General features: G+C 41.2%; 3 protein-coding genes and 1 pseudogene across 13 annotated transcripts; 2 read left to right on the top strand and 2 right to left on the bottom strand.

Annotated features, from left to right (window-relative positions):
• The first annotated feature begins 10878 nt into the window (after positions 1–10878).
• Positions 10879–58636, top strand: SCAF4 (SR-related CTD associated factor 4). The gene is made up of 20 exons (XM_033146912.1): positions 10879–11118; positions 27391–27474; positions 28051–28095; positions 30831–30992; positions 31912–32047; positions 34945–35084; positions 35925–36101; positions 36387–36484; positions 36892–37000; positions 37113–37283; positions 39648–39727; positions 40184–40368; positions 40877–40977; positions 42176–42289; positions 42927–43083; positions 44222–44379; positions 45555–45708; positions 45954–46049; positions 46136–46324; positions 57468–58636. Exons 1-20 carry the CDS (start codon positions 11089–11091, stop codon positions 58286–58288), a joined length of 3207 nt encoding a protein of 1068 aa, XP_033002803.1. The 5' UTR covers positions 10879–11088; the 3' UTR covers positions 58289–58636.
• Positions 58637–60907: 2271 nt separating this feature from the next.
• SOD1 (superoxide dismutase 1) lies at positions 60908–67215 on the bottom strand. Its single transcript, XM_033146913.1, has 5 exons — positions 67073–67215; positions 64224–64317; positions 63741–63810; positions 61983–62100; positions 60908–61209 (listed from the first exon to the last, which is right to left on the bottom strand). The coding sequence occupies exons 1-5, from the start codon at positions 67145–67147 to the stop codon at positions 61099–61101; spliced, it is 468 nt and encodes a 155-aa protein (XP_033002804.1). The 5' UTR covers positions 67148–67215; the 3' UTR covers positions 60908–61098.
• A 26175-nt stretch (positions 67216–93390) lies between these two features.
• Positions 93391–270100, top strand: TIAM1 (TIAM Rac1 associated GEF 1). Of its 11 annotated transcripts, XM_033146902.1 has the most exons (30): positions 93392–93414; positions 128121–128174; positions 131614–131783; positions 180835–181013; positions 186181–186332; positions 190550–191529; positions 214301–214745; positions 218847–219019; positions 221631–221864; positions 224308–224493; positions 227286–227432; positions 228020–228094; positions 230317–230487; positions 235599–235703; positions 237152–237233; positions 239388–239474; positions 241059–241283; positions 245459–245562; positions 253305–253484; positions 254817–254885; positions 255195–255320; positions 256177–256285; positions 257761–257940; positions 258898–259016; positions 260953–261061; positions 262904–262962; positions 264277–264379; positions 266341–266428; positions 266883–267055; positions 269276–270100. In XM_033146902.1, the coding sequence occupies exons 6-30, from the start codon at positions 190561–190563 to the stop codon at positions 269758–269760; spliced, it is 4803 nt and encodes a 1600-aa protein (XP_033002793.1). In that variant the 5' UTR covers positions 93392–93414; positions 128121–128174; positions 131614–131783; positions 180835–181013; positions 186181–186332; positions 190550–190560; the 3' UTR covers positions 269761–270100. The 11 variants fall into 11 exon arrangements, with proteins under 11 accessions (XP_033002797.1, XP_033002796.1, XP_033002798.1 ...); XM_033146906.1 differs by lacking the exon at positions 186181–186332 and having other exon boundaries at positions 93391–93414; positions 253380–253484; XM_033146905.1 differs by lacking the exon at positions 186181–186332 and having other exon boundaries at positions 93391–93414; positions 266883–267028.
• Positions 104556–105151, bottom strand: LOC117045652 (annotated as a pseudogene).
• Positions 270101–279451: the final 9351 nt, after the last annotated feature.

The raw sequence follows: 279451 nt of genomic DNA, 5'->3' as shown, positions 1-279451 counted from the left end.
TTAAATTCAATCGTAAAATTAAGTGATAAAGGAGAGTGCCTGCCACATTCACCCTAGAATCTTTAGATTCCCTAAAAACATGGGTGGGGAGATCAAAAATTAGGTGGTCAGGTGTGATCCACCATTTAGAGTTACTAAGTGAGTCCCAGTTTGCTGCAATACGCGCATTAAAATCTCCTCCCATTACGGAGAGGGCGTTAGGGTATTTAGTATAACAGAAGGTAAGGTGGTCATCCAAAATTCCCCATCTAGAGTATAAATCTGCTGTTTGACCGCCTGGCGGAAAATATGCGTTTGTAACTATTAACTCTACCTTATTACTTAAAATCAGACCTGAGATCGCGTAAGGGGGGGAGGATTTTATAAGAGTAAGTTTAGCGTGCAGTTTAAGTGAAATTGCTATGGCCAAGCCACCTCTGGCACGACCCCCTTTGAGTGATGGGCATGCAGGAAGTAAAAGAAGTTCATACCCATTCATTTCCATTAGTTCATCTTCCCATGTTTCTTGTAACAATATAATCTGGAATAGATTTAAAAACTTTAAGAATTCTGGGTCTGATTTTTTTCCCCTCCACCCAGCAATGTTCCAGCACAGAAATGAAAGTGTAGATTGATCTGTCTGGAAGTATGATGGTCAAGAAGGGAGGGGGAGGGGGTCAAGATTCATGGGATTTCCAGTTCTAACAAACTCAGTAATTTTCCTTTGACGCTTCCTTGGGCAGGTAATTTTATTTATAAGGCCCAAGGGGTCTTCTGTTGAGCCCATCTTCAGGCCTACTGATGTCTCAGAATCATCCCTCATTTGATGATTTGCCCTGAGGTCTGTTGGCTGTACTGGTTGCCTAGAAGGAGCTCTCTGCATAGGCACTGGTGTATTATTCAGCACTTTTCCTGATGCGGACGAAGATTCTTTCAGTGGTTGGGCTGGTTCAGCTGGTTCTGTTGCCGATTCGATGATGTCTATGGATGTATGGAGCCTGCTCACATTTGAAGAGAGTGGATGAATATGATTGCAAGGAGACACATCCATACGGGGCACTTTATATGGAGAGCCCAATTCGAGATCATTAAGCTCTCTCATTTTGTCCCAAGCAGATGTTGTGGCCCTATTGGCCTCAGAGGGATGTTTGGAGCTTGGGTCTGGTGGAGAGATTATCGCCTCCTGGTTATGAGAAAGTGGGTTCACCTCAGCAACCACCTGATGGCAGGGTGGAGTAGACACCTTCCCAACCCACAGATCCAGCTCATGATGGTATGGAGCACAGTCAGGGATGTTTTGTTTGGGTAGTTCCAGCTGTTCCTTCGTCAGTTTTGCCAGACAGAAACGAAGGGTATCAATTTTGTAGAGTATTTCGTTTTGAGCTTCTTGTGTAAGAGCACTATAAGAATGAAGTAAATTATTATCAAAGCTGTCAAGGATGATTCCCTGATTCACCGCATACATAGGTTCAGAAGAATCCAGCTTTTGAGGGACCTTAGCGGCCAAGTCAGTGGGATGGTTAACGGTTTCATCAGCCGAGATTATGTCAATTAGAGCGTGTTGGTCAGCCTTGTGTCGGAGAGAGTTTGGCAAAATTGCAGTTTGAAGAAAAAGTGGAGTTGGAGGTGCTTCATTTTTAAAATATCTTGATATTCTTACACCACTTGTGATCAGATGTTCTCTGCATTTATACACCAATTTTGCCAGTCCCCCGTCGCAAAATGTGACCACCGCTCTAGCAAGGAGTCCATTGAAATATAGATATTCCACTTGGGCCAAATCAGTAGGGTTATTGAGGATACCAGGTATGTAGATCTTTAGAAAGTTCAGTAGGTGAGCTTTACGCTCTTCTTGTGACAGAAGACCTGGGGGCTTAGGATAGTTTGATAGAACAAGCTTGTTTTGGTACAACACCAATTTCCAGTTGTTATCTGTCAAAGTCCTCCTCTCAGGGGGCTTGGTTTTTTCTACAGATAGAACATGGGACCATGGGTCTTGGATCATAAGGTCTTGCTTAGAGTTAAGTGTTGGTCCAGGTGCTAAAGGTTCCAGGCATTTCAACGCAGCATCAGTGCGGGAATTTGTAGGAGGTTCTTGTTTGGATAGCTTGCTAGAAAGGTGTTTCTCAGTCTCCCCTCTGGACCTGGGGGTTGTGGTACTCTTGAGGAGATTAAAAAGTTTTTTAAAATCCATTTTTTTGTAGCGCCCTGCCTTAAAATTTTTAACATTTTTGCTCTTTTTAACATTAGGAGGTCTCCTTTTCAAGGCAGTAGTCCTGCAGGAACTCTTGGACTTCCTCAATGATTTGTTTTTGCAGGTGGTAGGGACAAAATTGTTGTTACTCAGTCCAAGAATCACTCTGCCTGGTTCCTCACAGGAGGTTTTACAGATATCTGTCACTATAGTAAGGATTTTTGTGCAGGTAGTTAGATAGGATTTAATATGCTCAATGTCCTCAGTTAGGAGCATAAGCCATTTAATTACAGGTAAATCCTCATCATTTGTCTCTGTAGATTGGAACCATAAATCTTTTGGTGTTTTAGAGTTTCCCGAAGACAGTTCTGAAATTTGTTTTAACATTAATTCCTCCAATTTTTGGACTCGGGATAGTTCAGGAGGAGGTTGAGGATTAAGTCTCTGTTCCGGGAGCAATTCAGAGTCTGCACCAGGTGTACTAGAGGTTACTTTCAACTTTATCGACCCAGGGTTTTGACATTCCTCAACATTATCCTCTCTCTGCACTGCCACTGCCAGCCCTTCATTGTGGCTGAAGGGAAACTCCATACGAGAGGGGGGAGTTTCGGTTTTCTGCTGGTTCTCAAACAACTCCACCTTATCCCTCTTCTTGTGGAGCCGAGAGGATTTTAATTGCACTTCCCTTGAGGCAACTCTTTTGGAGAGAGGTCTTTGGTTACTCCTAGGGAAGCCTGAGGTTTTACAGCCACTCCGGGTTGTCACCATTATTTGATTGTTTACAATCAGGTTGGTAAGAATCTCACTTCAGTTCGTTAGCTGAGATAATAAAACAGTAAAGCAGGGAGTACATGCAGGGAAGATAAAGATGAAAAGCGGTTGCAGCTTTGGAAGTTTTCTTCTTAATTACCGTTCGGCCCCGACGCTCTCCCAAGTGGAGGACAAGAAAAACTCAAGACTAAAACTTAAAACAACCCCCTTAAAAACCTATGACTGAAATTTAAAACTCAATCTACACTTACTTAAACAAATAAAAATAAAAGTAAAACAAAGATAAAACCTAAGCAGCAGATAAAAACAGTATAAATCATAAAAACAGACCAGTAAAATACGGAGGTCAGAAGGGAGGATGTTGATAGTCCGCCATCTTAACTCCCCCTACTGTATATGCATGTTGAATTTTGTTGTTCTTAATGCTCTTAGGGAGGCAGTGGCAGGGGGATGATCAGACAAACCACAGTGATCCTGTACGTGATTAGAGCTTTAGCATATGCACATTAAAACAACAACACAGACTTAGGTCACTTCCAGACTCTTGCATGGATCTCTCACCCACTTGGGGAGATGCTGGAATATGTCCTTTGCACAAGAAAGGACGCCTTCATAATCCACCCCAAGAAAGCAGGTATGTTGTGATAAATTAGGGATTAAGGAGAACTTCAGTGTGGTTCACATTTTAACGTGACCCATCCTAATTTGCACTTCTAGAAACCAACTGCAAACTGAACTGCAGCTCTCCTTTGAGTTTCACAGTTGTCTGAATTTTACGATGTAGTTCCCCAACTGATAAATGTGGATTAAAATGTGCATATTAGGGGAAGGTGTTCCTAAAAATGCATATTAGGGAATACTTGCATTACGTTAAGTTGCTTGTAAAAATCTATATAGGGGAAATTGGCACTAAAAATGTTGCCAATTTTTCATGAGAAGTTAAAAAAACATTCACATACTGATGTGGGAATCAAAGAGGAACCAAAATTGAGAGGTTCAGCCACCACTATGATAAAGAGGAATGGCACTGCAAGGCTCTGGTGTAACAAATTCACTTCCTCCCCAAATCACACTTTTTTTTGCACAAAGCAAAGTGAAGAGAAAAGGGAAGTGTGGGATAACTACTGCATGAAGGCAATGTTCTATAACCACTGCACCATTTTTTATTTTTTAGTGCAAGGATGAATGTACAATAGGTAGGTTGTCTGGAAATGTCCTTCTATACAAATACTCAGAAGGAAGGCACATGATGGCTGGAGGTAGGAATAGAATCTTGTGGCCACCCAGAGGACAGGATCACACTTCAAAATGACCTTAACAGACTAGAGAACTGGGCCAAAGCAAACAAGATGAATTTTAACAGGGAGAAATGTAAAGTACTACACTTGGGCAAAAAAAATGAAAGGCACAAATACAGGATGGGTGACACCTGGCTTGAGAGCAGTACATGTGAAAAGGATCTAGGAGTCTTGGTAGACCATAAACTTTACATGAGTCAACAGTGTGATGCAGCAGCTAAAAAAGCCAATGCAATTGTGGGCTGCATCAATAGGAGTATAGCATCTAGATCAAGGGAAGTAATAGTACCACTGTTATGTCGTGGGTTCTGGTAGCAATAAGTCCAGCAACACTTCTTAGTGAACAGCTCTTTATTGTAAGGATAGGACAAGACTGGGGAATAGGGGGTAGGGAAAGCTCTATTTATAGACACATTGGGACAGAGGGAAAAGATACATTTTAGCGGGAACCAATAATATTCAAGCTTTCCGGCGGGACCCAATCAGGCTGTGGATTGTGATTGTACTCTTTAAATTGACCAATAACATTACTTTACCCGGCTGACAGAATATCTTATTTAATACACAACAACCACTATATTCTGCTCTGGTCAGACCTCACCTGGAATACTGTGTCCAGTTCTGGGCACCACAGTTCAAGAAGGATACTGACAAGCTGGAACGTGTCCAGAGGAGGGCAACCAAAATGGTCAAAGGCCTGTAAACGATGCTTTATGAGGAACGGCTTAGGGAGCTGGGTATGTTTAGCCTGGAGAAGAGAAGGTTAAGGGGTGATATGATAGCCATGTTCAAATATATCAAAGGATGTCATATAGAGGAGGGTGAAAGGTTGTTTTCTGCTGCTCCAGAAAAGCGGACACGGGGCAATGGATTCAAACTACAAGAAAGACGATTCCACCTAAACATTAGGAAGAACTTCCTGACAGTAAGAGCTGTTCGACAGTGGAATTTGCTGCCAAGGAGTGTGGTGAAGTCTCCTTCTTTGGAGGTCTTTAAGCGGAGGCTTGACAGCCATCTGTCAGGAATGCTTTGATGGTGTTTCCTGCTTGGCAGGGGGTTGGACTGGATGGCCCTTGTGGTCTCTTCCAACTCTATGATTCTAGGTTTTTGGATTACATTGGCAATGCTGGCTGGTGCTGATGGGAGTTGGAGTCCAGCAACATCTGGAGGTCCTCGGGCACCCCACTCCTGCTCTATACCATCAGCTTTGAGTCACCATTGCATCACTTGTCTTTTCTTGCAGCAGCCAATGCAGTTGACTGCACCCTGATTCTCTTTTCCCCTTGACCTCCAGGACAGATTCTGGCAGCTGTCTTGTCAAGCCAATTACTTTGGACAGGAATCTGGCAGGAAGCCTTGCTTGTTTCTGCCCCTCTGCACTTTATACAAGCCTCCAAGAAACAGTAGGCCTAAACGTAGCTCTTCAGTGATGGAAAAGAGACAAAGCCTGCAGAACTGGATGCAAGGTCACAGCTTGACAAGGCTCATTTAAGAAATGAAGGCACAGTACAATACCTGGTTACAGTCAGAATTATATTTGTCGGCTTGATGCATTTGCTTCAGCTTTCAGAAGAAGGAAGAGCACAATGTGCTGGCACCACTCGTCACCTAAGTGTTGCTGTAACTATGGGGATGAAATATACCGAAGTATATTTATGGAAGAGAGAGATTTTTGTGCAGTTTCCCAAAAGCACAGGCTGACTTTAAGTATGAAGAGACCTCTTACTCGCTTGCACAGGACTGCTGAAATTAAGATGCGAAGACTGAATTTCCCCCCCCCCCAAGCAAGTTGCTGATATTCCTCCACTTGACTTAACATATTTTGTGTGCAAAGCTGCAAATATCACCCTGACATAGATCACTTTTGTTGGCTGTTTTACAAGATCACTTCCTAGAAAATACATATAGAAGTTTCTAGACTCTAGATTATATTCTCTAGGGGAGGTGTGGTGAACCTTTGGTTCTCCAGATGTTGCTAAACTACAGCTCCCAAAGTCGTTGGGCACTGGCCTTGCTTGCTGGTTTCTGATGGGAATGGTAGTTCAGCAACACCGGGAGGGCCTAACATTCCTTGCACCTTTCCAAGGGCATAAGGAATCTGATTTCGACTGAAGACTGATTTTGGTTTGCTAGACAAGCAACAGCTCCTTCAGTTTAATGAATCTTGGGTTGCCCCTGGAAGAGGAGACTGGGCATTTGATGGCCACGAACAGTTCTCATGAATAGAGGACAAAAGAACTTGAGAAATATCCTTGGATTACTAACCCATCCCCCACCAAAAGGGGGAATAGTATTTCTTTTGTTCAAAGCAACCATACTGAATTCCACATTATGATTTGCTTGTACTGAGTATATGAGTAGGGATAAGCACATTTTTTTGTTTTTATTTTATTTTATGATTGTAATGTACATAGTACTATTTTTATAACCCATGTGGTAACCATTTGGTGAAAGGCAGGTTATAAGTATGAATAAATAATTATTTTACAAACATTAAACCTGTGATGTTTTAAACTGCAATTCTTATGCAACTTTTGAAAGTGTGTGTGTGTGGGGGGGTTGGAATTGCAAAGATCACAAACTAGATCACACTTGCACAAAAACAGCAAGAGCCAACCAAGTATTTCAGATCTAGATTGCACCTCCAAGCATGCATGGTAGATACATGTTTTATGGTGTGGGTGTCCACTAGGAGGATCATTGTACTGTACAAAGAAGTTATTATCTTTGGTGAGGATTTAGTCAGTGTGTACATAAGCGCCATCTGGTGGTGTTTATTAATATTGCTTCAGTATGTACTGTATTTTCTGTACATTAATTTGATTTAGCAAGCTGGCCATTGCTATTCTTTTGTTCAAACAACAATAAAAAGCACATCAGTATAGCATAAGATGTATGCAAAATTTTCCAAAATATTATCCGCAATGTGATTAATAAAATGAAATAAAAAAACAAAAGTGGTTAAGGAAACAAAAGATATTATAAGGGATGAAGATTGCAATATTTTCTGCATTTGCATGGAAATATGTCTCAACTGAATTCAGTGAAACTTCCTTCTGAGTAGACACATATAGGAGTGCACTGTTAAATCACTTTGATCCAACTCAATATTAACCTTTCAGATTACTTATAAGTATTTAACAGAATGATCTATCTATCTATCATCTATCTATATATATATGTTGTCTTCAAATATGTTCAGATGTCTTATCCTCTTTGCTTATCTTCTTTCTCTTGTATACACTTCCTTAAATCTATGAGTTAATAAGTAGCAGTATTATTCCTGTGTGTGTATCACAGTCTTCATACCAAAATGCTTCACAGCAGTCGAGTCTGAGCCTGTTTATCAAATGTAAACTTCCTGTTTTCAAATACAGATTTTCTTTCTATATTTGCTGGTAAAGGGTATAAAGGATTATACCTGCCAACAACAATTCTGAGCTGATTCCTAAACCAACATTTCGCCTCATATACTTACTTACTGAGGTCCAGTGCCAAGGGCCTTTTGGCAGATCCCTCGCTACGAGAAGCCAAGTTACAGGGAACCAGGCAGAGGGCCTTCTCGGTAGTGGCACCCGCCCTGTGGAACACCCTCCCACCAGATGTCAAAGAGAACTACCAGACTTTTAGAAGACACCTGAAGGCACCCCTGTTTAGGGAAGCTTTTAATGTTTAATAGATTATTGCATTTTAATATTTTGTTGGAAGCTGCCCAGAGTGGCTGGGGAAAACCAGCCAGATGGGTGGGGTATAAATAATAAATTGTTGTTGTTGTTGTTGTTGTTACTGTTACATGTTAGTGTATTGTTACGAGTTGGGGGGGGGGGAGTTCGGCTGTATGCTTAAACCTCCTTCTAATTCCTTGATCCAGCAAGTGTTAATATCTAAGCAGATGACAAATGCCTCCCCCTTCAACTCGCTGGTAGTTAGAGAGACAAAGGCCAGGGTTGAGGTGTATGTGTGGCAGAAAAGCTAGAAGCCAACAAGCTGAAGGCTGGGCAGCTAAGAGACAAGGTTATACCTAATTTCTGTTGGAATCCAAGACTGTAGATTCTATCAGAGAAGCAAGACCCACTTGGGGTGTTAATGCTGTGAACCCCTCTGTCCAGGGCCGTCTTAAGCCCAGCTGGCGCCCTGGTGCGAAATTCCCTCCGGCGCCCCTCACGCTCTGCTAGGCAGGGCTAGGTGCGGTGGGCAGCCGGAGGGCACGGCACAGCAGGCGGGGACGGCGGGCAGGGCCAGGCTGCGGACGTGGGGAGGCCGTCGGCGAGCCTCCTGCTGGCGCGGCGGCGCTGCTCCAGAGTGCTGCACTGCGCGCGGGCAGGGCCGTCTTAAGTAAATCCGGCGCCCCTTGCACCCCACCGGGCAGGGCCAGGCGCAGCAGGCAGCCGGAGGGCGCGGCATGCAGGGACGCCGAACTCACGCTCTGCCGGGCAGGGCTAGGCGCGGCGGACAGCCGGAGGGTGCGGAGGGGTGGGTGGGGACACTGCCAGCTGTGCTCTGCCTCCACCTGCTTGGCTGAAGTGGCGGCGCAGCGCTGCCGTCCAGGGAGCCTGGCTGCAGCGCCAATGGGAGGCTTGCCGACAGCCTCCCCACGTCCGCAGCCCGAGAAGAGGCGGGCGAGAGCGGCGCTGCTGCTGCTGCTTCAAGTCCCTCGTCTAGGGGTTGGGGGGAGGAACGGGGCAAGGGGGAGCAGCCAAAACGAGAGTACCCCTAAATCACCACCGCTGAAAGCCTCCTCCTGCCTTCCCATGCCCTCCTCCAGTCCTGTGCAGTGGCAGGCTGGAGAAGCGCTCCAGTGGCCAATTGCGGTGCCGAGAGGACACACTAGCCAGGGAGGGAAGGAGGGAGGCAGGGCTGATTGCTGCACGCCCAGCTCGCTGCCGCCGATCGCCTCCTCCTGACTTTCCCCTGGCAGGGGGCAGGCTGCCACCCCTGAGCCGCCGACGTGGCCCCAGACCTCTTCCCTGGCGCCCTCCAGAACGTGGCGCCCTGGTGCACCGCGCCACTAGCCTTTATGGCTAAGATGGCCCTGCCTCTGTCGTAGGCTCAGGTTATGTGTGTGTAAGCAGACCATATATCCTAAAGACACCACAGTCTCCACTGTCTCACATTCTGAAGGAAACATGAACTGGGACCTCTGGAATCTCACAGTGCTTGGGAGATTGGGGATGCGTGCAACAGTATGAATTCATGGGAATAACTCAGTTTAATAGGTTATCCACATCATTTCATCCCGAGACGAACAGTGAACCACAGCTAGTTGTCCCTCAGTTTTTTGTCTGATTAACCTCACTCAAAAGATCACTTCAAAAAGTAGCAAATATCTATTGAATTATTCCAGTCTCTATTTTGATAGTTTGCAAATTTCAGAATTAGAAGATTAGCAGAGGAATTACCGGTACTTCTTCCAGGCTTGAATCTCCAGCCTGAATAAAGTGTATTCAATAATATAAATCTTACTTTTCTTTTCTAGGTGCTTGCAGAACTGTAGACAAGCCTGCTTTTTTCGCTTTATAAACTGCCTTTTGGAGGTAACAGGATTACAGTACAGACATGGACCCAGGCACTAAAGGAAAGTGAACTAAAGTTACCTGAGGAAAACTAAAAGATAATGGGAATAAATTACACACATCAGTTGCCAAAGCACTAAGCATTTAAGAAACCATCCCTACATTCTGAGAACCTAAGCAACTACTGGCCAGTTGCTAATGTCCCCTTCTTGAGCAAGATTCTTGAGCAGGTGCTTGCTGATCAGATCGTGACTCAGCTATACAGCAGCAAATACTGTATAACATTTTTTGTGTTTTAAGTGCATTATACAAATGTGACACTAGATGGCGATGGTGAGCTTATGGGAAATTCAATATATTTTTCAAAATGCTTTTTTAAAAAGCATTTTCACAGCATTTTTCATATGTACTACAGTACTACCACCACCACCACTACTACTAATACCACCGGTATTTTATTATGACCTCTGTCAGAAGAAGTACAGGGGTACTGTATCTCTGTTAATCTTTCTCATACTATCAGTGGCTTTTGAGACCATCTACCATGGTTTCCTCCTGGAAAGCCTATCCCAGTTGTGGGTGGGAGGAACTGTGGTTGCTGTGGTTCCAACTTCCAATCCTGCTTGGTTGATTGTCTTCAACGGGTGATGCTTGGGGACTGCTATTTGGCACCACGGGATCCCTTGATGTGGAGTCCCTCACGTTGCCTCGCTCTGCTTGCAAGGATACCTGGGAAACCACGCTTGCTGCTTACTTCTAAAACCCACCCTAACCAATATTGACTTTTATGGCGCAGGCGGTATGAAATGGGCAACACTTGAGGCTGCATTCACGTTCCCTTGGCACAATGTCCAGGGTCCAGACCCTTTTCAGTTAAAGTGCGGAGGATTCACTCGCTGCCTGACTTAAAGCGAGGTCGACGTCTTGGGGGGGGGGTCCGGAAACAGGCGATGAAAGCGTTGGGCGCGAGGCAAAAGGGGGAGCGATGTCACGTGGCCATCCTGAAGCGCACGCGCGCGCTTGTTCGTTGATATGCCCGTCTCTGGGGGCGGGGCGGGGGTTTGGTGCTCTGCTCTCCCTTCTTCCGATGGGTGGCGCGCAGCCCGGAGGCCTGCGCTATCCCAGGGTGCTATTCGCGGCGTGGGCGCCGCCGTCCCGCTGAGGGGGAGACAGTCTGCGCGGCTACCTCGCCAACGAGACGCGCTGCGGGCTGCCGCCAAACGGACATGTTAGCGCCGAGGCCCTAAAGGCGGGAGGCCGACGAGAACGACGTCCCGCCGCTTCCTTCGGGGCTCCTCCGCGCGCGGTAGCAAGAGGCCGCCGAGCCACAGCCATGGAGGCTGTGAACGCTTTCAACCAAGAGGTGGGGACGGGGCCCGGCAAGGGAGCGCGGGACGGGTAGGCCTCGACTGTTGGTGGGGGGGGGGGGAGCGGCTGGCGACCGCTGATACCGCTGTGGAGCTTGGGACTGTAGAGGCCGGAGTTCGTAGGCCTGAGGTCTGAGGCGGAGCAGCCGACGGAAAAGAGTTGCCAGCGCTCTTCGGTGTGCGGCGGCCTCTCCTGGGCCCGGCGTGTGGGCGGCGGCGCTGCGTCGGGTGACGCGGGGCTTCAGGGGCCGCTTTTCCCTCAGCCCCCCTTCCCCTCCGTGGCACACGCGACTTCCCTCAACCTCGAATGTGGGCCTAAGAACTTTCGCCACACTTCCGAGGTCCTCTATCCCGGGTCCGGCTGCTGGGGAGACCCGGCCGGGCTGTTTAAGGTCAGCCCTGTAGGCCAAGGGAGAGGCCGGGAATGGAAGTAACGCGCGCGTGCCGGTAGGTGGGGAGGAGGGCCTATATATATATTGTGTGTGTGTGTGTGGGCGAGTGCGCACTTCGAGGAGATCGCGGTGCGGGGTGGCGGCGGAGTGAAGAGGAAGTTTTTGGCCTTTTTCTTGCAGCCATGTGATGATGAAGATCCAGGACGTGCGAAGAGATTAGGCGTCTTGAGCGCATGTTATTTCCAGCCCATTATGCGACCCATCAAAAAGTTTTGTATTTAAAGTTACCATCCCAACTGTTTCTGTGATACTGTGCGAACCCCTTGTGTTGCAGAATCTAGCGATGAATAAAAGCTATCCCACTGATTATATCTTAGATAATGTACACAGTTTTCAAATTACCGTGCATATCGCGCGAGTGTGAATAGAAAATCCGGAAGATTTCCCCCTCCTTTTCAGGACTAGTTGTGGTGGGCAGGAAAAGTGAGGGAATTGATCTCAAGGAGCAGAGAGTTCCTAGACAACATCAGAAACTTGCTTTTTAAAGGTAACATTGGGCATATTCTCACAACAGAATGCCAGAAGAATTCCAAGCTGAAGTGTCTGGTGAATCGCATTGAAACTGAATGGCTGCTGCTAGTGTTTTAGTGTATTAACAGTTGACATTCATAAAAGTCTGTTTCAACGGATTGACATTGCTACCTCTCTAAAAGGTTTCTGTGTACTGCTATGGTATTCTGGAAAATGGATGCAAGTGTTATTAAACTACATAAAGATTGCAGCAGATGTACAACTTAATGTGATTTCTGCTGCAGATAACCAGATAAATCAAAGTGTGCATAGATGCAGGTTTACATGGACATAAAGTAGACTTTGATGTTTAAATCACGATATATGCTTTTTGAACAGAAAACTCTGTAAAGTTTGCTCACTGTAAATGCTTTTGTATTTGGGCATATCAATGGCCTTCCAGCTAAACATCCAGTTACGAAACTTAACGTTCAGAACTGAAAGAGTACATTAAGCTTCAGAATATTGCCCTTCATTTAAGCACAACATTATGATAGCCATACACACCTTTGGTTGTCTTTCTTTGGGTCTTACACAACCCTACATGAAATATCAAAACAGTTATGCATAAGTGGCAGGTTCAGTTTGCCACTTGGGGCTTGCCCAGTACTACTAATTTGTCTTAACATGGATCTATACCGGTAAATGCTCAGTTGCATGAAAAATATTTTGGGTAATTTTAGTAGAACTTGAAGTGCATGCACTGGGTATGTATGGGATGTGTTAATTTAACACATGGATTCTTTTAAATATTTGTATGTAAAACTTTATAAATGCTATCCTCATCAACTTGAGAAAAAGCATCATAGTTTGCGTAAGATTTCCATAAAGAGAATGAACGGTTGCCTAATTGCTTGGGGTTAGTAAATATTAATTCAGAGTGTTTTCTAAGATTACTGTGTGTGAGCTCCAAAATGTTCAGATAAGTGTTAGAATGGCTACTGCATCTTCATGCATTGTGTTATGGCAGAAAGCCAGGAAGTGGCTATGCTGACTTCTTTGCTTCACCTTGGTGGAGATCATAGTACAGGTGTGTGGCTGCTGTCTTCAGAGTTCTCTGTACTGCTCTGATATTCTGTGTTTATATATAAATGGAAGAATGAGACCTGTGCAGCATCATTGTAGTACAAATGCACTGAAGAAAAGGAGAGACAAGAAAAATACATGCCATCGTGGCATTTTACATGCCCATGTTTGAATGTATATTGTGTAGGCTTTATCATTCAGAGAAATAGTAAAATGATTGTTTCCTAAGTCCAGAATAAATAGTGATGCTTGTGAACTTATTCTTAGACCTAAATCCTACTGGTTTGAGTGGAGTATAATTCTAATTGTGCCTTGGATTGCAACCGTAGAAACTTTATGGAAAACTTTCTGTCAAGGGTTGCCGTATCCAGAATATTGGAGCCACAAGCAGTGTCTGGGTGGAAATCGGCTAAATTTCCAGGAAAATCTGGACATATGGTAGCCAATGTCGGCAGTGTCGTTTTTGCCGAGTTTCCTCAGGAAAGCTAAAAAATGTCTAATTTTGGGGGGGCAAAACTAGAAAAAGAAAAAGCTCAACTTTACTGTGCAGATTTTCACCTTTTGAACATTTTTATGGATTGTTTACATTTTAGGTCTGACTGTGGCCCAGATGCCATAATCACATATTTTGTGTTGTGCTCATAAAGGGCTCTACCCTGAAAAATAAGGTATAAATTAAAAATAAAATGGAGCAGTAATGGGCTTAAAATTTCAAATAATTCAGAGTACCGGTACATACATATTCTAGCATCTGTTGTGGATTTGTGTTCTCTTTTCCATAAAGTGAAATTTATTTACATATTGTGGGATTCTAAAGTTGGAGGACACCCAGTGATTCAAGTGCTTGAACCCCTACCCATTTCTAGATATTGCTGTCCTACAACTCCCATCATTCTTGAACATAGTTAGGGTCTGATGGCTGGGCCTGATTAGAGCTGTAGTCTAAAACATTTGGAGGACACCAGAAATCTTCATTGATAGTATCCCCTCCAATACAGTGTATTCAGCTTTTGACATCTAGACCCTGTATTCCTCTTGGGGTAACAGAAATAGAATTAGGTGATAGTTTACTTGAAATCTGGATGTTTCTGGGGATGCTCGTATCTAACACACAACAGTAACAGAACAGTGGGCATTTCAGTGGTGATATCCAAAGGTAACTGGTTTTGGATACTTCCTGCTGACAGCAGTCAATATAAGGTGCTGTAATATCTGGCAAATAGAAGGGGAAGAAATGGAGGCAGTGAGAGATTTTACTTTCTTGGGCTCCATGATCTGTGATGGCCTGGGAGTCAGACTCTGATGCTGAACCTGAGGGATCCCAGCCTGCACAGGATTCCCCGCCTCCAGAACCAGCTGAGCCGGGGCCAGGGCTTGAGCCTGAAGGATCCCCACCTGTGCTGGATCCCCAGGTGCAGGCATCAGCAGAGTCTGCTCTGGCTCCTGATGGGAGGGAGGACCCATTGCCTGCAGGTGCTCCACTCCCAGCCTCTTCAGAGGAAGCTGAGGCATCCCCTGGGTCCAGTAACCCACCAGCCTCTCCTGAGCTACAGAGGCTCAGGGCAGAGAGGCGAAGGGAGTTAAGTGTCTGCAGGAGGAGTGCTCGCCTCCAGGCCCGGAGGAGAGGCGAGTCTCCAGAGGATCGGGGCGGCCCTAAGCATAGGGCCAGATAAAAGCCAGCCAGACCCAGCCCAAGTTGCGTGAGCAACATAGTTGCAAGCGTGTGCTCAACCTGCAACCTTGTGCCTGAACCTGCCTTGGACCTTGACCTGCTCCCTGCCTCGCTCCCCGCCGGACTGACCTCCTTTGGACCCCTAGACCCAGGACTGGACTTGGACCTCGCTTCATGGACAAACCCTTGGGGCCAGCACATGATCACTGCAGATGGTGACAGCAGTCACGAAATTAAAAGCCGCCTGCTTCTTGGGAGGAAAGCAATGACAAACCCAGACAGCATCTTAAAAAGCAGAGACATCACCTTGCCGACAAAGGTCCGTATAGTTAAAGCTATGGTTTTCCCAGTAGTAATGTATGGAAGTGAGAGCTGGACCATAAAGAAGACTGATCGCCGAAGAATTGATGCTTTTGAATTATGGTGCTGGAGGAGACTCTTGAGAGTCCCATGGACTGCAAAAAGATCGAACTTATCCATCCTTAAAGAAATCAGCCCTGAGTGCTCACTAGAAGGACAGATCCTGAAGTTGAGGCTCCAGTATTTTGGCCACCTCATGAGAAGAGAAGACTCCCTGGAGAAGACCCTGATGTTGGGAAAGATGGAGGGCACAAGGAGAAGGGGACGACAGGATGAGATGGTTGGACAGTGTTCTCGAAGTGACTAGCATGAGTTTGGCCAGACTGCGGGAGGCAGTGGAGGATAGGGGTGCCTGGCGTGCTCTGGTCCATGGGGTCACGAAGAGACGGACACGACTGAACAACTGAACAACAACAACAATATCTGTGGTATTATATATAGTGTTTTTCGTTAATACCATAGATAACATTTTTGTGCTGGGGATAAATATACTGGTAGTTAGGATATGGTTGGCAATTAGTTGTTAGATAAATTAACACAAATGGTGTAGCACTTGTGGTATTGCAAAGTGGGGAAGGCAAAACCTATTTCCTAATTTTAACTTCTTCCTATATTTGCTATATTGTGTTTGTGGGGGTACTGGTTTGCTTTGTTCTTGTTTTTATTATGTACTTTGTGGTTTTATTCTGTGAACTGTCCTGAGCTCTTCAGATGAAGGGCGGTATACACATTTAATAAATAAAATACAAATAAATATTTAAAACATTTTTTGTTTCTTATGCAATTAAAAAAAAACAATAGTTATATACTTTTTAATATTTGGAAGCTGATAGCAGCCTATTTACACTTGCCTTCCATCTTCTTTTCCCTAGAATAAAGACCCGTCATTCTGTTTGTTAGGATTTGTTCTTTTAGCTCTATCTAACGCTAGCTCTCTGTTCCATCTGAATCAGGAGAGGTGGCTGAGGTGTTGGAACAGTGCTTGGAGGCAGTAATGGGTTGGACATGGGCTATTAAACTGAGACTGAATCCTGAAAACAGTAAGGTGTTCTGTGCCCCAGGTTATTTTGTCTAAGAGGTGGGGAAGTGGCTTCCCCTGGAAGGAACAGATTAACAGTTCTGGAGTGCTCCTGGATTCAACATTGGAGACTCAGGGAACATTGGAGACTAGGAATGCCTGTTTTCAACTCCAGCTGGTTTGCCAGGTACAATCCTTTTTGGACAGAGATGACTTGGCCACTGTACTTCATGCTCTAGTTGAGCTCTGCATGGGACTACTCTTGAAGCTGACCACAGATCTTCAGTTGGTCCAAAATGCAACAGCCAGATTACTGGTTGGGGTCCATTTAGATCTCATATAACCACCTGTTTTAAGCCAGCTGCACTTGTTGCCAGTTCATTTCTGTCCCTAGTTCAAGGCACGCCACTCACATTAATGTTTAAATACTAAATGACAGGCCCCAAATACCTGAAAGATTGCCTCCTTCCTTACAAGACCCTCTTAGGTGCTGAGATCAGCAGGGTGATGGTGGCAGCCTGGAAGCTGTGGAACTCTCCCCACAGAGGTGTGTCTGTCACATTCATTATACAGCTTCTGGAGAATGCTAAAGAGCCACCTCTATCCTGGCTTTTGACATGAGTTGTATATTTTAGGACACACTATATTATTGTTATTGTAAGTTGTTTTAAGCTGTTTTTAATACTGTGTTTTAATGTGATCTGACCAGGGACCTTAGGGTGAAGAACAGGAAATCAATAACAAAAACTTCAGCCATTTTCATACCTAAATGTCCTCCAGCTTGTCAACATGCCTTGAATGGTCTTCTGTTTTCAGAACTGTACCCTGTGTTCTGTAGGAAGTGAAAACCTTTGTTGAATAGTGATGATTTCCCATCTCTTAGGACTTACTAAATATGTCAGGTAGTTTGTTTTCTGAAACATCAGTAATGCTTTGGTGAAAACAGATAGAAACTTTACCCCCTCATAATAATAGAACTATAGTTTGAGCTGTAAAAGTGATTTGACAGTAGATTTTGAACAGACAAAAGGAAGTGCATTTTCACACAACATTTTATTAATGTATTAAATTTACTGCTATCAAAAGTTGAAATGGCCAGCAACTTGAATGGTTTAAAATGGCATTGGAGAAATGTATGGAGGACTGGTCTGTCAACAATATTGGCTATAATAAATAAATAAATGACATGTCCACATTTATGGGCTGTGTGGTTTTGAATACCAGTTGCTGGGGAGGTGAGCAGTGGGTTAAGGCTGTAGCTTTTAAGCCCTGCTTGATAGTTTAGAAGTACTGTATCTGGTTGTTTCTGCTTGAATACAGGATGCTGAACCAATACTAATACTTATGTGTTCGGGCAGATCTGCACAATACATTAAAAACATATCCAATGCACATTTAAAGCACATGACTCCCCGCGGGATGCTGGAGCTGTAGTTTCTTAAGGGTGATAGAAATTCTAGATAGTTTTGTAGGGCAAAACTACAATTCCCAAAATTCTTTGGCAGAAGTCGTATGTTGCATGGACTTTAAAATATAGTGTGGATCTTCTCTTAGTATACTAATTTTGACTTCAAAATACTACATATGTTTTGCTTTATGTAATCCTTTAAAACTAAAGGGGGGAAGGCACTCAGGGTGAATGGGAATATTATGGCACAGGGCAGGTGACATTTTAACCAGGGACTTCTGAACATAGTTTAGCTCTGATTATGCCAATATTCCTAGATTATTATTTTTATAGAAATATATAAAACCTATATTTAACCCCTTACCCTAATGTTACAGAATATGTACCCTGTGCAAAAAATTCAGTAGATAACACAATAGTAAATGAATAAAAAAACCTTTAAGCATAAATAATAAAAAAAACAAACCTACAGTATTTCTCTTATCTGAAAACAAAAATAAAAGCTCACTGCTGTTGTTCAAAGGTTTAGAAGAACAGAAATGGAGCCTGCCTAAATTCAGGCAAGAGAGCATTCCAGAACCAGGGTGCCACTGCAGAAAAAGCCCTGTTCTGGTTTCCAGCCAACCAAACTTCCACTGATGATACTGCAACATAAAACGGTGTGTCTGCTGATCTCAGATCCAGAACAGAATATAATTGGGCAGGAGAGGTGTTCTTTCAGGTAGTTGAGCCCCAAGCTGATTTGAAATCATAAAATTTATACACAATATATGCTTCCCTCAATAATATACTGAAGAGGAGGTGGTCTCCTTTTTGAGTACAATTTTTGCTGCTTTAATTTAAATACTGTAAAGCAGGGATATCCAACAGGTTGATCGTGATCTACTGGTCGATCCCTGCAAGGTTTTGGTCCATCACGGTCCATCACTGACCCCCTTTCGGCCTCGCCCCGCCCTCCATTGTTGGAGAATGGAAGACGGAGTTTACAAAGCGAGGCTGTCTTTCCCCCAGGGATCCTTTTGTGAGTTGGAAGTTGGCCACTCCTGCTGTAAACTATCTTGTGTGTTCCTTAAATGGAATGGAACAAATAAAAGACTTGTAGTTCTGTGTATGAGCACGTTAAAAATGTCCTAATGAAGTAATCATAAGTGTGCAAAAAGATACAAAACAGAGTAAGACATGGATTAAGGCAGAAGCAGCTAGCAAAGATGGAAAATTGGTGCTAAAATGTGTGTTGTTTAATTTCCTTCACAGTCAACTTAACACACGTGTTTTCTCTGATGTCCATGATGCCAGTCTGGTTGTTGCTACAGGTTGTTCCACACTGTAAAATAAACAACACATACCGTATTTTTCGCTCCATAGGACGCATTGGACCATAGGGCGCACCTCATTTTTAGAGGAGGAAACAAGGAAAAAAATATTTTTCTGGTTTTCCTCCTCTAAAAGCTTTGTTTTTTTGAGAATCAGCTAAAAGTTTTGCAGCTTTTTTGCAAAGGGAAAAGCCCTGGTTTTTTTGAGGATCAGCTAAAGGTTTTGTAGCTTTTTTGCAAAGGGAAAAGCCCTGGTTTTTTGAGGATCACCTAAAGGTTTTGCAGCTTTTTTGCAAAGGGTAAAGCCCTGTTGTTTTTTTAGGATCAGCTAAAAGTTTTGCAGCTTTTTTGCAAAGGGTAAAGCCCTGGGTTTTTTTTTTGAGGATCAGCTAAAAGTTTTGCAGCTTTTTTTGCAAAGGGGGAAAAGCAAAGCTCCTTTTGCAAAGGGGGAAAAGCAAAGAGGAAAAGCCCCATTTTTATGGGGTTCAACTCACATTTCTGAAAAATCTTAAGGAAAGGGAGCAGTTTCTACTGTTTCCAGACAGATAATCTAATCAGCCAGTCACATGTCCTGGGGAAACAAACAACCTCCCTCTGCAGCACATTCAACAAAGGAGGCTGAAAGGGAGCTGGGACTCTTATCTTTCTCCTGATCTCTTGCTGATCAGCTGCTGAGTGGGGTCCTTTCAACACCCCCTTTTCTCTTTATAAAATAAAAAGCACAATCTACTTTTGGCCCCTGGGCAATTTAGCTCCAGGGACCACCATTCGCTCCATAAGACGCACAGGTATTCCCCCTTACTTTTTAGGAGGAAAAAAGTGTGTCTTATGGAGCAAAAAATACGGTACCTAGAAGCTCTAAAAACAAGCAGTTTTATTCTACTTTGGCTATGAGGCTGGAGTAGTATGCACCAGTGGAATTTACTTGGCTGGATATAAACTTCCAAGTTTCTTCAAAAAGAAAGTATTGCCACCAGAACTGGGAATCCCCCCCCCCCGCAAATCCCTGTTGGACAATGCAAGCCCTGCCCATACTACCAGTATGCTGTTGATGATCATATAGCTGAAAACTCAAGGTTGCCAGATACTCTTACTAAATCTATTCTATGCATGCCCCAAACTGAACTACTGCAGCTGTCATTTCATATTTAGTATTAAAAGAGCAGGGATTCCTTGCAAATACATATTGCCTTAAAAATCATATCATTACCGTAGAAACATTACTCCATATTGTATCTCTTTTGGATTTGTGAAGATAGGACACCCAGGGCTGAACAAGGAAGTGGAAGGAGCTTCAATCTTCACGTCATATCCTTTTTCCTACAGTTGAGAGGCAAGCTTCCCCAGCTGTGATCACATTTCCTCAGCTCACAGACCAGAGGGCTTCCTTCTACAACAAGGAAGTCTGAATAGATCCTAAATTTACTCCCTAGACAATTCTTTTTCTGCAGCTGCTTCTTCCACTCAGATGAAACAATCCCTGACTCAGATGCTTGCCCTCAAAAGAACTTAAGAGCCCTGTTGTATCAGTCTAAACCAGCATTCTATTTCTACAATGGACAATCAGAATCCTATGGAAAGCCAACAATTAGGGCACAAGTGCAATAACATTCTTCCACTCATGTTCCCCAGCAACTGATATTAATATAAATGCTACCGCCAATACTGGAGGTAATAGTTATCACTACAAGGAGCCATTTGTAGCCTTATCCTCCATGAATTTATCTAATTTCATTTTAAAGCTATCCAAGTTGGTGGCTATCACTACACCTGGTAGTGAATTCTACAAATTATATATCTGCCATACAAAGAAATACTTCCTTTTGTGTGTTCTGAATCTCTCAGCTTCACTGGATGACCCCAGATTCTGCATCTCATACTTTGCTCCTCAGTGACTCACTCTCCTTATTCCTAGTGGTATAGGGAGGGAGGAGAAAGATACTTCCTTCATGCCCCCTTAGCATTGCGTAGGAGAGAGGAGACTTCTTCCATTTCCCTCATCTTCCACTCATCTGAATATAGCAATTTTCTTACTCTTGAAAGCTTTCTATTACAATGCAAGACTTCACTGTCAGTAGAGCAGCAGCAGGAGAAAATGGAAGTCTATCTTAAAAGTATTAGTCTCACTAGCAGTACCTGGAGGGACATACCTTTGATACCATAACAGACACTTGGGGAATGTTGTTAGTCTGTTTAGCTTTGACTAAGAGTATTATCTAAAAATGTGTGGAAGTCAGAGCAGTGAAAACTAACACAGTATTCCTGTTGCACTTGAATATGTACTGACAGTATGGTTTTTATCTTGATTAATTTTAGTGGAGAACTCAGATTATTAACCCTCAGTTGATAGAAATACTGACTTTCAATATGGGTTTGAGATTAAATGTACATCTAGGAAGTGATGCAAATAATCCTGGTGGAAGTTATTAAGCATGGCACCATTTTCAAGTAAAAAAACTTTCCACATAAGTCATCAAGGTGAAGGATACCCTATAACTTAAGATACAAAACCTGACAGTATGTTGGAACTAAGTAACCCCACAGTTTTAAGAACTTCAGGATTGTACCACTGTATGCATACATACATCACTATAGCAGTGCAATAAGTAGTTATTACAAATTCCATGTAATTACAAAAACATTTTATAGACCTGGCAGTCATAGCACATACTACTTGAGCAATATATGCACCATCACGTTTTGCAATGGCACGTGTAGGACAGAAAAAAGTTACATAAAACAGTGTGGCTCTGATTTTCTGTCATTGCATTGACTCTAGAGATGACACATTTCTCTGCAGATGGAAAGCAGGCCTTCCATTTCTGAGGCTGCCTGTCTTGATGTCCCAGGTAAGCTGAGCATATTTCTAGACACACCCCAAAGATGGTATTGACCTTCTCAGGCCTACTGAGAAGAAACATCTTTTGGTATGTTCACACCAGTGTGGTTGGTTCAGCTTTCCTAAAATGTGCATTTAAACATACATTTGGAAAAACAAACCCACCTTTGGCTACAGTTGGATCATGGAAGTGTATGAAAAGGATGGAGGATGGATGGCGGCTAACTGATTGAGGTTGAATCCTGACAAGACAGAAGTACAGTGGTACCTTGACTTACGACGATAATGCGTTCCGAACGCTCCCTCGTAGGTCAAAATTTTCGTAAGTCGAAAGGCGCTATCTCCAAAGGGAAAAAAATTTTGTGAGTCGAGAAAACTGCATTTAAAAACTTGTAAGTTGAGGTATTGCGCCACCGCATTCCCTTCATAAGTTGAAAAATTCGGAAGCGGCAGCCATTTTTTTCCTTCCGGAACTCATTCGGAAGTCGAAAACGTCTTAAGTCAAGGAGCTCGTAAGTCGAGGTACCACTGTATTGTTTTGGGGGGACGGGGCGGGTGGGTGTGGGGGACACCCTGGTCCTGAATAGGGTAACTGTGCCCCTGAAGGACCAGGTGCACAGCCTGGGAGTCATTTTGGACTCACAGCTGTCCATGGAGGCGCAGGTTAATTCTGTGTCCAGGGCGGTTGTCTACCAGCCCCATCTGGTACGCAGGCTGAGACCCTACCTGCCCGCAGACTGTCTCGCCAGAGTGGTACATGCTCTGGTTATCTCCTGCTTGGACTACTGCAATGCACTCTATGTGGGGCTACCTTTGAAGGTGACCCAGATACTGCAATTAATCCAGAATGTAGCAGGTATACTGGTGACTGGGAGTGGCCACCGGGACCACATAACACCGATCCTGAGAGATCTACATTGGCTCCCAGTATGTTTCCGAGCACAATTCAAAGTGTTGGTGGTGACCTTTAAAGCCCTAAACTGCCTCGGTCTAGTATACCTGAAGGAGCGTCTCCCCCCCCCCCATTGTTCTGCCCGGACACAGAGATCCAGCGCCAAGGGCCTTCTGGCAGTTCCCTCGCTGTGAGAAGTAAAGCTACAGGGAACCAGGCAGAGGGCCTTCTTGGTAGTGGTGCCCGCCCTGTGGAACGCCCTCCCATCAGAGGTCAAGGAGATAAACAACTACCTGACATTCAGAAAATACCTGAAGGCAGCCCTGTTTAGGGAAGTTTTAAATCTGTGATATTTCAATGTATTTTATTATTTGTTGGAAGCCACCCAGAGTGGCTGGGGAGACCCAGCCAGATGGGCGGGGTACAAATAAATTATTATTATTATTATTATTATTATTATTATTATTATTATTATTATTATTATCATCATCATCATCTTATGTCACCTTTAGTTTTATTATAATAAAGAACAATCTCAGGTTTGGCATTCTGGTTTTAGATTGCTCAATATGCATTGAAGAAAGGAGAATCACGGTCCTTTAACAGACATTAAAACTGCTGATGCTGACAATTCTCAGTGAGAAAGAACTGGGGGGTGGGGGAGAGAGTTCTGGTTTTCAGTGTACCAGTCAGACCTAAACTTTTCATTGCTAATTCCTTTGCTAATGGCATGCTGGTGAAAAAAGTCTCACTTTTATTCCATGCAGAACCCTGTAAATAAGTTGTTCGTTTCTGGTGGAATTATAACCAGAATTTTATGCCATGCTTGGGTTTGGATGGTACATACTGCCTCATTGGATGTCTTGCTCTGAATAGGACTAATTGTTCATTATTGCAACATTCTCATATGGCATGAAACATTATGGGAAGGATTTTGGTAAACATTTGCTACAGGACACACACAGGTTCCACATTCTCTAACACTGGTAATTGGGGGCTGTCTGAGGGCTTTATTGATTCTTTTGAAGGAAGATATTTGATAGTTACCCTTAAATCTGGACTCTTGTTCAGAGTGAGGTTGCTGATGGTTTGCATATATTTTGTAGATGAAATTAGGCCACAAAGAGCCCCCAAGCCAAATTTGTAAATTTTGTGCAAAATCTTACCAATGATTAAAACAACTTAAGTTTTGCTGGGTAATGGAATGTTATAACTGAAAAAAAAAGTTTTTTTAAAAAAAGTTGTGTATATACTGGAGTTTTATAAGCTTATATAGTGATTTTGATTCCTGTAGGTTATACTGTGATGTTAATAAAAATGAGTAATTTTAAACTGAGACTGAATCCTGAGATGGAGAGAGAGAGAGAGAGAGAGAGAGAGAGAGAGAGAGAGAGAGTTTGTAGACAGCTCAACTGTCTGGGAAGTAGATAGACAACCTGTTACAGATTTGATTGCAATCACCTTGAAGAAGTAGGTTCATAGTTTGAGGTACTCCTGGTTCCAGCATTGGCACTTGATGCCGGGTGGCATTGGCGGCACGCGGTGCCTTTTTCCAGCTGTAGCTGCTTTGTCAGGTCCTGCTGTTTATGGACTGAGGTAGCCTGGCCACAGTAACTTACACTGTTGAAGGCAGTATGACCTTGAATGCCAGTTGCTGGGAATCGCAAGTGAAGAGATCACTGCTGCATTTGGGTTCTGCTTTTTGACTTCCCGTAGGCATCTGGGTGGTCGCTGTGAGAACAGGACGCTGGACTACATGGGTATTGGCCTGATTCTCCAGGTCTTGGGTTCTTATGCTAACCTAGGCATTAGTAATCTTTTGTTTTTATTATGTTCTGTATCTGCTGCTATTTTTGAAGAAGCTGCAACTTTGGAAGTAGCAACTATTGCAGAATTCAGCCTTCAGAGTGCTGAGCAGTGTAACCATTGTAACCGTATAACACTGGTTTTACAAGAATTGTACTGGTTGCCTGTTCTAGAAAGCCAAGGATATAACCTTTCTTTTTGTTTGATTTTGAGCATAGCAAGTGATACTTACAAATGTTTTGTTTGTCTTAAGCCCTTAACAAAAGTGTCCCTATTCAGGGGCTGGCCAACCATGTTATCCGTCGGGATACCATAAATGTAGGCTAATTTACTCCTGCTGCCCAGTTCTCTGGTTCCCCCGCCCCCATACGGCACACAATATGAGATTGTTGCTGGGCTGTTGTGTCGTTCCCCTTCCCCCATTATGCAAAATGTATTTCTGTGATCGTTGGGTTTTACCTCAGTTTGCTGATAATCTCCCTCTAGTTTCTCAGTGGTCCTGTTTTGGCTCCTGTTTTGTTGGTACTAAGCAACCTGAGTTTGCTGTTAGGAATGTTGATTTTTAAACTTGGTTTAGGAGTCAAGTACTTGCACTGACAGCCATTATGTGATGGTGGACTGGTTTTGCACACAAACATAGGTAGCACAGGCAACATCTGTTTTGCACAGGAGTTCAGTTCCAAGTCATTGTGCATGTTGGCAGAATACACATAAACCTGCCCCATTCTGGCCACCCTGCCCCATTATGCCCCCCTTTTCTGCTACTTCTGGGTTTGCAGTGATGCACACAAAACGGGAGTTGCCTGTACTAATCGCTTACTTAGCTGAAGGCGGGTGTCTTTTAACGACATGGCTTTTTTTACTCTGGCATTTGTATATTAATGTAAAACCATTGAATACTGTTCTTCTATTCTCTAAATACGAGCAGGATATTACAAAGGGGGGGGAGCTGCAAACTTTAACAAGTAAATGTATAAATGACAGCTTTGGTTGATTTAATCCTTAGGTAGTTTTAGAGGACAAACTTAAGGACACAATTTATTGAGGGTATTTTGATTCTAGTGTGCTGCTGTGAATGAATACAGTAAAAAGTTATTAAAGTAAACTTTTTGTCTAACAATGTGTGGTAGCTTTTTAATTATTTACAGTGTATGAGGATCTTGTATCAATATTTATTATGGATTTAGACTGGCAAGTTATACCGGTAACATGGGATTTGTCTAAATCCTAGTCCTGCTTCTAACTGTTCTGCTGAAATTTGGTGCCTCTTTTTCTGTTGAATCTCTTCGTTTTCTGAGATTGTTTTCTTGTTAGCTGGCCTCTTTCCCCCAAGAGGATATACAGCAGCATGTCTAGGAACTAGCATCATTACTGTCTTCATTTTTTTCTAACTGCCAGCTTCCATTATATATTGTGGCATTCTGTATTACAAAAGTTACAAAACATCCCTACATAGTGGAGGGAAGGGAGGATTTTTTTAACCTCATGGCATACAAGCTCTGCAACCCTAGTCTTCCCCACTCCCAGAAGACAAAGCTCTTAGGAACTTGAGCCAGCCAATTGACGCTTCTTCTGATCTATCACCCCCTTCCTTTCTCTCTTCCTCACCTGCCACATTGGCATTCTGGACATCTTGGAAGCTCAGAAGCCATTGGCAGCCTGTTTTGTGGGTTTTGAATTCATTTTATTGTTATTTTAGTTTACAAACTTAAATATTTCTGTGTACCTAGGGAGTCCCCGGAATATGTAAAAACCTATACCTTGTTTTTGGTTGGTCCCATTTCACCTCCAAACTGATAGCACTTGATTATTTGAGGGAACCTGTTGGACAAAACATTGCAGTGCTGAGTGCTTTTGTTCATATTTCCAGCTACTCTCCCTCAGCATTCTGTGGCAACTGAGCATGTTCAGTCCTCATTGAGCTGTGTTTCCTTTTTTGGGTGGGGTAAGGATGGAGATTGCCTCCTTAATTCCCCCCCCCAAATATATTTTATTTTGGACGTGGGTGGCGCTGTGAGTTAAACGTCGGTGGTTCGAATCCCCGCGATGTGGTGAGCTCCCATTGCTCGGTCCCAGCTCCTGCCAACCTAGCAGTTCAAAAGCACGACCAAGTGCAAGTAGATAAATAGGTACCGCTCCAGTGGGAAGGTAAACGGCATTTCCATGTGCTGTTCCGGTTTGCCAGAAGCAGCTTTGTCATGCTGGCCACATGACCTGGAAGCTGTACGCCGGCTCCCTCTGACATTAATGCGAGATGAGCGCCACAACCCCAGAGTCGGACACGACTGGACCTAATGGTCAGGGGTCCCTTTACCTTTAAATATATTTTGGGACTCCTGCACCCCGAGTTCCTGTTGTTTTATTAATTCATTATTTATAAGATTTCTATCCTGCCTTTCAATTGAATGATCCTCAAAGCAGCTTATAGTTTATTATAATAAAACATGCACACATATACATAAAAACCCTTCACAACCCATCAGCCCTTTGTCTCCTGCCTGCTGGTAAATGCCAGAATGTGCGTCTTTTCAGTTCTGCAGTCCCAGGTAAACAGGGAGGTGGAACGGAGTGGATGGGGAAACATGCTCCCTGTCACTGCTTCTCCTCAGGCAGATGGATGAGGAACATGATGGACAACGGGTGTTTACCTGCAGTCCCCTGAGTAGTGGCAGAGACTAGAGTGCATTTTGACTACAATAGTCTGGAGAATTGCCTCAGATACAGATTTCAGCTTCATATGAAGAGCACAGAATAGTCTGATCAGCCATTTTTATAACATTTTATGGGTCTTTACAACTTGCACTGTTATTTGAACTACCGTAATTAGTTTTTAGTTCTGGAGCTAGTTAGCATTTAACTGGGATGGAAAGAGTTCAACGAACGGTTGTGTGGAGTGACAAAGTTGCATTTCAGTTATGTACTTGGGTTTTACTATTTTTGGTTTCTCTCTTCTCTCCACCCCACCATGTTAGCTCTTCTCATTGATGGAGATGAAACCTCCTATTTCTCGTGCAAAGATGATTCTTATTACTAAAGCTGCCATCAAAGCTATTAAGGTGAGATGGTAAAGAGTATTTCTTTTATTTTGTACAAAATTTTAAAAGGTTTGAACATTTGTAGCATGTTTTGTGTTTTTTTCAAACATCACATGGACTGAGAGTCATTCTCACAGATGCTGAATAATTTTAATTACAGTGGTGCCTCGCAAGACGAAATTAATTCGTTCAGCGAGTGCTGTCGTCTAGCGAAAATTTTTCGTCTTGCGAGGCAAGCCCATTGAAAAATTCGTCTTGCGAGACAGCCTTCCGCTAGCGAATGCCTTTCGTCTAGCGAGTTTTTCGTCTAGCGAGATATTCGTCTAGTGGGGTACCACTGTATAATGCTTTTAATGTATACTTCTATCACAGTCAAAGTAATTTTAAAGAATAACTCCATTTCAAACACCCCTTTGAGATGATTTTGAGATAGTTATAAATGCAGGTTGGGACTAGTTTAATAAAATGACCTATGATATATTTCCTTCTGCTTAGTTTGATATGAGTTTATATGCTAATGTTTAAGGTAAACAAATTCACCTTTCTTAAACATATTATGGAGTTAAACATTTCAAATGTTTTTTGATTCTCTTTCAGCTTTACAAACACGTAGTCCAGATTGTAGAGAAGTTTATAAAAAAGGTAAATGAAATATTTATTAAGTTGTATATACTGATGATACAGCAATTTACATTCTCCCCCCAAAATGCGGTTTTTTTAGAGCACACACAATCAAAATATGCGTATCTAGCAGTTCTATGGGAAATCACTCAGCAACTGCATATATTAATTATGGCAATGGTAATAGCTCCATAACTGTGCAGAAAGATAGCATATTACATGGGGATTTGTTCTGGGGGATTGTATGTAAAGCCGAAATTGTATAGTTAGAAACCACTCCCTGTGTGACAATTCATACTTTTTGGAAGCATGGGCCTTGCCCCCCCCCCCCCACAAGGCGAGATCTTGCAGGAGCCTCCCAGAGCGAGAGCTTCCCAGAGCCTGGTAAGCAAGACTCTCTGCCGTGTGTGCTTTAACTAGTGTGATACCAGCTGGCTGGTCGCCAAGCGTGTAAAGTTTTGATCATGCAAGTTAAATGTGCACAGGTTACAACATTGCTGTTTGGGTTTGTTTGTTTGTTTGGGAGAATTAGCTAATTCTAACCACCACTAAACTAATACACAACACAACTGCAAGAAGAAGCAAGCACACAAGGCATAAGAGATGAGGAAGTTTAACCTGCCTACATTGGGAGCTGGAAAGCGAATTACAGAGCTTGTGTATGGATCTCCCCTTCTTGCATCTCTGGATGCCAGAAAACTTTAATGTTACTGAGTTTTTGGGACATAGGGCATACATTCTTGACCTTAGCTGTGTCAATTCTGCCTGTGATCTAGATAACATGCAACTAATACGGAGGCATGGCCTGTTGGGGCAGGCTTAGTCTGCTTGTCCTATTGTACATTGATTATTTATTTTTGTGAGTCTTTTTCAACTTCCAAGTCATTCAAAAACATTTGATAATGTACATTTCCTGAAGCCTTTTTTGTTTTTTCTGAAAAAATAAAAAATAGATTATGGAATGTTTTATTTTAACATGATGCATAAAATATTTTAAGATAAGGGGTTCAAATATTTTATAAATCATTTCTTAAAAATATGTATAGTATCAGATTATTCTAATTTCTGTGAGGACAAGCAAGTCCTAGGTTACCAACTGAACTCTCCAATGCAAGAACAAGATACATTTCTTCCTTTAGGAGGTGCTGTTGTCACCAGAAAAGAAAAAGGTTTCAGTTTTGTTTTTGCATATGTGTGGTATGCATTCAGGGGCGTAGCAGGAGGGCCGGGGGGGGGGCGCCCTGGGTTCCATAATGGAGGGGATGACAAATTATCAAGGAACATTTTTTTGGGGGGGGAAAATTGTTTTGAATTTTTTTTTTGAAAATGCCTGCTCCGAAGGTCTTATCTTACTATACTAGGGATTATATAGCTATACATGAAATTTCATGCATATCGGCTAATATCTTGACCCTCCTCCACCAAAATAGCTGTTCACTTGGCTGTTTTCCTATGTCATGAAGGCTGAAATTTCAGTTCAGAGAACACTTACTGTTGTTCCCAACCCTAACCCTGTGGAAAGCCATCTAATTAGACTTTAATTTGATTTTGAGATGTATGTTATGTATCTGATATTAGCCACCCTGAGCCTGACTTTGGCTGGGGAGGGTGGGATATAAATAAAAGGTTTTTTTTATTATTACTTCTTATTATTCCTTTGTAAGAAAATATGAAATAATGTAAAACCATTTTTGCAGGGGGGGAATCAATGGGGGGGTTGACAAGAAATTTTCTGCACCGGGTACCACCTGACCTTCCCATGCCTTGGGGGGGGGGGGAGGATGACAAAAAAATTTTACCCCTGGGTACCAATATACCTTGCTACGCCCGTGTATGCATTGGTTCTGTTTCTCTTCACTAGGCCTTAAAGCACTGGAAGAAAATATAGAGCAACAAAAAAGGCCTGAAACTATATATACATCATTACAGCTCGGAAAATGATTCTGATTAAATTTCATGCCCATTCATCGAAACTTAGTCCCACTTCCTTCTTCAGTTCTTTTTATGAGAATGTTTTTTAAATACTGTGGAGAGGAAATATGAATTAATTGTTACTTCTGGATTTTTAAAAATTATTTTATGGAGTTTTCCCCCCCTTCTACATAAACTAGTAAACAGTCCAGGAGATTGTTGCTCCATTTGTTACAAATACAAATAAATATTTTAAAAGTAAATCATGTTTGTAATAATAAAATACACTATATTTTTAATATGCTAGTTGTGATAATTTTATGCCCATTAAAATTGTCTATAGTTATATTTTATGTTTCTAAAGTAACAGAATGACTTTCAATCTGGAAAGGAAAAAAGAAGTGCTAATGTAGCATTTTTTTCAATTTTTCCAAAAATTTCCATTTTTTTCAACAACAAAAAACAAAAAACAGGGTTTTTTCCGAGCTTCAAAATTTTACATCTCTAATGTACATTAAAACAGCAAATTTTCATTAATTTTTTAAAACATCGTAGTTATGACATCATTATGAGAAATAACCATCACTGAGTCAAATTAATGTATATTCATAGGCATATTTTTAAAGTGCATATCTTGCCTGATATGTGACTGAATTTCCGAGATCAGTGTTTAAAAAGAGAATAGCACTTATATTCAAATTCCATGAAAATATATTGGAATGTCTATAGTGTTGTATGGCACCTTCATGCTAATATGATAGGCCTGTTTTATGATCATACAGAGCTTACTGTTAGGATTTATAAATTTACTTACGGTATATGACTTTCTGTCTCTCTCTCTTTAGTGTAAACCAGAATACAAAGTTCCTGGATTGTATGTTATTGACTCTATTGTTCGTCAGTCTCGTCATCAATTTGGAACAGACAAGGATGTTTTTGGGCCAAGATTCTGTAAAAATATAACTGCCACATTCCAGTATTTATATCTCTGTCCAACAGAAGACAAGGTATAACTCAATTTCTTGTAGCATTTTGAAAAGTGTGAGTGTGTGTGTGTGTGTGAGAGAGAGAGAGAGAGAGAGAGAGAAATAATATCTTCTGATCCTACTATATTTGGTCTACCCTGTACAAACACACATTGTTGATTGTTGGATACTATTTCTGAATGAGGCCTTGATGTTGAATGTTTTTTTTCTAGTTGGCTTTTAAATTTTTGAGGCCCTTCTTCCTCACCACTTCATGACTAAAAGCTCTTATGGAGGAACTTTTCTCTTCTGTGTAGAAAGCCATGTGAGCTGGATTTTATTCTATTTGATAGTAAAGCTGCAACACAAACTAGATGTGGCTGGTGACTTAGAACAGGCTTGGGTTCCTGCTGCTTGTATGTATTATGCTGACAAAACTGATTCCCACGTCTAGAATAGAATAAAGTAGCCATCATTTACTAAGTTCGGAGATCCATAAAGTGTGTCATGAAAAGTATTGTATGGGATTTGATCTCTCCATTCCTGTTCACTGTTGCTCATGTCCACAGTCATTTCCTCCAGAAGTCACAAAATGCTACAAAGCATAGTAAACAAAGTATAAAAGTTTTGTACTGTACTAATCTCTCTTTTTTGTGTGTGCATGCAAGGACTAGGGCCTTGTTCAGATGGCATTTTTGTGCTCTCATCTTTGTGCATTGTGAGACTGATTGGTTTCATGCACTTGCACCTTGTTTTGTCTCCCCTCTGAATAGAAGATAACTGAACTCTGATGTTTCACATCTGTTTAGGTGATAGGAAACAAAGTGCATGCGTCCATTACCTGCTTTCATGATGTATAAAACTGAAGCGGGGGGACAATATTGTCTGAACACTGCCTAGGCTTTGTTTAAGCAAATGAAGATTTTTTAAAAGTGTACTTACATATCTCTTCTTTGAACAGAGTAAGATAGTTCGTGTCCTCAACTTATGGCAGAAAAATGGAGTGTTTAAAATAGAAATAATTCAGCCTCTCCTCGACATGGCAGCAGGAGCTAGCAGTACTGCTCCAATGACTGAAGATACTACTAATAATGAAGGTAGGAAATCTTAGTTAAAGCATTATTTTCTGTTATGGGCCTATATTGTCAAACTCAGACTTTATTTGCTTTAATCTGCAGAGAATGGGGTGAATTAATTGCAAGCAAAAGTTGGAGATAGATTTTTTTGTGGTAACTCTTGGTGTTAAAAATATGATAAAGTTCATGTTTTGGCTAAGTGGGTGTATTATAGAACAAGAGCGCTGTGAAGAGCCTTTTGGTTGACTGTCTTATACATGTGTATGTCTAGGATTGTACTGTGGAAACATTTTTTGTTCTTCCCATGTTTTGAATAGAATTATTTCTACCCATTGCTGTGTTCTTGATGAGTCTGGCTGAAAATATTAAGATGGCCTAACGAATAAAATACACAATGATTTGGATAATATACAGCATATTCTGTTACCAGAAATGGTTTGTCATTTTGCCTTGACATTTAGGCATCCATGTATAAGTGGGGCACCCCTTAGATCGCTCAGTAGTTAAGCAATATCACTTGCTCCTGCAGTATCATTATATCACATTTAGGATCACAGGGAAATTTTCACTCATGGCACAACACACTACAGAATATCACAGGGAAAATATTGGTTTTTTATTTTAAAATAAACTTTATTGGGTTTTAAGAATTGTACAATTTATACAAAATATCATTTGACAAAAAAAGAAAGAAAAGAAGAGAAAAAGGAAGAAAAAACTTGAACGATCTTTAACGTACAAAATTTAAATATAGACAAAAGATATAAATATATATGGACAAAAAAATGAATACTACATTTTTTTTCACCCCCCCTCCCCCAGTGTTGACTTCCAACCTAATCCTTTATTGCGGTTTCTGTAACCACACTTTTTTTTTTTGTATACCTGAAATTATTATTTCTCCTTTTTTCTATTCGTCTTGAGCCCACTCATATGTTAGATAGGAGATTGGCCCTTTCTACAGAGTTCTCTATATAATCTTTAAATGCTTTCCAATCATCTTCTATTTTTTGTTCTGTTATTCCCCTAGCTTCTCCTACCTTCCTTACCATATTTTGATATGATAACATTTTGACTTGCCAATCTTCCATATTTGGTACCAATGTGCTCTTCCAATTTTTTGCAATTAGGAGCCTTGCCGCCGTAGTCGCATACATTAGCACACATCTGTCTTTTTCCTTGATTTCATCGCCTAGCATTCCTAGCAGAAACATCTCAGGATCTTTTTAAAAGGAGTACTTAATTATCTTTTTCAATTCATTATATAATTTCCCCCAAAATTTCTTGATTTCATTGCAGTTCCACCATATATGCATAAATGTGCCCAATTCTTTATTACATCTCCGACAGATATTATTGGTTCCTTTATACGTTTTTGCCAACATTGTTGGGGTCAAATACCATCTGTATTGCATTTTATATATGTTTTCAATTAAATCATAATTCGGGGTAAACCTCATATCTTTTATCCACAATTTCTCCCATTTTTCGAGCATAATCGTTTCCCCCAGATCTGGGGAAATTCTTGGTTCTCAAGTAGTATTTTCTACCACTGTGAAATGTCCTTCCCTCTGCTATATGTGAAGCATAATCTGTTACATGTTTCTGATATGTATATATGTTGACATATTTTTTTGTCCAAGCTTTCCCTGGTCCATAAGATTGAATCCTGTTATTTCTGAAATTCTTTTTTATTTTTTCCTGTTGTTTGTGTTTGTTTTAATACTGCTTTGCTACTGTTTTATTTTCATGATATTTTTGTATACCACTTAGAGATGTTTAAATAGTAAGCACTTTAAAACTGCTAATGGACAAAAAACACCTCTAGGAATGCATATAACTTTAGTATTTTGTATGTTGTGGTATTCAAATTGCTGCAAATACATTAATAATACTGGTGTGTGTGTGTAATAGTATATTAACCTTAAACAGTCTAGCAGATCTCCATATATCCATTCAATCATCAATATTCTTTATAAAGGTTTTGGTTTTCCCCGAAAAAATTGTAGTCTGTAGGCTCGTTAAGCTACAAAAAGGCTTTCCTGAACTTTGTCATCAATCGACTGTCATCATGGTTTTCTATACAGAAGTATGACCAAGACCAGGCATAGGAAACTCTGGCCCTCCAGATGTTTGGGAATATAGTTCCCACCATCCCTGACCACTGGTCCTATTACCTAGGGATAATGGGAATTGTAGTCCCAAACATCTGAAGGGCCAGAGTTTGCCTGTGCCTGACCAAGACATATATTACTGAAATACAGAGAAAGAGATAGGAGTTTATATGGGACTGTGGATGAAACTAGACATGATAATAATCATGCAAAAAGAAGTTGTGTGATTTAAGAAACAGCACCACAAAATATAACCATGAGTGGGCTCAAAATTAGACCGAGGCTTTGGTGGGGAAGTTTAACCCTTTGCCTCTGCTGTAGTCCTAATTATTGCCCCCACTCACCTGTGGCTGCTGTTTACTGTACAGAACACAATTATGTAACTATCACTTGCATGATTATTGTCAAGTTTAGTTTGTCCCTAGAATATTTAACATATACTTACAGGCATATATTCACCTAGCCCTAATAATAATAATAATAATAATAATAATAATAATAATAATAATAATTCATTATTTATACCCCACTCATCTGGTTGGGTTTCCCCAGCCACTCTGGGTGGCTTCCACCAAAATAGGAAAATACAATAAAATACATACTTTGTATTGTGGCATGCAGGGCATGAGGGTGTTTGGCAATGAAACATTGAAACTGGCCACATGGTGTCTAATTTTGAGAATCCTGCCTGCAAATTGACCATCCAGGTTTTGATTTTTAAAAACTTACATTGTAGTGTAAAAATGCAATGCTATAAGTAGGAATTATTAAAATATTAATGTTGCATTTAAATTTATTTTATAGGTTCACCACCTCCTGCCACAGCAATTCCATCTGAGCCTCTTCAAGTTGCTTCTAATTCAGTACCTGCTGTGCCGCAATTGCCCAGTTCTGATGCCTTTGCAGCTGTAGCCCAGTTATTTCAGACAACACAAGGACAACAGGCAAGCAGAGACTTTTTGTTCAAAAATACAGAATTCAAATTAAGCTAATAAGATGGTTATCTAATGCAGAATATATAACTATTCTATTTTAAAACCATTAGTGGAAATTTGTTAGTGAATTGCATTAGTGAATAGTGAGATCAATATTTCTGCTGTTTATCTGGTCTGAAAATAAATCATGCATATGTATAACATGTCTGACCTTTGTCTGCTCGAGTAAGAAATGTCCTTTCTATTCTCTTGCCAGCTGTCTACTCATCTGCATAGCACTAGCACTTCTCTTGAGCACTAGTAGACTTTTAAGTGCAGAAGAGAGAGTGTGAATATGCAGATGTGATAATCAGTGCTTTACTAGGTTTCCATGCAAAGCTCTCTTTTGTGGATGTCTATTGTGGCTACCTCTGTGCTCCCTTATAGCTTTAAGAACACATAGCAGAGGAGGAGCCACAAGAGCAGCTGTCTTGTGCCATAATGCCCACCAGGCATAGCAGTAACTGCTGCCTGATTGGAGGGTGGGGAGAGCAGACATCCTCCCATTGGAAGGCATCAATTGTACATTTATTATGCCTCTGATGTTTTCATGGTCATTCCTAAGAGGATATTAATAGTTACAGGTAGGTAGCCATGTTGGTCTGCCATAGTCAAAACAAAATAAAAAATAAAAAAATTCCTTCCAGTAGCACCTTAGAGACCAACTAAGTTTGTTCTTGGTATGATCTTTTGTGTGCATGCACACTTCTTCAGATACCATACCAAGAACAGCTCATACCAAGAACAAACTTAGTTGGTCTCTAAGGTGCTACTGAAAGGATATTAATAGTTGCAGTTTCTTTATTTTAGCTCCAACAGATTCTTCAGACTTTTCAGCAGCCTCCGAAACCTCAATCTCCTGTGATAGATAACAGTGTAATGGCTCAGGTCCATGCTATTACTGCCCAGCTGCAGACTACAGCAACACAACCACCAGAACAAAAACATGATTTCTCAGCATCTGAGCAAAAGACATCTTTTGATAAGGTAATATTTTTCTTGTACTGAAAGGGAATTTACTCAGTGATTTGTTTTTTTGTGGAATGCTATGCCAAATTATTGTTTCATGCTATGAGAACAAGTATTCAAGGAGCCTTGATTCCACCTCCACTGCATGTGACATTTCCTTCCCCCTTTTCTGGTTTCTGGTGAACCGTACTTTGGTATGCAAAACTTAAAATGATCTTACATTGTCAGTGGTATTAATATTGTTTACTTGTCTTTCATTACTTACTGAAGAAAATAGAGTTGGCTCAATGTAATATGTTTCAGAAGCTGTTGGATCGATTTGACTATGATGATGAACCAGAAGCAGTAGAAGACACCAAGAAAGAGGAACCAACACCTCCTGCAATCTCTCAACCAACATTGTAAGATTTATGAGTCAGACCAGTAGATGTTAAAATTTAAGGTGACATTGTAGAAGCCTAATGTTGCATACATAGGTTCTCTTCATTAGACTTCATTGTTTTGAACTCCTTTATTATGCAATATTTGATATGCATCAGTTCGATAAGCAAAACAAAAAGCCCCTATCCTGCAGTTACAGTTGAGAATATTACCACCACAGCTTAAAAAATACTTAAATAGTGCCATCATTATAACTGCTAGAATACTGTTTCCATCCCTAATGTGCCTGCAGAGTCTTGACAAAGTAAAGCAACAGAAGGAGTGGGGGGAAATGCATGGGGAGGGGAGCACTGAAGGCAGCCTGGGTTACTGTACAAAATTTTATGTCCTTAAAACGCTGCTTTAAAATCTCATATTTATTGCTCAGTGGTTTTCCGGGTGAAAGTATGCAGCAGCCAGTTTATGCCCAGCTCCCAAATATAGACCAATATCAGCAACGAGTGCTTGGAATGCAGCAGGAACCTATGCTTCACCAGGTATTGAAAACATTTCCCTTATGTGCAGTACTTAATAATTAGACATGCAGTACTTTGAAAGCTTGTTCTTGATTTTAAATTAATGGAAAATACCTATACTTTTTTCTACAAGGTCCCACTTCCTCCAAATGGACAAATGCCAAGTTATGGACTTCTACCTGCATCACAGTTTCCTCCCATGGCTCAGCCTGGCATGCAACCCTCACCCCAGGTGCAACAACCTTTCCAGCCTTCTTTTCCAGCACAAAGTGAACCACATACACAGAAACATACACATCAGCAGGTAAATAACTTGCTATCTTTTCCCCCAGCCCTAATGCCATATGTCGCACCCAGGAAGAAATCTCAGGACTGTTCACAAGAGTTCCATAGCGCATGCTTCGGTCACTGTTTCTTACCCAATTTTTATTTATCTGGGTGTGTTTGTCACATTAGATTTCCAGTAGAGGTTAGACTCCTTTAGAGTACTGAGTTTTAGTATGTTTAGTCACCCAAAGTGGTGGCGACAGAACATTATGATGGTATGGTAGATTAATTCCTTAATCTTTTCAAAAAAATTCTAATGTGCACTAGAATATGTGTACTTTAATATGTGCTTTGTGAAGGAATCTACTGTTATTGTATCTCCAATTTTAGTCCTTGATCAAAAAGGCAATATAGGCAATATGCAGACAATCATACTTTGGCTTAATAAGATGATACATGAACAAACATTTGGCAGTGCACACAGACTCTTTATGTCTTTCCTTCATATGAACCAGCAAACAAACTAGAAAGTATTCTGTTGACTATAATCTCCTGTTTCGTTCAACCCAGGGAACAATGGTTTAATGGTTTTGCAAAAAAAAACTTGCACACCTTTAACTTGCACAATCACAGCTTTACGTATTTGGTGGCCAGTTCGCTGCAAGCACGGAAATGAAACATACACAGGCTAGAGAACTTTTTAAAAGTTATTTCGGTACCAGGTTTTCCCACTCTGGAAAGAGCTTTTAAGCTCTCCGCCTTGCTTTTAAGCTCCCATGAGACCCTCCCAGAACCCCATAAGCAAGACGGAGAGCTTCTATATGTGTGGAGCAATGTCTGCTCATCGTGCCAGCATGGGACAGGTAGGGGTGCTTGCCCAATCTCCCTGAACATAACCCTCACACAAGTTGTGAAGCTACTGTAAATAGATTACATCTATGCTAGGATTTCACTGTTCAGTAACTAACAGAGCAGAAATCTCTTAATTGAACTGAGGTATCCATTATACTGCACTGAGTAGAAGTTTTCAGTTTGCATAATTCTTTATTGGGCAGAATAGGCAGGTAATAAATTCTCACTTAAAGAATGTTACAGGTCGGTAGCCTTGTTGGTCTGCCATAGTCAAAACAAAATAAAATAAAAAATTCCTTCCAGTAGCACCTTAGAGACCAACTAAGTTTGTTCTTGGAATTTTTTATTTTATTTTGTTTTCACTTAAAGAAGTTAAACTTGCTCATTAGAAATATAAATACCTTAGTTACTTCAGATAATATAATACACCTATTTTCAGCTCAAATTATATATGGATTAGCAAGGGTGTTGGATATTCCTGTCAATCTTACAGAGCCAGTGTGGTGTAGTGGTTAAGAGTGGTAGACTCATAATCTGGGGAACTGGGTTTGTGTCTACGCTCCTCCACATGCAGCTGCTGGGTGACCTTGGGCTAGTCACACTTCTCTGAAGTCTCTCAGCTCCACTCACCTCACAGAGTGTTTGTTGTGGGGGAGGAAGGGAAAGGAGAATGTTAGCCGCTTTGAGACTCCTTCGGGTAGTGAAAAGCGGGATATCAAATCCAAACTCTTCTTCTTATTTTACAACTAATACTTTAGATAGAATGTGATTAGTTTAGCATTTTGCTGAAGCAAAATGATTGATTTATTGCCACCACTTACTATTTTTCATTTGTAACAAGAGTTTGTATCCAACTAAATTTATACTCAGAGTAAAGATAAAGGTAAAGGGACCCCTGACCATTAGGTCCAGTCGTGTCTGACTCTGGGGTTGCGGCGCTCATCTCGCGTTACTGGCTGAGGGAGCCGGCGTACAGCTTCTGTTTCATGTGGCCAGCATGACAAAGCCGCTTCTGGCGAACCAAAGCAGCGCACGGAAATGCCGTTTACCTTCCCGCCAGAGCAGTACCTATTTATCTACTTGCACTTTGACGTGCTTTCGAACTGGTAGGTTGGCAGGAGCTGGGACCAAGCAACGGGAGCTCACCCCTTCACGGGGGCTGACCTTCTGATCAGCAAGCCCTAGGCTCTGTGGTTTAACCCACAGCGCCACCCGCGTCCCGTGCATACTCAGAGTAGACCTAGTCAAATCAGTGAAATTAAGTTAATCATGACACCCGTTGTCCATTGATTCCAGTAGGTTTGCTCCAAATATTATTTAGTAAGATACACCCCTATCTATGTTAATTAAACCACTTAAACAGCATTTTCTTAAGGAATCATGTTTTTAAAATCTGTACATTTATGTATGTATAAGTGAATATGAATTGTAATTTGAACCAAATGAAAATCTTTACATTTTAAATGCTGTCTAGTTTTAAATTTGAAACTGATCAAAAAGTGAAATTGAATAACAGCTGTGGTAATAAATCCTTGCCCTTTCCCCCCAGGAAATGGAAGTGGATCAGCCTCCTGTTCACGAAGGAAAGAGGCATGAGAGCAGAAAGTCAAGATCTAGATCTGCATCAAGGTAAAAAATAGCAATTACATGTACATTTATATATCTATATACACTAATAGATACTAAAGGGTATCCAGATACAGGAATAATGTGAAAATCTCAAAGCTGCAAGCTTTTAATGGCTTATCCTACAGTGTTGTTATTTATGGTTTTATGCTTTGCCATTCAGTAACTGCTACATTCAAGAATAGATCATTTGCATTCTGTGATTTCATACAAGGCATACATAGGGACAAATGGGGTGTGGTTTTTCTAAGGCATGTTCAGCTTCTTAGAGGTGTTTTGTTTGCATTTTGAGGCAGTGATAGCCAGAAATACAGATCTTAAAAGGGTAAGTTTTCACTTATAGATCTTATACAATAACCATTCTCAGATTTGGGGATAGGCAGAATTCAGTAGCAGCCAGCAAGTTACCTACAAATTCAAAACTTACTCTGTATTTTTAATATCTTCCTTAAATACTAGATCACCCAAAAGGAGAAGATCACGGTCTGGTTCTCGGACTAGAAGATCACGCCATCGCCGTTCCCGTTCCCGGGACAGGCGCCGCCATTCCCCTCGATCCCGATCCCAAGAAAGGCGTGAAAGGGAGAGAGAGAAAGAGCGCAGAGCAAAAGGCCTTCCTCCAATCAAAACAGAAACTGTTAGTGGTGAGTATTATTTCTGTATTACTTAGCAAGATGGCACAGTATTAATACATGCTGTCAAATGTGTTTTTGTATTTGCTTTCTTTTTCCGGTAAGATAGCACTTTGGAACAGTAGGCAAAGTCAGAATGGCAAACTTATACTCTGCATCACTGTGTTAAATCCAATTTTTAGTGCAATTTTATTACTGATCTGCAGTCCTCTGAAAGTTTGAGAGCCACCTGTGTAGTAAAACTAAGTACAGTATATAGTTTTAAAAGATGGGCCAGAAATGCACAAATGTTCTTGTTAATTTCACCATGATTAGTAGTGTCCTGTTTTTGGTGATGATGACAAGCTCTAGCCTGTCATCCAGAGTTTGGAAATGAGAAATGTCTCCTACTGGAAGAGCTTTCCATTTGCTCAAAGGACTCTAGATCCCACCCATTCAGATTGATGTAATGTATACTTTTCAAATTATTGGTAGCTCCTGATTCAAGTTGCCAGTCACCTTTGACTTGTCACATTTTTAGTTTGCAGTACAACACTATGGGTAGGCCAGTTGGATAAACGAACATCGCAGCAGGATGTTGGAGGTCTCCTAGAAGAGTTTGGACCAATTGAATCTATAAATGTGAGTATGAAATAAAATACAAGTTACGAGAAAATAAAATCACCCAGCTGAAACCATTTTGAGTGATTCATGTAGTATTTTTTTGCAACACATGCTAGCAAATTTGTATAATTGTTTAAAAACAAATTGAAAACTTGTATCTAAAATTTTTGAGGCCTATGATTTTTTAAAAGCCAACATTTTCAATGTTCTGATGTGAGAAATTGATGTAAACAGTACCGAATACTAGTAATAGATACAGAATATTAATTATGGACTTTATTTGTTTGCTGCATTTCCTCGGAAACTTATAAGAACTTACAAATATTAAAAACATGCAAGTCCCAGTTCTTCTATTGCTGTACAGACATTGTATCTTGGTTTATGTCAGGAGTAGAGAACTGGATCTGGTCAGTGGGCAGGATCCTTAACTTCCCTACTTCCATGTCCAACTTTGACAGATGTGCAGGAAATCAGGTGATGGACAGTTATTAAAGTTGAAGTTGAAGTCTATATAATCGCTGATTACAGCAACCTACTTCATAGGTGTGCTAATTGGTGCTGGGAGCATGCTTTCAAAGGAGTTTGCTGTAATCGCCAATCAGCTCCCTTGAAGTATATTTGGAGGAAGTGGTTTGGATTCAAACCGTAAATGGAGAATTTTTCCTCTGCAGATGTCTGGTATTGGCTGCACTGGTGAGTTCCCTGTTGGAAACTGCCTAGAGCAGCTGAGAGTAGAGTATTTGGGGGGGGGGTTGCTTTCTCCATTTTCAGAAAGTGCTTTGGATTCACAGACTGACTTCAAAGGTGCTTGTTGCAAAGGAAAATTGCTCTGTTTGGAGGTAGTGAGTTGAAGTCAAACCTTTTCCTGCAAGTGAAGAGGGAGCTGCACCATGAGGAAGTTTCTAGTGGAGAAACTGCTGAACATCCTGGGATCATTGGGGCTCCCAGTCAGTTCTGATCAGTATTAACAGGGAGCTCACATATGATATCATGTGTTTGTCAAGTGGACATGGTTTGTGGCAAATGGCCTTGCAGACCAAACTGAGACCTTTGACAGTTAGGGTTGAGGGCTAAAGGTTTATCTCCACTGATTTATGCCTTAAAAGGAAATAAGGCGTACATTCAAACAAATTTCTTGTGACTTTGCACTTTCCCCCTGCAAAATTTATGGGAATTCCTGTTTAATAGTAGTGCAATGTTTTTATGCTTACAACAGATGATACCACCAAGGGGATGTGCCTATATTGTTATGGTGGAAAGACAAGATGCATACCGTGCTCTTCAGAAACTGAGTCGTGGGAACTTTAAAGTGAATCAGAAATTTATAAAGGTATTGGATATATTTTCAGTAAAGATTTAACTTATAGGATGAAATGCACATTGTCCCTCAACCCCCTCCCTAAAGAAGATTTCTGTGGAATAATATTTTCAGGAGAGAAGAGAGGAAGCAGCACTTTCATTGTGCAAACAGAAATTGGTTTTGCTGCAGACACTATTGTCTGTCATCCATAGCAATCAATTAATCCAGAAGGGTTTTTGAAAAAATATTTGGTAGCGGTAAGAAAATGCAGCTCGGGGTGGGGAAAATGTTTGTTTATGATAACGCTATGTGATGGATGAGCCACATGGTGAGCTCCCACAAACAGAATGGAGCACCATGTTATTTGGGGGCTTGCATAGGATTGCTTAATTAAGTGACACTGTCTTTGGTCATCTCGTTGCAAGAATTTTTCACAGGGCTAGATATGTTATTCTTTGCAGATTTCCCATTGTATGTGGACTGTGTCGAATGTGAGTCACACTCAGAGTAGACCCGCCGAAATAAATGGACATGACAAACTTAGGTCTATTCATTTCAGTGGGTCTACTCTTGGGTAAAGCGTTTTGCTTTCTGACTTTAGTTGTGCTGAACAAGTACAGGTTCACTGTAGGAAGGAAATCACTGGTATGTTGCTGTTTTCCTTCAGATTGCATGGGCTTTAAATAAAGGAATTAAACCAGACTATAAGCAGTATTGGGATGTAGAATTAGGCGTTACCTACATCCCATGGGGTAAAGTTAAGCCTGAAGATCTGGAAAGCTTCTGTGAAGGAGGAATGCTGGACAATGAAACACTTAGTCCTGGTAAGAGATAAATATATGGAAAACAAATATTTATTTAAGGAAAAGTCTTACAAGTGAAATAATTTGAATCTGTTAAAAAAAAAGTCAGTTGTTTCACTCTGCTTGCTTTGGGGTGGAACTTTAGGAGATGCTTGTAAGTAGAACTTCACTTGAACGTGAATCCCCTTGGAGCGTGAAATCTAATTCAAACATAAATTACTATATTCTAATGCTTACTTGGTACAGTGGCACCTCGCTAGACGAATGCCTCGCTAGACAAAAAAACTCACTGGACGAAAGGCATTCGCTAACGAAAGGATGACTCGCAAGACGAAAACGTTTTGCAGTTTTTTTGGTTTTTTTTCCATAAAGCCGTGCTTCCTCTGACCGTGCTTCGCAAGACGAAATTTCCGCTATACGACAGCACTCGCGGAACAAATTAATTTCGTCTTGCGAGGCACCACTGTAGTGTGATAGAGGGCTGATAATTAGGGATAGCGGAGGTATTTGTTCAGTCAATTTTTACCTGATTTGTTGCTTCTGTACCTGCTTGTGGTATGGAATGCAGCTCCCTGTCCAATTACACACATATGCAGATAATGCAATACAATTTCAATGTGCACAAAAATAGTTATATTTAATAGAATTTGATAAAATGCATACTTTATGAGGAAATTCGTATTTTACATAAAAATATGTTATGTACAAGGTGCATAAAATTTAAATGCAGATTTTTTTGTGCACTCTTAAAAAAAATCAGATAAATGGAGCTGAATGGGACCTATGAGCTGCAGGAGGAAGAGGAAGGTGAAATTTGGTTGTGTGAATGGAAGTCTGCTTGTGCAGTATTGGATTCTACCCTATGTGCCTGTTATAAAGATAGATAATGGGGCTGCAAGATAAACATTTCAAACAAATAGTGCTTTTGCTGAACAAACTATGTGCACATTCCAAAAAATTGTATTTTGTCACCCTTAAACAGATTCAGATAGTATTTGTGATTGCCATTGGGACAGATAAGTGGGTTGGCCATGATGTATACATATCATCAGTTAATGCATTAATTAAATTAATGCAGACTTCACACTTGCATTATAAGGTAGAAAATGAGATTAAATATTTTGCATTCTTGTAATTGATGTTTATATCTTTCCTGTAGAATGGAAAGGAATTCCCAAAAAGTCAGAAAACCAAGTAGCCCAGAATGGAGGCGCGGGAGACGCTGCACATAATGAACAAACTTCTCCGGTTGCTAAAAATATGTCTGTTCAAATGCCTGTTCCTATGCCCACACCAATAACAGTGCCTCCACCACAGGTAAGTTGTTTTTCTCTTTTTGATTTCTCATTTCTGCACATGGAAATTTTAAAGCTTGGTTCATCTTGTTATTGAGAAGTAAGATGCAATTTCATGCACTGTTTTGACATGCTGACACACATACCATATGATGGTATTACAGTACAGCTTTTGCATGATGAAAATTCACACTTGAAACATACAGCAAAGTTTAGTACTAACTAAAAGTATACCTGATACAGAAGAAATATCAGGATTTGTTGCTTTGATGGCGCATTCAAATGAAGAAATCATGTGGTACAAACTGTTAAGTATCTTTGTTGTGTAAATGTGAGAATTTAGCCTTAGATTGATTACATAAGGACTATAGGTTTAACTTAACCTGATAACTTGTTGACAAATTGGTTAAATAATGGCAAAACATGCAGGGCCATCAGCATTGAAACTATTGATTTATGTGTTAATTGCATTAGTTGAAAAGCAAGCTTCATTGAAATCACTTTAAAAACACTTTCAAACAGTTCTTATAGTTGTGCATAATATCTGATAAATTAACTGCTCTAAGATTTTATGCAAGTGAAATTGTCTTTTTCTTACCTATGATCAGTCCAATTATAGATCTTTTATTGAAGATCCTATGCCAAGAGGTGAAGTTTTAACTGTACAATCTAAAGATACCACTTAAAAGCAAGGGAATCTTTAAATCAGCTTTCACCAACCTGTTACCCTCTAGATGTTTTAGATTGTTTGTCCCATCCGCTGTAGCCAGCTTGGTGGTGCTGGCTGAAGCTGATGGAGTTGTGGCCTAAATTGTTTTGAGGGCATCAGGGTGAGAAAGGCTGATTTAAATGCTGCTGGAGCTTTCTGTATTGCTTTTTATTCAGCACACAACAATGCAAACATGTTCTTCATTTTTAAAAGCAACTTTTCTCATTAGCTAATGGCAGATTCCAAAATGACAACTACAAAGAAAGCTCCTTGTGAACGTTTGTGGTTGCTTATCTCACATGTAAATGATTCCACTCAAAAAGAGTTTTAGTAAGATACAGCGTCTACACATTATTTGGAGAGAGAGAGAATTCTAATAGTTGGCTTTGTTAAAATGTTACACAAAGTCTTTGTGCTCTGTAAGTCAATATCTATGGGTAGAAAGCTGTAGAATTAATTGGTGAGTAAATCTTTTCATTCCACTGTAGGTTCCACCACATCAGCCAGGACCTCCAATGGTTGGTACACTTCAGCCACCTACATTTACCCCTCCCATGGGAATGCCACCTCCAGGATTTGGTCCTGGAGTTCCACCTCCACCTTTTTTGAGGCCTGGCTTCAACCCAATGCATTTGCCTCCAGGTAATTAAACATTCTCATAATTTTCATACATATGAATTGTGAATCTACTACAACCTAGTGACATCCAGATGTTTTGGACTCCAACTCCCATTATCTCTGACCGTTGCCATGCTGCTTGGGGTGGATGGGAGGTGTAGTTCAAAACATATGTAGGGCATCAAGTTGTGGAAAGATGCTCCTTTCCTTTTAAGGATAAATATAAAGAATTTCGGTTGTAGTGATGCTTTGTTATTCTGTCTTCATAGGTTTCCTTCCTCCTGGACCACCGCCACCTATTAACCCCCCAGTTTCAGTTCCTCCAGTCTCTGTTCCTCCTTCTCCAGGAGTAAACATCCCAAACTGTAAGTCTAATTTGTTATGTTATTAAAGTTGATGGTAATGCAAGTGTATGCCATTTAAAATATCTTTGTTAACATCACTGTTCTAGCTACTGTGGCCAATATAAATGAAGACACTACAAAAGACTCTTCTGTGGGAAACCCCATTCCAACAGTAGTTTCTGCAGCTAGAGGAAATGCTGAAAATGCAGATGGCTCCAAAGGATATCCAAATGCTCTGCCACCTGTAACTTCTACAAGTATCTCAGCTTCTGTCACCCAACCAGTTCCACTCCTTGGTAAGTTCCCATTTCAGTTGCTGGATATATATGTGCTTTTTCTTTCTTTCAGAAGTACTCATTCTTTAGGAAGTCAACATTTTAGAAATCAAAGTGTTTTCCTTTCTAAGTTGGTGGGGAGTAAAGCATTTAACGGTGTGCCACTATAAATAATGAAAGATTGAAGCAGTGATTCAGTATTGTGAAATGATTATGTTAGGTACGTTTTAGTAAAACAAATCCAGGGGACTCAGGAAGTATATAAGCAGGTTCTGGGTTCTGGGTTTACTTTTGCCAGAGATTTGCCCCCCCCCCGGGTCACCTATGGCTGTGTATAGAAATACCTGAAACCATGAGTGGGTGTAGGTGTGTAGATGATCCTGAAGATGAGCTGTTTTCCCCCTGCCTTTATTCCTTAGAACATTCATTCCCATCATCTGGATTTTCTGCTGTCCCCTTTGCTTCTGGGGTAATCTCAGAACTGGGGGCTAAATGCATGTCTCAGGCCTCTCTCTCTAACCCTCAGGCCTCTCCATAGGCCACACCCCCATTCAGGCTACCCTCTCTCTCCTCGGGCCACACCCCTTTCGGGCCATGCTTTATGCCCTCCAGTGTTTTTGGCTTGCTGGAATCTGTCCTTAAACTATGGTAATGACTCTTTGGATAGAGAAGTATATGTGCATGCACACAGAAACCTCTCACTTCTGTATAGCTGGAATGAGGTTTACTATATCAAGGTAAGAGTCACATCTATTATTTCACCCACTTTTGCCTCTGACCCCAATCACTCACATGCAGCCTCTAGAGTGTTGCCCATGAAGCAATTCAGCCCTCAGATTGGAAGCAGGGCCCCTCCCTCTCACTTAGGTCCTTCCTTCTCCATGTTTCAGGATAGATTGGTATGTGTAAGTTTGTATGCATAAGTTTGATTTTTGTTTTCAGACACTTAGTATGTTTATCTGCTCAGCTACATGGCATTTTGAGGTTTTTTTCTTTAAAAAATAGCACTTTTTAAACTCAGAAGAATGGGCAAGTAGCTTTATGATTGACACAAAGAGTCAGGCAATCAGTGGTGTGCAAATACATCTTATCCTGAAACCCAGAACAGGTTTCTCCTGAGCTCAATTCAAAGCAGTAGCTTGTACATTTGCCCAAATGCAGTGAATGTGCTCACAGCTACAATTAGGTACATCTGTACATATCCTAATATAGAGGTCTGAACCTGAGCATACAAGAAAGATGTAACCATCTAATGCCATTGCTACCATTTCTTTCCTCCTACTCCTCGTCCGTTTCCTTATGTAAGAATTGTCTACCATTTTGTCACCTGAATTTCTCACCTGTGTAGACTTGCATTCCATACTCTTCCACATTTCCAGGAAAGGGGATAATGCATTGAGAGTGGAGTTATTTTGGGCCCAAACTGTCTGTCTAGAAGACCTCATTTATCACACAACTCTCAAATGTATCACGATCAGTTGCCAAATCACCTGAATTATTGCTTCCACAACTTTTTTGGGAAAGCTTTGCTAGAATTGCACTTCTCTTGGTTTGAAACCTCCTTATTTCCACTTTGGAATATGCCAGCTGTTGGCAACACATTGTGAATATTTTCCACAGCTTTGGTTGTATATATAGCATTCCAAGCACAATATTGTCTTAATATGCCATATACATATGATTAATCAATCAATAATTTTATTTGTATGCTGCCTTTTCAAAGTCAAAAGCATGCTCAAGGTGACTTGCAACATACAGTATACAAAATTACATAACTACAAACAAAACAAAAGGAGTCATAAGCAATAAACAAAACATCAAAAGGTACACAAGCAAATTGAATAATTTCCATGTAAATCAAGATCCAAAATAGAGATACAAAGAATAAAGAGCAACAACAGTATCAACCCTGCCTCCAATAAAACGCCTTAAACACGACCACTGCCTGAGATTCTGTTCAGCAGCCTCAGCTTTTGTAGCTGGAGTCAGTCAAGGCTCTGCCCTCCCAGGCCAGGTGGGAAAAGGCCTACAAGACAGGGAGCAGGTTTTCCAGGACTCATAGCCAAGATGGTTGGAAATCACATATAATTGTACAAGCATAATTGTTGTCATCAGTGATTCTGTGGGGGGAGGTTTTTTTTTTTTGTAAATGTAAAAAAATGATTACCCAAATGTCACAATGCCTGGTCTTAGGAAATATTCTAGGAAGACAAATTCTATGATCCCTGGTACTGTTGTGCTACATGAAAATCTGGAGGGAATTTAAATGTTTCCTTTTAAGCTGAACTGGAGCAAAGCAGTTAAGGGACTGATGTAAAAAACATCTGTGCAGTTATGCCTGGAAAGCTATATAGCTATCCGGCTGAGATATGGGAGTGTTTTAACAAACTTTCATTTCTCTAGTTAAGGTGACTACATTCTACACATGCTTGATCAACATATCTAAGTTTACTTAAAGTAGTGTTCAGTTTTATGGGGAATGGTATGAGGACCTGCTTGACAGATCACAGTTCTGAGGCATTGCAGGTGGAAATTGGTAAGATAAATATCCCTAACTTCTGCATGGAATCAGACATGTAACAATGAATTCAGAATACCCGAACATCTTGAGGCTAAAGAACTGCAGGAAGCAATAGATGTCATCAAGACATAAGGACTACCAACTCTGCGCAATTCATTTTTCTCCAGGCTGTTTCTATCAGCTTACTTGCTTACTTCCTATAAATTCATATAAATTCTGAAATTGCATGGCAGGCTTTGAAGGAAAGAAGGGAGAAAACGGTGTCATCAATATACTGGAGGTACCACTCTTCAAAATTAACACCTATCTAATGCTTTGGCATCTTACACACATTGAACATAATGGAGGTCATATGACATACTGCAGTAGTGATGCCAATGAGAAGTACATTATTTGGGCCTCTCAGAAGTCTTTTGCAAAAAGCAGTGATTAATACTTCAGAACAGGCTCATGCTCATGGCACCTTGTATTCACTTGATCGTTATATCAGTGGTCTTTGAAGTAGAAATTTTAAAAAACAACAACAATCTGTTGATTCCTTAACATGAATGGTGGCTCAGGGCACAATCTCAGTGTCATATCAAGTTCTGCTCAGGAGTTGGATGAAGCGCAAGAGTATATGAATTGCCAAGGCACCACCAGCTGGCAGTCTCCTGAAAGGGAGATGGAATTTGCTCAAGTGAAAAATAAAAATGCAGAGAATCCACTTCTTAATTACTGGTTTTCATCTGTCAATATGAATCTTGATTCCTGTGCACAAATGCTTGCATGAGTTCTTCCAGGTATCCTATCTGGTAGTCATACTAAATGAAACAGATGTATTTAAACAGGATTGACCTGAGCCTTCCACATACAGTTTGGGTAAAGCAGATCATGAGAGGATATTGTACATTTCCAAATGTGTCGGTCTTAATTTCTGCTCTCAGTCTGACGAGGTGTAGAATGTCTTGACCGGCCCTCCGGATGTTCTTTGGCCTACAACTCCCATGATCCCTAGCTAGCAGGACCAATTGTCAGAGATTATGGGAATTGTAGTCTCAAAACATCTGGAGGGCCGAGTTTGAGGAAGCCTGGTTTTGACGTTTCAGAAAGCAAATCCCATTCCTTCAGGGTCTTTTGCAATATTCACTGTTGACAATCAGCTGCCATTTAATGAAGTTGTATATACATACTGAATAAGTTAACTCAGACTTGATCCAGATTTTACAAAGTGAGGCATGGCTGAACAGCTGCTGCTATATGGTTGGAGCCACATGCTGCGCCAATGTTGAAAAGTACTGATGTGGTTGAGGCATATTACGTGGTCCCTGTGCTAGCAAAGTACGCCTGGAAGCCTGCCACTTTTACTGGCATTGGAACTTGTATACAGTCTGCTGGATCTACATATCTGCTCTTGAAAATGAGCCTGTGGTTTGGAGACAGCCCAGTTCAAAAGTGGTTTTCTAGCAGCAGTATCCTCACATTTATAATACTTGAATCCTCTTTAAGAGCAACTGGATTCTATAACCCTATGCATATTGTGTAGTTATTTCTGGATGCCGCTAACCACAGAGGTTCATAATACCTAAAGGTGTGTGGAAGCAGCTTCTGCTAGGTATTTCATTCAAGGCCTGTGAAAGCTAAACTAGTTCTATGCAGTAATTTTAATGAAAAGCTTTCTCAGATTTTTAAAGTTCCTGTGATTTTAAATAGCATATAAATTCATGTTTTAAAGGCTATGAAATCATAGCTTAAGGAAATTTTGAGGCACATAACTTAATCTGAAAACTGCCTAAACTGTACTGGGGGGAGAGGATCTTCTGTACAGAGAACAACATGGAAGAATGCATCACACGTGAATGGAAATCAGGAAGATTCTTCTGAGGAGACTACCCAGAGTTGCTTTTGCTTTGGAGTATCTTATGTAGACACATTTCTGACAACATTCTAAGCATTTTCAAGTGACATGCCAGCTCTGCCATGTAGAAATGTGACATACGGACTATAAATGCTTTCCAGATGTGTCAGGAAAAAGGGTCCTAGATTGCTGCCATTTTTACAGATACAGTTCCAGAAAAGTTGGGGGTGGCTGATCCCCCAAGTAATGTTTCCACATGGGAATGCGGATTTGATAGCTTTTAAAAGTTGAATTGCAAATAGTCCACAGTTTTATGAGTTTAAATGATTAAACAAGTGTGTGATGTAACTTTGAATTGAAATATACATAAACATAGGTTCACAATACTACATTGTTTCTGTAAATGTTGACAGGAAGTAACTGAAATTCTGCACTAAGAAAATATGAACTCTGCAACCTGCATGAATTATGCAGCTAAACCAATTTTGTATAATTTATTTTGTTCATGATCCGAAAAGGGAAGCATAAGGCCTAGGTTCCCCCGCCCCTTGGTTTTAAATGAAAACTGATAATCTTGGGAAGCTTAAATTCTGTGCCTACAGTCACAATATGGTTTTCCCCCTGCACTCGAATGGAGTCACAGCATGCACACAATCCTCTATAGATTTATATCTTATAAGATTCCTGTTGCTTTTCAGATACTCAAAAGTTCTGTGATTGTTCAAAGTGATAGGAATTCAGTTACAGTACAATTTCCAACTCAATGTGACTGATAACATTACATTATTACACTATTAGATTTTTGCAAATTGTTTCTGGGTTAATATCTGAGTTTTTATTAATGTTTTCTCCTTTGAGCAGCCTACGTTAATTAATTTGTTGGTCAGGTGTTTCTTTTTAAAAACATTCAGAGACTTAAGATAAATGATGAGTTACTCTGGGAGGGGGGAATTATTTCAGTTACTCGGTGATATTCAATAATTATTTTGTTCAGCTTGTCAAAGACATCCCATAATTGTGAAGCTATCAGTCTGCTAGCTGAAGATTCCATATCAAATGATATAACACACAGTTATAGACGTCTCTGAAATCTCTGGCCAAAGAGCGCACACAGAGGAGAAACCACTGGCCTGTGGTAATGGCTTCAGTTGTAGAGCAAACCTCATCTCTCATCAGATAATCCACACGGGAGAGAGAAAAGTTAAGGCTCTGGAGTTTGGAAATGACTAGTCAAAGCAAACACCAAGCTTCACACCAGGCAATTCATGGGAGAGAGAAACACATAGTTCTGGTTGCATTCTAATCTATGAATTTCCACAAATTTTCTTTTTAGCTTGTCATCTTTTCTGTTACTTGTGACATGTGTTTCATTTATGTTCTGCTTATTACTTAATGACTTAAAATGACATGAAAAAGTTTTTGTTCTAAGCCAGCACTAAAAGTAATTAAATTTTGTTGACTTTTTAAAACTAAAAGTTCATTAAATGAGTAACAGGGAGGAAGATTTCAGAAGACTATGTTGATCCTATTATTATCTGAGTATCTTAGTCCAGGATTGGGAAGAAATAGGTTGGGATCCACAGGTAGATGTGAACTGCAGTAGATTGGCTAAGATTTCTGTCTCATAACAGTCACTGCAAAATGGCTCTCCTCACCCCATAGTATATTGCTGAAATGAGGATAGCTTGAGGTAATGAGTGGGTGTTTGTGTGGAAGGACTACAAGCTCCGTTCAGTTCTGATACTCTAAACAAATTCCTGGGCTCCAAATTATTTAATTCTAAGTGTGTTTTTTGCACCATGTACCAGTTGGTGGAACTTGAGGTCCTAGTACAAAACAAAGTCAGTCCTGCGAACCTGATGTCTGCTCACCTCTGCCTTGCTGTATTTAAATACTACATCTCCACTTTTCATACCCCAATTGTTGTTTAGAGAACTGGTTCTTTGCCTTATTCTTCCATGACTTAATTGTCAAGGGTTCCCCAACCACATATTAAGTGTTCTGCAATTATCACATCCCTGTGTTCCACGTTCAGTACAATGTTCAGTTAGCATATTATCCTCTGTGTGGCACATGAGTACTGCCACTTTGGCAAGGGGGATAATCTTGCTGCTGTTTTACACTCCCATCTCATGAGACAGGTGAACACTGAAATGAGTTCATGTGTCTAGGTTTCTGTGTATTGCTAAAGAAATATGGACTTGAGCTTGGGGAATTGAAAATGCGCATCTACACTTTAGGAATATAAGATTGCTGATCCCTGAAGAGTTGGAAATTTTATATAAACACATTCATAAGTTTAGCGGTAGGAGACCCTGACTTGAAAATGCACAAAAACTCCTTGCCACCTCCAAAAAACTTGTAGCAATGTGACAGGGGATTCAGTCTGCTACAGAAAAATGTTCAAAGCACTTGACCAACCAAATCACAGCAGGATTACAAAGTTCTTGGAAAGTGTAGCTGGGAAATACTATTATATTGGATACTGCAAGAAAACCTGCTTGTGTAAAATGCATATGGGTTGTGCACTTACCCCAATGTGAAACAAATGCACCATGACTTCTCAAAACAATGATTATGAGAACTGGCCACAAGTCTTATAATTAACAGGAAACTCTGGAATAGAGAACAGGTATGAATGTAGTATTTCTCCCAGTCAAAGCAAATTGTCATCACCACTATATCTTTAATGTGTCTAAAGCATATTTAATAGTCATCCATCAGTTAACAATTTAAAAAACCATACACAAATCTAACCACATTTAGTAAAAACAATAACTTGGTCCAAATGAGTGTATCAGCACTGTATAAAGCATGGTTTCTGCTGTAATGGCCAGTGCACAGGAATGTTAAAATAGGTAAGAATGGTGTGCAAGCTTTCAAGTTGTAGCTTCCTTGCCAAGTTGAAACCAAGCTAAAATTCAGCTGGAGAAAAAGCTAAGCTAGCTTGTGCCAGATATAATCAGTTCAAGCAAATAATTACAAAATATCTGCTGTGTGAAACATTAACTAGCAGTGGGTTGGGATCGCTTACCTTTTCTAGTTAGCAAGTATATGAACTTTAATTTCTTGGCATGGCTTTCGAATCAGTGAACTTTTAATCCAAGGACAGAGAAATCAGAACTATGTTTGTGCTAGGATAAATGATGGCCTAGTTCGTAATCTTTTCTGCATTGCTCTTTCAAGAACTGTTTGGATTCACTACATTGTTGCATTTCAACAGTTGGTGCATATTCCATCTCTTAGTTTCATTAAGCCTACAGGTATTTTCAATATCTAGGATACAGCATGAAAACTTGCTGAACTCTTTATGTTGTAAATGCCATTTAGCTGTCACTTTTCCTATCATAACCTGAAAATGACTCTTAAGGGAAGTTTACTAATAAACTCTGAGTAAATGGCATATATTGCTACATGGGAAAATAAGCTTCCGCTTCATGGAACAAATCTTAATATGACAAGTGCAAGAGGAAGTTATAAGATAATTCTGCAGCATATTGTCATCCCTTCAAAGGAGTGTTCTTTGCTTCAGCCAGCCTGGAATAGGCACCTTGCAGTCCTGTTCCTGGTCTGTGTGGGTCTGTGTGTGGGGGGTGGTTGTAAGGTAAGGAGGAGATGAGGAAATTGTGCATACCCTAGCCTTTCCCAGCAGTTCTGTATGGTCCTAGAGGGTTTCCATTTGAGACTGGCTCAAATGTGGGAGGAGTTAGATGGTTTTTGACAGCAGAAAATGGAAAAGGATGTGTCCCCCCCCTTTCTTCCTCGTAGTGCAGGGAGAAATGTAACACACCCACACAGCAAAAGTAAGTAGCATGAATCCCCAACCCTATTCCGTCCCTTTAGAATACTATTTACAAGCTCTTGGGGACTTAAACAGCCCACTTAATCTTCTCTCTGGTTTCCTCTGTCTTAGTTACCCTGAACCACAGAATTAATAGATGACTTGCATAGTTTCCCTGACTGGCTCATCTTTTGTAGGATTCCAGTTCTCATCAGCTTCAGCTTAGCATGGCCATTAGGGATAGTGGAAGCTGGAATCTAGCAATATCTGGAACTCCACACACTAGCCTCACCTGATTTAAACCCTCTCCCCTTCTCCAGGTGGAAAATTTAAGGTTTTTACCGTAGCTGATTGAGCAGTAGCTTGGCTTCCTGCCCCTGCCTCCCAAAAGTAGTCGTAGCAAGCAAGAAAAGTTACTGTTGTGTGTGTTCCATGTGGAATTGGAAATACCATCCCTTAAACTGGGTAGCCTAGTTTTTAGTAGTATTTCTGCAGGCTTAATGGTCATTAACATTCCATAAAACTTGGAAACTCACAAGTTCTTGCAGGCATGTTTTTCAAAAATGTTTAGAATCTTAAATACTATTTAAACCTAGGTAGAATATATATACAAGCTACTCCCTTGTTTTTAGTGGCTCCCTTTGCTTCCATACCAATAGGCATTTGACCAAAGGGATGCAGGTGGCATTGTGGTCTCAACCTCTGAGCCTCTTGGGCTTGCCGATTGGAAGGTTGGCAGTTTGAATCCGCAAGACAGGGTGAACTCCCATTGCTCCCAGCTTCTGCCATGCTAGCAGTTTGGAAGCACACCAGTGCAAGTAGATAAATAGATACCGCTGTGACAGGAAGGTAAACAGCGTTTCCATGTGCTCTGGTTTCTGTCACTGTGTCCCATTGTGCCAGAATCAGTTTAGTCATGCTGGCCTCATGACTCGGAAAGATGTGGGACAAACACTGGCTCCCTCAGCCTGAAGCGAGATGAGTGCCACACCCCATAGTCGCCTTTGACTGGACTTAACCATCCAGGGGTCATTTACCATTTCCCTAGGCATTTGACCACTTGACTTTGCAGTTAAAAGAGAATAATGACACTTGAGAAGTTATGAAATCTCCATGGTTCTTCTGAAAAATACTTATCAAGCTTGTTGCTGCTTAAAGGTGACAGGAAGCTGACAGTTGCCAATTCTTTAGAAGCTTTAATTCTTTAGAAGCTTACTATCAACCCATGTGGAAGACTCTTGGTACAGTCATACCTCAGGTTGCGCTCGCTGTGGGTTGCACGTTTTCAGGATACGAACACACTGAACCCAGAAGTACTGGAACGGGTTACTTCCAGGTTTTGGTGCTTGCACAGAAACACTACACGTGCGCAGACGCAGCAGTACGGGTTGTGAACGTGCCTCCTGCACGGATCGCATTCGCAACCCAAGCGTCCACTGTAATATGAATAGATTGTCAAAAAGTTGCTATTTCTATGTAGTCTTGATCCTGGAAAAAGGTTTAAAATTTGCAGGACCAAAAGACTACTGTACTATGCTTTTGAGCATACATGTCAGATGAAACGTAAGGCCATTTTGGAGAGAGACCATTTTGGGTCTAATCAAAGTTTGTTTCCTTTAGTACAACTCTGATTTTGTTATGTTAAAAGAGGATAAAATACAGCTAGTTGCTATTCTGGGGAGGGAGTGGAGACTCATATTTTCATGTGTTACCTCTCTCTTGGAATCGCTAGAAAAAATACAAATTTATTTGCCTGTTCTCTGCCCATTGCATTGGCTGCCCGTCTACTACCGAGCCAGGTTCAAGGTCCTTGCATTATGTCTAGGACATCTTGTGGGTTTCCCAATGCCTTATAACCCAGTGCAGTCACTCAGATCCTCTGCCTTTGCTTGTCTCCCAGGTTGGCCAGGCTCATTTCACATCAACACAGCCTTTACTGTCATTGGCCCAGTCCTGTGGAATTGATTCAGCAGGCACCTCCTGTTTCATGCTTTGGAAATACAGATTTTTTTTCTATTCCACCTGGCTTATGGCAGCAATTAAGAATACATAAAAAGTGCTATATCCAGAATAGCTGAAAATAGGACCACAAAATGGTGTAGGCATGCCCCCCTCCGCCCATCAATGAGGAAACAAGAACCGATGTCGGCCACTGTTGTGCTCTCTTGCACCTCTGTTCAGAACTAATAGGAGGGTACATACCCAATCCAATGAAATATGGACATTTTGAGGGGGCTAAGCCAGTGCAAACGGGAGCTAAGCAGGAAAAGCAAAACAACCTGCCATGCATTGTGGATTATTATTTTGTATATTTACTGAGCCCTTTTGCAGGTGCCATAGGCAGTAATGGTGAGCACACTGGTGCTTATACCCACCATATTGGCAACCTTTGAGCTGAATACACTAATTCTCATCTTTGTACATGCGTTTGGTATTTGTACGCGTGTCTAATTTTTTTTATCTGACTTTGAGCTTCATATGAACCCAAGATGTGTGTGCTGTGCCATATGGATGACATGAAGAACTAACTTCGTAGGACTACAGTATAAAAAGTTTTTTTTGGGGGGGGGGCTGCAGAAAGCTACTTTGGACTGTTTACACAAACAGGGGAGTTAATTTTATTTGTGATGAAGTGTTTCATTTATAACAAAAACCTTCCTATTGCATATCTTTTAGCTATATTTGGGTATGATTCATCTAAACTGGAGCACTCTTTAATCCTACCAAATGCAATGGGAGAGTTAAATTTTACCTGCTTAAATATATTGTGTTAAAAAAAATGGGACTTAAGTGAGCTTAATGTTGAATGAAAATGCTGGTACTAAATGGGGGAAGGCAGTTGTGTTGGAGCAAAGGTTGGTTGAGGAAGTCAGGAATAAGTCCTGCAGTGTATGAATTGGTTGGGGGATTGTAGGTTGCAGCTTGCTGGAGCAGCAGAAAAATAGGGGTTCTGGCACATTGACTTGTATATATTTTTGAATGTATCTTGCATCCATTTACAACTTTATTTCTTTTGGTTTGTCAGGTACTCAAGGAGTTACACCCAGCCCTGTGATTGGGCTACAGACACCTTCCACAGGCCTTTTGGGTGCACGGCCTGGTTTGATACCACTCCAGCGACCCCCAGGAATGCCACCGCCTCATCTGCAACGGTTTCCAATGATGCCACCTCGGCATATGCCTCCCCATATGATGCACAGAGGTCCACCTCCAGGCCCAGGAGGTTTTGGGATGCCTCCACCTCATGGGATGAAGGGCCCTTTCCCCCCACCTGGCCACTTTGCAAGGCCTGGTGGAATGCCTGGAGGGGGGCCTGGTGGACCCGATGATCGAGATGGAAGACAGTTCAGGAATGATAGGCAGCCGTTTACTCCAAATAGAGACCAGGAAAGGTTTGGAAGGAGGTCTTTTGGAAATCGGATAGAAAATGAACGAGACCGCTATGGTAACCGCAATGATGACAGAGATCATGAACGCCTTGGTAATCGTGAAAGGAGAGAATGGGGAAGAAGAAGCCCTGAACGTGATAGACACAGAGACTTGGAGGAAAGAAATAGGCGTTTCAGTGGACAGAGAGAGAGAGATTCTAGAGATAGGGAATCTCGCAGAGAAAAGGACGAAAATCGAGGAAAGGAGAAACCAGATTTGACAGACAGGGTAGATGGTGTTAAAAACCATGAACCCCAGAGCAGCAAAGTGGAAAATACAGACTCTGTTCCAGAACTTAAAAAGGGGGAGGCTGAACCCACAGGTGCAAAACCTGCTGAAGAGTTAACATCTGAGACTACCTCATCTCTTGAACAACCTGAAGAGTCTACTGGCTCAGTCACAGAGGCTCCTCGCTAGACTGGAATACTTGTCAAAGAAAAAAAAAGTGACATTGGAGTGTAGAGCTTTAGAGTTGTACAGTATGCTGTATATTTGCTTTTGCTATTTCACAACTCCTCCATAGTTTATGGGATATGTAAGCAATTTGATTGCTTCCCTTCTATTTAAATAGCTACAAAAATAACACAAAAGAAATGAATAAACCATTACCCTTTTTTTGCTGTAACTTTTTAAAAGTTTTGACTTTAAAAAGTTTACAAGTCAGAATTAGAAGTGCTATTTTTTTTAATTTAAGTGAAGGTAACGGTAAAAGCTCCTAAAAACAAATAGGGATGTGTTTTTAATAAACTCTATTTTCATAACAAACTTTAATGTGTGCTATTCTTCCTACACTGCACTGAAGTGGTAAAGGATTGTTCAACATCTTAAAGTTTGAACTGATAATGCTGTACTGGAGTCTAAATTAGACTTTGTTTAAAGCTGTTAAAACATGTTTGTGTAACAGTTCACAAAAATGAAGTATATGTGGTAGTTATGTTCTTAGATTTCTGAATTTTAATTAACATGACTATTCTAGATGGAAAAAATAGCTCTTTAAATGTTTCAAGAGGAAACCTAGTGTTTGCAGTGAAATCACTTTTGTTTTTGTTTTTCCTCACAATCCAATAGATTTTGTGGTAAATGTTGCCCTAAAAAAAGTTCCCTGTTAAAAAAAGCTTAACATTGGGTCCTGTGGAAAGCACACCTTTTTGTAATTTAATTCATTGTGTTTTTGAGGGAGGTATGGCACCAAATTACGATATTCCAATCTGTTTTTGAATGTTCTCTCTCCTGTTTTGTCTACTACATAACTACTGTCAAATTGCTTGTAACAAGCTAGAGGAGCAAGTATTGACTTATTAGCCCCTCTGCTGCATTCTGAAATGCAGGCAGTACTTGGCAAATTGAAAAATTACACACACACACCCCCCCCCTGGTTGTTTGACATGCTCAGTTCAGTTACTGTTCCCATTCAGATGATGAGAACGTTTCCCCCCTTAATTTTTTGGGAGGTGGAACGTGAGGTAGGTCAGTTATCTTGCAATAGTAGAATAAAGAGAAACTTCATATACGTGTGTCATCGATTTCCATGTGTTGACCATTGTTTCTATGCTAGTAGCAGCTTAGGAGATGCACCCAAACTCAATTTTAAAAACTAGTTAAGTACTGTATTTCATGAAGTAGGAAACTGAACAGGCATGAAACTGCAACTGCTTTTTGAAATTTGACATCAGTAACTTAACTCTTTAACACCTACGGCTATGGTTGAACACGATCTTTTTACAATTAAATTATGCAGGTTAGGTAGAGAATATCTTCCCCCAAATTCTATGGAGAGCTAATTTAGACTGTGTTAGAATGTAAAGCCCAAGTAAGATTATATAATTTAATCCTCATTTTTACTGACAGTAGTTGTCACTGTTACTTTGAGAGCCAGTATCTCATCTGCCTTGTTTTTAACACAAGTTGACAAAGCTATTGTCAAGGTTTTATTTGAAAATAAGTACAATATAGCCAAGCTTATTTCAAGGCAACACTGCAACCTAGAGGGCTTCAGGTAAGATTGTCAGTCTTGGTGAGCAAGGGTCTAACCTGCTCAAGCATGTAAACAATTGCCAAGAGAGCTATATCGAAAAAAATGTGCTTTCTGTGTGCCTCTTGCATTAAAGGGATTTAGCCAATACCCTTCTCCAAAGCAGGCAATCATATTCATATTGACATGTTAGGCACATAGCATTTACCAAGCATGTTCAGCTGCAATATCTACCGCTCTCACTGTGTAGTGATGTTGGTATGAATTTTTACTAAAGTTAAGAACTTTTGTTAAAATGTCAAATAGAATATGGCAAGTATGTATAGCAATAGCTAGACATGGTGGAAACAAGTTTTCTATATGCGCAGTAGCCCTCTACAGCTATGCAGCTGAGTAGCTCACTATACAAAGCTCAGTTTAGCCATTTCAGATAGTTCAAGGTGGTTGTTGCTGAGACAAGACTGCTCCTGTAAGACCATACACTATCAGTCTCCCTATATGTTTTCTATGAAACCCAAGCTATTCTATATTGCCTAAATAAGTGAGAATATAAAGATTTAGAACCTGGCTTCTACAGGAAGTAGGAATGTCTACTCTGTGTAGCTATAACTCACAGCCCCAAGATGCAGATGATCTTTTAAATAAGCCACAGCATTCTCTTATGTCCTCTCCAACAGCTCACAAGAAAGGCAGACTCAGATATCTCACTTGCAGCAATGAGTTTGTCATAGTTTAGGTTTGATTGGAGTCAGTAACAGTAGAATTAAACCATTTTTCATTTAATGACGGGGCTTATCTACACTTATCTGATGTACTGGAATCGATGAGAAGTCACCCCTCCCCATTAGAAATGCTGATCTGAGAACTTGCTAAATTGATACTGTATTTAGTGCAAAGCATTCAGGACTAGGGTTGTCTCATCTCAAGCTAGCTTGTTTACCCCACCATCAGGTAATTTCAGTTGTCCAGATGCAATTAGATGATGAAATCAGCAGAGGACTTTACCACCTCTGTCAAAGTGAACTGGTGGTGCCTGGTCTCCATCACAGCAAAAAATCTTGAACTAATGTTTGACTGCCACTTTAATTACAAGGTATACAAAATAAGACAACTTATTGGTTTACACCCCAATTAACAGAGTCGTAAGATTAAACAGTTGCTTCTTATCCTAAACAAAGCCAAATAATTGCTAGTTCTATAGGTACATTTACATTCTGCACGTAGGTTTTGGTATAGAGTGCCACTGTCAAAGATCTTAAGCCTTGGCCAGTCCAATCACACCACAAGCTAGACGAGCACCAGCATTTCCAGTTTTCTTGCTCTCTTCATTTCCTCCTTTACCCAGATCATCAACTTTTTCATGAACCTAAAAAGGGATAGATAAATATAACAAGGTGGAGGTTATTACATTAGTAAATAATTTGAAGGAAAGTCAATTTCAACCACATGGTGCAAATGGTCCAAGGCAGCATAAATATACATCAAATAATAATCTACAAACATCATAGATATAACTAAATTAGGAAATAAGTTGTTTAGGGTAGTGGCTGTGTATTCCCACAAGACTTGCTGCCACTCTGTTATGGGTACTCTACACACTACATATAGTCAACCAGATCTGGCTAGCTTCCCCATTAGGTTGATAGAACGCTTCCAAATTTGCACTTGCAGTTGAAAAGAACCAACACCTCACCAAAAGTCTGTACTGAGTAGTGTATAGCAAAATATTTTAAGCGATAATTTTACAGCAGAAACATCTGCATCTCTGCCCAAGTACATGTAATATTATAACAAACTGCTTCTCAAGTTAGGCTGAGAATGAAGCTTTGGAGCAAAGTGAGGAGCTCCTTAAAATACCTGGGATATTTCTTCACCTCAGAATTTATAGCAAGACTCTGATCATATGCAGTACTGCTCAGAAGAAATCCAGGCTTCCAATATGCTTTAGCCCATTTTTGGTGCTAGTGATGCCCAACGCACCTATATTATGTAAGCAAGCATGTCTAAGGAGAATCAGAACCAGCAACTCTGTGCCAAGACCTCTAGGTCTAAGTACTGAAGCAAACCATCCACAGGTAAAAAATTATATTGGTGTATTTTTCCAGAATTTGTAGGGAAGTTGCTCAAAGAAATACTTACCACCATAGTACGTCCGATAATGCAATGTGGCCCCGAGAGAGAAATAATTTGGTCCTGTATTGATACTGTTGCTACACCTGAACCATCTGCAGTCACATTTCCAAGATCACCAACATGCCTGTAATAGTTGATTGGATTTTATAAGCAGAATATGACCTGTAATAATTGCTAAATGCAGTTGACTGAGGTGCTACTGTGACACACCACTGCTCAAACATATGAAGCTGGTGCTTTTCAGCTTCAATAACAGGTACTTGAAATATATAGACACGTGTTAAGAGGATATTATAGCCAGCTCAAGCTGTCTACCCTAATTGTAAAAACTTCCACCAGTGTAACATGCAGTTACGCCTAAAACCACATTATTCCTACCTGTCAATAAGCCATCACAAGTAAAAATATATATAGAGAGTGTGATTGTTAATACTGGACAGTTTAATTTTTCCTGTTAAAGCCATTGTTTTGCTGAGTTTTTATCATGGTCTAAATACTGGAATTTTCGACCCATGTGCTTCCAATAACTTCAGATGTAATGGCAACACAAGGAGAGGGATTTAGAAGTGTACAAAATTCCAGGAAATTCTGAAGAGTTCAGCTGGGGTCCTATATGTAATTTAGTGGCCATTTTAAAAAATGAAATTTAATTGTAATTCAAATGTACACAACTATTGATGCCTCTAATTGTATGGCTGTATTTTGCTTGTTCTAGTAGTGCCTGTATTAACATTTTTATTTTATGCAATGCTGAATAAAATATATGCAGGACAAATCTTTATGTCTTCGAACTAGTGTGACACAGACTGTAGCACCCTAAATTTAGAAATTTAACACAGGGGACAGGGTTCTTCTTAAATGTTTTCTGTGCTTTATTTTAAATTCTTTAATTTGAGAACACATCAGTAACCCTTTTGAATAAGGAGCAGTACTTGACTATTCATTACCTTTTTACCAATTCAGGAGACTAAAAATTAGCTGTTGCCTTCAAGCCCTCCACCCCTATCAGACCACTCTGACTGACTGTGTGGCAGCAAAAAAATCACTGAATGTTCACTAAATGACTGACCAACACAGCAGTTGCCAAACAAGGCAAGTTTGACTTATATTCTTAAGGTCTATGGACAGAAGTACCCTTCAGGAATGAAGTGAGGAACCAAGTGAGTTGGGTGCCCACAAATTATGAAAGCCAAACAGGCATCAGGATGGATGAGCTATGAAGTAGGATCTGAGGAATGAACAGCAGGTGACAGAAAAAGGACACCACAGGGAGACGGGAAGCCTTGCACAGTGTCTACAAACCAAAAGAGGTGGGGACCAGCAGTAGAACAGTCATACCCAGACACAATTGGCAGACTGTGCCATTGAAGAGAGCAGCAAATAAGAAAAGGTTAAGAAAAATGAGCATTAGTCCTTAATTTCTCCAGTGCTAGTACATACTCAGCTAGGAGTCCTTTTGGACACTTGCTTGAATAAATAAGGGACAGTTCTCTTGCTGCTAATTTCCAGTCCAGTTGTTTCTATAGTTATCCTAGAAGTATTACAGTAAATAGAAAAAAGGGATGCCCCAAAATTGAAATACACAGAATTTTACGTCCCATCTACAGTTTTACATTTGTCTGCAGCACAGGACCCTATCCTGGTTCTTCACTGTGTTGGGAGATAATACAATGCACTGTTACTTGATGGGATGCAAGCCATTATACTAGAAGGTAGAAAGTACTTCAAGATCATACACAAATAGGAAACTGTTTTATACTAAACCTTTCTTCATCTTCTGGTCCACCATGAGTTTTCCCCTCAGGATTGAAGTGAGGGCCTGCACTGGTACATCCTATAAGAAGTTACCCGAAGTCAGTATTTTCTCCACATGTGTCACATTATGCAAATCCATATATGATGGCTCTCAGGACTTAGCCTCAAACTCTATCTTTTAAAAACAAGATATTGTATCAGGACGCTTATGAACATAATCTAACACAACTTAAAATAAAAGTGTGAAGGAGAAGATTGTCAAAGTAACCTTTTGTCTCCCTCCCCTTAGAGATTTGAAGAGTTCCTGTGTTTAATGCCTAGGCCAGTATCATGCACATCACAAGCTAAATACAAAACAAACTGCTTCCCCAAGAGTGGAAATGTATTTATTGCTTAGCAATCTAATATTTGCATTCTTAAGACACTATTGGCCATATATGTTTCTGTTAGAAAACATTTTGTAGGTTGTAAGAGCAAAAGCAATAATGTTACCGTTTGTGTTGTCTCCAAATTCATGGACGTGGAACCCATGTTTTCCTGGAGTCAACCCACTAATACTTCCTGAAACAGTTACAGGTCCGCTACCCTGAAACAGATTAGTATGAATAGAAATAATCAGACAAACCATCCATTTTAAAGTCCTTCCATCTCCAAGGAAAATGACATTGTACAGAGGAGAGAACTGATTCTTCAAGCAATACAAGCTTAAGTATGATCCTACAGTAGAATGTTGGCATAGTACTCAGCATGAACCTAGAAAATCTTACTGTCTTCATCATGGTGCCTACAGTCCCACAACTGGATTTTGGTGGTGTATCAAACAGGTGTATTTGTTTGGAAATTTCTTATGCATACCTTGGTCCAGATAAGTGTCTCTCCAGTGACAGACAAGGGTATGATGCATGCACTTATGCGAAAACCAAGAATGCAAGGTTTACACCTGCTATATGGAGAGCCAACATGTTAAATGCTTTTTAGTGACCTTGATGGGATGCCTGACATTTAAAGCTGCTCATAAAGTAATGCCTATAACCAACAGCAATTCAAGTTGCTTAGTAAGTGTACATTTTGTAAACTACTTCCTAGGATGCATTATAAACTTCAAACTGAAGATACAAATCAACATTTTGTTTCCGATTAAACTAGATTTGTTACAATGCTGCTTTGAGTAGCATTTTATCTTATTGGATTCACACAATCTCATTTTAATAAATGCATTCAGAAATGAAGCATTTCCCTGATAAAAAGGTTAAAACTGACTTTTCATTGTGGCTGATAGTTAATTATATTTATTCCCTGCAATTCACAATTCTAAGAAAGAACCTGAGGACATGCATACAATGGAGTCTCTTGCTCCCTGGCAGTCAATGACCGCTCAGCTTCCAGGCTCTTTCTTCCAAAGGGAGGGGGCAGAAAAAGCTGCAAATGTATTTCAGGTGTTGGCTGACGGTGAAACAGTGGATCCACAGAACCCTCTGTTTCTCTGTAGAGTCTTCTGGCATAGCTGTTTAGTCCAACAGCAGTATTATTTAGGGTAGCCAGAAAGTGATATGCCCCATTTCAACCAGGGCCTCCTATGTTAGTAATATAAACAATGAAATCTAGACAACATGTCAAAGGTGCACATTGGTGTGTTTTTTTAATAAAGGCTGTGTTGTAAGCTGCTGTAATCTATCTTGAGGATCAAATGATCAAAGGCACAAATGTTTGAAATCATTTTCATCCTGCTTGCAATGCACTGCACTGTTGTCAGTGAAGTATCCATAAAAATGTCTATAACCATGGAAGTATTTCCAGAGATACAGCGAAGTCCCTCAAATAGTCAAGCACCATCAGAACTTTTGGAGCCTATACCGTGACACTAAAGGTTAAGGTTCAATTAATTCCATACTAGTTCTGAAATATACTGCCAAACGCAACAATATATAAATAATTCTCTTCTATCAAATTCCCAGGTGCTCTCTCACTTAATATATTTGAAACTAGAAATAGTCATGGTGTCAATAAGGCAGGTACTGTCTTGTTGTCACCCAGCCTGGCCAATGGTCAGGAATGATGTTCGGGGGGCACCACACTGGCTACCCACATGCCATAATGTATTGCTCCGTATATTACATTTACAGTCCTGCTAATACAGTCTATTAAACCTCTCTGAACCAGCCATGCTTTCTTCATAGTTAAAGGTTAGTTAAAGATCTTTCTAAATGCACTCATACTATCATCTATAGCAGCTTTAAAAAATATATTTATACATTTATTAAAACCTACAACACATAAAATACATATACTTTCAAAGATCTAGCACAAAGATCCTCATTCACTATTATATACTTCATAGCTATGCTTCTCTCCTGCTATTCACATTATTTCAACGTCGTGTTACATTTTCCCCTAGCTTATGTGTGTAAAATCACATTAACAAAAACCTTATACTTCTATGTAAATTCAGGCAGAGGCTGCAAAACCTGTTTGCCCAGGAGATTAGAGTTCACAACTCTCACTCTTCCTTTTTCTCCCTCAAGAGCAAGTTGGCTTAAGTTGCGCTTTCCAGCAGCCATGACTCAGCATATTGTCCCCTTTCTTTTGGGCAGGGAGGATAGAACCTGATTTGCAGCACATTCCCCTTTCTTTGGCTATATATAATAAAGAGAAGGGAAACAAACAGGTGCCCTAGAGCAGCTATGGGCAACGTTTGCCCAACGGTGGCGCCAAGGGGAAGGGAAACTGGCAACCTGAAATAGCCGAGATACTCATTCTACTTGTCCTGATGGGAGGAAGCGAGTTATTGCACCTCAAAATACCTGCGAGTTTAGATTTTATGCAGAACTGGAACGAACTGTTCCCCTTCCCTAGAAGCCTTCCCTACGACATCCATCTCCTAAAAAGCCCACAAGTTAGCTCTTCGGTTTTTTTTGGTTTTTTTTGCAAATGGGCTAAAGTTCATTGTAACTCGCCCAGCTACCTCTTATCTAATCTGACCCCTGCCCGCAGCTTCTATCGGAGCCAGGTCATGCAGCTAGGCAGAGGCCGCACGAGAGGGTAGCGCAGGCAAGAGGCCTGGTCTGATGCCACAGAGCCACGGCGCCTGCTCTAGCTCCCACCGCTCGGCCCAAGGCTGCAGCCCCAGAGGCGGCGCACCCCGCTGACAGGAGCGGCCCTGACTCCGGAGGGGAGGGAGGCCGGCCAGCGACCTTCAGCGCGCAGCTAATACCTGAGTGGGCGCAGCAGCCTCCTCCCCACGCCCAACCCAGCCGCCTCGCTAGGGAAAGCCCGGCGGCAGCGCGCAGCCTGGAACGGGACCAGGCAGCCGGGCAGCCCCTCCCCCCAAGCTCGGCACTCGCCTTCTGCTCGAAGAAAATGACGCCTTTGACGGGGGAGTCGCCGGCCATGACGCAAACAGCCTTCTGCACCGCCATGTTCCTTCTCGCCTCAGAACCGCCTCCGCCGCCGCAGCGCGCACGAATCTGAAACCTCGCACTCGGAGCGCTTGCGCGACTTCAGCCGCAGCCTCCCCGCACGTCGCTTTCTTATACCCTCCGGTTACCGTTCCTCCCTCCCAATCGCGGCGCTCGGATCGGATTCTACGCCCGCCTTCGCGAGACGAGGCGGCCAATCGCCCGGCCGACGCTCTCCCACCTTCTCCAACCAGAAGGGGAGAGAAAAGCCTCGGCTCTTTTATCCGAGCCAATGGCTGCACGAGCGCCTTTTCTTGCTGAGAGCCTCGGCAGTGCGAGGAGGAGGCCTTCGCGAGTCTTTTTTTCGCCCGCCCTGTGTGCGGCGGGGGCGGAGAGAGACTCCTTGTTCTACCCTCTTGGCAGCAATTCCCAACAAGTAGAAGCGATGCTCACGAGTGGCGACCGAAGCGAATGTGCCGGACGAGGGAGGATCACGAGGTCGGACGGCTTTTCCTTTTCGCCTCAGGCATTCAGATGACTGGTGCTCAGAGACCAAGGAGCAAGTCAAGGCCTGTTTCGGAGCTTGACCCATTTGGGTAATGCCGACTTCGCAAATGACTCTTGTTTCCGAAAGCGCGGGCCTGACGGTGCTCAGCGTATCACTTTGAGAACTTGAACTCCACTGGCTTGTCCCTTTTCATCTGGAAAGAGTGGCTGCGCGGTTCATGAGCATCTCCATCCCAATACACAAACACGTGTGTATATGTATATATTTATATATGTAGGTGCTATATTATTTCAGTGCCACTGCTACTACTCATTTCACTAGTGATGTTTGGTGAACCAAATCAGATTATACCATTCTAATCTCATCTGACAGCTTCAGATATTACAAAAAAAGAAAAATCATTTTGCAGGTCCCATAGCTCAGCGCTAAAGAAAGTCCCAGGTTCAACCCTCCACATGTCCACAGCAGGCTGGAAATATTCCATCTAAAAGCCTGGTCAGCATAGACAATACTACTGTACATAAACTTAATGGTCTGATTCGGTAAAAGACCATTTCCTATTTTGGGGGGATAAATAGCCAGAATGTACAGGCTGATCTGTGTGACAGCTACATATGCATATTCATTAGTCGTATGTGAGCTGGGAAGGTTTACCGGGTAATTGGTTGTATTTTGTAGCATATGCTAGAATAGGGGAAGGGATGTAGCTCAGTTGTCAAGCATTTGCTTTGCAAACAGAAGTCCCAGGTCCAATCCCCTGGCATCACCACGTAGGACTAGGAATGTCCCCTACCTGAAACATGGAGAGCTGCTGCCAGTTAGTGTAGAGATAATACTAGATGGACCACCAGTCTGACTTGATATAAGGAAGCTTCCTTTGTTCCTAATGTATGTGTGGTTTGCACATGAATTTGTATATGAATTTCAAAACTTACAAAGCAACCGTGCAGGATAATGATTTGACCAAGTGTCTCAGAGAAGACTGAAGTCAGGGTCTCCTGCATACACATAATGCCATTTGCTGATACAAAGGATATTTCATGATGAGGAGATAATCATTATGTGCAACCAGTGCCAGTACTCACCATGAAGTTGTTACAGTAAGTGCCACACTTTTTAACTGAAAAAAGAGAGAGGTGCCAGTACTGCATACCCTTGAGTGCCCCCTGAAAAACTCACACCATGTGCAACACATAGCTACCCACTTACCCACCGACTTTATGGTTTCTCAAGATGCTGGCTTCTGTGAGAGACACATTTGCAGCAATTGTTGTAGGTTGAGAACATTGGAGCAAACATGCGTGCTGTGCCCATACCTTAGGCACTAGTTTTATTGGCAACATAATGTATTCAGCTGACTGCACTAGCATTCCCTGGGAGAAACATTTAGTAACAGTTCTGTCATCTCATTGTTCCTGGGTGAGGGCCAATTTATGCAACCAGTTTTGCATGCTAAGGAAAGAGAATAAGCCGTGCAGAATTCAGCATATGGAAATGCGGTTATGTGACTACTTCTCTACATACTGCACCACAAACCCAGCTCACAACTCAGCCAAACATTATTTATTTATTTATTTATTTAGACAATTTCTATGCCAGTTGATATACAAAAGTATCACTAAGTGGTTTACAGAAAACTAAAGCAACAAAAATGCTATAACAGTACAGTGCAATACACAGTAAACCCTCAACATATGTGGAGGTTATGCTCTGGAGATCATGCCCAAAGCCAAAATCACATGTAGTCAAAACACACTGGGTGCAATGGCAGGTGGGATTGCCAAAGGATTTTTTCCCAGATGCCCGCCCACTTTTTTTTTTTTTTTGCCAAGTGCATAAACCTGAATGCACATGAGTTAAATGTGCACCAGTTGCAGGCTTACTGTAGACAAACGTTAATATAAATTACTAAAAAAAAAAAAAAAAAATAGAGACACACCCTCCCCTCTTATCCTCCTGACTCTCGCCCAGGGCACCACCCATCCACCCTAGCTCTCAGATAAAAGAAAATGCTTCTTCACACAGCACTTAGTGGTGACTTATGGAACTTGCTCTGACAGAACACAGTGCTGACCATGGACATGGTTGGCATTAAAAGTGAATTGGGCAAATTAATGAAGGATAAAACTACTGATGGTCAGAGGCAGCAATGCTTCTAAATACCAGTTGCTGGAAGCCACAGGAGCTTTTATGCTTGCCTCCTGCTTGGAGGTTTCCCACGGGCATCTGGCTGGTCACCATGAGAACAGGATGCTGGACTAGGTGGGCCATTCTTATGCCTCTCACCCAAGGCCCAAACAAACTTTAAATGTCTCACAAATAGAAGGGTTGCTTTTTATGGCCTTGCTTTTTATGGGCAGGCACCAAGGTGGATGGAGCTTCCTCTGGCTGCCCACAGCAGTGTCCCATTTAACAACCAGCTTCACTCTCCACACCCAGTTTCAGACACAGCAGGTTTGGTGAGTTTCTCAAGAGTCCTAAGTATGGCAAATAGGACACCCCTCTACACATAGGTCTCTGCACACCTCTCCACCAGTTGTTTTTTAAACCAACATATCCCTCAGTTGATTTCCCATGCGCAACTAAAAATAAAAAATCACAAAGCTATTTTGAAACTTTATAGTGACACTACTGTTTTGCTAGATGCTGAATTCATGTAACCCTAAACTGTATATTCTAACTTAGTTGGAAATTATTCCTGACTCAGTATTTCTGAATTTATTATATGTTATCTCACTCTTTCTCAAAGAAGCTCAGAGTAGTGTGGTGGATTTCTTCAATAACCACACTGTTGTGATGTTTAAGGCAACTTTAATTAGTCATAACAGCAGCTGCTGGGGAACCCACAAAAGTGGAGTTCACAGGACTTCACAGGGGTGCACTGAGGGTCAAGGAGAGAACTGTGCCTCCAGTTCCACTGACGTTGAGGAGGAGGGGGCAGCTGCTGCGGGGGCTGTGTGGGGTGGTGAGCAAGCAGGGCGGTGCCGCTGCGGGTGGCAGCACTACAGCGGGTGAGGCAGGCAGGGGCGTAGCAAGCCTCTGCACTGCCCAGGAGGGTGGCGCAGAGGCACCCCCCTGGGGGAGGGGCACGACGTGTGCGCCGTGATGTCGTGATGCCACGACGCACGTGGATGCCGCTGAAAGGGGGAAATTCCCCCTTTCCGTGGCTTTTTCCGGCCCGAGGGTCAGACCAGCGAGGAGGGGGCATCATGCCAGGGAGAAGCGTGACGCCCCCTCCTCGCTGGTCTGCCCCTCGGGCCGAAAAAAGCCACAGAAAGGGGGAATTTCCCCCTTTCCGTGGCACCCACGTGCGTTGTGACGTCACAACGACGTCACGGCGCACGCGTTGTGCCCCTCCCCCAGGGGGTGCCTCTGCGCCGCCGCCGCCCCAGGCAGCGCAGAGGCTTGCTACGCCCCTGGGGTGGGGGGAGGAGAAGAGGACAGAGGAATGAATGAGAAAGGGAGAGCCAGCAACAAAGAGATGTGTGCAAAAAACAAAAAAGCAAAGAAACAGAAGAAGGGTATCTGGGTAAGGGATCAGGGGCAGAAGCTTTCATGGACCAGAGGAACCACTTGATGCTCCTTTATTTTTATTTTTATTTAGAAGTGAATCTTTCTGTTGAATGTGCCAGTGGTGCAGCTAAGTGATTTTAGAACCTGGACTTAATGGTCTTAATGCCCTCACCACCGCCATGGCTGTGTGTACTGTTTCAAGTGAAGTGAAGCACAGAATTAACTTCTCCCCTCCCCCACTCCTGCCTCATGATTCCATGCTTTATAACTTATTCTACATTCCTGATATGTCACAGCCAACAAACATTTGCCAAACCAGGAAAAAATGGGGAAAGAGGTACTCTAAGGCTCTTTGGCAAGGGAGTAATGGGCTCAAAGGAGCCTAGGTATGCCTCTGAAATTATACAGATCTTATATAGCGGCATTCTCTTGCCTTAGCTTTGCACATGCGTAGAAATTAAGTACCGTTCTCATTATCAGAGCTGTATGCTTAATTCAGCTACATATACAGGGTGCCTACTCTATGAAACTAGCTGGTCTGAGTTTTTCCTGCAGAAACATTCTTGACACATTTGTAATACAGTCTGAGTAAGCAGATTAGCCTATCAATATCCGTTCACACACTCTTTCATATCTCTTCCCATATAGGCTATCTATCAAAGCATATAATGTTTTGCTTGACACCACATACTGTATACCACATACTGTATACATGAGCCTTAATCAGGAAAAGCTCTCATTCCCTAACCCTGTATGGAAAATACGTAGTACAGCTGGGTAATTTTAATTTCTGGACTTGATGGTCTTACTTGCGGGGAGTTGGGGACACACTGTAGACTAGGGTCTTTTTGAATGACTGATGAAAGTGAACAACTAGATCTGTTGTGAAATAAAATAAGCAGAAAGAAAAGCCTTATCCTGAGCCTATAACCTTTGGTCTCCTATACATTTATGACCTAATATCCTCCAGGCAAGCAAAGCCATAAAATAGGTAAAAATATACAGTACATTGTCCTAGATACAGATTGTTTCTCAACAGAATGCTTTCTTTTGGAGGTGGGGGTTGAGAAGTGGAGACTAATGTATTAAATAACCCACTTATGGAAGGTACCAATCACTGATGGCAGGAAATCATTCCACAATCCAGAAAGAGTTCACAGTGCATCCTCCAATTCATCTAATACCACAGCTCACTGGCTTAGGCAGGAAGTATCTATGCTAGCAGCAGCAAGATAGATAGATATTTTATTACAGCCATTGGCCCATCACACACGATTTTTCAAACAACATATGACATACAACATATGTATACTTAGCCTTTCTACTTAGAACTTCGAAAGGACTTTAAAGTAACAGACTAAGCAGTAAATTTACAACATAAAACATCACCCCCTATTTATAAAATTATAGAATTATAAAAACTATAAGAACTATAGGAACTATAAAAATTATAAAAACTATAAAAACTATAAAAAATTATAAAAACATCAATTAAGGTAACACATAATTACATCCTGAGTCATGGTTTAAAAGGAATATCCAATCCGCCCAGAAGTCCGTTTTTCTTCTTTTGGGATAGGACAGTGATCAGAAATCTGGCAACCGTAAGTGATCTTGGAGGGTCTTCATCATTCAGTAGGTATCTCAGTTTGGCTTCGTTCGAATCATCGGCAATTCCCTTTAAATATGGAGCAAGAAACTTACTCCTGGCCGATGAGTGAAGAGCACAATCAAAGCTTATGTGATACAACGATTCTGGTGCTCTGCAATTACAGTCACATAAGAGCGATATTTTTCCATTGGAGAATCTATTTCCCAACACGTTGGATGGGAAGGTATTAAATCTTGTCTTTAAAAAGGCATATCTATGAGCTGAGGAAGTTAAGGAATTCAAATAATTTGGGAGTTTTAGGGGGGGTAGTAAACCAAGGTTTAGGGGTGAACAGGTACCATTACCCAACACCATTTTCTGCTGCAAGTCCATCTCCTCTAATCTACCCATTACTGTTCTTTTAGCAGGAACTATATCCTGCTCCAGTAGTTTAGAAGGGGAGATTCCCATTGCCATGATTTTCAGTTGTAATGTTTTTACCCACGGGCTCTGGAAATCATCCCTCCACATACATTGTATCAAGTACAGGTTTGGGAGATTGTGCCATAGTGATAACCAGTGGCAAAGAATAAACTTCCACAGGGCATTTTCTAGGGATATGGTGTTAAGTTCCATGCGTATCGCAGCATTACTCACACAGTTGGGTAATTTCAGTAACCTTCTTAAAAATTGATTTTGAATAACCTCTAGGTGGGATAGGTTAACGAAAGTCCCCCCAATTGAGATGGCATAAGCAATTGTCGGGATCACCTTGGCCCTGAACACTTTCAGCGCTGATGGAATGTGAAGGGCCCCCTCAGTGAAAAAGAATCGCAAAATTGCCCAGGAAATAGCTTTGGCTCTGTTTGTAACATAAGCTACATGGGCCTTCCACCCCAGATTGTGTTGCAACCAGACTCCCAAATATTGAAATCTGTAAACTTGTTCAATGGCCCTCCCATCAATTCTCCAGTTATAAAGTTTCCGGCTCTTCGAAAAAATTAGAATCTTTGATTTTGCATAGGTAATTGTGAGAGAGTTTGCATTGCAGTATGAACCAAAATTTTTTAAAGCCCTCCTGAGACCTACTCTGGAAAAGGATAGGATGACTGCGTCATCCGCATATAGTAATAAAGGGCATCGGTAAAGTGCTAGACGGGGTGCATGAATGCTTACTCGAGCCTCTATTAGGGGAGTCCTCATGTCGCTTACGAACAAATTAAACAGGGATGGAGCCAGTATGCAACCCTGTCGGACTCCTCTATTAATGGGAATTGGATTGGTAAGGTCACCCTCCGGGGTGAGTCTCACCCTGGCCGCTGAGTTCTCATGGAGCTTAACTATTAACCAAAGGAGCCTTCTGTCAATGCCCCAGCGGGCAAGTTTTTCCCAGAGGATTCTCCTGGGGATACTATCAAATGCTGCCTTAAGGTCAATAAAAGCTGCACAGAGTTGGCCACCCTTTGGGGTGGAGTACTTCCGGGCCAGATGCTGTAAAATTAGGATATGGTTAGTTGTTGCCTGTTTTGGACGGAATCCAGCTTGTTCGGGCCCAATCAATTTTTTCTCATCGGCCCATTGGGTAAGTTTGTTCAGCAAAAAGCGGGCATACAGTTTCCCCACTATTGAGAGCAAACTGATATTTCTGTAGTTCCCAGGGTCATCTGGAGAGCCCTTTTTGTGGACTGGGATGATAATGGCTTCCTTCCATGCTCCCGGAATTGTTCCTGAATTATTGACAGCATCAAAGATGGTCGCCAGGGCTTTAGCCCACCAGTCGCCATGATATTTTATAGCTTCTGCCGGAATCAGGTCCGGCCCAGGCGCTTTCCCCGTTTTAAGTTTAACGATCAAGTCGTCGATGACTTCCGGATTGGTGGGAGGCCAGAGGGGTAACTGATCTTGGAATTCGTCTCTTGTATTGGCATTACAATCAGTTGAGGCAAAGTAATTTTTTAAGTAAGATTCCCAAACCGGGGCGGAAATAATAGTTAAAGGGTATCTTTTAGTTCTTTTGTTTACCAGAAGCCAGAATTGTCTGGAATTCTGGAGAGATGAGGCGTCTATGATTGCCCGCCATTGGTTTACTTGCCATTCCTGTCTGGCTTCCTTTTGAATTTTCTTGTAGGCCAATTTTGCTTGGAAATATTCTTTTGGAAGGACCGTTGCCCCAGAAGCTTTATACTCTTTGTAGATGTTACCAAGAAGTTGTCTAGCTTGTCTGCAATCACTATTGAACCAAGCTCCAGGACTCCTTCCTCAGGCTTGGATCCCCTGACTGGCAGATAAGCCCTTTTTTCTTGGTTGAACAGGGTCTGAAGGAATGTTGTTCCAGTCATAAGTTCCACAACCCTGGGGGAAGGAGGCATGCAAGCTTACAGGAAGCAAGACTGAGATACCTCATAGTTCTGTGAAGAACACAAAGTAAATTGGTAGGCAGGGGATGAATCGCACCAGCAGCATATAGAAAGTCAAGCCCTGCATGGGGCAAAAGTAACAATTCCAGAAATAGTTGTTGAGATGAAGAATAAAACCCAGTCCTCTTGTTCAACAGAGCAATACCCTTGACTGCATGGTCATGGAGATAGACAGAAAAGCACATGATGGAGCTTCTACAGTCTCCCAATGGTCTTATCCAGGATATGCCTTCTTTCCTTCCCCAGTGCCATGCATGGAATCATCATAACATAAGCATATGAACAGCATGTTTGATCAGGCGAATCATCCATCACTCCAGCATCCTGCTATCACCATGACCAACCAGGTGCCTAAGGGAATCCTGTAAGAAGGACCTGATTGCAGCAGCCCTCTCTCAACTTCTGAATTGTAAAACAAGCAAATGTTCTTATTGAATAGCCTCAATGATGATGTTCTGAAAACTAAAAATAGGAATAGGGTTGCCAAACTATGTTGCACCAGGGCTCTTGTGCCTGTGAAAACTATGTGGTAGCAGAGGAACACTGCCTGCATTCTGCATCCTGGAATTCTCATGCTAGGATACTTATGTGTTTGTTAAACTGTTTGTTACAGGAGCCTACAGCATTAAGGTGGCATTACCACAAAGGAAGTGCTGGAGTCACACTGGCCATTGCTGTTGTTATTCTAGTTGTCCGTCTACTGTCTTCTGAATTGCACTGGGAGTGGGAAACATCCTTGCTCCTGTCCTTGTTGGATGGCTGCCTGGGAAAAGATGAGACACTGGGACAGTAAGTTAGTCAACAACTTCAACAGGCTTAGGCTTTGTAGGCGACAATGAGCAAGTAACTGAGATAATGCTGCCACCCAAGTGCTCTTCCCTTGCCTCCCTACTTCTTGGGTGGTATTCCTCAATGCCAGTATTCAGAGCTCTGTTTGTTAGAAATATATAGATATAATACTTTCCAGTAACGTATAATGACCTGTGTTGGAACTCTTGTCTGTTCTTTCTGTTCTATGTGGTCATGCTCTTACCTAGCGCCAAGGCAGAAGGAGCCATGGCTGTTTGGTCAGCAGTAGCAATGGAAAGAATGGCTGGTGTTTGCTCCTGTAACAATCCTGTCCTCATCCAGGGAACAGCACTGAAAGATAAAATCACACTGTAGTTCTGCAGTCCTGTGCGTAATTATGTGGGAATCAATCTCATTGAAATCAATGAGACTTCCCAGTAATTGCACAGGATTACAATGCATGTGAGACGTTTTATTCAGTTGGAAATAATTCATGAGGGAGCAATCCCTTCTTGACAGCTATAAAATGTGACTCTCTCACAAATGGTTGATAACATCTGAAACTGGTTTCTTTGTGATTAAGTGTACACAAAATGTGATGGTAGAATGAAAAAATGATAATGGCAATTCTCTCTCACAGTGTGTGTGTATGTGTTCTGCTTTCAGCTCAGTAGCTAATGGCAAGAAAACTTCTGAAGTAACTACTATGGAGGCAGAAATAGGGAAAGTATTTTACAAAAGGAGACTGAATGAAGGGCCAGCTGCAGGTATGGACAGAATTAGGGGTTTTCAACTCAATTTCCTTTCAAGAGAAGGAAGTTGGTCTTCATCAGGCTGATAGTGAGCCTGAACTCCCTGCAGGCTTGGGCAAAAAGGTTGATGAGTCTCTCTGTGGAGCTTCCCCAGAGTGTGCTGTCAAGGCTGCATCATCTGCAAACGGCATCTCTCAGATATGAACCCACCACGCTCTTGTCTTGGCATGGAGATGTGCCAGGTGAAGAGATCCCTGTCACTACTTGAATACAAGTACTGTATATGTCTTCTTGCAGGTTGTATGATTGTAGTTCACAAGAGCCTCACACTTGGCAGCGATAAACAGGCTCAGTGTCCTTTATGCCAGCCTCAAACCAGTTGGGGCTCTGCTGCTCTCTTTTGCCAAAAGAAGGCATAGCTATGTTGTAGGTTGCCTCTCTGATGTGGTTTCTTCAACCTGTCTCTAGTGTTTAACAAGCAGTAGCACTTGTTCAACAGAATCAGAAAAGCATCCACAAAGTTTAGGTATGACTCTTGTGGCAGTGTTGATTTGAGACCACACTTTCTGTTTTGTGCTATAAGTCCTCTTTGGCTGGAGAAGGATCTTGCTATCTGCCAAGGACTGATCTTTGTCCTTTGTCACAGTGGGCACTGTGATAGCTCCATGTAACACAAACACAGTTCAGTGCCGATCACCTGGTGACAATCAAGCCCAGCTGGTGTCAGTGACCTGACTTTGGCTGTCTCCAGGATACTCACCATTTTGCCTTGGTAGAGAAGAACATGCCACCCAACCACCTTAGGATCTCTATGCTGGATTTGTGTGTAGGGTTTACACCTTGGCCTTTTCTTCTCCCAAAAAATGTCCTATAAAGCAGCAGATGGAGTTCATCCTTCAGAGTTTATACCCGAAACATTTCTCTTTTTTTTTTTTAATAAGAATTTATTGGTTTTACAACAAACAACATACCAATATAACACCCACATTAACCCACCCCCAACTAGAAGTAAACAAATACACAAATACCAATAATTCTTCTTCTTATGCTGTAAAAAAAATATTCTTGGTCGAATCTTGGTACAGACTTCCCCTGCCTTTTCACCTTCGGTTCCAATCCCAAATATTACTTTAATAACATCTTATACCATCATAATCTTAAAAAATCCAAATATCTAAAAATTAAAATTCAAAAGCTTCTTTTTAACAAATCCTGTTTCGTAATAAACAATATTTTCCCATTCTTAACTTAACATAAATCAAAACATGTTATAACTTCATATTAATTCCACACAAGATTCTAGTTCTTATCCCCTTATTTTCAATATGCTTCATAACAAATATCTTCATTCACTATAACTGCTGTTAATAACAAAAATTTAAAATACCTCTTTTCTTTCTCTAAAAGCTTAAAGTCTTGACACACCGGTTTCAGGTTACCATAATACATTCTTTGCCTTTATACCTTAATATCGTTCACCCTATCCCCCTTCTGTCCATTTTCTTTGGTCGTCTTGCTCCAGGGCTGCTCCTCGAAGTATCCTTTTTCTTTACATAACCACAGATCCAGACTAAATCCAAAATAGTCCTTGCATAGAACATCAGGGCGCGCACCTTTTCTCCCAGCCTCTCCGGTTCATCATCACATTCTTCTTTTATTTGTAGACATAAACATAAAGTTCTCACCTTCGCTCCCAAGCTCTCACCTTGGGAGTTAGATATAACAATTTTCTCCGTCCTGGGTCTGCCACCCCCAAAAGACGATCCATTACTCCGGAGTAGCCATACCTTTTCATCCTGTTGTTCAATCAGCCCCTTCAGTTCTGTGCCAAGGCTCTCCTCCAATACAGCCATTTCCTGTACAGTCTCCTCTGTGGGATATAGCTTTTTTGACATATGACAGTTCAATATTTCCAATTTTCGGTTGAGCAGTTCCAGTCTCAATAAAATAATCCTTTCTTCATGGGTCCTTTCACAGTTCATAACCAAGTCAAAAACAAAGCCGAGCATGGCAGAAGCGGGCATAGGTGTCAAATTGCAGTTTCGGTTCTCAGACTTCTCCATCTTGCCAGTAACTTTCCATTCAGTCCAAGTCTTTCACGGCCATTTTCCCTGAATCCAGGGCGCAAGAATCGAAAATTTTAAAAAGAGATACTGTCCTCCTGTTTAATCCCCAAAGGGAAATCCAAAAGTCTCACTTGTCAAATTTTGAATACTTTGTAGCCATCGCTGTAACAGCAGTCTCTTAAGCTGGTTATTTTCTATCTCCCGAGGGGAAAAAGGCAGGCTCCCTTTCCAAATGTCCCCCAGGTCGTCAACAAAGCACAAAAACAGATCCAATCCAATACTCACGACACCGGGATTCTTAAACTCCAACTTTGACAGGTAGAACGTTAACGCTCATCGCGGGGGCAACCGCCGCTTCACGTCCCGGTTGGGGCATGTCCCCTGAAGCCCGGCTCCGTTTTCCCTTCACCCCCACTCCCCCTTTACAGGGGGAGCGAGGGAAGGGTTCGGAGCCATAGTGGGCATAGCCGGGGAGCCCAGGGTGCGGGACGCTCTTCCCGCACCCCATCGGAGCCCCGCTTTGCGGTAGCGGGGCTCCAACCCCCGGGACGGACTGGGTCGCCTCGCAGCCGAGGCAACCCACGACCGCTCCGCGATGTCGTCGCCGCCGGAAGTCCCCGAAACATTTCTCATGAATGAATATAGTAACAAGGCAGCAGAGGTTTAAGAAATCACCTTCTTGACTGTTGGACCATCTCTTGGTCCCGTCCGCTCAATCTGCTGGAGCCTGCCTTCACCGAGGGTTTAAACCCCTTTGGCTATCCTTACCTGGTTTAGCTGGCAACTCAAAGACGTTTCCTGGGGTGTGGCCACTGTTGCATGCTGACAGCTTCTAGGAGCCACAGAAGAGAGCTCAATGCAGTAGTGAAGGAAGGTGGGGGGCATGCAGGGGTGCTGAGTGTCACTGGAGGCTGCAGAGCAGCAGGGGAGCTGCAGGGTGGCATGGGAATTTGCTGGGCACTGCAGGGCAGGTGGCGTCCTTCAAAACATCAGCTAAGGAAGTCTTGGTGATGTTTCCCAAAAAAGCTCAAAAACTTTTGCAGATCCCCTAAAGAAAGCTGAACAACTCTCTGCCAAAGTTCTGCCCCAGGCACCAGCAGGGGTTGCTACACCACTGGCAGAATGGGAACTGAAAGTGGATGAACTACCCCAAAAGGAGCAAAATGTGTTGTCCCTCCCACCATAGGTACTGCCGCTCCCCTAGCATCCCATGCACAATTGTATATTATACAGTGTTTTCTACCAGAAAAAGGTGCAGGAACTCCCACTTTTTATGGACAACAAATAAATTGTTGAGCTTATTTTAGGGGGGGGGACGCTTTTTTGCAGGGGAACGCTTATTCGCCTGATCGCCCCACCGCCAGCATCACACTGCGACCACATTACAATGTCACATCAGACACAAAGCCACGAGCGGCATGCAGCCCGAAGCCTCCGACATGCAGCTCTGGGTGCCGTGCCATTGAACAGCTGCTGTATGCTACAAAGAGGTGCCAGAACACATCAAAGAGGTGATGGAACTCAGTTTGGGTGAGTCCCGGCTGGAAAAAAAAGTTCTGCTATTATAGTAGAATAACTGAGTAAAAGAGACCTGGAACAGAAAATTCAGCCAAAGGCTATTGAGAAGCTGGTAATTGCATGAATACAAACTGTGTTTCCCGTATGAAGCAACGTGCCTACTAGTCATAAGCATCACAAATAAATTCCCACTGAAAATCATGAAATGACCATGACAGAGGCATAATCCAGCCCTTGTCTGTATCTCAACATGCACTGATGGCAAAAGTCACAGATTGAAAACTGCAAAATTATGAAAGAAAGCATGAAAGATCTAGCAGAGTATATTTTGTGACTAAGTTCCTGCCTCAGGCTCTTAGAACAGGTTTCACCAACATGCCACCCATGGGCACCAGTGTCCCCACCAGTACCTCCTATGGCACCTACAAAAGGTTTCCGTAAATATCCTCCCCCCCCCAATCCACAGTGCATGAGATACTGTTTGCTTTTGCTGCCTAGCGCTGCAATCCTATATAAGCCCACAACTTGCTGCATTTAACTTGTGCACATTCAACTTTTGCACACATTGCAAAAAATAAAAGGTGTGGGTGTTCCAGGAAAAATGACTGGCAATCCCACCCACCATTGAACCCAATGGGTTTTGACCATATGCGATTTTGGCTTTAGGTGCGATCCCCAGAATGTAACCCCGACGTGATTTGTGGGCTTACTGTACTCATTTACTAGGAAGCAAGTGAGCATAGGATTGCAGTCTTTCAGTACCTGTTTACTCAGAAGTAAGTCTCATTGTGTTTAATGAGGCTTACTATCTAGCAAAGTGTAGTTAGGATCAGTCCTTTCCCCCCTAGAAAAATAGGTGCCAATACTCACCATGAAGTTGTTACAGGAGTGCTACACTTTTTAACAACAACAACAAAAAGGTGCCAGCACTGCATACCCCTGAGTACCCCTTGGGGGGGGAGAAGCAGTGGTTAGGATTACAAACTTCATCTGCCTAGCATGTCCTGCACAAGCCCAGACTGTTAGGATCAAACAGCATGATTTTTTCTCTCCTTGTTTTGTTCAACGCCCAGTGTGAAGATGATTTCTGGAGAATTCAAAAGCTTGTGGGCTACTTTGTGAAATTTAGGTGGTCCCAATAGAGATTATCCTCCTATTGTGGCTTTTTGAGCACCCTGCCTGCCCCCCATTGGACCAACACCCCTACCTTACGATTTTTGTATGTTACTCAGTTATCTTTTCAAGTCAGCTGACACCTCTCTACTTTGCTGTAAGTACAAAGTCCATCACAGGCGAAACATAGACAAGAACAAAGTAGAGATTTTCATGGAGAAATACTTGACAGCTACCAAGCCATGGGCACTGCTACTGGCTGGATTCAGTCCACACTACTTATTTTGATAATTTGCTTGGACAGAAGGAATATCTGATTACCTTGAAATCTACAATAGCCTCATCTTCCCCTCAGAAACCTTAGAGGAAAGCATGCTTCCTCCTGCTAACTATTGCAGAAATTTCCAGAATTGTTGCTCCCCACTCGCAAGTTTCAAACATAACAAATACAGAGAGAAAGACTGTGAAATTAGTTTCCTTGTGCAACAATGCAGGGCTATAGACTGCAAAGTGAGAGGGAAGACAAGCCAGTCAGCCAAGACAAGTCCTCCTGCTTTACTACACTGCTGCCATCAAGTGGCTATCTCTATTTTTCTCTGGCTGCTTCCATTAAAACAGCATTCTAGCCTTCTAGATCAGTGTTTCTCAATCTATGGGCCAGGAAACAACAGTGGGAGTCAGCCGTGGTCCCTCTTTGCTTGCATGCCCATCTTCTTACAGCATCAGCAACAGTTCCCCCCCCCCCCCCATGCACAGGGCATAGGCATGTGTGCAAGCACTAGGAGTTGGAAAAGAGAGTGAGACTGCAACACTGGAAGTTGGAAAAGAAAGACAAAGAAATAAAAGATGAATGGACAGTGTGGCTGACCAAATGTGAGGGAAGGAGAGGAAAAAAGAAAAGAAAAGAAAAGAAAAGAAAAGAAAAGAAAAGAAGGAGATGTAAGCGATGATCAAACCAACATGCCTTGCAGCAACACTTTCATGACTGTTTGCCAAATGTGGACAGGTCTCCCAGTTAAGACCCTGCATTCTGTGATACCTGTTGCTTCTACTTTACCTTTAGCCCTTGGCTATTTCCTCTTCAACAATGAAGTCCAGTTACTTTGCCTAGGCTCCAAGGTTTTTTATTATTATGCCTCTGTTCCACTCCCTCTTGTCTGCCTCAATATGTGGTTTGTTTGTTGTTGTTGTTTTAAAACTTTAATAACATTTTATTTGTTTCCTTTTAAATATACAAAGAAATTTTTGATGGTTATGACCCTATTTATACAGGTAGAGTGAAAAGCCACAGATCAGACTGCTAAGGATAGGGTAAAATGTCTTCTGCCATTGGTCTGTCTAGCTCATTATTGTCTCCACTGATTGACAGTGGCCCTCCAGGGTTTCAGCCAGACTTTTTTTTTCTTACCTGCAGATGCCAGGAACTGAACCCAAGACCTACTGCATGAAATTACATGCTCTGTCATACAGCTATCCCCTTCCTTGTTAGTAGATGAATGGTCTCCAATCCAATTTGACCAAAACCAATCTTAATACCTCCCTTCAGAATACTGGATATCAATACATTTGAAATTAAATACCTTACTTGGATATAAGACCTGTTGAATTCAGCGGAACTGCCCTTTGAATAACTATCAATAAGACTGGCTTGATGAACCTAACTCTTTACTTTCAACTGCAAATCGATTAATTTCAGTAAGCATGCATCTTAAAAAGACTAAGAACAATTATTATGACTTGAGTATTCATGGACTTCCCACTTCATCAGTCCACAAAATCTTGTTCCACGATCACTGTTAGTCTTTTGCTATAAAGTGGTAATCCCACTGAAATTCATCTACTTTGCATTAGTACTGAAAAATGTGCAATAGCCATGACCAAGAAAGAAAATGAAACCTAGGAAATCCCAGCAGGTGGCACTCTTTGCCTCTCTTAGTGCCAAATTTTGTTTTTCCATCTTTGCAATACCTGCCTTTAAGTCATTGCCCTACAAATATACCACCCATCCCACTGGATTGTATCTGCGAGGCAAAAAAAAAAAAAAAAAAAGATTAATAAATTCCAAACAAACAAGAGCAATCTCAGTGTTTGAGATTGGAGAATAAATGTAAATATATTTATCAGTACATTTCAGACCACCTCCAACATGGTTCATGGAAAAACAGGCCCATTCACCAGGTGAAAGCTCCCAAAGGTGCCTGGGTGGTGTGCTTGAAAGGCAGAAGATCAGCACAAACTCTAGGATGGAAATATGTTCTCCTATTTGCCAGAATTTGGAGAGAGTAGAAAGTAATACAGGAAGTATCCAGGGATGTGATTAATGCCAGTCTAAGTATCCCAGTCCACAGATGTGCACATACAGAGGGGCAAGGATCCAAAGATTTACATGCATGAGTGTAATGCCAGTCTAAGTATCCCAGTCCACAGATGTGCACATACAGAGGGGCAAGGATCCAAAGATTTACATGCATGAGTGTACCTTCCATGAATGAGATAACTCTTTTCTATTGATGGGAGGGACTGAGAGCCAGTAGGCTCCTCACTCCCCATGAGGCTATTTTTGCAGGTTCCTGCTGTAGCTCCAGGGGTTTACCAGCATTGCAGAGGTAAGGAGAACTTGACAAAAAATGCCTACCGCCTTCCTCAAGAGCAGGTCAGGATCAAACACAGTGCATTCTACACACACACACACACACACACACACACACACGGGTTGCTCAAATTCTACTTCTCATTGTGGCCCCTGGTTTTCCTCTAAAAGGGGACAGTCAGGGGACCCTCTAGAGTGGCATTCAAGTTGGCACAACGGGCTGTGGCTGCCTACCCCCTCATGTGCAGATGTAACTTGGCACATGTGAAGTGGCCTGATTGGATCCTGGTCATAGTTGTCCCTCCATCACCACCCTGGTTCTTCATTCTACCTTGGCAGCACTAAGAACTAAAGCTCTATTTTTAAAAAAACAAAACAAAAACGAGAGAAATAAAAGTAGTGTAAAATTGTTGTTCAGTGTTAAAAGCAGATGTGTCAAACACCAGTGAAAAAAGGTGTGTGTGCGTATCTTCTGTGCATTCAATGTATTTACTGGATTGCGGCTCATGTTCCTCAATCAATCTTCTAATAAACTACACTGCAATCTGAAGCTCCAACACTTCTGTATGAGCAAGGGCTTCCCCCTTGATTTTACAAGTCAGAAAAACCACAGAACCAATTGCTTAACAGTGAAACCACAGAGAAAGAGAAACAGCAGCCAAAACCAAGCTCCAACTCCAATCAAACACCAGTTATATGTGAAGTAACAGTGACTTGGGTTTCCAAAGAAACTTGGTATCTTCCAGGGTTCTTAAACGGAGTCAACGAGTTCCTGAATCAGTAATACATATATATTAAATTAGTCAAATGAAATGATTGCATATTTCACTCTTAGCTCTTCATTTCTTCACTGATAGAAATGACTAGTTATACTTGCAAATAATATTGCATCATTCTGCTTGATGAGCACATATAAGCCATCACAATTATAACTGCAGCCCAGTGAAGCATGAGGCTCTCTGTGTGTTTGCACTTTCATGATTTTCTTGTTCACCACAGCTGCCTCCTCCTACCTGCCCTCTGCCAGCTAAAACCCAAATCATTCTTTGAGCTCAAGGGTGGGGAGTGGTGGACTGTGGTAACTTGCAGAAGGAGCAACTGAGTTGAAGGGATAACTGCCATGTACATGCACAAACTTTGCTCCAGATATTTTATTTTGTATTGTTTTGCTTATAGTATATTGAGAGTCAGGGCAGAGGGATGAAATAAATGAATATTGATTAGTCTCACATACTCTATGTCTTTGGTTTGGGGGAAAGACACCCTCTTAAAAAAAAAAAAAACAACCTTAACTTGTCACGAATCAAGGATAACTTGTGAACAGTGAAGAGACTGAAATGCATAAAAGTATACAAATACTGTATATCACAGCACTTAGAAAGTATTATATAAGAGAATGTAAGTTGACATATTGAATGATTTAAGTTATCCCATGATTTAGTTAGTGCTTTTCCTTAGGCAACAGCACAAAGCGAGGTCAAGAAGAGTTAGCAGGCTGCCTGCCTGGGTGTGTGGAGTGGCTCTAGAATCTAAAATCACACCACAGCCTCCCATACAGTTGTTGGCTTGCCACGTGGGGCAGCAGAATAAAGGCTCCTGGTTGATCCTCTAGCACTGAGAATGTCTGACAGATTTATGAACTTTTATCCTTTATTTGCTGGGCCTTGCATCAATGGGTGAGTAAATCTTGGTGCTTATTTTTTTTTTTTTTGGCAGTTTTATTATTTCCACTCTAACCAGTTGATTTGTTCTGGAATGCATCCTTCATGTATCAGCATCTAGATACTGTTGGACTACAACTCCCATCATCAGTGGCTATGCTGGCTGGGGCTGATGGGAGACTGAGTCCAACTATATTTGGGGCAGGTGTGGGAGACACATACAGGTTCCCCATCTTTGCTGTAAATGTAGATTTTAATGATGCATGGGGTAAAAATATGGAGATTTACAATATAAAGATTTTTCACTTCCACAGTAAGAATACAATAACCAACATTTCACACACTTGTTCCAACTCTTCAGAGAAATACAGAAAGTGTTATGTGCCAATTACAGTTGTCCATTATCTGGATATTACTAGTTAGTAGCTATTCTGTATTGATCATTGAGTTGATGAACACAAGCAAACAACTACAACAGCAAAATAAATATTATAAAGGACAGTTGCCCACCATTCCAGGATTAAGGCTGCACTCTTTCTAGAGGAAAGTCCTATTCAACAGAGTAGGACTCTTGAGTAAACATGCCTAGAATTGAGTTAGGTAAAGTAAAGGGACCCCTGACCATTAGGTCCAGTCATGGACGACACTGGGGTTGCGCCGCTCATCTCGCTTTATTGACCGAGGGAGCCGGCGTACAGCTTTTGGGTCATGTGGACAGCATGACTGAGCTGCTTCTGGCAAACCAGAGCAGCGCATGGAAATGCCGTTTACCTTCCCGCCGGAGCGGTACCTATTTATCTACTTGCACTTTGATGTGCTTTCAAACTGCTAGGTTGGCAGGAGCAGGGACCAAGCAACAGGAGCTCACCCCGTCGCAGGGATTTGAACTGCTGACCTTCTGGTCGGCAAGCCCTAAGCTCATGTAATTAAAAACTTTTTTAACTGACTAATCCTTGCTGCTGTATTACTATTTATTACAGTTTTCTACATTCCTTTTGGTCTATTATCAAAACATCCTCTGGTCTAAACTACTGATTGTAATATAAAAGAGACACACGCCTAACTAGTGTTGCCTCCATTATAAAAGAGGGCTTTCCTTTCTTGCTTTGATAGGTTTAAACAGTTATATGTCCACAGTCACAAGATAAGGGCAATTATCCTATTTCTGGCATACACACAGCTGACTGAATGAAGGTGATGTAGCAAGTATGTTGTCAGCTCTCCTGATGTCAGTTTCGGCTTCCCTAGCATGAGGGATTTTATCCTGAGCCAGGGATGGCAAACCTGTCACTCTCCAGATGTTGTCAGATGGCACAGGCAATGCTCAGAGATGATGCAAATTGTAATTCTACATCTGGAGAGCCACAGGTTAGCAACCCCTGTTCTAGGCCCAATAAATTAGTGTGGTTTTTGTTTTTGAGAACTAAGCTACAACCTCCTCCTGGCAACCAAGGAAGTTCCTAATCCACTTGAATTTGAAGGGGAAAGCTTGGATTTATCCTAAAGATTTGCCTAACTTCCTTCCATCAAAGGCAAACTAGAGAAGAGGTCAGCATGTTTCTCTTTCTAATGTCCCGTTGCTAATTAGGTAATTAGGTAAATTACAAATATATCCTTGCCACTACAACTTTTAAAACAGATTTGCAAAATGCTTTTTTCATCCCTTCTCTGTCCTCCTTATTTTGTGTTTGTACCAGTATATAGTATTATATGCACATGCTTGCAAAACGCCATTGCTTCTAACTATATATCCTTCTCAGAACTCGATTACAATAATCATCTAGCAGAAGAACCAGTATTAGAAGAATAGTCTTACTGGGTGAAAAATCCAAAGGAAGCCAGGTTTTCAAGCTTGGTGGTTTATGAAAGTCAGATAATGTGGAGATTAGACATATGGACTGCAAAAGGGTAATATTACTAAACGTATATAAGATTCTCAGCAAAGGCAGCTACAGTCTGTAAACATCTTCACTACCAAAAAAGGAGCTACCTTCCCCTCTTTTTAAACCTTCGGCATCTCAATGTGGCAGTAAGTTCACGACTATGCCTCAAAGGTCCTGGGTCAATCAGAGCTGGCCAAGTATTCAGTTATATCATGCATAAGAGCAAAGTAATTGCACCTCAGCTAGGTAACATGGCAGATTTAAATTGTAAAAAGCAACCTAGACAGAATATATGTATATGCTCTCGGTGGGTGACAGACAGGGTTTAGCCACAACAAACTAAATATACACATATTCCAATTGGAACTGACAGCTTTGCAGGCTCACAGAATGGAATTTGAACACTGTAAAATGCCAACAGCCATGTCAGTCACACCAGGATCATCACACTCATGTCAGATTTCTTGGAATAGAATAAAAACCAATTTTGTTGTGTTGGGGGAGAAGGCAAGAATATTTTTGTGCCACAACTGTTACAGATATGCAAGTTTGTTACATACCATGATAGGATCAGTTTAAACATGTATTACTATCCATTTAATGAGCATTAACATCACACAGTTAAGAATTTTCAGGAGAATATTGTTTAAATATTGCATGATTAGTTTTTCTCATTTTTTGTTAATTGCTCCCAAAGCTGAATAGAACAGCACAAGTGGGAGAAGTCATTTTGTGGAATGATTTAGGGATAACCCCATATAATATGTGATTTAGTGTTAACTATTGTGCATTACAAAATGTAAGAATGTTACTTATCACCTATCATGTTCAATGATTTAGAAATGAAAAGCAGCAGAAGGAAGCAAATTTTGCCTCACAATATGATTTTTAAGCACTCTTACATGGAAGGAAGTTCAATTGAAATCTATATACCTTACTGCTGCCTCCATATAGGAATCCATTTGTGTGCAGCGGTTCTTCACATGGTCTGAATTTTCTTCACATTGTTGCAAATGTATAAATGGAAAACAAGGGAAAGGCCTGCAAGGCTCAGAGAAAATTGTTAGAACCATGCAACTATGTGCTGTACATAAATGTTTCATCACATAGGGACAGCTGCCACATGGAATAATTTAAAGTGGCCTCTATGATGCAGAACAAAGGAAATGTATAGCTACCCCCTGAAGGCCATTTCGTCCCTCAAAAAACAGCTTTGGGGGGTTGCAATTTAGATTGCTGAAGTGGCAAGGGAAGATTATTTATTATAGTCACTGATATCTCACCCTTCAGGATACAAAACCTTCCCAAGCAGCTTGCAACTAATATTTATACACTTTTGGGAGGGGGGAGAGAAAAGAAACATTAAGCAACATCAACATATAGCAAGCCATAAGGATCCTGGCCAGGTGAAGGAGGAAGGGATATTCCAGGTGGAACACGAACCTGCTCCTTCTGTCTTATTTGCTTGTCTCATTTGCTTTCTTGGGATCCTTTCCATAGGAAAGTAGGTGGTAATTAGCCGTGTGAGATGGGTGAGAGGGATAGCCTAGGCCCTAGGAGGTGGAATAGCAAAGTGTGGTGGCTTCTTCACTTGCCCTTCTTGCTCTCCTTTGCTTCCCATCCCTCATGCTGTAATTCTCCCCTGCAGATTGCAAATGTGTGTTTGTGTGACAAAACAGGTCGTCTGGAATCTTGTTGAAGTAGGTAGTGTGTTGGGGAGTGGCTGTTGCAACAGAAAAGCACCATGCTCTCTCAAACCTGCTTTTCCATACAGGAATGGACCAGTTGGGTTAGGTTACTTATTTTTGCACACAATGTGTAGTCTGCTCCTTACATTCAGGGAACAATCAACAACTCAGCAACTCATATTAGGAGACAGCACAGAAAGCTTGATGAAATCCTGAAAAGATCTCCCCTTAAAAGTCTTGTTGGAAGAGAAGGGTCTTCAGTAGGCACCAAAAATACATCAGGGATGTCACCTGTCTAATGTTCAATAAGGGGAGGAAATTCCATAGGGTGGGTGCCACAATACTATAAAGTTTGTTGTTGTTTAGTTGTTCAGTCATGTCCGACTATACGTGACCCCATGGACCAGAGCACGCCAGGCACTCCTTCTTCCACTGCCTCCTGCAGTTTGGTCAAACTCATGTTGGTAGCTTCGAGAACACTGTCCAACCATCTCATCCTCTATCGTCCCCTTCTCCTTGTGCCCTCAATCTTTCCCAACACCAGGGTCTTTTCCAGGGAGTCTTCTCTTCTCATGAGGTGGCCAAAGTATTGGAGTCTCAGCTTCAGCATCTGTCCTTCCAGTGAGCATTCAGGGCTGATTTCCTTCAGAATGGATAGGTTTGATCTTCTTGCAGTCCATTGGACTCTCAAGAGTCTCCTCCAGCACCATAGTTCAAAAGCGTCAATTCTTCGGCGATCAGCCTTCTTTATGGTCCAGCTCTCCCTTCCATACATTACTGCTGGGAAAACCATAGCTTTAACTATACAGACCTTTGTTGGCAAGGTGATGTCTCTGCTTTTTAAGATGCTGTCTAGGTTTGTCACTGCTTTTCTCCCAAGAAGCAGGCATCTTCTAATTTCCTGACTGCTGTCACCACCTGCAGTTATCATGGAACCCAAGAAAGTAAAATCTCTCACTGCCTCCATTTCTTCCCCTTCTATTTGCCAGGAGGTGATGGGACCAGTGGCCATGATCTTAGTTTTTTTGATGTTGAGCTTCAGACCATATTTTGTGCTCTCCTCTTTCACCCTCATTAAAAGGTTCTTTAACTCCTCCTCACTTTCTGCCATCAAGGTTGTGTCATCAGCATATCTGAGGTTGTTGATATTTAACAAAATCCAGTGGTACCTCAGGTTACATACGCTTCAGGTTACATGCTCCGCTAACCCAGAAATAACGCTTCAGGTTAAGAACTTTGCTTCAGGATAAGAACGGAAATTGTGCTCTGGTGGCGCAGCGGCAGTGGGAGGTCCCATTAGCTAAAGTGGTGCTTCAGGTTAAGAACAGTTTCAGGTTAAGAACAGACCTCCGGAACGAAGTAAGTACGTAACCAGAGGTACCACTGTATTTAAAGTTAACAAAACAAAATTGAATATTACAGATACATTGTATCGTCAATTATTTTGGGTTTTGTGAAGAATATGCATTGTTACACTAGTATTCAGTAAACATTACTCAATTCCGTCTGAACACAAGTTTTTGCTTTCTTTATTTCACTCTTAAACAGTAAAGTAATTACAAAAATCTCCAGACGCCCTGTCTGTTAGGGTAAAAGTGTATTGAAGCATGTTATGGATTAAAGCTGCAATGCTTTGTGCATACCAGAATGTAAGCATGCCTGTAACATGTTTCTTATGGTATAAGCTTTCATAGACAGCAGTCTTCGAAGGTGCTAATATTTACTTACAAGAATGGCAACTTTGTACTTTCCTCAGTTCCCCTTCAAAGAAAAACGAGTCGCAAACTGGTTACAACGAGGACCTAAAATACATTGCAAGCGCTTTATAAACTTTCCTGAATTGGCAAACACACACACATTGGTGGGATGTAGAAGAGTCAGTATAGAGGGAAATGAAAAAGAGATGGGAGCAATTACTGGACGTGGAAACAAAAGTTACAGTGGTCAATTACCGAGACAGTATTTTCTACAAGAAAAAAGTTCCCAGCAACTGCGCGTCTTACTGTTCTACCAGTTCAACGGGGCTAACAATATCCCACCACAACCACCACTAAAGAAAAATAAAAAAGTGGGAGCATTCCTCCTATCCACGTGTTACAGTCCAAACATCTGTACCTCTGCCCAAATGGGTGGGATAACCCACCCTTCCTCCCCCCTCGGTCAATAGCCAATCACGTAGCATTCTCCCTCGGCCCGCGTTAATTTAATCCAGGTCTCTCTCCCGATTGGCCAACTCCGTATCAGATTGGCAGCCCAACGGGGTTAGCGTCACTAGCCCTGAAGGAAAGAAAGAGCGCCGCTTTCGCAGGTAGCGGCGTAGCGCACGCGCCCGCACACACGAGAGAGAGAGAGAAAGGTGCGCGCGCGCCTTTGGAACGTCGCTGACGCGCTTCTCGCCCAGCGCCCCCTCAGCGACCGTTCCGGTGGTCGGAGGCGCCTATTCTCCTGCCACCTTCCCCCCCCCCCCTTACACTTGGCTCTCCCCGTGCGCCTGCTATTGTCCACGCCTGCCGTGCTCCTAACTCCAAACGCCCCGCTGTTCGCCGCCGGCTCGGCTCATTGGGTCGCGTCGGTTAGATTGGCCGGCGGCGCAGCCAATGGAGCTCGGTTTCCAAGGAACCGGCAGGCCCCGCCCTCCGCAGCGCTTGCGGTAACAATATGGCAGCGGCCGCTATTGGCAGAATGGGCTCGTCTTGAGAGCGGCGGCGGCGGCACTGGCACTGCAGCGGGAAAGGAGCCATCCTGAGCGCCTGCCCTTCTCGAGCGCGCTGCTCCCTCGTCTCGCCTCCGCCGCCGCTTTGGTCTGCGGCGCTCGGCCGGGGCGCCCCGAGTGCTGGTAAGTAACGTCCCCGCTTAGCTTATTAGGCTGCCGGAATGAATGGAGGGCTGGCTGGCTGGCTGCTGTGGAACCGAGAGAAATGGAGATGCGGAGAGAGACGCCCCCCTCCTTCTCCTTTCCCCGCCGGGGTCCCCGTCTCCTCTCGCCTGTGCCTCGAGCCCGTAGGAGCGAGGCTGGAGCCCTGCGCTGTGCGCATTTCGCAGGCACAATGAATGGACGTGCGGTCGTCGGAATGGGGACTGCTTTGGGTGCGAGGGAGGCCGGGAAGGAAGCGGGCGAGAGAGACGGCCCACCGGGCTAGTGTTTATTCCTACGAGCAGTAGAAGCTCCTTTCCACCCACCGACTCTCTGCTACTCGAAGGGCCATCGCTCTGTTGTGAACATCAGCTTGAAGAGAGGGGGTGTCTGTCTGTCTGTCTGTCTGTCTCTCTCCGCTTCAGTGTAATCTTCTGCGCTCAGACCCGATGTTACATTCTCCCCTTGCAGGGATTAGGGAGCTGGATAAAGCTTTGGGATAACCTCTGGCTGCTGTGCCTCTGGAGCGATGCGGCCGGTGTGTGCAGCTGCGAGGAAAACATTCGCACAATGGCAAGGAGGAAGAAAGGAAGATAATCGTTTGTTCTTCCAGAAAGGGTATAATGGCACAGATGGATCAGAGGGATTTTGGTACAACCCCTCCCCCCAACACACACACACAGAGTAATCCTTTCCCCAACCTCTCATTTGCATCTCAAATGCTCTTGAGATCAAAGCCAATAAACTGTCCATAGGAGCCAGTCAATGTAATGTGGAGTGTGCCTCTTAAACGTGTGGTGGAGTCACTGATGTGCCTGTGTGTTATGGTCCCCTCGTTTTTTTGCGACATTGCCACACAGCTAGTACTGCTGCAAGCTGCTTGCGATGTCCTGTCCTGTTGGAGAAGGGGGGAAGGTTGCTTTTGTTTATAGACTGCATCCTTGGTCATATTTAGTGAATAGTGTTTAGATTCAGATACTCATAACTCAGGCAGGAGGCGGATGTAGGTGACATATTGCTAAGGAACCAATGCTTATGTAGGATGTAGGTGACATATTGCTAAGGAACCAATGCTTATGTAGTCAATTTCCAGAGATTTCTTCCCCGTCAATGATTGGACACATGTAAATATGGATGTAGTGAGTTTTGCTGGTTTGATTGGACAACACTGAATATCTGGGGTGCTCTGCGTAATTCATCTTGCTTTCATGAGGATTTTGTAAAATCACAAATACAGCCAGCACAAAGACCCTGAAGCATGGATGGTTTAGAAAGTTCTCAGTTCTTTGGCTGTAATCCTTGTCAGGGAATAAGCCCCATTTAATTCAGAGGGAATTACTTCAGAGTAAGTGTGTATAGGATCGTGCTGCATGCTATGTAAAAACTTGTAAGCTGTTTGTTGTGTCAACTGAATCCCATCAACATGGAAAATTAGTTTCACTTGATTTTTTTTTTCTTTTTCTTTTAAATTGCTCTCCAGCTTTCTTGTCAGATCAGTTACATTGTGTCAGTGAATGCATTTTAAATAGCTGTAGATGGATGCCATGGAAAGTAATAGGATTTGAAAATTAACATAACTTCTCTCTTTCTTGCTTGGAAAGAACACTTCTCTTTGGAAATACTGAGTGCTGCTAAGACATGCCAAATTACTTGACAAACTGAAAAAGAAGTCAGAATTTAATGTCTGTCTTTAAGTGGGTATGAAGTTTAAGAAGGTAACGTAGTTCTACTGCAATTTACATTTTGTAAGTCTGCTGCATGCTGTGTTCTGCGTTGTGCACCCCCCACAAGTGCAGCTTGCTTTGTTTAAGGAACGTATTAGTTGCAGATGATGCAATGCATATGTATAGTGTGTTTAGTAAACATGAATATATAAGAAGAAGCTTCAGGGGAAATATGTTGCAGCATTGTTATTGAAAATTAAAATGTACCAGCCTGTTCAGTGTATTGGGTTTCAGAAGTATGTGTACTGTATACATGTTCAACATGGTCCAATCCTGCAAATTGTTACAGTACATAAGTAGATGCTTTGTGTATCTGTATCCTATAAATCAATCTTTGTAGAATAGGGTAGCAGGCTAATCTTTTAGACCTCAATCCTTCAAACAGATGTAGGAATGGAATCCTAGTGTTTCTTTATCTGGTAGCTTCAGCTTGTAGCATACAAATGAATGAAATATAGCATACAAATGAATGAATGCAATGTTGTTTCCATACCCAGAGTTCTCTTCTCCCCATCACCTTCTAATGTAAAGAGGCTGAAGGTAAGGAACAACATGGATGAGTGTGTTTTTGATTGGATACTAGAGGATTGTGTGCTCTGCTCAGATGGGGAAGTCTGAAGTTGAGACTGACTTTCTTCACTCTTGGTGATAAAGTGGAAGCCCATCTTTTCTTGTGGTGCACCTCTGAGTCTGAAAACTCACTGGTGCTCCTTTATCAGTATGAATCGATGGGTGAAGAGATGGACTGCAGTGTTGGGGAGAGATATGGTTCATGTGTTCTGTTGTTCACAATACCCTCTTTCTGTATTGTGTGTGCCTTTACTGAGAGTCAACAGGGGAATGTTCCCGTTCTCCAGCACATGAGATTGAGTTCTCACATATGTGTTCCTTGTTCAGTGACTACAACTATGATTCCTTGACTGCATTCATATATAAGAGAAGAGAGCCATTGTAGATCAAACCAAAGCTATGGCTTTCATATCCTCTGACACTGCATACTATACAATACTCATCAGTGGCAATAATTCCCATGTTGAACAGCGAGTGTTGGACACATCATGTTGTGCACACGTGAATTGAGCTTTATTCATAAAATGAATGTGTAGCTTCTAACTAATCCATAGTTTAGAGAGGCTACCAGCAGGTACTTAAATAACCAGAGATATGAAAGCTCACAGGCATGAGTTTGTCATGGACTTGCTGGATGCAGAGGCATAGTGGGAGACACCAGCTGGGGAACTCCCAGGAGAAGAAGGCTCAGAGCCAGGGGATTGGTGGTGGGGCAATGATGTGTAGTCAGAGGAAGAAGAAGGAGCAGACTGGGATGAGAAGGTGTCCGAAATGAGGTAACAGGTTTAGTGAGCAGAAAGAGACTGTGGCAGAGAGCAGTTTAGACTTGTGGCTGGAGAGGGGGGTGGCCAAGAGGCAAGAGTTGAGACAGGCTGTTAAAGAATCCAGGGAGTCTCACCCTCCTGCTGCAACCAGCTCTCTTCCCCCATGTCTCCTACAACATGCAGAGAAATGAAGAGAGCAGAGCTCTTTTTGGTTGTGCACAGACATAGTTTGTGACTGTGTGGGAAATACCCTCGAGAGTCCTTGCAACTGCCTCATTGGAGCAGTACCTACTGGGAAGAGTTGCTGTGATCACTAGGCATGTGCTATTATGGTTTCTTTGAATAAATACTTACACCTTGTTTTTTTTATTGCTGACCTATGTTTGACTCTGACAGAATCCATTATAGTGGTACCTCGGGTTAAGTACGCTTCAGGTTAAGAACTCCGCTTAAGAACAGAAATCGTGCTTTGGCGGCGCAGTGGCAGCAGGAGGTCCCATTAGCTAAAGTGGTGCTTCAGGTTAAGTACACTTCAGGTTAAGAACGGACCTCCGGATCAAATTAAGTACTTAACCCGAGTTACCACTGTATTTCCTTTTGTAATGAACCTAGACGTGCTAGGCGGAAATAGCACTAAAACTAGTTCTGTGGCTTAGGATGCAACCCTGTATGCGTAGTTTCCTGCGGGAAGCCCTGTTGATCATAGCATGACTTGCTTTCGACTATATAGCAGGGGTGGGGAACTTCAGGTCCGGGGGCTAATGCAGTTCTCCAGGTCTTCCTATGTGGCTGTCAAGACTCTCCCTAGATCACCCCATCTCAGGCCACACCCCTTACTGACCTCCTTAAGTGCTTTTGCTTGGCTGAGATCAATCCATGAACTGTGATAATGCCATTTGCTTGCTTGGATGGAGAGATGTGGGTATGAGTGTGTGTGTGTGTGTGTGTGTGTGTGTGTATCAATCTTTGACTTTTGCCTGGGTACCCTACTGTACAAATGAAAGAGTCACATCCAGGGCTCTGTCTTATTTTCCCCTTCTACCCCCACTGTCATGTGACCCCTGGAAGGTTTCCCACAAGGGAACATGGCCCTCAGACTGAGAATATACCTGATATACAGTCTATACTGATATATATACACTGATATACCTGATATACAGTATATTTCAAGCATAAAACAGTCACTCAAATTAAGCCTTGCTTTTTGCTTAGCATGTAATGCAGGAAGAGACTTGCTTATGTTAAACAGGGTGGGGGGAGCAGAACCCTTGCATACCTGGCAGCAGACTGTGGTATCCAGTTCTGGAACCTTCTTTGTTGTAGTATTAAAACAAAAATTTACTTGCTGTTACACTCATTGATATATTAAAGGGATGTTTGGAGATTACAGAGCTTTAGGGTCACAGTAAAACCACAGCTGTTAACTTGTCTGAGGATTACACTGGGGATAAATTCACACAAACTTGCAAGAGTCTGGAGCATGGGTAGGCAAACTAAAGCCCGGGAGCTGGATCCTGCCCAATCGCCTTCTAAATCTGGCCCGTGGACAGTCCGGGAATCAGCGTGTTTTTACATGAGTAGAATGTGTGCTTTTATTTAAAATGCATCTCTGGGTTATTTGTGGGGCATAGGAATTCATTCATTTCCCCCCTTCAAAATATAGTCCGGCTCCCTACAAGGTCTGAGGGACGGTGGACCGGCGCCCTGCTGGAAAAGTTTGCTGACCCCTGGTCTGGAGTTTCTTTGTTAAAAATAACCATGTGATTAAAAACAATATGTGACCATTATGGCATCAAACCCAGCTGAAAAACAGGTACTGGTACTTATCCAACAGGAGACTGGCACTTAGCTGTTTTGCCAGGGGATCACTTGCCACTTTAACGTTTGCGTGTACATACTACTGCTTCCTAGTCTCTGATTAGATCTCTTCTTCCCATGTTTTTGAAACTGGCAGAAACGTTTTCAATAACACTTCAGCACTAAGATAAATGATTCAAGAAGGTTGAATGACACTTGCTGTCATCTTTACTGTTAAGAACCCCAGCATGGGCGAAGCTGAAATGATCCTCAGGGAAATCCTTCCTGCACACTGCTCCTTGATAATAACCATGTAAAACTTGCACTGTGCTAATGCAGGCTGGTCTGTTGCGGCAAATGGGGCACTGCCCCACCAACTCCCAGATTAATAATAATTTTTCAGTTGATGTCAATGAAAGGAGACAATATATTGCTTTACAAATGCAGTTCAGTTTTCTGTATTAAAATTAGACACATAAATACCCAGGAACTCTGCATGTGCCTTTGAGCATTCAGAGAAGTCTTGACCCTGACAATAGGCCAACATTTTTTCATGAGAAAGTAGCCCTGTGGCTGAGTGTCACAGTTACCCCAGTTTGTCCATTGGGGCACATGGGATATTGACCCACCACCAATCTCATTCTGCCCTCAGCCAGCCTCCAGCTGCCTAACCTCTTACTGAGAACCAACCCAGGAGGTGGCAATGCCTGTAAACTTCCTCTTCTTTCTTAGCTTCAGTATTGTCCTTGTAGAACTCTGCAGGGAGGAAGATGGGGACAAAACTTGAATTAAATCGCTCTGACTCCGCCTACCACTAGTTTCCCTGCCTTCTGCTTTACTAGTCCCAATGGGCCCCAGCCACTGTTGTACTGTGCAAAACAGATGGGAGAATTGCAAGGCCTGCTCAATCAAGGCATTTGGATGTATTTGCATTTATCACTCATTTTGAGCATATCGTTCCTCTGCTTCGCTCCATTTTAGCTGTTTGTTTCACAAGCGAAGGATTTATCTTTTCCTAGGGCAATATTCATATGAGCATAGGTAAACAATATTGGGTACTTATGCAAAGCTTGTTAAGGAACAAGTGACTCACTGCTCTCTCCTCAAAGAGGATCTTTCTCATTTGGAGGAATGGTTAACTTTGATTTAAACCTTTTTTGTGTACTGTACATTGGTTTCTGTTCTCCCTTGGACAGAGGAAAGAGTGTTGCTCTGTTAACAGTCTCGACATGTAGGGCATGCTATTTTAAAATGTGGGTGAAATGCAGTGTTGTGCAGGTTGGTGTGCACTTCACTTTCCTCTCCTCCCCCATGTGCCTTCAAGATCTGTTCTGGAGGGGCCCACCAGTTTTCTGGAGAAGATTTGGAGGGCTGCAGGGTGGAGAAGAGTAAGGAAAGCCTTGGATACAGGCTGCACATTTTTACTTGTAAGTGCTATTTTTGTTCATCAGCTTTTTATGTGCACATGGGGGGAGAGAATATAAGGGATTTCTTTTGCACACAGATACTTCATGTGCAGGCTTGAAGAAGTCTCTGTAATCCAGCTGTGGCTATAGAAACTTAGACGGTCAGGAGGCATGTTAAGCTGAAAGGTATAGCTTCGTGTTAGGACTTTGTAGTTTCTGACAGTGATCTTATGATCCTATGTTGGTTTACTCAAAAGAAAACTTCACTAAGTACAGTGGCATTTAATTTTTGTGTAGGACTGTAGCCTTGGTTTCTATAACAATATATTGCATTTATTGTAGATCTTTATTTTGACTTTTATTTTATTGTTATAGGTTATATGTTCATATGCAACCAAATTTATAAGTCAAAGAAGTATATGATTTTTAAATTCAAAAAAATATAAAATGAAAAAATAAATTATAAAACCCCAAACATCTTGTTTTTATCCCTCTTCTCACGTTTTCCCTCATTTCTTACCAAATGAGCACACACACACACACACACACACACACACATTACGTTACCTACTTGTAAAATTGTACAAGTAATGAGTTTTGGATTTCAGTTCCCTGAACATTAAGATATGACTGGCAATGCATTTTGTTTTATAATAAAGTAATAAATTGCCCCTTTCCAATGCCTTTTGAGATGTTCTGGGTTAATCATGTTTAAATGGGTTCCTGAAAACTATTTGTGTGATCTGAACATACCTTTGTTTACTTGTGAATAGGTTGCACTTACTCATGCCCACCCCCACAGTTTACATACAAGGACATGTACATTGGATACAAGGACATGTCTTGGGGATATTATGTATTTAAAGGAAAAATGTTTTGGGAATATTATGAATTTTTTTGGGGAAAAATGTTTTGCCCCTACTGTAATAAAAATGGCAAGGATCAACCACCTCTAAATCGGTTGCCTGTCCATGCCAAGGCCACATATCCACCAGCTTCTTGCATGCAGATCCATTTGTGGGGTCTGGAATCTGGGAGTGGCTGTGACAGCTTTCCCCAAGCGCAGAGTGCATTTGAACGAGCCCTGTCTGAGAACTGAGAAGTGATGAACATGGATGTCATGGGGAGTCTATTCCTTCTCCTCCAACGTATTATACGCCATGTGTTTTTCTTCTGCTCCCCACATACATCAAGAGTACCTAATTGTTTGCCAGCTCACATATTTTGATTGCTGTTGATAATCAAGCAGAATCTGTGGTTGCTCCTGACTCTTGCCCCTTCCCTAACTTCTTTGAGGGGCAAGATCTTGCCTCTGACATTGGTCCTGCTGCTTCCAAGTGCCTGCAAAGTTCCGTGCGACTGAAGATACAAGAGCTTGCCGCTCACCTGTGCAGAAGAGTAGAACCACATTCCTGTGCGCTCATTAAGTTTCAGAAGCACCCAGAAGCTCAGCACAAGTAGATCAAGGCAAAGGCTGGTAACTTAAGTCAGGGGCCTGCAGAAGTGGCAGGACTGCTTGCTGCCTCTAAAACCCAGTGAGAGTTAAGACCACTGACTTCCTCTCTCTCTGGACTAGAGCAGGAGGCTACAGAATAAAGTATGTGTTTGCCACTGACAAGTCTATTTGGACATTTGCTGCTTCTTGGCTTTTTTTTTTTAAGGGGTGACTGTTTGACCTGGGTTCTTAAAGGTTTTTTTTTTTAAAAAAAAAATATGTTCAAGATCTGACCTTTACCTTGCTGAGAATCTTTCCCTTTCCCCAATCACTTTGGCCTTCCCTGCTGAAATTTGAAAGGGCACCCAATCTGTTGGTCAGAGTCTAATTGAGCCAAGCTTTTAAAAAAAGAAAAGAAAAGGATGTGGGCTCAAACAAAATGATTTTTTGGGGTTCAGGGAGCCATGGCTATTTAACGTGGCATGATACTGCTTTAAATGTATAGTGCAGATGAGGCCTAGTTGCTCGTTGTATGGTAATGAAAATAATGGTTTGCGTGATAGTTTGCGTATTTTGCCTCAGAAACACCCCTTCAGGGACACTGCTCCTCTTCTTAGAGTTTCTCTACTCAAGATAGCACTCAAGCATACATAAATCATATTGAGCTACTCCTAAACTTGAGCTGCAGGATTGAAAGTTACGGTTTCCATAGCAACTGTTACTGAAGCCTCTTTGGATGTATGCAACATTTCCCCCTTTTAAAAGGCTTACCCTTTCATGCTTTATCACGTCAACTCCTCCTTCCTGCCCACACCCTGCTTTCATTCCTCCTACTCTACTCTCCTCTCAGCTCTTCTTTCCTTTCTCATTTTCCTGCTTTCTCCTGTTCATCCCACGAACAGCTTCACGACGCCTTTTGTGCTTCCACCTACTCTTGGAACAGCTGCAAGATGCACAGACCAGAAAATCGCTACTTAGATATCAAGTGTCTGTTGCCCCTCTGTGCTCTTTGTTATAACTGTGTGGGTTTCTCCACCCCCAAACAACAGTTCCGACAAACAATGTGTGATAGCACTCCAAAATACAGATAGGAGCTTAGTCACTTTTAGATTTGGGGGGGGGGGGTAGTCGGTCTTTTGGAGCTTGTGGGTAAATATGGGCATATGGAATTATGATAGAGTGCTATGGGCACCATCCCTTCCTGGCTGCTTCCCCTGCCCCCATGTCACCCCAGAGAGACAGACATGCATATTCTTTACTTTTTATAGAGTTCAGGTTAAATCCAGATCCGGTAAAATCAAAACAGATTTTCTTGAATTTTCATGGTCTCCAGAAAACTACTGTCAAATCATAACTTCTGATAGTAAAAAATCATGAATATGGTGCTTGCCAGCATCACAAAACACATTGAACCAAGACACAAAAGCTCATGATTTTTTTTACATAGGATGCCAACAAAACTATCAACAGATTGCAGAATGCATCACTGAACACAGAAGACTTGGGATTTGATAGTGGCATTGAGGGGAATTTTTTTTATTATAAAAAAGATCCATTTTATTTGATCTTGTGTGTCCCTAAGTGTTGCCAACACTTAGGTTGGCATGTGTTGTCAGCGAAACAGGTTCTTCATGGGTGGCTTTTACTCATAACTGATTAGTCAGGGATTATTACATAAGTGGGTTGGTTCAGAAGATGTCAATAGAAAGAACATAGCTCGTAACGAGAGCAGGAAAAGCTCAGGGTGAAATGAATAAAGTGATGGGGTTGACCATTGTGCTGTATTCCCATACTTGAATATGAACCATCAGTTGATCATATTTAAGAAATGGACTTAATTATCTTGGGGTGCAGCTCACTTTTGTACCCCCCTGAAACACATATATAGCTTAGCTTTCCCAACCCTCTCCAGAACACCTCTGCACCAGGCCACCATTGTGGAACAAGCCCATCATGCCAAGACTTCAGTACCTTTCCTGGTAACATTCAACAGCTTGTTATTCCCCAGTAATCCTCTCTGTGACAGTACCACTTTTTTCCTAGGGGTAACCTGCATGTTGGGGCATTCAAGCCCTTCCAGAACACCCAGTAGCTTATTCTTGGAGTGTTCGGGCTAGTTGTGGTGCTGAATGTCAGTGACAGCCTGATTGTGACATCCTGTTGCTCAAGAGATGGCCTCCCTAGGACATCCCCATGTCCTGTTCTGTGGAATCACCAGTTATGTCTCTAACTGCTTAATACAACAAATCCTTTGACATTTATTCATTTTCATTCTCTTCTGGGATGAAAATCAGACTTCAGAAAATAGAATGCCATCCAGGTTAATTCACAAGTGATTCTAAAGTGCATGTAGCCAACATGGAGCCTTCAGATATTGTGGGACTCTAGCTCCCATCAGCCCCTGCCAGCTTGACCATTGACCAGGGATGATGGAAATGCTAATCCATCAAGACCTTGAGGGCACTATTTTGGCTTCATTTGCTCTGACGTTTGTCTTCCATCAGCATTTCACTGAACAAGCAAGAGACTGTTCATTATTTTATTCAGTGCATCCTATCCTATTACTGAAAAAAATGTCTTTTGCAACACTGGTGTTTTAATGTAAGAATGATCTCATAAAGCTTTGAAGAACTTCCATCAGTAGTGCAGAGATTTACCTGCAGAGATCCTCTGAAATCTAAGGATTAAAACTTGGCATATGTATGTGCTTAATGTGCCAGGAAATATCCCCCCTGTATTACCCTGTGTATTAAATGTTGCCATTACATCATTTAGCAGGCCTGTAGCCACGTGTTTTATGATATGGCACCATGAGGGTAGATTGGGAGAAGCCTGAGGCAGTATTAAACAGCAGTACAACCCTAACATTGAAACTTTAATTTACTAAACAGTATTATAATAATGCTTATTTCCATACTGTCAAAAGTAATTTCCTTGCCCATTGACTTGTTTTCAGGTTGTGAAAATCCATGCCCACCTGTGCAGGAGAATAACACCGCTGTGGCCAAATGGAGCCAAATTACTTTAACTGGCAAGGGAAGTACAGAAACTCTTGCAATGGATAGAAATAGACAGCACCTTTTTAATCATTGGCTAAAAGACAGAAGAAAGTCTTTATGAGTAACTGGGTAGCACCCTGCAGGTCAGGACAGCATTTTGATGTAACAAATGTATTTTGTGTGTGTACAAACTGGTGTTTTTTATGGCAAGCGTACACAGTGTCGACAACATAGACCAGCCAGTTGTGGGCAGACTGCAGGGTTGTGGGATACACTTTCCATCTTCCTTCCCTTTCACATTAATTTTCTCTGGGTATATTTGCTCCCCTGCTTCTGTTTAAAATGCTGTTCTCTGGAATGTTGTTGCTCACTCTATCCACACCTTATTCATTTTAGTGTCTCCTGCTAAGCTTATGGGTTAACAAACTGGTAACTGAGTGTTCTCTCTGGTTGTTCTTATCTTTTTCCTGTTTTGCTGTGAGACAGAAAAAAACTGAGTGCAGCAGATCTCTGATGCTTGAGGATTTGGCTGCAGTAAAGAGGCAGAAAATTTAAAGGGATACTGTACTCTGACACAAGAGTGTAGATGTGGGCCATAAAGAAAATGCATAATCTGGAAAGCATAGCTAACTTATTACTTGCATGCTATTAACACAAGAGCCTGGTGTAAGAGATGTGAAGCAGGCTCCTGTGCTCTCTGCCTTCTTCCCTTGTCATGAATCGTGATTGCTGCTTTTGCGTTAACCATAGGTAAAAATCTTAATAAATAATAAAATTGTGATCCAGCTTTTAACCAGCATTCAAAGCTGCTTTGAAATGCTGGCTAAAGCTAATGCTGATTAACATTCAACGCAGATCCAATACTAAACAATGGTTAATTTAACAAGACATCTACAATGAGACAATGTATCTATTTTGATGAGTCTAGAGTGTTGGATTATTACTCAAGGTGGCCATATGATGGCCCTTAATTTTGGACTTTAAAAAGGAGCTTATCAAGGGGCCTAAGAAGAATTTTTTTCCTTCATGATGGGCAACTTGAACTGGTTGTCCCTGGACCTCCCTCTTCTAGGGCAAACACAGTTTGCACAGGGCAGTGTTTAGGTCTGGACCGCTGTTGTGCAACATTCTTAATCTGAACCAGTTACCCTCATGTGCAGAATATCAAGTTTAGTCTTGAAAACATTTAACATGCAGACATATATTCTGTTTTGGTGACTTGTACTATTTCACTTGATGTTGCATCATTACAGCTGGGAAAAAGGGCAGAGTACACCAACTCTGTCCCTCTTCTCAAAAAATCCCATTCTGTCTTTCTGACTTTGTATTTGCTGGTGTACCACATAGAGATTTAAAAAATATTAACTAATTTATAAATGCTCTTCAATTAACAACAACAACAACAACAATATTTATCATTTATACCCCGCCCATCTGGCTGGGTTTCCTCAGTCACTCTGGGTGGCTTCCAACAAAATACCAAAACACCACAGTCTGTTAAACATCAAAAGCTTCCCCAAACAGGGCTGCCCTAAACAGTCCTTCTCACCTTGCAAACTCATAAATATGAACAACCTAAAGTAATGGTTGACTCCATTGAGTACAGTAAATATAATAAAATTAAGCATGTGCGTTTGATAACTGCTGAAGGAGAGTAAAAGTGTGTTCTCTTTTTCAACAGCCCTCACCCCATTTCCTTTTCTAATGAATAAAAGTATATTCCAGTTTAGTTAAATAAAACCTTCACTCAGCACAACAAATACAGCTAACATTTATAAATCACATAGGGCATTTCCCCACAAATGTACATGAAAGTACCTTGGGGAGAGGGAAGGGGAAACAATTTTAGAGGATATTGGAGGTAGGAACTGTTTCCAGATAAACAGAACAAAGGAATACACAAATAATACATTAGGCTTTAATCATAGATCCATGGGTGCTCACAGCTTCTGTAGTCAACAATTTCTTCTGGTGTGAACCATAGGTTGATTTCAATCTCAGCATTTTCTACAGAGTCACTGCCATGAATTATATTTCTGCCAACTTGCACGTAGAAGTCGCCACGAATTGTGCCAGGTTTGGAATCTGCAGGATTAGTTTCTCCCAGCATTACTCTTCCGGTCTTAACTACATTGAGGCCTTCCCATACCATGGCTACAACAGGTCCAGAGTGCATATATTTAACTAGCCCAGCAAAGAATGGCCTATCCTTCAGGTCACTGTAGTGTTCACTGAGAAGATCTTCAGAGGCATGCATGAATTTCATGGCTACTAGTTTGAATCCCTTCAAATCACTTGATAATTTCTCCCACCAAGCCTCGCTGTACTCCATCAGGCCTGATGGCGATGAAAGTCTGCCATCAATACTTTCTTTTGCAATGCTTCATGGTCCTGTGGAGTATTAGTTGCATTGAAAGATGACGTGTGAAGACTACCCAGTGAGCTTTATCATGTCTGAGCAAAAACTTGATAGGAGGAATGTTTTAACTTGTAGCATTCTTTCAAACAATCTAGCAATTTTTGGCCATGGTTTTTTCAAGCATTTTTCTGTAATCCTGAGGGCTAGAGACTTCTCTGAAGTCTCTCAGCCCCACTCACCTCACAGAGTGTTTGTTGTGGGGGAGGAAGGGAAAGGAGAATGTTAGCCGCTTTGAGACTCCTTCGGGTAGTGAAAAGCGGGATATCAAATCCAAACTCTTCTTCTTCTTCTTCTTCTTTATTGACTCTCAAAATCTGACAAAATTGTTTTTTAAAAATAATTTTTATTAAGGTTTTTCTTTAAAATGTGACAAAATTGTTGCGCAAAAGTATTCCAGGGCCACACATCTCCCTAGGTTAGTTCAGCCTTAACAAGTTATCTTCTATTTGTGTCTCATCATTCTTCACATACAAGTCACTTTAATTTCTTTAGATACTGATTTTTAATCATGTACTTTTCAAGTCAAGCTTCTAGTTTTTTGTGCTTTTAGATCACTATCAGAATTAAAGATTCTCTGGGTCAGTGCTTTAGTTACATTCTTAAAGCTCAAATCTACAGAGACAGACATGCCCATGATCCATGCTAACAATTATAGAACACTTCCATTGAAATTGTCCTTTCAGGATTGATTTTAAAATGGTTTTTAGTGAAATGGTTCCGTTTTAATGGTACATTGTTAGAGGACAATGGAACTTTGTAGGGAGGGTCTGATTACTAATGTTGCTCATGTGAGACAAAGACTGTAGTTCACTCCTGGATAATAGCATTTCTACTCTCACAAAAAGTACATGTAGGCATGGTGTCCTATAAGGGGGAAAAATATCCCAAATCCATACCAGGCCGATCAAAATGTCTCCAAATAGTGTGTGAGCTTTCAAGATCTTTAGACGCTTTCATCAGATTTAATGATAAACAAAACTGGGGCTGCGGGGGAAAGGAGGTGAAAGTTAGTTTATGGCAAAGATATGAATTTTAATCTCTGTAAGAACTCTTAAGATCAAATGAAGAAGTAGGAGTCATTTGAAAAAGAAAAAGCTTTTTAAGAGCTATGCAAGTTTCAGATTGCCTTTTGGGATGGAGATACATGAAGAGAGGTATAGAAATAATAATAATAATAATAATACAGTGACTGATTCCCCATCTCCAGAAAAATAAAAAAAGTTTGTTACCCAGGACTGTCTCAATTGTTAGAAAAACACAGGACCCTTCATAGGTATAAGAGAGGAAAAAAGAGAGACCACACAGTTCTTTATTAACAGAAGTGTAGGTTAATATTAGGTATTTTGTTTTAAAAATCAACAGAAACCAGATCGGGTCATTTATTATCTGAGGGAAACATTCCAATTGCAACTATCCAATTCAGAGTATCTATCTATCTATCTCTATATCTTTTTATCTAGCACACCTAAAATTAATCAGAAAAAGAGATGATTTTACAAAGTATTTGCACTCTTTGTCTATATTATTATAAAGGTGGGTAGATTATAAACTGTTCCTAAAATTAGGCTGTTCCTAAAATTGTGTGATCTGTCTTTTTGCCCTCAGGAGTCACAGCAATAATGAGTAGCAGACTTTTGGGCTGGGGTGGGAGGAAATTCTACAGTAGATAGTTCTACAGTTCCCTAGTTACTGGGAGAATGTGATATTTAACACTTTATTGGCAGAAACAAATATATATACCTGATCTGGCTGTCATGTGAGTCAGCAGAATAGTTCAGCCCTTGCTGTGTTATTTAATCCTTAATACCAAACTTCACAAACATTTGAAAGCGATGTTTTATTAGATAAAAAAAAAATAGATTGTCCAAATTAAGTAGTACTTGACGTTTTAGAAGACTGCTGTAAGACCAATAGGTGGGAACTTTCTTAATACAGGTGACTTGGATGGGACTTAATTTCTGCCAGAACTGATTCCAGCATCAAGGTTCAGTCTGGGAACACATGAAGTAATAAAAAGAGAGGGTTTTGTTGACCAAGTGCAGCTGGATTCAGAAGTCAGTGGAGGGATGTGGAATGGGAAGTTGATAGGGTGAACCACTAAAACAGACATTCACAAAAGTGATATGCGGATTAGGAAGTTATTTCACTTTTGTGAATGTCACTGTCTGTTTCACTGTGATATAATCTGAAAATGAGTAGCAATCTATTGGTCTTTAAATGGGATGAACTCCTTTAGGATTAATGTGCTGGAATATGTATGAAAGAATATGTTCTTTCAAACTGCTAACAAACAATCAATAACTAATTATCAGAAAATAGGTTTAATTAAATGTAGATTAAGCATAAAATGATTTCCCCAAGAGCCATCTTTAGATCTTTTATTATTTGATGAAACCTTGTCTGTTGATATAAGATGAATGTAACTTTAAAGCCTCTTATTTACTTTAAATCCAAGAATGATGTTTTTTATGGAGAGATGTCACTGGAGACAGTTATCACATCTCACAGAGAAAGCTTATAGTTTTGAATACAACTGTGCTTATCTGACGAATGAATGAATGAATAAGTGATGATCCTGGACACTTGACTACAGAGAATTAACTTTCATCATCAATATATGGTTGCTCAATTCAAATTCTGGACCTCTGTCTTCTTTTTAAAAAAATGTTGATTGTTGCATTAGCAACTCTAACAAGCACCCCACATATTATTGTAATCTTTAATGTTTTATGCTGTCTTTTTCAGCCTCTTGTACCATTCCTTTTTGTGAGAGACATCCATAATTCCAATGTACAGATGGGAAACAGACACACACAGACACTTACTCATGGTAATCTTATAACTGGAGCAGTGATTTGACCTTTGTTATCCCAGGTCCCAATAAATTTTTCCTTGGACCACACTGGATGTCAAATGTTATCATTTCTAGAAAATCCTATATAGGGGATTTAGGGGGAGGGATACAGGCGGAGGGTAGAACTTTCTGTTGTGCAAGTAAAAGCCTTGCGCTGATGAGACATTCACTTAGCATTACGTTGGATACAAACCTCAGCTGTTAATTAAGCTCACTTGTTCCTGAGATTGATGAAGATTCTCTCCTTGGAGGTGGAGCCCCTGATACTAATTGTGGTTGTTCACTGTGGGCAGGCCAGGAGGTCCTAGCATATGTTTTCCCTTAGTCAATCTCTCTGCTTGTAGCCAGTAGCAAGGGTGTAACTTTTATTTAAGTACACAGAACGACTCTGGATTTTTTTTAATGGCAAAGTCCACCTTAGAAAAGTGAGCAACTTGTCTAGAATATCCTTTTCGGAAAGGAAGTCCTATATGGGAGAAAAATACAACAGTTGACTTGTATTTTAGATGGGCTTCTTGGAAGTCATGTGTGCATTAATATAAATAAATAGAATCTGAATTACAAGAAAACTGCTGTATTTTGGTTTCCATCTATATATTAAATTATAATAGAGGCTGTCTGGTTTACAAAGCAGACACTGTTAAAACCACAGAACTGTGAGTCTAAAGGGCTGGGGTAGAGTAATGCTGCCACTTAACTACCACACCTACTAAATGGTTTCATTCAGTCTTCCAAGCATTACTAAGGAATTGTGGATCTGAATGTGTTTTAGTAACTTCCTTTGTTGTTTTTGCCTGAGAAATTTGACAGCTAGACTTGACGTATCCCTGCCTCTGACAACTGGGAGGATTCTTCCTAGCTTGAGCGGATAAGTGAATGTCTGAATTCAGTATTGTTTATTTCTCACATAATGGACATTGACCACAATAAACTTCTAGTACTGGCTAGAGAAGTGAGGGAGAGTTTTGTGCATTGGCCATTTCTGGTTCCTTGGACATGATCTTCTGGAGGAAAGAGGCAGGTTTAAGGAACAGGATCTTTTAACACAAATGTAAAGCAGAACACACCTTTCGCCACATTTGAACAATTTCTGGTAAATACGGAACTTTGCTTTAATATAACAGGGTTTTTTTGGTAGGTGCAATTAGTCAAAGCATAAATCCTGGTTCACCAGCAAAAAGATAAACCAAGAGGCAACTGCACAACTTCCTTTTGCACTCATTGGAGATAACTATTAATCTATCAGACAAGCCACATCTGATGGTTGTTGTTGTTGTTAGTTAGTTAGTTAGTTACTTGTTACCTGAAGAACTCCAAGCGACTTGCAATACTGTTATAAACCAAATATATTATGCATAACATAAAACATGACACCTGCTTCCCAATAACAACTTGTAAACCAATTTGAGACTTCCCCCCTTAAAAATATAAAATGGTATATAAATGAAATTAATAAAACAACAACAGCCACAGGAAACTTTGGCATCAAAAACATTGTCATCTTGGTTCATCAAAAGCTGGGAAGGGGGGGAAGACAAATTTTTATTTGGTGTCAAAAAGATGTCTAGGAAAGTACCTCGCTGGGGAGTGCATTCCATAGATGGAGACCCACAAATGGAAAGGCTCTCCCTCCCTCCAAACCTGCCTTGGAGAGGGGACTTGGAGAAGGGCCTCAAATGAAGATTTAAGGGTTTGGGAGGGGTATTGCAGAGCACAATACAGGGGTTGATGATAGGGTAATCCCCCCTAATTTATAGCATGAAAGCTGAAAGAAACATGCATCAAAGCCTAAGTAGCTCAATAATATTGCATTTTTATGTTGACTCAGATAATCATGGAAGCCGAGGTATAATGACAAGTGAGCAGAAGAGAAATTGTCTCACTTTTCAGAATTTAGCTTGGAACACAATGTGATTCTGGATAAAAATATTGGCAAAATATGTTCTATTTTAAGGTGGATGCTCATGGGTAATGCATGACAAAGTAGGCTAAGGCGACTTAATTTACCAGGCAGCATCTAGTGAAGATGCTGTGTAAACTTTCCAGTTTCATGAGCACTCATTCGACAAAAGCCAGTTTTCTGTTGGCAAGGATGGATACCTCATAAAATATGCTGGCTACTAGCACATAAATCTGGCTGAAACATTTGAGAGGCTATCGCAAAAGAATGAATTAAAATAAGTACAACTTTGTTGTTTTGTTAGAATGAAACGTGGTAATTTGTCTATGAATGATGGCAGGATCTGGGTCAGTTCATATGGGAGAAGCAGTCCTTGAGGAGATCAGCTCCTCCTCTTAGTACTCCACCAAGGCTACCTTTATCTGGGAGAAGAGGAGATACAGAACAAGGTTGAGCTGAAGATGGATCAGTATGTACTGGTAAATGGATATAAAACTTCTAGTAGAATAGCAAGACTCCAAACTGTTTAACAGCAGCAGCAGCAACCACAAGGTTTCCCCATTCCCCACTCCTTTTAAATTGGGCATTATGAATCTCTGTAGTAACTCAAATGTAGATTTGTTTATGTGGGGTCATCCCAATTACTGTATATGGGCTCATGATGTGCAAAGATAAATGGCTCCACCTTTGAGCCACTGCATTGCATCTGGCTCTGTCTGACAAAGTACCTGGTAGATCTCACAAGCAGCGATGTCTGTTTTCTGGGGGGGAAATGAATTTGAATTTTAAAATATATGTGCAAAGTAGAGTAATTTGTATTAGAAAATTTTCAGTTTACATTAGAAAATGTCATGGTACCCGAGAGAGTGATCAAAATTAGCATGTTTATTTCACTTGCATTTAGTAAGCAAAGCTAAAATCCCTGAAACTGCCATGCTTCCTGAATATTTATTTGCAGTTGCCACCCATTTATTGTTATTAAGATGCAATTGAAAATTTTCCGCGAGAAAACAAAGCCCTGGAAATTTTTCCATCACAGCAAATCTGAAGTCTGTCTTTATATAATGCAGAACAATGCAGCATGCACTTGAGGGGGAGGGGGAGCTTCACTATGGTGGAATTCCTTGCTTATTTATGCTCATAAAATATAGGTCTCCTTTGCTTTCTCAGGTTATGTAAATACTGTAGAAGCATATACTCTTGTGTAAGAGAGAAATGGAGCTGTAATAGAACTGTAATCGTGTCTGTGTGTGTGAGTGTATGAGAGGGGGGCACTGTCACTGGAAAAGGTAAGGTGGTGTATGGATCTGGGAATATGGCTGCATCCTATTCTATTCCCACACTTAATTTGACACACTAGCTAAAACCAAAGGCTATGCAAGATTCCCCACTTTGATACATTCCCCACACTTTCTTGGTGGCAAGCATATGAATGGAAGATGTTTGCTCAAGCAAGGTTTCACATCTGGCTTTGCCTCCCCCCTTTTTAAGTGGCTGTATCTAGTGGCTTTTTAATTTTCTTTCCTTTTGTGGTCAGCAGAAGCACTGCCGCAGTAAAGCCGGGGACAACAGAACTGTTTATACCATCAAAGTGTCTGTTGCAAATCGTCTTTCCTTCCCATGGTTATATTAAAGCCATCTTTTAAAATTGTGGGCGGAATAGTTATATGAGACAGCAGATCTGTCTATAAAAGGTGTCTGGACCTGTTTATATTTCAAGGGCAGACATCTTACCTTCCTTTCTTATCTATTGAAAGATCCTTTTGTTGGTAGAAAGCTCTAGGCTTTCCCCGCCTGCTATCATACATTGCAGGAAAGGAGAAGCAATTATTTGTGAGCTCCCTTAGCTGGTAAATCATTATGGTTAGTAGAAATGCCCATCTACCCAAACCCTTGACAGGATGGTAAAGTATAATTTGGTCTTGATAATCCCAACTGCTGTGAAATTGGATGAACATATAGCTTCCATGAAAGCTGTCTGCCTTTATTTTTTTCCAATCTGTGAATTTGCTGTGTTGTCAGCCGACTTGGATGGGACTCACCAGCTTGTGCAATAAAGTGCTTACAGTGTTTCTGAAAGACTTGCTAGGTAGCCACCTTCTGTGCTTATCCATCATCATTGAATCTGCTTCTCATGAGATACAGGATTGATTGACTTACCGAAGGCTTGTCAGTCAGTCTCTTTTCAACTAATATTGGTTCAAGATTCTTCATTTGTTTATTGCCTTCAAACCTTCTCTTTGTCATCTAAGTTAATTTTTCTCTGGGAGAAGAACTTTGATTTTTATGAGGTGCCATAACATCTGGCCTGCAATTGAACAAAGAGCAGAGACAATTTCTAGACTGGGTGAATATTGCTTCTCCTTCTTCTTCTTCTTCTTTTTTTTTTAAAAAAGAAAACATAAGCCTTAAAGGCCTACTAATAAAATGGTGGACTACTTTTAGGATATTTTCACTTTAGCCACATTTATTTATTTTTTCATTTTTTGGCAACCCTTTTCTAAACGTTTCTTATACTTTATAAGGTCCTTTTAGCATCTGTGTGCCTTATGTTTCTTCAGCAGGTGACCTTTTCTCTGTCACCACATCACCCTGCTGGGAAAATGGCTGTTAATATCTCAGGAACTCTCCCAAGAGTAAAGTTGAACACTGTGGTTCTTAGTAGTAGAAAGCAACCTGAATATGAGAGATCACCCAAAGTCCATGATTATAATGAGCCACGAAAAGCTTTGGCCTTGTGTGCTTACCCACCCCCTGTCCTCTTTGGCATGGCTGTGAGGAGGTATTTGGAAGCTTTTGCATCAGTTTCAATTGACCACAGTTTGTCAGGCTTGGATGAAACAACAAGCTGTGGTTATGCTGAACTGGAACTGGAAGCTTCCAAACTGTTTCTTGTAGCTGCATTTAAGGAGGACACTGGAGCGGGATAGCATGTGACCCCAAGGTTCACTGCAGCTTCTCATCAGATTAAATGATGATTTATGATGACTGAAAATCTCAATCTCTCTCTCCCTCTCCCCCTTTTCTTGCTCTCTTCCCCCCTGAAACATTGGCTGAAATTTTGTGCTGTTTTGCAACTTTCTGTGTGAAATAGAATTGTGATTCTTCCTGGGAAAACCAGATTCTATTATTTAGGGAATAATTCATTGGACACTGTATTTCTAATGAATATTTTTGTGGGTTTAGTGAAATGTCTTTTCAAACTGTCAAGGAAAATCCAGGCGTATGCTCAACAACATTCTGTCTGGATTTTCACTGTTTGAAATATGGCATCCCTAATATGTTCCACATTTCCTCCAAAGAGTTCAGAGTTGCATACATGGTTATGATTTTATCCTTGCAGCAACTGTGTGGGTAGGTTAGTCTAAGAGATGCTAATTGTCTCAAGGGCACCCAGTGAACTTCATGGCTAAGTAGGGATCTGAACTTGGGTCATTCCTCTTCTTATGCTGTTAGCACTGCATGGCACAGGCTTATTGTTAGATGGTTCAGATAATATGGGATTTGTGTATGGTGGGGATCTGTTCCTTTCCTCAGAAAAAAATGTATACTTTTTGTTTCCCTAGAGTAGTTGATGTCTTGCTAGTTCTAAATTCTGAAACTGTCTCTAAAATTGCTTCTAATTCTCTTCGAGTGGCAAAGATACAAGAAGTGAATACTATACTTGCAGAAGTGTCCTCTTGAAATGTTTTCCCACTTCCTCCCAGGAATAGCAAAGCCATTTCAGTTACCGGCAGCTATCCTTGCTACAGGATAACAGTCTCTTTAAGCTAGGCGTGCCTTGAGTTAGCCAAGAAACTGACTGCTGTACTCACCTTTTCACACCAGGTTGGACTGCAAAAATCCTGAGGATTGTTAGATTCAGCAACCTCCTTTCTCTCACAGAGGTGACGTACCTTGAGCAAGGGGTTAAAGGGGTGACTCTCCATCAAAATAAATGGCTCGGGATTCTGTTTAGCTTTTCTAATTTTAAAAAAGCTATACAATGTTGCAAATAAAGAGACAGATAAATTGCATCCAGATTGTCATAACTTGGAAAGAATGCCCTCTCCATTGCTCTGCACTATATCCTTGATTTTGACCAGCAGCTTTCAAATCAGATATGTATTCAGATGGTCTCTTCTTCCCCCACCCCTGGTTTTCAGTGTGATAACCTTGTCACTGTTGGAGCCTGAAAGTCTAGTTCTATAGTTTAGCTTGTCGCCTCAGGAATATTTGACCCCCCCCCCCCCATCATTCTGAAAGGCAGATGAAAATTGAAGGTCATTCTGGGGAGTGTGGTGAAGGGGAGATGGTGTTCAGGCAACCAACGAACTTCCTTCATATTCGCCTTCTGTGTTTCCTAAACAGCAAGGTATGCTGTTTATTGTTTGTGTCTCAGGATGAAATCCTGGCTGCATCAAATTCAGCTTCTAATTTTAAATGAATACCTTTCCTTAACACTATATTAAAGGAAATATAATGTCTGTTGTCATCACAAAATATTTTTTAAAACCTACTTCTATCAGTGGTGTGCGGTGAATTTTTTTGTAGGAGAACAGTTAGGGCCGAGGTGCCAGCTTGCAAGGGCGATTTTGTGTGTGTGTGGGGGGGGAGGTGATGTGTCTGTGAGTGTTGCGCCTCCCTGCCTAAGCTGGACAGAAGCTTCCTGGGCTTTGGGAAGGAGGCACCAGGCTTTAATACTTTAATACTCTAAATTAGCGGGAACATTTAGTGGACTAGCCTAGTTCCCCTAGTCCACTGACCACATGCCACTGCTCTGTATATCTACAAGCTACTATTGTAAAACTACATGTTGGGATTTTGAATTAAGTAAACTTTCTTAGTGTTTTCTTACTATGGGCAATCATATTTTTGGATGAGGCTCAGTCACATACTGCCAAATCCAGGCTGTGCAGTTAAAGCTTATTTGGAGGTCTTGCACAACAGACCCACTTCCCATTTTTTGCAATAAGGAAAATGGCAGGAAAATACACTGGAACATGTAGGACAATGCTTGATGCAACATCATGTAACCTCCCCCCACCCCACAACACAAATTGAAATAAAAGCTTAGTAAATAGCTGGCATCTTTCCAACTTTCCTGTGAACAAATCAGGTGACATGTCACTGCAGACTGATGTGACTCCAGTGCCACCTCTCACCAGTGAAAAGTTGTCATTCCCCATGGAGGTACCTGGGGATAGATGTTAGATCAGACAGCAAGCCTGCTCTGTACACCCCTGTCACCAAGGTCATGGGGACAACTGCACTGCTGCGAACAGACTGCTAACTCAGTGTTCTACCTGTCCCACACTTCCAGGGATGAGCTTTGGGGACTGTAAAGTTTGGGACAATGTCTTAGCATATGCCTAGCCATGAACTTAGGCCATTGTGACTCCTGCAATCTGATTGCTCTGTAGCCTGACTTTCATATTGTACTGACCTATGCATTATAGCCTTTGGCAAAAACGAAGTTGGGTGTCTGAATACTGGCAAGGGGAAGACCAACTTGGCTCCATCTACTGGCCAGAGAAGGAGCGGTTGAAGGGAGCCTGCTGCCCCCTCATCCTGTCAAAACGCAGTCAGCTCCACCAATAGGATCTTTTGACTGAAAGGTGAGATAATAGAAATAATCTACCAGTAAACAAATACTATCCTTGTAACTAGCTAAAATTCAGGCAAGTCCTTTAAGCATATACTTGAACTCTACATCAGTGCGATTGTAAGCAAGTTTTAAAGCAAAATGCTATAAAATGCCAGTTTTTTTAAAGTGAACAGATGGGGCTTTCAGCTTGACTGGACTCTTCAAAAAGAACTCTCTCTGAAAATTTCTCATTGCCTGAAGACAGTGAACAAGCTGATTGTACAGTCTTATATGGTTATATTACAAACTAAATCCAAGCTCGCACATCCAACTTAGGGGTCTTACAGCTCCAAGGGGTGATCTGTGTAAAGAAGGACAGAAGTGGATTAATGTGAACTTTTCCCTCCCTTATTGGCCTTGCGCAAGTTGTTCTGACAGGATTAGAGTCTAAGAAGTTGGAATTGGTTGTGCTGACAGAAATGCAGGCTGGCAGCAAGGAGGAAGGGATATAAGCACCAGTGATTTATTTTCTAGGGGGAAAAGTCTTGCATCTGTACATGTAATAAAATATTTACTATGGCAGCATTTTAAAACTTTTTTGTGGGATGTATTTATAAACATTTTTAACATCGCTTTAATATGTTACATTCAATAGCATGATACTACATTAAAGTTTTTGCTATAGGTGTTTTTTTTAAAAGGTTGGTTTTGTTCCTCATCTACCTAGCTAAGTAGAACAAAGTCTTTATCACGGCACCCACAGTGTTACAATACAGTACATGTACTGCAGCTCTTGAAAATCCCAAGGTGTGGAAGAAATTGTATCGGCTTATATGTTACTTGAATGTTAGTTGAAAGTTTCCCACAGACAGTATCAAACATCGATTCAGCTTGCACATATAACATCACAAATGTGACTGTGTGACTGTGGGGCACTAGGGACATTTCTCCATTTATGGTGGGAGTGTCCACTTGTACAGAACTTTCTGAGGTGTATCAGGAAATTTCTCCTTTCTTATAAGACAGCTTTCACTTTTAAATCTATGGGATGATCAGGCACAACAAGGGCATTCAAAAGAACTCATTACATGGTTGTTGGCAAGCAGCCAGAATATATTTTGTTCAAGAATGGAAGGCATTGCAAGGATTACAAATTTCCACTTGTTATAAACGTGTATGGAACATTGTGGTAGAGGGAAAAGATAACTCATAATTTGAATGTATATGTACATAATTTGTATTGACTGAGAAAAATTGCCTGTAGTCTCTGTCCTCCCTTGTTAGGTTGTGTTGTATGATGTATGAATATATGTTTCTGAGAAAAAATAAGATCCCAAAGTGGACGAAGGCCTGATTTATACAAGATGGCTGCCACTGGTGAAGCTCTTACCTATGTAATCATTCCATCATGTGTAAATGCATTCCGAAGTACCATACTGGTTTATTTGTGTGTAACTTTAGCACCCCAGTAATTAGCATGGCTGATTAATCTTACCTTATTTGTTCTTGCCACCAGCCAACCCACCCACCCCTTCCCTTTCCCTTCCCCATGTTCTCTGGCTTGTGCATAGAGCCTGAAGACAGCAATTTCCTCTTATTTGTGGTTGAGCATAAAGGTTGCAAGAAGCCATGTTAGAATAATTTTGCTGTTTCTTACGTTCTCCAAACTGTGGTGCAAGTATGAGCTGCTGTCTAGAAGGCCAAGGGCATTTCTCCCTGGTGAACTGGATTTGCAGGTGCCTGCACAAAAAAGACACTTCCCATTGCACACTGCAGTGCTACCAGGCATTTTGTGGTATTGCTTTCTGTGATCTTTCTGTCACGTTGTGCATTCTTCTTTGTGCATCTGGATCCCTTCCTTCTCCCTTTCATGTCAGCAGCTCTTTGTGTGAGTGGCAGACAAGGAGCGTTGATCCTGCCTCAGGACTATAACTTTGTTATAGTTTTTTCTGCAAACTGCTTTTCTAATCTCTGGGCAATGGGAAGCTCTCGTGTCTATTCATTGGCCATATGCTTATGCATCATATGTGGGAGGACTGTGTAGACTGGGTTGTGTGATGTTGCCATGGTGTGTGATGTGCTGATCGGTGCCTTCCGTGTATGTGGGGGTGTCATAATTAAACATCATCATGATTAATAGTTGCAATGCAATTGTGAGGGACTCTGTGAGAATGGTGGCTGTTGTTAAGTCAGTGTTTTTCCCCCTTTTGCTATTATTGTGGTTTTGTTCCTGTTGCTGGGCGGGTATGTGAACCTGATGCCTGTGTCAGCTCTTACATCGTGGTAGCCACCCTAACTAGACCATAGGACAGATCTACACACCTCTTCCTTGAAATTAACCAAACGGAAAAATAATGCCCCACTGAAATGAAGCATAATGGATTTTTATAGTCTTGTAGAAATTTAGCACAGGAGAACAGTATCCAGCAAATTCTGAAAACAAAAAGTTGAAAACATGAACATGCCTCTTCCCCCCCCCCACATGCACACAGAAAATTGCAAATACTGCAAACTGGGAGAGCCCATTTTACAGCCAGCTTCCAGGACTGTGAACCACCCTGAGGTCTATGGGTATAGGGCAGTATACAAATAATAATAATAATCATCATCATCATCATCATCATCGCTGTAAAGTGATGACATGCATAGGAATTGTGAATGCATTGAGTTTCAGCATGTCTGTGCAGTCTGATAGAACTGGGTATTCTAAAGATCATAGTGTGCAGAGTTCTACTGTCAACACTCATCTGTCCACTGGTGGTGGAAATAAACTTGAGTAGCAGCTGCCATGCTGAAAAGTAGTTGGGAAAATGACTGCAAATGTCCTTTAAAAAGTTATATAATTTCATTTAAGGAGAGGACAAGTGTTCTGGAGTACTGTATTTGCTTCTATGTATTCCAGTTAAAATTGGCCAAACCACGTGGTAGCAGTACTCGTGACATCGAGATAGTGTAAATACAAGAATAAAATCAGTCATGGTATTGAGCTGTGGCTTCCTTTTCCTGCTTCCAGTTCTGCTCTTGGCACCTCCAGTGAATTATGCCTTGTGCTTACTATAAGGCCATCTGCTCCCCTTTTGCGCGCACTGCATTCTGATGAGACTGGAAAGGTGTGTTTAAAATGCTGGTTATGAAGTCTGACAAGTTCCTGATGTTAAAAAGAGCTTGTGTTCTCTTCACTGTCCAAACGTTTGTCTAAAATACAATAGTCAGACTGGAAATGTCTGTGCATGTCTCACTTTGCTCAGGCATATTTGTTTATAAAATACTTAATAGTAGTATTGGTCTTAAAAGAGAAACACAGAAAGAAAGAAAGAAAGAAAGAGAAAGAAAGAAAGAAAGAAAGAAAGAAACAAACAAAGAAAGAAAGAAAGAAAGAGAGAAAGAGATGAAACTGCAACAGAGACTTTCTATGAATACCCACAGTCAAGCTGCATTTTGTTTGAACTTCACCTAAATTTGTGCATTGTACAATAAACTGAGACTCAGTTCAGATAATACTGAGGCACTGTTAATGGGCAGTTCCCTCCCTAGACTGGATGGATGAGAGGTGGTTTGTTCTTGATAGGTTATACTTCCTCTGAAGGAGCTGACGTGCTTTCGAACTGATAGGTTGGCAGGAGCCGGTACTGAACAACGAGAGCTCACCCCGTCGCGGGGATTTGAACCGCCGACCTGATCGGCAAGCCCTAGGCTCTATGGTTTAACCCACAGTCCCACCTGCGTCCCCGGTTTTGACCTATGTAGCCTTAAACGGCTCAGGATCTCAATACCTCAAGGATTGCCTTTCCCCATATGAACCTACCCAGACCCTGCAGTCATCCTCTGAGGCCCTTGTTCATGTGCTTCCTCCACAAGAGGACTGGAGGGTGGCAACATGAGAGAGGACCTTTTCTGCAGTGGCTCCCCACTTGGGGTAGGCTCTCCCCAGGGAGGCTCACCTGTTGCCTTCGTTACATATCTTCAGACACCAGGCAAAAACATTGGCTAATTAAAGAAAGCCTTTTAAACTGGGGGGGGGGGTAATTTTCTTTGTTTGTTGCTATGGTATGCATTTTTGTGTTTTTATGCTTCCAACTCTTTAAAGGATTAAACATCTTTGAACACAGTGGGTATTTTTTTTTTCCTAAGTAAAGATGTGTAGGATTGTGTGAACATTTTAAAATGGGTTCTTAGGGTAGTGGTTTTGTTTACTTTTATCCAGTGCTATGTTAGCTTTCAAAGGTATCTGGAATAAAAATTGGTTGCTTAGCAACCTGCTTCAGTTAAAAGTGTTGGTGAATGGGTCACTGATTAGCTGCATCTGACTACGTGGGCTCTGGACCACAAGAGCTTATGCTACAATAAATTTGTAAGTTGCCATAACACTCTTCATTGGCCTTTGTATACAATCAGTATTTATAAATGCAGGGCATTCCATGTTCCAACAACCAAAATATCTGAAAGTTTTGGTGACTGAATTTATGGCAGTTGTAGATAAACATACAATACACCTTATTTTTATCTGTATGCTTGTTTAAGAGTATCTAAAACAGGATTATGTTCGTTTTTGTAGATCTGGTCCTCTTTGAAACTTTTAATCATTCACTTAGTTGTGAATTAAATTACTAATTGTTCTATGCATAGTGAAAAGTCAGAATTGATGGGACCTGGATCCCAGCCTCTGGAGGGCCACAGGTTTCCCATCCTTGCCATTTTGGATATGAAAACTGTTGTATGTCTGAATTCCTGAACTCTGAATTCCTCTGCAACATTCCTGTTTTATTTCCTCAAGGTAGGAATCTTATTTTATATGTAGCATATGGCTTAAGTAAAAGTGAAGGTAGAAATTGATTCCAAGACTTTGATTCCAAGTCAAATTTCATTCGTATATATAATTTTGCAATTTGACAGTGTGATATGCTTTCAGTTCATGGCGAGAGTTGGGGATAGCATAAAGTTCTGCAATAAGAATGTACTGTAGTAATCTCTTCAAACCTGATATGCCATAAAAATATACAATAGCCAGCTCTGTAGCAAGCGATAAAGGTAAAGGGACCCCTGACCATTAGTTGTGTCCGACTCCAGGGTTGCAGCACTCATCTCGTGTTACTGGCCAAGGGAGCCGACGTACAGCTTCCAGGTCATGTGGCCAGCATGACAAAGCTGCTTCTGGCGAGCCAGAGCAGCATGGAAATGCCGTTTACCTTCCCGCCAGAGCGGTACCTATTTATCTACTTGCACTTTTGATGTGCTTTTGAACCTCTAGATGGGCAGGAGCTGGGACCGAGCAACGGGAGCTCACCCCATCGCGGGGATTTGAACCGCCGACCTTCTGATCAGCAAGCCCTAGGCTCTGTGGTTTAACCCACAGTGCCACCCGCGTCCCATAGCAAGTGATAGATGCCCCCAAAAGACAAGGGAAAACATCAATATACCACAAATTCATTACTATCAGAAACATTCTGCACTAAGTTATATTACAAATGCAGAACCACTTGTTAATATCTCTGGTGTGTAATGATAAGTAAATCTTGACATAAACACAGGGTGTTTGACTTTTGTACTTTGTTAACACAGAATACACTGTTCTGTTGCACTAACACCTGTGATTATCTCTGCTAGTTAATTTTACATTGCTTTATCTTCCCTCTTAACTGTGAGCAGTTGGAGATCTCTCTGAAGGTTATTTGCTGTGAATTCATGGCTTTTCTTGCCCTTACTACAGGAAGCTTATGACGTCTGAATTCTGAAGTGCTTTGCACTGTACGTTTTGTTGTGCTGCTGCCTTCTCTTCTGATTGGCTTCAGGGAGCTGCAAGATAGCACTGTGACATGTTACTCGACAAAGTACATGGTCGCTGCTTTGCAGCTTTTGAATTGCAGTGCTCCTGTATACCTTGCTTTTGTATTTTCAAGGTGGAATTAGGCACATGAGCAAGGCTTTTATAATGGGTGTTTCTACCTATTGAGAAGCGATGTAAATGCTCCAGAATGCTGAGCACTCTAGAACAGGAACAGCCTAACCTCCCCTTTTATCCATTTTTGAGATCACCTTGAACTACTAATAGTTGGAGAGTTGAAGCCCTACCTCCCAGTTGTCTTGATGATGGAAATCTTTATTTCCTTCCTCTAATGTTTGGGATTATGCAGGTCTGCTACAGAATAACATTACTTACAGTAGCAAGATTTATTCTTAGAGAAGGAATTGTCAGCTGATGTGTCACTGGACTCACATGGGGTACTGCTCAGCTTTACTTTGGGCTTCTCAAAACAACTTGTAGAGAAGGAAAAACAGGAACAAGCCATGCAGGTGAGAGCAAGAATCCCCCTATGACTGACATGGCCTGATCTTGCTTGGTCTTACTTCCCAAGCAGGTGGGATGGAGATTGCACAAACTGGACTGCATCCACTGTTGAAATACTATATTCTCTTCTCCCCCTGTTTCAGGTGGGAGTGGGAAAGGAGATAAAGGACTAGCACATTGGTTTGCCAGCAGGTTGCTGCAGGGAGTAATAATATACAATAGTGCATCAAACATTAAAAGCTTCCCTAAACAGGACTGCCTTCAGATGTCTTCTAAAAGTCTGGTAGTTGTTTTTCTCTTTGACATCTGGTGGGAGGGCATTCCACAGGGCAGGTGCCACTACCAAGAAGGCCCTCTGCCTGGTTCCCTGTAACACGGGCAAAGGTTCATGGGTTGTGTCACCCTCCTTTAATACGTGGAATAGCAGTAGATACAAAGACCGAAACACAGACATATTGTCATGACTTGCCACATACAGGCTCTGCTGTATTGGTGCAGAGAGGCAGTGACTTTGCCCGTCTTCACAGATAGCTTTTGCTCCTAAGCTACTTGCTTTGGCAAGAAGATATATAGCAAAGTACATCTTTGTCCTCCTCCCACTCTAAATTGGAGACTCAGACTGTCAAAGACTGTTTAGAAGAGGTTTGGGGAGGTGTGTTGGTTTGGTAGGGAAGATGTAGAGCAGCTGTGCTGGCTGAGGGAGATGGGGGATGTAGTTAAAAACATCCAGGGAGCACAAGGTTGGGGAAAGCTGATGTAGAGGCATATGACATGCAAGTCATGAAAAACTGCTTTAGAAAATAGAAAGATGCAAAGCCACGTGATGCACCTTTTGTTTTGTTGCTTTACTGAGGATAAACCTTTGCATCAAAATGTTGGAAGCACCTTTTTCTATTGACAATTCTTTCCCCCCCCTCCAAAAAAGTGTGCAGTCTGTCATGAGAAAAGCATCTTCCCTGCAGTTTCCATGGTAAGCACTCCACCATAATTGAGTCACAGACGCAGGAGGTTATGTAAAAGAAGCAAATTTCTGGATCTTACCTAGTGAGGCTGCGTTTGTCAGCAGCATACATAATTTGAGCATCTTTACAGGAAACATCACTGGTGGAATCGAAATACCTACAAGCTATTAAAGACATCATGTTAGTTGTGTACCTTTCTTAGCATCTCTATCCTTTTAGTACTCTACTTGCTATTAGGCTCACCATTTTATTAAGGTTAATAAACTGACTTTATAGAACAAGGAAGTTGCAGGGGTCAAAGCTGTGGTCTGCTGTAGATCTGCGTGAAAGAAAATAACAGGATTTGTTGGGAGTTTAAATTGGAGGAGTATATATAGAGCAAAGCATATTCTACCCCTGTATTATAGAGCAGAGAATTCCCTTTTGACTGTCTGGTGAAGAACTCGGGTACCTTGACATGCCAGCAGAGCAGATACTAATAAAAGATACTTCCTTGCCTATTCTTCCAATTTGTCACTTGCCCGGAGGTGAGTAGCAGAAGTTCTGCAGGGAAGTAGCTGGGTGAAAAATTGGCTGCTTGCCTATCTCCTCTTTCTTTCTCCCCATTCCCCAATGACTTGTACAACCTGTGACCCATCAAGCTGAACAAATCATACCAGCTCCACTTGTGGTCTGTCAGGTGTGTGACAATTCATATGTTTTTGCAGTCCCAGGCAGGCAGTAAAACCAGGACATATAAGTATTTTATGGGTCATCATATGCAAGATCTGCAGAGTTTGTGTCCTACCAAACTTAGCATAGTTTCTCCCTCTGTGCAATTCCAGGTTGGGACTAGTAGCATACTACTGTGCTACATAGAGAAAACTGCCTACTGTTCTGAGGCCACTGTAAATAAAACATTTTTTTTAATGGACTCTGTTGATATTTGCTTTTTCATTGTCTCCCTTTTTTCCTTCTCTTTCCCCATCACACAAATAATTTTGACTAAAGATAGATTAGTTCTTGAATGACTGTGTGTTCCTTCTAGGTTTATGCAAGAAAATTAAAAGTATGAGAACAGTTTACAAGTTTCAGCGTGTTGTACAATATTGGCTTATGAAAGGAAAAGGTGGAGAAGGCTCCTCCACCAAGATCAGATATCTGGTGATTAGATATTTGTCAGTTGAGCAAATAGCCCAGATACCTTGTCACCAAGTATATTTGGTAGTAGGATACTTCCTGGATACTTTTTTAAAAAAAATGTTTTTCAGAACACTTTTCTTATTTATTTATTTATTTATTTATTTATTTATTTATTTATCTATATATCTGTCTGAAGCTTAACATTAGTGACCGTTTTCTATCCATGAAGGGAGAGTTACTTAGAGTATAGCCATCTACCAATTTAAGCTAAGTTTGGTAGTCTGCCAAAATTTATCTTTGGACAAGATCATGCATCTCCCTCTGAATATTGTAGGAAGTGAAGGTCTTGTCTCTGACATTACTAAGCTTTGGAGGCCACTTGAAGTGCAGCAAGAGTTCATGTTTTCTGATCGTTCCTGAAGCCAAGACAAACTGCAACAATTATAATATCCAAGCTTTCTAAGGTTTGAAGAAGCAGTGAAGCTCTTCTCTACGGTTGTGCTGAGTTTGAGTTCCTTTGAAATCTGCTTTAAGAGCATCTTTCGATGGTTTGAAGATGTACCTTGAGAAAAAGTCCCATTGGAAATATTCATTGGATGTGTTTTGATCAAAGCTTAGATGCCATGTTTCAGATTTTCCTTCAAGTCAGATTGGCCGTTGATCCTGGTTTCTTGTGTTTGTGTTTGTGTGTGTGTTGTGTTTTCCTGTCCCTGCAATGTCTGTTAGTTATACTCTGCCTTTGCAGTCGGAGACAGTAATGCTTCTGAGTACTGATTGCTGGAAGCTGCAGGAGTAGGGGGGGGGTGCCGTTGTGCTCATGTCCTACTTGTAATCTTCCTGTGGGCATCTGATTGGCCACTGTGAGAACAGGATGCTGGACTAGATGAGCCACTGGCTTGATCCGGCAGAGCTGTTCTTATGTGGTTTGAATAATCAGGAGCTGCTTGCTATACAGACTTTCCAGCTGTCTCTCTACTCATGGAACTATTTGTGTAAGCAGATCTTTGTGTGTGTGTTTGTGTGCGTGTGTGGGAGCTGATGGATGGGTGGCCCTGTTTTGCAGCAGGGAGGTGGTATGCCTGGCATTTTAATCTCTTAGTCTGTATTTTGAACTGTCAGGATCAATGCAGCTGAGGTTCTCCTATGTAAATAGCACTTCAGCTGAGCCAAATGCTTTATTTGGACATATTTATTATGTATTTATTTCAACAATTCATACGTCGCTTAACACTGTAGTCTTTAAGTGGTGTACGATAAAGTTTCAAAAGATGTAATAAAATAGGCCAAAATTAACTGTAAAATCAGAAAAATGTGTAATTACAATGCCTGCTGGAAGAAAAAGGTATTCACCAAGTGCTGGAAATTCAACAGGGAGGGAACCTGTCTATCTCAGCTGGGTGGGATTTCCCTGGAATGGGGCCCACAATACTGAGCAACATAGCTGCTGCTTGATACAAGCTCTGTCTTTTTGCCCTGGGGACCACTATCAGTAACTGTTCCATAGACCTTGGTGATTGGTATATAAGGAATCAGGTGGTCCTTAATGCATTCTAGACCCAAGTTGTTAAGGGCATTGTAAATTAATACAAGAAACTGGAACTTGGCCCAGTAGCATATGGGCAGCGAGTGCAAGCTCTTAAGCAACAGAGTAACATGCTGGTGGTAGTCTGTCCCTGCCAACAGTCTAGCAGCTGCCTTTGACACCAGCTGGAACTTCCAGACTAGACCCAAGGGTAGCCCCACATATAGCACATTTCAGCAACCCATTCTTGAGGTTCTCAATGCAAGAATTGCCATGGCCAGACTATAAAGGGGTGTAGGGGTAAACAAATTTTACCAGGAATGACCAGTTTGTGATCCAGTATCAGTGTTCAACCAACCAAATATTTCTGTGCAGCTGCCAGGTTAGGGGAGGGCTTTGGGTGAGCAAAACAACCTGATTCTTTGGTCAGCGGATGCCAGCTGGCTCTTTTAATGGGTGAATGCTTATGCCACCTGGGTGCTGTAAAATTGAAAGGAGAAGGCTCCCTGAGCCTTGTTTTCTTCCATGCAGGTGCAATAATGTAATGGCTGGTTTCCTTAACACCAGCTGCTTCATAATTGGCTGGCATGTGGCAATTCCTGATACGTCATATCTGTTGCCGATTCAGTGCCTGGGGTAGGACCGGTGGAATGTATTCTGTCTTGCCCCACAAGCAACTTAAAGCCTGTCCTGAATTGGATAATACAGTTCTTGACATCCAGATACATAAGTGCAGCGTGAAGTTGCCATTCTTCTTAATCAATCTAGGGCTTGTATATTGATAACAATTTGCCGCTAGGTAACCCTATGTAAAAAGAGGAGGAGGAGGAAAAAACAGGCAGCAACATGCAGGATCTGTAGAACATGCTCTTATTTTCTTTGGAGCTATGACTTTTTCTTTTCTAAAGGTGTTGTCAGATTGATAGCATGTGGGTCCTCTGCTCTCCAGGGAGAGCTTCCGAGTTGCTACGAGTGAGTGGACTTTTCAAGCCCTGCCGACTAAGAAGTTGTTAATAAAAGCTGCCAGTAAGAAACTCCATATTGCAGCAATTAATCACCCATTCCTAATTTTTCGACGTGCAGTTGAACAAGTGACCCTTGCGAGAAAGTGAAGGTTCGTACCTCCCTTCTTGAGCAACTACAGTACAGTACTAGGAAGACATTGTAGCCAGTATTTGTGGAGTAAATGGTTTGGTAGATTGTTTTCAGTTCCACATGCACTTGTCCTTTTATAGAGAATAAATGATCCCTTCTATAAATATAAAACTGTGTGCTAAAAATTTGCTTGGGGAAAGGCAAATGTACCCCTCTCCCCCCGTATAGATGTTTATCTCTTAATCTAGGTCATATCAGCACAGAAGTCTCTATGCTGTTAGGCAACCATTCAGCGGTTTTCAGTAAAATTTCCTAATGAACTCTCATTGAGCCTAACATAAAAGCAGTTGTCTTTGACTCTCTGGCTTTTCTATGCTCCTGTTTAAGGGGCTCCAACTACCCAGGGAACAGACATTTATAGAGGCTTCTGTTCTTCCCTTGTAGCATTTACACCTCATTTGTACAGTTTTGTCATCTGCAATCTGCACAAATTGATGTGAATCTGAACAATCTGAGATTTTCTGTTTTATAGCTGGCTAGATATTCATTTTTTAAGTCTTACTTTCTGATGTGTAGAGTCATAACAGGTTTCCTTGGAAAATTTCTGGAAGGTGAATGAAGAGACAGGCTAATTTATAGGCTGGGTGGAAAGAGTCAAGTCAGTCATTATTTCTGGAATATGAAATGTGTAATGGGTGGCCGATGTACTGCAGTCATAAAATCATTAGGGCCCTGGGCAAGGCATGGGTCAGTATCCACAATGGACCATTTTGTATGGTTACATTAACGCTTTGCAAAGGTAGGTTTCCTTCTCAGTCAGTCTTTGATTTTTGTTTAATGTAGGTCATAATCATTTGCATAACATTTTACAAATACCCCAACATATCTTCCAGCTTTTTACAGGGGAAAATGAGTAGATATCTTTTGCTTTATATGAACTAATAATGTAGTGAACATGCCAAATAGACAAGTCATTTTCATTGCGTGGTATTTGTACCTACCCTCCAATCTTAAAAAAGCAATAAAAATGCAGTAATAAATAACTCCATTTTGTTTGAACAGAAAAAAAGTTTGTTAGTACAGAAAAACAAAAAAGAAACATTCCAGAGAGTAGTATAATAAATGCAATTTATTTATTGTGCTGGTGAAAAGTAAACCGATACCAATGTTTTAACAACTTTGTTCACTTACCTACTTCCTTCCCATATTTCTTACCATGTGATGCTTTATACATTGGAATCAAATTCTATTGTTTCGTAGATGGTTTGTGTGTTGTTACCACTGATCCAACTTTTTCAGGTATGATCTCTCTTAACTTTCCCAATAGAATAACCACAGAGTTTAATTATAGTTTGTGTTTTGCAATTGGATCAGTCTTTTCAATCTAGGGATTTCTTAACAATCGTACAAGTCCACCAGAGATGTTTAAATGTTGCTTGGTCCTGGCCACCCCTCCAAAGAATTTTTGAGATGTTCCCATTATAGTACGTCAAAGAAAGTACAGTATGTGTCTTTTTTCTTGGATTGGATACTTTTTTGATGATTTAATTACTATGTGACCAGAACTTATTAAATATGCAGGTTGGCACATGCTGTGCATTGATGGCTTTTGTGTAATTTTGTTTTCCAGGGTTAAAGCTGTGAAGTGAAGCAATGATTCCTGCATTTCCTATTTCCCAGGCTTGTACGTACAATACTTCCCTATTCTCATTGTTTACATAGATCCAGGATAAATGAAAGCTCTTTTAAAGTTCAAGGTGTTTGTTAAGACTGGATAATTCTTTGCGTCCACAGATGCATTCCATTGGATGATCTTGCCAATGAGGTGTGGGATTAAGAATAAAAACACTGTAGTGAGATAAAATGAATATTTCAGCAAGTATACACATATGAGTCATGAGAACTTTAGAAAGGATCAACCACCTAAGGAGCAAATATTAAAATGAGAAATAGTGGTCCTGTTAGCTCTGGAGAAAAGAAAGGGAATTTGGGGTGCATCTAGATTAATTGTACTTTAGGTTTTAGTAACTGATTGCCCAAAATAGTCTAAGAGCTCCTAATGTGACATAGTCTTCTTTTCATGAATTTATTTAGTGATGCTCAGTCTTGACTGAAAATAACAAGCTTAGGTTGTTAGAGAAGATCCATAATCAGGAGCTAGCAAAAAAGAAAAAGAAAAAAAGAGAAGAGCATTTTTTTTTAATTCCCCCCTAAAATAAAATGCACATTTTCAGTTCCAGGGTGATGTTTCCTCACAGAAATGATTCAAGAGTCACCCATTGAATGAACCACTCTTTTAAACTTGGGACCCTAATATGTTCTAGTTACTTGTTATGTGCTTCCCATATCCCTCTGATGTGTTTGTAGTGGGGGCATTCACCATTCGTTTCCTTTCCTCTCTCCTGCAATAACCTTCATCTTTCTGCAGTCCAGGGATGCCCATGAGTTCCTCGGTCCTTCCTGCCCCATTCCTTTCATCCCAAAGAAAGGTAGAACTGGCTTCTGTATAGGTGTAACAGATGGCATTACAACTTGCATGTCCTGACTGGAGTTCCTAGGTCTTTATCTGTTGGACCACATTCACCAGCAGATTTGTGACCTCTTCTCCTTGATCGTGCTAACTGCCCTCTTAGCACTGTCTTAAAGTATACATGTGCCTGTGAGGCTCGTAAGACCTTGTAAGGGCAATAAATGTGCAAGGTCTTGTATTGTATTGAGTAAAAGAAGCACTTAGTACTTTGATGACTGGATTCTGTGTATTTTATTAAACCCTGGTATCTGTAGTAATAGGTCTCCTAACCCCCCTGTGTTCAAATAAAGATTAGTGACTAGTTGATCAGAAGGTTGAAGCATTACTGCATATATAACTTGAAAATTAAGATAACAACAATTGGATTAGTTCATTTATTGTCTCCACCTCACCTTAACAGTGAGGGCTCACTCCAACATTTGAGCAGATAAGCAGTTTTAGACACTTGCAATAAATTTGAGAAAATTGAGAGAAAAGAAACCTCAAAATTACATTTTTTTTTATGAGTAAGGCTTATACTTGGACACCCTTCTTCAATCTTCATACCATAGAGATTTCTGTGTTTCTGTGGTTTGAATTGCTAACAAAACATACTTAAAACATGGTGAATTCTACTAGGCATGAGTTGTATAATGCAACCAAGGAGAAATACAAAAGTGTTATATGATTCTTTCATCCCCAATAGCTTAATGCATAATTAAATCTTCTGCGTTGTTGGCCATAAGGGAACTATTCTTTTAATTACTGCATGTATCTTAGGCCATTAAAGGCATTCACCCAGAAAAAAAAAATCGCTTGACGGTTTTCTAAAATTTGATATGCATACTTTCTTAGTGTTCCGCCTCCCTTAGATACGGCACAGTCCAAAGGGAAGCCTTCTGAGGAGCAATTGGAACTTTACCCTCTTGGTTTGGCAGACGGCAGTGACTTTTCTAAACTATGCATAATAATAGCATCAATAGGCTTCACTGTGAACAAATGTGAAATGGTTGGGCTTATTTTTGTGCATGAAGAAATTGTAATGAAGGAATAGCACACAGTTCTTGAATTAAAATGTACAAAGGAGAGTTGCTACTGTTGCAACCATGTAACAAATAACATCTGTATGTAGTGTAACATGATAATTTTAAAATGGCTAAAACAATACATTTTCTAAAGCTCCTAAGATCCTGCAAACTTGATCCACCAGGTACTAAGAGGAAAGGTTAGATACTTTTTTTAATAGCTTAGTAGATTTCCCAGTTCACTCATTGGTCTTGAATGTATTTTTAGACAAGTTGCTTTTTCCTTTCTTCATTTTACCTTCCGAAAGGTGAAGAAAGTATAGGTTTGAGAAGAAGCTTAATGCTTGCAGGATTCTGCAGCTGTGGCCTGATTAAATGCCCGAGATAATATGTTAAATCCATGCGCAACCTTCATAAGAAGCTAGAAGTTCAACAGGTCTTCATGCTTCAAAACATTTTGAGAAATTATTCCCATCTCCATTGTCTTTATAATGTCAAAACTGCTTTGACCTTTCTTTTCCCCTTCCAAAAAAATGCACTTTGGGGATTAAATACTTCAAAATTGTTTTCTAAAGGTGTACCCTAATTTGTTTATGAGAGAAGCTGTAGGGGTGTTAGTTTTGTACCTGGTTAATTTTACTTAGCTGTACATGTGAAATGTTCCAGTGGAACTGAGACAAAGTCATTCAATATGTTACCTTTTTAACAGGACGTTCTGCCTCTCAGCTTTGCTCCTATACCTGTAAAAATTATAACCAGAATAATCTGGACAGGAGCTATGGTTGAATGAGGAGGATTGTGGAGCATATTTACTCAGAATAATGGTCTACTGAGATCAATGGGGCTTATTCCTATATGTGGATAAGTACCATGCACACTTCCATGAAAGCAAGTCCCATTGAACACAATGGGGATTGCTTTTAAGTAGAATTACAATGTGAGAGATAAAATGAAAGTCAACACCTTCCCTGAATGAAGCATGTTGGAGTCCTTGATTGGTGAGGGACTTTTTTCTTGTCCTGGAAAAGATGGTCAGTTACATATAGTGCTTACCTCCACCTGCTTGCTAGATTATGAGTTCTAAGGTCAGGGCGCACGTGTTTCCCAGTTCTGTTGATATGCCACTTTGTAATTACAGGATATGACTGGACCTACTGTATACATTTCTCCCCTTCAACCATAATTTTAAACTGTTCCACTCCCAACTTCTTTTGCAAATCAGATTCTGTTTTCTGGCTGGTGCATGTCATTACCAAAGCCTTCCCTAGCAACCAGATATAGCTAATAATAGCCCCAAGCCCAGCACCAAAAATACTTAAATGTGGCAGAATATCTCTGAATGTGAGGATGTAGCATTATGGTCTCCCTTAATGCCTCCAGTCTCCTTCAAGTAATTGAATCAAATGAGGCTTATTGTATCGTAAGTAAGACTGACACTGTGAATTAGGTAAGGTTATTTGAGCCATAAGAGAAATTCCTTTTGCTGTTTCCATATTAAAATAAAATGTTAATTGAACTTAAAATATGGTTTTTTGGATGTGTATTTTTTTATCCCTCATCTGTATATATGTATTTGACTTAATTTCCAGCTTGTGATCTGCTTGGTGAACACATCCTCTTAAGAGACATGTATTGCCTTGAAAAGCCACGCTGTTCTTTGATGTGAGCTGCATAAATTGTTGCTGTTGGACCCTGGAATACAATGCTTTAGGGTTGCAATACTTCAAGAGCATTTAGCTGCTTTTCCCATGGAGCAGAGGTATGTTCTGTAATTTTATTGTACTGTTTTCTCAATCTGTTATGCTTTATACATAATATTCAATAATGAATAGCCTGCCTATTCATTGTGAGAGACTTCAAGCCATAGAATGTGAAGCCGTAAGAGATGCTCAATTATCATGTCCAGTCTTCTGCTCTAAGGCAGGCACTTCCTTTTTTCCTTTTTTAAACCACACAACAGCAACTCCATGGTATACCTATTTTGGGAAAGGACCAGTGGTTGAGTACATGCTTTGCATGCAAAAAATCCCAGGTTCAATCCCTAAGATTTCAAAATACAGCTAGGAAAGTGACCTGATTGAAACTCTAGAGAGCTGCTGGTGGTCATTGTAGACAGTACTGAGCTTCATCAACCAATGGGCTGACTTGGCATCAGGAGCTTCCTATCCTCCTATAAGTCTCTATCATTGTCCACACTCCGCACACTACCAACAAGAGTTAAACTTTGTAGTAACCATGTGATGGGGATCAGGTAGAACTATGTAGTACAATTCTCATAACTCTGGGCTCTGCAGTTAGCATTTGCTGGATACGAACCAAGCATCTAAAAAAATGGTGGCTTCAAACATAGATCATTTGGTGAGGAGAACATTTCCCCCCAACTGACTTCTAGAACGAGGAATTGGAGATGCACAGATATTCCCCTTTCTCCTTACCCCTTATACTAGAACTTGGGGATATTCAATGACATTGCACAGAAACACACTGAGCCAGTTTGCACGTAACACTGAGGCAAATGATGGCTTCATGAGACTGGGTGTTCTCAAGAGAGCAGATTGCTCTCCTGTGCTCCTCCCCATGACCTTCTGCTGCTGAACTTGACTCAGCATGTAACCATGGTTACAGCTTGTGGTTTGTCGGGAGCGAGATAAGCCAGAATCCTAGGTTTGGACTACCCTCTCAGCCCACACCATGTCATACCTTACTGCAGTTCAGCAGCAGCAGGACCAAAGGAGGACCTTGATATTCTCTCCTGGAACTCTTATGCTTACAAGTTCATGCTATGCCATTGTTTGGTTTAGCATTGCATGCAAAGTCCCTGCTGCTTTGCTGAGCAGCCATTATTTGGGCAGTGGAGAAAAGATTGTTGTCCCTGTGGGGCTATCAGCCATCTTTCCACTGCTGCAGAGCTGATATAACCGATGGGGCATGGTGGGCTGCATAGAATGGTTGACGGCTGCATGTGACCCACCTGCTCCCCAAAACCATATTGGGAAGAACTTGTCTGGATCTGAACCACTGTTTCCTTATTGACCAGGCAAGGAGATGACAGATTTTTGTCATGTTGACATGATTAAAGCAAATGAAAGAAGAGGAGCTATGTGCCTTAATTTCCAGGGGTAGATCTTAATTATAACACATTTTTCTAGTTATTGATCAAAGTGTTTCCTTCCACATCTGGTATCACCCTTCCATTGCTGGCCAGTTGCTTTTATATTTAGAGGAAGAAGGGGAGTAGCAGCAGTGTTTTATGTGGTTGAGCTTCCTTCCTGACATGTGCCAATGATAGGACTGCATCCTGAAACATAGGATTTCCTTTCTCTGATCATTGATCTTATAGCAAGCTGTTCCAACGTGTCACAAAACATTTAATGCTTTCTGCTACTTTCTTCTCAGCAACACAGATGAAATCTCTTCCAAGTCACATGTGACATGCTTACTACATGGTGATATTGTTAATCTCCATATTGGTATCTAAAACAAGAGAAGCTGCTCTATCTGTCATTTATGATCTATTTGAGATTCCTGTATGGCAGGGGGTTGGACTAGATTACGCTCTGGATCCCTTCCAGCTCTGCAGTTCTATGATTCTGTGATCAGTGTAGTGATTCATAGTTGGGATTAGATATATAATTTACATTAAGTCTAAAGCTAAGAATGAAAATTAAGCTGTATTTTTTTTTAGCATATCTCCCCCATATGCTCTTAATTTCTTTAGTTTAGCAATATGCAACATCTTAGCCTTAAATAGTGTAATATTTATTACTGAATTACTATTAATTTGGCTTGTTTATGAAGCTATTTGGCTGTTCTGATATGGACACCATTAGAACATCTAAATAAAAGAAAGTGATTCTACCTGTATTCCAATTTAAGCCATAGTTAGCTCTTGTTAAGAGAAATATTGCTCTGTTAAACCACAAGATGAGTTCTCTATCAGTTCTTTCCAGCTATATCTCTTTGTGCTTTCTGTGCCCCCCAAAGGTGCTCCTGGGGGCTGAGAAGCCCTTTGGAATGGCATGAGAAGCGATTGTGTGGGGGGCGGGGAGTGTTGTAACGGGGATCAAGGTGTGTAATTGTGTACAATTGTGAACACTCTTTGCACAAGCAGAAGTGCCTTCAGTTCATACCAAAGTCCCTTTGGATCTAACCCATCCTGTGTTCAAGGAGGAAATACAGGTGCTTCCCTTTTGCCAGATAAGGGGTATCTTTTTTGGTTCTTTCTTCCTATCCATGTCCTCTGTGCTCATGTACAGGTATCCAGAGCCAAAGCTGATGCACCACATTTTAAAGGGCAGCTTGGGACTCCCTTGCACAATGTTTTCCTTGTGATAATTTAGAAGGTGGCAAATTATTTTATCGTGGAGGCTATTGTTAATGTAACAACCCATTTTATTGCATCTCAGTAAGCATGTTATTGCCGTGATGGTAATAATAGTGTGGCGACTGAGACATCTACCAGCATTTCAAGATCTGTTTGTTTAAAACATCACAACACCATTTATCACGCCTGGATTTAGGAGTGTTGTGTGTTGTGTAGATGCCCTTTAGAGATGCATGTGCATATTCAAGCTCTGTTCCCTATTTGGGAATTTAGGCTGTAAGGCACACTTACTTGGTAATAGGTCTCAGTGACTGTGTGGCACTTGCTTCTAATTAAACATGTGCAGCAACCATTTTTATTACATTAATATCCCACCTTTCTTCCAAGCACACATGCTTGCCACTTCCCAATTTTACCCTTGCAACAACCCTGTGGTGTAGATTGGGCTGATAGCTAGTGACTGTTCCAATGTCATCCACTGAGCTTCATGTGTGAGTGGGGTTTGAATAAGGATCTTTCTAGTCAGACAGTTGAGCAATTACACTTAACTGGGATGTTTTATCAAGAGGCTACTTACCGGTACCATTCTGAAAAATTCTTAGTAGGCCAAGAAGTGGAACCTAAGGGACAGATCAGTGTTGTTAGAGGTGAGAATTCCTGAGCTGGACATACTTGTTTCCTTAGCAGGGGTCTGGGAGTCTGTATTTTCTTATGAGCTGCTGTCTTACAGATGTGAGTTTGTATCTATGTGGATGGACTTAATTGGTCTTTGCTGTGGAACTCTCTGCTTACTGACAACACATTTTTCTTAGGGGCAGTAAATTTTAACAACCAGCTGCATGCCCTTCAAGAGTCGTTGCAAGACTTCCTTGTTGGGCTGGGTTTTAATAGCTGAGGTTAAGCAGGTTAAGATAATATTCTGGGTTAGATCCAGAGTAAAACACAGCTGAATGCTTTGCCTGCATGCTCAAAAATAAGCAGAACTGAGTACAATAGGGCTTTCTTCCTTTTTGTTGCACTTAGTTCCCATTGAAAGCAACAGGACTTTAACCTATGATGATTTTTTCACACTGATTTCATCGTAGATATGTATGATGATTACCTTAGTCTGTTTTTTTATATATCAATCACATTGTGCTGTGGGAAAAGGCAGGATAGACACGGAAATAAATAACCAAATAAATACTGTGGGAAGAACAGTGTGCCAGCTTGAGCTCTGTGGAGGAAAGGTGGGACGTACCATATTTACTCAAGTCTAATGCATACCTTTTTTGCCAAATCACACCGTGAAAAATGGGGTGTGCCTTAGATTTGATGGTGCATTAGACTCAAGTAAATACGGTAAATCTTAAACTTAAACTGAGCGGGTCTTTCCCTCCTTCAAAATCCTGCCGCCGCCAGGGTTTTGTGGTGGGTCAGGTGTTTGCTTTGTGGTTTTTTGTGCCAGGAAAAGCCTCTTATTTTTATTTTTTCACTTGTGGGGGAAGCTATTCGGAGCAGGAAATAAGATGCAGCCTCTCATTCTTGCAAGGGGCACTGACTAGCTGAGAGGAAGCCATGTAGAAGATACTAATAAAAATTCATTCTTGTAAAGAGTGAACTTTTTGCTGATGCGCATTATATTTGCCAGCAGATACTTTTTTTGGTTTCAATGTTTTGAAAATTGAGGTACGCATTAGATCTGACGGCACATTAGACTCGAGTAAATATGGTAAATGCTGTAATAAAATAAATGAAAAATTTGTGCTTCTGGACTAAGAGCAGGGCAGAAGCTGCATGCCAATTAAAATTCTTCTTTTGCCCATATCCACAATATGGGTGCTTGTACAGTAGAAGATGTAATGTCATCCTCCCTTGCAGGCCGGGTTAGCAGTTTAGAAATAGATAAGTATGGACAGAAGAAAGGAAGAAAGAAGTATCACCAAATGAAGTCTTATCTCAGATTCAAACCTTAAAGTCCTTGCAGTTGGTTTGTTCTGCAGTTTGTGATCTTATCTCTTCTAGCACATACCTGTACTTTAGTTCAGTTAAGCTCTAATTAACAGGAGAACCTCTGCTTCTCAATGGCGGCGTTGGAGGGTTTTTGCCAGGCAAAGTGCTTGTGCACTCAGTGCCTCCCTGGCCCCCACATTCCATGTTGGAGCAAGAGCCAGGTACTGAGACAGACTGCGAGTGAAGCCCGTCCTGGGGGGGGGGGATTTGCAATAATGATTTTCCCTCTATCATCCTTGTTTTTCCATCGCCTACGCTCTCCCGCTGTCATGGTGGCTGCCTCCATTAAGGCAGACCAGAACTGGAAGCCGAGAGGAAAGGCTTGTAATGATGATGACACCAGAAGGAGAAACAAAGGTTTGTTGTCTTACCACTGCTGGGTTGAAGAGAAACCAGCCATGAGCCTGGGTTCACATCTCATGGCAAGCCGGACTCTGGCATGTTTTCTCTCCTGTATAGCACAGTCAGGAGCAAGGCAGGAGCAACACACTTGTAGTCATTAAATCATAATTTGTTTTAATTTTGCCATGGGTAACAAAACTCTGAAATGAGTTGTGTGCATCTTTAAAGGCAAAAAGCTTCTTGAAATTTGCAATGCAAACATCCAACTTCTAAATTATAAACTTAATCTACATTTTTGTTCATTTTCAGAAGCTTATATTATTATATAAGGATATATGGCACGAAATGTTATAAGAAAGTACTAGAAATTATAGTTAGAAATTTAAGTACATTCAACACTGTAAATGTAAAGTACTTCAGGAAAGGACGGGAAGTTGGCATTTATATCTATATGATTTAGTTTAGTAGAATTTAGTTTGGTGAATTATTACTTTAATATATCTTTGTCTAGTTTAATTAATATAAGAAAAGAGCATGTGCATTTATAAGTATAAACTAATATCTAATGGTGTAAATATTCAAAGTTGTACATGTATTAAAGACTATGAATTTAATTTAATAAATAAAAATTATTTTTTTCCAAAAAATTCAGAAGGTGGAAGAGCAGTGGAAGCATAATACTCATGAGCAGAGGAAAGGTTTTCTGAGCACTTTCTGTAACTGGGAAGTGGGAGAACATTTGAACACCACCTAAAATCAGAAGTGAATAGATGCATCTGCTTTGTGTGGGAGTGCAGTCTCAGAATTGTCTCTGACAGCTGCAATATCCTGCTAAAATATTATTCTCTTACTCCTACATGCTGAATATTCTTCCTACACACTTTTGGTTCAGATTAAATTCTCTCTCTTCCCCCTCCCTCCCTTGAGAATAAAAGAACTAGGCATTGCATTCTGAGTACTCAGGTCTGAGGTTGATCAGGTATGTTGCTCCTGTCCTGTGTAAAGGCTGCATGTGAGAATGAGCATGATAGTGCCTCCCCTCAAATTGCTGTCCTGTACCCCCCAAGGTCCATGAGTTGCAGGGTGAAATCTGAAGTGGAAAGCCCCCTCCTTCTAGTGGAGACTCCCCTCCTGAATTTGAATGCCAATTTTGCAGAGTTCCATGTCACTTGGTGGGAGCTCCTCAAGTAGAAAATTGCCCCCTCTTCAGGCTTCACCCTTCAACTTGTGGAGAGTAAGGCGCATGGTAGTGGTGGGGACAGCTCACCCTGCTTGCATCTAACACATATGCAAGCAACATACCCAAACAGGGCTATAGTTGTTGCTGCCACCATATGTGAAGATAAGGGGAGGAAACCTAATTACACTAACTCCAAAGAAATTAAGTGTTGGATATGTAATCAATTTGGGCATAAAGGATATCAGTGTAAGCATAAGACAGATGAGTTGAGTTGAGGGAGATAGAGCTAATGAGCAGAGCTAGAGCAGAGTGAATAATAAACAGGAGGCATAGGGATAGTTATTGGAATACTAGGTTGAGAGTTGAAATATACTTATCTGAATAACCATACAGTTATATTAAACGTTTTACCAAGTCATTTGAAACCATTACGCTTTGTACAAACAATAAAGAAACTTATGTTTTATTTTCACCGAAATCTGAATCTGAAGTGAGTTATTCATTTGCCAGAGTGAATACTGGCTGGTGGCAGCGGAGATACCATATGTCGTTGGGGCAGTTACCAATAGACCGTTAAACGTCCGGGGGTGCTGCTCAGGTCTGAGAGAGTGACCGTGACAAAAGTATAGTAGTAGTCTTGGTAGTCTCACCACCTTCTGCAAGTATTCTGCTTTATAAATAAAGGCAAAGTGACATCCCTGGACAGATGAAACAATGCAAGCCAAATTTATGGAAAAACCCGTACAATGTTTGAACCATATACTTTTTCCGGTATCTTTGAAGATTGTAGTGGATAGCCATGGGATTTTTGATTCAATAACAGTGTATAATGCATTCTGTGTGTGCATCTCCCCTCCTTCAAATAACACAAATTTGTGTGTGTTATGGGATGCTGGACTCAATAGGCTTTTGGTTTGTTCCAGCAGTCATTTCAGACCAAATTAGCATAGCTGCTCTAGAAAGATAATTCCAGTTAAATCTGACAATGATAAATCATGTTTTTTCAAGGAACTATAAAAAGAATTTTCAAAATCAAATTTGGAATAAATAATTTGTTAGTTCTTGAATAGATAATGTGTTTTATTGTATATCAAGCATTTGTTTAGCAAACATGAAAGTTAGCAGAATTAATATGTAAATATGAGTATGGGTAATGTAAATATTGGATGCTTAATAATACTCACATTTTCTCTATTCTGTTTTGTTGCATTTGAATTATTTGGTTTTAAAATGCAGCATTTATTCCTTCACTGCAGCTCTTGGAGTCACTGACATTATATAGACAACTTTTCTATAAAACCATGGGGTAGCTAACCATTTTTGTCTGGAAGACCACATTCACCCTTGGCACCAACCCAGATGAGCTGGGGCAGGCGATTATCGCCCCATGCTGCTCAGTCTGATGACCAGGGAGGCGGCAATTTGCATCCTCATCAGGGAAGTGGCAATTTGCATCCTCATCAGGGAAGCTTATCTAGATGGAGAGGTTAAACCTCTCCACCTAACCCAGTGCTGTGTCTACTTTTTTGTTTTTCTTTTCCCAGTGCTGCCCAAATTAGAGTCCTGGGTGACCAGAAGTATTTCCTTGGTCATAGGTCAGACCCCTCTGCAAATCGTGTTAGCTGCCTCTGTTTAAAACTTTTTTTTTTTTTACCTCTCATTTTAGTTAGGATAACATGAGACTACCATGTGAAAAAATGAGGTGATGTAAAATGGATTGGGTAATTAGAGGCAGGCCAGTGCAGCAGCCACGTACGGAGAAAGATAAAAAAAGTGTTCAACAAGTTTTAACTATGTCAGATAAATGAAGATGATTCAGAACATCTAAATGTGGAAGAGCTGGTAGTCCATTTGCGTAAACAATAGCGTTAATGGGGAGTTGTTTGTGCTCTTAAAGACATATGCAGGTCATTTCTTTAGAAAATCAGCACCCCAAACATGCATTCCTGGTTGCCAGCAGGAACAGGTTACAGGAAGTGCAAGGATGTTCCAGAACATAACAGCCATTTGGTATACAGCATGGGTTTCCATTTTGCTGCTTAACTTTTTGAAGGGTTATTGTGTATACATGGAGTCACTAATGAATGCTATTGACTGAATAGTGAAATTGAGAAAGTAAGGTTCTCTGAAGCACTGCTGCTGATTGATAACATAAAACAGCATTATGTGCAGGGTCCCCCCACCCCCATTATTTGCTAAGCCTTTGGCTAATAAACAGTATATGGCCTTTTAAACTGTTTGCGTAGGATTATTGTTTTGTTTGTTATTATGGTGTGGATTTTTGTGTTTGTATATTGTAAACTGCCCTGTGATCTTCAAGTGAAGGGTGGTAGAATAATAATAATAATAATAATAATAATAATAATAGTAATAGTAATAATAATAATAATAATGGGAAACCCAGGAGGCAGAGCTGTGTCCAGGTTTGAAGGGGGCCTGAACAAAGTGTCTTCTGGTGGGCCCTTCCTCTTTCAATGGGCTCTGGCAGGCTTACCTGGCTGTGTTGGCAGTACTCCAGCCAACACTCATCCTCTCACAGGGTGATGCTAAACCAGGGCCATTGTGGGAAATTCAAAGGGTACTGTTTGAAATGCTAGGTCAGAAGTTTTCTAAGGTGGGACAAGGGGAGGCATCAGCAGCGGGCCCTGCCAGAGTGTTGGGCATGGCTGGCAACTGCCCAAGGAGAGCATCCTAAAAGGGGAGTTGTATGCATTGTGTGATTTTGCTGCAATTTGAGAAAGCAAGTGCAGGAACCTTTGACTCAAAGTGGATTAAAACATTACAGTGAGCACTGTTTAAAAATGCTCCTGTGTGGTGGCAGTCCATGTGGAAGTGGTTTACTATGGTGAGGACCACATAGCTGGGGCTGGAACTGATCAGCTGAAGCAATTCCGCATCAACTCCTTCTCCCCCTCCAAATGCTGTTATGGAAATGCTTTCCTGTCTTTAATGCTTAGCCTGAACAATGGGCTACACTGTTGTTGTGTCTTTTAAACATCAAGCAAAATGTATTTTATAAAAAAAACCTATACATTTTTTATTATTCATTGTGCCCAGTAACAAAATTTGGTGTTGATTATTCTGGGGCAATAGGGGTTTGTGGCTTTAATCCATTTTACACACAGAAAAATGATCCTCACTGGCCGTACCAAATTTCAAGGTGCAGTGTTCTTGAAAAGAAAAGAAAAACCCATTATTTTCAAAAGGAGTACGTCGTTGGAGAGAGATTCCTGAATTTAATTTTTAAAATGCAAAGTTGTTGTCTCAGGAGCAGGCCTTGGGTCCAGGAAAAGCAGAGGCCAGTCTGTGTTGATATATACAAAAGCAAGACTGTGATAATTGTAGTTTCTTGTACCATACTTCACAAAATTAAATTTTCTGCTTCAGAGGAGATACATTTTGCACAAAAAGTTGTTTCCAAGGACAAATATAAAGTATTTGCCGGCTCTGCATAGAGTGAACCAGTCAAACTAGGTTTTGGGTTTGTCCCAAATACTCATTTTTAATCTACTAAATAGTGGCTGTTTGTGACAGGCAAAACCTAAAACAGTTAATATTAAAAGAAAGGTATAGAGATGATTGGGGATACTAACCAAACAATTCATTAAATGTGGGGCTTTAGGAACACAGAACTTCATTGCTGATCTAAATAGGACAACAGAGAAGAGTACATTTGGGCACAAGTTTGGGTGTTAAGTGCAGCTGCTGGGGTAGCAGATGGTGTTGCACCGAAGCAGAAAACGCGCATCATACATGCAAGAATGGAAGGTCAGTAATAAATGGAGAATTTTTATAACACTAATGTTTGGCAGGAATAGATAATTCTGTAATCTAGATCAGGGCGCTTCATGACCCATGCCTTGCCAAAAGACAAGTGAAGTGGCAGCTGCCTAGGGCCACACCATGGGGACCAGCACTGTTCTCTCTTGCTTCATAGATGGTTGGGCATAGAACAGGGTGGGGAACCTGTGACTCTCCAGGTATTGCTGAATCCTTGAGCATTGGCCAACCAGTTGTATTTGAAGGGCCACAGGTAACCCATCAGGGGCACACCGTTTGAGTATTACTGATGAAGGTCCATCAGCCTGATTACTGTTACATCACTCCTTTATTCAGTGTTGGCAAAATGCCTGTTGTCACAGCAGTTCTGGCACAAGGAAGGATTGTTCTTCTATTCAAAGCTCCCTCGGATGGGTGCAGTGTGTTGTTGGCGTTGCTCTGCAGAATGACAGTTCTGGGTAGGCCACCCAATGTTAAAAGGGACTTATTTTTCCTCCTATTGCGAATCTGTGCTAAAGGAGTTTTACTTTCTACCATGTAAAGAGTTGGTGGATACTCTTTAAGGTCACAGCTGAACTTGAGCTGTGCTCCTGGCAGCCACAGCAGTTGAGAAGCTTGCCTGCTGCCTTCTGCATTGCACTTCCCTGAATCCTGCAAATCAGCATGCACATCACAGTCTGTACAGTCCTCTGAAATCTTCTTTGCCTTATTATTAATGGAAGATCTGCTTTGCCCCTGCTGTTGAATAAATGGAAGAAAATACTATGTAGGGAATTGTGTAAGGGCTCAAAACATTTCATGTTTCCTTGAGTGAAAGATGATGGATAATGGCTATTGTGGGAAGACAGGGAAGCATTACCCATATATTTAAATGGCTATATAGTGTGTCGTGATTGAGAGGTATGTTAAACTGATACAGTTCTGTTGGAATAAACATGGCTATATAAATGTATCCTATGATCTCTCTTCGGGAGGATTGGTTCCCAGTTTGTTCCCTTTGAATCATTTCCCCCCTTCCTGGAGGTAAAAATAAGTACTGTTAACAACTTTAAAAAATTGTTTAGCAATCTGACCTTGATGTAACAGACATTTGCTCACCAATATTCCGTTGATGTAAACTTACAAATGTATAATATAGCAATGTGATTCAGACTGCCTGGTTGCTAAGAACACAGGTGTTCCTTTTTAGGCATAAGTTTCTGCACCCATCAAAGGTACATTCAAAGTGATGTAAGCCACACACACCCCGGTGGCACTTGGCTTGTGGTTTTAGATGTGAAAAGCAATGAATTTCATTTTTTGCAGGCACTTTAAAGATTCTAGGCATCACTGGTTATGGAGCAAATTTATTTTTTAAAATAATATTTATTAGCTTCAATTAAAAAAAGTCTATATATACAACAATATTCAATACAAAAGCTGGAACAAAAAAAGGAAGAAGAAGAAGAAGAAGTAAGAAGGAAAATAAGGGAAAACAAGTACATAATTTTATACAAATCTTCTGTACGAATATAATAACAAATTGTCCTTTATGTTCATACAAATACAATTTCGTAAAAAGGAATTTTTTAAATAAAAAAGATATAAAAAAGATTTCTATAAATAAACTTTAAATGGGTTATGAAGCAATTTTAAGATGGTGGTAAAGAAAAAGAAAACATAAGATAAAGGCGCTGTGATCCTATGCTAATATACTTCTGAGAAATCATGCATATGATTGCACTATAGTGTGGGGAGTTCTAGAGGCAGTGCTACATTATAGCATAGGGAACTCCTAAAATATTTCGTTCATGGTTCAGTCCCGACCCATCACATATGGGAAGCTCCCATATTAGTGGGGTGCATGTGTGCATAACAGGATGATTTTACATAGGAAGCTGCTTTATATCAGGACATATAACTGGTGTATTTAGCTCAGTATTATCTGATTCAGGTGGGGGGGAACCTTTGGTCCTCCAGATGTTGTTGAACTACAGAACCCCACCAAGTGCATGGGAAAGAAATCAATAATCTCTCCCATTCCCCCATATTGCTGCTTCAGTCTAAACAGTCACCCCCATTGCATTTCCCTTAAAAAAAAGTCCAACATACCAATGGCCTAAGTAACAATACTAGACTATACTGCAGGGTTGTCATACACTGCTTTCTCACAGCCCTCACCCCCAGTGATATTAGTATAGCAACAATGGGCTATTTTCCGTGTGGTTCATAATTTCTCAACCATAACCTCCCCCACCATGCAGCAAAATGCACATACTAATGATAAGTTTTATTTACATTTGAATTATGAGGGTTTTTCTTTTTTAATTACCCATTAAAAACACAGCTGTTTTTTTACATGAAATTGAACCTGAGCTAGAAAGAGCATGCACCCGTGTCTTTGCCGCTACCTTTTGATTTTGGGTGGACATGCTATATTAGCCAGTCGCAGCTACACTAAAACCTTGGATTTCTCCATTCTTTTCCTCCGGGCAACAATCACTTCTCTTCCATGAGAAGATACCATCATGTTAGGAAGTCCATTCTGCACAATATAGGAATTGAGCCTTTAGTGTCACGGCACCTTTGAAATTTTCTCTTGTTAAATATTAGACAGGTGCCATGTCTGTTGACTTTTTGCTTCCTGCTAATGGCCTTACTCTTTTAACAAGCCTTTCAAGTAGATATTTTCCCCAATCTGTGTCTGTATTGGAATTGCTTTTAGATATTTTGATGGTTTTGTTGCTTGTGGGTTTTGCCAACCTAGGCTTCTCTGAGAGGTAGGGCAGGATATAGTAAATAGTAATAATCTTAAAGACTGGAGCCAGTTCATATCTTAAAAAACGGCTTCTGACATAAACTTGTACAATAAAGAAGATGGTGGTGCTGCTTTAATCAGGCCATGTTGGGGCAGAGTGCCAAGGGCCTTGTTATATTTTATCACTTGATGGCATTTACCAACCAGCAAGCTGGAGGATATGAAGAGGAGTTCTGCAAAGATAATCAAAGCTTTGGAATATGTGAGAGGAAATTTTGAATGAGCTGTTCATGGTTAAAGGGGAAAAAAGATGAAATGGTGGTCCTGGCAGATGATTTAAAACATCTGAAAGGGGGTCATAATAAAGAGGAAGAAGACACACACACACACACACACACCAAACACCCTGACAGAAGCTTTAGAACAGTGTTTTTCAACCACTGTTCCATGGCACACTAGTGTGCCACGAGATGTTGCCTGGTGTGCCATGGGAAAAATTAAAAAATTCGAAAGAGAATTACTTTATATATAGTCAATATAGGCACAGAGTTAATTTTTTTAACATTTTCTAATGGTGGTGTGCCTCGTGATTTTTTTCATGAAACAAGTGTGCCTCGAAGCTACTGAGGAGAGTTTTGGAATCTCCCTGGAGGGTTTTAAGGTGACCACAGAATTTCTCCTGTCAAGTGTAATTTAAATCTAGGGAAGCCCTTTTGTGACTTCTGTTACCAAACCAAATTCTTCACGTATCTCCCAGCCTATTCAGACACATGAGATTATTGTATCTCTAAAGCCTATTTTAAAAATCAAGAAAATACCTGTAAATTTAAACTTTATAAGATTTAGTCAGGATTTGCTCGACTACAGTCTAAGACAACATGTTTTGTTAGTGCTTAGAAATTAACAGTGTTGGCACCAGTTTGGAACTCTAGGGGAGGTACAGGAAGAAAAACAGTATGCCCACTGAAGCATTGTAGAAGAAGGAAGAAGCTTGGGGAATTAAGGTGAATATGAATATTAATGCCTTAATAAGTGGAAATGCTACCAAAAAGTACAGCTCTGCAAGGCTCTTGTAGACTTCCATTACTCCTCTCACAACGGTTAAACATTAGCCTCACAAGATGGTGTTAACACAGCTGGTCTACAGCAGTCTTTTGTGTAGAATTATAGATGTGCTCTTTAGGAAATTACATCACGCTCTGTGCCGTCTTTGAACCATCCTGAGCTCTGTTCTCCATTGCACATGCAGTTAACACTGGTAGTCAGTTTCTTGTCAGGCTTCCCTCCTGCATCTTGAATTCAGTATTAAATTGGATGCTCTCAAGTCAAGAACTTGCTCACTTAAGTTGATGATAATTACTTCCCTGCTGGTGTGCTGGGAGGGTAGGACTGAATTGGCTCATGGTCTAGAAGCAATTTGTTCAGGTCACCAAGGGCAGCATTCTTTGCATACCTAAACTTGTAGCATTGGGTTTCTTTTCCTTTCAATGTATGTAGTGCTTTTGATTTAAAATTCTAGCTATTTTTTCATTGTCAGAGAGCAAGCCTGTACAAGGATTGTGGGCCGGCTGCAATCCCTTCCCTAACAATTTGTGGCCCCTTGGGGAATTCCAGATACTAGCTGTTTGCAGTCTGTTTCCCACCTGCAGAGAAATCCATGCTGGTGGGGGCGGGGCGGGGAGAGGACATCTGTGATGGGGTACACCCATGGTAATTCAAAGTCAACACTTGTACAATGGAGAAAAGGGGAGTTGGCAAAGAGGTGGTGTAAAGAGAAAAGTGAGCCTATTTGAGAACAAGAGTGGACAGACATTCAGCTAATCAAATCTGCTTGGCTTTACTTCATTTGCAAGATCTAGCCTACCAATCAAAGCCAGCTGCAAAAGATGTATTAGTGGTCCCTCTAGACCACATTCTTAACATAGGAATTAGTTCTCAGTACCAAAGGTGAGCTGAGGTCACAGGTTCTTAAAACACCAAACAACTTGGAACAAGGATACCTAGTAGACAGTATCCTCTGGTACAGATCAAGCCAATCTTTGTGATCTTCCAAGAAGAAATTGCTGGTTTTCTGACAACCAGTGGATTGTCACTGTGTGACAATACAGAAGTGGGCCTTCTTGGTGATAGTGATTCAGAAGGTGGGTGGTAATTCATAGGTAACTCATAAGGCAGAGACAGTAATGACATTTTAATGTGTCTTAGAAACTTTTATCTACCTAACCTTTACTAGACTCTGGCTCTAAAGCTTTATTTTTTTGTACACTATTAAGTTGTTATATACAGTTGTTCTTTATGCCTATCTCATTTCTATTTAGTTTCTAGGAACTGTTATTTTTGTTATTTACTGTTCCTATGCAAACCACTCAGAATGTTTTTTTGTGTTGAGCTGTACCAAAGTTTTATAAATAAATAAAATCCACCACACAAACACTGGGAGTATGCTCTTTCTCAGTGACTTACCTTTAAACAATATTTATGCCCCCAAACAAAATTCAAAAATACTTAATACTAAGCAAACCAATATTCCGTTGTTACATTCCCATTCAGAAATACAGGATTTAATACTATCCTTATGAAATATAGTGGTGATGTCAGTTAAAAAGAACTATTATGGTATAAATGCAATTTTAAAAGCCTTTAAAAATAATTTTAAGTGTGTACTTGGAACAATTCAAACAACACACTCAAATTGTATCATTATAACTTCCCATGTGTCAAGTCTGGCAGCTCTGCCTTGAACACACTCATGTTGAAATTAGTTCCTTAGAAATCAGCTCTGCCGACTGCCAAATGAATCTGTTTTAGGGTCAAAATGCCTGCCAGTTCTTTGCGAGAACTTAGCATTCCTTTTTCATTTTTGGAAATGGTTATTGGACTTCTAGGCTGGGCCAAGGCTATTTAGTTAAGCTGTTGGACAGTCAACATATGCACATTAAATGGGCTGTAGGTATTGTGGAAGAGACTGACTCCCAGCAAGTGCTTGCATTTCCTTCAGGATGCTTTGAGCTCTGGGAGGACTATCTGGCTTCAACCCTCCCTCACGTTGCCTCACGTATATTACTCGCAAACCCACATATATGTTGTGGGCTCGCCTCTTGGTCAGTCTTGATTTGAGAAAGAAAAATAGCAGCTGTGTAAGAACAACAGCAAATACCACAAACCTTTTCTGCTTGTCATGTTCCAAGCAAAAACTATTTCTTGAGGGAAGATTGTCTTTGAATGTTTGAGCTACCACTTTAGCTTCCAGGGGGCCTGGTCTTAGGCACATATTGGAGCCATTCCTCCTGAACCAGCTGATACATTTTGCCTTTTGAGTGGGCTGGAGGAGGGAGGGCGTGCACAGTCCCTCCTTCACTAGCCCATTCAGTTCCCTGTATGTAATTCTTTGTTTTTCTCTGTGGCTACCCAGAAAGTGTTTAGTTTAAATACAAAGCTGCTGTGGTGTAGTGGTTAAGAGTGGTAGACTCGTAATCTGGGGAACCAGGTTCGCGTCCCCGCTCCTCCACATTCAGCTGCTGGGTGACCTTGGGCTAGTCACACTTCTTTGAAGTCTCTCAGCCCCACTCACAACACAGAGTGTTTGTTGTGGGAGAGGAAGGGAAAGGAGAATGTTAGCCGCTTTGAGACTCCTTCAGGTAGTGATAAAGCAGGATATCAAATCCAAACTTTTCCCTCCTCCTCCTATTCCTCCTCCTCCTCCTTTGATCAGTGATAGGGAAAGTAAAGCCAGCCTTCAAGCTAGGAGTCAGATGACATTGGAAAAAATGGCCTTCCTAAATTGTCAACCCAGAGCTAACTCTCAGTAATGCTGTGCTGCTTATGAAATCTAATTGATTTTTTTCTTTTTCTTTTTTTGGAGTTCAAGAAGCGTTTTACATAGGCAGTAGCTCTAGGGATGCAACGCACGATTTGTAGTTACTCCATGATACCGGTAACTGGTCTGTGTGTAAAAGACCTTGATTTGATGCCATTCTCCTCACAGCATCTCTTTCATTGTGCTAATAGAGGAAATGAGATTACCCATTCCAGCCACCGAGTTACTTGCCCCTCTCCAAGCTCCACCGCACACTAAATCTTACTGTATATACTTGAGTATAAGCCTAGTTTTTCAGCACATTTTTTGTGCTGAAAAAGCTGCCCTCGGCTTATACTTGAGTGAGGCGGGCGGTGGGGGCAGCGAGAAAGAAGCCCTTTCTCTCCGCTCGTGCCGCGACCCGCTCTCCCCAGTTAACCATTCCTTAAGAAGCGTACAAGAACGGCGGTTCTTTACTCTCCCCAGGCAGCTTGTTCCATTCCTGAACTGCTCACATAAATGCAAACTTGGCAAAGGAGGAAGAGGAAGGAGCAGCCCAAAGGGCTGCTTTCGGGCTGCTTGTTCCTCCTCCTCCTCCACAGCAGCAAAGGTGAACCGGCTTATACTCGAGTCAATAAGCTTTCCCAGGTTTTTGTAGGAAAATTAGGTGCCTCGGTTTATATTCGGGTCGGCTTATACTCGGGTATATACGGTATATGGAATAGCAAAGCAAAAGGTTTGTATATTTATAGCTTTAAAATGCTGATTGCTGTACACAAATTGCAGACAGAATAAAAGCAATAACAGTCATTTATGTTGCCTGTAATAAAACCAACGCAGGTTGACAATTTAATTTACATGTTCAGGCCTTAGTTTTGCAAGCCTTCAGCACATAAGGCATTCTACTCATGAGTCACCTCCACAGAGCCAGATCTCTTATTTTAAAACACAAGGAAGAGAGACCCTTTCAGATTTTCATTTGTATGCTGTGGCATTCTCTCTCTCTCTCTCTTTTGCCTTCCACTTAAATCAACTGCTGAGATAGAATGGGCTGTCAAGAGTACCGGTGTTTGGAAAGGCCCTCTGTCTACACTGCACTGGTGTTGGGATTGCCTGCTTATAATATAAGTGTGGAAGTCTTTCTGTTCTATGAGGAAACAAGCATGGCCTTTGCTGGAAGTATACTGAGACCACTTCAATTTTCTTTCCAGATTGTAAGGTATAAGTGGGATCGGATGCTTTTACTGAATTTTATAAAAGAGCTGTCGTTGGATGAAAATAAGAGCTACAGAACAGATGTTTCTGTTCTTGCATTATGAGTTGCGAAATATTAAATAGTTGAAATAGTTTCGCAAGATAAATGTAATTACAAATTTGAATTATAGGGGTTCACTTTGCTGCTGAAGGTGTTTTACGCCAGTTACACTGTTAAGAATGATGATCACTAAGTGTCTATCTAAAAACAATGAGTGATGTCTAACATGATCTGACACTTTGTTTGCTTTCTGTCTTTTGCTCTGACAGGGATTCAAGGTGGTTTACAGCTTAAACATAGAAAAAATCAATAATAATAAAAAACATTAATATATATGGTCTATTACATACAGATCTTTACAATAAAAACATCATAGTTCCAGGCCTTTCCTTAAAAAGAGTCAGTTCCCAAAAGCCTGTTGGAAGAAGAATGTCAAGAAGGAGGACATAGACAAAGAGAATGACTCATCAGTGGAATGGAGAAAGATTTTTTGGCAATCCTATCTCCTGCAGCACCCTGAACCCTCTCCGTAAATCTCCCTAAATCTCCCCTGTGTGGTCTCCACCTCTCTGGAGCAGATTTAGAGAGGGTGTGAGGCACTGTGTGTGGAGTGAGAGAATCACCAGATATTGTCTCCCTCCCTGTTTTACTGACTGATTTTCTTTGTCAAAACAAAATAAAAAATAAAAAAATCCTTCCAGTAGCACCTTTGAGACCAACTAAGTATGAGCTTTCGTTTGCATGCATGCTTCTTCAGATACACTGAAACAGAAGTCACCAGACCCTTATATATAGTGAGAGAGTGGGGAGGGGTATTACTCAGAAGGGTGGTGGGAATGTGTGATTGGCTGATAGGTGTGGAAAACCTGTTGACTGTTAACAACTGCAATTGGTCTTACAGGAAAAAGCAAGGGGTGAGATGGCTAAAGATAGCTTTGTCATGTATAAGGAGATAAGAATCCAATGTCTTTGTTCAGACCAGATCTCTCCATGGTTTTAAGTTTGGTAATGAGTTGCAATTCAGCAACTTCTCTTTCCAGTCTATTTCTGAAAATCCTTTGTAGTAAGACAGCTACTTTGAGATCTTGTATAGAATGTTATGGGAGACTGAAGTGTTCTCCTTCTGGTTTCTCTGTCTTGTGATTCCTGATATCATATTTATGTCCATTTATTCTTTGGCGTAGGGTTTGGCCTGTTTGTCCAATATAGAGAGCTGAAGGCCACTGTTGGCATTTGATGGCATACACAATGTTAGAAGATGAGCAATTAAATAGTCCTGAGATGGTATGTTTGATGTTGTTGGGGCCAGTAATGGTGTTGTCCGGGTGTATGTGGCAGCAAAGTTGGCATCTGGGTTTATTGCAGGCTCTGGTACCAGTGTCCATGTTGAGTCCTGTTGTGGCATTATTGTGGGTGAGGAGCTGTTTGAGATTGGGTGGCTGTCTGTAGGCGATGAAAGGTCTTCCTCCCAGAGCTTGAGAAAGAGAAATGTCATTGTCTAGGAGAGGTTGTAGATCTCTGATGATGCGTTGTAACTGTGACTGATTTTCTTTGTGTCAGCAGACAGTCAGTCACCATTGGATACCACCCACAATCTCTTGTGGATGAATATAAATTTAGGAGCAACTTGACTAAAATGAAACAGTACTATATGGAATCAAACTATGGTCTGTACATATTTACACCCCCCCCCCCACTGCCCTCGCCCGCTGCCTTCTGTACCCAGAAGGCAGATACAAGTACAAAATGCAACCAAATGAAGGAATAGCTTCATGACTGCCAGCTGGATTTCCAGAAGAGCCTGGCAGCAGGCAGCCTCTAAAGACTTCCAAATGGAAACCCACGTGCAAGATAACTAATTGTTCTGAACTCAGTGCTCTGATTTAATAATGAAAAACTTGCAATATTTGGCATGCTATTTAGCCTCTATATGCGTGTGTCTGTGTGTGTTTCTTTCTCTATTTCTATTTCTCTCTCTCTCTCTCTCTCTCTCTCTCTCTCTCTCCACACACACACACACAGAGTATATATACACATACACACTCATCAAATTTCAAAGTAGTTAGGCACGATGAACCAAATTATTTATTTTTAATCAGGTGTGTTTACTGGGAAGTTTAATCATTATCTTTTCCTAGATAGCAAGCCAGAAATCTGTTTTTGCCATTTTCAGCCGACAGATACGTTCCATGTAACTGGTAGACATCAGAATAAAAACCTTTCTAATCAAATCGTCCGATAGCTGTTGAATGTTTTTTCTCTGAAGGCTAAATAAGAGTCGCTGGGGAAACCCAGACAGATGAGTGGGGTAATAATAATAATAATAATAATAATAATAATAATAATAATAATAATAATAATAATTTCATAGACCTTATGAAGAGGATCCTGAAAATCACTTCTGCCCGGTAGCACTTTAGGCAGGGACTATAACATTTGTAAGCAGCACTGCTTGCACTGACTTGATTGTGTAGAGAAGAACTACCATTGGCACATCACCCCCACAACACCCAGTGCTTTTTTCTGGGATTACTCAAGGGTACACAGTTCCTGAATCCTTTTTTCTAGAAGAAAAGTTACTGCAAACACCCATCAGCTTATTAGCAGCACCGGTGTGCAGGTTCTTCACATAACTGGGGTGGTGTACCCTTGGATGAGAAGTCTTTTTTTCTTTTTTTCTTTTACCAAACACTGCAGCCTTCTCTTAGAGCACAGCCATATAGGGGCACACTTTGGTTTCTTTTTAGCTTTCGTGTGAAAACTGTAAAAAGCATGAAGTGGTCTGGTGTCTAAGTCCCATAGTTAGTATCATACCTCGGCTTTGGGCTCATGTTCAACCACCTCCCCTTCTGTATGTCTATTTCCCCTTCTTCATTTGAGAAAAGCCATAAGCTTTCTTCAAGGCTAAAGTGTACTGTCCCATCCTCCCCACTCCCCACCTTCACATGACGAGGCAGGATTGGTTATCTTGTATGCCTAGCAGAACTATAATTGGGATATTTTATCCAAAATAATAAGCTTTGGTTTGTGCTTGCTCTGCAACCCCAAAACGGTATACTGGGATGTGATCCTGGTTTGCAGTGGAGTTGCAAACCATAATTTGTTGTCTTGAATGAAATTTTGAATTCTACCTTTTAGTAGTGACTTTCTATCCTTGTACAAATAACCCATACCCTAGCCCTCACCATTAGAACTGCCATATCTGTCTGAAACACTGATGCAAACTCTTTGCGTTGCAAGCCTGTAATGTATTTCTGGCTACAGTCTGTCCTGTTTTTAGCACTTGTTTGCTAAGCAAATTTTGGAACTGATCTGTATTTCTCCATCCACATAACAATGATACCTTCTGAGGTGCTACCGAAATGCAAAATATTTCTGTCTCTGAAGACAGCACCACTATGTAAAACAATTTTGTTGCTCCCCACCCCTTTAAAAAATCATTTTCATAGCAATGGTTGGAGTAATACATAACAAATTTGTGCTCGCTTTAATGATTAGAAGGCAAAGGCAGATGTGCCTCTGCTGTCGCTTTTGCCAGGATCCAGAAAGCCCATTTACATGTTGCCAAAGAACTGAATGCACACAGCAGGGTTTTTGTTTTTTGTAAACCCACAGCTGAGTGATTTGGTTTTTTCAAAAGAGGTCTGCAGGATGGCTTGCTAGCCTGATTTGGGAAAACTTTTGCTGCAAGCTGGAATGGAGTGTGTGTGGAAAAAAATGTGTGAATGGGCTTTTGGGCGGGGTATTTTTTTCCTCTTCCCTCAGTATTTGCAGATCAGGGTCTTTCTCAGCCTCACTTGGAGATGGTGAGGGTTGAATCTAGGGCTGTCTGCTCTAGGCCTGGGCGACATATCAATATATTGCCCAGGACCCGTATGAGGAGCATGTCAACTTCACTCAGCAATATATCGCTGGTGGAACTGAAGAACTGAAGAAGTGTATCTGAAGAAGTGTGCATGCACACAAAAGCTCATACCTAGAACAAACTTAGTTGGTCTCTAAGGTGCTACTGGAAGGAATTTTTTATTTTATTTTGTTTTGACTATGGCAGACCAACACAGCTACCTACCTGTAGCTGGTGGAACTGCCACTGCTCCTGAGTCCCTCTGCTGGTGACTTCCTCCTGTGAGCATTGCTAGCAGAGGGACTGAGGAGCAGTGGTGGTTTCGCCAGCGATACAGTATATCATACTGCACAGAGGCACCAATACATCTTGTTCCTCCCTCTGCATCTTTAAACTGCTTGGCTGAGGAGTGTTCAGTTGCCACTCCCCTCAGCTGAGCAGTTAAAGGATCCCCCAGCCTGCGGTGAGAGCTGTGGCAATTTCACTGTAGCTTGCTTTTTCAACATTGGGGTACCGGTATATCACCAGACCAGACAGTGATGTTTGGCTGGTGATATGCTGTGATGTTGAAAAGCTGATATCGCCTAGCCCTAGTGTGACTGAGCCACAGTCCTTTGATTCCCCAGTAATATGGTTTGCAGTCTGCTGCAAGGAGGAAAATTCAGGTACAGAGAACAAACACTAAAAAGGAAAAAAGCAGAGGCACCTACCGCTTCCCCAAACGGATCTGTTAACTGGCCTTCTAACCATATTTTTCAGACCACAACTTCTCTGTCATTACAGGGAAGTGGTGTACTTTTAATGCCTTGGGGTGGGTGGTGGGTGGGAATCAGGATTTGACTAGTTCTGATTTCTTTTTGAATAGTATAAAGAACTTTGTGGCTTCACAAATCTTCTTTTTAGTACCTAAAACATTTCCCCAATAAAATGTAAAAAAGAGAAGAGAAGAGAGGATCATAGTCATTAGGGCTCCTATAGCTTGTAAAAAGGTTTTCTTAACTATTTTCATTTTTGCAGGAAAGAGTAGACTACAGCATCTTTTATTACTGGCTAAGAATGAATGAAATGGCTGGAAATCTGGCATTTCAGATTGGGGGGGGGGGTAACCTGAAGATATAAGCACAGATTCATACACACTTAGGTAATTCACACTTATACTATACTGATGTTCCCATGAACTGGCCCTAGCAAATATAAGTACTGTATAGTTCAACAGGATCTGTTCAGGTGAACATCTGTGCCAGAGTTAGGGAACCTGTGGCCTTTCAGATGTTGTTGGGCTCCTAATTCCTATCACTTGCAACCATTACCTGTATTTTCCTTTTGCTTGAAGTGGTCTGCTACTGTTTCCCCGGTTTTCTCTCCCTTTAAAAGCTTTTTTTAATGATCTGCAGTAAAGTCAGCTCCTTGTTTTAAAATTTCACATTTCATTGCTACCCAAATGAGAGGATGGCCTGCCTTTCAAATGCTCTGATAGTTACTCCCAAGCCTACTTTTGCTCCAGATGATAGCGTTTAAGCAATGGGTTAACACATGACAGTGGATGCTAATTAGCAGGTGTCTCAGGGTGTGACAATCTGTTGACATTTATTAGGGTTCACTTGTGTCTGTTCCCAGTGTTCTGTTTAAACATGCACCTACACTGAGTAGGCTGCGTAACCCTGTTTTCCCCACCCTGTGTGTCAGGTAGAGATTTCTTCAGCATTGTGTGGACACAGACAGGGTAATGTTGATCAAACACTTCACAGAGTCAGTTCCCAAAGCTTGGATACGGGATTGCATTTTGAAGAGCATGTTGTCTCCAGTTTGTCTGGGAATCTGGAAGGATACTCTTCATCTAGACTTTTGGCATAATTAGGGTAAGGAACTCTGCCAGAGCTGATATTAATAGGAAGATATAAAATTGTAATACTGTATTCATCAATCAGGTGTTTAATGTAGGTGAATGTGACTCTGTACCAAAGCAGCTTCGAAAAAAGGGGGGGGGGAAGGGAATGGGATAGAAGCAAAAAAACAACAGTTGAATTAATATAACTTGCTCTTCTTATATCAGCCTAATTAGTCCAAATGCATTTTGTCAGGCGTAGGAGGTGTCCAGAAAAAGCTGTAGCCTTAACCCATGCTGTGGAAAAGGTTTATTTTGAAGTACATGGCAGGTGATCATTATTTATCAATATGTGTGGACTCCTGGGCGTTAAATTTTTTAGTACATGAACAGTTGAAGCACTTAGATGTGGCAAGCCTGACGGTCCATGAGAAATTTGCAGGATGAAGTTAGTTTTATGGGTAATGAGCAAGAGCGGGTGTGTGCACGTGTTTATACAGCATGGGAAAGACAGGGCTGCTATACATCCAGATTTCCCCGGACATTACCGGGATTTCAAAGGCGGAATTGACATCCAGAGTAATTTCCGAAAATCGGCATTTTGTCCAGAATCTTAGGGAAATCAGTTTTGGGCTCTTCCTTAAAAAAGATCAACAGCTTTCAGGGTGTCCTAGTTTTTGCTTTTTGAAATACAGGTATAGCAACTCTAGAAAAGACTTACCGGTAGTACACTGTACACTTGGGGACAGCAGCCAGCAGAGCAGGTCAGTGCCTTTAGTTCTGCTGTCAATCCCTTCCCCCTGGTTATTTTTCTGCTGTTCCCTTTCTTTCTCTACTTGTCTATAGCTTTGCTCTTGGAAGCAGGTAAATGGGGAAGTTTATTTTCTTTCTCTCTTCCTCACCCCCAGTGCTTCAGGCAGTTGTAGGGAGAAGGAAAAGAGATGCAGTTGGAAACACCAGCAGGTCACTGAGGTGAGAGAATTGCTCTCTGTGTCTCACTAAAAGTGAAACTTGTTCCAACCTATATTGCACTACTTGAGATGAGAAGCAACCTGTTGAATACTTTGCTACTCTGAGATTGTGTATTCTTGGCAACATGCTCAGGATCGACTATAAAGTCTGGACCCAGCATATAAATGGAGTGCCATTTAGGTGTTTATATGGAAAGTTTGCAAGTTGCGCGCAAAACCGTATAGCCCAGGTAGTAAAAACACTGCATTTTAGCTAGGATTAATGTAGCAAGAAAGGAAAAGGGTTTTGGTCCCTCATTACAAAATACACGCGAAGCCTTCTACCAGACTATCTCAACTTCATTGGCCGTTTAATAGGATGAGCGAGAGTCTGGAAAGGCCTGTTCTCAAAATACTGCAGGCATGAGCCAACAAGTCATTGTTTTGCCTTCAAGGGCTATTGGCAAGGGTGTTGTCAGTCAAACTCTCTACTGTGAACCTACCCCAACTGGTATGTGTCACTCGTTATTTTAGAACATGCTCAGACCATAGCATGTCACCTCTATGAATCATCTCCCTTTGTCAGACTTGAACTGTAGGCATGTCTGCTGGGCTTACAGCTGATTCTCACCAGAGAGGAAAGGTAAGCTAATTACCTTTCTGAAATGCATGACCAAGGAAAGAGCTATTTGTTCCCACCAGAACATTTGGCTTTTGTATGGGCCTAAATAGGATCAAGCTCTGTGTCAGCATAAAATACATGCAAGGTATACTACTGAACCTGTAGCTTTGCAGTCATTCTCTTTGCACCTGTTGGCATTTATTTTTGGTATGCCCTTTACCCCTTAATGTTGAAAGGTCAGATTCTCTGTGTTTTCCTTCATGCGTTAATTAAAAATGAGCCAAAGGTCAAATTGACATGACTCCCTTTCTTAGCTGTGTGTTGTTGTTGTTTTAAGTGCTCTCTTATATAGGAATCTTGGGTAGCACAAGACTCTAATAATGACTTTACGAAATGGCAAGGCCAGTTGGATATGATATTGCTGTTTGTTGTGAGAAAATGCAAATGAAGAGAATGCTGACAGCAAAAAGGCATTTGTTCCCTTTTTAAATTCAAAACCAATTTTAAATGGATCTGCTGTAATTTGTTCTCTACCAGTTGCAGTTGGTGGGAATGTTTTCTCCTCTTAGGAGTGTGTGCCTACACTTGCTTAGCTGCTAGAACAAAATAAAAAATAAAAAAATTCCTTCCAGTAGCACCTTAGAGACCAACTAAGTTTGTTCTTGGAATTTTTTTTATTTATTTTGTTTTGTTTTGACTATGGCAGACCAACATGGCTACCTACCTGTAACTTAGCTGCTAGACTTTGCTTTTGATTTGGAATAGTTAGGACTTCTCCATGGGACTGCAGTGTCGACTGTGCTTGTGTTTCTGGATAATGAATGATACTCTTTTCCGTCTTGTGAACTTGTAAATATTTAAAGTGCCCTAGTGGCCCAGAACACAGGAGTGCGTTATAACAATTTGCATTTTACAGCCATCAGTATGACTAGTGCCTATAAATTATCGACTGTTATTGCACTTGTAAGTCCTTTTTATTAGGTTTGGCTTTCGGGGACCAGGGTTAAGTGCATACAAGGGCTGCCTAGAATTCGTTACGTTTTAGCTGTTTTAATGGGGTTTTAAGTAGGTATTCGGTACATCCATTTTTATTGGGATTTTGGGAAGAGAATTTTATGTTTAATTTTAAAAATCTCTAATCCAGAGTCAGGCAGCATGGGTCCCTCCAGATGTTGCTGGACTGCAACTTCTAGCACCTCTGGCCATTGGCTATGCTGGCTGGGGATGATGGGAGTTGGAGTCCCATAACATTTGCAGGGTGCCACATTGGCTACCCCTACCCTAATCCATCAAGCTTGGTAAGTAAGGTTGGATAATCAAAAAGCCTGTGATGGTTTTGGTTGTAGTACTCCTTCTCCATCCCATCACTGCCCCTACAGCTACTCACTGGATATGCCTCTGTGGCAGCAAGGCTGACTTTGATGAGGAGGATTTCTGTGTGCTGGGCTGCTCTCGTCTAGTTTGTGTCAAAGGGAAAGGAGGAAGAGGAGGAGGAGGAGGGCCTTAGGGGGCTATAGGTAAAGTGTTTGCAGTGGTGTGAAAATTGAAAAATCAGTGGAGAAATGAAGAACGCAAGCTGCCTGTGAAGGAGATTATCATAGTACACGTATGTGTGTATGTTCATGTGCATATTCTTAGAACGATAAAATACTTCTTTTTGCATAACCATGGCCTTACTAAACATATCTACACCAAATAGTTGGAAAATTAATCACTCATTGTTTTTGCTGCAGCTGAATAATGTAGCTTCCCCTCTGAAATTACATTCAGGTTAGCCCCAGGAAAATTCTAAGAACACCATGAGTTGTATATCCAACTTTATGTGTCTAAAGTTCCACTCATGCCCTGGGACTTCCCCTTCATCTCCTTTCCCTGAGCGCCCTCAGAATCTGCCTCCTGGGTCCTCCAATCCTCTGGGGCATATTTTGAGAGTGTGGGAGAGTTCCAGGGGAGAGAAGATGTAGTTTTTTTGAGCAAGTGGCAGTCTGTACTAACAGAACAACAGCATTGGATCTGACCCCAATGCTTTAGCTTTTGTTGTGGATTTCGTTCAGAAATATGAGGTTTATTATTCAGTGTCTAGGTTAGTAATATTTCACAATCAGTGTTGTTCATTTTCCCAACCTGAATTTAAACTAATGTTTGTGCTGGGCTTTCTTTTATTGGTTGAGTGAAGCAAGGCCTTTGATTTAAATTGACCATTTGACATCCAGAGTTATCACATGTCAAAGTGCATGGTTGTGCACGATAGAAACGGCATTGATTAAGGCTGCAGTCTGTGCATGCTTACCTGTGAACAAGCCCCATTAAACACCATGGAGCTTCCTTCCAAATAGAATTGTGCTGTGATTCATTTTGCAAGCACCATTAATTATGTTAAAAGTCAAATCTACCCATTTATATGCATTGCTGACTTGTCTCCTTTAAAATTGTTTGTTATCTTGTTGTTGTGAGCTGCCATCACAACTGCTTGTTGCCGGTGTGGGAATAAACCATACAATGTGGAAAGAGTAGCATGATGAGCCAGTATACGCAAAGGTTGCTGAATGTAGCCATCACACAGAGATGGTTTCAAATAGCAATTGGAAAACCTCAGTGTAGTGTTTTTATGACAGATTTGTGTAGTTGTATTCTCAGTACTGAAACCTCAAAGTTCCACTTAACATTCCAAGTAATTTATCATGTGAGTTGGATAAGGATTTTCCTGGGTTTCCCTTACAGTCTCCCGAATCAGCTGCATTTCAGAATGAAGTTAGGAAAAGCTCCTGTGTGAATTAATCACACAGTATTTCAGAGGAAGACAGTGGAAAATATCTGAAAACTGCTTATCTGTGCTGCTGTTTTGATGATCATTGCATCTCACTCATGTGCCTTACAATTGCACAACCAAATTCCAAATTCACGCTGCCTTGTGTACTAAAAACTATTGCCTATAAGGTGAGATTCTCCCCAACAGAAGTAGTATGTGTGGTTGTATTCATATCTCTTTGGCTTACATGTAGTTCAGATGAACTCACATACAGTGTGGTTGTGTGTATATATATATAGCTTGGATGCACACGAAACCTGGATTCAGATCCATCCTCTGTAGCAGCAGAGTTGGATAATGTACACCACATGAATAGAAGAAGCAAACCAGCACAAGTGGTTGATGTTGTATTGTAGGGCTGTGCTATAGAGATGATGGATTGTGTGATATGCTTGGGTCAGTAGCTGGAAGCTGGAAGTTCAGTGGGTTTTTAATACAAGATGGTAATTACATATCTGTTCACTGCATCGTTCCACAAAATGAAACTGCTACATGTACTGGTCTAGGCTTAGGTTGATAAAGGGATGGAAAACATTGGAAATCCTGGTATGATTTTTCAAGGTCCTCCATTTTGTAGGTCTAAGTGATGTATCTTAGGTGCAGGAGATGCCTTTTGAAGATAGAAGCTGAGGAAGTATTGCTTGAAGTCAGCCATGAATATGATGGTGAGTCTGCAAAGTGAGTCTGCATGGTAGTTTCACCAACCTGAATAGATCTCCTCAAGGGAAACAATGGGTAGAGATGAGAAAATGGCAAAACTTGGTGGTCAGATGAATTTTGGCATCATCAGAGATAAAATTTCTTGTAGCCTACCATTTTGTGGGGAATGTTGGTGCATAGAATTCATGGCTTCCTAAATAGTATTCACCGGGGTACTGTTACTAGACTATAGCTTCCTAAGGAAGATAGTGGTATCTCATAAATAGAATTGCCTATTTGGGGGTGAGTTTGGGGTGGTAGTTGGAAGGCCTCTGATTTGGTCTACAGTCCTACCTCAGAAGTCAAACAGAATCCATTCTAGACGTCCGTTCGACTTCCAAAACGTTCGGGAACCAAGGCGCAGCTTCCGATTGACTGCAGGAAGCTCCTGCAGTCAATCAGAAGCCACAGTGGACATTTGGGTTCCAAAGAAAATTTGCAAACCAGAACAATCACTTCTGGGGTTGCAGCGTTCGGGAGCCAAAACGTTCATCTCACAAGGCATTTGACGTGTTGGGGTTTGTCTGCAGATTTATTTCTGTATATCGGTAGGAAATAGTGAAGTTGGTTACAAAGTTCTTTTCCATATTCCCCAGCAGGTCCTCCAGATGGTGATGACCTGTAAAATGTAGTGTTGGAGAGTTGCCTCTCACCCTCCCATGCATAGTCCCAATTTGTTCATGATGACCACAGTCCTCCTTTGCCAGACTCATGTTTATGATGTCAGAATTGTTTCTCAAGCTCTATATGGAGTCATATTCTGCATGACTGAGGGAATATAATAAGCAATGCTATTTTCTAAACAACCCTTGGGCATGGTAAATAAAACATACAGTAAAAAATAAGAATTATTGTCTGGTGTTCTGACCATCCAGCACTTTCTGTGCAGGGCTGCTCTTCCTGGAGTACTACGAACATGGTTCTGTATGGGTGCACTGCACTGTTCAGTGATGTGATGGAAGTATTCTTAGACTCTTAGAGACAAACCTCCAGGTCAACCTAGAACTTTTTGATATGTGTGGATCTAGTGAGGAAGAAGAACATTTCCCAAGATAGAACATTATGCAATATGTGGGAGGGAGTGGAGGAGTAGGAACAGGAAGTGCAAGTGACTCGCTGCCTTTTTTTTTTGTATTCTTCTATGTATGTTCCAAAACAGAACCTTCACATCACTCCCCCCACACTCCCTGCAGTGAGAAGCACAAGCTCTCAATATGAGAACAGTTTGCATGGGGACAGATTTCCTCTAAAGTGCTTTGAGGATTATAGCTGTAGGGTTATTGTGGGAATGAATGGGGCTATGGCTATGTCATTCACTCAAGTGTGTATTGGAGACTAGAGATCCTAGTCTGGGCATGCCATTCATTCTGCCATGGTTTGGCAGGAACATCATAACCCCTAATCCAACTCCTCAGGCAGGAGCAGTCCACCTCCTCTTTGTTTTGACTTTTCCTGGAGATTACTTGGCTTCAGTCTGTTGCTCATGGGGCACATGTGTGAAAGCAGCCGAAGTGCCATTCCAAGCGTTTCTCTTGGGTTTCTGTGTTTTTCAGTGACTGGCTAAACCTACTGTTACAGGCATCCCTATTCAAGAGACCCTGCTGAGGTGGTGTTTGTGAGTATTTAGATTTGAGGAAGTTGAAGAGGATCCCAACAGCCTGCTCTCTTCTGCATGTGAAAAATGCAAAAACAAAGCCTTAGACTTGACTACAGAGAGGGAGGAGGGGGGGGATGAGAGAGAACCTTTTAAACACACCCAAATGACCCATCTCTACTTAGCATGAAACTTAGCAAGTTACACCCACATTCTGAGCCAGAAGCGGAATGAAAGACTCACGCTTCCTCATTTTTTGTTGCTGGCTGAATCTGAGTGCTTTGTGAAATGAGACCAGAGAATATGTTGGTGCTACTGATTAATGGTAAGTGGTTACCTTTGTAAAAGAAACTCTGATAATTTTCCTGTTGGATATAGTTTATACCCCCTTTTTTAACTCCCTCCCTCCCTCCCTCTGTGTTTGTGTGTGTACACACACTATGCGTTGTGGTGTTGGTTATGTGCTGACAGAATTATAACCTGCATGGTTCTTTCCTCTGTGCTGAAAAGGAGGCATACCTCCCTCCTTCATGTACAATTAAAAGGTGCATTTTTTCCAAAGCATTTATGCCTCTTTGCAGGGCAGTAGAAGGAAAAGGCACATGGTTTTTGAATGTTAAGAAGTGCTGGATTTAGTAGCAGTATTTCCTGAGAGAAAGAGAGGCGTCTCATGTTACTCATTAAGGATGCATCTTTCCCCAAAGCTGTCTGGCTCCATAATTACCAGTTCTCCAGAACAGTTTAAAGCCTGTCTTGTGAAAATTTCCAGTATCGCTCACGATCCTGTTATGAGCAGTGAAATCTTGAAAACCGGGAAGGTTGTTTCTATAGCATTTACACATGTAACAAAGGGCTCTGCAAACTCTTTCTGAACACTGCAGTGCATTGTGCAAGGCTACTCTGAACTTTATTAAGGCAACCCCTAACTTTTGGGTTAAGTCAACACAGCCTTTTTGTAGTATTACAGTGGTACCCCTGGTTACGAGCGCTTCTGGTTACGAATGCTTCAGGTTACGAGCTCCACTAACCTGGAAGTACCGTGTTTCTCCTAAAATAAGACACCGTCTTATATTTTTTTTCACTCAACAAAACACAGTATGGCTTATTTTCAGGGGATGTCTTATTTTAACCGTGTCACATCGGTACGCTGCATAGCCACGCCTCTCCAGGCTGTTTTAATGGGAGGTACCACGTCACTATGGCTTATTTTCGGGGTATGGCTTATTTTTGGGGAACGGCTTATATTTCGCAAATGCATAGAAATCCTGCTATGGCTTATTTTATGGCTATGTCTTATTTTAGGAGAAACAGGGTAGCTGCTCCTGGTTGCGAACTTTGACCCAGGATGCAAACGGAAATCGCGCGCTGGAGGCTTGCGTGCAGCGGGAGGCCCATTAGCGAAAGCGTGCCTCAGGATAAGAACGGTTTCAGCTTAAAAACGGACCTCAGGAACAAATTAAGTTCATAACCAGAGGTGCCACTGTATTGTTTGTTTGAGATATTGAAGTAGTGGTTCCCAAACTTTTTTTGGGCCGCTGCCCCCTTGGTTCCGTAAATTCATCCCCAGTGCTCCCTTCCCTACCTACAAAAAGCATTCAGGTTAGCAGTTTGCATTTAGTTACTTTTTTATTTATTAAATTTGTATACTGCCTTATATCCATAGTTCTCAGGGCAGTTCACAACATAAAATCCCCATATAGAAAACACAAAATGCATAATAAAGAAGAAGAAGAAGAAGAATTTGGATTTGATATCCCGCTTTATCACTACCTGAAGGAGTCTCAAAGTGGCTAACATTCTCCTTTCCCTTCCTCCCCCACAACAAACACTCTGTGAGGTGAGTGGGGCTGAGATACTTCAAAGAAGTGTGACTAGCCCAAGGTCACCCAGCAGCTGCATGTGGAGGAGCGGAGACGTGAACCCGCTTCACCAGATTATGAGTGAATCGTACTGCTCTTAACCACTACACCAGAAACAAGCCAATACGCCCCCCTTCCACAGCACAATTTAGATTGACTAGATGTCATTCAGCCCAAGGCCAGGTTGAAGGGGAGTGTTTTTTTGTCGGGCACCTAAAGGTGTATAATGAAGGCACCAACTGAATCTCCCTGGGGAGAGCATTCCACAAGCAGGGAGCCACTGCAGAGAAGTCCCGTTTGTAAAGTGATACAAAAAAAGGAAAAAGAACAAAACACAGAACTATGTAAAGGTGGTGGTGGTGGTGGGATAAACATGATATATGAATATGTACAAAAAATACTCTAACCCATACATTGCTTTATAAATTTGATATTATTATCATAATACTAATATAAATATTAATAGTCTACTACATTTTGTATAAATTTGTTCCAAATATTGTCGTATTTATCCAAGCAGAGTCTATGTCTGTAAGCAGTCCGTTCGTAGGTTGCAAGTGTTATATTATCAATCCACTGATTAAAGGAGATAATATCTTTACTCTTCCAGTTCATCAGTATCAGCCTCTTGGCTACCATTAGAATGCGTAAAATCAATTTTTGTAGTCCAGTTGTTAATTTCCATATAGTAAGTATATAGTTCAGAAGAATATTCTCTGCTGATAATTGTGTGATATTATATAGCTAGAGATTAGCTGTATTCCAAACGTCATCCATTGATGTGGTACTTTGTCATCTAGAATAATTTATCAGGGGCAGAGACAGAAAATACACTTTCTGTACCTTAATTAAGACAGGTGATTGCTGATTGTGAAACTTCATCTGATTATCTCAAAACCCCATTGTCAAGACAGTTATTCATTTTAGAAGCGTTACATTCCTGGGCTGATCTAAAGAGGATTACCGGTAACTTTGTTTCCTTTTTTTTTTAAAGCCTCTGAGAAATGCTTGTGTGGGTGTGTCACCTCACCTTGAGCTTAAAACTGATAATTTCATTTTGAAATGCCCAGAAAATTGCTGTGGCAATTATGTGTTTAGGTACGGTAGCACCTATAAAATGCTTTATTTAGAGCACTTTTCCTTACTAGTTGTTTCCTCAAAAGTACTGTGCAAATATTATGAAAGTGACCATACATTTCTTGGGGCTTGTGTAGGACGTACTCTAGGTAGCTGTCAGGTCCATACTTTCCAGCTTTTACATATATGGAATTGGCTCTTGTGATTCTCCTTTCTATAGAGTCAGTGATAAAGTATTACTGATACTGTACCACATGTCTAGTATGTTAACATCCTCAGTAACACTGACTTCTGCTTGAGACAAAAATGCACTATTTTAAATATGCAAACTTGGTTTTAATATGCAGTTATGGTTTGTTGATATGAACAGTGGTTCTTTGCACACGAGAGGATGAGGTGACATGCTCCCAATTGTGTTTTGGAACAGTCATTTTGCCAATTCATCCATATATAGCAAACCATTAACTTTGGATTGCCCAGAACATGGCTTGCCATATTTGAACCAGAATCTGATTCAAGTTTTCTAGTTATGTCTGAATTGGGCCACTGAATGGGGGTGAGGTGTTAAGAGGAACAGCTCTAATCTACTTGTTTACAGAACCATATTCATTGGCTATTATCCCAGGTTGGTTATCTGGATATTGCCTAGAGATTCCAATGTTGTTCAGTCATCCTTTTCTGTCTGTCTTGGGTCGTTCACAGATTCTTCCCTGTGCACCTATTAACCTACAAGAAATAAAGGCCTGGGTCTTGTCTTCTAATCTAAGGATGTAGGCAGCATCCTCACTCCTTGTCCTTGTTTTGACTTGCAAACTTGCAGTTCACATCATTTGATTTTCTTCTTGACTGGTGCATTCCATATTTCACTGTTGGCTTTCATGGCAATTTGGGGCATCGACCAAGAGTCTTTCAGCACCCTTAAAATCAACAAATTAATTGTGGTAAAAGCTTTCATGGCCTAGAGTCAACTTCATCAGAAATATCCCACAAAAACCTTTTCCATAATCAATCTGTTCATTTTTATGGTGTCACCTGGTATGTGCCACTGTTTCAATGAATGCTCAGTGTTACCCTGATGCTGTTCACCTGTGCTTTATTATGAAAACTGATCATGCAAGAAAACCTGATACAACTAGCGATAAAGCTCTCTGGGTGAAACGGTAACTTGTCAACCGCTTGCATTTTTAATCGGTTTTCGCTTTCATAATAATAATTTGTAAAGCACAGCTGAATCCAGAATTAAGTGACCACAATGCTTAAGAGCAAATGTGCAAAGGGGCTAGGCTTAAAATTGTTATCTTTTAAAGTGTATTTCTGGGCTGTTGATTGCGTAGAGGGAGGGGAGAAGTGTGCGTCTAGCATGTTCCAGTGAGTTTTATGGAACAATAATCCATTGCTGGATGAGAGGAATAAATTATTAATAGACTATAGCGTTTCAGCATTCTTGCATGGAGATATTAAGGAGGTCAGAATACAGAGCACTGAACACAGGATTAGCACAGTCAGGCTACAGATACTGCAGAACTGGAAGGGAAAAGTTACACAAATCCCTTAAACATTTATAATTTAATTACAGTTGGGAATGGAATTGTACTTCAGTATTGCTGCATTTAGACTCAGAATGCAGCTTGCCTTTAAATATTTACTGTTGGCTATACCCCCTCAAATAAACAAATGTGAAAATTTCCCTTCTTTAGCTCAGCAGGTATGTTCTCTCTTGGTTGTTTGGTTGCTCTGTGGGACAGTCACAAGGCTTTCAAGAAGTAAGAACACAAAACATTTCTAACAAATCCAGCGAAAAAAGGGGGGGGGTTGTTTGATGAAACTGTGCAAATGTGGGTTTTTGGATGTTGTTTAGCCTAGTGTTAAATCCTATAGATTGCAGCAGGATTAAAGCATTTGTGTATATCTCCCACATACGTGCTTAACTGGTTGGATCATGATCTCATGCAAAGTAAGTATGTTAACCCATATTCTGTCTATTGTTTTTCATAGCAAAAGCAGATAATATGGTAATTCTTGGGTATTCTACCAGTTCAAGATACGTGTCTATAATACCGGTAGTAGCAGCATTTAAGGAAGGGTTAAGAAAAACAGCCTAGTGTGGAAAGAGGAAAAATACTCTGCAACGAGTATACAAATCACTGAAGTGAAAACACTACTACAATTCCCTCAGACCACAAGGGTGGTAGCTGTTGCTAAGCTCAGTTGGCTAGAGTGTGGTGCTGACAATGCCAAGGTTGCAGATTCAGTCCCTGTAAGGGACAGCTGCATATTCCTGCATTGCAGGTGGTTGGAATAAATGATCCTTCCAACTGTGATTCTATGCAATATCTGTGAAATATCCCTGACCGTTGGCCAAGCTAGTTGGGAGTAATGAACTGGGAGCTCAAAACATGATAGTAGAAACCCTCACTTTCCCCCTACACAGTAATGGGTAGGATGCACTTGTGTTGAGATGGAGGGTTCCCCCCCCCCCCCCGAATCACTGTGGAGAGGGATTTCTCATGTTGCATTGAGCTTTGGGGCTATCACAAGAGTTGAGAGTCCTTTGTCCTGCTCCAAAGCCCTACACAATATGAGATACCACCCTCCCCTGACTACTCTGTTACACACACACACACACACACACACAGAGAGAGAGAGAGAGAGAGAAAGCATAGGGGGTAGGAGAGAGAAGTGGTGACCATAAATTATGCCAGTCTAGGGCCCCCAATTTATTTTATTTTATGGGGGAACTGCTTAATTAGAAAGTGCTCCAAGTGTCTGTAATAATGCAAAGCTGCGTCTTGCATCTTGTAGATTGTCTTTGTCTCATATGAAGCAGATGATTACTGTTCTTAGCTAGCAGTGGTTGAGTATCAGCATACAACATAAGGAACTGTCCTATAGAAAGGGGCTTGTTGTTGTTCAGTCGTTCAGTCGTGTCTGACTCTTTGTGACCCCATGGACCAGAGCACGCCAGGCACCCCTATCCTCCACTGCCTCCCGCAGTTTGCCCAAACTCATGCCAGTCACTTCGAGAACACTGTCCAACCATCTCATCCTCTGTCGTCCCCTTCTCCTTGTGCCCTCCATCTTTCCCAACATCCGGGTCTTTTCCAGGGAGTCTTCTCTTCTCATGAGGTGGCCAAAGTACTGGAGAAAGGGGCTTGGGTTTCCTCAAAGCAACAGTCATGAATAATGAAGGTTTTCACTGCTGTAATGGCATGCCAGGGTGGCTTATGTGAAGTCTAATGAAAATGTTGTAACATTGCTTTCTTGGGGTTCAGTAAGAACTTGAGCAACAGATATGGCCCTGAGAATAGTGAGTACAGTTCTGTGGATTGGAGCTTTTAATACACTGGGCCCTGTTGGTCTATCATTCATCAGCCTGAGGCATGAATAAAGCCCTGCTCAGTTTGGTGTATATTATAGCATCTGCATTTGTGAAGAAACTCTTGTCAAATCTTTTGAATGATAATGACCAAGGCCTAAGGAAAGGCATCTGTTAGACAGGGAGTGGTCAGGTTAAACAGACCTGAAATAAAACCATTGACATAAAAGAAAGGCCTCTGTAATGAAGATCCCCCAGAGTTACAAAGTCAGTATGAAATTAAAAGCCTTGAGGTAGTTTTGCTATGTAGTTAAGCCAGAAGCCACAAAGACCAAAAGCACCACTAAACTTCTATTTAGTGATGACACGTTAACCCACAAAGCTTGCCTTCATCTTTGGAAACTTCAAAAACAGTTGCTAAGAACTTCTTTTTTGTGGGGGTAATGGGGGAGAGGATATGAAGGCAGAAAAAGTGAGAATCGTAAGTGCCATATTCTGATATTTATTTGATTCTATTTATAAATTGTTGCCCATTTTAAAAAATCTTGATGCAGTTTCACAATCAGTAAGTAACTCCAGCTCCAAACATAGGGACAAGTATGAGTTGATTAGAACTATTCATTCTAAATTTATTACAAGATTTGTTCCTATACTAAGGAAATTGTGGGTTTTAAAAATCTTTATTAACTTGAATATTGCTAAATGATGTCTACTTTGTTTCCATAACCAATTATTAGTTCTCAGAACTCTAAGGCACTGATAGCATTATTCAGCTGCTTAGTTCTAAACACATGCCCATTCATTCTTTTGGTTTCTGTATGTTCTCCTTTCGTTCCACTTTTGCAGCTTTCCCTATCCCTAGTGCTCAAGAGGGCTGAAACATGTTCTTAATATTTCCAGCTTTTCAAGGAAGGCCTACTTTTGCTCCCAGAGCTGGTATTCAAAGGCATACTGCCTCTGACATTGCAGGCACATAGTCTAGTAGTCAACTGACAGCCTTATTCTCCATGTATTTCTCTAACACCCTTTATAAAGACACCAATACATTGTGTGGTAATGAATTCTGTAGTATGCAGTTTGTACAGAGTCTAACCTGAATCTTCCAACATTCAGCTTTGTTGGATGATCCCAGGTTTATATTATATGAGAGGGAGAAGGAAAATAAATAAATCTCTATTTACCTTCTTTATACCATGCACAATATTTTAAAACAGTAATTAGAGGTGAAAATGTTTGTGTGTGTGTTTGTGTGTGTAGACAGATAAATACATAGATAGTTTTGTCAGCTGTGTCAGGGATCAGATGACCAGGTCTCAGCAGTTACTATTTGGGGACAATATTGTTGCAGTCAAAGCACATTACTGGGAACTAGGATCAATTAAACCCACATTTCCCTCTTCCAATAGAGTTGAACATATATAATGCGAATTTGCAGATTTTTTTGCATTTGCTTATATATGCAGATTTAGAAATAATTATTATAAATATAATATTCTAGTGGGAAAGGCTGTGGCCAGGTGACTTGTCTGCTCAGCCTGTTGTCGAGTTACTGTTCTTGCTTGCCTTTGCTCTGGACTTAGACTAGGCAGCCTGGGCGATCCTCTGCAAGGGAGAGTACATGGCTGTCCTAGTAATGGTGCTAAGAACTACCAGAAAAACCCTCAAAATCTGATGCAAATTATTGCTTCTTATAAATTAATTTAAAAGAAGATCATTGATGGCCAAAGATTATATGATACTGCCACTTAATTTTTGTTAAAATGCAGTTTGTAGTTTAATTAGTTATCTTTAGAGAGTCATTAGCCATTTTTCATTCCAAACTCTGTGTTTTCAGCCTCCAGGCTGTGCACTTCATGATCATCCAAAGTATTCTGTAGGTGCAGTTATAAATTATTGTGAGAATGTTTCTTTATGTATAATGCTCCTTGAAACCTATCAATTACAGCTCAGTAGTTATGAGTAGTAAGAGATTTAATTAGTTAGCTTGTATTTTAGAGTTGCCATGGAGCATCAGAGCTTATATTTATTGGTGGTTGCTTTTGTTGAAACAGATCGGAATACTAACCAATTTCCAGGCAGCATTGTAATTATTGAGGGTTATGAGCACTGTTTTCTTTTTGATGACATTTGCCCGGTTCTAAATACGAGCAAAACAATGCTGAACTTCTGTGCTCACAGATTCATTGTGGCCTAGCTTGCAAACTTATGTACAGCCTTTCACATAGGAATGTCTAGAGCAGGCATATCCAACAGGTAGATCGTGATCTACCGGTAGATCACTGGACGTCTGCGGTAGATCACTGGTAGATCATTGGCTCCCCCAAACAAACTGAACAATTGTGTTTCCCCTTAAAAAAAAAAGTTGAATATTTTACCTCCCTGAAAAAACTCAACAACTTTGACCTGAAACCCCAAAAAAGGGGGTAGATCGCTGCCAGTTTTTAACTCTGTGAGTAGATTGCAGTCTCTTGGGAGTTAGCCACCGCTGGTCTAGAGAGAAAAGCCAGCCTTGCAGATAAGGGCTGAAATAGGACATGCATCAGCAGACCCTGAGTCTGGGAACCTAGCTGAAAAAAGCAGTGGGTAAAGCTATGGTTTGTGGAGGTACGCAAGTAGGTATATGGGGTTCTCCAATTCTTCCCCTGTCCCCCTGGTTATCCTGCATCCACTCCTTCCACTCTGTCTGGCATGGTGGGGTGTGTGTGTGTGTGGGAGGGAGGGAGGGCTGCAGAGGAGAAATGGCTGGTGTATCTATCTCCACCCTCTCCTTTTCCTCTCAAAATCAGGGTCTTCATCCACCAGGTATCTAGTTTGGCCTTAAGTCAACAGATGCCCTGCCTACACATACATCCCAGCTGTTTAGAAACAACTTTTCTAAATATTTTTTTTCTTGTCACAAGCAGGGTTTGAAATTAGCAGGGCACCAGGCGCATTTTGCGCCTAAAGATTCTCCCATTTGCAAGCACCTCAAAAAGTCTGGGTGGGATTTTTTGTGCCTGGCTGACACTCAGGGATTACTGAAATGAATGTGCTTTGAGCCCCTGAAGTTTATGTTAAATACAGAATATATGTTAAGGAGTTTAACAATAAAGAGTAGAGTGTTTTGAAAACCGAAGTATGTTCCAATTTTTTTTATTATAAACACCAAATTAAACATGTATTAAAAATTTCTGATAAAAATGTGATATTAACAATGTGTCTCTAATGTGAACTGCTTATTAGTTCATGCTTATCAAAATAATAAATAAAAAGTGTTGGCACCCCCCCCCCCAATAATGACAACTAGATATTCTGTTTTGGCAGCCATAACCCAGGTCCAAGGAGTCATTTGGCTCCTAGCTTTTCTATCCCAGTTTATAATACTAGTCACAAGCAACCAGGAGAGTAGCATACCGCAAACTTAATAGCTTTGGCAGTGCCCTTGCAATGTACTCCCACATTGTAGAATTGCTGGATAAAAATCTGTTTTCCCCATACAGAAGGCATTTGTGCATCTAATTCACCTAATCACCTTATTTTAAAAACAAACCAACAATGACCAACCCTGTGCCTACATATAGATTTCATTTTTCATATGGCAGTGGATGGCTGTTGTCCGTATGCTAATTATACTGGAGCAATCTTGTAGATTTTAAGAGGGCTGTTCTGCACTTCAGAGGAGTAAGTGTCTGGATTTTACTGTTATGGTCAATTTCAACAGGAAATTGAGGCAACAAATCTTTTTTTTCAGATTACTTGTTTGTGTTTGCCTATTGTGAAGGATACAAAAATTATGTGGCAAAATAAAAACAAAGCATACCAGTTTACCATGATTTCCCAAGCAGAATATAACTTCAAAAAGTTCATGCATATACACACGTGTGCACAACTGTATAAAGCATGCATCCGTTTGCCCCTTTCAGAATGTGCAAACACCTATCTTTCTTAATTTGAAGCATCCTTACGTTGCCCGAGGGAGGCATGAAAATATTATGTCTGGTTTATCTTTTGCTAAGTCTGAAGACACCGTATTTAGCAGTGTGGCTTTATGTAAGCTTCTCAAATAACACAGAGGGTGAGGGAGGGGGAATGTCCTGTGCATCAGAATATGCAGTCAACAATCCTGTATATGGTTTTGTTTCAAAATTTCAAAATGTGTTGAGGCATGTTAAGGCCTATGTGAAAGATGGTAATAGAATTCCTTTATCATTCCCACAGTAAATATAGATAAGATGCATGCATTTAAATATCAGGTTTCACCAGGCACTTTCTGGCATGCAGCTGCTTTTGAAACCAGCAAAACATCTATCTGTATGGCAATTGTTTGTTGAGAGGTCAGCCATATATCATGCCAGAGAGATTATTTTGCTTGCTTGGTGCTCTGTCATTCATTCATTTCAGGATCTGTCATCTTCAAACAACACCACTGGAAAGTCCACTGTTTCTGTGGAGCTTTAGTCGCACACTGCCTTTTGATGCAGGGCCCAAAATCTCCATCCAGTCTTAAGCGTGATTGAAATGAATGGGACTTAAACACATGTTGTCTGTTAACTATACATTATGCATGAACACATGTAATGGAACCCTGACACAGTTGTCTTCTCTTCTGTTTTAAAGAAAGAAGAGTTTTGGAAAGAGGAAATCTTGTGCAGAGAAACTCGGGAGGGGGGGAGGTCTTTATGTTTTCACCATCTGCTGTTTCTCCATGGAAAATTACCCCTCCCCACCCCTGTTGTTTCATCCCCTACCGGGTTCCTGGCAGGGTGAAGAAAAGGGAGTATAGTTTTGAGTAGAAGCTTAAGCAAAACCCCCACCCCCAGCTGAAAGTAGCTGGAGGTGGAGAAGTGAGCAGAGGTGCCAGAGAAAAAACTGTGAGTGAGCAGTGTCCTATTTGCCACCCCTTAGACCCTATAGGAAACTCGCCAGGCCAAACCTGCTGCAGCCTGGAACTGGGTGTGCTGAGAGCAGCTGAACATAGCTGTGAGCAGCCTGAGGAAGCTACATCTACCTTTGTTCCTTCCCATAAAAAGCAAGCCAAGAGTGGGAGACTAGTAGGTCAGCAGGTTCAAGGGTGAGATTTGGGGGGAGTGATTTTTGAGTTTGTTGGGGCCTTGAGTGAGAGGCAGGAAGCTGAGAAGTCTTAAGCGGAGATAGAATCATAGAGTTGGAAGAGACCATGAGGGTAATCTAGTTCAATCCCCTGCAGTACAGGAATCCTTTGCCCAACAAGGAGCTTTAACCCAGAACCCTGAGATTAAGAGTTTCATGCTCTACCAATCCAGCTATCCCAGCTTCCCATGTGTTTTGAAAGGATAAATAAATAAATAAATGCTATGTGCATATATTTATTAGTAATTTGTATTCATGGTTTCATTGTGCATTTTGGTAACCTTAAAAATTTTTGTATACCACTTAGAGATTTTGTTATAGTTTAAGCAGTATGGAAATGGTCTAAATAAAATAAGTTCCTGCTCAAAGGTCACCTCTTCTCAAAGCTCTTTTTCTTTTGGGGCCAGGGGAAGAATAACATAATAAAATGTTAATAAATGTGTTCTAATATACAGATGAAAAAATGTGGACTGTCCCACTGACTAATTTCAATGAAAAGAACATGTGAGTCAAGGAATTTGCACTGAAGGGATGCATTCACACAGAGAAACTTGCAATATGTGCTTTCTCCTGCTGTTTTAAAAATTGGGGTGATAAGTGATAAACCTTTCAACACATTATTGTGAACAAGAATGGAGAACTACCACCATCTTTCTACATCCTAATAGTGTGAAGCGGGATATTAGAACGTCATCTTTTGTTCTTCAAACCACCCCCACAAAGTCACAAGAAGCACCAAGAAATTACTTTAGCTATTCTGAGCGCTGTTCAAATACCAGTAGTTAATTACAGTTTTACAGATGTCACCCACTGGTGGTGTGGGATTCATTGGGTATATTACACAGTTTGAAATGAAAGCAAGAGCGCCTGTGTTTTGCTTGGAGTCCTTGCCTAAACTCAGATTTCAGGACAGAAAGCCAGCTCTGAACTTTTCCATACCTTTGCAGATTGATTCAAGGGGACAGCACCTTGTACTCCCCCACCTCCCTGAGTATATCATTCATTTATAAATGGGCAGTCCTACAGGATGTTCTAGCACCCACCTCTAATTGCAGGTTTCATCCAGTGAGCAAAATATTAAGTATCATTCTGCAAGCTACCGCATCAGTTTGCAACATTTGACCATAATCAATTAAAAAAGGGTGCAACAATCGCTTGTAGATTTTAGCTGGTTTGCATATTTGCATAAATCCCAGGAAGCTGGCCCTGTTCTAAACTAGACTGCATAATTTGCAAGTAACTTATCAGGTGCAGGTGAAATGGTTGCTCTGCAACTTCTGTTCATGCATTTCTCTTTGGCTTAGTAACACTTTATCTAAAAATATCAGAGAGGCAGTCACGCTATTTTGTTAACTCTGCTGCAACAGAATAAAAAAGAGAGTATTGCAGGTACCCTAAAGAATGCCAGATATATTGTTAATCTTCTAAGATAACAGTAGTTTTTCAGAGTGGCATGCTACTTTTCAGATGCAATGTGAGCAGCCAATATTTGGATTACTTATCAAGATAACAGATACAAATTGTAAAGTTACATGAGGAAAAAGTGTAACATTCCCCCTTGTTCTAGGCAATCCTTGCTTCTAAATAAATTTATTTAGGAGTGGGATGCTGAGTGTTCATTCCAAATGAAAAAAATGTTAATACTTTGATTTAGTATCAGTTCGCTCAGCATAAAGCAGTGCACTATGTATATGTTTTTCTAAAATGAAAACTCATGTATTGCACATATAGGAGTGTCCAGTAAGGATTGCACCCAAAAAGAGTATTGTATGCTGAACACTCTGGTTCAGAATGTATTCTGAACATTTGTTTGTAGAATCCCTGTTGAAATAAATAATGAAACGTCCACAAGAGACCCTTCTGCCCATTTGGTTCTGCAGCGACACTGTGTTCCAAAATATTAGAATTGAGCTAGGCAGAATTTTATAGTTGCTTGCTGGCCATTGCAAAAATAACTACATGGAACTCTTAATTAAAGCTTTCATGAACAGTTCAGACATTTGAAAAAAATCACATACAAACAACACTGTCCAATTCACAGAAAACTGGCATAGCTTTATGGCAGTATCTTGTACCTGACTATAAAAAAGCTCTCATGGGTCAGACCAAAGACCCATCAGGCCCAACATCCTGTTTCCACAGTGGCCAACCAGATGCCTATGAGCTCTCCTCACCTGGAGTTCTCAGCAACATGTATTCAGAAGCATATTGTCTCTGACCCTGAAGGAAGAACATAGCTGTCAGGGAACTGTCCCCAGCGCAGCGCAAGGTGGTGGAAGGGCTCTCGGGATGTTACAGAGAGCCCCGACCCCACCTGACCAGCAGCACCTCTTCTAGCAGCGAAGGGAGCAGCGAGGAGGGGCATGCGTCTCAGGGAATGGAGGGTAGAGGCTCTGAAGATGCTGGAGAGACCCTGCACTCTCCTAGCCCAAGGGGCGAGGAAGGAGACACGCAGCTTCTGTTGCCCCAAAGGCGTCGAGGGGTGAAACGAAAGGATGGGAGGTGTGGTTTTCGTATACCGAAACTCTTTTTGTTGGGGTCAGAACCGGAAGGGGCCATTCCTGGATTCTGCCGACATGTGATACAGATATGAACTTGTTAGCTCTGCACTGTACATAGTATGCACAATAAAACTACTAAGGGAAAGGTCGGAGTTTTGCCTGGTTACTCATGAGCAACTAACCGAAGACCTTAAAGTAGCCATGGTGGTTAGTGATCATAATGTTCTTTACTGGTTAGGAGCAGGGGTGGATCAAGGTGGGTGTGGCGGGTGCAGTCCGCCCCGGGTGTGATAGATGCTGTGGCTTTGGAGTGCTGCCAAAATGGTCTGCCTGCCAGCTCCCCCTCAGCTGAAGGGCTCAACAACTTTGGCTCCCCCCCCCCCAAATATGAAATAAAGTCAAACCATTTTTGCAGGCAATTTTTTTTTAATAAATTCAATGTGACAAGAAATGTTCCGCACCGGGTACCACCTGACCTTGCTGCGCCACTGGTTAGGAGGTCTGTTTTGCGTTTTGAACCACTGGTCAGAATCAAAGTACCCAGTCTTGCAGCACTTGAACATTTTTCTACTGTGGCGTTGCTTCCCATGTTTTGTAATGCCTGTCTTTGGAGTTCTCGCTTACTTCAAGGCATTCTTCTAGATTTTGTTATTATTTTTATGTGCAAACATGCACCCTGCACTCAAAAGAGCATTTGTGCAGGGGGTGTCCCCTGCTGTGGTGCCTGCCTATGTGCTGTGCTCTTTATAGGTTGCTATTAATTCCCGTTTCTGATTTTGCTAGTTTTAATTGTTGTTTGGAGGATGTGACCTGTCACTTACATAGAGATACAAGGTCTTTTGAGAGGGATAATTATATTTCTAATTATAGAATTTGTGTAGGATTGATGCTCATGCTGGAGGAATAATTTATTTGACAGGTTTATCTGCTGCTTTCTTTGTGAAGGTTCCTTTAAAAACAACAACTATGTCTGAAAAAGAAAGTTGCCTTCCACACACCCCAAATAAATATCTATAAAATTACCATACTTTTTGATACACTCCCCCCTCACCTCAAGTTTAGGTGTTTGTGTTTTGTATATGTGTCCATCTGTGTTGCAACGGGGAACTTTTAAAAACCAATTACTGTCAAGGGAAAAAGGTGAGGTATAAATAAATACATAATAATGATAATAATAATTCACCGAGTGAAAAACCTGTGAGTGTAGTTTATGAAGAGATGAGGTGGGGGAGGTATAAAGAACTGAGTGATACATGTCAGCTTTGAACTTGGACAGCCAGACATTTTCTAGTTTTATATAAACTGTGGTGTGCAGTGACATACCTAACAATAAGAGTCTTTACATTGATTTGCATTGCATTTACCAAGAATAATTGTTCACCATGAGCTCAAACACCTCAGCCATATGCTTCAACCACAAATGATACCAATTTTGTAGCATAATATTTTTGTGTGAAAATTTATCAGATGTAGCCACTTACTCCCACACAGCAGCATTCCAAAATGTGTTATCATCCCTAGAGCTTCTTGGGATGGCTGAAAAGTTAACCACTTTCATTCTGAGTTCTAGGCTGGACCATGTACTGATAGTGCAAGCAAGCAAGCAAGCAAACAAACAAACAATCAAAAACTACCCTGATGTGAGTCATTGTGGGGCAAAATTGCCTTGTTTTAAGGAGCCTAGCTGGGATCCGGGAGATCACCTTTCATGGCTGCAGGCAAGCAAGTTACACATGTGCTCAAAAACTCGGGTGTGGGGCAAGAGTGCTCATGCACAGCCAATAACTAAGGAGAGAGTAGAAAAAAGCATACTAAATACTGTAGTGTGTAACTGCTGCTTCTAGCTTTCTGATTTTCTCTTATTTTTCAGCTGGTAAAATAGGTGCTGTGCTGGAGAAGTGCAGCTGGGAGCTTTTAGCCTAAGAATGGGGGGACGGGGAGAGATTAAATATGTTTTTTAAAAACATATTGGAGAATGCAAGTGTTATATGAACCTAGTCAAGAGTACTCATAATCTTAACATCTGTAGCAGAAGTAGCACTTGCAGTCATAGACATGCTTGATTGGAGGAAGGAATACAGATTTTTCACTGGAAGATCACAATTTGCATTTTGGATATTAAGGAGAATGAGGGGATGAACCAACCTTTCTGAAATGACATCTAGATTCTGACTTAGCCACGCTGCTCATCACTTGAAATTAAGAACAGTTGGTGCTGGTGGTCCCTGGAAATGTCTAAAGACCCCTGTTCAATGGTGGCTGGTGCTTTTTGGCGATGCGTGGTGTGGAAAGCAAGGAGACCAGCAGTAGGTGGAGTCTGAGCCAAGAGGGGCAGAGCTAATTTTTTGTCCCCATCCTCTTGCCTCTTGAACTCCACAAGAAGTAACATTTGACTGAAGAAGCAGATAGCCTGGATTGCTTGTGTGTAAGAAGGCAAGCATGCTTGGAGGAATCAAGACTGAGACAAGTGGGAAAGCTGTTGTGATGTAAACTGGTGACCACTGGGGAGGCAACGGTGTGTGCTTGCTTCTGAATGGGATCCTCTGCTCAGTGGAAGTAGATGGGAATATACTGTAGCATAGCAGCTGAGCAAAGTTGCCCTCCAGCTAAATGGAATTGCCAGTTACCATCTTAAAACCCTCTCTCTTAGGAACTCAGCTGTTTGGTCTAATTGGAATGTTGCTCCACTTATTGAGAGGTTTCCCCTTCCCCACCAGAATTGGTTATTTTGAGGCATGCTCCTTGCTAGGACCTCCTATAGTGAAACCTGCCTTTTGAAACTGGCATTTCCTAGAGCTCCTATATTCGTGAAGGTGAAGCAGTTCGAAAGCACGCAAAGTGCAAGTAGATAAATAGGTACCACTCCAGCGGGAAGGTAAACGGCGTTTCCATGCGTTGCTCTGGTTCGCCTGAAGTGGCTTAGTCATGCTGGCCACATGACCAGGTAAAGCGAGATGAGCGCCGCAACCCCAGAGTCATCCACGACTGGACTTAACGGTCAGCGGTCCCTTTACCTTTACCTTTTCTACTCTGTGCTAAGTTCCTAGCAATCTCAAGGAACATGTTCTGAGAGCCAGACAGTACCATTTACAAGCAGGGCATTAGGTTTTATTTCTTAGCTTATGTGGAAGCATTCATGTTTCACTCTGACACTGTATGTACAGTGCAGCAATTGAAAACAAATTCCAACAGAAGCTAGCAATGAAGAAACGACCACAAAACAATGAAGGTGAGAAACAGGAGTGGCAAGTAAATACCCTGCTTCCTCCTGGGTATTTTCTTTGTTCAAAATCATTTCTTTATGGTTTGAAATTCCAAAGTCTTGAACCTGAAGCATTGCAGTGCTTGTGTCTCTGGCTTTTAGGTAATGTGGCCAAGCCTTCATAGAAAGGGAGATGTATTATTAGAACAAAATGTTGAAAATTAAATATTCAATCTTATGCATACTTACAAGAGATTAAGTTCCAATTAAACTCTGTGGGACTTCCTTCTGAGTCAGCATGCTTAGGATTGTGCTGTAAGATCTCTCCTCTTTATTTGCTAAATACTGGTTTGGTTCAGATGTACCAAACTGCTTTTTGTAATCCACTTTGAGGTTCTCTACAGTCAAGTGCTGTATAAATCTCATTAAATGAATAAATGAATGAATGAATAAATGACTGTAACACTGATTAGCAGCATGTGAATGAGTCTTGGGTGCAAGCACGCCTGCCTTCCTCCTCCTCCTTGCATGCTGAGATTCCTTTTCTTGGTTTGTGCCAAACCCATAGTTTATCATTACATTTGAACCTTCCAACTTTGGTTCTACTTCCATGATAGAAGGAAATCATAGTTGTGTACACAAAAGGAGGAGGACAGGAAAACAGACACACCTGAAACTTTCAAATAGTACCAAACCATAGTTTAAGTTTCATCAGAACTGAGCCATTGTCATGGAGGACAATATTACAGTCTATGGACATAGTTATAATTGCTTTAAAACCACCCCCCTTTTGCAAGTCAATGCCTTTTCTTTTCAAGTATATTTTTTAAACAAAAAAGACGGAATACAAGATGTAGTTGGAAGAAGAGTTGCCTGTGGGACCTTTGTTTGCTATTGGGAATCTAACCTTGTAAATTATTGGCAGCTGGCATTATAATGAGCCTGTTTCACTGTACAGGAGCTTCATGTTATTAATTTCTGCCAGCTTCTAGGCAACACATAAACTCCTTTTCAGATTCGGAGCTCAACAGCAGCTTAAAGAAAGATGAGGGGAGAGAAGCACAGAGCAGAAGGAAGTAAACAAAATGGCACTAGCCCTCTTCCTTCTTCTTATGATCCCAATAAATGAGGAGCAAGGCTGAACAGAGGAGTGTAAGCTTATTGTAAATTTTTGTTTTTGTTTTTCCCAGTTTTAAGAACCACCAGGACCCAGTGAATTCTTATGAGATTGCTGCCTCCCACTTACTATGCCTATCACTCTAGAAACAGTTATCTTTTTCTGAAATGCCAGTGACTTTAATGCCCTATTGGTGAATGATACGTTGCATTCTTTTTGTTTTGAATAATGCACCTTCATCACTTACCTACTGCCTTTAATACAGAAGTGAGTGGAAAACCAGGCTGTTGCTTGTGTCTCATTCTGTCAGTGGGGCCTGTACTGGTAGCTATGTATTTAATTGTGTAATTTCTTTTCAAAGAATCCAGTTAAACCAGTTCCTTCAGTTGCCGCCCTTTTAAAATCCAGCTTGTATTCTGAGCTTTTGTCAATGCATAAAGACATTTTCAGTAGAGTGCTTTCATGCCTCCTTTTCTTTGCTTATTGAGGTTGGTTCATAGACAGCCTTCTTGTACAAGAATTTATGAAGATGGCTGAAAAATACTTCCCTGAATAGGACCCTCTTGTTTGTGTGCCTCTATCTGTTTCAGTTTTGATTCCCCTCTGCTTTGCCCTTCTTAAGCAAAGGATGCAAATTTAGCAAGAATATCCCATTTCTTCTATAAATTTCCCATGCCTGTATACTGTACCTCATTTTGAAAAGGAGACAGGGCGTACCTCTATATAATGTCCTAATCTTTTCCCTGCCTGCACACACTTCTAATAATACACAAGTGTAATTATGATACAGTTTAATGTTGATTCTTGTCATTTCCATGCAGTAAATTACTAAAGTGGAACTTTATATCCAGACTGGCTAATCCTTTTCCTTTGCTTCTCTCTCTCTTTTCTTCCCCAACAGGTTTTTGGCATATATTCACAGGCTCCGACAAGACAGTAATGGAGTCATTGGGTGGCAGCTGGTGACAGATTCTGCAGTTCCAGTAACTGCTCATTTTAATAGCATTTGCAGTTATATACATCTATATCCCATATTTCTTTTGGAGAAAGTAGTGCAGCATACCAGTGCTGCCTTGTAAGGTATGTATGTTTAAGCATTTTGCATGGGAATTTGCTTCCTGGTGTGCAGTTTTGGGAGGAGAATGTGGCTAACCAGTCTACCTGTTGAGCAATATAGGAGAACTGGAATTTCCATTTGGTGACAACTGATGAGATCCTTTATTCCCTCCTTCCCTTTTTTCTGCTTTGAATTGCCTGCAGGACATTTCCCAAATGCATTTTATACTTCAATGTGTTGATTATGAAACAAAGTACCTGGCCATAGATTTATAACTTTAAAAAAACACACACCTGTGATTTGCTTTGTTATGGTTTCTTGTGAAGTGCCGAGTAATAAAAGGCATCGAAAAGGTTAAAGCTACTGCAGGTTTATAAGACCTAAGTTTTATAAGAGTATATATTTAAAGTAGATGAATAAATGAGCAAATTAAGTTTTTTTGGATATGCCAGAGGATATTAAAAATAAATTTAAGGAACCGTAGAAAGAGGGGGAAGGAAGTCAAATTTTGAAATGTTAAAATGATTGTAAAATTAGTCAAAAAAAAAATTCCTTCCAGTAGCACCTTAGAGACCAACTAAGTTTGTTCTTGGTATGAGCTTTCGTGTGCATGCACACGAAAGCTCATACCAAGAACAAACTTAGTTGGTCTCCAAGGTGCTACTGGAAGGAATTTGTTTATATTTTATATTTTGTTTTGACTATGGCAGACCAACACGGCTACCTACCTGTAAAATTAGTGAAATTTGTAAACTTGAAAAGGATGAATAAAATTTGAAAAAAGAAAAAAGGTTAAAACTAAAAACTTAATTAAACATTATCATTAAAAAGTGAAAGCGACCTTGCAGTTACTTTAAATAGATATGTTTAAAGTGACCTTCATGGGGTCCTTTCCAACAAAGTTATCCTGTTCATACAAGTTCTTCTACTTGTACAGCAGAATATCCTCCCCTCCTCACTCCATGCACACGTACCCCACCAAATCTGTTTTGGGGATTCCCCAAACCCCAAAGGTCCAGATATTGGGGTTGGGGAGAGGGAAGAGAAGTTCTGTTGCGCATACAGAAGTATGAGCACAAACAAGAAGACTTTGGTGAATACAGACTATAGTGCTTTATTTTATCTGATTCCTCAGATTGAGGCACAAATTAAATGTGATGCCAGCAGATCCATTTCTTTAAATGTAGGTATTTTCCAATTATATAATGAAGAGAGGAATGGTGGAGGGCTCGGTTTCATTTTGCTTTTTAGAGGAAAGGCAGGGTAAGCACTTAAGTCTTCCCTTACACATGGCACACATTCCTAAATTCCTAATGTTAGGGTTAGGGTTAGGGTAAAGCACCTATTGCAAGAGGCTATAGGGAAGAGGTAGGAATCTGTGGCTCTCTAGATGTTGCTGGGCTGCTTCCATCACCTGTGACCATTGGCCATGCTACCTCAGGCTGCTGGGAGTCCAACATCACCTGGAAGGCCACAGGTTCCCTCCCCTGTTCTAAATGGCAGCTGCCAGGATGATTCAGATATTTTTCCTGCATACCCCTTTTGCTCCAAAAATCTTACCTTGGCCCTGACTTTGGAGGTGACTATGGCAGAGCTGGGCTTAGAGAAATTAGTCTGCTGCTGTTACGTGTGCTTTGAGCCCAACCGAGGTAAATTCTATTTCAGTGGATGGCTGGTTTGTTTTTGGAAACAAAGGGCATGCTATTGGTTGGAACTTTCGTCCCATTTTCACAGTATTAAAGCTTGGCTCTGAGCAGAAAATACAGATTTTATGCTAACAGCCTCCCACCAGAATCTAATTTTAAATTTGCAATCTGTTGTCTTACAAGGTACTTTGTATTTAATGGTGAAACTATGAAGTTCATGAAGCCTCAAACTTTGGTGGTTAAATTTAATGTTTCATAGTTCTTTCATATATAGCACTGTTCCCCAAACTTGGGTGTCCAGCTGTTTTTGGACTACAACTCCCATCATCCCTAGCTAGCAGGACCAGTGGTCAGGGATCATGGGAACTGTAGTCCAAAAACAGCTGGAGACCCAAGTTTGAGAAACCCTGGTATATAGTATGGAGCTTAATTGGGAAATAAAAAAGCGTTCCAGGAAAATAAAATAAAAAAACTTAGTTGATGAGGATGCCTTTCTGCATGGAAGGGTTGGGAGAATCAGCATTCTCTATCTTTAGAAATCTTCTCCTTGTACCTAATATATAGAAAGATGGATAATGACTGATTTGGTCTTGCAGTTAAATGTGTGAATAGTAATGTAGGGGGTCCCTGTTCAGTTATCAAAACAATGGCTAACACAGACCAAAGTGCACTTTAGGTTTGTTTGCCTTCAGTGGGATCAAGCACGCTTAACTCTGTATTGGATTGTGGCTTTTAATGGCAGATCTGCAATGTTGTATGTCTTCTTTGGTGGACTTTGATGTGAGAGCAATAAACCCAATAGCCAATTCCCTTCAAACAAATCCTCTTGTTGCATTTAATCACCCAATCGCTTTACTTTAGCATTTCTATAGCACTTGAGAGAATTCCAGGAACTTCACATGTGTTATCTTGTAACCCAAGGATATGGCCCCCCCAGATGTTATTGGACTACAACTACCATCATCCCGGACCATTGGCTATCTGGTTGGGATTGATAGGAGTTAGAGCAGAGTTCGGCAACCTAAGGCCCATGGGCTGGTTCCGGCCCATGAGCTTCCTGGAACCAGCCCACAACAGTTCTTTGAATCGGCGTGGGGATTCCATGCTTTTCCCCCATGCCACCATTTCCCCCCTTGCTGCGGGGACCAACTTCCAGGTCGGAAGAGCACTGGAAATAGAGTGTGCACATGCGCACAGGTGCTCCTCCGTCCCGGAAGTGCGCTGGAAATAGCTAGAGCGCACGCACGGGCATGCATGGGCGTGCACGCTCCGGCCCACGTTGCCGACCCCTGAGTTAGAGACTAACAGCATTTGGAGAGCCATAAGTTACCTTAGAATAGTGGTTCCCAATTAGGGATCCAGGGACCCTTGGGGGTCCAGGGAACACACCCAGAGGGTCCATAGCCCCACCCCTTGCCTCCCCCCAACTAATTCTTAGTCACTTTTGCATGGCAATATAACAAATTTTATAGTCTGTTTCCACATTGTGTGATTTTTCAATATATTGGCCAAAATCATTTTTGAAATCACACTGTGATAACGATTTTGACCCGGCAGTACACAGAAATATATTGCTCCTCGTGCGAGGATACTGCACGATGATCTCAGCCGCTAACACTGCTGATCTGAGCTGCCTTCCCTCATGCTGAGGGAGACTTGGGCAGCTGATAATGCTGCAGCCTTCTCTCACTTTGAGGGAAAACAGGGCAGCCAATTGCGAGGCTCTGCCTTCCCCTCACACTTATGGAGAACAGGCCTACTGATCATCTTCACTTCAAGGCACCGTAGCACTATTCCCCTGGCACTGAGGCAGAGCAGCTTTTCTCAGTCAGTAGGAAAGCAGCAGGAGCCACAGTGGACGTGCATCTTCGCTGGCTGCCCTGCTGGCTTGATGCATTCCCCCATCCCCATCCCCATCCCCTCCCACTCAAACCATGTGGTGGAGGTGACTCCACTTCCTCTCTTCCCCAAGACTGTCCAATTTTTCTTCATGATTGATATGAAATACTTACATCCTACCTTTCTTTCCAACTGAAACTCAAGGCAGCTAAAAGAAATATGTAATACTGGCCACTCAAAACAAGGCAAAGAAGGGTCTGTCCTATTGAAGCACAAAAAGAGGGTCTGGTTGTCAGTTGTGCCAGACAATGAAAAGGGCCTTGCTCCCTCCTGCACCGCTAAGCTGCAATAATGACTGCAGTTTAGTGGGAGCCCAAGGAAGGCAGGCATTTGGACCAGGCAGGTTGACTTAAAAGCTCATATATTAAATTAGCATTTTAGCCATTATGCCACATCATCGTTGCTGTTGCTGTTGCTGTTGCTGCTGCTGTTGTTGTTGTTGTTGTTGTTGTTGTTGTTATTGTTATATATTATTTATACTTTGGGAAGCTTACAATACATATAAAAACATAGTCAAACCTCAAACATTAAAAACCTGATACAGGGCTGCCTTCAGATGTTTTCTAAAAGTTCATTTCCTTAACATCTGATGGGAGGGCGTTTCACAAGGAGGGTGCCACTGCCAAGAAGGCCCTGTGCCCTCAGATGATTGCTGCAGTCTGTTGGTGTCCAACCTGTATTTCAACCCTTCAAATATGCCTAATAGTCTCATTTAAAAAGTAGGATTTATATTTTTGTTAACTTAGGCGGTAAGTTAAAAGTCTTGTGTAATGCCTGTCATTCTTTGAACATAATCCAGGGCAAGTTAAAACCCTCAACTTGCATAATGTCCAACGTATTAAGGATGGTCTGCTTACGTCAGAGCACTACTCAACAGATGCCTTTTATCACGACCTGCTAAAACTTTCCCACGAACACCTCTATTTGTATTCCCAAAGATGATGGTATTAAGGGAACCATTATCACAGTTGCTGAATTTTGTGGTAGCAAATGAATGCTCTTTGAGGGAAAGCACTTTTCTCCTAGCTGCTTTTATTTCTTGCTCAGTAGAGATTACTCTTAGGTTCTTTTTTGGGGGAAAGCTTTTTAATTTTTTTATGATTTTGTGCATTATTTATGTTCTGTGTTGGGTTCATTGCATGTGCTGAACTGGCAAAATGCATGCAGTTGCTTTATTCATTGGGCAAGTTGCTGCGTGTCTAGGGACTGAGTTTCTGTATAGCAAGTTGGTCTAAAATTAGCAGCTCCTTTCTCAGTAGCTGAGTCTCATGCTCCTTCATCTGACACAAAATAGTGATCTCATAATTTTCGAGAATGATCCATCAGAACTTAGATTTTCCCAGCTCTAAAGAATGTAAGGTGAATTTGGCTGCTTTGGTTTGAAACCTTTTAGTTGGTATTTGGAAGCCTTCACTGTAAAACCTCTTTGTATCCTTTCTAATTACAAGGCACAACATGTTGAGACTAAGCACATTTGCCTTGGCGCAAGGCCAGTTGAACACATTGAGATTTACTTCTGAGTAAACAAGTATAGGATTGTTCTGAAAGTCTCCTAATTGCAGTTAAGACCACACTCTTAAGGTTGCCTGAAAGAGATTAGTTGCCCCTTGAACATTCTTAAGTACTGTGTTGTGCTTCTACTTAGGATGATCGAAGAGTGATAAATGGATGGATTTCTGCTGCCCTTTCCACTGTTTGGGGAGATAGAATTTTAAACAAAAATGGAAAATGGTGGAGCTGCTCTGTTGTCAAATTTGTAAGCCCTTCTCCAAAAGAATGGCAGTGGAGCCTCGCTATGTAGGTAGAACATTTAATTCTTGAATGTCCTACTGACAATTGCAGATGACATTTGAATATCTTGTGTGTGTGTGTGTGTGTGTGTGTGTGTGGACCTTCCCCAGGACTGTGTGTTTCACACTGTTAAAAGAGATTAAATTTTGCACCAAGGGTAACCAGCATTCAGTGACGAGGAAACTTGTATAAGTCATGTAACAAATTAAACTAACTTTAAATGAATTTGTATTTTGCCTAGGTAGGTTGTACTATTTTGCATATTTGAGACTGAAGACAGATGTAATATAGAAACGGCTTTCACAGGGCTGAGAATGTGCTGTCAGTTCTTGCTTTGTATTAACACCTGTCTCCAGTGTACTAGTAAATTGAACACTTGACATATCATTCTTGTCCTTATACAGTACATTTGCTCAGCTGCCTGGTTGCTACTGTTGGCTTTTTCCTCTTCCGTCTGAGGAACAAAGTGCCCTGAAAGTCAAGATGCTGAGATGGAAGCCGTCTCTGGCACCCAAGTGCAGGACACTTCCTTTCCCAGCTGGGCAAGATGGTACTGTATCAGGGAGCGGCAAGAATGACATACTACCATTTGATTCACTGGTGTGCTAAAAATGGATTTTAATATAAAAAAGAGAAGCAATTGCAGCTTTTTCTGCTTCTGCATCTATCTTTAGGCATAATCTGCTTGTGTTTGTCTGTGGGAAGGACAGGAGCTATATAACAGTCCTCTCAAAAAACTGAAGAATGTTTAACAAATTCTCTGGCTTCTGAGGTTTCATCAGCTATTGCCCACAATCACCAGAACTATGAGGCTACAAACTACCATTTTAAAACTAGAAAGCGTTTTTAAGAATATAACATTTGCTGGTTTTTCGGCATTCCTGTAGAATTGTGGGATACACACAGCCCTGTTTTTGTTGTTCCAAACAGTTTTAATTCTACCTCTATCGCTTCATGCACTCTGGAGTCTGAGAACTATGATCCCAATGCAGCCTCTATCTTATGGCTACCACTGAGCACATGCAACTTTCTGCTCAGGAAAGGACTGCTACCACATTAAGGAGGTGGTGGTCCATAGGACAGCCTCTGCAAGAGAAAGGATGCAGCTGGGGAATGCATCCTCTCCTGGGTTTACAAGTGAAATTACTAGTAGGAAACAGCTCCATATCCATTCATGAGCAGATTTCAAATTGCAATTTCTTTCTACAAGACTGGGGCAACCCTTTGGGAAAAAATGCTGCACAATTTTTTAAAAAGTGGTCCCAGCCAGGGTTTGAGTGAGGACATGTGCCAGGCACAGAGTTGAGGCACGCCAGCTTGCATACTGCTAGCCCCAATTCTGAATCCAGGAAGCAAAGTCTAATCAAGCAGAGGTCAGGTTCAAGCAAAGCAAGGTCAAGCAGAGCAGATGTCAAACTTCAAAAGGCAAGCAAGCAAGGTGGGTAGCACCTTGGATATGTCTAAGTGAACCCTAGTCTGGAAGTCATACAAGGCAGGACTTGAGTGTTACTCTAATAGGCAGCAAATTCAGATTGTGGCCTAACTGCAGGACTGCAGCTTCTTTTGAACCAGTAGCCCCACGCCTAATTAAAGGAGCATTCTGACTGACAGAATTGAGAAAGGCTAGAGTTCTGCTGTGGTCTCAGAGCTGAACTCCTTGTTGTCCAAAGTAGGCAGTGCAATCTCTTCAGGCTGGCATCACAGACCCCTCTGGTGGTGGCACTCCCAAGGAGGCAGGGACTTTAAAATCTGGTTCAGAGGGTGCATCTGCCTCCTGGGCTGAGATGTCCTCTTAATCCATGTCTTGCTCCCGCTGAGAATGGGGAGTCAGAGAGCAGTATCATGACACTGTATAAGGTCAAGAGCCCATCTGTTCCAGCCTTCTGTTTCCACAGTGGTCAAGCAGATGCAGGAGTACAATAGAACTCCCTCTTGTGTTCCCCAGAAATTGCCTGAAGGCAATATATATGGTTTTGTTACAGTTCCAGGTTCTGCTACAACTAAAGTTGTTCTAGCTTGGTTCCAGTTCAGCCCAATAAAGGTTTAATAACCAGTTTGGTACACATGGACCAGTTGATTTGTTTCTGGTCCATGTGAGAAAATTAAATAAAAGGCTTATTACACTGATAAATCTACACAGTGGAGCAAGCTAGTAGATCTAAAACTGATACCATTAAACTGTCAGCAATAAATTCTATGCACCCTTCAGCTTTATGTATGTATTTATTTGCAACCACCATCTTGGAACACAAGTTCCCCTCTGGGCCTGCTGTTCATTCATCAGTGCGACTGAGTCATGGAGGTGTCTGCAGATTCTAGAACCTTGAGCAATCTGGACCCCCCTAACCCTTTGGGACATTTTGTTTTCTTCTTTGACTTATTGTGAGCCATTCTGCTTCTGGTGGAGATTTTAAGATTTCCACACCAGAGTTGTTTTTTTGGCTGAGCTCTTATTCCAGAATAAGTAGCCCGGTTTGTCTGGATTTTTGGTGGTGATGGGAGTTGTGGGGCAGTTGGTTCCAGGTCATGTTCAAGAGGGGCTTTTGGATAATGGTTCATGGTCTGTCCAGAAAATAACAAGTTTCTTTCTGGGATTTTCATTCAGGTTTGGTTTGACCCCCTGAGGAGTAGTAATTTGGTTTATCCTGAGCTCCCATTAGCACTGCAACATGTATGCATCCTGTTTTAGGGAAACATTATTTATAATTTTGCCATCTCACTGCCTGAATGGCTTGTGAATACATTCCAAACACATAAGCCCAAATTTTTAAAATAAAAATTCCACTCTGTTCAAATGTGTTCATTGGTAACCGGCTTGACACATTGCTGAGATATAAAGTGTAGGTGTAGATTGTGTTTATAATTGGGGGAAAACTTGAAAAAGAGCAACGTCATAGTCAACTATGATCTTTAACATAATTATATTTATATTTATATTCATAAAGATGGATTTCATAGGGGATTGGACAGATTTATGAAGTACCGGCCTATCAGTGACTATTAGCCATGATTGCTGGAACACAACTTCCATGTTCAGAGACAGTAGGCCTCTGAATACCAGTTCCTGAGGACAATTAAGAAGAGAAGCTTTCTTGTCCTCCTTAGGTATACCCCAGAAGCATCTGGTTGACCACAGTAGAAAATGGTATACTGGACTAGATGGGCCTTTGGTCTGATCTAGCAAGGCTCTTCTCATGTTAAGATATAGACCCCAAGGAAGAGAACTGGGTAAAGTGTACTTCTGCAGCAGAATGTGTCTGAATAAAATATCAATGTATTGCTGCTCTGAGAACAAGGTGGCAAGAACTGTATGCCACTGAGAAGCAGATAACTAATTTATCTCTTCTTCCCCAACCAGCCCTTCTTTTCTTACTGAAAAACAATTTCTACATTAATTTGGATTATGAATCTTTTGGATCTGTTTGCATATAGCTTAGCTTCTTTTCATGATGACTCTTAAATTCCATTGGATTATTATAGTCACCACTTCTATTAATTTCATTATATTTTATTGTATTTTAAAATATTTTAATCCTTCTTTTCTTCTAAAATCTAAAAGAAGTTTACAGCACAGTGCAAAAATTGCAATGGAGCTTAACACCTATACAGCGATGATAATAAAAGCAATAAAATAATAAGAACAGAGTTAGATTAATTAGCAATTGAGTCTTGGGAGAACAAGTTTTCAGCAGGCACTGATATATGAGCACATGCCATAATACAGAGGGCAGGTATTTGTTGAATTGTGTATGAGAGCACAAAAAGATATATGTATATATATACCCACTCACAGTCAGACACACATCGCCTAAACCATTTCAGTTTCAGATTGAGGGTTAAACAAAGTCATGGGTCACAGAAAAGCATTTTGCATTGTTGTGGGGTGTGGGGAAAATAATTGGTTAATTCAACCCCTTGGCTACCTTTTGGTTTTATTTCAGTGAAGCCTATGTTGCTTTTTATTCAGGTTATATTTCGTAGATCAACATATGAATTTGGAAGTAATGGCATATGTATTGTTTATTACCTCATAGCATTGTGAGACTTGGACATGTTTTGTCAGATCCATACAGAGCAGCTGCTTGATATATAGGATAATGAGTGGGTCTGTCAGGAACACTGGCAGGTTAAACTAATCTTTTATTAACATGAAAAGGGGGGCACTTTAAGTTTGGAGAATATAGGTCGCATTTGTAACACATTCATGTTTCTTGTTCTTTCAGACCCTTAAACCATGGGAAACGCAGAGAGCCAAAATGTAGAACATCAATTTTATGGAGAGAAACATGCCAGCTTAGGAAGAAAACATACATCACGTTCCCTTCGCCTTTCGAACAAAGCATCTCGCCGGACCAGACATGCTTCCTCAGGAAAAATTATTCACAGGAATTCAGAAGTAAGCACACGATCTAGCAGTACTCCTAGTATTCCTCAGTCATTAGCAGAGAATGGCCTGGAGCCCTTTACCCAAGAAGCCAACTTGGAGGATTTTGGAAGCCCAATCTGGGTAGACAGGATGGATATGGGCTTAAGGCCAGTTTCTTACCACACTGATTCTTCGGTCACTCCCAGCGTGGATAGCAGCACAGTCCTCATGGCAGCCTCAGTACAGAGCATGCCAAATTCAGAAAGCGGCAGACTTTATGGAGATGAATCAACATATCTGGCTGAAGGGGGTAGCAGGCAACATTTGTATTCAACAAATGGGACCAATTTCTTGGAGCCTATAAGTTTCAAGAAGAAACGTTCAAAATCTGCGGATATATGGCGTGAGGACAGTTTGGAATTTTCACTTTCTGATCTCAGTCAAGAACATTTGACAAGCAACGAAGAAATCCTAGGCTCTACTGAGGAGAAGGAAAGCGAGGAGACTCGAGGGAGAGAGGCGAGCAGCAGTCGCCAGCCATTGGTCACCTGCCAGCGCGCCAATTCCATGAGTGACTTGTATTCTCCAAAAAACTCAAATGCTGTGATCAATGGGGGTCCACGAAATACGCTAGGAGGGTACTGTCGGAATTTAATGTCTCATATTCCAGATATGGAGAACCACAAAATGTCACCAGCCACAACAGAGAATGTTCCTTCTTACAGTAATTACAACACACTCCCCTGCAGGAAATCTCATTGCCTCTCGGAAGGAATCACTCACCCAAAAATGAGCCATAGCAACAGTATGCATGGCAGACGAGCAAAAACAACTCAGGTAAAAAGACCCATATCTTATTTCAAACTTGACAACCTGTGGTGTTCACTGCTATAAATATGCTGGGTTTTTAAAATTGAAATGAGAATTTTGTTTGCTAGTCCCAGATAAACTATTTTCCATTCAGATCCTTGATTTGTAATGAAGAGTCATTGCAGTCATGGACAGAACCAATACTTTCCTGATGATTAAGTAGAACTTGATTCTTGGGTGATTTTATCTATATACAGCCTATTCTAACAACAACAACAACAGCAACATACACTCTTAGTATTGGAGTTGTTGGTAAGGGGACTTGCCTAAGAATCAGATTGCAGTTATTAGAATATAGAAATGCCATGGTTCATGAGAGTCATATTTTCATGACAAAATATTCACATAACAAAACATTTGGGTGGTAACAGATCATATATGCAAATATCATCTTAGTTATCAGTGGCTTAATTGTTAGCAGCAATGTACCACCCCTGAGATTATTCATTGGAATGGCAGATAATTCATTACTCACTATGGAAGGAGAAAACCACTACTTTGTCCAGCCTAAAAGAAAGATAGTTGCTCTGTAGGCTTTGAAACTATGCTGCTTCTAACATTTCCTGATATTCTGTTACTTTTTATTTAATATGTTTCATTCTCAGTGCATAAAAAATAACAACAATACCACAACCATTCATCACAGTTAATTGACATATAAATTGAAGGTGAGAGCTGTTTTGTTATCACCAGTGGCACTGGTGAGATGGTTTGTAGGCAGAATTGCTAGTAGCTGCTGCTTGGTAATGGAGTTTGTGTAGAAGTCGTGTCTGGGGCAGCTGCCCATTCAGCAACTCTGCACTTGCATGGTGCTGGCTGTGGCATGTCTCCACTCCTAGTGCAAAGGGTGGGAATTTCCATCATTTATCAGCATGCATAAACTGCCAGCAGCTTTATCTCCCAGATCATCTCCCTGGCCATACTGGTTATTGCTATCAAGAAATTCTAAAATGCCTTATTCTGCTGCCCGATTTCTCTATTCCATCATTTCCTCCCTGATCTGATATACTCAAGTTCCTCTTTCCCCTTGTCTGTTTCCTGTGACCAGCTGTAGCAGTGATATGAGACTCTGGTCTTAAATTTGCATGTTGTTGTTTTTTTCTCAGGCCTTAAGCAGTTGCTGAGGCCTTGCATGGAGGTGTTCTTTTAACTCAGATGATATAAGTGGCTTCGAGATAGGCTACAAAGCATGTCCTGAAGCTAGCAGCTTTAATTGATGTGCCAGTTTCAGACACAGCCACCAAGTCGCTAGGGATAAAGCAGTACCTTTTCTCCCACAAAACCATTACTCCAAAATCTACTTACCTATTAATTGAGACCACACCTCTAGGGATGTAAATGCCTTTTCGTTGTATGCTATAAGTACAACATGCATGAATAGACAAATATAAGCCAACTTCCTCTGTCAAGTATTACTGCTGTATAATTGCAAATGGAGCTCAAGTTCTGGAAAGCGGCTGTCGATTGCTGTGGCCTCGGAAGGCGCGCACGCAGACGGCTTCTTCGGGGGTTGGTGGCCTCCATTTTTGCCCCATGCTACCATAGCAACCTGGCCTCGCAACGCCGCCTGGCCTCAAAGCCTGGCTTCTCTCCTGTCTTTTGAGGTTTGGTCGTGTAGTAGCAGCTCTATCACCCCCCCACCCCGCCCCCCACCTCTCTGTGAACAGCTGCCTGCTTGTTATGCGTTGTCGGGCCCCTTGAGGCGGCGGCTGAAAGTTAGGCCGCAAATGGCGGACAGCCGTTTGAGGCGGCGGCTGTAAGTTGTCACCTCGGGAGTTGGGTGGCGCCTTTCTATTGGTTGCTGGTTGTGATGTCAGTGCTGTTTCTAGAGATGGCATATTCTGCATGTTGTACCGGTCTGCTCTCAGCCTAAGTAAGAATATGAGTCAGGTCAAAAGGAAACTATTAAATTTATCCTGTATATGTTTAATGTGCAACTCTTCCTTTGACATATATTTGTAATTAATAGTCTTTACAGCATCCATCTTCTAAGAAGTAATTGCTCAAATGAGGTTAGTTTATAGCGTTCCTTGGTTTTTGGTATTTGCCTTTTGTGACTATCTGTTGTGGAAAGGTAGCTAGCGGAATGAAATTGAACAATCCAAGAAAGAAGCCTGAACAAATAGGTCAAGACTAGCGCTAGACAGCATGCTTCAGTGACTACTCTGATTTTATTTTATGTTCCATTTAGTACATATGTAGCAGAGAATGCAGACTCTTATCTTGTGACCTGGAAAAAGAAAAAACATTTCACGTAGGGATTGGATAGGGGCGATAAACCATCTGACTTGCATCCTGATGCTGAGTTAAGCTTTGGCAATGCACCATTCTTAAGTGCAATTAGATCTGACAGTGTGAGCTGGTCAGATGAACAGCTTCTACAAGTGTAGGTGTTGGGATAAATAACACATCAGCGAAAGATGCCCACTGGGTGGCAAGGAGAAGCCTGAATGGACTGGGGGTGGGGGAGAGAGGGGAAGAGAGAGAATGCATCAGTTGGCACTAACTTGTAGGAGGTAACTGGAGGCGGGTATCTGGATTAGCTTCTTGCGTTCGATCCATGAAGATGTGCTGTTTCTAAATATATAATGACATTCTGAAACAGATGATGCTGTTTTTCCCACAGCAGAAGCTCTATATTAAAAACAAAAAATCCCGAAAAGCATCAGCTCTTTTAGTAGGGGCACTTATGCAACATCTATATAGACACTCTTCACAGTTCTGTCAAGGCTGCTGAGCACAAAATTAAAGCTGTGGGTGATATCCAACTAGAGAGGCAAAGATAAAGGACTCATAGTTGTTCATCCAAAGGCGACTCTGGAGTGTGGCTGCTCATCTCGCTTTTCAGGCTGAGGGAGCCGGCGTTTGTCCACAGACAGCTTTCCAGGTCATGTGACCAGCACAACTAACTGCTACTGGCGCACAAAGGACTGCGACCAAGTGCCAGAGCACACGGAAACACTGGTTACCTTCCTGCCACAATGGTACCTATCTTATCTACTTGCGCTGGCGTACTTTCGAACTGCTAGGTTGGTAGAAGCTGGGACAGAGCAACAGGAGCTCACTCCGTCACGTGGATTCAAACTGCCGACCTTCCGATCGCAACCCCAAGAGGCTCAGTGGTTTAGACACAGCACCACCTGCGTCCCTACGCTATCCACTAAGCCATATTTGAAATTAAAACCCATTGAAATCAATTGCCTGACCCAGAGGTTCTGTTAATATCCCCTTTTCAGGCAAGGTGGTGGACAGGGCAGTAGCCGGACAATTTCAGATTTGTTTGGAATGAAAGGAAAGATCTTGACCCATTTCAATCTGGATTCAGGCCTGGTTTCAGCGCTAAATCAGCTTGACCACCCTGGGTGATAACCTGTATTGGTAGAGAGACTGGAAAGGAGAGCGAGCCTGTTGATTCTTCTTGATCATGCTGCAGTCTTTGATACCATCAACCATGATGTCCTCCTGAAGTAGCTCTGCAGGTTGGGAGTTTGGAGATACAATGATATGGTGAGGAACAGTGGTGTAGTGGTTCTGTTCCAGTGCTGCAGTGCTGTTTTGAGAGAGCATCATTGGGGTGCTGCTGCTCAGCCACTGGGCAATTTTTCTATGTATTTTGCTCTGTCCTATGAGCACAGGGCTCTGTCTTGTCTCTATGCTGTTTTAGCATCTGGGTTCCTTGAGGGGAAAGGGCAGTGTCAGTAGGCAGTAATGGGCTGGATGAGAGCCAGTAAATTGGCACTGAATCCTGACATGATGGAGGTGTTGATGGATAGCTTTGGTGTTCGGGAAATGGAGAGACAGTTGGTTCTAGATAGAACCTTTCTTGCTGAAAGAGCAGCTCCTTAGCTTGTGGGGAAGAGAGGTGCTCTTCAATTTAACACTGGCATTGGAGACGAAGATGGCAGCAATGGCAATAAGTGCCCCATTTCCACTTCCGGCTGGTACACCGAGTACAGCTGTTCCCGGATCAAGATATACTTACTAGAAGAACTAATGTTCTGGTAACCTTGCAATTAGTCAACCATAATTTGCTCTTATAGACAGTTTGGAAGCTGCAGCTAATGCAGATTATGGCTGCGGGAGTTGTGAGTGGCATATTTAACTGGGACCATATACAAGTTTACCAATACTGTATGCTACTGGGGCCAATCCAGAATTTTGGAATTAATACATATAATGCTGATGATTTTGGTCCCAAATGCTTGAAGGTGTGTTTTCTTATCAGTTGTTAAGGTCTGTTGGGGGAAGCCCTTCTTATGCTACTCTGACCATCACAGCCCATTATGCAGTGATGTGGGACACACCATTAGTGGAATTACCTCCCCATAGGGATCCAGTTGCCATCCTCATTATTGAGTTTTAGGTAGCATTTGACCATTAATTAAGATGCCGTTATTAAGCTGCCTGTATTGTACTAATTAAATTTGATAGGTGGTACATTTTAAAATGTAATTGGTTTATGTATATTTTAATGTTTTTATTAATGGATTTTTTATTGTTCTGATTAGGTGTTGTAGATTTCATTGGGATCTTTTTAATGGTTTTAAAGTCAAATCAATCAATCAATCAATCAATCAGTCAGTCAGTCAATGGAAACTACAAATCTGAACATGCCCACATTCCTCTTGACTGCTTTAAGTTACAGGGAAAATAACAAATTAAGGGATGCCTGAAAGTACTGGCCTTCCTCAAAGCTGTCAGAACTAACTTCCTACCCCAGTGCTCTTCAGTGCTGATCAGAAGTTGCTTTATCCATACTGGTTCTCTTGGTTGGAAAAAATGGGAGATCCATTTTCTAGTGCAGTGTTTTTCAACCACTGTTCCGCGGCACACTAGTGTGCCGCGAGATGTTGCCTGGTGTGCCGTGGGACAAATTGAAAAATTCAAGAGAATTACTTTATATATAGTCAATATAGGCACAGAGTTAAATTTTTTAACATTTTCTAATGGTGGTGTGCCTCGTGATTTTTTTCATGAAACAAGTGTGCCTTTGCCCAAAAAAGGTTGAAAAACACTGTTCTAGTGCTCAAACTGGCTTCTAAAATGGATTCTGGAATCTTTCACTTACAAAGCGAAATTGAAAAGGAGCAGAGAACCCAGTATTCCTTTAGTCTACCAGTGTTTATGACCTCATTATGCAGACATAGCCAAAGGAAATGTTCTGTGTTTTCTTTTGAGAAAGCGAACAGAATCTTAGTTTCCTGAAGCTAAGTGGTATAACTCCCCCCCCCCTTAGCATCTCTTATCTAAATTGGAGCTTAAACGTGGGAGTTGCTTTTCTTTAATTGGGACAGCCTTTTAGTGCTTTGGAAATAATTAGTGTCAATATGCACATGCAATTAATATCTAGGAGTTGTTTTGGGGGCACCCACACAGCAGTTTCATTTTAATATTAAGTGCTCACTATAGCTGAGCAAGACCTCCTAGAGAGTTGAAGGGAAAATACAATTCAGCTTTTGCAGCTGAGGGAAGAATACCAGCACCACAGACCAGCTCCTTGCATTCAGCTTGGCACCACCCTTTTCTTGCATTTTATTCACCTGTCAAGGAGAGCAAATGCTCCAATGAGCAGTTTATTTGACATCCTTCCTCCCTGAAACAAAACTCTGGCAAAGTTCTACAAGCCACTGAATTAGTAAATACACATTTTGGGAATAGTGGTGATTATTGAAAACAAAAAGGAACAATTTATTGCTGGGGTTGTGTGTGTGTGTGTGTGTGTGTGAGAGAGAGAGAGAGAGAGAGAGAGAGAGAGAGAGAGAGAGACTCTCTTTCCTTCCTTTTCTGCTCTGCTGTTTACTGTCTTCCTCTTTTTGAAGTGCAAATTCTCAATGGAAAGAGGAGCACAGAGCATTCTGCATTACTCACTGGTTTAGTAGTCATTCTGTTTCACCACAGAAGCCCGGAGGACTGGAGTTCTAAGAAGGGACTAGATCTCTTTCACTCAAAAAATCACCACAATCCTTACCAGCTTCGATTCCTAGGATTCAAAGCAGTGAGAAAACCACAGCACCTGTATACATATAAAATCAATATAAAATTAGTAACAATAATATGCCCATGGAGTTTGAGTCCTAACATACCCTGCTGTGCTGTGTGAAGTTTCTGAAAAAACGATTTGATGTCCAGCTGCCGTGCCTTAAAAAGTACAGATTTCGTGAAGTGCTTTTGCTTCCTTAAACCCCCCTCCCTCACCCACTGCGGATGGGTTTTCAGCTGGAATTATAATTCTGCAATCAATACTTAATTCCCCATTGTCAACTCCTTTGAATCTTCCTTTAAAGTAATGGCTGGTGGGAGCGAGAGCTGTTACCAAGCTTGTCATTTTGATTACAAAATGAATAGCTATACTTCAAAATAAAATTTTAAATCCATATCACTGGAGGTAGGAGCAAATTTTCACACAATTGTGACACACACACACACACACACACACACACACACACACACACGTTAAATGTAAGAGCACTTTGCAGTAATTGAGTACTGTTTAGGTTTCCAAATGAATTCTCCACAGCTTTGGCTTTTCAGACCTGAAAGACAAGACTGAAATCGGATGCGTTGTCAGAAGGTGACTGTGAGGAGTTGAGAAATCTACCACTTGTCTGGTAGACTAAACACAGCTTTCATTAAAAATAAGGGTGGGTAGAGACACATAGCCTGAAATGGCCTTTAAAATACTTGTGACCCCTCTTGATTATTGATATACTCCATACTGAAGGGGATTTGGGAAACTTTGTACACCTCTGTTGACTTGTCTCCACAAGAGGTTTTGTAGTCTAATCCCCCTGGGTTTAAAACCAAGGTAATTAATTTGTATTTAATGGCATTAATTAGAGTTAAAACACTAAGAAATAATACCAGGGCACAAAGCCACATTGGGATTTAGGTGGAATCTCAAGCATACTTATTGGAAGTTAACTCCATTGAAACCACTGTGATTGACTTCTAGGTGTAGTAATTTGGATCAGGATGAAAGATACAGTCATAAATGAAATTTTTACTTAAGTACTATGGAACTCTTTCTGAATATTCAGGTTATAGGATTGGGCTATCGATGAAGGTGAATTAGAATAATAGAATTGTAAGGGACACCCAGGGTCATCTAGTCCAACCCCCACAATGCAGGCTAAAGCATCCATGACAGATGGCCACTCAACCTCTGCTTAAAAACTTCCAAGGAAGGAGAGTCCACCACTTTCCAAGGAAGTCCGTTCCGCTGTTGAACAGCTCTTACTGTCAAAAAGTTCTTCCTGATGTTTAGTCAGGATCTCCTTTCTTGTAACTTGAAGCCATTGGTTCGGGTTCTAGCCTCTGGGGCAAGAGAAAACAAGCTTGCTCCATTCTCCATGTGACAGCTCTTTAGATATTTGAAGATGGCTATCATAGGTCATCTCAATCTCCTCTTTTCCTTGCTTAAACATACCCAACCCCCTCCACCATTCTTCATAAGGCTTGGTTCCAGACCCTTGATCATCTTAGTTGCCCTCCTCCACACATGTTCCAGCTTGTCAATATCCCCCTTCAATTGTGGCACCCAGAACTGGACACATTACTCCAGGTGTGGTCTGATAATGAGAAAACATGCTAATTAATAAAATCCACTAAAAATAAAACCCATTCTCAGCACTCAACTTGCTCTGTCTGCCCACACACACATCCTTCAGATGAACATAAATTACATAAACAGTTCACTTTAAATAATACCGATAGTTTGGTTTAACAACGGTTCAAAGATCAACACGCCACATGCTGGTGTATAGGGAAGAATTGTGGCACTGTGCTCCCCCCCCCTGCTGCCACCATGCTACCAGAAACCAAGGTATGGTTTGGCTTAGCATAACATCCAAACCAAGGCTTGTCTCTCTCCAAACAAACAATGAGTGGTAAGCCAAGGACAAATGATAGTTATAGCTTGTGGTTTGTTTGGAGAGAGACTAACCATGTTCCTGGGTTTGGATGTATGGCTAAGGCAAGCCATGGGTCAGATCCTGGTAGTACAACAGGAAGAGGAGCAAAACAGCCGCAAGCTGCTCTTTGGGCAGCAGCATGCTGCACCTTCACATTTGAACTACAGTGGTACCCCGCAAGACGAATGCCTCGCTAGACGGAAAACTCGCTAGACGAAAGGCATTCACTAATGAAAGGGTTACTCGCAAGACGAATTTTCCTATGGCCGCGACTCGCAAAACGAAAATGTTTTGCGGTCCCCCCCGTAAAACCGCGCTTCCTCCGACCGTGCTTCACAAGACGAAATTTCCGCTATACGACAACACTCGCGGAACGAATTAATTTCATCTTGCGAGGCACCACTGTACAGTTAAGCTTAATTGTGTTTTCAAGCAACATGTGAACTGGGCCGTCGAAGGCTAGACCATGTCTCAGTTATAGAGCACATCTTTTGCTTGCAGAAATTCTGAGGCATCTCCATTTGGAAGGATTGGGTAGCAAGTGATGGGAAAAACATCTGCTTCATACCCTTGAGAGCAACTGAGCAATGATGAGCTAGATGAGCAATGGTGTGACTCAAGATAAATCAAGCTTCATACATTCCTAAGAGCAGATCTTATTTTTTCCTAAGATCTGAGACATGCAATCTCCCAGGACTAACATAGCACAGGTATTACCTAAGAACTTTGATCTAGTGAACCTCAAGGCACCTACTGCTGCTCTGATTCAAAGGTGCATGGAGTGACCAGAAGGGATAGCATTTTATTTCTTTGAGGTCCTGCTTGGTTAGCAGGAGATCTCAGGAGACACGTAGCTCTTTGTAGCATTACTGAGCATGGAAGCATTTTTCAATATATGCCAAAGGAACTGACTTAGAAACAGTTGTCTAATGTTTTGATAACCTTGTATCATTTCCTCTATTTGTGATGTTCAGCTGTTGCTTATCTAGTTAAAATGGCACCACCCATGCTTAAGAGGGACATGCCAGCAGGCTTGGAGGAACCCCACAGGTTGCAGAAGTACAGAAAATATTTGGGCAAATGAAACCAGAAGTTGGAGGGAGTGAAATCTCAAAAGGAATTAAATGAGAACTGAGAGATGATAAAATGATGCCCCTTTCCCTCATTTATTTGCTGAACATGCAAAATGCTTATGAATATTTTTGAGTAGCTGCATTAGATGGGCTGTGACCAGCATGTTTCTGGAGGGCGCAAGGAATGTTGTATGTTTATTTATTTCTCTCTCTCAGTGTTTTTAGCTTGCTCTGTTATCAACAGTTCTGTGCAGTCTGCAGTAATAAAAACAGTAAAATGCTACCAAGCCAATATACAGCACGCGCTGCTCTATCAAAGCATTTAAAAGCAAAACAGGATCTGAAACTTAACATTCTATCCAACTTTAGCCATATTTAATCTTTAATGAAAGCAATTAATTTTGAGTGCAATGAGAGTTGCTGTCAAATTCAACCCACATTGAAAAAGCAGCATATGCTTTTTCTGTATGTCTGTTGGGGAACAGATAATACTGATAATGAAAGGGCATAGGTTGTTTGTAGATTTCTGTGATGTGTATATAAAAAAGGTGTTTCTCAAAGCCCATTGCATATATATCAAGCAATATGCAGAAAAGGGCAAGCAAAATGAGAAAAGGGTTGGAAAATGTTCCCTATGAGGAAAGGTTAACGTGTTTCAGGTTTGACTGACATTTATAAAACCATGTTCAGTGTGTCTCTCTCATGATATGAAAACATGGGAAGGTGTAACCCAATAGTTGATTGGCAGTAGATTCGAGATGAACAAAAGAGATAGCTTATTCACACAAAATGCATAATTAATCTGTGGTATTAGCAGGGCTTTTTTCCTGCTGGAACTTGCCAGAACTCAGTTCCGGCACTTCTCAGGTGGGCACCATTGCCATTCTAAGAGAGTGAAAGAGGTGTTCATGGTGAGTTCTGACACCTCTTTTTCTAGCAAAATAGCACTGGATATTAGACTTTTGCAAGAAGCAGATATAACCATGAGTTTAGGTGGCTTTGAAAGAGGATTAGACAAATTCTTTCGGTGTTGCTTAACTACAATGTCACTGAATGCCCATTGCTGTGTGGCAGCGGCAGGGATTGCTGCTGCCTTTATGTCTAGTGTGGGGCTCCAAAAAACAACTGACTGGCCAATGTGGGATGCAGGATGCTGGACTAATGTGGCCAGAAAGGCTCCACTTACCCTTGCATAACTTCTGCAAACAAATGTGCAGGAAAATCATTTTTATGCCTTGAATATTTGACATATGAAAGCTGCATCTGTGTTTAACATGAGAAATAAAATTTCTCTTATTTTCCGCCATGTCTTTGCTGTAATGAGCGTAAAATTATTCAAAAAATCAGTCAAACAGCTTTAAGGTTATCCTGAAAGCATGACCTGAAGGCCACACTTTGAGTGTATGAGATAATATCATATATTAAAACATATAGGGATGCACATTCTAGTATGTAATAGTAAATGGTTTGTACTCCTAGAATAGACATTGTTATTCTCTGCCTCTCCTATTTTGTGCTATTAGTCAAAAGTCAACGGCTCCAGATAATAGTTCTAATAATTTTTGTTGTACAAAATGTCTTAGCAGTGGGATTTAGAGATTTAGACAATTAGTTTTTTAACTACAGAAAACCTCTTGATTATATTATACGTTTCAAGGACCTCCATGCAAAATGCACAATGAGTTGCCACAACTGACAGTTTGGGTACTGTGCTCGATTAGATGGGTGTAATTTCCAACAGTTAACCTTTCCTGTTAAGTGTATGTTTGAAACATTTATTTTCAGAATGTTTTTGCGCATTTTTCTATGACCTAGTTGGCATCTGGTTTGGGAAATCTATCTCTGCCACATACATTCATTTTCAGAGGGGTGCCATGAGACTCTGTTTTTATTCATTTACATGATTGCTCAGGTAAACCTTTTCCAGATGTCTTATTCACTTTTTCAGCATTTTTTTCTGGTTTAATCTTGCGCATGTTCAAATATGTTCTCAAAGCAAGGGTTAAGTTTGCTTTCATGCAGATCATGTAATAGTTTGTGTAAAGGCAGCAAAGTCATAGGCCAGGTGTCGGCAAAGTTTTGTGGCTTGGACTGGTTCACAGTCCTGCAGATGTCGTGGTGGGCTGGAGTGTGTGCGTGTGCATGTGCAAATGCTATTTCTGGCACTCCTTCCGGTGCGGAGGAGGCGTGCACAGCTTCCCATGGCTGCAGGAGCTTCATATATGTTTTATATGAAGTTGGCCAGCATCACGGAAGGCGGTCCCTGCTGTGCTCCACACTGGTTTAGCGCGGTGCACGGGAGCCAACCGAGTGGGCGCTGGGGGTCCATGGGCTGGTTAAATGACCCCCATGGGCTGCTTGTGGCCCATGGGCCTTAGGTTGCTGACCCCTGTCATAGGCCCTTCTCTCACACTTTGCAGAGGCAATCAAGTGAACATTCAAATAGGGAATGCACACTATATAAAAGAGCATAGATTTCCCACCCCTCTCCCCTCTCTCTTCTCCCCCAACCCTATACTGTATCCAACACTAATGTCTCATGTCAAATGTAACTGATTTGTAGAAAAGACTTCACAATCAGAACGAAGAGACAGTGTGTGTACTTTTGTAAACCAAGAAAACCTTTAACAAAAATTATTTGAAAAAGGAAGTGTTCCTAAAGTCAGACCATTGTTCATCTCATGGAATCTGCATTTTCTACCTATACCACCAAAACTGATACCACCTTCAAGGTCATATCTATATAGTCTAACTAAATGTAGGACAAAGATTTGTTTGGCACAGATGATACATCTTTCATCATAACACAGTGACACCAGCTATGTGAAAGTGCTGACAACAGCAGCACAGTCCCATCATATCTAAATTCATGGCACAATATAAATTATCACCATTGTCTTGCATCAATAGGCAAACACTTCCTAAGAACAAAATTCTAGATTGGTTACAGTTCCATATGTTACAGTGGTACCTTGGGTTACAGACGCTTTGGGTTACAAACACTTCGGGTTACAAACTCTGCTAACCCGGAAGTAGTACCTCAGGTTAAGAACTTTGTCCCAGGATGAGAACGGAAATCGCGTGCCGGTGGCATGGAGGCACTGGGTGGCCCCATTAAGTGAAAACATGCCTCAGGTTAAGAACGGTTTCGGGTTAAGAACGGACTTCCGGAACGAATTAAGTTCATAACCTGAGGTACCACTGTACTCGGGTTAAGTATGCTTCAGGTTAAGTACGATTCAGGTTAAGAACTCCGCTTAAGAACAGAAATCATGCTCTGGCGGCGCAGCGGCAGCAGGAGATCCCATTAGCTAAAGTGGTGCTTCAGGTTAAGTACGCTTCAGGTTAAGAATGGACCTCCAGAACGAATTAAGTACTTAACCCGAGGTACCACTGTATTTGAGAATGAGCTCTTAACTAAGCACACTTGGCTATCCAACCACTGATGTGATCAGCAAAGGGATACTATTGGGACAAGGCAATTGTTATTGTTGGCTGTAGGTTAAATATTGCCTTTGTTGTTGTCAACACTTCAACTTATTAGCAGCCAAGCCAAAAAGAGAGAGGTGAAAGACAGACCTGCAAAATTCTGCCCTCATCTTTCCAAACCTCAGGTGCTTTGAGTGCCCCCAAATGGAACAGATATTTCCAAATATCCAGTCTTTAGCAATCAATTTGCTAAACTCTGCCAGCCAAAAAATTAGAAGTTTTCTTCAAATACAATCCATGTAGTTTTGTTACATGGTTGAAAAAAAACTTTTTTAAAAAAGAGAATGATTTAAACATTAAGGCTGAACTATATGAATCTTTTGCACATTTGCCTTCCACATATTCCTGCATTGCACAAAAAAACATAATTTGATATTGTATCTGAACTGGACAAATTGTGGTTTCCACTAATTCTATTTTGCCCCCAAACTGGAATTAGATATTACAGTTGGAAAACTTTAGTAGGGACATTAGTTTGCCAGCTCTTCACTGTGTTTGCAGCTTGCTGCAAAAAAGTAGTGAGTGTAGCAGAGGATAGGCTCATGATTATATCTTCTTACCTATCAGCTCTATCTAATACGTATACACCATGGCAAATGACATCATCAATGTGATAAATAAGCAGCACTCCTCTTTCAGCAATGTGTAGCAATCTACACACATAATTGTATGATGGGGCAGGGCAGATCTTGTTGCACCAGTATTTTTTCTTTTGTAGTAACTAAAGAGCTCTTGCACAAGCATGCAAATTTATAGGTGATGCAGCTGGGTAGGGGAGGAGGAAACTTTAATTATAATCCTACCAATTGCTCCCATTCTCTGGCTATTGTGACACAGTAACTTTTCCAGTCATGTTTGCCTGGGGCACCAACATTTGCAACATTTTAATAACCACAAGGGAAGAAACTGAAAATGTATGTAATAATTTATTTATTTGTTTATTGGATTTATATACCACCATATACCCGGAGGTCTCAAGGGTGTTTCACAAAACAAAAACAAAATATAAAACCACAATATATATCAAAATAAAACAGCAACCCAATAATCCCCCTCCCCCCCAAACCCCACATTTTTAAAGGGCATAGCATGTCAATCAAATCAACCAAAGGCCTGGTTATAAAGGAACATTTTGCCTGGTGCCTAAAGGTGTATAATGAAGATGCCAGGCGATCTTCCCAGGGGAGAGCATTCCACAGACAGGGAGCCACTGCAGAGAAGGCCCGTTCTTGTGTTGCCACCCTCCGGACCTCAAGGAAGGAGGCACATGAAGAAGGGCCTCAGAAGATGATCTCGGGGTTCAGGTAGGTTCATATGCAAAGAGGCAGTCCTTGAGGTACCTTGAGGTATTGCGGTCCTGAGCCATTTAAGGCTTTATAGGTCAAAACCAGCACTTTAAACTGGGCCCGAAAACTAATTGGTAGCCAGTGCAGTCGGACCAAGATCGGTGTAATATGCTCAAACCGTCTTGTCCCAGTAAGCAACCTGGCTGCTGAATTTCGCACTAGCTGAAGTTTCCAAACCATCTTCAGAGGCAGCCCTACATATAACGCATTGCAGTAATCTAACCTTGAGGTTACCAGAGCATAGACAACAGTAGTTAGGCTATCCCTGTCCAGATAGGGGGATAGCTGGGCCACCAGCTAAAGCTGATGGAAGGTACACTGGGCCACCCAAGCCTTCAGAGGAAGTGTAACCCCATCAGGCAGGCGATCTCCCACCCACCCAGTCTAGGGAACCACCCACTAACAGTGCCTCATCTGGATTGAGTTTCAGTTTGTTGGCTCTCATTACCGAGGCAAGACAGTGGTCCAGCACTTCTACTGCCTCACCTGCAGATGTAAAGGAGATTCAGAGCTGAGTGTCATCAGCATACTGCTGACAACGTACTCCAAATCTCCAGATAACCCCACCCAGTTGTTTCATGTAGATGTTAAACAATGTGGGGGATAGAATTAAGCCCTGCAGAACCCCACATTGAAGGTTCCATGGGGCTGAAAAGCATTCCCCAAGCCACACCTTCTGGAACGACCATCCAAGTAGGACTGGAACCACTGCAAAGCGGTGCCACGCAACCCTAGTTCAGACAGTCACTCCAGAAAGATACCGTGGTTGATGGTATCAAAAACCGATGTACAGCCAGCCAAGTGCTGTCCTGTGTTTACCATAAAGCAGTGCTGTGCAGATTTGGAATGAGAAGGAGGTAATGAACTTTTGGGATCCAGAGTTCACAAAAATATGGCAAAAGGAATTGGTCCCCGTGCTTTGCCTCCCATTGCAGGGGAAATACAAACCTGGATATTCAGTAGTGCTTTTTCTAGGTTACTGGACCTATGGGAATTGGTGGGTGAGAGGAGGTGCTGGCCCAGGGCCTGCAAAAGACAGTGCACTGCCTGAGATGGGCAGCTCCAACCCTTCCTCCTGTTGTGACCCCCATGGAGACTTCTGGCAGGGCTGGTCAGAGGGGAGGAGCATTAAGAGGAGATGTGAAATTGGATCCTTGGGGGGGCCCAGTGGTCTGGGAAGTGGATAGTAGGGAGGGGCTCAGTAGGTTGTCAGGAAAGAAGCCTACCTCTGTATCTTTGGATTCTGCTACTGAATTATGTAGTTTAGGAAATGGGTGAGGTTCTGCTTCCTTCTGCAGGAGAAAAAGCTAGGCAGAATAGCAACTAAGCCATATTAAGGTTTAGCATTGCAGGGAGAGTCTACGACAGACACTGTGAGGAACTTGGAAACTGGCAGTAATGTGGATGGTTTATACTGTATTCCACTGGGCTACTATTATCAAGTTCTTTTAGTAAATATGCATACAGTCTTGTTGAAGATACACTGTAGCTTAATACTTTTGGGATGGTTTTGAGTTCAACAGAACTGCAGGCCACATATCACAGACTTTCCCGTGTTTTGGGATCACTGCAGTTTGTGAACTTGGGCAAGGAGTTCTTTGTTCCTTGTGTCTTCCCTGGTTGACTGGATCTGTGGACTCTCTGATCAAAGAGGCCTACTCTTATCTTGTTTCTTTGCTAACAGATTTCTCTTCTTTCCTCCCCCCCACAAAAAGCTTATCAGTAGATTTGGTCTTTATCTTTTTAACGTGCAGTTCTCACATGCTAAGGCATATCTTTTGGGAATGTTTTGGTTGTTTTATCCCACTGATAGTGATTTTTTAAGGGTGGTAATGGTGTGATTTTTGCTATGATTCTTGTGTTATACTCTTTTGTTTTATTATTGTGTGGCTTCTTCTGGGACCTTCTGGTGAAGGGTAGGTAATGGATGATAACATAAATTTGTGGCCTTGTTCGCAGAGAACATGAAGGGGTGTATGTGCTTCAGTGTTGGAATTGTTTCTGCAGTTGAGAAGTAGATAGCTAAGAGTCTATCAAGCAAGGGCGAAAGTGTTGGAATAATGTTACCGTATCGACCTGAATATAAGCCTCACTTTTTTCCAAATTCTGACCATGAAAAGTTAAAGTGCGGCTTAAATTTGCGACCTTACAGAGATGGGCTTTTACAATATTGCCGCTGAAACAGACATACGGTAAAATGGAATGGATGTGAGTGCTTGCGGAATTTTAAGGGAGTGGCTTATATTTGGATATTGCCTTTTTTTCTTTTCCCACCTTGAATTTTAAAGGTGCTGCTTATATTCGGGCCAATACAGTATTTCCCATTTTTTGAGCTACTGGTACCCAGTACCTGAAAACAGACTGATAGGACACACACCAGTATTATGTCTGGTGGAAGAGAACCTCCATTTCTTTCTAGCAGTGACAGAACATTGCTTGTGTGGGGAGGACTCTCAATGTGGATTCCCATGTGATTAGGTGCTTCCCGTATTCTCTTCACACTGCAGAAGCTCCCTCCTATGCTACAAGGATAGCATGATAAGGGTACCTTTGTGGTACTTGTGGGTTGAAGGCGAGGCTTATCCTGAAGCAATCACCTAATCATGCCTCCATGTAACAAACTCAATACAGATCCATTCAACCTAACCAGCTCTCCTTGGATTTGTAAGAACAATAATTTAGAGGGGGGAAGAAGACTGCGTCTACCTGTTCTCCTCTTTGTATTACCTACGCATTGCAATCTATGCTCGATTTGTGAGAGGAAAGTGTTAAACCCTCTTTCACTCCTTTTAATTGTTGCTTCTAGAGAAACAGCTTGAGAAAAAGCTGGAGATTGCCCTCCGGCAACCTAGGGAAGAGAAGCTGTTATGCAATGAGCATATGGATCCTGTGGAGTTTCACGCAGGTGCAGGTGGAGATGATGTATTTTTGTAGAGCGGAGGTGATTTATTTTTGAACTTCACTTCCAGGAAAGTTGTAAAATACCTGGTAACATTTCATATTTTGGAAGGCTTTGCACACAAAATAGCTCTTAAAAGTTAAAGTACTATCCTCCCTGGATCAGCTTTGGCGTTTGTTTCCAGCAAATAGAGTTTCTGTTTTCATAGCAATATATAGCACACATCCTGCCAGTCCTAAATCTTTTTTTCTTCTTCATGGTCTAATGGAGTGGCTGAGAGTGTGTGTTATGAGCCAACAAGTTTAAATTCAAATCTCACCACATGCATTAAACTTAGTAGATGGCCTTAGCAAGTGAGTATTCTGTTAGGCTCAGTGCCCTACTCTCCTCCAAACACCCAGTACTGTATGGTGTTTGCAATATGGGCAAATAATAATGCATAGGATGGAGGATAGTAAAAATTTGTCTTATGGGCCTCTTTTAAGAGCTGCTGAGAGGTAGGTGAGGTATTTTGAACACTTGAAGCTATATAAATGCTTAATGGTGTTATTTTTTTTAAGTGTTGCATGCTTAAAAGGCTGACTCATCGTGTGCTTTTTTGACCTTTCCTGCCTGCCTTCCCGAGTATCAGCTCTCCTTCCTCTGTAGTACATTCAGTTCTGTAGAATTCGCAGAGCTGTAAAGGAAATGCAGATAATCTGTAATAGGTGGCCTATCACGTACTCATCAGTTTTTAACTTGAGCTGTCCTAGAACATCACCATCCTTGTGCACAAGAGTGGGGAGGTGTCAGTAGTTTTGCAGAAGTACCAAATGAAACAAAAGACACCCTTTTCAGAAAGAAATCCTAAATTTACCTTCATTAATTCCACCACCATACTTACTCCATATTGATAGCTATACGTGCATTTCTGATTGTATCCTTCATGTGTTTCTGATTCATTCAAGTCACCTTGTGTCAGGGCCATTCAGTATCTACTTGCTTCCTCCCCATGTGAGTTTTTAGGTGGGATGCTCACAAGCTAAGAATAGTAGGCTACATGCTTCCCATACCTGGAATGGGAACCTATGGCCCTTCAGATGTTGTTGACTCCACCTTCTGTCCATCCTTGTCCTTTGGCCATGCTGGCTGGGGCTGATGGGAGTTGGGAGGCCAATTACATTTTGGAGAGCCACAGATTCCCTATACCTAGTCTACAGCAGTCTACACTTAGTCTACCAGTCAATTGCGGGATGTCCCTGTTTGATCCCGGTTGATCGTGGGACCCTGATGCCCCCCTCTCCAAGCTCAACAACTTTGTCTTATCCTCACTAATAAAAGCTCAACAAATTTGGCTCATCCTCCCTAATAAAAGCTCAAAAGCTCAACAACTCTGGTCAATCCAATGGGCAGATCACTGCCAGTTTATTTAAAGTGGGAGTAGATCGCAGTCTCTTGGAAGTTGGACACCTGGTCTACACCATAAAAAAGAGGGTGTCTGTACAGGGCTCTCCTTTGCTACACCTTATACCAGGAGTTCCAGAATCACTTTGAGGGGGTTTTCAGATTAGGCTAACTGCTTTTGAAAAGCTGGCTGCAGCAACTTTGCAGTCCTTGTGCATTTCAGTACAGTGGTACCTCGGGTTACATACACTTCAGGTTGCATACGCTTCAGGTTACATACTCCGCTAACCCAGAAATAACGCTTCAGGTTAAGACTTTGCTTCAGGATAAGAACAGAAAATCGTGCTCTGGCGGTGCAGCGGCAGCGGGAGGCCCCATTAGCTAAAGTGGTGCTTCAGGTTAAGAACAGTTTCAGGTTAAGATTGGACCTCCAAAATGAATCAAGTACGTAACCAGAGGTACCACTGTAATATAGTATGTGAAGCAGAACTAATTTTTTTTATTATTACTTAGAATTTCAGCCAAAGGTTTTGGGCTAGTAGTCACTATGCAACCATGAGAATTCAATACACCTGACGTGTATTTTCTGATGTGTGAATGAGCGAAGCATTTTGCAGATCTGAACATGGAGCCAAGTGTCTTATGTGCCCAAAATGATCTTAATCAAAGCCCACCTGTTTAATGCCTGACTCACTCGCTCACTGTGAAACTGATTAGTTGTGAAATATTTTTGTCAAGGGATAATTTTATGTGACTTTCAGATGATCTGCTTTTAACTGAAAGTGAGAAATGTGTTAATCACAACATTTTAAAGTGCCTGTAGGAAATGTCATTGGTTTCTTAGTGTTTATGTAAAATATAAACAGTTTAATACGTTACAGAGTGGCATAAGGTGAACACAGCCTCATTGTGTTCAATCCAAAAATACTGTTTTGCCTCCAGAATTGACTTTCGAGACATGAAACTTTTTGCAAGCTTATTGCAGAACCACCCTGTGCTGTGATCATCATATGAAAGATGGCGCAATAAATAAATAAATAAATAAATAAATAAATAAATGGTTTCCATTTATTTCCTGTGCAGAAGGCCTTCAGGCTTCTGCTAATTTACTCCATAGTTTAGGAACTTCTCTTTAGGGTTCTATTTGCCCCAAATACGTAGCCATGTATTAGTAAGGAACAGTATTCAGCAAGTCCCCCCACCTCACATAATTAGTGACTTCTGAAGTTGTTATGTGGTTTCTTCCTCATTGTTTCATGTATCTTTTAAAGTTTATTTCAAAATAAAACCCCACATTTAAAAGAGAGGTTATCCCATTTACTGCAGCAAATAACCACCACCACCTTACATTATATACCTATTTTATTGTCCAGTATGAGCACAATGTGGTGTTGTTTATCGGTGCCTTCATGTGGTCCTGTCCTAGACAATATTGTAGGATGCTCTGCACTTTTTGGATTGTGTGGCTGGAAGCAGTATTGCAGGGCTGTAATTCTCAAGTCCTGGAGAGATCGGGAATAATTTTGAACTATCAAATCCATTCTATTCGTATGTAACAGTTTAAAATATCTCTTAATATCTCTAGTTAATATTCTGCTTCAGTAGCCCTTATTTAAAATGCACTTAGATATTATTGAGCTGTACTAAATGTAGTTCAATAAAATTATTATTAAAGTAGACATCTAAAAAAAAATAGAGATGATAAACAAAAATATGGATATTTCAGTAACCTTTACTTAGAAACGGTGTTTAAAATACCAAGTAACCATTTCATAATGATGGAATTAGAAATTAATTACATATAAGGATGACCCACTTTTTCTAATAACCAAGCACAAGAAGCTTTTAATCCTCCTCAGAGAGACTCTTATTTTTATCCTTTTTGACAGCTTGGTCTAGATTAACCACAGGGGCTATGTCAGTCTAATACTGACATTTGCACAGTAGTGAAATGAGGCTTGCTATGTATTGGTAACCAGTCATCCCAAAAGCAACCTCTTGGAATCTCTCTTCCCACCCACCCTATTTAACCTCCCACCCTCCTTTGCTGTGGCTAAATTATATAGATAGATAGACCATGTTCTAATGGGTTGCTCTAAAATCTCCTCTCTAAGTGTGTTCCAGTGAACTAGGAAATTATTTTATGATGTTGGGAATTGCCGCAGTTCAGTGAATGATAAAGAAGAGAACAAAGCCCTCAGTCTTCAGATTGCTGAATATAGGCTGAATACCGGGAGTAGAGAAATTAGGATGATGCAAGACTTTGCATTTTGGACTTGGTATCTAATAGAAGAAGAGTTTGGATTTGATATCCCGCTTTTCACTACCCGAAGGAGTCTCAAAGCGGCTAAACATTCTCCTTTCCCTTCCTCCCCCACAACAAACACTCTGTGAGGTGAGTGGGGCTGAGAGACTTCAGAGAAGTGTGACTAGCCCAAGGTCACCCAGCAGCTGCATGTGGAGGAGCGGAGACACGAACCCGGTTCCCCAGATTACGAGTCTACCGCTCTTAACCACTACACCATACTGGCTCTCTAATAGGCTTTCAGGAAGTCACACAAGACAAGACTTCTGTCTTGCGTACCTCTTTGCAGTGGTGCAGTGGACCGGGTGGACTTATTGGGAAAGTGGAGAAGCTCAGTTGTGGGCCCTCATTCTTCTGAGTGGGACTCATGGATTCCACCCCAAAAGCCTGCGCTGATGACTCCAATCTTCTCTGTGAGAAAGGGTTATGTCCTATGCAGTGGTTACATACGCTTCAGGTGCATACGCTTCAGGTTACATACTCCGCTAACCCAGAAATAATGCTTCAGGTTAAGAACTTTGCTTCAGGATAAGAACAGAAATTGTGCTCTGGCGGCGCAGCGGCAGCGGGAGGTCCCATTAGCTAAAGTGGTGCTTCAGGTTAAGAACAGTTTCAGGTTAAGAACGGACTTCCGGAACGAATTAAGTACGTAACCACAGGTACCACTGTACTTTTCATGTCATGCTATAGCATATGTATAAGCATTAGTTTGATTTTTATGGGCGGGCAGAAATGAAAAGTATATTCCAGTATATGTGAATTATTATTCATAAGCAAGTATGCTGAGCAGACTCTCCATCAGCCAGCAAACCATTCACAATTTTTCAGCATTCAGAAAGCTCTCTGCTCCAAGTGGTGTGATTGTTCAGTCCCATTTCAAAGGGAGCTCTGCCTAGGGAGCAGCTGTACCACTTAGCTTTGCTCAGAGCACCCCAATCAGATTTGTAAGACATTCTCCTTGATCCGCTAGCTGGGATGCTTGTTTTCTCTCCCCACTTCCTATCCCATGGAAGTGCTCTATGAACTACTTTGCATATATTTTAAGAATATGTATTTGACGTTCTGAAACTACCCTCTAGCCAGAAAGAGATGGAAATTTGACAGCTTTTAACATGCATGTACTTTGGGGAATAATAGTAAAGTGATAATCTGAAGAGATATCAAAAATGAATTGTCGTATTTCAATACATCTATATTAGCACTTCCCCTCTGAATTTTCAGGGGCAATCATCATTCCATTGGAGGGTTGTTTTTCTCCTCTCACTTTTTTGGGGTGGGGGTAGTGGAATCTTTTGTTCATTTAAAAAAAGAACATATTCTGCAGCTGTTGATTATTAATAAGATGCAGAAAATATTTTGAAATGGCAACCAAAATGCTTTATTTTATCTGTTTGTTATTCCAGACTTTTGCATATGATAGAAAAAAGTCCCATGCAGTTGAATGGTGACTATTTCTAAGCAATGTTTAGGTACTTTATGCCTCAGTTATGATATACAATAGGCACACAAATTAAGTTGTTCCGATTTAACATAGCAATTAAAAACTTGTGGATATCATCCAGTATTGGGCTTGGTTCCAAAGAAGCGTTAACAGAACTCAGCCCATGCAATAGAGTCTTCCTATCCTCTCCTCTTTATTGCACCCCCTGTATCCCCCAAAGATATGCCTGAGGGTCAGGGGATCGTGCCATTTTAAACAACAGCAAAACCTATTATCAGCAAAGGCCAGCTTTAAAAAAAGGTGGCTTTTTGTGTTTTCATTTTCAGTGAATATAAATTATCTTTTCAACTGGAAAAATTAATTTATTAAAATAGATTTTAAAACTTACGTACATGCTTCAGTCTCTCACACTGACCATAATTAAGGGTTAGAAATGTTGCATTGTTTCCAATAAATATATTTAATCACTTTAGAAATAAAACTTACATGTATGTAATTTTATTTTTTTTAATGTATGTTTTAAAACTGCCGATTTAATTAATATTTTGAATTTCTTTCGGTCAACTTGGTTCTTTATAAACTTTTTCTGAGGATTAAATGTATATTTTCTGCTCCGTGTAACTGCTTAGAGGTTTTTGCAGTTAAGCAGTATATAAATTATGTTAAATAAATAACTAACAATTAAGTTTTAAAAGAGTAATCAATGGGTCAGTCAGATAAATTAAATAGGTATTTTTACATGGGGCAGTGAATAACTTCATTGGTTTTGAAATGGAGCTTCTTTTATATTTAGGCAAAAGAATGGTACTAGAATCATTCAAAAAGTGTGCAATAACTATATTGAGACATCATTTCTCCACAATGTTTGCTTTTCTTTACTGTGTTAATACAGGATGTGAATGCAGGTGAGGGGAGTGAATTTGCGGACAGCGGGATTGAGGGGGCAACGACTGACACAGACCTCCTTTCTAGACGTTCAAATGCTACAAACTCCAGCTACTCTCCAACGACCAGCCGGGCCTTTGCTGGCAGCGACAGCGGCAGCTCTTCTACTGGAGATGGGGCTCGTCAGGGAGTCTATGAGAACTTTCGGAGGGAGTTGGAGATGAGTAGCACCAATGATAACTTGGATGAAGCTGGGTCTGCCCTGAGTGATGAGCAGAGCAGTGGGACTTTGAGCTCCCCAGGACAATCGGACATACTTCTTACAGCAAGCCAGGGGACGGTACGGAAAGCAGGAGCGCTTGCAGTGAAGAACTTCCTCGTACACAAAAAGAACAAGAAGGTGGAGTTAGCCGCACGGAGGAAATGGAAGCAGTACTGGGTTTCTTTAAAAGGTACTGTGAATGTATCCTTATTTTCTTAAGAGATCCGAGAGTACAGAAACTATTTTGTGGCAGTGAAGATCTTGTGTTACTTAAGCAGCTTACTTACTGGATGGGTCACGATATTTTGAAAGTGCAGTATAATGCACTAAGATAAAATGTATTAAAATAACTCTGTAAAACGCTTGTTGCACAACTAGGCATTACTTTTGTATGTAACACAATTTTTAAAAACAAGTCCAGTTTCGCATCCCAGTTTTAGGCAGGAAGCCCAGGAAGTGGTCTTAGGTCTGCCTCTTACGGAAACATGTACAAAAGAGTAGTTCTGGGGCTAAAATGTTACCTGGAGTTCCCTGGAGTAAAGAGAAGATACATACATGACATGTAAAAACCAAGACCCAAAATATGCCTGTCACACATGCCATTGCTCCTTCTTGTGAAGAGTTATTTGTACAGGGGATAGTATAGGTGGACAGACAGTAAAAGTTACAGGTGGGTAGCCGTGTTGGTCTGCCATAGTCGAAACAAAATAGGAAATTCTTTCCAGTAGCACCTTAGAGACCAACTGAGTTTGTTCTTGGTATGAGAAGTGTGCATGCACACGAAAGCTCATACCAAGAACAAACTCAGTTGGTCTCTAAGGTGCTACTGGAAAGAATTTCCTATTTTGTTTAGACAGTAAAAGGTAATGGGAACTGGCAAGATACAACATGGAGCTTATCTAAGCATGTCTTTATTTCCACTGGCTATTTATTTTCCCTGCTTTTGCTGTAAGCATAATTTCAAACCCACCAGAATTCTTCATCCACTTTGATCTGCAGATGAAAGTGAATGTTAGAAACCAATCTGTGACGGCAGTCCTTTAAAGTAAATGCTTTGGCTCTTCATCTATGGCCATTTGGCTCTTCATATAGGGCCAGTGTGTCTGGCAACTGTAGCCAAGGTAAGATGGTTCTGAATCTGCTCATATGGAACGTAGGTAGTCTTCTTGCGGTTTTGCCTCTGCTTCTCCGCTTAAGATGGAACATGTATTTGAAAACGTTAGGGCTTGGAAATAGGAGTGTGAGAACCACAGTTCTGAAAAGTCTTATCTACTCCCTTAAGCAGGCTGAGAAAGCTGAGGACAAGCAGTTACCTAAATAGGTTTACTTGATCTGTTTGGGACGATTCCTTCCAAATTAAAATACATTTTCTAATTCTATCTATTTAAGTATTGAGACCAAAGTAAAACAAAAAATGAACCCTGAACGAAGCAGATCAAAAGGGGGAAGTCACATTGCAACCAAGTTCTGTTTTATATTGTTCAGAAAGGTCACAAAAGACGGGAAGGTTACTTGCTGAGTCCAAGGAATAAAAGGTGGGCCTTGTGATTTCACTATTATTCCTTTTGGTAATGAGCATTGCCTGGAGCAGCAGTGTGTAGAAGCTGAATGCATGTTAACATTGCAACTGAGGTCAGGGAAACAGATCAGACACTTACCATGGCTGACTGAGCAAAGGAAGAGGCCATAATCATCCCAGTCCAGGCAGCAAGAAGGGAGAGTGTGATGGTGTGGTGCAAATAAACAAAGAGCCATCTGGAAGGAAAGAAGGGGGGAAGGAGGAACATAAAAGAGGTGTTACTTTAAAGTGTGACTTACACTGATTGTTTGTTTCTTGGATTACCAAGGCTTAATAACATTCTAATAATGTTTGTATTTAGGCTTTGAAGTTAACATCTGCTGTGTCTTGCTGAAAAGTACTTTTTGCTGAAAATATTGTATCTGTAAGTCTTGGGTTAACATGGTAACCGCAGATTACTTGACAGCAGAAAATCTATGTAGAATTTTAAAACCAAACAAAATTAGAATTTTGCGTTAGGCAACCAGAGTGATGTTTATTATTATTTACATGATAAAGCATGAATGCTTTCACTGCAACCCTATACATATCTATTCAAAACAAGTTACATTGAGTTCAGCGTTTCAGGAGGTTTTTAATGCTTGATGCTTTTATTATGTTTTTAGACATGCTGTAAACTGCCAGAGACTGGGGAAACCCAACCAAATGGGCAGGGTATAAATAATAATAATAATTATTATTGTCATCGTCATCATTATCAGTGGTGCAGATAAGTAGGTGCAGGATTGCAACCTCAATTCTATCCTTCCAAGTTTTACAAGTCTACCTTAACTCTTAAGTAACTACTAGTTTCTGTGTTGATAACAACACATTGATCACCAGCTAAAATATTCTAATAGAGTGGAAACCTTATGGGTTGTTTTCTGCTGCCTTTTCATAAAATGAGCTCAGATTTATCTTTTCAGAAAATTTCTCAAAGTTCATTTAAAAAGTTTGGACTTCATCAGTTAGTAGCATCCGCTCCACCCAAATAGAATATATTTACTTTTACACATCTAATTGTGTAAAACATGTACAATTGATGCAAGAAATGTTTTTCAGACCATAGTTTTAAAGCATCAGTGTATTTGCATGCTAACTTTCCCCTTTTCGTAGGTTGATGCATAAAAAACAATATGTTAAATTGTGCCTATGGGTAAAGGCTAACATGAATTTGGGTTCATATGTAAAAGTGCAACTCAACGTATAATTTCCTGCATGTGAAAAAGTGGGTTGTAGTCCAGAAAATCCAAAATAAATTTGTTAGCCTTTAAGGACTCCTTAAAAATTATTTACATGCTGACTGTTTATTCACCTCCATAAAACATTGAAACTGGCATCAGTTTTATTTTAGCCTTTTAAATAATTAAAGCCAATCAGTTTCAGGTCTGTTTCTCCTTAACAACTGGTTTTACTTTCACTTAATATTGGCCTGTTACTTTCACAAATTTATTTGCAATTTGACCTGCCTTTAACCCCCATAGCCCCCTGGGAGGAGCTGAGTTTATAATGCCAGTCCACCTTGGACCCACAGAAGAATTAACCTGCATCAACCATTATATAGATTGATTGAGGCTATACTCATATTGCCATAGGCATTGTAGGGGCAATATAAATTCGACCATATGAAATTTTGAAACCATGCTAGGACAAACGGAAAGTTCCTTTCCATATCTCCATCTCCTTAGGACGGCTTCATGCATTACAGCAGTAGCATGTTTGCTTCTGTGTCATGGAGCTGCTTGTAGATCAAGACTAGAAATGCCACGTTGAAAATAAAACCTTTGGTTCTTCAAGTCTCAGAATTGCTTTTGAGTCACACAAAAGTATTTTGAAGGTTGAAGGGTTGCACATGAACCAGTCTAGACCTCAGGAAGTACTGGCAGGGGTATATTTGAGGATAATATATGTTGTAGCTTTATTATTGTCTAGGCTAGTTGTAACGTTACTTTTGTTAGAGATCTGTAGAATCCTGGCCAAAGAGATTTTTAAAAATTGTTTATTTTAAATTTCAAACCAGTGCTAAGGAAAAAATGAATACTTGAAGAACAATATCAGGTTTGAAGGGCCACAACTTTTTAGCAATTAGTTTACACAAATATATTCAGCATTTATAAAACATATATAAATGTATATAAAACATATTACTTTCTGGAGCATGCTGTACAAATGAGTACTGTGATTAAGGAATTTCAACTGTCTAAGCGCTCTTGAGAAAGAGACGTGTAGAGAAACCCATGATATGTGTGAAAAACAGTCACAGAGGGTCACAGATTATAAATTGCCTATGCAATGTCGTATCATGCTAAAGCATTCTTTTTCTGGAATCATCGTCATTTTCCGTTTCTGTTGTTCAAGCTGAGAGTGCTCTTTGCTAATTGGGCCAACACACAAGATGGATTGTAGAAAGAGTCTCAAGGTTTGCAGAAATACAAAAAAGCAAGGGGGAACCCTTGCAGAGAGCTCAGCAGCCACAGCATACTGATTAACTCTTGGAGATGGGGATAGGAACCCAGGTGAAATGGAATGGGGTATTATGAAGGAAGGTGTGAATGGTTGAAAGCAGCACTCCACACTGTTGCAGGTTCCATATGTGTTAAGATTTTTTATTTTTTGAAATATTGACATTGTATAGCTTGTAAACATGAAACTCGATGCTAAGCTTGATACAGGGTTGCAGTGTTATCTTGTTCAGGTATGCAGTTTCCTAATACTTTGCTGTTTTTCCTTAAGGATGCACATTATTCTTCTACGAAAGTGATGGCAGATCTGGAATAGACCACAACAGCATCCCAAAACATGCTGTCTGGGTGGAAAACAGCATAGTGCAAGCAGTGCCTGAGCACCCAAAGAAAGACTATGTTTTCTGCCTCAGCAATTCCCTTGGTGATGCTTTTCTGTTTCAGGTTTGTTCTGTCCTTGGTTCATTACATAATTGTTTTCTTTCTTTGCACTTCCTTCAGGCAAAGACCCAAATGGTGTCCCAGCAACTGAAAGATGGTACCTTCACACCTGATTATTTAGTGGCCTAATTATTTTATCAGCGGGTAGTCTTTGCTTTTGTAGCAGGTTCCAATACACTTCAGTGTCAATATGCAACCAAATGGCTTTGTGACTTTCTTCAGCTTAGAGTTGATAAAGATCTGCTTCCAGTTTCTTAGGGAGGCCAGACTATGTTATGTAGAGCAGTCACTATGTTGTGACATATTTGGGGCACCATCTTCTGCCACAAGGAAATAATATCTAGGATCTAAAGGGAGATGTGTAAAACGTGCAGTTAATATATTTAGGGTTGAGTAGATCTGGGGGAAATATACTTCACGGACCAATAATTCTTTATGTTGCAGATCAGTATAGAACACTGTGCTTCTCAGTACAAACTAGGAACACAGGAAGCAGCCTTATACAGAGCCAGACCGCTGGTACATCTATACTTTCTCCACCATTGTTTTTTATTGACACTTAGATACTGGATATTGGCAAACAAGTCCTAATATCTAAAGGCATAGGGGCTACAAAGCCTCAAGAGTTATGCTTTTGCCTTCTGTCTATCTTTTAAAAATTAATCTGTCTGCCTTATGTTTATTTTCCTATATGCAGTAAATGATAGTACCATAATTTACATTAATGGGGGGGGGGAGATTTTTTTCTTCCTTCATGCATGAAGTGCATTTTCCAAACTGGAGCGGCTACTTGGTTGGGCTGGGGGGTAGTACAAGAACATATGGAAACAGCATTAGTGTAATAGACCATGAAGACCCTCCCCAGTTGTATCTATATACTTCGACTGCTGCAAAATTGTACAAATGCATTTTGTTTGGGAAACCTCGATTCTCAGAAAACAAATGTGGAAGGGGCAGAAAGGTCGCATGGAGTGCATGGCTTTTATGGCAACATAGATCCTTATTTATTGCAAGTTCCATGCTGAGACATCAGCTTAGGTTTTCCAGTAACCTCGCATGGGAAAGAGCACAAAATGAACTTCTTCTTTTTTTTAAAGAATGAATTAGTGGGTTCTTTTCTTTTGAATTGTAAAGCTATTTGTTTGCAGTGTGTTGGAGCCCTTCTGAATCTAAAGGATTTTGAGGCTGAAACACGAGATGGATGAGAGGGGAGGAAGAACAATTGGACATAATTATGGAAATAATTGGCAAGTTACTGTAGCCTACAAGCTTGATGTGTTATGCAGAGAATCGCTAAAGCATGTACATCATTTGAGCTAGCAATAATATAGTCTAGCCCACATAATTCATGTACATTTAGAGTAACATGCAAACAGAATAAATAAGTTTCTTTACCGGGAATTGCTGCTTAGAATTTTCTGTGTACAAGTTCTTGACGGTTTTTTATCTCATTTACCACTCTCTACATTCGGTAGAAACTGCTGATGTAACTGAATTCAAAATGATGACGACAACAGCAACAACATTAATAATGGTCTTTCAGTCCTGCCAAAGGATATTTTTCATTGTAATCCTTTTCTTGCATTTTTGCATCCAAACATACCACACACCTCCTACTAATTTCCTTCTCAGCCAGGCAGCTGTGATGAGGTCTACACAGAGCCATTATAAGTCCCTTGGTGTTGCCAGATGCTTACTGCATCTTAAAACTGCATGCTCGTATTTCAGGTGTGTGCAGTTTCTTTGTAGGCTTTCACCTTTTCTTTGGAAGGAGAGTGGCCTTCTCATTTCCAGACTTGCTGAGTGGGTCTGGCCTCCTACACTTCCCCCCCCCTCCCCATTGCAACTTAACATAATAATATTAATGTTCCCTTTGTTTGACCACCCAGTCAAAACATTGCCGTAACCAAAGACTGATTTCTTTGAGGTGGAAATCCATTATAATATTAACTTCACTCCTAGGTTTCTGTACATTTTGAATCAGGATTGTTCTGTCTGATTTCCACAGCTAAAAGAGCTGTTGTTACTATCCAGCTTGGTAGCATTGCTTGGTGAGCAAGAGTATTTTGCCTTGTGGCTCAAAATCTAGTTGCTTGCTCTTTGATGTGGGCTTTGTTCATTACTAGTTTCCCTCTTCAGCTGTAAAGCATTGGTAGTCACACAGAGGTATTGTGGGGCTATAATAATTAATGATTATAAGCTTTCTCAGCAACAAAGCACTATAGTTTTCATTAAGCTTATGATATCAGTGGGCACCATGTTCATTAATTATTTTATGAATTGTAGTGGACTAGCTGTGCAATTATCATGCTGTAAAATATACAGGCATGCTTTCTGGTTACCTCAAGGTCTAAATCATTGTGCTCAATGATGAGCCGAATATTATTGTAGCATTTGCGATGGGATAAAAAGGTAATTCCTGAGCCATTGCTAGGGAACCTCCTGCAGCTATAAAGCACTGGTGAAGATTTTGATTCTAATGCTGATTTCAAAAGGGCAAATTAAGAGTAGAATGCCTCTTAATCACATGTCTCATAAGTGAGATGAATAGAAGTGGAATCATTTCAAACCCAGCATGTTTTAACCAATAGGATTCTGCTTCTCTGTTTTTTAGACTTCTAGTCAAACGGAACTGGAGAACTGGATTACAGCAGTTCATTCTGCTTGCGCGACTGCAGTGGCCCGACAGCACCACAAAGAAGACACTGTCAAGCTGTTGAAAACAGAGATTAAAAAACTGGAGCAGAAGATTGATATGGACGAGAAGATGAAGAAAATGGGGGAAATGCATTTCCTCAGTTTGTCTTCCGTCAGAGACTCTAAGAAGAAGAAGACAATTCTTGATCAGGTAACCTCACTTTCATTCATTAAATATATGGCTATAAAATAAAATTCAGTTGTCCACAAGTGTCTGCTACAGTTATTGTCCTACTTTAAATAAAATTGTTTTTATTAAATAATTTGAATTTAAAAGTCCTAAAAACAACACAACACCAGAATAAACAACACGGTAGTACAGAGCAACTGTTATGATCTCAAGTAGCAGGTGTAAAACTGAAGATCCATGGGACTTTCTGCTTTCTTTTTCAACTGTGTTGCTTGCATGGGCGTTGCTAATGGTGCTTCAGAAGCTTCTTCCCCCGTGGAGCCTTGCCTCTGGTCATCTTCTGTACCTTATACTTCCAATTTGAATTTGGCAACGTTCAGCTGACTTGACTAAAAGAAAATTTACTCTGATGGCAAATATCTGTCTTACAATTGCAGTGTCAATTTGTAGCCTTAAGGAAGGGAACATAGGAACCTGCATTTACTGAGTCAAACCCATGGTTGGTCTTCTTCGACTTTGGCGATCACTCGTAGCTGAGTAAGATTGTCTTTCATGAACATGGTCTTAACAGTGTGTCCATAAGTGACTGTGGAAGCCAATTCTGGATCTACATGTCCTTCTACAGTGGGGGCATAGGCTTTCAGGCAGGATTTGATCACGGTGAGGGTTTGCCAAGCATGCCTTCCTCTTAGCACATTTCTCCCTTTTACCTGAGTTCAAGCATCTTCAAAACCCATGACGCCTTTGGTATAGGCCAGGCGTCGGCAAGGTTTTCTGGCCATGGGCCGGATCGATCCCACGGAGATCATCTGTGGGCCAGAAATGCGCAGTGTGATGCCGGAAATTGCGTCTGCGCATGTCCACAGTGCCGGAAATCGCTTCTGCGCATGCCCAGACACTGAAAATCACACCTGCGCATAAGCGATTTTCAGCATCTGGACATGCACAGACGCGGTTTCTGGTATCTGTGCATGAGCAGATGCCATTTCTGGCACCACTTGGTAAGTCGCCACGCTGTGCTGGTTTAGTGCAGCGCGTGGGGGGCTTGTCGAGTGGGCGGCTCAGTTTGCGGGTGGCTCGTGGGCTGATAAAACGGCCTTCGTGGGCCGCATCCAGCCCATGGGCCGGAGGTTGCCGACCTCTGGTATAGGCTGTTCTCCAATTGGAGCACTTGCAGGCCAATGTTTCCCAGCTGTCTGTGTTTATACTACATTTTTTAAGATTTGCCTTGAGAGAGTCTTTAAACCTCTTGTGTTGACCACCAGCATTACGCTTTCCATTTTTAAGTTCCGAATAGAGTAGTTGCTTTGGAAGATGATAATCAGGCATCTGCACAACATGACAAGTCCAAGGAAGTTGATGTTGAAGAATCATTGCTTCGACACTGGTGATCTTTGCTTCTTCCAGTACACTGGCATTAGTTCACCGGTCTTCCCAAGTGATGTCTACACAGACTGGCAGAAGCTCTCCAGGTTTCAGACAGGGAGGTCTCCCCACCCTACCTGGGGATGCCAGCAATTGGAACTGGTACCTTCTGCATGCACAGCAGATGATCTGCCACATCCTTGTCTAAAAGCAGATCAAACAAATTCTTGGAGGATATCAATGACTACTAAGCACAATGGCCATGCATCTCCTCCTGCTTCAGAGGCCCTATGTCTCTGAAACTTAGTTGCTAAGGAACACAAGTGGAAAAATGCTATTGCATTCATGTCCTGCTTGTGGGCTTCTCATGGTGTGATATTTACTAGGGAGCAAGCCCCATTGAGTTCACCAAGCCTTACTTCTGAGTAAGTGTACTTACGATTGCAGTGTTAATCATGGAAAGGAACATATGGAGCCCCCTTTGCTGAGCTGCAGCAGCTCTTTAACCAGGCCTCTAAATGTAACTAGAATGTTAACCAAAGAAAAACTATGCAGTATTATGGAGATTTCTATCCTTTTCAAAGTGTTTCCTACTAGCAATCTGCACGGCACAGGCTGATGGTGGCATTCTGCTCTGCATCTGACAGATGTTAATGTATCCCCCAGTGTGTTTTATTCATTTTCTTTAGTACAATGACAAACTTCATTGCTTTTTAAGCTGCTGCTGCTGACAGCCTAGGGATTTTTTTTTTATTTTTTTTTTTGCTGTAGTTCTGGTGTCTTCATACCTCTATTGTGTTTCATAAAAACACTCTCTTGGTGAGAGGAGAATCCAGCTGCAATAAAGAGGAAATTAAAACCAGAATTTTAATGTTATTAGCATCGTATCAAAGTAATAGTTGTATTCGGATGTCTCCCCCTTTGAAAATAAAGATGCTAACTTTGCTCCAACTTAGATCTAAATCCCCCTTATAAATATAATAAATTTGGACAGTGGAAGACAATTTTATAAAATCTGGTATCTATACTTGTGTGTTATTATATGGTATCATATGGACTTCAATGTTTATTTACCTCTGTGATCTTTTTCTTCTTCTAGATCTTTGTTTGGGAACAAAACCTGGAACAGTTCCAAATGGATCTCTTTCGGTATCGTTGCTACTTAGCTAGCCTCCAGGGTGGGGAACTGCCAAATCCAAAAACGTTGCTCGCGTTTGCAAGTCGCCCAACTAAAGATGCAATGGGCCGTCTTGGAATCTTTTCAGTGTCTTCTTTTCATGCACTGGTGAGTTTAAACTGATGCCAGAGGTTATTGTTGCTAAAATAGAAATCACTTGGTGCTTTTATAAGAAGGTTAACTGAGTGCTGTTGCTGTGCAACCTCTGTACATTTTGGTGATATAAGTCTGTGCTTGGTCTCTGCTGTCAGCAAAAACCTGAGTGCTATCTCTTTTCTGTCTCCAAATATTTTTGGATTTTTGGGGTGAAAAATTTGAACCAGTCTTAACATCTCAAAGACATAACATTATTATTATTATTATTATTATTAGTAGTAGTAGTACTACTACTACTACTACTACTAATAATAATAATAATATGTTTTATATATTTTGGATGCTAGAATCCTTTTTATTGCCATTCATTATTATAAAGGCTATCGTTCTCATTCATTGTTAATGGTGAGAACATGAGAAGAGCCTGCTGGATCAGGCCAATAGTCCATCTATTTCTTTCCTCTCAGTGGCCAACCAGATGCCTGTGGGAAGCCTGCGAACAGGATTCGAGCATAGGAGCACTTTCCCCTCCTGTGGTTTCCAGCAATGGCTGTTCAGAAGCATTACATCTCCAACTCTGGAGGCAGAGCATAGCTGTCATGGCCTTCAATAGCCCTCTCCTCCTCCATGAACTTGTCTAACCCTCTTTTAAGGCCATCTAGGTTGGTGGCTATCCCTGCCTCCTGTGTACTGCATGAAGAAGTACTTTTTCATCCGTCCTGAATATTACAGTGTTCAACTTCATAGGATGTCCATGAATTCTTGGGCAGGGTGGGCTTTTAGCTATCCACTTTCTCCCTGCAGTGTGTAATTTCATGTCACCACTTACTTGCCTTTCCCCCAAACTGACAAGTCTCAAATGCTGCAACCTTTCTTCATAGGGGAGTCGCTCAACCACCATCAATTCATACCCCATGAGCGCATATCTGATTTTTTGATTATTATTATTATTATTATTATTATTATTATTATTATTACGACAGTGTGCATCACTTTGCACTTGTTCACCTTGAATTCCATTTGGCAAACAATTCCAGCTTGCTTGACTTGTACAGACACTTGAGTCTTTTCAGGTACTCATGTGCATTCTTTTGTTTACTATAGGGTATATTTTCTGCTTCCGTCACCAGTAACAATGCTTCAGTATGCTCACCCACATGCACACTCACAACCCACACAGATATATTATAGAAGTACCGGTAACTACCACTGAGTCAATTACTGCGTAAGCAATAGTTGGAAAACCAGTTTGGTAATTATTTTAGTTGAAAAGTGGAAATAATAATCTATGGTACCCTTTACATTATTTCTGCTAGTGTTGTGATTTGGTCGTGTAAATCTTTTGGATAACAAATTAATAGTTTTAATAATACTTTATCCAGAAAAGTATAACTTAACTGGTCTCAGCTCATCATGCTGAAAGAGGATAATGTATAAATAAAATGAGAAGTTATCCAGTTATGTTTGTAGTGAGCTGTGGCATCCTCACCACCAAACCTATTTCAGGCTGTGTAAGAGAATGACCTATCCCTGAGCCCACCTTCACCGCAGCTGCAGCCAGAACAGAGTGGAAGGGGCAGCCAAAATGTGTCTGTGTGTGAAAGGCAATTTGAATACATTCTGTTTGCTTCTCAGAGGGAAGGAGCAGATGGAGAGTGCTGGGCACCAGAGATAGTCTTTCTAAGCCACCTAAGCAAGAGAGGCAGCTGAGAGCCCCACAGAGCTAGAGAGCAGGCAGGCATGGAGACTGAGCCCCTGGAGAGAGAGACCAAGAGGATAAGGTGCTGGGGAGGCAAAAGTGGAAGTAACCTAGGAGTGAAGTAACTCCTTTTCTCTGCCCCAATTTAAAGAGGGTGTGCTTTGTTGTTGTTTTGTCTCAGTTTGCCCTCTAGGGGTTACTGACGGAAGTGCTGTTAACTCATAAACTCTTATAGCTAAAGGATGCTTTCGTATTAAATTGCTCTTACTCGTGTTACATAGCTCTTTCCCTGGGCTCTCTCCGTAATACAGCATAGCCACACTGGTTTCATTTCCCAACTGCGCTCCAATAATAAGTCATCCTTGTCATACCTTTCGTTGCTCTGTCTTTCACAAAATGACCACATAGGCGACCTAGTGATTCCACTTGGACTCACCAGTTGGGAGAAAAATCCCAGGTGTATAAAATGTTGTCCTCTGCCCAAGTGATGCTACCTTAATTTGCTTTCAGAATAAAATATAACTTGGAATTTCTGCTAGCAGTAGTCCTTGATGAGAAAACAATGGCCTGTTGTTGTTGAGAGTAGCAATTGATGTTTATATAGTATTATGTAATTCGTAGGAATGGTAACAGGATTGCCACCTATGAAATGTATCTAGTGTATGGATGCTGATGGTAAAACATAGTTAATGTTCAGCAGTTTGTCCTAATGAATCACTCTACTCTGTGTTAGTATCTGGCTCTAAAAGTCAAACCAAAAATGGGTTTAAACTGATAGATTTCTGAAAAGAAGTATGATGGGTGGTATTCAGTTAAGTTGGACTCAGCGCAGACCCATTTAAATTAATGAACATACTAAGTTAGGTATATTGATTTCAATGGGTCTCCTCTGAGTAAAACTTAGTTGACTCCCCCCCCCCATGTCTACCTCAGTCCTCAGAACATACAAGGTAATTTTTGATTCAACATAAGTTATACAAACTTCTTTAAAAATCTTGGCACACCTTAACATCTATGGGTCCTCATTAAAATTATGAGGTCTGGCACTCTAGCTTTGCTCTGATTGTGGTATCTTTTGTTGAATGGCTTTTAATGCACCTGACAGGTGGCCGCTCGCACAGGCGAATCTGGTGTCAGAAGAAGAACACAGGTGATGTCGAGATCAGCAAGCAAACGGAGAAGCCGTTTCTCTTCTCTTTGGGGTTTGGACACAACTTCAAAGAAAAAGCAAGGGAGACCAAGCATTAATCAGGTAGCCTACCTCTTGAGAGAAAAAATTGCAAACTTCTTGGTTGGATCCTGAGCTCCAACCTGTTTTGGGGGATCTGGTATAATTTTTCTACAATCTCTGAACTTTGCATTTCCACAAATATAGGAACAAAGTGTGGCAGATCTTGGTAAGCATCTTCCTTTGGTTTCCCACACAGGGTGTTTGGGGTGGTGATGAGACTGGCACTAGTTGGAGTTACCGCTTCATAAATTGTTAGAAGTATTGCTAGAATTTCACCACAGCTTATGAGCTGTTTCTTAAGTGCACTTTTCTGGCCTTGCATTTCTCCACTTTCCATTTGATCTGATTCCCTCCACATCCCTGAATGGGTCTCAGTAGGTCGTGGTTTAGATGGGGCCCACCACCCTTGTTGGATTAGACCAGACAGCCATTTGCATTTGGCTATTTTCCTAGCCAGGAAGGAATTTTATCCAATTTTAATTTGAGATGATAATTTCCTCCCTTGAACACTTATTCATTTGTCCCAGTAACATGAGATCTTTCCAAATTTAGAAAGCATTTGCATCATCCTATTGTAATTTAAAATAGCACGTTCTGTGCCTCTGCAGGTGTTTGGTGAAGGAGCCGATTCTGTAAAGAAATCTTTAGAAGGAATATTTGATGACACTGTTCAAGAAAGCAAGGTAAAAAAAAGAGAGAACATTTTATTAATTTACACAAAGGAGTTCAATTAGCTCGTGAATCTGTTTTTAGAATGAAGCCCACTCCTTTAGGACAAAGTAAAAGTATTGAAGGGAAGAGCGAGTCAGCCAGAGGTCAGCCTGTTTGAAACATGGCCAAGCGAAGAGGTAGAGGGAGCTTGGCACTGTTCAGCTCCAAACCTCCAATGGTATTTCTGTGAGAGAGGCCAGTAGGTTCCATGGTCATTGGCCACTGGAGGTGGGTAGTATCCTGATTCTGTTGTTTGCCGATGCTACCATTGATTAAACCTTTGTCTATGAAGAATATTGGGGGGGGGAGGGGAATTCCTTGTATCAGAAGACCTATTAGTCAATCATTTTTAATAGCTACTTTTTAATCAGGATTGAATTTAATTCTGCCCCATAACCTATATTCACACCTGCCTCTATAAATAAGATGGAGGCAGGATTTTTTCTTTCTTATCAGGACATGTAAGAATGTAGTAATTTGTTCTTGTGGATCAGAGCAAAGTACTTGTCCAGTTCAGCAGTCTTCCTCCAGCAGTAGTCAGGCACATGCTGCCAGGAATTTGGCCCTCCAGATGTTGTTGGACTATAACTCTCATCCCTGATCATTGGCCATGCCAGCTAGGGCCGATGGGAGTTGGAGTCCAGCAACATCTGGAGGATCACAGGTTCCCCACTCTAAAAAACAAAAACAAAACAAATACTCAGCCTCCCACCTTCCAGAAGGGATTTGCAGAGAGTTTCATTTGGTTTCTGAAATTAAAGTCCCCCCCCAGGGGTTCAAGAAAAATCTGAGGAGGAATTACAGGGCTGTGTTTACTGTGCTCAAAGCTCTGTAGAGCTGAAGTAGCCATTGGGAAATGGCTTTAGCTGAATGTACAGGGATAATACTTTCCTCTTATATGGATCCCACATTATTGTCACTAAGATTATAATTGTAATTGCTTCTTTGCCCGGACAACCAGGCATGCAGCGGTGGTTCCTTTTAGGGGCAAGTCTAGCGCTTCCTGATATTCCTTGATTCCTCGCCACAACTGTTCTCCATATTTGCCCTCTCAAGATCTCAGCTGCCCTTTCTTCAGAGTAAGGCTCCTTCCTGCATTCAGCAATTCTCCAGGCCCCCAAACATGACTTTGCTCTTAATTCTGCCAAGCATAGTCTGCCCTTTTTGTCTGAAGAGGTGTTAGATTTTCATGAGGGCAAAAATACTTTGGCAACAATATGCATTTCAGCACTGCCGCAAAACTATTTTGTACGTGGCGAAACCTCACATTACTTGCATATCACAAACAATAGCAATGCGCAGGCAACCTGATATGTAAAGACAGGGCTTGAACATTTCACTTTTATGTGGAAAATGACTTCACAGAGACCACTGCTAATCTGGGTTGATGAGGACATATAAACACACCGTTCTCTGTGTTTGATCAATGTCTACACTGTAGAGAGACTTCTGCTCTGCCAATTACAGCCCTATCCTGTAACTCCCTAAAGAATACTGAGATGAAGCACCATTAAGTCTGGGCCAGGGGGCATATTTTTAATCGAGCAAATGGGTGTGTGATTGCATTTAAAACTAATGAGAATTCCATACATCTGTCACTTGCTTGGAATTATATTCCTCAGGGTCTATCTTAAACCTACAAAATAAATAAAAAATTAAAATTAAAATTAAATGCATGCAGCAGGTTGCCACTGGGCAGTTCAACCAAATCCACAATGACTTTCACACGTGCAACTCTTTCTGTTGTGAATAGTGAGAATAGTGGTGTCTCTTCTTAGATTTATTTATCCTCTTGGTTTTTGTGTGTGCATACATTCCCCCCCCCCCCCGGTTCCAAGTCCAATGTATTCCAGGCATTTTTTGCAAGCACACTTCTCCCTTGACTCTCCTATTGCATGTGCAATAAGGACGCAGGCATCAAATAATTATCCCTTACCAGAGTGGATAGACGTCAAAGAAGAAGAAAGGGAGTTGGCAACTTGGAGGCCAGCTGACAATCCTCTGGGGGTTGAGTTTTAATGGGTTGCCTTCAGGGAAGTCAGCTCCCTACCCATAATATAGTGCTTTAATTTTGTTATTTAATTTGATAGAAAACAAAGGCATACTTTGTGGCCCTGTATTTGTGTTTAACTGGCAAATGAATCAGTTGTATTTGAGCAGAAGCGTGTTAATAACTGTGTGCATTTCTATTCAGAGAGAAAAAGAAGTGGCGCTCACCACAGTCCACCCACATAATCCTGATTCTGACATCTGGGTTCATGAGTATTTTACACCATCCTGGTACTGCCTGCCAAATAACCAGTCTGCTCTGACGGTAGTTCACCCAGGGGACACAACACGGGATGTCCTGGAAATGATTTGTAAGGTAAAAAAAGAAACACTATAGGAAATAGATTTTTGAATTTTCTACAATTATTTGAAATTGTGATTATAGCCATTTTACTCCCCTCCCCCCTCCCAGTTCCAGAGTGTTCCAACTATAATGAGCCGTCCTGTGGTTTAATTTTACAAAAAATGGAAAGTTGCACAAAAATGCAGAACTGGATGGATTTCCCACATTTGAATCATCTGCAATCTGTGACAACCATATGTGTATGGAAATGTTTGTCATTGCACATCCTAAAAACCATCCTGAAATTCTCACTCCTTATGGAAGATTTAAATTTTAAGATTTAAATTTTTATTTTATTTTGACTTCTCAGCATTTATTTGTAGCTTGTGCCTATATTCTCCTATGCTATTATCATTTCAGCACAAGTTTTAATAGAATTATATATGTGTAATATATATACACATATAATTGTGAGTTTGGTTAAAATTAATATGTTCAAAATCCAAATAGCGATGTTCCGGTGCAGAGGTCTGTAAATGTTTCAGTCGCACTCTTTTCCACACGTGCTGAGCCATCCCTTCCATTTAAGTAATGGTGGAAGCTTTACATGAATGGGAGCTTATTGTTTGCACTGGAGCTCTTTCATGCTGAATCATTTTTATTTTGTATTTATGTATAACTTTGAGGTTTTATATACCCTCTTGCTGTGTATTCCTGTCACCTGTGGTACCTGAACTTAATGGCGTTATCCACTGGAAAAGTGGGTGAGCTCTGTTGAAATGAATTTTTCCCAGAGCATTTTGGTCTAATTTTTTATTCACATTTGAATAATGAACTTTGCGCCAATGCCCTTCCAATGTGCTTCCATTGATTATATTTGTATATTCAGCAAAACATTTTGTCTGTCGTTCAGTTAAGTATGTTCTATTACTTTCTCATGTGATTCACCTATTTTTCATCTGTATCTTCTCTATCAGTTTCCACACTAAGCAACAAAACTTTTCAAACTTCATACTTTTTGAATTAAAGTTTGGTATTCAGTTAAACTAAATTGACAGAACTCAGGTATACTGTGAGTGTGATATATGCACCTCACTGCATTGTAATCAGCACAAGAATTCATATACTTCTGGATTCTCAGGTGTATTTTTTAGGATTAACAACTTATCCATCTATCTATACAAACATGGAAATTGGTCTTGAATCTGCATACAAGTAGCATTTGAAATTTCCTCTAGTACTGTGACACATTCTCTATTTCCACACTTAGATTAGCCATGAAAGATTGTATCATAGTAGATATTAGTGGGATTGTTTGCTGACTGTCACAATTTGTGAATTGTTGGTTTGGGGGGGGGAGGAGGAAGGAATTTTCAGATAAAGATATCTGTTAGCTGGGTTGCAACAAATTTAACTAATCTGTTTTCTGAGTTGTAGTGTTGGATTCTTTTAAGTATGGGACAAAGGGATGCGGCTGGCGCTGTGGTCTGAACCACTGTGCCTCTTGGGCTTGCCGATCAGAAGGTTGGTGGTTCGAATCTGCACAACGGGGTGAGCTCCCATTGCTCTGTCCCAGCTTCTGCCAACCTAGCAGTTTGAAAGCATACCAGTGCAAGCAGATAAATAGGTACCGCTGTGGCAGGAAGGTAAATGTAAGTCCATCCCCTGTAACATCCACTAACCAACTAAACTGAAACCCTTAAAGCAATTTGTTTAACACTTTGAATCTTTCATATTCAAATGATGCCTTCAGAAACATAACTTTATGGCTTTTAAAGAAAAGCCCAGTGTTGCACAGAAGGTATGAAGAAAAGCATTTTTTATGGGTAATTATATATTGTATTCACTGGCAAATGAATTTCTGGAGACTACTGACGTTCTCGGTGAGAAATGTCTCATTGTAACCAAAGGCAGATGACACCTTTAAAAAAGACACAATAGGCAACAATTATAAAATGTTCTTAGCAATCATTTTATTTTTAGAACTTTTACATAAGCAGTAAGCCAGATTCTCAGCCAACAGATACTGACTGCTCTTTTCCCTTTACTTTGCATTTTGTGAAGATAAATTCCTAAGTCCATGTTCTACTTCTTTTTAGGCTTTAAGCCACAAACCTATTGGGCCACAGTTGGAACTGTATTAATCAAGTCCACTTGGCTAAACTGATTTGTGGTTCAAGCTGTGAATCTGCTTCTTTCCGTACCAAATTATCAGCTTAGGGAAATGCTTATGGTTGCATTCTTTCCTGTAACATCTAATAATAAATCTCTTTCTTCTGTCTCTTGTATTCAGCTCATTCTTTTTCCTTTAATTCTCTGATCCACATCATTTCACATCAGTTTGCCATCTGCCATCTGAGAACCAGTCGAGTTCTGGTATAGTAAATATTTCAAGCTCTACATTTCATGTGAACTCCTTCATGCTCTAGATTGTGTTGTTAAGATTCCCCATGTTGTAAATCTTCCCTTGACAGTGGGAACCCAAGGGTTTCAAATGCTAGATTGAATAGATGCTCAAGATTACTGTCCTACTGTAACTGTATTGATTGTCTGGGTAGTGTGCTGTGTATTGAGCATTGGGGTGGCGGGACAAAGGTAGCTCAGTGGTAGAACCCATGCTTTATATAAAAGAGGTGAACCTCAGACCCAGAGGGTCAAATCTTGCCCCTCCAGACCTTTCGGTCTGGCCCTCGGGGGTCTCCTCAGCTGTATCTCCTCTCCAACCCTGGATGGACAAAGAGGGGCATGTGTAGAAACCACTACACTGTACAAAGTTAAAATTCACATTCTTTGCTCTGCCCACTTTTGTCTCTGGTGCTGGAAGGTTGCCAGAAGGGAATGCAGCCATTAGGCTGAAAACAGTTCCCAATTTTTGCTGGGTTCGATACCGGGCACCTCCAGGTTTTGCTGAGAAAGTTTGAAACACGAAAGAAGCCACTGCCAGACACTAAAGAGACAACACAGAGCTATACGATCGGTGGTCTGACTCGACATAGAGCAGTTTCCTGTGTTCCTGTTTGGGGAATCTCTAATAATGAGCTCGCTATTTTCAAAACTAAGGAAGTTTATTATTGTAGGGTTCCAGAGATGATGATGACGATGACGATGACAACGTCGTCGTCGTCGTCGTCATCATCATCATCATCATCATCTTTCACTAGGCATAGCAACCAACCTTTTCTTGGAGGTCTCCCTTATTCTGGGAGAGCTATGGTTTCCCCCCCACACACAAGAAAGGAAATAGTTTAGAAATTGCTGTGCATCAGCAGATAGCCATCGGTATGTGTGGTTAGCCTGGTGCTGCCTGGGACACTAGTCCCTGTAGGTTCTATTAACATGTCGGACTAAATCTCACTGACATGCCTTTCAGTCACCGCTTCTCCTGACAGCTCTAAAGCTGAATGAGCTGTGGAATGTACACGAGGCTTTTGCTGATTGCTGACTGACAGAAAGAGGCTGTCGGAAGGAGGCTAGTGGGTCATTGGTTCCATTCACGTGGTTTTGTTTGCCTGTTCTTGCGCTGCCTTGTCAAGTTTCATTTCTGAACATTTCTCAAGCGGCAGGCTTCCCCAAGTCTTTTTGTTCACTGATAACGCAGCTGACTTGACTTCCAGTTCCATCAACGCTGAAAACGGTTCAAATTCTGTTGGGTTTGTTGGGGGAGGGCGGGAAGGAAGGGGATGCCTGTAAATTAAAAACAACCTAGAGCTTTTTGACTAGGTCAAAAACTGTGCTAATAGGCAAGGAGAGATGCTGTCTTCACAACAGATTTGGAAGCAGTAGGCCACATTGGGACTGATGTTAACTCAGTGTCATATGAAATAGCTGATGTGGCTCCGTTTAGAATTTGCTACAAGCCTGAGGCTAGTAATGATTGCCCTCAGGTGTGTAGATGAATGGCAGTGGTCATTTGCTCTCCCTTCCCTCCCAGATGCTGTTATGTTATTTCCCCAAAGGCCAGAGCATTGGAGAACTAGTGGGGTTTTAATTTTGAAAGAGATGCAGCCTTGCTACCTCTGCCACCAGCCTTGGGAAGAAACGTTCCAATCCTTCTGTCAGCCTTTAAACACAGGAGGGGAAGCTGGGTTGGCTTTCTGTTCCACACTGAACCTTTCCTTGCACTGCTGTCCTTTTACCTGCTGTGGAAAAGAGTTGTGGTTGTGTCTGTATACTTAGCTTCAATGGACCAGAAGTGCCAGCTGTTTGTTCAGAGGTAGGGATAGTGTGGTAGTACTTCAGCCAGCAGTTGGACAGCCAGACGTTCATTACCTTCAGGGCAGATGTGGGCCCATTCTGCAGGCCATTTTTTTGTTGTTAATGGATCTTCTGTTAATTGTGAGGAGAATCAAAGAATCATAGAGCTGGAAGGGTCCCAAAGGTCATCTAGGCCAACCCCCTGCAATGCTGAAGCTGCACTTGTTTGACTTTGCTTTATGATTCCCCAACTGCTTCAGATTTCTGAAATAATTCTAAAATGGCACTTCTTATAGTGATCATATATAAATTCCACTTGTAGGGAATAGGGAATAAGAAGGTGGAAGTGCAAATGCAAATGCTATAACATCCAGCTAAATATAATTAACTCTTTTAAAAAAAATAAAATGAGAGAATCTGGTAAACACATTCATGGTTATCTGTTTTGGGATAATATTATGTAATACCTGGAATTTTAGGAGCCTTTTTCATTCAGAATTAGCAAGTATTTGATAACGTGATGGCAAAATTTGGTGAGATTCAGAAAGTAGCAACCCTGGTCTCCTACTGTATATGTTAGATTTTAGGAGCAAGCTGTTGCCTTTTCCTATGATACAATTAACTTCTTATCTATGCTAAGTATAAGCAGTATTTTCATCCACACTGTAGGTGAGCAGAGCTGGACTTCAGCAGGGCTTCCCACTCAGAGGAATGCTGTTATCTTTGCAATATCGAGACGGGGATAAGCGAGCATTTCTTTTCTGAGTGGCAAATAAAGAATTTTTCAGGGGTTGTTTAGACAATATCTTTATAAAACATCCTTTTAAGCAAGAAGACCTTCCCTTCATTTTACAGGAACATCTTTCACGAAAAGAAAATGGTTACTTGTGCTCTTATCTATATCTTGCAGTAACCTTCTCCCCACTCCCACCCCCTTTTCCCCCTTTCAGGCACATCAGCTGGATTACTCAGCTCACTATCTACGACTTAAGTTCCTGATGGAAAACCAAATGCAATCCTACATACCAAAGCCAGAAGAGGATATTTATGAATTGGTAATGCTCACCCTTCAATAATAATTCTGTGCAACGTTTCTTGTGAGAAAAAGACTCCTGTTGTAGTGCTTGGTCTTTTTTGGTAATTAATTGCAAGCTATTGATACTCATAAATATCAATGACTTTAAACTAGTAGCACAAGATAATTTACTTGTGATGGTGGAACAAAAGATTCTGATACTGATATTATTGCTGTTATTATTACACTTGAATTCTACCCTTCAAGGAGCACATAGAGGTATAAATGTTCCCCCCTCCTCTTTATGTTCACAACAACCCTGTGGGGTAGTTTAGAGACTGGCCCAAGGCTACTCAGCAAGCTTTAAGGCTGGATGAGGGTTTGAACCAAGGTCTCCTAGTCCTAGTCCAACACTCTTAATTTCTATATGAGACACTAATTTTAGTAATTCACTTTTAAGCAGTGTAGTAAAAATTCATGGCTTGTGATTGGTATATATTGAAAGAAGGGCCTAAGTTTTCTCAGACAGAGGGAGCATCATTGTGAAAGCTTCCATGGACATTGCAGGGTGGTCTCTGCCAAGCAAGATGGAGAAAAGAAATGTGGATTTCTGATGCAATGAGAAAGATGGTAGATGCTGACCCCCAGTGGAGATGAATAGTAGGATGACTGGATAAAAGGGAAATTATGTGCTTTTATTTCTGAGGTCAAGGCAGCAATCTTATACAGTTGTACCTTGGTTCTCAAACGCCCTGTGACCCGAATGTTTTGGCTCCTCAACGCCACAAACTGCCATTCCGGTTTTCAAACTTTTCTTGGAAGCTGAATGTCCGACGCATCTTCCATGAGTTCCGATTGAGTGCAGGAAGCTGTGTCTTGGTTTTTGAACATTTTCAGAAGTTGGACTTCCGGAACAGATTCTGTTTGAGAACCAAGGTACGACTGTATGTGCTTGCCTTGGAGTGAGTCCCATAGAGCTCAGTAGAGCTTGCTTCTGAGGAGAAATCTAGGATTGTGGCTGCAAATCTAAATGGCTGAAAATGAAGCTTAACACTTCTGCAGTAATTTGCTGTTGTTCTTTAGAAATGCTATGAGTATACCAGAGTATACAAGTATACATATGCATATGTAGTCCATGCAGTTCAGCTTGCTTCTCAGTGCACACCTATCCCTCTTCCACCACCTTCTGCCAACAGTGACATTGTGAACCGGTATTTAATTTAGCAGTACGATCTGCCAAGTTATTATTTTTATTAAATTTATTTATTAAATTTGTATACTGCCCTTCATCTGAAGAACACAAGGCTGTTCACAACATAACAATACAAAATGAAAAATGAAAAATTCTCTTCACATTGCTGCTGTTCTCCTTTAGATATCTCTGTCTTCACTCTTAATATGGTATTAAAAGAATACTGTGTGAAAAAGTAACAACTGACAATATATGTCCTCTCAACAGACTCTCACTCTCTCTTTTTGCATTTTCAGTTGTATAAAGAAATTGAAATCTGTGAGAAAATTACTCAGAAAATTCGGATTGAAAAATCTGACACGTCGTCTGATAACTATGGTGAGTTTGACACACACACCCTTTTCATATCTACTAAGCATGATTTTAAATACACCTTCAGAGGATTTATTGAATAAACCATCTGTGGTCAAATCTCAGGACTGTCATTCCCAAATGGTCAATTTCATGACTGGCTGTCCCATAGAAGTCACAGTGTGTGCCTCAGTATTAAGGCTTCTCATGAAACATGGCAAATTGGCCATTTTTGTCTTGCCTGAAGTGGTGTGCTAGATTTTCATGGCGGTTGATTTTAAGTGCAAAGTCTGGCCATTTCAAGAGCGGAGTCCTTCCAGGAAACAAGCCTCTCTTTGCTAAACAAATAAAGACTTTTCACACTGAGCAAGTCACAGCATCATCCCCAAGAAAGAGGGGGCGATATGCACATAGCTAAACATGAAAAGTCACTTTGTACAAGGGCTGGCTTTTCTTTCAGCAGAAGCTGCCTTGTATCCTGCCACTGGATTGGGACAGCTGTTAATCAGATCCATTTAAAGATACGTAGTTTTTTTTGTAAATGCCACTTTTCAGGATGAAAGATTATCCCAAAGCAGCTTAGAATAAATCAATCACAAACAAGAGCAATCAAACAACATTATCAACTCTACAGCAATACATAATTGTTAAATGTAAAAGTGAACAGAGCAATAGAAAATTAAAAATAACATAAAACCATCAGGGTTAAAACCATTACTTACACTTTTAATTACCTGCCCACGTTAAAGTAGCTTGCATACTTCTATGTCCTATGTTTTTGCTAATTAACAAAAATTACATGTTGGTCATTAGCAAATAAGGCTGCCATCTTAACCCACCTTACCTGGGAGTAAACCCCATTGTATTCAATAGAACGTATTTCCAAGTAGTTATGGTTTCGTTTGCATTGCAATTTATTAAACCCCCTCCTTTTTGAAAGTATGTACAACTACTGACTTCTTTGTTATGTAGACACCACCTAGTGCTAGTCATCTGAACCCAACCATTTTTTGCCTTTATACCCCAAATATCCATCTCTGAAGCTGTGATAATGCAGCGGTCTCATTTTTTCCTGCTGGGCTTCCATTTAGGCAGTCCTGTTCATAGTGAATATATTATCTAAGATTACCCTTTCTTGCTGGCTTTGAATCTCTAAACACAATGAGATGTCTGTATTTCGTGGTACACAATGATATTCTACTGCCTCTTCTTTGTCTCCTTTCTCTTTCGAAAGTGATGAATGAAAGTGTCTTTCCATCTACAAAAATTACTTTGAAGGCAGTTTGATTGAGAATTGGATCCTATCACATCTGCTTCCTTATAGCTAATGGCCAATTCTATGTTAAATATATTTCCCCTAGGAGGGTCATAAATATTTTGCTTAATAAACAAAAAGGCAAGCTGCTGCCTACATCTCCCTAGGAAGCCATCGAATTTCAGAGCAGCAAATGCCTCGTTTTAAGAGAAAGCAATAAATAATGCATGATAGTTAACATGTATTTACATCCTGCATACTTTGGAGCAGATGATACAAACTGAATGCACCTTGAGGCAGGACAAAGTCAAATGCAGATATCAAGTATGATGCACACTTTTAATCCAGGTGTTGGCAGTTATTTTCCTGAAAAACATTTCCCTGAAACACTCTGTCTCTCTGTGTCTGTTTCCCTTTCTCCCACCCCCACAATTTTAAATATATGTGAGCAACTTGTGCCTTACCAGATTTAGAAAAAGTTTAATATGTGGAGTGACAACATGGCTTTAATCTTGGTCAGGCCTGTGTATCGCACAATTCAGTATAGTGCACAGATCTGACTGCAAGTGAGATCTATGTTTTGTTTAATATATTCACTTTTTTCCCTCTGTGTATCATGCACATGCAGAATCTAGAAAGCAGAACCATAAAATTTTGCCCAAAACAAATTAAAAAAAAACCCCTGGGTATTATTGTTGTCGTCATGGGGTGTGGTATTCTGTTTTAGAGAGTAACTTGCATGGGTAATTTCCAAACAGACTATATGGTGGGAGTCTGGTGGGAGTCTGGTAAAAATGGTGGGAGTCTGGTAAAAATTGACCACATAAAGAAATGGTTTTACTTGAGTAAAGCAAAGTTAATGGAATGGATCTTTTTGAGAAATTAAATCAAATGGTTCTCAGTTTTGCCACTGGATATTTCAACAGGCTTTTCCCTGTCCTCTGTGGAAGAAGAGGGGATTCGGCGGCTCCATGTAAACAGCGTCAAAGAGACAGGCCTGGCTTTCAAAAAAGGTAGGGTACCAGGGGGTGTTGTATTTCCCTTTAAAACTTTTTTCAGTGTTCAACAAAATGAGCCCTTTCCTCTTTCTGCTATTCAAGATTATACCAGATCTCCATTGCACCTAGGACAAAAGTCATTTAGGAATGGCGACAAAAAGTGAAACTCCAGTACCTTCCAAATTATGATACTGTTCAGTCCGTCTCTTATAATTTTACAAGATGAATTTATTGTGAAGCTGGTAACACAGTTATGTTGAAGATTGACTATACAGTGGTACCTCGTGTTACGTATTTAATCCGTTCTGGAGGTCTGTCGGTAACCAGAAACAGCTCATAACATCAGTGGCGGAGGAAGCCACTTGGCCGCCTGGGGTGGCAAACCCGGGGGTACCCGGGGGCGTGGTTTCGCTCCGCAGCACACATGCGCAAGCCATCAGTGTGCACCTTTTACCGGGCGGCGGTGCTTGGCTTGGGCATCGCGGGACGGGGGGGGCGCGCAGAGTGTCACCCCCCCTCCAGGATGGAACATGGGGCGCCCTGCCCTCAATGCCCCCACCTTGCTACGCCACTGCATAACATGAGGCATGCTTTCACTAATGGTGCCTCCCGCTACTGCTGCACCGCCGGCGCACAACTTCTGCTCGCATCCCAGGGCAAAGTTTGCAACAAGGGGCATCTATTTCCAGGTTAGCGGAGCGCATAACCCGAAGCATTCGTAAGGGGGATGGTACGTAACACGAGGAACCACTGTACATCTTTCTGGACACCGAAGGTTGATATTCTTCCCTTTGCTGCATCTTAATATCTTGTGATAGTTCTGTTTCATATTGATTTAGGGGAAATAACTCAAATGATCACAATAAGTAACCTCCAAAGAGGGTTGGGGGAGGAATAAATCACATTATGTGTACTTCTTTTTCAAATATCTGTCTACATGCATGTTTTGAGAACATGGATATCTTAACTTTGAAAACTGGACAGCAATATACATTTATTTAGAATTCTTTTTAAAATTATGACATTTATCCTACTTTTGGAAACCTTCACACAATAATTACAACATAATTTTAGTATTCTTGCAATACTAAATAAATTATAAGGGGCTCAGCTCTCTATTCAGTCATGAACTGACATAGTGCCCTTGGGTGAGTTACTTATCTTTCTTTGTCTTAGTTTTTCCACTTGTAAAATGTACATAATTCTTATTTTCTAATAAAACAATTGAATGGACAAATAAAATCAAGATTGTAAAACATGGAGCACAATACCCAGAATGCTCTGCCATGCTGGACTGAGCCTCATGTTGCCAGCCACACTTGCATCATTACAGCGCATCTTTGTGGTTTGTGCCCTAAAAGGGGTTTTCAATAATGAAAAGTTTCTTGTCTGAAAGAAATAGCATATAGGCCAGAAGTGACTCCAACTCCCATCATTCCTGACTGGGGCTGATGGGAGTTGGAGTCCCACAACATCTGGAGGACCACAGGTTAGTCATTCCCACCTTAGGTAGACATGAAATCCTAAATGCTGAATAGAAATCCAACTCTGATGGATAACTTTGAGTATGACTCTTGATTTTCTGCTTTCTCTTTGCAGGCCTGAAAGCTGGTGATGAGATCGTTGAAATCAATAAGAAAGCTGCTGAAGACTTGAATTCAGCCATGCTAAGAGATGTTCTTGTCCAGCCTTCTCTGTGCCTTACAGTACGGACTTATCCTGAGAGAGAGGCAGGGCAGAAAATAATGCAGCTGCCGCAACGCCGCACAGATGGTTCACTCGACCTGACCGACAGTCCATTGCGCTCTGTGGGCAATAGCCAAGGTACCCATGTTTACTAGCATTGTGGGCTTACATTTCTTCAGTTCTATAAATGAGACTTGCTGCTTTCAAAAACAGAAGTTGCTGCAATTTTAAAGGATACTTCTTTTTAGTTTTTAATCTTATGTTTCTCTTGTGGTGTCTTCCTTCACCTCTCTTCCAAACATCTTTTTATTTTATTTTATTTTTAAAAACTTCTTCATGTATACTACTGCCAGGCAAACTTGATGCAAACATTGATACATTTAAAAAGTTCCAAACATCGCTTAGTTTTGGGGCTATTGCAGCTTTCGAAAGTGTCTCTCTGTTTTGCCACAAGATGTCAGCAGTGTCCTATGTGAAAGCGGTTCTGTATAGGATTCATTTGTCCACTGAACATGCTTGGTTAATAACAGAACAAAAATGAAAATGTTCTTAATGATGCAGTGCGGAATGGACCTTTCTCTAGCCGGCTAACATGAATAGGGGAGTCAAGTGCCTGTGAATATGCAGTTCATATTGACTGAGCAATTAGTCTCAGACAGCAGGCGTTCAGAGCATGTCCTTGTATGCCCACAGGCTATAGCATATTTCATACACTACTGTGTTTACCAGGAAACCTGCAGCATCCTAGTGGCAAAACAAGCACGAACAAATCCTAAGAAATATGCTTTTTAGGTCATTGTGGTCCTAAATGTTCATAGTGAAATAAGAGTTCAGGTAAGAAAGGAAGGGAAGCAATGGATTCACATTGTTTGTGTGAATATTTTACCAGAAAAGCCCAGGTGCTTCCCAACAGGCAGGCTGTTTGTATGAAATTTGGTTGCTACCCCACACTTTCTAAGCACAATTTTCTTGTTACTTTTCAAGCCGCAAAAAGTCTTGGGAGGAAAGTGATGGGAAATTGTAGTGGAAAGTATGGGATAACAGCCACTAGTTAGCTGTGCCGTATCACCTATGTGTGAAAACACAAGCTCAATAAGCAGCTAGACAGGAAGCTCCCCAGATCTTTCCTTTTTCTGCTTTCCAGCACAAAAGATAAGGCTTTTTGCATGGTAGGAAAGATAGTCACAAACTCTGGGATACTACCGGTACTGATGTTTGCAACATCTGCCAAAAAAAAAAAAAAGAGAGAGAGAGAGAAAGAAAAAAGAGAAGCAGCAGAAGCACAATTTAGTCCAAGGGTCAGCAAACTTTTTCAGCCGTGGGCCGGTCCCCCGTCCCTCAGACCATGTGGTGGGCCGGACTATTTTTTTGTGGGGGGAGGGGAATGAACGACTTCCTATGCCCCACAAATAACCCAGAGATGCATTTAAAATAAAAGCACACATTCTACTCACGTAAAAACACCAGGCAGGCCCCACAAATAACCCAGAGATACATTTTAAATAAAAGGACACATTCTACTCATGTAAAAACATGGTGATTCCCAAACCGTCCGTGGGTTGGATTGAGAAGGCGATTGGACTGCATCTGGCCCCTGGGCCTTAGGTTGCCTACCCCTGATTTAGTCATGGTTGAGCTCAGTTGAGGAACAACATATTTGAAGTGTAAGGTAAAAACTGAGGAAAAGGAAAGGGGGGGGGAAGAGGGAACAGACCTGCTTGAGCCCTGAACAGGATATAATCTCCTGGAAGTGTGCATTAGGTTGGAAGAAGGAACGTGCTTCCATGGTTGACCCCTATCCTCATGCTGTATATCAGCAAAGCACCAAGGTGCAGGTCTTTCAGGCAGCCTTTTTCCTGAGCCCCTTTGCGCGCTGCATAGCATAGGGAGGAAAAGCTTCAAGAAGCAGGAAAAGAATTTTTAATAACATTAATTTTTGTTTTCAAATCTCACTTTTTAAGGATTCCAGAGTGAACGTTTTGTAGCCAGCAGAGTTTAAAGCCACACTGTTTTTTTATTATTAATTTATTTATTGAATTTATATACTGCGCTATACCTGGAGGTCTTCACTTTCTGTGAAGTAACATTGTTCTGGCCATGTCCAGGAAGCTTTTTATATGACCTACCGCACTGTCAGATGCTCCTCATTGATGGCTGTATATTATCCAAGCCAGATAGTAACTTGAGTAATTCATGTGCGTAAATCCCAGGTGCAATTTTGGGCACAGTGGTCTGGTTCACACATCACACTGAACAATAAATGAAGCTGCAGTTTCATGTGAACAAGCAGCATGCTGTTGCACGCTGCTGAACTTCTGAATGTGTCTTTTACAGAGTTTCATAGTACTACAGAGTGCCATAAAAAGTTTTGAAAAGATGAACTGTAAACAATACCGTATAATGTAACGTAAATGGCCCACTACTGCACTGTGTTTAAATAGCAATTGTAAAAAAAAAAAAAAAATGGTTTCATTAAATGGATAGGGACAGCTGTTTGTGTGTTTGTGTACATGCACAATACCACATGACTCATTTTTATTTGTGAGACACAGTTTTGGTTTTAGGAAATTTTATTGAATGTTTTTGCATTACTTTTTTGGTAAACCGCTTAAGGATTTGATGATATCCAGCAGTAGAAATTATTTGTACACACAAACATATATTAGCCAATAAATAGATGCAGACAGTAAAAAGCATTCCGTGTGTTCAGCTGTTCATTTAAGGCCCAAATGGACATTTGCTCTCTATTTGGGACTGAAGTCTTTGCTGCAGGAAGTAGATTAAGGCACGTTTTTCCTATAACAGGAAAGAAGGCCCAGATAACTATAAAAAGTATTAGGCTCATCAGAATAGGGTGAGATTCCACAAGGCTTTAAAGGGACTGTTGATCATAGTAGAGAAAAATGAAGCTGCTCAAACAATATTGGATATGTTGGTGGCATTTTAAAGAATAGGTACTATTTTGGTTAAATACTGAAATCTATTATTCAAGTAATATATTTTCAGTGCCATGGTGTTAGATTTTTGATAATTATTTAAAAGAACTATTCTCAAGTAATCAAGCAAGGTGAACAATTAGGTGTTTTACTTCAGCTTTGATATAAATTATTTGAGGTATCTTCTTGATTTGAGCCATATGTGAAACAAAACACCTAAATATACCATTGTTCTTGCTGAGTTTTGCCCTCTTCAGCATGTTGCATCAACAAACTTAAAACTGACATAGCAATGGTGAGTTTGCCTATTATATAAAATTATATCAAATAATATCAATTATTGTATATATTATATTTTCAGGTTGTTAAGGAACAATTTGCCAGCAGAATGTTAAAAGCCTATGGCATGTACCAGAGGATCACATGGCAATTTGCATGGTGCATTTGGCAAACTGCTTGTTTATTATGTATTTCTTTAAAACATTTGTAGCCTGCTTTACCTCCGCAGAACTCAAAGTGGCCAGCAACAATGAAATTAAAAACCATTTAATGACCAATAAAAGCAGTACTGTTATCCCCATCTGAGATACAGTATTTTATTTTGAGCTCTTCAAGGTATTTCTGGAAGCAATATATTAACATAATGTTTTACTTATTAGAGCAGAATGTAGGTAATTTTTAATATATTTCTAAGCATCTCATGATTACTGCTCCCATTCCAGCAGATATAGTGTCATAAATGTTTGTTATTTCATGCATGCAACACTACACACAAGGCTATGAAAAATACTCCGTGACCACCACACCCACCCACCCCCCACTCCGATGTGTAAAGGTAAAGGGACCCCTGACCATTAGGTCCAGTCACGGATGATGCTGGGGTTGCGGCACTCATCTCGCATTACTGGCCAAGGGAGCCGGCGTACAGCTTCTGGGTCTTGTGGCCAGCATGACTAAGCCGCTTCTGGCGAACCAGAGCAGCGCACGGAAACACCGTTTACCTTCCCGCTGGAGCGGTGCCTATTTATCTACTTGCACTTTGATGTGCTTTCGAACTGCTAGGTGGGCAGGAGCAGGGACCAAGCAACGGGAGCTCATCCCGTCGCGGGGATTCAAACTGCCAACCTTCCGATCGGCAAGACCTAGACTCAGTGATTTAGACCACAGCACCACCCGTGTCCAATATGTACTTTTTGCAGATCAGTAATAGGCTCCATTAATGGCAGTTTCAAGTGATCTAAGTGAAGAGTGCTCTAATAAAGGCAGTGGAGAGAGAAAAGGTGTTTGTATTTGCTCATGACATATCAGTGTTTGCTGTGTTGCAATTGTGAATTGTTGTTCAACCCATTATTTCACACTTCTTTCTCATCCTAACAGGACACTTGTTCTGCAATGATCAGGACAGCTGTGCTGAGACAACTCCAGAAGAGGCAGAAGTGCATGTCTTGGAGTCCTCCAGTGAGAGTGATAAAACTGGCAAGGTGTGAAACTTTCATTTTCACATTGTAAATAGCAGAATCACTGCAGGCTAAAAGCTGGCATGCTGACTTCACAGCTGTGTGCGATTAGAGCATCTCTTCCAGGATAATGTTTACCTTGGGGTGTTTTTTTTAAAAGTGTTTACATGATATGGAATGAACCCAATTAGAGCCTTGATTATACCTCGACACCACCTGCTATACCCAAATGCTCCCCCTTTGCCCATCATGGGTCGGTGTGGTGTGATAGTAATGATCTTGAATATAAAACACTACAGCCCCTTTTCTTTGGTTGTGAGTCTCCCTGAATGCCACAGTAGACTTGCCACATTTTCAGATGCACCCCTGCCTCTGCTTATAATTCTTAATACAATGGTACCCCTGGTTACGAACTTACCAGTAATTCGCTCTGGAGGTCCGTTCTTAACCTGAAACTGTTCTTAACCTGAGGTACCACTTTAGCTAATGGGGCCTCCTGCTGCCGCCGCACAATTTCTGTTCTCATCCTGAGGTAAAGTTCTTAACCTGAGGTACTACTTCCGGGTTAGCGGAGCCTGTAAGCCGAAGTGCTTGTAACCCGAGGTGTTTGTAACCCAAGGTACCACTGTATATGACAAGCTCAAATATATTTTTGCTTGTAGCAGAGTTTTCATGGTGGCATCCTAAATGGAAAGAAATGTTAGGTGTTCTACCGTTTGATTGCAGCGGAATTCAGCAATTAAGTTAAACTGACCAAACAACTGGATTATTAATTGGGATGCATTGCCCGTCCCAATTGGGAGCTTATTAACATATGAGCATCCTAATTTATTTTTATGGGTGCTCTGTGCAGATGAGGGTTTTTTTTTTGTAACTGTGTGTGTAAAAATACAATTCAACTTTAAAAGGACAAGCATTTCAAAAGTTGTTTGATGAGTGCTTTCATTTTGCCTTCCAGTTCATACTGAAGGCATGTAACCCCTCAGAGTTTTTCTGATAATTAGTAACAGATAGGTTAAGGTAAGTAGGTCTGAGCTTCCTTTTGTGTTCCTGTATTGCAATGGTTTCCCCACAGTAGTTTACTAATTACAACTTCTGCCTGAGGACAGCTTCACATAATACAATTTATTAAATGAATGCCACTCTTTGTGAAGGAAATTCCATGTTTGTAATACATGCAGGTTGTCACATGTGACAACCACTTTAATGTTTATTAACACCAAGGCAGGAAGCTGAATTTGGTGGTATATCATGGGGTGTACATGTAATAAAATAAATGTGTGTGTGTAATTATTATATGTGACTATATTCATGTGGGTTACATGATATATCTAATCTCAAAATTGTATCCAGGTAAGAAATTAATCTTGTGGGAAGTGGCTCTTGGTTACGAATTAATCCACAAATGGTGGTGTTGTTAGGATATCATAGTGGAAAGGAAGGAAAAACCTCATGGCCTCAGATTTCCTGCCCCTTTGTCTAACTAGCCTATAGCCCTTCCTTTGATAGCTAGACAGTGGAAGTCTGCTAGCAGGAGGTATTCCCAAGCTTGAAGCAGCTGGAAATTGCATCAGCTACTAGAGCTCAGATGCAGAGCTCATATGACAAGCAGGAGGCTGTTGAAGTTTGCACTCTGGTTTCCTGCAGGACCTATTATAGTAAGTGATGCTGGGTGGGTTTTCTAGCTTAGAAAAGAAGGGAAGTTCTGACTTCTAGATGTATGTAGATCTTAAAATGTTATAGTATGGTCGTTGCTGGATTAATAATATGTTTAGAAAGGGTATGTCTCATTTTTAAAAGTAAGTAGTATGGAAACTGGTTCATAGTTTTAAAATATTCTTACATTGCATGTTGGTGTTTATGCTCTTATCTAGAGTTTTACATTTTGCAAACTACAGTGGTCATGTCCTGAGGTTTTATTCTTTGCAGCTGCAGATGTCTTAGATCAGTGGTCCCAAACTTTCTCCCCATAGACGACTTGAATATTGCTGATGGTCTTGGTGGGATTCCTTAATTATTATTCCGCCTGTTGTAGCAATTGCAGTGCACTTTGCTGGATAAAGTACGGTTTTTAATTGTATGTTTATGCTTCTTTTGTTTCGTATATACCATATTTCATTGCATCACAATTTGAATTCTATAAAATTCAGATTGTTGTGCAATAAAATAAGGAATAAAAGCATCAATAAACATACAATTAAGAATCAATATGAATATTTAATGTGGACATGCCATGGACCATTTAAATGAAGCTCAGACTACTGATGGTCCACGGACCACAGTTTAGGAACCCACCTCTTAGATAAAGATATGTTTTTAAGATTAATAAATATGTACATTAGGGTAAAATGCAGTAGCTTATCAGCTCTACGTAGCAAAACAAACGTCGTTGATGACCAACTTTCTTAAACTAGCTGAGTCATTAATACTCAGTAGACTTGAGTGTAATACCTTTCTAACTTGTGCAATCTCTTCTGTAGCAGAAGAATACAATAAGGAATGGAAACTTGCTTTGTATAAATGAAATGCCACTTATTTAATGTGCTCTTAATATGCTGAAATGCAGGTTTCGTTTATAAAGAGAGACATACTTTCGAATTCATTCTGGAATTTTATTAAAGGTTTTTAAGGTGTGTGTTTACGCTGCGTGTTTAACCTGTGCTAAAGGTGTGTGTTTACACTGGAGAAAGCGTTGCAAATGAATTCATATTTTGAGTTGAATAGTTCATATATAATGCCATGCTGCATAACACAGTAGCACTCAGCACATTCTTCTTGTATTTTTATGTGATTTATGACTCTTGAATAACAAAAGATTATAGGAGTGCACTTGATTGACCTTTTGTGGGTGTGCTTGAATAGTGGTTCTTCTGCTTCATTCCTAATTCTATTTTAGCATTATATTTTTGCTGAATTAAATAAAAGCTTTCCAGCAACAGCACCTTCCTTGTACAACACTATATGTGCTTTTGTACATCTAAAATTAGATTTCTTCTGAAGACTGTGCTATATCAGTTGCATCATTAGTCTCCGTTGGACAGTGTTGCTAATAAGCCTTAAAGTCCCACCCAAAATGTTTATTAGCCTTCTTGTTCCACACATACTTATGTCAGTAGTATAGAAAAGAACAAGCTTTGCAAACCTTCTTAGGCTTGATCCAGGCTTGGAAGTATGGTGTGTGTGTGTGTGTGTGTGTGTGTGTGTGTGTGAATGGTATTCATTTATTTCTTTTGAACAAAATTAATGTACTGCAATATAGGATAAAGCTGGGGAAAGCAAACCTCTAGAAGGAAGGATTTGGTTGACCTCTTATCCCTGTGATGTTTCCAACTGCATCTCTTTGCTTTCTGCCAAGCAAACCAATCACACTATAACAGCATTGTGCTGTTCAATTCACATCTGACTAGGGGTGGTCTGGCTGTCACTGAGACGCCCCCTGCGGGAGGAGAACCATTGTATTATCCTGTAATACACACAGTGTACATATATGCACACACAGATGGGTTGAATTGGTACCCATGAAAATGGTTTTTTTTTGGGGGGGGGGGTGGAAAGGAGATTTCAAGAGGCTGAAAAGTTTTATATAGCCCCCCCCCCTTTTTTAGGCTGCTTCTCTCCCCAATCTGCAGGCTCAGTATAATTTAAAGCAAGCAAACAAAAAGCTCAAAGGGCTTCTTCTTTAGAGAATCTGAGGCAGTCAGGGATCACATGGCCATCACGGTAACAACTTGTCATTACAGCCCATCAGATTGGCTAAGTGACAACACCATGGTGCTAATTCAGAGCAAGAGCGAAAAGCATTGTCCATACTCTGATTTGGTTTTCTGTCTTTCTTCATTCGTGACATAGCCAAATCTGGTTTTCTGCACGAAGTTGTCAGGAAGCCTGTTCAATCTAATTTTCCTACATAATGATAACCACAAAGCTAAATTAGAGTGTGGATAGTACCCACTCTGAATGGGCAAATATATTTTGTACTACTCATTCCCGAAATGAGCTGTGCTGATTTGGATGTGTAGGTGTAAAATGCACCCTCTGCCCCGTTTTGACTTGATAATTTGATTTCAAATTCCCCTTTTGGGGAGAAAAAAACTGCTGGCCGTTTGTTGCCTTTCATCTACTAAATTAAGGCAGCTGTATCTTAGCACTGCAGCTAACTAGCTTGCGATGGTAGCAAAGAGTCATGATTTTTGTTCAAATTATAAAAATATTTTGAACATGTTTCCCCCCTTATATTTTAGCAATGAAGGACAGTCATTTTGTTTCTTGCATTCAAAGCACATTAATTACGTTCTCTCACCGTCTACTAGTATGATTTGTAAAATATCTTACTTAAACTTCTTACCAGCTATTGGCTTTCAAAGATTTCTAATTGGCAACCTGCTTTATTTCTGGAAATGTTAATATTCTTGTGCAGCACAGGTTGTAGCCAATCAGCTCTCCTGAGCCGCAGGCAATAGACATTTATTTTCCACCGGGGATTTTGCTTCTTCTTTTCAAGTTTAAGCTGTCCTTGCTTGAGTACTTTTTTGAAAGCTCCTTGAAAGGGAGAATTAAGGACTGACTCTGCAGCTTAAATCAGAGAATTTCATTCTAGTAGACTCTATTGAGCGTGTAAAGTCTGAAGAGGAATACAAGAGGAATCCGGTAGCTGCCCTTTCTCATTAACATGCAAGAAGGTATCCAGCAGTCAGGAATACTATGAATTGGAATGAGAATATGTATTTTTTTTTTACCTGCAAAGTAGGTCAAGAAATCTCAATGTGGGGTGTGTCTGCCCTCCGTCCATTTTTTATTGCTGAAAATGGCGAATAATGGTATTGTCAGAGTAACATCGTTTTGGTGATGTCAGTTTATTGGAGAGTTAAACGTAAGCCCAGAAATGAAGGCACTGGGAGAGCTTCTGATTGTCTTCGGCATATGCTTCATATGGTGAGATCTACCATATAGCGGAAATAATGAGAGAATGTGATGTTGTTATGCTGCATTTTAAATTAATAATTGGCTGATGCTATTAAAGCAGTTTGGGTGATTTTTCCAAGTCTTGCCTTGAACATGCAATAATCTGGGTCACCAGAATATCACACAAGGTGAGATGGGGGTGAAATTTGTTATCCAGCTGAAAGAACATTAAATAAGCAGTGAAATTTGAGATTCAGCTGTTTTATAGTTGGATGAGGTAGAAATCTTGGGAGCAAAACGTTATTGTATTGTGGAAAGGGGGGGGGCATTTTTAATGTGGCTTTTATTGGTCCTTGGGTGCACCCAATTCTACAAACCACTACTCACAATCAGCCTAAAAATGCAGATTATGGCCAACCGAAGCAGCTAATAATTCCATGTACAGTTTTTCGGTTGTATTTTGTATCTTTGGCATGTTAAAGAATCACGTGTTGTTCCTTCTGGATATAATAGCAGGCAATTTGTCTAAAGATAGAAAAGTTTGTGTAAAACTTCTGAAAATGGTTATGAACTGGTATTTGTCAGGATATTGACATGCCCTGTCAATAAGTCCATGATTGTAGTTCTCTTTAAAACTTGTGTTTGTGCTTTGATGTCTTGTGCGTCAAACGGTTCCTCTGTGTGGGGCTTGGCTTTATGTGTGACCACTGCAATTTGCACAACCATGGTGGTCCTTTTTCTAAGCAATCAAAATCATGTTAGGCATGTCCATATAACCCCTGCTGGCTTATAAACCTTCTGGCCTCATAAACCTCATAAGCCTTTTGTCATGTATTTAAATTCATTGGTCTTCATGGAAATCACACAACAAACCAAACACAACATTCAGTAAGACAATAGAGCTCTGTTTGTGTTTCAGCAAACCATAAACTTCACAATCAAATGCAAACTTGCAGGACTCAGTGGAATATGTGTGTATGTTACATACACATTGTATGATAAACACATACACACACATATTGCAATATGAAATAATATTTTCATAAGCTATATATATTTTATCAGGTCAGTGTTTTTGTTGTTTTAGCTTTCTGTTAGCACAAGCTAAATCCTGCAAATATTCAGTAGGAGAGAATCTCTAAAAATAACCTTGTGCTGAAGTCTCTGTTTAAATTACTCACACACCAATAAACAAGCTCGATTGCTTTCTGGTTTCCTACATGCCTTTGATATGCTCTCCAAGGGGCATATGGGAGGTTAAGTTGGTCCTCATGATCTGTAAATGATTAGGATACCTTTCTCTCTTCTAAGAACTGGAACCAGAAACACCTCTTCTAGTTAAGATCTCAATATTCCTTGACCCCAACCAAGATGCTTCTGTTTACTATCCTGGCATATCGTAGAAATGGAGTATTGGAAGGGACCCCAAGGGTCATCTAGTCCAATACAAGAATCTTTTGCCCAGCATGGGGCTTGAACCCTCAACCCTGAGATTAAGAGTCTCATGCTCTGCTGACTATGTCCTGTATGTGTTGTGCTTTCCTGCTCTTGAGCTTATCAGCTAATAATAGGCTGTGTAGAAACTCTTGCTTTAAGACTCCCCTTCTTCGGTTTTCTTGATATCAGATAGTGGCTACAAGCTTCCAACCCTCTAATTGACATTTCTGGTCAGCAACAGTCTAGCTTATTGTCGGTTCTTCTGGACCTTTCTGTTGTTGTTGTTGTTGTTGTTGTTGTTGTTGTTGTTGTTGTTGTTGTTGTTGTTGTTGTTGTTGTCATATTAATTAAATTTGTATACTGCCCTTCATTTGAAGGTCGCAGGACAGTTCATAACATAAATCAATAACCCCCCTCCCACCAACACATTTAAAACACCATAGAAGGTTAAGATAAGGCATTTAAAGATAAGTAATGAAGGTGACAGACAGGGAGAGCATTGCACAAATGGATAGCCACCGCAGTGAGGTCCTGATCCATTTAAGGCTTTATAGGTCAAAGCCAGCACTTTGAATTGGGCCCAGAAACTTGATTGGCAACCAGTTCAGCCGGACCAGAATTGGTGTAATATGCTGAAATCGTCTTCTCCCAGTGAGCAACCAGGCAATTCTGCACCAGTTGAAGTTTCTGAACTGTCTTCAGAGGCAGCCTTACATTTAACATGTTGCAGTAATCTAACCTAGAGGTTACCAGAGCATAGACAACAGAAGTTAGGCTATCCCTGTCCAGATAGGGGCGTAGCTGGGCAATTTCTGTATTGTGGAGTGCCATCTTGTCCCTTTCCCTCAGAAACAACAAAATAGCAAATGAGGTAAACAAGCAGGTGGTAGTAAAACCTATCAGTTTAAAATAAAAGGCATATTCATTGCCTTCTCTGCTTGACCTCCTGGGAACAATCTTGTGTCTAGCAATTCTAGCAAACTCCTAAGGGTGTGAATATATCAGTAATGGGCATCTCAAAACTGGACATTTGAGCCAGCTCTCTTACTGTGACATCTGAATAACATTTCTGCACTGTTGATATAACCTCTTGTGAAGTTATGCTGATGCAGCAGTTGGTAAACCCTGTCCTAAGCAGCTATTTCCTAGTGCAGCAGGCTGCAGGACTGGGCTTGTGGCATGCTTTAATTACCTTGTGTACAGCATCGCATAGTTCCTTTAGAAAAGTAATCATGTGTAATTTGCATTCTTCTGGTGTCGATGTAATGTGCCACATTTTGCTTTAGAAGAGCCCGGTGATTTGAAGTTCTTTAAATGGGAGAAACAATGATGATAGCTTAATCTGGACATTTCAATGGGACTGGTAACGATGGTACCATTGTTTCTGGAAAATAACATCGGCTATACGTGTGTTTTTAATTTTAAAGAGCACAGAACAGGTTGCTGCTTTTTGTCGCAGTCTTCATGAGATGAATTCGTCTGACTCTTGTGTGACCCCTCAGGAATTTACTGGGCCTCAGCAAGCCGCTACAAGACAGCTAACCGATGCTGACAAACTGCGCAAGGTTATTTGTGAACTCCTTGAAACAGAACGCACATATGTCAAGGTGAACTGCTGCTTTTGGGAAATGCTTAATAGTCATGTATAAAAGGCAGTGTGGAAGGGGCTTGATCCTTTGTGTGTGCTTCACTGAAGCATGCGCATAAAATGCATGGGAAACTGGACTGTCCATTGTCTTCCATTGTCTTCACCTGCCCACCCCGTGGCCTATAAACCTTACCTGATGCAGGAGAAAGGGAAGAAGCAGACACAGAAAAGCACTTGGGACTGCGCATCCTAGCATCCCTGCGGGGAAATTGGTACAACCCCCGGTTTCCCACAAGTGACGCTGGAATGTGTAATCCTCACAAGGGCATGGGTGCTCTGAACACACACACACACCCGCCATCTCCCTTCTTCTCCAGTCCTGGATAAACTTAGTGAGGTGAATAAGAAAGTGTGGTGGTGGTGGACACTTAGAAATCAGGTGAAGTAATAGCTGCTCCTCTGTATCATGCTCACAAGAGCAAGCATGTTCACCTTTGCAAGCACTCCCATTAGATTGTTTGTGAAATCCCTAGTGTTAAGCTTCTGTCTCTTAGTCACAAACCTGGTGGAGCATGGCATTCTTCTATTCCCTGCTGATGTCAAAGTTCTGGCAGGAGCAAATGGCCCTCTCTGGGAGCCCACATGTTTGCATGGTCCCTGTAAGCCTTGGCTTTGTTTACTGTGTCATGTGACCTAGCCAATAGTTTATTAAGATGGCTTGTTTGACCAATCATTGTGTTTTACCACAATTTATGGTTCACTAAGTGGCACTGTGGGTTAAACCACAGAGTCTAGGGCTTGCCGATCAGAAGTTTGGCGGCTCGAATCCCCGCGACGGGGTGAGCTCCCATTGCTCGGCCTCTGCTCCTGCCAACCTAGCAGTTCGAAAGCACGTCAAAGTGCAAGTAGATAAATAGGTACTACTCTGGCAGGAAGGTAAACGGCGTTTCCGTGTGCTGCTCTGGTTCGCCAGAAGCGGCTTAGTCATGGTGGCCACATGATCCGGAAGCTGTACGCCGGCTCCCTCGGCCAGTAACACGAGATGAGCACCGCAACCCCAGAGTCGTCTGCGACTGGACCTAATGGTCGGGGTCCCTTTACCTTTACCTAAGTAGGGGTTCTTTGCAACTGAAAGTTAACAAGGCAGAAACCCTTCTTTGCCACACTGGATGAAGAGAGGGATGGGGGAGTATATGAGCCCAATGCTTAGATCAGACAAGGCTGAGTCTCTTTTATGCTTTGCTAAATTCTGTTTACATTATGTGCAAACCAGCTCCAGGAAGATGCTTTAAACCTATACTTTCTAGGGTTGGGAGAAAATGCAGCTAATGTAATATTCTTTTACTTTCAGGATTTAAATTGTCTAATGGAGAGATACCTGATGCCTCTGCAAAAGGAAACGTTTCTCACTCAAGAAGAGGTATGGAACCTTTTCCAACATACTGTTCAGAAAGGTTTGGTGGCTGAAATTAAACAAGATGCAGTGTAGATTCGAACCATGAAATTCTGAAATGGATTTCTGAACATAATGAAGCTGATGACTGATATTGCCAAGGACTTGTAAGGGCAAACACGTTCAAATAAAGGCTGGTTAGCAGGATTAGACTTTTAAACTAAAATCAGATCACTGGCATTTAGCAGTCTAAAAATGTAGAGATAATGTGTTGTTACATATTTTATATGAGATTAATAATTTTCAACCCATGTTTCCCTATTTCTTTCTCACCAGCTTGACGTTCTCTTTGGAAATTTGACTGAAATGGTGGCATTTCAGGTTGAATTCCTGAAAACGCTTGAAGATGGGGTGAGGTTGGTTCCAGATCTGGAAAAGCTTGAAAAAGTTGACCAGTTTAAAGTAAGCATTTGTTTTAATTAATCAGTAGCATTACTCCTCACTCTCCATTAATTTAATTCAATTCCTAGTGTGCTATAAGGATGTTTTCATATCCAGTTTCTCACTTGTATTTTTGTTGAATAGTAAACAACAGAAATTTCATTGTCTTAAGACCTGAGTTCAGGCAAGGCTAGTGTGCCATTTTCTAGAAAGTAACTGTGGAAATATGAACTATAAACTGCACTCATTTTGTTCTTGATAAAAAAGCAGAAAACTAACCCACTTCTTTATTACCCTTCTCTTTCCTGTTACCAGGAATTACATAACACATAAAAGAAATGTAAAGAGAGAAAAAAGTAAAAACTCATTGTGAAGAAGCAGTATCAGAAGAACTGAAAAATGTTTTAAATATTGCATTATTAGGTTATAACATTACTAAACGGGAATATGTGCATGTTCTATAAATCTTTACCATTTAAGTGCAGATTGTTCTCTTCAGTTTTTTACTTTCATCTGACCTCAGTAAGAGAACAGGATTGTGTGGTAAATGATCCCTAGGTGTGGGTTTCTTGCAGGGCTGTGCATTAAATAAATAATAAGGTCAGTCTCTTGGTAGTCATCTCTCCCTTCACGAGGCAGCTTTTGATGGTCTGTTGCTATGGATGCTACCCAGAAACTTTCCTCATTCCCTCTGAAGGTAGGAATGAAATTGGTTGATAAGACATTCCTTGTATTTTGAGTTACCAATTTCCTTCTCCTTCTGGTCTCAAAAGCTCTAGTCGTATGATATGGGCGGAGGGATGAGAAATAGAAAGTCTGAATGCACTACTTAAAAAAAACAGCTAAAATTCTCTGCTTTCCATTCTCTTGATCCTAGAAAGTGTTATTTTCCTTGGGTGGGTCATTCCTTTATTATGCTGATCGTTTCAAGCTCTACAGTGCCTTTTGTGCCAGCCATACAAAAGTTCCAAAAGTTCTTGTGAAAGGTAAGAGCTATATGAACACAACATACCTCCCTTATTCTCAAATTGTGTGGTAGCCTCTCTCAAGCCATAACATTGCATCACTACAGGCAGGGTTTGGATGGTGCAAGAGCTATATGTGCTTGTAGCCCTGTGAATACAGGCGTGGAATATTTTGCTGTGCAATCTTTTGAGGTCTTTCAAAACTGTTAATACAGGTTTAATACCAGGATGATGGGTGATACAACCTGTGTGTCACTTTTAAACTATTTTTTACTCTTGTATATTAGATGATAACAAACCTATTCAGAGTTCTCTTTGCTTAAATAATTCATCTTCTGGAAACTGGGGTGCTTGTATCAGCAAACTCTTCCCCAAACAAACTAGATAGAAATGCAGCTCCATCTTCTTAAGCTCCAGAGGAGTATTTTTTTAAATAAAAGGTAAAGTGACCCCTGACCATTAGGTCCAGTCGTGTCCGACTCTGGGGTTGTGGCGCTCATCTCGCATTACTGGCCGAGGGAGCCGGCATACAGCTTCCGGGTCATGTAGCTAGCATGACTAAGCCGCTTCTGGCGATCCAGAGCAGCACATAGAAACGCCATTTACCTTCCCGCCAGAGAAGTACCTATTTATCTACTTGCACTTTGACATGCTTTCGAACTGCTAGGTGGGCAGGAGCTGGGACATAGCTACCTGCAAAATTATTTCATACACAGAAGTTTCCTATGAAATATTTATGTATATAGGGAAATGGTTCATTTACAGCACAGCTTGCATATCCACAATGTATATATATCTTTATCAGGAATGACATGTGGGTGGAAGAGGAAGTTGCAAGTTCTGTAGTGTAACGTAAGGTTAATTTCTTTTTGCATGGGGATCCATTGATCCCTGCACTGCATTCAGGTCTGTGAACATATCAAGTGGCAGAGGCCAAAGAGGGGGAAGGGAAGGGAAGAGGCCTTCTGTTAATAACCTGCCCATGAAGCTGCATACCACAATCTTCAAATACTGTCAGCCAACAATCTTTTTCTCTTGTGCCTTCCAAATGGATTTTTTTTTAAAAAAATGCAGCCCATGTGCAAACTTACACTCCCTTACACCTCTATACAAACCCTGTGCATGCCAGCTGATTCCATTATAGGCACATTATTCAACTGACTGTTTCCGTATCCATTTTCATGAAGTTACATTTCCATGCTTGAGTTTTGGGTATTTTTCTCACCACTTTCCCCACCACCCACATCATCTGCCTTCCTATTTTCTTTTTGGAATGGGCCTTGAGAAATCTCTCACTCCACAAACCATGTGGATGGTGGCTACACCTTAAAATTAAACAATATTCATCTTATTGTAAATCTGTATATTGTTTGCCACCTTGAGTACCTTCAGGCAGAGAGAGTGGTAGATAAGTAATATGTAATAATATTTTTTTTAAATGAAGCAAAATGTTTTCATCATGTCCTGAGAGTTGCTTTTTATTTCCAATCCTTTAGCTAAGACAGACACTGCGTTTAAGGCTTTTTTGGATGCTCAGAATCCCAGACGACAACACTCGTCAACGTTAGAGTCGTACCTCATCAAGCCCATCCAGAGGATATTGAAGTACCCTCTTTTGCTGAAAGAACTCTTTGCCCTCACTGATGCAGACAGTGAAGAGCATTACCACCTGGATGGTAAGCTGATATTGAGTGTGATTTTAAAGCTTAACGTGTGCCAAGTTTTTATTACGCATTTGTTGTTGTCACATGTTCCTGCATCCTGCTTGTGAGTGTCCCACAGACAGCTGCAGGAGACCAGGATGTTGGACTAGGTAGGCCTTTGGTTTAATCCAGGAGGGCCCTTCTTGTGTTCTGTAGAGCCACTTAACATGTTACAAGGTGACCCACATTTGTAACTCTTGAAAGGAGTTCATATAGCTAAAGGTATGTGGGGAAAGGGATGTTTTGTTGCATCTTCTCAGATGTGCCAAAGCCCTCCAAGCAGTACAGAAAAGATAAGGTCAACCCACCCTGGAAACTTTAGGGATCTTAACTGAGAAGCTGTGTGCTTGAAGATAATCTCTAAGAGTGCATACACAGGGCAACACTTGCACATTTTGTTCTGTAATCGATCACACCCTTGGGTGGCCATGCTGTTGCCTCAACACATGCAGAGCATTCAGTTTTGCATGTGTTGCTGAGTAGATTAAAACAGTGTATGTGCAGTACTATAGCATGCATTGCATGGCTGCGTAAACTGGTTGTGATTCATTAAAAATAAGATTGCACAGCTACTGTCCCTCAGTACTATCAAGACTGTAGTTCAGTGAGTCCAAATTTAATCACTGCTCCTTCACACACTCTGCCCAGCCTGAAATAACTCTCCTGTTTGGCTGATAAATCACAGCATTGCTGTAGACTGAGGAACATAATGAAAAGATAACGCAGGAAAAAGAATAACCCGTTCCCGGCTAGCAGGTCAAATACATTGTGATGGAAGGTGTTGTGTTGCAAACCAAGAGCATAAGGACAATTGTCTATATATTCTAAAAATGCAGTAGAAATGTAATGCAGATAAACACTCCCAAAGGATAGCAATGTAGTCTGGTATCTCTGCTCTCATTGCTTTCTGTTTCTTTGCCTTTCTTCTAGTGGCCATAAAAACAATGAACAAAGTTGCCAGCCATATTAATGAAATGCAGAAAATCCATGAGGAATATGGTGCTGTGTTTGACCAGCTCATTGCAGAGCAAACGGGAGACAAAAAAGAGGTAAGGGCATGTTCTTGATAGTTTGGAGGATATTTTTTTATTTTAAGGATGATATATCTTTTGTGACTTGAGGATTTAATCTCTTATTTCTTGTTGTTAGTTCTCTTTTCTTGCACTGTCTCACAAAGCATAAACAGCACATAAACACTCCTGAAGGCACGCCTTGGTGGCATTTGTATAAATTCTGGTTCAACTACTGTGTTGGTATGGTATATATAGCCTTCTGAAAGGAGATCTTTATCCCAGATAATATCTGTGCTGGGTTTAAACTGATTTTATGTTTGCGTTGCTGTTGTTTGAAACTGTTACATATAATTGTTTTAATTGTTTTTATATATGCAATTCTTTTATATAAACCTGTTTTATATTTTTGTTATATTTAAAATCACTTGCCTCAGTGGAAGTGATTTATAAATTAAATCCTCAGTGGAAGTGATTTATAAATTAAATAAATAATACATAATTATCCAACCCATCAACCTATCTATATATCCAGGTTGCTTGGGTTTGTTTGTTTCCTTTACCTTTGCTTTCGTCCTATATTCCTTGAAACAATGATGTGGCCAATGGTGCGTTTGAAAGTAATGTTTAATACCTGTAAAGAAAGCCTATCTGGAAGCTGAAAATGGAAATAGTTAGGACTAGGCTGTCATTCAAAGAAATCTTAGCCAATAAATTGTATGGGTTTCATTGGTTTACGCTAGATTACATTTACCCATGCATCATTCAAAGAAAAAACATTATCTTAAATATACTAGGAATGCCTAAAATTGGAGCTGATTGTCTTCTTCCTAGCATCAGCTGATGTTGAAGGCATGAAATTCACATGCCTTGCTTTTCAGCACCAGCCAGTGCACCTTATCTCTTCCATTTGGTGCAGCCTGCAGTAGGCCAGGAGTGCAGAACCTCAGGCCCAGGGGCCAGATCTGCTCTACCAGGCCCTTGGAATTCTCCCCTCAACGGTTGTGCTTTACACCCTTCTTGAATGTTTTTGCCAGGCCTGGGTGTGTTCTTGATTTCTGACCGTCACCTCTATGCTACACTTCCCTAGCACAAACAGCAGCAGCGAACTACAACTCCTAGCTTAATGTTGCATCCGAATCTGGTATAGTTTGTTTCACTCCCAATAAACTGTGATTGGTAAGCCAAGAACAAACCTTAGGTTCACATCAGGGTTTGTCTGGAGTGAAACAAACCACAATCCTTTATTCTAATGCAGGGGTTGGCAAGGTTTACCTCACCTGAACCGGTTCACTCCAGCAGAGATCCTTCTGTGGGCCAGACCGTGTGCACGCGGCCGCGATTTCCAGCATCTGCATCTGCGCAGATGTGATTTTCGGCATCTGAGCATGCACAGATGTGGTTTCCAGCACCGTGGACATGAGTCCCCAAACCGTGCTGTGCTGGTTTAGCGCAGTGCGTGGGGACTCGCCGAGCAGGCGGCTCAGTTCAGGGGCGGCTCGTGGGCCAGTTAAACGACCCCTGTGGGCTGCTTGTGGCCCATGGGCCTTAGGTTGCCTACCCCTGTTCTAACGTAACACTAAGCCAGTAATTGTGGTTTGCTGCTCCCACTCACGTTAGAGGAGAAGGGAAATGGGAGTTGCATTCGCAATAAACCATTAGCTATGGTTTCCCACAGTTTACTGTAACATGAGAATGTTGCCATTGCTTTATTTATATGTAGATTTATATAAATTGTTCAGGTAGCTCTACAAAAACTCACAGAATAAATTAAGTTGTCGTTACTTGAGTGACAGCCTTCGTTTGACACGTTGCAGTTTTTGAATCATGTCTTTTGTTTAGACTTGCAAAGCCATAATTTTAAAATCCCATTACAAGCATTCACCTGCATGGTTCAGTGTCAATAATTTTATGAAACCTATTTTTAAAATGCACACTGACATTTCTTTTCTGTCTGCTTTTCTGTGGTTGGCAGGTTGCAGATCTTTCTATGGGAGACTTACTTTTGCACACCACAGTCATCTGGCTTAATCCTCCAACATCGCTTGGGAAGTGGAAAAAGGAACCTGAATTGGCAGCATTTGGTATGTGCTTTTTCCCAAAAAAGAAAGCAAATGATAGTTTTCATTTAGAACTTAAGCAGAATTTGTCAATGATTGTTTCCAGGGTCACAGCTCCAGGGGAGTCTCCTACCATTCCAGGTTAGTGCTTTAACACAGCCTTGCAAATAAGCCCACAAAGGTTGCTAGCCTGCAACAGTGCTGGGGCCTGGCAGAAGAGAAATGTGGAGCTGTGTCCCTCTTGCAGCAGCCTGCTAAATTTTTGTGCTGGGCACAGAGGGGACTTCCATCTTCTGGTAGTCTGCTTGGCTTTTATGCTAGGCAAAGGGGAGGGATAGAGTGTTCTATCCCTGCTGTTTAGCCTGCATAGGAGTTCTTGTTGCTAGGGGTGGACTACCAGGCCAGTGCTTAAATACAAACTATTTTAGCAATAAACAGTAAGTGCAAGAAAAGTACCTTCCCCTAAATAAATAAAAAAGTAGTGTCTGTTGTGCCACAGGACTTTCATGCACCAGAATGGCTCCTCCTGCCATGTGGAATGTATAGTTCATAAAATCACTTCTGCGTTGTGAGTAGGTTAGGCATGGGTACCATGAGCTTATAGCTTTGGCTGAACTGAATCAGCGCATCAGTCAGCACATCCTGAAAATTACTCTTCACATGTCAGTGATGTAAATTTAGGAGCCCAATCTGCTCTGGTTGATGCCATAAGGAAATTTCATTAAGATGGCCAAATATTCTTATGAAATTGCTAAGTAGTGACCTTGAGTTGAGATACTCAAGGCTGTTGTCATTCTTGTTTTTAAAGGACTGGACTGCTTGTAGCCTTGTAATATGTTTTTATGCCTAAAATAAGTGTATCTAAATTGATTAGGTAAAAAAGGTGCTGTGAAAACAGTGACTAACCATGATCAGCCAGTTTCTCCTTCCATCTTCAATTTAGATCCATCGGAGCTATTGGCCTACATTTTACTCCCATGTAAATGTTGATGCTGGTTCCTTCCCTTAGCACAGCAGTGTGGCAGAATTAATTGCTTGAAGATTAACTAGGAATACATTACAATTTAATAAGATTAGCAGCATGGATTTTTAAAAAATCTCTTTTGAAGTAATACATTGGTTTTGTAACTTATGGATATGTGGGACTTTATTAACTGAATTTTGTCCTTTTTAAATCTATGAGCTACTATTATGTTGATTGCTTATAGGAACCTTATTCAATCAAGAAATTTAAGTGGTAATCATCACACTGCTTGCTCTGGAGTAATCCCATTATAATGCATAAAATAATTCCTACAATATGTAGTTTGATGATAACCGCTTTAAGTATCTATAATATTTTTTTTAATATCAAGCTATAATCTAGAAGTGTGGTGGGCAGACTTCAGGTTTGTGAAATGTGCTTTATTAGAGCCCTTACTTAGATTCATTACATCTAATGTATACATTATTTCATATTTTTAATAAGCTCTGTCTTTTATGTTTTGCATTCATAATCCCCCACCATCACTATATTCCTTGGCAGGATTGTTCTGAAAGCTAATGTATCAGCATTACATATGTATAGTATTTCCCAACCATGTTTTTTATTGTAAAATATTTCAATGATAATGTTACTATGTTTTTATATATCTTGGGAGCCGCCCAGAGAGGCTGGAACGACCCAGTTAGATGGGTGGGGTATAAATAATAAAATGATGATGATGTGATAAGCATTTGAAATTTCCAAGCGTAAACTTAGTTGTTTGGGTGCATGGGATATGTACTTGGGGGTGTATCGACCTCCCCTTTCCCCACTCCTTTAACATAACAATCTATTCCACACTACAATTTAATGGTTTTCTATATATTTTGGTCCCTCTGTAGTATTCAAAACTGCTGTGGTTCTTGTCTATAAAGATGGCTCCAAACAGAAGAAAAAATTGGTAAGTTTTTCTATTACAGTAAATAACACTGTCAGTAACTCCTTTAAAACTGGCACATGCTGAAGCTTCCTTGCAGTTCCCACTAGATAATCAGACTCATACATGTGAAGTCACCTCTCAGGAAGGGATGTGGAGGCAGAAGCCAGACTGCCTTTGAAGGACTCCAGAGGCATCTTTCTGTTAGCTTTAAGAACACAGGAAGAGCCCTGTTGTATCAGATCAATGGCCCATCTAGTACAGCATCCTGTTCTCACAGTGGCCAACCAAATGCTTGTGAGAAACCCACAAAGCAGGATCTGAGTGTAACAGCACTCTTTCCTCTTGCTTGTTTCAGCAGCTGGTATTCAGAAGCATGCCACCTCCAAGTGTACAGATAGCATTGTTCTCGCAGGTTGCCTCTCAGCTGGGAAGCTGGCGACAGCAGCAATCAGGATGCCTTTGAGGGGCCCAATGCTGTCCTTCAAAGGTAGCCTCCCAATGGATAGGCAACATCGCAGGTGACCTCCAGTAAAGTCAGACAGGCAACTTTAGGTGGACAGTGCCACTTACCCCAATTCTTTTGAAGGAACTGAGCACAACTGTTGCTTATATTAAGCAGCCCTCCTCAATTTCATATGACATTGTCAGAATTATTCTAGGCACTTGCAGTTACTTTTTTGGACACCGTCAGCAACTACACAATACATCACACACCTTGCATTGTGCAGTGCAGTGTTTCTCAAATGTGGAGGGGCGTTGCAGGGGGGAGCAATTGTAGATCGGAGAGCCAGGAGTGTTTTAATCCTTTTGAAAATTCAAATAAAATAATTAGGGGAGCCAGGTTTGAAGGGGGTATGGGATTTAAATGTTAGTTAAAGGGGGCATGGGTTGAAAAAGATTGAGAAACACTGCCTTAATACTTTACTAGCTGAGAGAAGCTGAGCAGACTTTGATAAGTCATTCCCAGATCTGGAAGAAGCTACAAACAGTATACTATGGACAGTATACCACACTGCAAAATAAAACTGACATACAGTATTTGTGAGGTATTTGAACCTAAAGTTTTCCCAGGTCTGTGGGATGGGGAGGTGGTCAACAGAGGAGTGATTGCCTTTCATTCCTAGGCAAGTGGAATGAAAGAAACCTGAATGCAGTGCTGGCTAGCAATATTATTTCTTAAGAAATGGGCAGAGATAGATTGCTAAAGGAAAGGGAAAACACACTCGTAGGAAAGAGTTTCATTAGCTTTATTTTTGTGGATATCTCAGACCACAGGTGTGAAGTCAGTGCTATAAAAATAATAACAGGCATGGTTCTCTTCCCACTCTTATATAGGGAGGATCACACAGGGCTTCAATATACGAAGACTCAGACCCATTCCGTTTCCGTCACATGATTCCTTTAGAAGCTCTGCAAGTTCGGGCACCAGCAAGCGCAGGTAGCAAGCAAACATTTTTCTTTGTGTTTGGATCTGTTTTTAATTTATTTTGTTTTTTACTACAATGTAAGTTTGTTGTTCTAGCCAAAGGTCATGACAAACCAACCCGCAGCAACAGTACCAAGAAAACAGTACAGATCATAGAGCCATAATATGAGCCAACATCCACGATGTGTTTATCTTACTTAAAAACCTTTGTGCTTTTCTAAACATTCAAGGCAGGTAACAAAACATACATACAAAAAAATGGAGCAAATAAAAGCAAGTTCCAACAACACAGAAAAAAGAGAAAACAACCTCAACAGACTCTTTGATGTAAAACCAAATTAAAGACTGAAAAAACACAGCAACTGTCTAGCATACCATGCCTTTTGGTTTGGCAAATGTGGCTGTTCAGCTTCTCCTAAATTAAAACACACGATTTCTAGATTTGGCTCTGTTGTAGTGAACTCTGTGTTGGCTGCCCTTGAAAAAAGTTTGGAAACTACCATGGTTCCAAAATTCGTTATTAAACTGGCACAAGTGTAGAATCCATACAGTACCACTCCATAAACATGGATTAATTACTTCTTTCTGACTCCAGTTCATTATTCTGGTTTTAACCTTAAATGTCCCACATGACCTGTGTACTGAAAGAAGCCTCCTCAGTTTTTGTGCTTTCAGATCCTTTGAGGAGGCTCTTATGAGTATCCTGACATTTAATCGCAGTGGTTCACCATTAACTCTAGAGCCTCTTTGGTGGTGGTAACACCTTGGTGGTGTTGAGACATCCTGCTCAGGGATGGCCTCCTTGCTGCCGCCACATAAGTGAGAGATGTCAGCAAACCTTTGCCTAAATTTTGACTAATTAAAAAAGAGGAAATTGCTTAAAACTTTGCCTGTTAAATTTTTTATTTTGATGGAGTATTGTGACTGATTTCTTTAATATACTGTAAGCCACTCAAAGCCATTCTGCTGAGCACTGAATGAATCATCCTGCCATGATCCCAGGCCTCATTTGCCATGTTCAGTGAAATGCTTGTTTAGGCATGGAGGCAGCCTTATTTGAGGTTGATCACTGCTGAGCTTGAGTCACTCAAAAGACTTTCTGGGAACGGCTGGGTCCTATGCTATAGCAATGTTAGTTTTTCTTATTTCAGAGCATTCCCAATCCCTTTTAACCAGTGGCTTCATGCTGCTGACCAACCATTAAAACAAGCAAACCACTATTCATTTCCTACATATATAAAGAAAGGTTTAAACCTCAAGCTGCCAGATTGTGTTTCCAACTTGGAAGGTGGTTTAGGTTAGCATTGATGTTCATCTGGTCCTTACTTGATTGCACCTCACTTGTCTTGTAGTTCTGCATGTCAGTCTACAAAAATTCTGTTGTCTGATCTGATCTCCAGAAACTGCTGTCATGGAGAGTAAATAGAGAGACACTTTTTTGAAGTGTATGAAACAAGTATTCCTAATATGCGCTGCTGGTGTGCACTGCATGTGGCCTGGCTGTATGAGTTGTTAGGTTCACTCTGGTGAAAGTGAATCTTGTTGAGCAGCTGGAAGCCCACTAGCAAGCAGAGAAGCTGCATGAAGCCCTAAAACAGATAGCGGAATGGTTTTGTGGCAAGTGAGCCTACAATTCTTTTCTCTGTTGTGCTGTAACATGGTATTGCAGGCTCAAGAGTACAACTTACGACTGTCAGTGTTGCCCTTGAAGCCACAGAACAAGCAATAAGGGATCATCCCAAAGGAGTAGCCTTGGCTGTTCTCTTATTTCATTCTCTTTGCTTTAAAATATGGATTGTGGCTCCTCTGGAAGTACCCGAACTCTCATTTGGTGCAGCCTTTAGAAGCTGATGCTCACACAGTCCTGGTGAATCTTGCATAGCTCTCCTTTTTGACAGTCACGGGGGGATGGCCGTAGTAGCCATGAAAATTCAAAACACTGTTTTTTAAAAGTGTTTTTATCTTCCTTCTAGATACAGAGGCCAATTCTGTCTGTGAGATTGTTCATGTGAAGTCTGAGTCTGAAGGCAGGCCAGAGAGGTCATTCCACCTTTGTTGTAGGTAAGAGAGTGCTGTTTTTAAATATACCAATATATTTGACTCTTGTAGTGAAGCTTATTGTTACTGTTTATTGTAAGCTGCTCTGAAAGCCACAGCCAAGAGCAGCCAACAAAAGGTGAATGAACAGATCAGTAGTTAGATAGAGGACTAGATAATGTTGAGGAAAGCTGGGCATAGAACTGGAAAACCTGGGTTTAATTCTGATCATTGCCAGGGTCTTACTGTGGCCTTGACATTGTTCTGCTCCTTAGTTCCCAGTTCGTAGTGTCAGAACAGCTGCTGATCTGACAGGATTCTTGTGAGGGTGAATTCAGTTAAGATTGTACAACAGCTTGCAACATTATACAGCAAATTAAGCTAAATAAATAGAATGCAAATGCAAACAATTTTGCTAGCTTAGTGCCTTACTTGTGTTCCCTTTTTTTCTTTTTCTTTCTTTCTTTCTTTCATCTAGTTCCCCAGATCATCGGAAGGACTTTCTGAAGTCTATTCACTCAATATTACGCGACAAGCACAGAAGGCAGCTTCTTAAAACTGAAAGTTTGCCTTCATCCCAGCAGTATGTTCCTTTTGGAGGAAAAAGACTGAGTGCTTTAAAAGGTGCAAGGCCAGCTATGAACAGGGCAGGTACTGTAGGGTTACAGCTTTTCAAGATCTCGGTAACCCAACCACCACTGTAAGACACGCCTGAGTTCTTTATTTGTGCAAAATGGTGGTGGTGCTTTCATGTTCCTCATGAGTTCAAATCTCACTCTTCCTTTAAAAGCACATTGCTGATGGTGGGGTGGGGGTTGCACTTTGACAAGCACCTTTCAAGCTTGAAAGTTATCCAGGTGGGTTTCTTTACAAGTCAATCAGATGTGTTACCAATAGGCAGACATTTACATTTAGCAAGGCAAATGTCTCTGTCTTCAGAAGACCCCTTGTAAGGTGGATCCATGCCTACACAATTTAGTAGTAGACCTTGAAGCAAGAGGAAAATTTGCTGACTTTTCAGCTTCTGTCTCCATCTTTTATTTATTTTATAGGCTGCCTTTTGGGGTTGGGGGGGGGGACTACCTGCATTTCCCGTGACTTAGGGCAGGTAGTTACATTATCAGTTGACCTTCAGCAAACTAACAAACTGGAAAGCGTATGATTGTGGGACAGGGGAGTAGAGAGGAAATGCTGTGCTGTCTTCAAGAAAAAGCAAAATATGGAGCTTTAGAGGATTTTTATCTTGGATCTAAGTGAAAAATTAACCGTGTATCCTGGGTATTTTTTACCTCTTTTGTAACAGACCGATAATATTCACAGCAGGACTTTTTGTGCAAGACTCTGCACCTCAGAGGCCTGGTTATGAGTGCTGAGGAAAAACAAACTGGCCTTTTGCTTTCTGCTGTAGAGCCTCCTTAATTTCCTGCTGACTCCTTTTGTTCCTAAATAGCAGAACATTTGTCTCAAGAGAGCAGGAACACTGTAATGCTCTACCTTTTTCTCCACTTTAAAATTCTAAAACCTGACTGTTAACTTTATGATGTCAGGTTTGGGGGTGTTTCTGATTGGTGGTTAAGTATCAAACAACTTAGAATTAGGTTTGAGCATAATGCACAAGCAAGTAACTTGTACTGGAATAGCTACACAGTTGCTGGGAGGACCTCTTGAGAATGAACAAATGGGTTTGCTTCTCCTTTGGAATAGACACACATCCATTGGTCTTGTACATTCTTCTTTAGCATCTATTCAATCTCTGGATTTGATCCATACTTAGCCTGTGCTATGCGGCTTCTGGGGTTTAACCTTAACTCACTTTCCCCTCTTAAGCTCACACTTTAGCAAGAAGGAATATGGGAAATTAGTTCCTTCCTTAAATATACATTTTTGGTCCATTTTATTGAAACCTTAAAGAGGGTGTAAGAAATAAGAAAGTAGGATGGTCTGCATTTACACACGGAGCATAGACTTATTGAGCTTGGACACCATTTGTCATGTAGTGAATGGCCTGAAGTTTGAAGGGGAGATGCATGTGTCAGGACATCTTATTGAACAGCATTTCTTCATGCGTCTCCCATTGCTTGTTCCTTCTGAGTACATATGTGCATTCCCCCATCAAAAACTATGGCATTCACTGCAAGACATGCAGAATTATTGGGAAAGCATGTTTTCCCTCTAAGCAAATCTTAGAACAGGGAAGTTCAAGCCTGCAGGCCAAATGCCAAGCCTCTGAATCCAGCCTTTGGAACTCTCCGCAAGCTGCAGTCCTTCCGTCAGGCCACACCCTTCACCAGTGTAGCTCCACACCTCTGACTTTTGCATGGCTAGAATGCAACTCACATTATGTACAAAAGTAGGAGTCGCTTCTTCTACTGAAGCCATTTTTGTCTCTTGCCCAGCCCATCTCTGGCAGGCAGACCCTGGAAGGCTTCCCATGAGGGGATATGGCCCTCAGGCTGACAAAAGTTTCCCAACCTGTGCCATAGAATAATAAAGCTGCAAAGAATGGAGGACCATTAAATACCAACCACCCTTTCCACAAAGCAGGATTGGCTGTTTGTCACTATGGCCCTGGCATGAAAAGCAAACAATTAGGTGACAAAATGGGGTCCACTATCCTAGTGTGAGGAGCTGCTAGAGGCCAGATTTCTCAAAGGTCACTGGCAAAAATTATAATTCCCAGAAACTGTCTAAAATTCAAGTTGCCTGCACAGAAAACGTTGGTGTAAAAATTGCCCACCCTTCTTTTTGGCTGTTGATCCTTGACTAAGATAATTATGAAGAAGTATTTGGAAGCCAAATTCTGGGGGGAAGTGTTTTGTAACCAATTGTTTGTAAAAGCATCTGGGGTTTTATTTTTGTGTGTGCACACAGTGTCTGCCCCAAGCAAGTCTCTTGGGAGGCGGAGGAGGAGGCTGGCTCGAAACAGATTTACCATTGATTCAGATGCCGTGTTCGCCAGCAGTCCCGAAAAAGAGTCCCAGCAGGCCTCCAACAACAAGGACACTGACCGCTGGGTAGAAGAACAGTTTGACCTCGGCCAGTATGAAGAGCAAGAGGACATTAAAGAAACCGACATTCTCAGTGATGACGACGAATACTGCGAGCCTCTGAGGAGCACCATGGTGGAAAAAGAACTTCAGGAGCAGCTACAGGCGGCTTCCATTACAAGCAGCCAGTCGTGCCGAGGCGACAAAGTGCGGTTCGCTTTGGGGACGCACGCGTCCAGAATGGCTCAGCTAAAGAAGCAATCTGCTCTCTCTGGAATTAATGGCAGCATGGAAGCCAACAGTGAAGAGGTCATCTGGGTCCGCCGTGAAGATTTCGTACCACCAAGGAAACTGAACACTGAGCTTTAGACCTGCCACTTTCTCATTAGATGGTAGGCATAGATGTGCCCCCAACCCACCCCTTACACATTGTGGAGAATGACCCTATGGAATGCACACTTGCACATACAGTTATGGCAGCTAAACTGGTTGAAACCACACAGCCTCCTCCTCCCCTTTCTCTTTTCCCTTAAGGTAATACATAACAGGGGAGAAGGAAGCAAAACAAACTGGAATGAGCTTGAGTCCTTCTCTGTACATTACCAAGGGCTTTATTTATTCGAAACTAATCAGGCGCTGCATATTGAAATGGGATGCATAGATCTTACTAGAATACACATTGCTGTGGTTGTGTGTATGTGGTTTTCTTTTTTTAAAAAAAATGCATCAAATTTGCTTAAGTTGATAGCACAAGCAGCAAACAAATTTTATATGTGACATGTCAATCATGGGTTCATCTTAAGCAAGGAAGTTGCAAGGAATAAGTCTTTCAGGCTGCAGTATTCTTATATCCCCCTTAAACGTCAACGTTTCTCACTCTCATCCAGCAAGGGAGTTCCATGCCGAGAAGCAGGCATCAGTGCATGGACTTCCCTAATTTATGGGATGCCACAGTTGGCGTTTGAGTGGAGGGGGGAAATCTTTCCTTCAGTACCCAGGGGTATGCATGGGGTGGACCTGCATTGCGCATGCACTGCTGAACAGATATTTGGGGCTGTCAACTCTGAATGGTCCAGTCACTTGCTTGGGGAGGGACCAGAACCAAGCTCCCCTTTCTCCCATCCCTTCACAAGTGATCAGTGCTGACAACACCAAACGTTTGTTTGGCATGGGAGGTACTTGCACACAGTAGCATTCACAAAGCTTACTGTCACCAAGGGAGGATCTCTGGATCCAGCAACACTATGTATATTTTAGGAATGTGTGAGGGAAAATCTGGAATTTATGTTGTGCCGAGTTCTCTTTGGTCTGTGACTAGTCTGATTTAATGTCAACATTGGAAGTTCTAGTTTTACATTTTAAAAAAAAATTATAACAATGCCAAACTCTTTTTTTATTCGAAAAAGAGATCCAAATTTAACACTTGAAAAAGATATTTTTTGTATTTTACCTGAAATGCAAGGGCACAAAGGGATGGGAATTTTACAGTGTTAGCCTGCAATCTTATGCACACTTGCTAGGGACTAAGTCTCATTTGACACAGCAGGACTTATTTCCGAGTAAAGGTGCATGAGATTGTGTTTTCGTTCCAACTCTAGGATGTAAAGCAACCCTTTTAGAAAGGGTTGAGGATGTTGGTTTTATAGTATAATTCTAAACTGGAAACTCTTAGGGATAATCTTTCTTTTCCTTTTTGTAAAATAAAAATAAAACTGGACAGCTGTACATATTTGAGACTGGAATTAAGTTAGCAATGTCATTAAATAGCTGAGAAACCAAGAGGGTTAAATTAATCCCTGCTGTAAATTCTGTTGGAATAAACAGTCTGCGTCTAGGATGAGTTTGATCCTCTGTGGTTGATGAAGTTAGGGCTCAGGAAAAATTGAACATTTTGTGGCCAAAAAACCTGACCTCCTCCTATTATTATCCTCTGTGATATCAGTGTACTTATTGATTGCTCCCCTGCCCCAATCCACTGTGGAATATGAGCAATGTTCTGAACAATAAAACTTCTTCTTTTTTCCAATTAAAAAATTCTTATTTAAACATCTGTAACAGGGTAAAGTTGTGACCGAAATTTAAAGATTTCCAAATAATTTTTTAAAGAGCACTTTTTCTGTTTAAATATTTATATAGCTTTCCCATTTTAGTTTTGATCTGCGAAAAAGGGGGGGGGGAGTTTTGTTGTTTGGTTTGGGTTTTTTTTTTTTTTTTTGAAGGGATCATTTTTGTATCTATTGATGTTTGACACATTAGTAGGTACGCTGAAAGCCTAAAATTTTATAATAGCTTTAGGGATTCTATTTTATACAATCAGCTGTGGCTATATTTTGAGACGTGAATGGAAAATGTTACCGGGCGGCAGCACCAGCTGCATCGTGTCCCAGCCAATATTGGAGTCTCACCCGCACTATATTCAGTGTTTTGAAAGTTTTCTTGTCTTTAACTTTTGCAATCTCTTCATTGTTTTCTTAAAAAAGCTTTAGCAAGGTTTTTACACCCTGTGTTATCTCACTATATTTAAATTCAAGTCGGTTGTGTACCAATTTATTAGACATGACAATGTTTTAGCTGTCCCCAGTAGAATACAATAAGCTTGTCAAATGCTGGACGTCCTGTGCTTGGAGGGTGCCATTGTTCTTGTACATAACGTCATGAACTGTCAATGTCAAAGGTTCTTATATATTTCTTTTATAAGCTGAAAGAAGGTCTATTTTTATGTTTTTAGGTATATGAATGGAACGTTGTAAATGCCTGTCAAATAAAACAATACGGGGGAAAATATTGGAATAGCGTTGTCATGGCTGCGTGTGGCTATCCTGGTCTCTTTCAGTACAAACTGCTGCATTTGCCTAACGAAAGAACATCAGCACAACCCAGACAAGCCTAAGCATTCTTGAAATTCCAAAAGCATGTTTCAGCTCATGTTTAGGTCGCCTGTTGAAACTGATGAGGCCGGCTTAACTTCGGCTGAGTAGATCCCCTCATTTCAAATATCAACACACACCTGTTTCTTGATCCTAACATAGGTAGCACAATACTAGTCCTCTTATCTGAACCTTGAATTTCTTGCAGATCTGGTCCTGATTTGGCACTGCAGCTTCAACTTGTAGCTATTTTGTAAAAGGATGTTGGGTGACATAGAGTGCTGCACACCAGCATCACTCTTTCCCCACGAACAGGGCAGGCTTGCACATTCAGAAATTCCCTAAATCTTGTGAACAAACAAGAGAGGTGCACAGGCTATGGGTATTCATAAACACCTGTTTCATCCTTTTCTTCATCAGTCACCTTCGTTTTCCCACTTTAGGACCGCTGTGGCATGAGACCCCTTTCTGCCTAACAAGCTGAGTGTGAACCCTGGGAGGGTTTGAGGGTGGGTGGTCGGTCTTCTGGGAGAGTTAGCTGAACGGAATGGGGTTGCGTTCACTCTGAAGGAGAAGAGATGTAGCGTGGGACTACTCCTTGAACCACCATTGTCATTTGAAGCTCAGGTGGCCTCTGTGGCTAGGAAAGCCTTTTGTTAGCTTTGTCAGCTCCGGACATACCTGGATAGGGATAACTTGACCACTGTGGTTCACGTGCAGGTAACCTCAAGGCTGGATTATTGCAATGCAGCCTATGTGGGGATGCCCTTGGGTCTGGTCTGGAAGCTTCAATTAGTGCAGAATACTATGGCTAGACTGGTGCTGGGAACCGACCCCCAGCACATGGCACTGGTGTTAAAAAACCGGCACTGGCTTCCTATCTGCTACCAAACTAAGTTCAATGTTTTTCTACTAGCCCTGAATAACTTAGGCCCAGGATACCTTTAAGGGCCACCTTGGCCTGCACACCCTAAGTCTATCACTGAAATCATTGGGGAGAGCACAAATTAGTTGTTCCCTATGAGCCAGAAGCATGACTTATGCCAACAAGGAACCATGCTTTCAGTGCTGTGGGCCCATCTCATCCCTACTGAATTTTGTACATGTTATATTTTAAGCCACTTTGAGAACCATGTGGTGAAAAGCAAGCCCCCCCCCCCTTTAGCAATACAATTAGGTAAAGGTAAAGGGACCCCTGACAATAAGGTCCAGTCGTGTCCGACTCTGGGGTTGCGGCACTCATCTCGCTCTATAGGCCGAGGGAGCCGGCGTTTGTCCGCAGACAGCTTCCGGGTCATGTGGCCAGCATGACAAAGCTGCTTCTGGCGAACCAGAGCAGCACACGGAAACGCCGTTTACCTTCCCGCTGGAGTGGTCCCTATTCATCTACTTGCACTTGACGTGCTTTCGAACTGCTAGGTGGGCAGGAGCTGGGACCGAGCAACGGGAGCTCACCCCGTCGCAGGGATTCGAACTGCCGACCTTCTGATCAGCAAGCCCTAGGCTCTGTGGTTTAACCCACAGCGCCACCTGGGTCCCTATACAATTAGCAGCTTATCAATTCTGCTACTTTTCTTCCATTTCCAGGTCCTCCATCTGTGGAGGGGAGGATACAGCTGATCATTTTGCCGCACATTTGCACCTGATCTCTGGTAAAAGTCTCCTTACTGCTTGACAGGACAATAGAATTCTCTCCAGGAAGATAGACTGCCTGTCTGGGCTCACAGACTCTTTGAGTTCTCTGGGCAAGCACCAACATATTTCAATGGCAACAGGGTTTTGTGGGATTTCCACTTGTGCAATGGGACTTTACCTGTGTGCTCCCAAATTTGTTTCGGGATTCCCCTCAACTCTCTGGAACAGATTAGGGGAGGGGGCAGAGGGGCAGATTAGGGGAGGGGCAGGGTATGCAAGGGGGAGAAGAAGAGGAGAAGTCCAATAGTGCAAGTGGGAATCCTTGCCTTGGCAGGATGCTTGCTTAGCATTGCATTGGATACAAGCCACTCTTTTTCAACTTCCATTGAACTAATCTCATTTTGGTGAATTACCTCCTTTGAAATTTGTCGTGTATTGTTCACCATCGGCATGGATTTTGGCTAATATAATTGCACCAAACATTGATTTATAAATCAATCAACCACACAAGGACAAATTTGATTTAATGGGGGGGGGAGTATTAGTGAAAAGAGGTTACAAGGTAAGTGTAATCCAGTAGCTTGCACCTGCTCCATCACAGTAATCATGATGTTTATACAGGCTTTCCCCTTGGTTCACAGGTGCTGTGGCTGATAGAAAATTGCCTCACAGAAGTATTACTGGCAAACATGTATTTCTATCCCTCTGGGCCACCCACACTAAGCATGTTAATCAGTTGGGCCTAGCAGTAATTGGGGGTCTTGCAGTTAGATGTGCTGATTCGACTTTATCACTGGAACTTTATTACTGATTATTTTATTTATTGAATTTGTAAAACCACCCATTGATAAATATTTCCTAGGTGATTTTGATATTAAAGAACATTTTTAAAAGACAATAAATTGTTTCACAAATTCCAGTCTTTAAGTGGTGAGAACCTCAGGGATGTAACATGTATCTAGGTTCTGTTTTCTTGGAACGAAGCCAAAAAGAGACTTAAGGAGTTGTTGTGGAGGTACAGCTAAACTCCAACAGATATCTGAAAGTTCAGTGCTTCAGACAAGGCATTTCCCTTGGTTCACAGGTGCTGTGGTTGACATTTGATAAACAATAGGGAATCCTAGCATATTTTGGCTTTTAGATTTTCAGTCTAAAAGCTGCCGCTTTTCTTCAAATACTTTGAAAACACATTAATAACAAAACTCTCTTTCCAGTTTTCACGCTTCTGTTAAATTAATGAAAGAACTGGATCAGACCAGAGGCCCAGTTCATCTAGCATTCTGTTCCCAATCCCAAATTAAATGTCTGCACAGTAGATGTTCAATTCCGCCCTTCTGATATCTCCTCTGTTCTACCTGGTGCATAATCTGACATCTGTTTCATAAAACTTCAGTCAATTTCAAGAACATCCTCAGATACTTGTATCTAAGCACTAGGGGAGCAGCTGTTGGGACAAAAATGATTGTGTGTGTGTGTGTGTGTGTGTGTGTGTAGATGCACAGCTCTAAACAGAGTCTTTGAATGGCAGCCTGCTTCCAGAGGTAAGCCAGCTGGATTCCATGCTACATCTGTACACCCAGAAAGGAGTGGATTTCCAGATTCCTTGTTTGTCTGCTCCTGAAGGGACATGCAATTTGATTGAAGTTGGTGTCAATGAAGTTTGATGAGCTAATATGTGCCACTGTCTATTTTAATGGTATACATATTTTTTTTAATGAAACAATCTCAATTTTAATTAAAGCACAAGCTGTATGCCAGGTGCCATGGGGTTTTAACCAGGACCTCTGTGTATTGAGGGCTGGATCATTGCTCTGTATGCCACCAGGACTGCTGGTTAGAAAAGAGAAATGGAGACAGTTGAAAATGAGACATTTGCTCAACAGCCCAGAATCCTCCTCCCTTGAGGAACTGTGTGACCCCAGAGGGCCAGATTCTTGCCTCTATCTGATAAAAAAGCTGCCCTCCATCGGTCAGAGGATTTTATCAGAGAGCAAGGCCAGCAGGTTATCTTTGTACATTAACAGACTAATGGTTTTCTACTGGCCTGAAATGTTTGGTAGCATTTTTCTTCCTAGTCATTGTCCTTCATTATCATTGTCCCTTCATAACTGGAACCTCTAAAAGCCTCTCAAACAGCCAATTTTGTGCTAATGTCACAAATTTATTCTGCTAATTTGTTTTTTTGTTTTGTTTTTTTAAGGGCAACGGGAGTGTTTTCTGATCTTGCTCAGCCCTGGCTATTTTATTATCTGCTTTTAATAATTCTGCACTACTCTTTTTTTCCCCCAATGAAGTTAATTGCGTGCGTAACAGTGCATAGATCAAGTAGCCAAATGTGTTAACCCGAAAAGGCAAGCTGGTCTGGAAGCCTCGCTTGCAGCATATTGATGGTCAAGATGACCCCTACCTAAGTGGTAGCAGCTGTAGCCCTGAGCTCATATGTACTTCACATGCTTTGATGCAGCCCCAGGCATAGCTAGAGGAGGAAGGTAATGGTTAATACCGTCCACCTGTGTTCCCAGGTGATGTAGCCTGCCAGGGCCTTTGTGCAGACAAGTAATCTCCTTGCTGTGGAGTCCATCCTGCAGAAAGCTGTGATCGGGGCAAGGAGGGAACTGTTGGACCTTTGTTGTAAGTTTGTAACCTTCTTTTAATAAATTGTTAGACCTGATCCATCTTTCTTTGGAATCCCTGCATTTTTGAACTCCTGTAAGTCCTCCTCTGTCTCTGCAGGGCATTTCACCAAGCTGTTCAAACACTAAACAAAATCTTCAAGATAATGAAATGCAATTATAACCACACTGTGGTGTTTTGTATGTGTCTTTCGGGTTGACTTGAATGAAGCAACTCTCATAACTAAGAATGCATAATAAAGCTAAGTACCTGCTTCCTGCCCACTGCATCCATTACAATGAAGGCGGGGAAATCCTTTACAGAAAATAATAATAAAGGAGCAATGAATAAGCACAGATCCTGTAATGATAAAATTGACACCACTGGACAGCCTAGTGATGGTTGGAGGACAGCCACATTCTGTAATGGATCAAGGAGACATCTGCAATTTTAAGCCACTGAAGATGTTGAGGTTTTGATGCTATTATGCAATTTTATGTTGATTGATGTTGCATGAAATTTATGGCAAAGTTGGTAATCAAATATAGATACAGGCATCAAGTAGACATATGACCCCTGGTGGCAGCCTGCGCACCCATGCTAAGATGCCAAGTTAATAAGATAAGAGCTAATGTTATTTTTTGAATGCTGGAAAATGTGTACAACATATTTACATTGGTCAAAGCATTAAATGTGAATTTTGATGCCAAACATACTTGTGGTTGTAAAATTTACAACCCTGTAGTCCAACAATTTTCTGATTGCATAGATTTATTGCTGCGTAGTAATTTCACGTGGAATGAAAGATTTGATGAAACTTATCAGTAAGATTAATTGGGAACATTTCTGTGGTGTGGCCAGAAGGGGGCAGTCCTTCCTTAAGAAAAATGTGTAAAACCTTGATTTATTTTTTTGTAAAATGTAAGCACAGTGCTATTTGGGTTTTGATCAAAATTAAATTAAAACATGGAGGCCTTTTCTGCTTATTTGGATGTTGTATTTGCCGCTGGAATGGAATACAGATAGATACAGAACAATGATCCTTCTAGGTTGCATTTGAATTTTGCGTCATTCAATCAGGAAAAAGCAATTTTAAGGGATGAATTTAGATTTGCTTTTAATTTGAGGAAGATTAAAACTTTTAATTAACTCTCTAATACCTCCTTTAGGAATGGAGCGCCTTTCTAGTCTTTTAATCACTAATCACAAAATGGCCTAATCGTGTTTGATGTAATAATACCAGTCCAAAGCAGCCGACTTCTTAGGGACGTAGTGAGCTGCCTTATACCGGGTCAGGCTGGTTGTCCAGCTAGTCCTCTGTTCCCCACTGTGACTGCAATGCTCTAGGGCAGGGTTGGTGAACATGTAGCACAGCAACATCTGTAGGGCCACAACTCCTGTTATTTATATACAGTGGTAACTCAGAAGTCAAACAGAACCCTTTCCCGAAGTCCATTCGACTTCCAAAACGTTCAGAAACCAAGGTGCGGCTTCCAGTTGGCTGCAGGGAGCTCCTACCGCCAATCAGAAGCTGCGTAAGCCACACCAGATGTTCGGGTTCCAAAGAACGTTCGCAAACGGGAACACTCACTTCCAGGTTTGTGGCGTTCGGGAGCCAAAACGTTTGACTCGCAAGTCAACCAAGGTACGACTGTATTCATTTCCTTTATGAATATATATTTGCAAAGTGGTAAAAACACACACAGAAGAATTCATTGCGTAAAAACAGCTAAAACATTTCCACACATGAAAACAATCTCTCTCACACACACATATGCATATATACACACACACACCATACGCTTCTACGTATGGGCGGGGGCTATTGGGTTGTTGCTTTTATTTTGATTATGCATTTTGTGGTTTTATATCTTGGTTTTATTCTGTCAACTGCCCTGAGACCCCTGGGTATAGGGCGGTATATAAATTCAATAAATAAATAAACAAACAAACACCACACGTATGAGGTAAATTCAAGTCCAATACAGATATACGACGCATAAGTCTTCAGTCAGAAGGCTTGTTGGAAGACAAATGTCTTCAACAGGTGGTGGCAGGACAGTAGACCTCAGCTCCTGCTGCTCAGGGAGCCGTGAGCAGAGATGGCTCATAGCCTCCATCTGCCCATGTAAATGTTCCTCAAGGCATGAACACTTCAGATGTTCTTCTGTGAGCAGGACAGATGCTTCGTACTCTTTTAGATATCTAAGGGAAAATATGAATTGACTGGTGAATTGGAATACACACTGACAATTCAGGTGAAAGTGTGGAGACTGCACACCAACAATTTTATAGAGGCAGTTTTTAAAGCCTTGGCGGGCTAAACATACGTTTTGCACCCTGTTATGAAACCAGCAAGACTTCTTGTCTTGTAAAGCTGCACAAATTTTATCTACATTCGATTGTTTACTATCTTGGCAAGAGAGCAAACATACTCTAACAGATGTGTCTGACTGCGCTCTGTGAGTTCTACAAACCAAATTTATCCTTACGCCAAGCTATGGCTGAAACAGGATTCTTTTATGCATTGCTCTAACCAGTGCAGCCTGGAGTCAAGCGCACATTGTATTCCTGTACAGTCATCATTCAGGTAACAAACCAGGTTCTCCAGCGACCTCTGCTATTAGCGTTGGTTTCTCCATTTCACTGTTTGAGCTGATGTTATCCAACCTGGTACCCTCCAGAAATTGCTGGACTACAACTCCCATCATCCCTGACCATTGCCTATGCTGGCAGCACTAATAACAACAGGATGCCAACAACATCTGGAGGACCTCATACTGGTTACCTCTGATTGGGATATCCCATAGTTTTTTTAAAAAGGATATTTTGAATACAGTAAGAAGCTGGATTTCAGTTTCTTACTTTCTGGTAGCTCTTGGACTAAGAATCTTGCCCAAGATTCTTCCAAGCTTATATTTTGTATTTGATCAAGGTCTGTGTGA

Source organism: Lacerta agilis, chromosome 4 (genome assembly GCF_009819535.1).
Source record: "Lacerta agilis isolate rLacAgi1 chromosome 4, rLacAgi1.pri, whole genome shotgun sequence".
NCBI lineage: Eukaryota > Metazoa > Chordata > Lepidosauria > Squamata > Lacertidae > Lacerta > Lacerta agilis.
Note: the sequence above shows the minus strand (reverse complement) of the source record. Positions and strands in the feature narration are given on the sequence as shown.

Excerpts from the sequence above, each read along its gene's own strand:
- SCAF4 (XM_033146912.1), top strand. The coding sequence starts at position 11,089 with ATGGAGGCTGTGAACGCTTTCAACCAAGAG. Across the intron at positions 30,993-31,911 it reads TCTGTCCAACAGAAGACAAG|AGTAAGATAGTTCGTGTCCT; the intron begins GTATAACTCAAT and ends TTCTTTGAACAG. Across the intron at positions 46,050-46,135 it reads AGGAGTAAACATCCCAAACT|CTACTGTGGCCAATATAAAT; the intron begins GTAAGTCTAATT and ends TCACTGTTCTAG.
- SOD1 (XM_033146913.1), bottom strand. The coding sequence starts at position 67,147 with ATGGCGGTGCAGAAGGCTGTTTGCGTCATGGCCGGCGACTCCCCCGTC. Across the intron at positions 63,811-64,223 it reads ATTTGGAGACAACACAAACG|GATGTACCAGTGCAGGCCCT; the intron begins GTAACATTATTG and ends AACTTCTTATAG. Across the intron at positions 62,101-63,740 it reads GGACCAGAAGATGAAGAAAG|GCATGTTGGTGATCTTGGAA; the intron begins GTTTAGTATAAA and ends CAACTATTACAG.
- TIAM1 (XM_033146900.1), top strand. The coding sequence starts at position 190,561 with ATGGGAAACGCAGAGAGCCAAAATGTAGAACATCAATTTTATGGAGAG. Across the intron at positions 230,488-235,598 it reads TCCTGGAAATGATTTGTAAG|GCACATCAGCTGGATTACTC; the intron begins GTAAAAAAAGAA and ends TCCCCCTTTCAG. Across the intron at positions 256,286-257,760 it reads TCCAAAAGTTCTTGTGAAAG|CTAAGACAGACACTGCGTTT; the intron begins GTAAGAGCTATA and ends CCAATCCTTTAG.